Source organism: Ranitomeya variabilis, chromosome 4, assembly GCF_051348905.1.
Source record: "Ranitomeya variabilis isolate aRanVar5 chromosome 4, aRanVar5.hap1, whole genome shotgun sequence".
Classification (NCBI taxonomy): Eukaryota; Metazoa; Chordata; class Amphibia; order Anura; family Dendrobatidae; genus Ranitomeya; species Ranitomeya variabilis.
In genome coordinates this window covers 215,428,382-215,684,964 of record NC_135235.1, presented here as the reverse complement: position 1 = coordinate 215,684,964, position 256,583 = coordinate 215,428,382, and the positions used below count along the sequence as shown (strand labels likewise).

General features: G+C 44.2%; 1 protein-coding gene across 5 annotated transcripts; it reads left to right on the top strand.

Moving 5' to 3' along the window:
• Positions 1 to 141,653: 141,653 nt before the first annotated feature.
• POU2F2 (POU class 2 homeobox 2) lies at positions 141,654 to 255,251 on the top strand. Of its 5 annotated transcripts, XM_077259917.1 has the most exons (17): positions 141,654 to 142,263; positions 210,602 to 210,649; positions 231,882 to 231,941; positions 242,428 to 242,462; positions 242,565 to 242,600; positions 243,792 to 243,956; positions 245,025 to 245,219; positions 248,225 to 248,330; positions 249,125 to 249,216; positions 250,049 to 250,195; positions 251,372 to 251,513; positions 251,625 to 251,773; positions 251,927 to 252,103; positions 252,814 to 252,877; positions 253,031 to 253,193; positions 253,510 to 253,583; positions 254,134 to 255,251. In XM_077259917.1, the coding sequence occupies exons 1-17, from the start codon at positions 142,167 to 142,169 to the stop codon at positions 254,406 to 254,408; spliced, it is 2,025 nt and encodes a 674-aa protein (XP_077116032.1). In that variant the 5' UTR covers positions 141,654 to 142,166; the 3' UTR covers positions 254,409 to 255,251. The 5 variants fall into 5 exon arrangements, with proteins under 5 accessions (XP_077116032.1, XP_077116033.1, XP_077116036.1 ...); XM_077259918.1 differs by lacking the exons at positions 141,654 to 142,263; positions 210,602 to 210,649 and adding an exon at positions 225,911 to 226,023; XM_077259920.1 differs by lacking the exons at positions 141,654 to 142,263; positions 210,602 to 210,649 and adding an exon at positions 226,976 to 227,107.
• The last annotated feature ends 1,332 nt before the right edge of the window (positions 255,252 to 256,583 follow it).

Genomic DNA, 256,583 nt, shown 5'->3' with positions numbered 1-256,583 from the left:
CTGTCAGAAATCTTTTTCCCTATTTGTTTCTTATTTCTTTGGTTTTGCTGTTGCACCTCTAAATACAGCTGTTTTAATGTACAGAATCTGAGCTTGTTCCACCTCAGGGACAACTGTGCTGCTGCTAAATATACTATGCAGACTAACTAGCACTGTAGCCTTTTTTTTTATTGGAGGAACAGTGGGGGAAAAAAGTATTTAGTCAGCCACCAATTGTGCAAGTTCTCCCACTTAAAAAGATGAGAGGCCTGTAATTGACATCATAGGTAGAACACAACTATGAGAGTCAAAATGAGAAAACAAATCCAGAAAATCAGCTTGTCTGATTTGGCAAGATTTATTTTGCAAATTATGGTGGAAAATAAGTATTTGGTCACCTAAAAACATGCAAGATTTCTGGCTCTCATAGAACTTTAACTTCTTCTTTAAGAGGCACCTCTGTCCTCCACTCATTGCCTGTAGTAATGGCACCTGTTTGACCTTGTCATCAGTATAAAAGACACCTGTCCACAACGTCAGTCACACTCCAAACTCCACTATGGTGAAGACTAGTGATGAGTGAGTGTACTCATTGCTCGGGTTTTCCCGAGCACGCTAGGGTGGTCTCTTGAGTATTTATGACTGCTCGGAGATTTAGTTGTCATCCCAGCAGCTGAATGATTTACAGCCATTAGCCAGCCTAAGTACATGTGGGGGTTGCCTGGTTGCTATGCAATCCCCACATGTCATCAAGCAGGCTACTAGCTGTAAATCATTCACCTGCAGCGATGAAAACTAAATTTCCGAGCAGTCATAAATACTCGGAGACCACCCTAGCGTGCTCGGGAAAACCCGACGAATGAGTACACTCACTCATCGCTAGTGAAGACCAAAGAGCTGTCGAAGGACACCAGAAACAAAATTGTAGCCCTGCACCAGGCTGGGAAGACTGAATCTGCAATAGGCAAGCAGCTTGGTGTGATGAAATCAACTGTGGGAGCAATAATAAGGAAATAGAAGATATACAAGACCACTGATAATCTCCCTCGATCTGGGGCTCCATGCAAGATCTCACCCGTGGGGTCACAATAATGACAAGAACGGTGAGCAAAAATCCCAGAACCACACGGGGGGACCTAGTGAATGACCTGCATAGAGCTGGGACCACTGTAACAAAGGCTACCATTAGTAACACACTACGCCGCCAGAGACTCAGATCCTGCAGTGCCAGACGTGTCCCCCTGCTTAAGCCAGTATATGTCCGGGCCCGTCTGAAGTTTGCTAGAGAGCATTTGGATTATCCGGAAGAGTATTGGGAGAATGTCATATGGTCTGATGAAACCAAAGTAGAACTGTTTGGTAGAAACAAAACTCATTGTGTTTGGAGGAGACAGAATGCTGAGTTGCATCCAAAGAACACCATACCTACTGTGAAGCATGGGGGTGGCCACATCATGCTTTGGGGCTGATTCTCTGCAAAGGGACCAGGACAACTGATCCGTGTACATGAAACAATGAATGGGGCCATGTATCATGAGATTTTGTGTGCAAACCTTCCCAATTGGCCAATTCATGTGTACCTGGTAGCCACGATAAGGCATTTCTCGTATACCAGGATCTGACCATGCTTTTCCTCTATGAGAAAGTCTTCATCTGAATGGGAACCTAATGTGAGTCCTCTGGTAGACTAAAATCTCTCTCTCTCTGTGGAGGGGTAGTGGTCCTGCTGTGATTAAAAACACCTGTGGCTAAAAGGCGGAGTGCTCAGTCAGAAGGCTAATGAATAAAAATTTCAAAAAACTGACCGTCACATCCAAACATAGACTAAGTGTGAATTGGCCAATTTATGTGCTAAACTTTCTTAATTTTTCATATTTCTAGTGCAGTAATAGAATTCAATTTTCATATTTCATGTTTGCAAGTTTTGGCACTGCAGTGTGCTGCCTTATTTATTTGATTGTATATGAGTTGGTGACTCTAGGTTCAGCACCTGTTCACACTTAGTCTATGTTTGGATGTGATGGTCAGTATTTTGAAATTTGTATTCATTAGCCTTCTGACTGAGCACTCCGCCTCTTAGCCACAGGTGTTTTAAATCACAGCAAGAACACTACCCCCCCATAGAGATATAGATTTTAGTCTAACAGGATTCATGTTCCCATACAGATCAAGACTTTATTCTAAGTGAGGAAAGGAATTGCTAGGTCCTGGTATACGAGAAATGCCTTATCGTGGCTACCAGGTACACATGAATTGTCCAATTTAAGTGCTAAAGTTTCTCAATTTTTCATAATTCTAGTGCAGTAATGCAATTCAATTTTAATGTTTGCAAGTTTTGGTGCTACAGTGTGCTGCCTTATTTATTTGATTACAGAAAAAGTTTGACCTCTGTCATTGCCAACAAAGGATATATAACAAAATATACTGATTTTCCACCATAATTTGCAAAATAAATCTTGCCAAATCAGACAAGGTGATTTTCTGGATTTGTGTTCTCATTTTGACTCTCATAGTTGTGTTCTACCTATGATGTCAGTTACAGGCCTCTCTCATCTTTTTACGTGGGAGAACTTGCACAATTGGTGGCTGACTAAATACTTTTTTCCCACTGTATATTTTTAATGCTGTGACCTTGGGGTAAAGGTTTATTCACAACTTCTTTAATAGTAAAAATTGCAAAGTGTAAAAACAAGCAACTTTGCAATTCCTATTAACTTCTTCATGACTTTGGATGTATAGGTAAGTCATAGGTCATGTCTCTCCCTTTGATGCCGACTCCGGCGCTGAGCCTGCATCTTTTCTGGCACATGACAGCTGATTTGATCAGCTGACATGTGCCCCTATCAGCCGCAAATGGAATCGTGAACCACCCACAGCTGTTAACATGTTAAATGCCACTGTCAATCTGTGACAGCAATTTTTTTTTTTTTTTTTACAAATGTTTGGATTTTTTTTTCACCATTTAACCCATAACTTGCCAAATTAGCAATTTTTATTTATTTTTTTAATGACAGATTTTTAATGATTTGGGTCCTAATGAATCAGAAACATAATTTGCTAAATTTTTTCAAGTACACATTTTTCAGAAAAGGGCGTCCCAATATTCAATTAAAAATGACAATGACATGATTTCCTATTTTGTAAACATTCATTTTACAAACACAAGACAAAAAATTTGACCTATTTATAAAAATTATAAAATCTTAGTTGCTAGAAGCTAAAGATTAGGCGTCCCAAATTAAAAAGAGCCTGTATGTTTGTCATCTATGAACTCATAATGACCTGGAGAATCATAATGGCATTTAAGTTTTAGCATTTAGTGAACATGGTGAAGAAAAAAAAAAAAACTATTGCAGAATTGCGCTTTTCCTTTGAAATGTCATTGCATTTGCAATTTGTTTACCATTTTCCAGTACACTATATGGTAAAAGCAACGGTGTCTTTCAAAAGTACAACTCGTCCCGCAAAAAAAAAAAACAAGCCCTCACAGGGCCATATTGACTGAAAAATAAAAAAAAGCTATGGCTCTGGGAAGAAGAGGAGTAAAAAAAAACGAGAACGCAAAAATGGAAAATGCCAAGGCTATGAAGAGGTTAAAATGCTTTTTCTGTTCTTAATGGAGATTTTTAAAAAATGTTTTCTGCTGATCATTGATTAGTTTATAGACGGCATCGCGGTGGCTGGTCTCCCAGGTAAGCAGCTTATCACTTACAAGCTTTTTCCAATAGGCCTAGTCAACCTCAATGCCCCCTGCTCTTCTCTGCAATGGAAAGCGGTCTCTCTCCTTGCAGTATAAACACATGCACTGTTAGGCCACGTGCACACGTTGCGGAAAGGTGTGCGGATTTTTCCACACTGATTTTGGCAAATCTGCAGGAAATCCGCACTTCCTATTATGGAGCAGGTATAAACCGCTGCAGAATCCGCACAAAGAATTGACATGCTGCGGAATAAACAATGCAGCGTTTCCGCGCGTTTTTTCCCGCAGCATGTTCACTGCGGATTTTGTTTTCCATAGGTTTTTATTGTATAGAAAAACTTTGATAAATTCCTTTTTTTTTATGGAAGGGGGGGGGGGGATTTGAAATACAGCAATTCTGCAATATATATTTTTTTAAAATATTTTTGGGATTTTATTTTTACAGCATTCATGATGCGGCATAAATGACGTTACTTTGCAATTTGTGGGTCAGTACAATTTAAGGCAACACCCAAGTTTTTATATTCACCCATCGTTAAGAGTGTGAGAAAACATACAAACGTACGTTTAAGTTTTGTGTTAAAGAGTTTAGGATAATTCGATACCATTTGAGGTGGGTTTCATGAAGTCAGAATGTTCAGCGCCTAAATATTTTGTGTCCTACATGTGATGTGTATTTGGAATGTTAGAAAAAAAAGTCAGATTGTGCTTTAATCTGAAATTTGCTTACTTTTTCCTACACATTTATTGTTGGGGTTCATAAATTTGACACTCGCCCTATTGCCTCATTTTCAGGCCAAGAAATTGGCACAAATGCATCGTTACATCTGATTTTCTGTGTCGCTTACTAATACATAAATGTGTTGAAAATATTGTGCTCCCCGATTGCTTCTGTATAAATAAATGTGCAGTTAAGAGTAAACTTTCTGATCGTTTCCCCCTTCAATTTTGAGCTGTAAATCAATATGTGCAGGAAATGAAATTACAGCCAGTGTTTCCTCTCTGGATCTATAGGATGCTGTATTGCCGGCCTATCCAGGGGTTAATCTGTGTATGTCCCACATGTGTGAAGCTAGCAGGCAATCTCCGAGGGTTTAATAAGGCCGTTCTTCATTTGAGCAAGGCTGAGATGTGTCCCCGCGGGAGATTCCCGATCTTCCAGCTAGGCCGGATAACCAGGTGGCCGCTTATTGAACAGACCAGGGACCTTTCTGTGCGTTATTAATGCTTTTTAATTAATGTCTTTGGCTGAGATGTGTTTGAGTTCTCCCCTTGGTGAGGTGTAGCACATACAGTTTGTGACAGCGGAGTTTGTGATAAGCGGCCAACTAAAATACACAATGCTGCCCGACATCTAGACCGTGCTAGAGATTCAAAGGGAAGGTTCTGCCTCGAAAAAAAAAAATCTTTAAACCGTTAATCTTTATAAACATGTAGTATTTCTTACTACCGTACGGTTTTGATGTGCTTGGTTGGAATCCTTATGTTATTTACTGGGAAAGTGATGGAAGTACAAATTGAAGGCAGCAGCCATTTGCTTTTTCCAGCAGACCCCAGCGAGGTACGATTCAAGTCTCCAAATGAGTCTTGATAAGCCGCTCCATTGTGGTTGGTCCGTAGTTCCATAATCTTGATTGCGGAGAAAAGCAAAGAGTTTCATTCAGAATCCTCGATACGAAGCGCGGCGTGTCTGAGTCTGATAATGCACATTTAGGGGTAAGGCTCTACTAGCGTTATCGGCCATCGGGAAACAAAGTCGGAAGGAAGTGCAAGTTTTTTATAGGGAGATTATATCGCGAGTACACAAATTTAAGTTCTGAAATTCACATTTTTTAAAAATCAAATCTTGTCTACACATAATGTCTTCAAAATATCGGCCCTCTAGGAGCACCTGGCATAATGAAGGCCCAATCACTTTTTTTTTTTAAGCGTTTTCCCAATTCCTAGTCAATAAAATTTAATAGAAATCATGAAGATAAAAATAATGTTTTCCAGATCTGTAGTTTCTTCAGTCTTGGGGATGGTTCAGGTGATGCCAGCCAAAATGTTGCAGTGCAGTATTCAAGGGATGGCATGCATATCCATGGAAATAGAGGATAGGCTATATACAAGGCTTCATTCATATAGGTAAAGATATTTAGGGGGACGTTCCTGTAGGGTGCATATACAGTGGGGAAAATAAGTGATGATACACTGCAGAATTTGCAAGTTTTCCCACCTACAAAGAATGGAGAGGCCTCTCATTTTTATCAACTGTGAGAAACGGAATCTAAAAATAAAATCCAGAAAATCACATTGTAGGATTTTTAAATAATTGTATTGCATGAAATTAGTATTAGATTACCTACCAACCAGCAAGAATTCTGGCTCTGAAAGACTTGCTAGTTTTTCTTTAAGAAGCCTCCTACTCTGCACTTATTACCTGTATTAATTGCACCTGTTTGAACTCGCTACCTGTATAAAACACACCTGTCCACACACTCAATCACACTCAGACCTCTCCACCATGGCTAAGACCAAAGAGCGGTCTTAAGGACACCAGGGACAAAATTGTAGACCTGCACAAGGATGGGATGAGCTACAGGACAATAGGCAAGCAGCTTGGTGTAAACACAACTGTTGGCACAATTATTAGAAAACAGAAGAACCACAAGATGACAGTCTGGCTTCATGCAAGATCTCGCCTCCTGGGGTAAGGATGATTCTGAGAAATCAGAAATCAGCCCAGATCTACACGAGAGGACAAGGTCAGGTCAGCGTTCTGAAGACCAGCTGGGACCGCAGTCTCAAACATTACCATTAGGGCTCATTTCCACATGCGAGGCACACGTCCGTATCTCGCATGTGGAAACCAAGCTCTGGTGCCGGCACTTTGGAGCGGAGCTGTGCAGCTCCATGTGTTCCTATGCGGCCGCACGCTCCGCTCTGGAGTGCCGGCTCCACAGCTTGGTTTCCACATGCGAGATACGGACGTGTGCCTCGCATGTGGAAATGAGCCCTTAGTAACATACTATGCCGCCATGGATTAAATCCTGTGGGGCAGGCAAGGTCCCCCTGCTCACGCCAGCACATGTCCAGGCCCGTTTGAAGTTTGTCAGCGAGCATGTGGATGATCCAGAGGAGGCATGGGAGAAGGTCATGTGGTCAGATGATACCAAAATAGAGCTTTTGGTATCAACTCCACTCGCCGTGTTTGGAGGAAAAAGAAGGAGTACAACGCCAAGAACACCGTCCCAACCGTGAAGCATGGTGGGGGAAACATCATGTCACGGCCACTCCTTCCGCTCATTCTTACCCGCTGCGGCGCGCTCCTCCTGCAGGCGCGCGTCCTCTCCTTCATTCTTCTCCGCTTCCTGGCTCTCGTCGGGTGCACGTGCGCACCGCCCACTCCAGCACTTCCTCTTTCTGATTTACAGGTGCTCTGTATCTCCTCTCTGTGATCCTGGAGGACCGTGACCCGGAAGTCCTCCAGCACTCCATGTATATAAGGCGTTTCCTTCCTCTGCTCCTTGCCTGTCTGTCATTTGTGCTTCTGTGACTCAGGTCCACCTTTGTCTTTGTACTGCCTGTTTTGAGTCTCCACTCTGTCCAGCCAGTTCAGCTTCTCTCTGTCTCCCAGGCTTCCTTGTCTCCTCGTCCAAGTCCTCCCAGTGTCCTCTCCGTACTCTGTTAGTCTGGTGTCTCTGTCCTGTCCTGCTTCCTTTGTGTCTTCCCCTTCTCAGTGCTCCTTTGGTCTCGCCTGTACCCAGCTCTTACCTCCTGCTACCTGTCTCCGGGTTCCAGCTTCTGCGGCAATAGTCTCCCTTGGGTCTGCCCCTAATGCTCCCTGTATAGGGGGTGGTTTACCTGGTCAGCTTACCCTTGGGAGGTTCGTTGTCGTGGATCTGCGGGTCCACCCCAGGTATTCCAAAAGATCTCACAATAGGACTGCACTCGGATGACATCTGAGTGCAGTCTGATTCTCACAGTACAGACAGGCCATGGACCCGCGCTGGGACCTCAACTCCAACTCTGAAGGAGTTATTGGTCCTACAGGAAAACCAGTCCAGGATTATGTCCCTTTTGAAGTCCATGGAGTCTCGTCTCTCCGTGCTACAGGCTTCTGATCCTGGTAGTGCTTCGCAGCTGGCTACTTTTCAACAGGAGCTAGCTCAACAGCGAGATACTCAAGCCCATATTCTTAATTTTATGGCTTCAGTGGATGATCGCCTTCGTGCTTTTCAAGCTTCTGCTCCCGTTTTTCCCCTGGCTTCGGTCCCTCAGCCACCTCCTCGTCTGGCGATACCTCCTCACTATGGTGGGGATCCCAAATTGTGTAGAGGGTTTCTAAACCAATGCCAGCTCCACTTTGAGTTACTTCCCTTGCAGTATCCCACTGACCGTGCTAAAGTAGCCTTTGTAATTTCACACCTGGAGGGTGAGACTTTGGCATGGGTTAATCCTCTCTGGGAGCGGGATGATCCTCTCGTTTCTCAACTTTCCATCTTTCTTGATACTTTCCGCAAGGTATTTGACGAACCGGGTCGTTTGGCCTCTGCCACCGAGTCCTTTTTTAACCTCCATCAAGGTACGCTTTCGGTGGGTTAATACGCCATCCGGTTTCGCACTCTTTCATCTAAATTAGGATGGAATAATGAGGCTCTGGTAGGAGCTTTCTGGCGGGGGCTTTCTCCTCAGATCAAGGACGAGTTAGCGGGTCGTGATACTCCGACCTCCCTGGAGGATCTTATTTCTTTGGAGACCCGCATCGATTTACTTTTCAAGAACGTTCTCGGGAAACCGCTAGAGAGAGAAGGTCTCCTCGTCTTCTTCTGGCTATTCCTAGTTCTTCCTGTCCTTGTTCAGATTTGACTTCTGCTAGTACTGCTCCAGAACCTATGCAGGTGGATCGCCTAAAACCTGTAGACCCGCGTCGGAAGGAAAGGCTAACCCAAGGTCTTTGCTTCTATTGCGGCAGTGCATCACATCTTTTGCGTTCTTGTCCAGTCAGGCCAGGAAATGCCTCCACCTAGGGCAGGTAAGAGAGGTCTCCCTAGGTATCTCTGAACCCTCTTAACCCCTTAGGGTACCGTTACACTAAAAGACTTACCAACGATCACGACCAGCGATACGACCTGGCCGTGATCGTTGGTAAGTCGTTGTGTGGTCGCTGGGGAGCTGTCACACAGACAGCTCTCTCCAGCGACCAACGATCAGGGGAACGACTTCGGCATCGTTGAAACTGTCTTCAACGATGCCGAAGTCCCCCTGCAGCACCGGGGTAACCAGGGTAAACATCGGGTTACTAAGTGCAGGACCGCGCTTAGTAACCTGATATTTACCCTGGTTACCATTGTAAAAGTTTTAAAAAAAACACTACATACTCACCTTCTGATGTCTGTCACGTCCCCCGGCGTCCACAGGGCTACGCGCTGCTGCTCAGAGCTTCCTGCACTGAATGTATCAGCGCCGGCCATAAAGCAGAGCACAGCGGTGACGTCACCGCTGTGCTCTGCTTTATGGCTGGCGCTGACACAGTCAGTGCAGGAAGCTCTGAGCAGCAGCGCGTAACCCTGTGGACGCCGGGGGACGTGACAGACATCAGAAGGTGAGTATGTAGTGTTTTTTTTTTTTACTTTTACAATGGTAACCAGGGTAAATATCGGGTTACTAAGCGCGGCCCTGCACTTAGTAACCCGATGTTTACCCTGGTTACAAGTGAACACATCGCTGGATCGGCGTCACACATGACGATCCAGCGATGACAGCGCGTGATCTGACGACGAAAGAAAGTTTCAAACAATCTGCTACGACGTACGATTCTCAGCGGGGTCCCTGATCGCAGTAGCGTGTCAGACAAAGCGAGATCGTAAGTATATCGCTGGAACGTCACGGATCGTGCCGTCGTAGCGACCAAAGTGCCACTGTGAGATGGTACCCTTACTCTTTCTGTTCTTTTGCATTTGGGTGATAAGCATTTTTCTGATTTTTGCCTATATAGATTCTGGGGCTGCTGGGAATTTCATCCATCTCGAGGCTGTTAGGAGATTGCAGATTCCGGTCAGATCCCTGGAGACTCCTCGACAGATTGCGTCGGTCGACGGTCAACCTCTGCGGGAGTCCGTTGCCTTGGTTACCGAAGAATTGGAGCTTCAAATTGGAATTCTGCACCGGGAAAAGATCGCCTTCTATGTGCGGCCTTCCTTGTCTCATACTACTTTGCTTGGTCTTCCTTGGTTGAGGATTCATGAGCCTACTCTTGACTGGTGGTCAGGTGAAATCCTGCGTTGGGGTCTCTTCTGTCAGAAGAACTGTCTTCTTCCGGTTCAGCCAAGAAAACCTTTTCGTCTTATTTCTGAGTCCTCAAATTTACCTTCCTCGTATCAGGCTTTTTTTGATGTCTTCAATAAGAGAGAAGCAGAGACCTTGCCTCCGCATCGACCATACGACTTCCCAATTGATCTTGTACCAGGCTCTACTCCGCCTCGAGGTCGAATCTACCCGTTGTCTCCTACCGAGACACAAGCCATGTCTGAATATGTTCAGGAGAATCTAGCTAAAGGCTTTATCCGCAAATCTTCCTCTCCAGCAGGCGCAGGTTTTTTCTTCGTTAAGAAGAAGGATGGAACCCTCCGTCCTTGTATAGACTACCGTGGTCTCAACAACCTCACGATCAAGAACAAGTATCCACTTCCACTCATTCCTGAGTTGTTTGATCGTCTTAGGGGAGCACGTATTTTTATGAAACTGTATCTTCGTCGAGCCTACAACCTCGTCCGTATTCGCTCTGGTGACAAATGGAAAACCGCCTTCAACACCCGAGATGGCCACTATGAATATTTAGTCATGCCTTTCGGCCTGTGTAATGCTCCAGCGGTGTTTCAGGAGTTTGTGAATGATGTTTTCCGGGACTTACTCTACTCCAGTGTAGTGGTATATCTGGACGACATTGTTGTGTTTTCTTCGGATCTAGCTTCCCACAGAAGACACGTCCGCCAAGTTCTGTCTCGACTAAGAGAAAACCATCTTTACTCCAAACTCGAAAAGTGCGTTTTTGAACAAACTTCGCTACCGTTTCTTGGCTATGTAATTTCTGATTCTGGTTTGCGGATGAACCCGGATAAAGTGTCTGCTGTGCTTAACTGGCCGCGTCCGCAGGGAGTAAAGGCAATTAAATGCTTTCTTGGATTCGCAAATTATTATCGGCAGTTTATCCCACATTTTTCCTCTCTGGTCGCCTCAATTTCAGCCTTGACTCGTAAAGGATCTAACCTTCACGTTTGGTCTTCGGAGGCTGAAGATGCTTTTCGCTCTCTAAAACAAGCCTTTGCCTCGGCTCCTGTACTCCGTCGACCTGAGATCAATAAGCCCTTCATTTTAGAAGTAGATGCCTCTGCCATCGGCGCTGGCGCAGTACTTTCCCAGAGATGATCTTCCGGACAACTGGCTACCTGTGGTTTCTTTTCCAAGATCTTCTCCGTCTCTGAAAGAAATTACACCATTGGCGACAAGGAACTATTGGCCATCAAGTTGGCGTTGGAGGAGTGGCGGTATCTGCTAGAAGGAGCTGTTCATCCTTTCAAGATCTATACTGACCACAAGAATCTGGAGTATATCCGCTCAGCGCAAAGACTTAACCCCCGACAAGTCAGATGGTCGTTATTCTTTGCCCGCTTTGACTTTGAATTACATTTCCGTCCCGGCGACAAGAATCTCAAGGCTGATGCTTTATCCAGATCTTTTCTCGCATCCGATGCGGAAGAGGAGCCTTCACATATTGTGGATCCAAGCAAAATCATTCTTGTGGCTCCGGTTAGCATGTCTTCCTTGCCTCCTGGTAAGACCTTTGTCCAGCAGAATGAGAGGACTCAAGTTCTTCATTGGGGTCATGCCTCTAAACTGGCAGGCCATGTGGGATATAACAAGACACTTGCTCTCATTTTGCGCCACTATTGGTGGCCATCTCTTCTTTCGGATGTCCAAGGTTTTGTCGCTGCATGTCCTTCGTGTGCAAGGAACAAGGTTCCTAGATGTCTGCCCTCCGGTCTCCTGCATCCGCTTCCAGTTCCTTCGGCTCCATGGCAACATATTGCAATAGATTTCATTACCGATTTACCCCGGTCTTCTGGTCATACAGTCATATTTGTGGTCGTAGATCGATTCTCCAAGATGGCTCATTTCGTTCCTTTGCCAGGCTTACCTTCTGCTCCAGAATTGGCAAGAATCTGCATTACTCATATCTTCCGGATTCACGGTTTCCCGCTACACATTGTCTCTGATAGAGGAGTCCAGTTCATCTCTCGATTCTGGCGGGCTCTTTGCAAACTAATGAACGTTACTCTAGATTTCTCTACAGCTTACCATCCACAGACCAACGGACAAGCAGAGCGCACATACCAAATTCTAATGACTTATCTTCGTCATTTTTCCAACGGTCATCAAAATGACTGGTCTGATTTGCTTCCATGGGCCGAGTTCACATACAATAACCATATCAATGTTTCTTCTTCCAAGTCTCCCTTCTTTATCGTCTATGGGCAACATCCTGGTATTCCTCTGCCGGTACTTCCTGTCTTGGGTGTGCCGGTGGCCGATCTTCTGTCCGAGGAGTTCTCCAGGGTCTGGCGGGAGACCAAAATCGCGTTAGAACAGGCACAGGCCAGGACTAAGAGATATGCTGATAAGAGACGCCTGGATCTTCCGTTATTTCAGCCTGGTGATAAGGTGTGGTTGTCTTCCAAGCTTATTCGTCTTAAAATCCCCTCATATAAACTGGGTCCACGCTACGTAGGTCCTTTCGAAGTGTTGTCTCGTATCAATGATGTTGCCTACAAATTGAAATTGCCCACTTCACTTTGCATCCCCAACTCTTTTCATGTCTCCCTTCTAAAACCTGTTGTTTTCAATCAGTTCCATGTTTCTCCTGCTCAAACTCCTTTACCTGTCCCCGACCCAGATGTCTTTGAGGTTAAGGACATTCTTGCCATGAAAAAGTCTCGAGGTAAAACTCTCTTTTTGGTTGATTGGAAGGGTTTTGGTCTCGAGGAGAGTTATTGGGAGCCCCGTGAGAACATACAAGCTCCTCAGATTTTATCTAGGTTTCTGTCTGGTCTTAGAAAGGAGGGGAGTAAGGGGAGGGGTACTGTCATGGCCTCTCCTTCCGCTCATTCTTACCCGCTGCGGCGTGCTCCTGCAGGCGCGCGTCCTCTCCTTCATTCTTCTCTGCTCCCTGGTTCTCGTCGGGTGGGCATGCGCACTGCCCACTCCAGCACTTCCTCTTTCTGATTTACAGGTGCTCTGTATCTCCTCTCTGTGATCCTGGAAGACCGTGACCCGGAAGTCCTCCAGCACTCCATGTATATAAGGCGTTTCCTTCCTCTGCTCCTTGCCTGTCTGTCATTTGTGCTTCTGTGACTCAGGTCCACCTTTGTCTTTGTACTGCCTGTTTTGAGTCTCCACTCTGTCCAGCCAGTTCAGCTTCTCTCTGTCTCCCAGGCTTCCTTGTCTCCTCGTCCAAGTCCTCCCAGTGTCCTCTCCGTACTCTGTTAGTCTGGTGTCTCTGTCCTGTCCTGCTTCCTTTGTGTCTTCCCCTTCTCAGTGCTCCTTTGGTCTCGCCTGTACCCAGCTCTTACCTCCTGCTACCTGTCTCCGGGTTCCAGCTTCTGCGGCAATAGTCTCCCTTGGGTCTGCCCCTAACGCTCCCTGTATAGGGAGTGGTTTACCTGGTCAGCTCACCCTTGGGAGGTTCGTTGTCGTGGATCTGCGGGTCCACCCCAGGTATTCCAAAAGATCTCACAATAGGACTGCACTCGAATGACATCTGAGTGCAGTCTTATTCTCACACATCATACGCCAGACCTGAACCCAATAGAAAATCTTTGGAGGGTACTGAAAGTCAATGTTGTCCTGCGACAGCCCCCAAACCTGGAAGATCTGTATGGAGGAGTGGGCCAAAATCCCTGCTGCAGTGTGTGCAAACCTGGTCAAAAACGACAGGAAACGTCTGACCTCTAATTGTAAACAAAGGTTCTATACCAAATATTAAGTTCTGCTTCTCTATTAAATACTTATTTCATGTGATAAAATGCAAATTATGTAAAAATCATACAATGTGATTTTCTAGACTTTTTTTTAAAGATTCTGGCTCTCACAGGTGAAGTGTACCTACTATAAAAATTACAGACCTCTCCATTCTTTGTAGGTGGGAAAAGTAGCAAATCGGCAGAATATCAAATACTTATTTTCACCACTGTATGCAGCACATTTTTCAGAATATTTGTTTTCTTTTACATATTGGAGAATCTCATCCTAACATTGTGAAGAAAAAGAGAAAACGGCAGTATAAAATGACTGACTGATGATTTGCAGCATTTTTACAGTGAAAACTGTAGTAGTTTTTGCTAAGGAGAAGGCCTTTTTACCTTCTCGCTTCCCACCCTTTCTACTTCTTTAACCCCTTTCTGACCTCGGACGGGATAGTACGTCCGAGGTCAGATCCCCTGCTTTGATGTGGGCTCCGGCGGTGAGCCCGCATCAAAGCCAGGACATGTCAGCTGACGTGCGCGCAATAGTGGCGAGTGGAATCGCGATCCACCCGCCTCTATTAACTAGTTAAATGCCGCTGTCAAACGCAGACAGCGGCATTTAACTACCGCTTCTGGCCGCGCGGCCGGAAATGCGCTCATCGCCGACCCCCGTCACATGATCGGGGGTCAGCGATGCTTCTGCATTGTAACCATAGAGGTCCTTGAGACCTCTACGGTTACTGATCCCCGCTAGCTGTGAGCGCCACCCTGTGGTCGGCGCTCACAGCACACCTGCATTTCTGCTGCATAGCAGCGATCTGATGATCGCTGCTATGTAGCAGAGCCAATCCAGTTGTGCCAGCTTCTAGCCTCCCATGGAGGCTATTGAAGCATGGCAAAATATTAAAAAAAAAGTAAAAAAATGTGGAAAAAAAAAAAAAAGTTTAAAGGGACTCTGTCACCTGAATTTGGAGGGAACAATCTTCAGCCATAGGGGCGGGGTTTTCGGATGTTTGATTCACCCTTTCCTTACCCGCTGGCTGCATGCTGGCTGCAATATTGGATTGAAGTTCATTCTCTGTCCTCCATAGTACACGCCTGCGTAAGGCAAGATTGCCTTGTGCAGGCATGTACTACGGAGGACAGAGAATGAACTTCAATCCAATATTGCAGCCAGCATGCAGCCGGCGGGTAAGGAAAGGGTGAATCAAACACCCGAAAACCCCGCCCCTATGGCTGAAGATTGTTCCCTCCAAATTCAGGTGACAGAGTCCCTTTAAATCACCCCCCTTTTGCCCCATTCAAAATAAATCCATTAAAAAAAAAAAAATCAAACCTACACATATTTGGTATTGCCGCATTCAGAATCGCCCGATCTATCAATAAAAAAAAGCATTAATCTGATCGCTAAACGGCGTAGCGAGAAAAAAATTTGAAACGCCAGAATTACGTTTTTTTGGTCGCCGTGACATTGCATTAAAATGCAATAACGCGCGATCAAAAGAACATATCTGCACAAAAGTGGTATCAATAAAAACGTCAGCTTGGATCGCAAAAAATAAGCCCTCAACCAACCCCAGATCAAGAAAAATGGACACGCTACGGGTATCGGAAAATGGCGCAATTTTTCTTTTTTCTTTTTTAGCAAAGTTTGGAATTTTTTTTCACCACTTAGATAAAACGTAACCTAGTCATGTTTGGTGTCTATGAACTCGTAATGACCTGGAGAATCATAATATCAGTTTTAGCAATTAGTTAACCTAGCAAAAAAGCCAAACAAAAAACAAGTGTGGGATTGCACTTTTTTTGCAATTTCACCGCACTTGGAATTTTTTTCCCGTTTTCTAGTACACGACATGCTAAAACCAATGATGTCGTTCAAAAGTACAACTTGTTTCGCAAAAAATAAGCCCTCACATGGCCATATTGACGGAAAAATAAAAAAGTTATGGCTCTGGGAAGGAGGGGAGCGAAAAACGAACACGGAAAACGGAAAATCCCAAGGTCATGAAGGGGTTAATTGTCTACCTCTCTTAATGTAATGAGCCTTATTATTATAAATTGATATTAAGTTTATTTTGCTTGTAAAAAAAGAAACAAAAAAATTAAAGTGAGATAGGAAGAAAAACAAGCAAACTCCTTTTTGCCAAAATAGCTCCAGTCATGGCTGGGTCTAGTATTATTGTCCACCTTTATCCAAATGCATTATTGGGCAGTTTCTGAAAAAAGGCATTATTTTTCTGATCCTCTTGAAAAATCCGTGGTCAACATTGAATACACAAGTCATGCATGGGCCACTTATCCTCTATTTCTACGTGTTCTGATCCCATGTATGTTCTGAGCAGAAGAAAAGTGTAAATATCGCTCTATCAATGGCTCACTGTACACATTATATCTAGTGCAGTCTTTGCTTAAAAACACAGTTGATACCATCGGAAGAGAAGAAAGGCAGACCGGTATCCTGAAAGCAGCAGAATAATGTCTGTGGCCTATGAGGTCCTGATTGGGGATAACTTCCTTAATGCTTGAAAAGTGCACATCAAAGGCACAGCGCCTACTCCTTCCTCTCATCTCCACATCGATGCTCTGTGAAAGGTGTAGATAACTCATCGCAGAGACTTGATTGAATGCCCCTATTTCTTGTTTCTTTTACAAATTCCATATTATGCTTTCACGTAATAAAACATCTCCATGTTATACAAATGAGTTTTGATTTTTTTAAGGGGACATTTGCTCATTGGCAAAATTTTACTCATCTGAATATATATATTTGCACAGTGTTACCATCTTTTCAGCTAGCCATTAGATAGTATCAACTACTCAGGAATCTTAAATCTTAATATTTTACTCAATTGAATATAGTTTTCAATGCATTATCTTTAATGAGACATTTTTGGGCAATGAAGCAATCGCTAAACTGTCTGGGACTTGACATGACGGGTTTTCTTGTGCAAATTGTCATAAAATTGACGTTCAATTCCCGGGTTAAAACAAAAAGCAGGCAAAGCGAAGTGGCAAATTTCAGCAAGATGGAGCCAAATGGCAACTTTGATTGTGTGACGGAAGGTTGCATAGCAACATCACATCTAATGATTGTCGTTTTCTTTGCACTCTGTCAATATGGAGCTCATGGTAAGTTGCATAAGACTGTGACTTGTGACCTGAGTTTTAATTATTCTTTTACAGCCAACTTACTACCCTATAGTAGCTGCACAAGAGACAAAATTTGCCAAGTAGTCCCAGTCTTATTTTTTGGCAAGATGTAAAGTATTCTGAGCAACTCCTCCATGCTGAAGAATGTCCTGAAAGGAGGACCCCCTAATCTGTATTTTTCGATTCCACGGAAGTTGGCACTTTTATTATTGTAAATGTTTGGTACTAATGTTGTTTTTTTTCTTTTCACAGCACCTGGAGCAGCACTCTTGACCCCGGTTCTGAAGCGGTCCTTCAAACAGCCACGGACCCGTCCCAGCCATTCAGCAGCGCAGCAGCAATTGGGCCTGCAACACAGACTGGAGACCAGGAACCTGAACCATCAGGTGTTACCCTGTCCCAGTCCTCTGCCTCTTTTTTTGGGGGGGCTCTTCCCGGCGGCGGCAGAAGGCCTCGGACAGGTCACTCATGCCCGAGTTTTTGCACTTGAGCTCGATCTTTCATGATGGACTTAAGGCGATGGGAGACAGACTGGATAGTGGCTTCAACCTTATGAATACACTTATCCAGGATGTCACCCAAAGCCTTGACAAAGTGAAAGCCGACCTCCAGAGGCCAGCACATCACTTTTTTAATCAAATAGAAAAGGGCAGGTCGGAACACTTTACTTCTGATCTCCAGCTCAGTGTCATGCAGGCCTGCAATGCTGCTTACATGCAGGCTATGCAGCAGAGTCGGTATTTTCAGCAGCCAGTGGTGGCATTTCCACCTGGGCCAACACTGTCACGCTTAACCTCAATGCCAAGCTCTGCTACATACCACTGCACGGCGACCACCATTTCAAGCACTGCCGGACACCACTACAGCTCCACCACGATGCCGAGTGCTTTTGGACAGCCCACTGCAACACCATGCCAACTGCTGCTCCTGCTTGGACACCCTCTACTGCCACCAGCATGCAGCAGCAGCACCCGGACCCTGGCATGGCCTACACCACCACCACGCAGCAGCACTAGGACCCTGGCATGGCCTTCACCACCACCACCACCATCATGCAGCAGCACCAGGACCCTGGCATGGCCTTCACCACAACCACCATGCAGAAGCAGCAGCACCAGGACCCTGGCATGGGCTTCACCACCACCACCATGCAGCAGCAGCAGCACACGGACCATGACAGGTCGCCCATCATCACTGGGCCGCAAGAAATGAGCACACCGAGGCTCCCCAGACTGCAGCGCCAATCTCAAAAAGGGAAAAAGAAAAAACAGCGGACTATCGCCATCCCTCCCCCCAATGTGTCTGTGATGTCAGGTTTGTCCTGCCCTTCCAGTGTGTCTCTGCCTTCTCATGCCTCTAGTACCATCCCTGAACTCCCTGACCCCACTAGTTTATTTGCCCCTTCTCCTGCAACCCCTGCGTTATCTTCAGCCAGCCAGGCCTCACAGTTACATACCCCCCAGTTCCGTCACTCTACCCCAAGCCGACGCAGTTAATTTTTTTGTTAATTAATGTCAATGTTTTTTGCCCCCAATACTGTTTGGTTATTTGTGTATTTCGCCGCCGGCAACACACACTGTGCGCTGAATAAACACACTGTGCCATACACTTTGTTTTTGCCACCTGATAGCTCCAGGAGTTAAACAAGTCGAACACTGCAGCTTTGCTTCTTGTGTTTGGTATGGAGCTATGAGTTGTCAAAAACTAATATTACTTGTATTTTCTCCACAATCTCTTCAGTAAGCTTAATGTATGTCACGCAGACTGAAGAGACAATGGACATAATACAAAGCAGATCTATACTCAAAAGTGCATGTGGCAGAAATAGTTCATGATGCACAAAAGCCAGCATCCTTGAACTCATTTTTCTGACACCTGACCTGGTGAGTATAGAACTGCCTTGTATAACCTCCATTTTCTCTTCAGTCTACATGATCTATTTAACACAAACTGAAGAGACAATGGAGGTCATGCAAGGCATATCTATACTCACCTGGACAGTTGTAAGAAATAGTGAATTCATGAGGCTGGGTTTTGTGCATCATGAAGTCATTATTTCTGACACATGACCTGGTGAGTATAGATCTGCTTTCTATTATACCTCCACCTTCTCCTCAGTCTGCGTTCAATAGATAAAATGCAGAAGAGATTCAGGATGTAATGACGTCAACTACTATACCACTAACATCATAAGTGGTTTTTAGAGGAAAGACATAGGAGACACGGAACAGGTATCAAAACACGTTGTTTATTAACAGCAAATATTAGTAACATGTTAAACATAACTGGTACAGACCCGAACCCAACAGCACATTTTACACAATATTATCTTGCCATGCCACATGTCCGATGTCAGAAACAAAATAGGCAGCAAACTGGACCCGCATGTGGGCAACTTCAACAGTTGACCGCAGAGGGTGATGCTGGTAATCTGGCAATGGGTTTGCAACTGGTTCATCCAGTTCAATGTTGGGTTGCTCCTTAGCCATTATGTAATTGTGGAGAACCACACAGGCTTTGACAACCTCATCGACTGTCTCCATTTTTATATTAATGGCTGTCCCAAGAATGCACCATTTTGAGTCAAGAATCCCAAAGGTACACTCCACTGTTCTTCGGGCCCTGGTCAGTCTGTAGTTATAAATCCTTTTAGTTTGGTTCAAGTCCCAACTGGAATATGGCTTCAGTAGGTTTTCACACATCTGATAGGCCTCATGCCCAACCATAACAAATGGCATTGGTGGACCTTGAGTGTTGGGGAGAGGTCGTGGCAGGGGAAAATTAAAATTTTTGCCATACAAATGTTGGCCCATATCCGAGTTCTTGAAAGTCTGGAAGTCTGGGAGTCATTGCCACGGCCAAAAGCTCCAATGTCCACGGCGATAAAGCGACAGTCCGCATCTGCGATTGCCATCGGCACTATAGAAAAATATTTCTTGCAGTTAAAGTGCCCCGCTCCAGATCTGGCGGGTTTGGTAATCAGTATGTGCTTTCCATCCACTGCTCCTAAACAGTTGGGGAAATTACACACGCTCCAGAATTTGTCGGCAATTTCCATCCACATGTCCGCGGTGGGTAGGGGAATAAACTCATCCCGGAGAACATTCCACAAAGCCCGGCAGGTGTCCGCAACTATTCCAGACAAGGTGGAAATTCCAAGCCGGTACTGAAAGTGGAGCGATGATAGGATCTCTCCGGTAGCCAGGAATCTGAAAGAAAAAAAAAATTATTAACTATTCTATTTATGGTGGTGTTTAGCTAAACACATAAAGGAAAATACAAATAATACATGGCAGAACAATAATAATTATGATTAGCATTTGTTTAGAATTATTACGTACCTTAGTGTGACCAGGAGACGTTCCTCGGGTGGAATCGCTCTACGGAGCTGGGTGTCCTGTCTCCTGATGGCTCCTTGGACATGACCAAGCAAATCCTGAAAACTCTCTTGCGACATCCTTGTATATTTCGGGAATTTGTCCGGGTTGGCATTAAGCTCGCCATACAGCGTGTGATAGGCTCCACAGCTCTCCCGGAGTTCAATAATGGGGTGTTTCCAATAATGCCGAAGCCATGTTCTTCTCTGTCTTTCTCGATTTCTTTGTTGCTCCCAAGCAAACGCACACGCAAGAAACAGCTTTATACTTAAATCCAGGTTGAAATAAAAGCTTTCCATGCGAAGATCCATCATGACACAGGATACCGTACCAAACTGTGAAGATTTCAGCAGTCCAAGGGTCTATATAAAGATATCCCATAATACACGCCCACTGTAGTCCCATTGGCGGTGTCTGTTTATCTGGATTTTTCTCCTGTAAAATTTTCCACCATGCGCACGGAAAACACAAACGCATGCAAAACGCATTAAAAAGCATTTTTTTTGACCGCATGCGTTAAAAAAACGATGCGTTTGCATGCGGTTTATCGTGCGTTTCAGGTTGCGGCAAAAACGCTGCGGATTCTAACGCAAATGTGAAACTAGACTTAGCAAGAGTCATGTACTTGTCCAGCGTCTTCTTTCCCAATTGTGCCAGTATGGCCGGTACTTATCTCCTCTAATGCTGACACTGATACGCACGCCTGGGGCACTTTACTCTTCTCACGTACTCAGTCCTGTTTAGGCCCTGTTACCTTCAAGAGTTATAAACTCTGGGCCTTTCTGCTAGGCGTCCTCTCCCACTACCCGTCTTCGGTAGATCTCTCTGTCTCTTAGTCACTTCTGCTCTTGATCTTTGATATCTTCCTTTTGATCTGCTCTCATTTCAGGGACACCCCAGAATACGGCACTGCTCACATTGGACCTTAGCTCCTCTTTCTATGCACCCTAGGCCCTACTTGACTCACCAACAGGAAGTCCTCTTTGATCTTGCTACATATCCCCTCCCACTCTGGGCAAATCTCAAACATTACCTCCCGCTATCCCCACTGTCAAGCGATTCACATTATCAGCATCACTAATATCTTTAATGCACATCACAATTCACATTACCCATCTATATCATTATGCTTGTTTCTTCAAGGGGGAATGTGGACAGCATGTCCATCTCCTTACATGGCACTTACAGCACTGCGTTCTGTTTCATTAAAGCTACTATTTTTATTAGCAGGAGATTATCACCAGAGGACTAATAATCCTGCAGCATGTAGTCATCCATATTCATGAGCTTAGTATAATCCTGCCCCCCCACCACTGATTGCAGATTTCTGCCTATGCAGTGTACACAGGAAGCTTGCGATCAGTGGTGTGAGTGAGGTTATACAGAGCTCAGCCTTCAGAGAACTGGGAAATCTGCAGCAGATAAAACCAATAGATGCTACTGGGAAGGCGCCGCCGGTGACATTTTGATGGAGCCCCAAAAAAATTTTCTACAGTAAAATGGTGCCAGCGCTTGTGCAGTAGCATGTATTGGAATGCAATAGATGCTACTGCGAAGGTGTCACTACCACTATGGTAGAGAAAAAAAAAAGTCTCCATCAAAATGGCACCTGCACAGTAGCATTAATTGGCGATAGATGCTACTGCACAGGGCAGGCGCTGCTGCCATTATGATGGAACCAATTTTGTTTTCTCCTGCAAAATGGCACTAGCATCTATCGGAACGTGGAGGATACTAGTGCGCAGGCGCCGCCACCATTTTGGTGAAGTTGAATTTTTTTTTTTTGCAACCCCGCAATATTCTATGCAGTATGTAAAATAGGGGGCAGCTCACAGAAGGATCAGTGTGACTTGTCATAAGCCCATACAGATGCATATGTAAGCAGAGCACCACATAAACCCCCAACCACAGGCCGCCACGGAGCACGAGAATCTCATTAACTGAAAACTACAAATAAAGATTAAAGGGAACCTGTCAACCCCAAAATCGAAGGTGAGCTAAGCCCACCAGCATCAGGGGCGTATCTACAGCATTGTGTAATGCTGTAGATAAGCCCTCGATGTATCCTGAAAGATGAGAAGAGGTTAGATTATACTCACTCAGGGGCGGTCCCGGTACGATGGGCGCCGCAGTCCGGTCCGGGGCCTCCCATCTTCTTACGATGACGTCCTCTTCTTGTCTTCACGCTGCAGCTCCGGCGCAGGCGTACTTTACCTTCCCTGTTGAGGGCAGAGCAAAGTACTGCAGTGCGCTGGCGCCAGGAAAGATCAGAGAGGCCCAGCACCTGCACACTGCAGTACATTGCTCTGCCCTCAACAGGACAGACAAAGTACGCCTTCGCCTGCGCCGGAGCGTGAATACAAGAAGAGGACGTCATCGTAAGAAGATGGGAGGCCCCGGACCGCGACTCCCATCGTACCGGGACCGCCCCTGGGTGACTATAATCTATCCTCTTTTTCTCATCTTTCAGGGGGTGTTTGGACCTATACAGTCTTTTGAATGCACACCCCCGAGCCGTGAAGATTTTATCATGATGGAATAAAGGTTTACCTGTTTTAGAAGATCGGCGAGTGCTGCCATTCTTCTTTACCTGTGAGATATGACTTGCTTTTATTTGTGAAAAAAAAATCTGAAATTTGGAGAAAATGTTTAAAATTTTGCAATTTTTAAACGTCTTGTTACATCTTATGCCCTTAAATCAGAGTTATGTCACACAAAGCAGTTAATAAACTACATTTCCCACATGTCTACTTTGCATCAGCACAATTTTTTTAAACAATTTTTTGTTGTTAGGAAGTTAGAAGGGATGAAAGTCAACCAGCGATTTCTCATTTTTACAACAAAATTTACAAAGCCACTTTTTTTATGTGTGTTTTGTACTTTTTTTTCACTTTTTTTTTTTTACACTTCCTCACTGTGGGACATGTATAATTTTTACTTTGATCACTGGTCTCATACACTGATGTACTCATGTAGCAGTCAGCGTCACATTGACTCAGCCTGGGAGACCCAGCTTATTGCTGGATCTCACAGGCTACTGTACCCTGGGGTCTTCACATGACCTCAGGGTAACATGGTAACCACTGGGACCGGTGAATCTCATCGTGGCGGTCCGACGGTTACTAAGGGGGTCTTCTGACCCCCTTGTAACAACTTAAATACCGCTGTCACGAATGACAGCAGTATTTAAGGGGTTAATCGGCCCCGATCGGTCGAGTCCGATACTGCAGGGTGTCAGCTGTAATGTACAGCTGACACCCGCGGGTACCGTCGCCGCTCGGTGGCACTATTCCCTTATTTCTCAGTGCCGTTAAAAGCAGTGTTGAGGAATAAGTACCCTTATTGACTGCCGTCAAAAGGCGTATCGGCAGTCGTGTAGGGGTTAAATCCAATTTTTGACTGGTTAACATACAAATACGGGTAAAACTAAACTGCATACAGTCCAATTTCTGTACTCACTCTGTGTGTGGTTCTCCATTAGGTTACACTCTGTTGATCTCGCTGCTTGCCACCAGTTGTCACGGGTTCCTTCTCCGGTATCACACAATCAACAGAGCAAGAGAATAGGGAACAATTCCACGACCTTTATTTAGGCAAAGATACGAAAGGTCCATATATACGATCCACCAGACTGAGGATACAGTAGTCCAGAACACGAATGCAGTTCAGTAACAGGATAAAAGTCCAACAATCCAGCAGACAGAGGATAGCATAGTCCATATACTCCTCTTTCTCTCTGACTTGCTCTTCACATCATGGTTCCACACAGGACTGAATTCCCCCCAGCTCCTGTCCTTTCCTTATGTCCAGGAGTAGTCAGAAAGATTGGGGTGGTTTTCAGGCCTCCCACACCTGACAAAGGTGCCTGGTGGATTAAGGCACTACAGGGGGTCATTGTTTCAACAAGCTAGTTCAATATGTCATTAGCCTATTAGCAAACAGGTTTATTCACTGACCCTGTGGAGAGAAAACAGTACAGGAATGTGGGGGCTGATATCAGATGACAAATAACAGCAATTCATCAATTGGCAAATAACTCATACTACAAGAAAACACCATGATAATCAGTAAAATATAAATATACACAAAAATGATACCCACATAACATCTCACACCATCACAGACCATATGCACAAAGACATGGTCTGTATACAGCAATAAATAAAGAAAAACAAAACACAAACAAAGCAAGAAGAGTTTCCTACATCTCCCCGGGGATTGTGTGAATTTGGAGGAAATAAAGGAGGATCAGTGTGGCGATAGAACAGGTAAAATTACACCAAATGACAAAACACACTGATCCAAACCAACAGGAGGATTAAGGGATATAAAGTCAGATAGCCAGAATAAATAACAGCAGCGCGGACAGGAGGAAAGGCGATAGCACAGTGCAAGGTGCAAAATTGTCTGTGTGGAATATGTTTCTAGGATAATCAGACTCGATATAGAATAAAAAGCCCAGCTTAGCCGGCAGCCACAGACCTGTGCTATTCACATGTAAATGACTCTGTGTCAATAATACACTGGTACATAGCAATATTCTCTGTAATGGGGAGATCTGTGAAAACAGCTATTTTGGGCATCCTGGATAATTCTATAGACTAGAGCCAAAGTGCTATTTGCTGCTTTCTCTCTGGGCGGAAACATCAGTTATAATCACAATGACAATGGCAGAAGTCTCCAACAACTTGTAGACAACACTTACTACTCAGACCTCCTCCTTACTTACAGCAGGTTATAGAAAATAGAGAGTTGTGTCCATGCTTAAAGAGGTTGTCCGGGATTTTAACATTGATGTCTTATCCTTAGGATAGGTCATCGATGTCTGAATGGTTGGTGTGCTACAGCCAGCACCCTCGCCGATCAGCTGTTACCGGTGTCAGCGGTGGCGGGAACTGCTCCGCTCCGTCGACTATTGAGAGGCAGCTCCCCCCACCAATCAGACATTGATGACCTATCCAAACGACAGGCCATCAATGTAATCCCGTTACGACATGTGTGATACTGGTACGTCATATGCCGTCATGACGCCTGGCAAGCCCAGCCCTTGTCTTTCCCGGCTGATTTAATCAGCCGTCATGTACCTCCAACAGCCACGCGTGGATCGGAGCTGTCAATCCGTGACAGCGACATTTAAAACGCGCAGGCAGGGAGCACATCATTCCACGTGTCCATGGGTGCACCTGTGCTGTAGTCGTGATGCACCAATGAGTTGCTATGACAGCCGAGGGTCTGCTGGAGACACCCCCCCCCCCCCCGAGTTTGTCATGACGGTCCTCCTGTGAAAGCCAGCCAAATGATGATTTTCTCTATACATAGTAGAGCTGATGCCGTGCTATGTACATGCAGCGCCCCAGAGTCCTGGTCGTTGCAGTACTGTTGCTCCGCCGCTAAGGGGGGGCTATGGTACGTCTGATGGCACTGAAGGAGTTCATCTGACCAGGTATCACAGACACCAATACATTTCACAGTCTGGCCTCAAGGGGGAGCTAAGGGTTCTATTTATTAGGCCACTCCTCACAATCTGGTAAAACTGGGGGTTAGGCAGGAAGTTAGACAGAAAGCTGACTGGGTTGGAACCAGGCAACACCTTGTGGCAGAGGGTGTTGTAGGGGAAGATTCAGAGGGGTCCCTGACAGGGGTGGGATCCTGACAGAGGCCTAGCAACCAGAGAGAACGTTACGGGACTGCGCCTGCACGATATAGCGGCGGTACCCCAAGAAAGGACAAGAAGAGAGATTTATTGTGCTGAGTGAGAAACGAGATCAACGCAACTAGGAGAATACCAGTAGGAGTCGTGCTGTAAGATCGAGGCAACATCCTATTGAGGCGCATAACCGGTGGCCAGAACGCCGAGGAAGTATAGAGCTCCAAGCCAAACTTCAAACCTACGGCAGGACAGTCAGCACAGGCGGGCTGTCTCACACAGACCCAGGAAGACACAGGGGGGTAACAACAGGAGAGGGGTGACGATAGAGCCCAGGAAGAACCTCCAAGCCTCCCCGTCATACGGGTGCGTCCTAACCGTAAGATCAGGGGGACGTAGAAGAACATCAGAATCAAGTTGTGAGGGAACACGAGAAACAGACACAACAGTTGTGGGGTACTATCCCGTAAGCACAGCAGGGGAGGACCACAACACACAAGCGCTAGCAGGTAGGCATAGATTTCCACCTGCGAAGGGAACTCTGGAGGTGCCATCGGACCGGCCGGACTTGCGCAGCCCTGTTAACCGTATTCTGGACTGAGGACCCAGAAGCCTTCAGTAAAGAGGTAAAGAGACTGCAACCTGGTGTCCTCGTTATTTACTGCGACCGGCACTACACCGCACAATAACGTTATCATCCCATACCACCACCTTTCATTGTGCGCCCCTCTGCAGGGTCACGGACCGGGCCTAGCCACCGTGACAACCCCAGAGCAGAGACTCAGAGGCCCGGTACCGGGTACCCCTCGGCCCTGCGGCAGTGGGGGCGCTACAACTTGGCGTCACGAACAGGATCTACTTAAGCCTGAAGAATCAGGTCATGTGTGCCTTGGAACTGTGATTTATTATACTTGGACTGTGACTTATTACAAGGACTGTGTGTTGCTACTTGCCGCCAAAAGTTCCCGCCAAAACTCGCCGCCATTGCAGCATCACAGGGAGCGCAGAGGGAGAAGGAGGGCGTGCCATGGGAGGAGACTACCAGAGCGGCGCCAGAAGTAGCGACCGCCCCCTCCGACTTCTGCTGCGAGATGACGACTTGCCGAGCAGCAGAGGAGAACCACCCCCTGATTTGCAACGGCGGGAACGAGGCGAAGAAGGAGCTCAACCTTGGAGAAATGGCGGAGCCAGGTGCATGCGTTGCCGTCGAATGCCGGACAGCGATGATGAACAGCAAGTGCCCAAGCAGCGGCGAAGCGATCCCGGCTTGCCCTCACCCATCAGAAGCGGACTCGCGTCCACCGCCGGTGAAGGATCTGAACTCCCTGGAGCCGCCGACGGAGGAGCTGAGCCTACCTATCCCGACCACGGAGCCATGGAGGGCGGAACCACATCAAGAGACCACCTCGGATGAACCGCAGTCCGGGCTGCGGCCGATTCCAGCGTCCTTGTCAGCGGGACGGATCGACATCGGTGGAACCACATCAGGCGCAGGTATGGAGGACGCCCCTGCTCCCCTGACCGATCCTGCTCCCCTGACAGATCCCGCGACCGCGCCTCACCCCAACAATAACTGTTTCCTCTCGGCGGGGTTGGCGGTGCTCACCCCCGACATGATGGGGAAGCTGGTGCCCCCGCTACCGACCAAGATGGGAGAACCCGTAGACGTGGGCCCAGACGGGGTGATCCTCCGGTGGGACACCCCCTGGATCGAGCCGGATGAAGCTCGGAGGGACGGCCTCACCCTTGCTGTGCTCACTTGGGAACAATATAGACAATGCCTGATCCTACATTGGAAAAACCGAAAAGAGACTGGGCAGACTGATCCGCTAATAGTACGACGCCCAAAGCCTGCATACGGCAGGAAAGACGTGGTAAAGCGGGGTACTGTGCTGGCCTTTCACCCAAAGCGGGGCTGGGGCTCTATACAGGAACCGGGGCTACCGACTGACGTCTTCGTTACTAGTTACAACGTGAAAACTCCCTGCTGCAACAGATATGGTGACCCATTGCAAAGGGGGGGGGGATCAGGTGACCTACACCCGCCACCGGAGTGCGCAAGGATGGTGCGCTCGGAACGTCCAACGATGCGGGCCCGAGGAAGTGTCACCTGTCGCCCCGATCATGACCGATCCGGACTTGACAGATCTTGCTAATATCGCCACTGTACGCCTTGTTGCGGCTACTGAGCTTGCAGCCAGGGTTAGCCTTCGAGTCCAGACACCGGGTGATCTGACTGCACCCGAGAGACCAACCATTGACACTGACACTACATCAGTCGCAGACCAGGGGCCGACACCTGAACCATCCAGAGGTGCCCACTATCGGCTGATGTCTTGCAACTCACTATAAAGCTCCAAATGCTCTAATCTGCTGAACACTTTGCCAATGTAAATAGTTCATTGTTTTTCTCGCTGTTTGCTGCTAAAACCCGTCGAGGGTTATTCTTAAAGGGATCCCTTTGTTGACCCGGGATCCCTATTGTTTTTGTTTGTTTTCTACTTTGCACAGTTATCAAAGGACTGCCGAATCATGGACGGTGAATGATTCAAAAACTGATGTTGTAAATAGTTTGCACCTTCTTAAAGGTGCTCTCTACTGGTTTTATGACCGAAAGGACTCTTTGCGAAGACACTGGTCGCAGAACCAGCACTGGAGTCCTTGCTGCGTACGGACTTGCAGATTGAGAAGTTGCACTACCTCACAGAGACTTGGTCCCCTCTTAAAGGGGATGTTCATCAAAAGCACTTAAAGAATGATGATGTTTTGAAAGAAAGTATTGATAATGTTGACATGAGAAAGTTATATATAGCTAACTGGTTGATTGTAAGGAATGTTTAATGATGTTGATAGAAGAATGAGGACAGAGAGTGAGCCCGTACGAGGTTAGTTAGTGAGTCCTCCTAGGAGCCGCACAGAGATGGCTCAGTGATCTTGAACTGAAAGAAAAATGATATGTTCTATACCGTGTATAGTAGTGGAAAGACAGTGGGCCCAGGCAGAAAGGGGCGGTCCTGTAACAGAAAGGAGAGGCAGTAGGTCTGGAGCAGTTAGGACAGGCGGTCCTGCCGATGTAAAGAAGGAGAATGTATAAGAGTTGATTAGCCTTATAATGTGATTATAAGAAGGTCTTTAGTGGATTTAGCGAGTATGTCCTTAAAGGCAAAGTTAAATTATTGTTCACAAATTTTGCACTTAGTAGAATACCCGGTTGGGTAAGAGAAGTTATTTATAGTCTGTTATTGAAAGTATTTAACCATGTTTGTAACGTTCAAGAGTCCTCACCTCCCATAAAGGGAAGCTCTGTTAAAAAGTTTACTTGTACTTGCATTTCCAAAATTGTATGTCTTTTTGCTGACATGTATTGTTGTTTTCTTCCCAGTCCAGGAGTACTGGATTTAACCGGGGGGGGGAGTGCAGCGCCCCAGAGTCCTGGTCATTGCAGTACTGTTGCTCTGCCGCTAAGGGGGGCTATGGTACGTCTGATGGCACTGAAGGAGTTCATCTGACCAGGTATCACAGACACCAATACATTTCACAGTCTGGCCTCCAGGGGGAGCTAAGGGTTCTATTTATTAGGCCACTCCTCACAATCTGGTAAAACTGGGGGTTAGGCAGGAAGTTAGACAGAAAGCTGACTGGGTTGGAACCAGGCAACACCTTGTGGCAGAGGGTGTTGTAGGGGAAGATTCGGAGGGGTCCCTGTCAGGGGTGGGATCCTGACAGAGGCCTAGCAACCAGAGAGAACGTTACGGGACCGCGCCTGCACGATATAGCGGCGGTACCCCAAGAAAGGACAAGAAGCGAGATTTATTGTGCTGAGTGAGAAACGAGATCAACGCAACTAGGAGAATACCAGTAGGAGTCGTGCTGTAAGATCGAGGCAACATCCTATTGAGGCGCATAACCGGTGGCCAGAACGCCGAGGAAGTATAGAGCTCCAAGCCAAACTTCAAACCTACGGCAGGACAGTCAGTCACAGGCGGGCTGTCTCACACAGACCCAGGAAGACACAGGGGGGTAACAACAGGAGAGGGGTGACGATAGAGCCCAGGAAGAACCTCCAAGCCTCCCCGTCATACGGGTGCGTCCTAACCGTAAGATCAGGGGGACGTAGAAGAACATCAGAATCGAGTTGTGAGGGAACATGAGAAACAGACACAACAGTTGTGGGGTACTATCCCGTAAGCACAGCAGGGGAGGACCACAACACACAAGCGCTAGCAGGTAGGCATAGATTTCCACCTGCGAAGGGAACTCTGGAGGTGCCATCGGACCGGCCGGACTTGCGCAGCCCTGTTAACCATATTCTGGACTGAGGACCCAGAAGCCTTCAGTAAAGAGGTAAAGAGACTGCAACCTGGTGTCCTCGTTATTTACTGCGACCGGCACTACACCGCACCATAACGTTATCATCCCATACCACCACCTTTCATTGTGCGCCCCTCAGCAGGGTCACGGATCGGGCCTAGCCACCGTGACAACCCCAGAGCAGAGACTCAGAGGCCCGGTACCGGGTACCCCTCGGCCCTGCGGCAGTGGGGGCGCTACATACAGTACAAGCGAATATCAAAAAGACAATCTCAGCTTCAAGTCCCCTAAGGGGACTAGTAAACACAGTTAAAAATATTTACATAAGAATATTAAAAAAAAAAAACCCACAAAACTTCAAACTGTTTTAAAAATCAAACAACTGTAAAAATTCAAAAAAACGCATATTTGGTATCGCTGTGTATATTATATAGAGTCATTACAAACAGAGTGATCTATCTCAAGGGTTTATTTTTGTTAAAGGAAACCTGTCAACCCCAAAATCGAAGGTGAGCTAAGCCCACCAGCATCAGGGGCTTATCTACAGCATTCTGTAATGCTGTAGATAAGCCCCCGATGTATTCTGAAAGATGAGAAAAAGAGGTTAGATTATACTCACCCGGGGCGGTCCCGGTACGATGGGTGTCGTGGTCCGGTCCGGGGCCTCTCATCTTCTTACGATGATGTCCTCTTCTTGTCTTCACGCTGCGGCTCCGGCGCAGGCGTACTTTGTCTGCCCTGTTGAGGGTAGAGCAAAGTACTGCAATGTGCAGGTGCCGGGCCTCTCTGACCTTTCCCGGCGCCCAGGGCCGGTTTTAGACAATGTGGGGCCCTAGGCAAAAGTTTACAATGAGGCCCCCAATGCTCACATATTGCACCATGACTCTCAAACATTTTGGTTGTATTGACATGAGCGGAGTTCAGGCCGTTCAATGCGTGTGATCTACAATATTGAAGTCGTTTGGCTCTTGTTTCTCGGCCTCTTTACACCGGCTAATGAAGAACGATGGGGACAGAACACTAGTAGATGAATCTGTCCCCATATAGTTTCATGTTATAAGCAGGAGGGCTGGAGAGTCGGAGTCAGCGTCCATTTTGGTGTAGTTGGTATCAAATGGACAGACTCTGTCTCCTTAAATACATTATATAATACATTGGGTGCAGGATGTACTGTAATTTTTTCATAATAATGTGGGAAAGTTATGAAATGTCCTATAAATGAGCAGTTTGCTCATTTGTGGCACGATTGCCAACATGTTTATTTATATATATATATATATATATATATATATATATATCTAATATATAAAGCTGAATGTGTGTGTGTGTGTATGTATGTATGTATGTATGTATGTCCGGGATTGGCATCTGAACCGTAGCAGCTACAGCCACAAAATTTTGCACAGTCACACGTCTGGACCCCGAGAGCGTCATAGGCTATGTTGTGAGGTGAAATTTTAACCCCGCGCTTTCCAATTCACCAAACAATTTTGCCCCTATCTACATAATGGGGAAAAAGTGAAAGGAAAAGTGTTGGAGGCGTCGCAGCTACAGGCACAAAATTTTGCACAGTCACACATCTGGACCCTGAGAGCGTCAAAGCTATATTGTGAGGTGAAATTTTAACCCCGCGCTTTCCAAGTCACCAAACAATTTTGCCCCTATCTACATAATGGGGAAAAAATGAAAGGAAAAGTGTTGGAGGCAAATTAACAGCTGCCAGATGTGAACAAGGGGGACTTAAAGAATGACAGCGATGGCACCAAAGAGTATATACTGTACAGTTGCTAAGGTGGGGCCCCAACATGGGATAATCACACCACCACGGGGATATGAACACACACACAAAATGCGCCACACACTACCACGTGCTCGAACACATATACCACCCTCAGTGCACATTTCACCACACATACACCAACCTCGCCACATAAAAGTAGAAACACAAAAGTCGCCGCTCAAAACTCGCCACGCGCAAAACTCTCCACATGCAAAACTCGCCACACGTGCAAAACTCGCCACACGCAAAACTTGCACACGCAGAAAAATTGCCACACGCAGAAAAATTGCCACATGCACAAAAGTTGCAACACATGCAAAAGTTGCCTCACACAAAACTTGCACATACTCAAAAGGCACCACACATAAAACTCGCCACGCGCAAAACTCGCCATGCGCAAAACTTGCTGCACACAACTTGCTACACTAACCTGTCACATGCAACTCGACACACAAAAAGTTGCTACACGCATGTCGCCACACAAAACTCATCTCACAAAAGTCCCTACATGCATGTCGCCACACGCAACTCAACACACACAACTTGACACACGAAACTCGCCCTAAAACACACACAAGTCTGGTATCCTTCAAAAATAAAAATCTGATTAATAAGCAGACAAACTACAAGAGCAACAAATGTACCATATAGGAATCCGGCAGCTGTCAGTCACATGACCAGTCTATTATGTGTATGTGTGAGCTAATATATACTGCCAGGGGGTGGGCTTACTGTTGGCTGGGGATTTATCAGGCTGCCATTTTAGCTTACAAATACTGAGGTAAAAATACTGACCAAATAACGTGTGAACGAGGGCTAATACAGGAGGAGATGGCATACAGCTATATACTATATACAGGAGATGACACACAGGTATATACTATTTACAGGGGAGATGACACACAGGTATATACTATATACAGGAGGAGATGACACACAGATATATACTATATACAGGAGAGATGACACACAGGTATATACTATATAGAGGAGGAGATGACATACAGGTACATACTACATACAGGAGGAGATGACATACAGGTATATACTATATACAGGAGGAGATGACACACAGGTATATACTATATACAGGAGCAGATTACCTACAGGTATATAGTATATACAGGAGGAGATGACACAGGTATATGCTATGTATAGGAGGAGATGACATACAGGTATATACTATATACAGGAGATGACACACAGATATATACTATATATAGGTGAGATGACACACAGGTATATACTATATACAGGAGATTACATACAGGTATATCTAATATATAAAGCTGAATGTGTGTATGTATGTATGTGTGTATGTCCGGGATTGGCATCTGTACCGTCGCAGCTACAGCCACAAAATTTTGCACAGTCACACGTCTGGACCCCGAGAGCGTCATAGGCTATGTTGTGAGGTGAAATTTTAACCCCGCGCGTTCCAATTCACCAAACAATTTTGCTCCTATCTACATAATGGGGAAAAAGTGAAGGGAAAAGTGTTGGAGGAAAATTGACAGCTGCCAGATGTGAACAATGAGGACTTAAAGAATGAGAGCGATGGCGACAAAGAGTATATACCGTACAGTTGCTAAGGTGGGGCCCCGACATGGGATACTCACCACACACGGGGATATGAACACAAACACAAAATGCGCCACACACTACCACGTGCTTGAACACATATACCACCCTCAGCACACATTTCACCACACACACACACCAACCTCGCCACATAAAAGTCGAAACACAAAAGTCACCACTCAAAACTCGCTACATGCAAAACTCGCCATATGCAAAACTAGGCTCACGCAAAACTCGCCACACGTGCAAAACTCACCTCATGGAAAACTCACCTCATGCAAAACTTGCACACGCAGAAAAATTGCCACATGTACAAAAGTTGCACCACATGCAAAAGTTGCCTCACACAAAACTTGCACATACTCAAAATGCACCACACATAAAACTCGCCACGCGCAAAACTCGCCATGCACAAATCTTGCTGCACACAACTTGCTACACTAACCTGTCACATGCAACTCAACACACAAAATGTTGCTACACGCATGTCGCCACACAAAACTCATCTCACAAAAGTCGCTACATGCATGTCGCCACACGCAACTCAACACACACAACTTGACACATAAAACTCGCCCTAAAACACACACAAGTCTGGTATTGTCCTTCAAAAATAAAAATCTGATTAATAAGCAAACTACAAGAGCAACAAATGTACCATATAGGAAATACGGCAGCTGTCAGTCACATGACCTGTCTATTATGTGTATGTGTGAGCTAATATATACTGCCAGGGGGGAGGGCTTCCTGTTGGCTGGGGATTTATCAGGCTGCCAATAGCAACCAATCACAGCTCAGCTTCTATTTTGCTACAGTTAATTAACCTGAGCTCTGATTGGTTAATATAGGCAACAAAGACATTCTCAGTATAACAAAGCTAATATATGTTGTGAAATGCTTCTATTTGCTTAGTTTTTGCCTTTTAATAATTACATTTCTATCTATTTGTTTTGTGGTTTTTGTGTGCAGAATAAATTTTTGTTAACACATTCTATTTTGCTAACAGCAGTCATTAACCCGGGCGAAGCCGGGTAGTACAGCTAGTATATATATATATATGAACTCTCGTCTGTTCTTCAGCCAGTATTTAAAAATGTGCATGACACACAAACACACACACACCACACTCACACGCTATCACTGTGTGTCTATACCCAGCCATCTACATATACTAACATACAGTGGGGCAAAAAAGTATTTAGTCAGTCAGCAATAGCGCAAGTTCCACCACTTAAAAAGATGAGAGGCGTCTGTAATTTACATCATAGGTAGACCTCAACTATGGAAGACAAACTGAGAAAAAAAAATCCAGAAAATCACATGGTCTGTTTTTTTATCATTTTATTTGCATATTATGGTGGAAAATAAGTATTTGGTCAGAAACAAAATTTCATCTCAATACTTTGTAATATATCCTTTGTTGGCAATGACAGAGGTCAAACGTTTTCTGTAAGTCTTCACAAGGTTGCCACACACTGTTGTTGGTATGTTGGCCCATTCCTCCATGCAGATCTCCTCTAGAGCAGTGATGTTTTTGGCTTTTCGCTTGGCAACACGGACTTTCAACTCCCTCCAAAGGTTTTCTATAGGGTTGAGATCTGGAGACTGGCTAGGCCACTCCAGGACCTAGAAATGCTTCTTATGAAGCCACTCCTTCGTTGCCCTGGCGGTGTGCTTTGGATCATTGTCATGTTGAAAGACCCAGCCACGTTTCATCTTCAATGCCCTTGCTGATGGAAGGAGGTTTGCACTCAAAATCTCACGATACATGGCCCCATTCATTCTTTCATGTACCCAGATCAGTCGTCCTGGCCCCTTTGCAGAGAAACAGCCCCAAAGCATGATGTTTACACCACCATGCTTTACAGTAGGTATGGTGTTTGATGGATGCAACTCAGTATTCTTTTTCCTCCAAACACGAGAAGTTGTGTTTCTACCAAACAGTTCCAGTTTGGTTTCATCAGACCATAGGACATTCTCCCAAAACTCCTCTGGATCATCCAAATGCTCTCTAGCAAACTTCAGACGGGCCCGGACATGTACTGGCTTAAGCAGTGGGACACGTCTGGCACTGCAGGATCTGAGTCCATGGTGGCGTAGTGTGTTACTTATGGTAGGCCTTGTTACATTGGTCCCAGCTCTCTGCAGTTCATTCACTAGGTCCCCCCGCGTGGTTCTGGGATTTTTGCTCACCGTTCTTGTGCTCATTCTGACCCCACGGGGTGGGATTTTGCGTGGAGCCCCAGATCGAGGGAGATTATCAGTGGTCTTGAATGTCTTCCATTTTCTAATTATTGCTCCCACTGTTGATTTCTTCACTCCAAGCTGGTTGGCTATTGCAGATTCAGTCTTCCCAGCCTGGTGCAGGGCTACAATTTTGTTTCTGGTGTCCTTTGACAGCTCTTTGGTCTTCACCATAGTGGAGTTTGGAGTCAGACTGTTTGAGGGTGTGCACAGGTGTCTTTTTATACTGATAACAAGTTTAAACAGGTGCCATTACTACAGGTAATGAGTGGAGGAAAGAGGAGACTCTTAAAGAAGAAGTTACAGGTCTGTGAGAGCCAGAAATCTTGATTGTTTGTTTCTGACCAAATACTTATTTTCCACCATAATATGCAAATAAAATGATAAAAAAACAGACAATGTGATTTTCTGGATTTTTTTTTCTCAGTTTGTCTCCCATAGTTGAGGTCTACCTATGATGTAAATTACAGACGCCTCTCATCTTTTTAAGTGGTGGAACTTGCACTATTGCTGACTGACTAAATACTATTTTGCCCCACTGTATATTCAAGTTAGAGTAATGCAAAAAATGTATATATATATATATACACATACACATACCTACACGGCACATGCTTATACACACATACATACATGTACAAGGCACATGCTTATACACACACACGGCACGCACTTATACACACATACACATACATGGCACACTTATACGCACACGGCATTCACTTGTATACACACACACATACATGGCATGTACTTATACACAAACACGCATGGCACATACATACATGTAAATGGCACGCACTTATACACATACATGGCATGCATTTATTCACACACATACATACAAACATGGCACACATTTATACATACATACATGACATGCACGTATATACACACATGGCACGCACTTATATACATACACATGGTACGCACATATACACACACGGCACTCACTTATATACACACACACGGCACGCACTTATATACACACACATGGCACGCACTTACAGTATATACACACACGGCACACACTTATATACACACATACACACACACATACACACAGATGCGGCACAACAAATGCTCATTTGATACATGTGATTCACATAAACACACACACAGCTCACCGACAGCACACACTATACACTGCACACACCTCAGATACATGCTTTATGCTGGAGGGAATGAGATGTTCCACACTATCAGCTGCAGCCCTCCTGCTCCCAGCAGCACTGTCCCAGCAGACACCTCCCTGCCCTCTCCTCTGCTGGGACTGCCAACAAGAGCAGGAGGAGCTGACAGCAGGACAGGAGCCATTTCCACCAGGAGCAGCACACACAGTGGGACGGTGCTCTTCTACTTATCTGCCAGCTCAGGTTGGTAGCTGCCATCTCTAGCTCCCCCTCAGAGGCTCTGTGCAGGAGGAGCTGACAGAAGGACAGGAGCAGCTCACACAGTGCTGCACTGCTTAGCTCACAGCTCAGGTTGGTAGCTGCCATCTCTAGCTCCACCTCAGAGGCTCCGTGCAGGAGGGCCGGAGCACTGGCCAATGAGCGCTTCTATCACTCTGATGGGGGAGGTTCAGTGGCCGCTGCTCCTGTGCTTCATTGCACGCTCCTTTTTCACTGCAGAAACATCCAGACAGTCCCTGAGTACATGGCCTGTGGTGACATCACGGTCACATGGCAGGTCACCTGATCGTGATGTCACTACAGGTCCTTAACCAGTCTCTACATCGGAAGCTTCACTGATAATGCTATTATCAGTGAAGCGTCTGCTGTAGATGCTGGGGGCCCGCAAGGGGCTGGGGGCCCTCAAGGGAGTGGGGGCCCCAGGCAGCTGCCTAGTCTGCCTGGCCCTAACGCCGACCCTGCCGGCGCCTGCGCACTGCAGTACTTTGCTCTGCCCTCAACAGGACAAAGTACGCCTGCGCCGAAGCATAAAAACAAGAAGAGGACGTCATCGTAAGAAGATGGGAGGCCCCGGACTAGACCACGACACCCATCGGACCAGAAACGCAGCGCAGCGGGACCGCCCCTGGGTGAGTATAATCTAACCTCTTTTTCTCATCTTTCAGGATACACCAGGAGCTTATCTACAGAATTACAGAATGCTGTAGATAAGCCCCTGATGCCGGTGGGCTTAGCTCACCTTCGATTTTGGGGGTGACAGGTTCCCTTTAATGTCGATGACTATGGCTTACAGCCAATGAAAACCCAAAAGTCATTATCTCAGTAAACTATAATACTTTATAACACCAACTTGAAAAAAACTGATTTTAACATCTGAAATGTTGGCCTACTGAAATGTATGTTCAGTAATAGCACTCAATAATTGGTCGGGGCTCCTTTGGCATCAATTACTGCATCAGTGCGGCGTGACATGGAGGTGATCAGCCTGTGGCACTGCTGAGGTATTATGGAAGCCCAGGTTGCTTTGATAGCAGCCTTCAGCTCGTCTGCATTGTTGGGTCTGGTGTCTCATCTTCCTCTTGACAATATCCCACAGATTCTCTATGGGGTTAAGGTCAGGCGAGTTTGCTGCCAATCAAGCACAGTGATACTGTTGTTAGTAAACCAGGTATTGGTACTTTTGGCAGTGTGGACAGGGGCCAAGTCCTGCTGGAGAATGACATTTCCATCTCCAAAAAGCTTGTCGGCAGAGGGAAGCATGAAGTGCTCTAGAATTTCCTGGTAGACGGCTGCCCGGACTTTGGTCTTGATAAAATACAGTGGACCTACACCAGCAGATGACTTGGCTCCCGAAACCATCACTGATTGAGGAAAATTCACACTAGACCTTGGAAATCAAGGTCCCAGAGTCTGGAGGAAGAGTGGAGAGGCCACAATCCAAGCTGCTGGAGGTCTAGTGTGAGGTCTCCACAATCAGTGATGGTTTGGGGAGCCATGTCATCTGCTGGAATAGGTTCACTGTGCTTTATCAAAACCAAAGTCAGTGCAGCCGTCTACCAGGAAATTTTAGAGCCCTTCAAGCTTCCCTCTGCCAACAAGCTTTTTGGAGATGGAAATTTCATTCTCCAGCAGGACTTGGCACTTGTCCACACTGCCAAAATTGCCAATACCTGGTGTCACGCCGTAAACGGCGATAAAGGGGCAGGACGGTGTACTGGGACCCGCACCTGACCCTGCCACAATAAAGGGGCCCTGGCTTTCCCTTATCTCAGGGGTACCTATGATGGTTAGGAGGCCTGACCCGCCAGCGTATCCCTGTCTCCTGAGTTGGCCCCATCAGGGGCCCCCTCTCCCCCCAAAGGAGGTGGACTGCACCAGTGTAACTATACAACAAACAACAGGGTAAACAGACAAGGTAACTAAAAGTCTAAAACTTACCAAATGCTCACACAACCACAGAGGAAACAGAGAAGGGAAGAGAAGGAATAAACTAGAAAGGAAAACAGGTTTACATGCAACCAAAACAGCAAACACCAATCTCTGTAAATAAACCTCCAACACTACGCTCCTTCAACCTCCAAGCCAGGCAGTAGAACTGATCACTGACAATAGCTGAAGTCAGGACTGGGTCTATATAGAGGATCAGATTACAAGATCCACTTCAGCTGAGAGACCCAGCTCTCAGCAACACAGCAATAAGGTTAACTCCTGCACTGCTGGCACAAAGCAGCCAGGTCAGAATACAGGTGAAGAGCTTCTGTTCACTGTGTGTGAACGAGGCCCAGAGCGCTGCGGTTCTCTGGAACCTCTCTGTCGCGGAAGCCCCGTGACAGTACCCCCCCCCCTCTACGAGGGACCTCCGGAACCTCAGGACCAGGTTTCTCAGGATGAGCTGCATGAAATGCCTGAACCAACCTAACCGCATGGACATCGGCAGCAGGTACCCACGTCCTTTCCTCAGGACCGTACCCTCTCCAGTGTACCAGATATTGTAAGGATCGACGAACTAAACGAGAATCCATCACCCTGGAAATCTGGAACTCGAGATTTCCATCAACAAGGACCGGAGATGGAGGTGAAGGGGACTGATTGGATGGTGCCACAACCTGTTTGAGTAAAGAGCGATGAAAAACATTATGGATCTTGAATGACTGAGGCAAAGCCAACCGAAAAGCAACGGAATTCCCAACGGCCACAATCCTATAAGGGCCAATGAACCTAGGGCCCAATTTCCATGAGGGAACTCTCAGCTTAATATTTTTCGAGGACAACCAAACCCAATCACCCACACACAGGTCCGGACCTTCCACAAGTCTCCGATCAGCTGCATTCTTATACCTGGAACCCATCCTCTTCAATTTATCAAGAACCCCTTGCCATACGGACGTGATGGATGAAGAAAACCTCTCCTCTTCAGGAACACCTGAGGAATCCCTCCTATTAAATGAACTAGATTGAGGATGAAAACCATATGCCCCGAAAAACGGGGACTTACTAGTAGACTCATGAGTACGATTGTTTATAGCAAATTCTGCTAACGGTAAGTACTTAACCCAGTCCTCCTGATTCTCTGAGATGAAACACCTGAGATAAGTCTCAAGATTTTGATTTACACGTTCAGTCTGACCATTGGATTGAGGATGAAAAGCTGAAGAAAACGACAAATGAGTCCCCAGCCGGCTGCAGAAAGCCCTCCAAAACTTAGAAATAAACTGCACCCCACGGTCTGAGACAATGTCTGAAGGAATACCATGCAGTCTCACAACCTCCTTAATAAAGACCTATGCCAGAGTCTTAGCATTTGGTAATGCGGGGAGCGCAATGAAAAGAGACATCTTGCTAAATCTATCAACTACGACCAAGATAACTGTATTACCCTCCGAAACCGGTAAGTCCGTGATGAAATCTATTGACAAATGAGTCCAAGGTTTTCTGTGAATCTCCAAAGGTTGGAGAGACCCAGATGGGCGAGAACGAGAGGACTTGGAACGCGCACACACACTGCAGGCAGCGACATACTGTATTTTTGTACATCATGTCTTACCCCAGACAACCAAAAACGCCGATGAGTAGGTCCGCGGTAACCTTACTTCCAGGGTGTCCGGCCAAAACCGAGTCATGATGCTCATTTATGACCCTGAGACGGAGATTAGTAGGAACAAAAAGTTTACCTGATGGACAGGCTGCTGGGGCGTCCCCCTGTGCCTCTACCACCTCTTTCTCAAGATCAGAATTAATTGCGGCGACAACTACTCCCTTCTGTAGTATAGGTCCTGGTTCACAATTATCCCCACCCCCCGGGAAACAACGAGATAACGCATGAGCCTTGACATTCATATTACCTGGCCGGTATGTAATGTAGAAATTGAACCTGGCGAAGAACAGAGACCACCTTGCCTGCCTAGGTGTAAGACGCTTTGCAGATTCTAAATATAACAGATTCTTGTGATCTGTGATCACCATGACAGGGTGAAGTGCTCCCTCCAAAAAATGACGCCATTCCTCAGATGCCCATTTAATTGCTAACAGCTCCCTGTTACCAATGTCATAATTCTTCTCCATAGGAGATAATTTTCTCGAGAAAAATGCACACGGACGCCACTTACTCAGAGAAATCCCCTGAGACAATACAGCTCCCACCCCTACCTCAGAGGCATCCACCTCTACCACAAATGGCTGAGTAATGTTAGGCTGTATCAATATGGGTGCAGTGGAAAAATACTTTTTCAAGGTTTCAAAAGCTTTACTGGCCGCACTGGACCATGCAGAGAAATCCGTGCCTCTCTTGGTCATATCTGTCAATGGTTTGGCTATCACTGAAAAGTCTTTAATGAATTTGTGACAGAAATTTGCAAAACCCAAAAACCTCTGTAAAGCCTTAAGGTCCTCAGGACGATCCCACTCCAAGACCGCCCTGACCTTAGCCGGGTCCATACGAAAACCTGTGGAGGATAAGAAATAACCCAGAAACGGAATTTCTTTGACCGCGAACATGCATTTCTCCAGTTCGGCAAACAGTTTATTGTCCCTGAGTACCTGAAGGACCTGCCGTACATGATCCTGATGAGACTCGATGTCAGGGGAATAAATTAAGATGTCATCGAGATATACCACCACAAACCTACCTATTAAGTGACTAAATATATCATTGCAAAATGTTGAAATACGGCAGGAGCATTACTTAACCCAAAAGGCATAACCAAGTTCTCGTAATGTCCCTCTGGAGTATTAAACGCCATCTTCCATTCATCCCCCTCCTTCATCCGAATGAGATTATATGCCCCCCTGAGATCTAATTTGGAGAACCATTTAGCCCCCACAATTTGGTTAAAGAGGTCCGGAATAAGAGGAAGCGGGAAAGAATCCCGGACCGTAATCTGATTCAATTCACGGAAGTCTAAGCATGGGCGTAAACCCCCGTCTTTCTTCTTAACAAAGAAAAACCCGGCAGCAATGGGTGATGACGAGGGTCTGATATGACCCTTGGCCAGACTTTTTGTGGTATAATCTTTCATGGCCTGTCTCTCTGGGGCAGAGATGTTGTATAGCCTACTTTTAGGCAGTTTAGCACCAGGAATGAGACGTACGGCGCAATCATGACGGTGTGGAGGTAGCTCTCGACTCCCCTCCTCAGAGAATACATCCTCAAAATCTGAGATGAATTCAGGCAAAAGCTGAGAACTCAATCCGGCCAGCCGAGCACCCAGGCAATGTTCCTGACAAAACTCACTCCATTTAGTAATCTCCCGAGTCTGCCAGTCTAACATCAGGTTGTGTAATGTAAGCCATGGTAAACCGAGAACTACAGGTGATGGCAAACCCCCCAACACATAACAATCTAAAGACTCAAGAGTGTAACACCCCTATATGTAGGCTCACCCCACGGACGATCTGTGTGAAAGACCCCTGACTCAAAGGTGCAGAATCAATGGCAATTATAGGTATGGGTCTAGACAACTCTTGAGTCTTAAGCCCATGTGCCTGAACAAACCCAGCATCAATTAAATTAAACCCTGCCCCAGAATCCAGAAAGGCAGAGATATTGAACCTACTTTTACCTAGACGAATCTCGGCTGGTAGGAAAAATTGAGGTTTACCTAAGGAGGAAATTAGTACACCCGAGTTGCCAACCTCCCCACAACCCGGGCTAAATAGTTTTCCGGCGGTTGTTTTCTAGATGGACACACATTCACATAATGACCTCTTCTGCCACAAAAAAATTATGCACCCTTCTTACGCCGTACTACTGCAGCCACCTTAGAACGAGAAGCGCCACCCAACTGCATAGGTTCTCCTAGAGACTCAGATTCTGGTGAGTCCAAATCTGAATTGCCCTTGAATAGCGGCGATTCCTTAAGTCTCTGGTGCAGGCGGCGGTCCACACGGATCGCAAGAGACATAGCTGCCTCCAGTGTGGTCGGTGTCTCCTGTAGGGCGAAAGCATCTTTTACTTTATCAGATAGACCCTGATAGAATTGACTGCGGAGTGCAGGGTCATTCCACATTGTGTCAGTAGCCCATCTCCGAAATTCAGAGCAGTATTTCTCTACTGGCCGGTCTCCCTGTGTTAGATGGCGTATATTGGACTCAGCGAGGGAGACGCGGTCAGGATCATCATACACTTGACCTAAGGCTTGAAAAAACTCCTCCACAGTCCGTAACGGCAAAGCGTCAGTGGGAAGTGAAAATGTCCAGGCCTGAGGGTCACCTTGTAGGAGCGATGCAATAATTCCAACCCTCTGCTCCTCAGAACCTGAAGTGTGAGGACGCAACCTAAAATACAATTTACAGGCCTCCCTGAACGTAACAAACTTGTCACGCCCCCCAGAGAACCTCTCAGGTAATGCAATTTTAGGCTCCAGCGAAGCTTGTGGAGGTGTAGCAACCCCTGCAGTGGCCACTGGAGTGCGCTTCACAACCGCCGAGCAGAGGTCAGCCACCTCTAGGCTAAGTTGCTGCATTTGTCCAGCTAAAGCAGCAATGGGGTCCATATTGGACCAAGAACATTTTTATTGTCATTGATACTGTCACGCCGTAAACGGCGATAAAGGGGCAGGACGGCGTACTGGGACCCGCACCTGACCCTGCCACAATAAAGGGGCCCTGGCTTTCCCTTATCTCAGGGGTACCTATGATGGTTAGGAGGCCTGAGCCGCCAGCGTATCCCTGTCTCCTGAGTTGGCCCTATCAGGGGCCCCCTCTCCCCCCAAAGGAGGTGGACTGCACCAGTGTAACTATACAACAAACAACAGGGTAAACAGACAAGGTAACTAAAAGTCTCAAACTCACCAAATGCTCACACAACCACAGAGGAAACACAGAGAAGGGAAGAGAAGGAATAAACTAGAAAGGAAAACAGGTTTTACATGCAACCAAAACAGCAAACACCAATATCTGTAAATAAACCTCCAACTCCAACACTACGCTCCTTCAACCTCCAAGCCAGGCAGTAGAACTGATCACTGACAATAGCTGAAGTCAGGACTGGGTCTATATAGAGGATCAGATTACAAGATCCACTTCAGCTGAGAGACCCAGCTCTCAGCAACACAGCAATAAGGTTAACTCCTGCACTGCTGGCACAAAGCAGCCAGGTCAGAATACAGGTGAAGAGCTTCTGTTCACTGTGTGTGAACGAGGCCCAGAGCGCTGCGGTTCTCTGAAACCTCTGTCGCAGAAGCCCCGTGACACCTGGTGTACAAACAACATCACTGTGCTTGATTGGCCAGCAAACTCGCCTGACCTTAACCCCATAGAGAATCTATGGGGTATTGTCAAGAGGAAGATGAGATACACCAGACCCAACAATGCAGACGAGCTGAAGGCTGCTATCAAAGCGACCTGGGCTTCCATAACACCTCAGCAGTGACACAGGCTGATCGCCTCCATGTCACGCTGCATTGATACAGTAATTGATCCTAAAGGAGCCCCGACCAAGTATTGAGTGCATTTAATAAACAAACAATTCAGTAGGCCAACATTTCAGATTTTAAAATAATTTTTCAAGCTGGTGTTATAAAGTATTCTAATTTCCTGAGATAATGACTTTTGGGTTTTCACGGGCTGTAAGCCATAATCATCAACATTAACAGAAATAAACACTTGGAATAGATCACTTCTGTTTGTAATGACTCTATATAATACACTGCTCAAAAAAATAAAGGGAACACTTAAACAACAGAATATAACTCCAAGTAAATCGAACTTCTGTGAAATCAAAATGTCCACTTAGGAAGCAACACTGATTGACAATCAATTTCACATGTTGTTGTGCAAATTGAATAGACAACAGATGGAAATTATTTGCAAATATCAAGACACCCTCAATAAATGAGTGGTTCTGCAGGTGGGAACCACAGACCACATCTCAGTACCAATGCTTTCTGGCTGATGTTTTGGTCACTTTTGAATGTTGGTTGTGCTTTCCCACCCGTGGTAGCATGAGACGGACTCTACAACCCACACAAGTCAAGTGGCTCAGGTAGTGCAGCTCATCCAGGATGGCACATCAATGCAAGCTGTGGCAAGAAGGTTTGCAGTGTCTGTTAGCTTAGTGTCCAGAGGCACTACCAGGAGACAGACCAGTACACCAGGAGACATGGAGGGGGCCATAGGAGGGCAACAACCCAGCAGCAGGACCGCTACCTCAGCCTTTGTGCAAAGAGGAACAGGAGGAGCAGTGCCAGAGCCCTGCAAAATGACCCCAAACAGGCCACAAATGTGCATGTGTCTGCACAATCGGTTAGAAACCAACTCCATGAGGATGGTCTGAGTGCCTGACGTCCACAGACGGGGGTTGTGCTCACAGCCCAACACCACGCAGGACGCTTGGCATCTGCCACAGAACACCAGGATTGGCAAATTCACCACTGGCGCCCTGTGTTCTTCATGGATGAAAGCAGGTTCACACTGAGCACATGTGACAGACGTGACATAGTCTGGAGACGCCGTGGAGAGCGTTCTGCTGCCTGCAACATCCTTCAGCATGACCGGTTTGGCAGTGGGTCAGTAATGTTGTGGGGTTGCATTTCTTTGGATGGCCGCACAGCCCTCCATGTGCTCGCCAGAGGTAGCCTGACTGCCATTAGGTACCGAGATGAGATCCTCAGACCCCTTTTGAGACCATATGCTGGTGCGGTTGGCCCTGGGTTCCTCCTAATGCAGGACAATGCCAGACCTCATGTGGCTGGAGTGTGTCAGCAGTTCCTGCAAGATGAAAGCATTGAAGCTATGGACTGGCCCGCCTGTTCTCCAGACCTGAATGCAATTGAACACATTTGGGACATCATGTCTCGCACCATCCACCAATGTCATGTTGCACCACACAGACTGTCCACAAGTTGGCGGATGCTTTAGTCCAGGTCTGGGAGGAGATCCCTCAGAAGACCATCCGCCACTTCATCAGGAGCATGCCAGGTGTTGTAGGGAGAACATACAGGCACATGGAGGCCACACACACTACTGAGCATCATTTCCTTGTCTTGAGGCATTTCCACTGAAGTTGGATGAGCCTGTAACTTCATTTTCCACTTTAATTTTGAGCATCATTCCAACTCCAGACCTCCATGGGATATTAGTTGTGATTTACGTTGATTATTTTGAGGTTTTATTGTTCTCAACCCATTGTATTATGTAATGAATAAAGATTTACAACTGGAATATTTGATTCAGTGATATCTAGGATGTGGAATTTTAGTGTCCCCTTTATTTTTCTGAGCAGCGTGCAGTACAGACCAAAAGTTTGGACACACCTTCTCATTTAAAGATTTTTCTGTATTTTCATGACTATGAAAATTGTACATTCACACTGAAGGCATCAAAACTATGAATTAACACATGTGGAATTATATACTTAACAAAAAAGTGTGAAACAACTGAAATTATGTCTTATATTCTAGGTTCTTCAAAGTAGCCACCTTTTGCTTTGATGACTGCTTTGCACACTTTGGCATTCTCTTGATGAGCTTCAAGAGGTAGTCACCGGGTTTGGTTTTCACTTCACAGGTGTGCCCTGTCAGGTTTAATAAGTGGGATTTCTTGCCTTATAAATGGGGTTGGGACCATCAGTTGTGTTGTGCAGAAGTCTGGTGGATACACAGCTGATAGTCCTACTGACTAGACTGTTAGAATTTGTATTATGGCAAGAAAAAAAGCAGCTAAGTAAAGAAAAACGAGTGGCCATCATTACTTTAAGAAATGAAGGTCAGTCAGTCCGAAAAATTGGGAAAACTTTGAAAGTGTCCCCAAGTGCAGTGGCAAAAACCATCAAGCGCTACAAGGAAACTGGCTCACATGAGGACCGCCCCAGGAAAGGAAGACCAAGAGTCACCTCTGCTTCTGAGGATAAGTTTATCCAAGTCACCGCCCTCAGAAATCGCAGGTTAACAGCAGCTCAGATTAGAGACCAGGTCAATGCCACACAGAGTTCTAGCAGCAGACACATCTCTACAACAACTGTTAAGAGGAGACTTTCTGCAGCAGGCCTTCATGGTAAAATAGCTGCTAGGAAACCACTGCTAAGGACAGGCAACAAGCAGAAGAGACATTTGGGCTAAAGAACACAAGGAATGGATATCAGACCAGTGGAAATCTGTGCTTTGGTCTGAAGAGTCCAAGTTTGAGATCTTTGGTTCCAACCACTGTGTCTTTGTGCGACGCAGAAAAGGTGAACGGATGCACTCTACATGTCTGGTTCCCACCGTGAAGCATGGAGGAGGAGGTGTAATGGTGTGGGGGTGCTTTGCTGGTGACACTGTTGGGGATTTATTCAAAATTGAAGGCATACCGAACCAGCATGGCTACCAGAGCATCTTGCAGCGGCAAACTATTCCATCCGGTTTGCGTTTAGTTGGACCATCATTTATTTTTCAACAGGACAATGACCCCAAACACACCTCCAGGCTGTGTAGGGGCTACATGACCAAGAAGGAGAGTGATGGGGTGCTACACCAGACGACCTGGCCTCCACAGTCACCAGACCTGAACCCAATCGAGATGGTTTGGGGTGAGCTGGACCGCAGAGTGAAGGCAAAAGGGCCAACAAGTGCTAAGCATCTCTGGGAACTCCTTCAAGATTGTTGGAAGACCATTCCCGGTGACTACCTCTTGAAGCTCATCAAGAGAATGCCAAGAGTGTGCAAAGCAGTCATCAAAGCAAAAGGTGGCTACTTTGAAGAACCTAGAATATAAGACATATTTTCAGGTGTTTCACACTTTTTTGTTAAGTATGTAATTCCACATGTGTTAATTCATAGTTTTGATGCCTTCAGTGTGAATGTACAATTTTCATAGTCATGAAAATACAGAAAAATCTTTAAATGAGAAGATGTGTCCAAACTTTTGGTCTGTACTGTATATGAGTTTCACTTTTTGTATTGAAGAACTGAAATAAATTAACTTTTTGATGATGTTCTAATTTTGCAAGAAGCACCTGTAAACCCTCACCCAGCCCCATATCCTGAAAAATGAATACATTATATGTCTCAGAAAATGGCGACACAGGCAATATTTTTTTTTTTAAACAAATTTCTCAATTGTTTATTTCACTTCTTAGATAAAAAAGACAACTATACATGTATGATATCTGACATAACCAAAAGAAGAAAAGGAGCACAAGAACATCCCATAGCATAAAAAAGTATCAAATTTTGTAAAAAAATATATAAAACATAACAGAAATGTATTAGTAGACAAGTCAAAGAAAAAGTAGAATAAATGACATTTCAGGTGTAAAGCAGAGTGTCCACCTACATTAGGTGGTGGGAAGAAGCAGAAGATAGCAGCAAGAAACAAAGTGTAAGTGCTTATGGTAAGTGTCCTCCAGAGGTCAGTAAGAATTCAATATGACCCAAAAACATAAGTATGTAAAAATATACCACCTCAAGCTACCCACCAAAAAAATTATATAAAAAATACTAAATCATATAAGGTGCTGCCAAAAGAAGGGGGGAGATGGTGAAAAGGAACAAAAAGGATCACCTAAAAAATAGTAATTCAAGCGAAACACATGTGTGTACCGCTTTAAGGCTAGGTTCACATTGCGTTAGGGCAATCCGTTTAGCGCTAGCTAAATTTGTATTTGTATTTGTATTTGTAGGGGCCGCGTTTAGGGGTCGCGCTAACGTCCCCTCTCTCGCAGATCCCCGATCTGCGAGAGCGGGGAACGGACCTCGGGCGCGCCGCGGACGCTGCAAGCAGCATCCGAGGCGCGCTACAAAAGAACGGCACATCGCTAGCGCGAGCCGAAAAAGGCACGCGCTAGTGATGCGCTACAGGCAAAATTTACATTGCTGTCAATGGGTGCGCTAACGGACCCGTTGCATGGCGTTAATTGCGACATTTTCGCCGTGCAACGCTGTCCGTTAGCGATCACCCACTAACGCAATGTGAACCTAGCCTAAGGGTACGGCTCCCCGAAGAAGCCCACGCGAAACGCACTTTGGGGCTGCACACACAGTGTCCTGCAGTGGAGATCATGGGTAAGAGCAGCTGTTAGCATTTACCAGTATGCATTAGTTCCCTTTAAAGCGGTACACACGTGTTTCACTTGAATTAATTACTATTTTTTAGGTGATCCTTTTTGTTCCTTTTCACCATCTTCCCCCTTCTTTTGGCAGCATCTTATATGATTTAGTATTTTTTATATGATTTTTGGGTGGTATATTTTAACATACTTATATTTTTGGGACATATTGAATCCTTACTGACCTCTAGGGGAACAAAACACTTACCATAAGCACTTGCACTTTGTTTCTTGCTGCTATCTTCTGCTTCTTCCCACCACACTGTGTTTTACACCTGAAATGTCATTTATTCTACTTTTTCTTTGACTTGTCTACTAATACATTTCTGATATGTTTTTTTGAATAAAATGTAATACTTTTTTTATACTATGGGATGTTTTTGTGCTCCTTTTCTTCTTTTTGTTATGTCTTGTATTATGGGAGTATCCCTGGCTATTATGGCCCCCCTCACCACTTGGTATTGGGTTTGACGGTTTGTGGGAAATAATATGTTTTCTGTTGCAAAGAATTTGTTTATACATGTTTGATATCTCTATACTCGTACTGACCCGGAGAATCATATTGCCAGGTCAGTATTACCATACAGAGAACATCGTAAATACTGTAAATAAATTTAAAAAAAAAACAGTTGTGTGTCTCACATGATCGGAGGGCGCCGATGGGTTGTCATGACAGCCGGGAATCTGCAGAAGACCCCTGGGGATCTGCAGAAGACCCCCATGCCGGTCATTATGAATCTCCGAGGCCGCGTTCATTGGAGATGATTATTTCTGCAACCAACACCAGGGCTGAAGCCCTTCTATGTGTAGCACAGGCGATCAGACGATCACAGCTTCAAGTTTCCAAAGGATATTATTATATTATTATATTGAAGCAAGTAAAAAAATGTTTTCAAAATATTACATCATTTTTAAAAACCCATAAACGTTCAAATCATCCCCTTTTGCTACATTTAAAATAAAAGAATAAGGGTATGTGCACACGTTCAGGAATTTTTGCATCTTTTTTGCGATAAAAACGCAATAAAAAACGCATACATATGCATCCTATCATTTAGAATGCATTCCGCAATTTTTGTGTACACGATGCGTTTTTTCCGCGAAAAAAACGCATTGCGGTAAAAAAATGAACATGTTCATTAATTTTGCGGATTTTTCGCATTTTTCCCGCTATTCTATGCATTGGGAAAAAACGCATAAAAAACACGAAAAAAACAAGCGGATTTCTGGCAGAAATGTCCGGTTTTTGTCAGGAAATTTCTGCAAGAAATCCTGACGTGTGCACATACCCTAATACTCATATTTAAGACAAAAAGAAACAGCAAGGCCATATAGAATGGGGATCACCAGACAGCATGGATTGGTGCAATAAACACAACTTTATTACGGTGTAACACGGGACATAGACATTAAAAACATCTAAAAACAATTAGAAAACAGTGCCTACAATAAGGCATGTGCCTGTATACAGATAAAAGGGGAAATAGATGAGACATAGGTGTACAAATAATCCTCAGACTCCTATATGGACAGCATATTTAACAATATATATACCATATAAATGAACACATGGAGCCTATAAGAGTCACATATTTAGAAGACGGTGGATATTAAGGTACACAGATAAGGAGTGCATGCAATATAACAGCTTTAGATAGATCACAAAGGAGGTCTGAAATCAGGCCAAAATGTATGGCAAGCAGTAAATACACATAACTAGATAATACTCAAGTATGTAGCAGGAAAAACAATCCCAAATATTTCAATGCTCAAAGCAAGCCGATACACGCTCAAAGTCAAGTGAGCCAGCCATCTAGATGCAAAATATGCACACCCATCATATCCCCAAAGACAAAAGCAGAAAGGTGTAATAACCCAGTTTTAGTAACAGGCACAAAAAAGGAGCGAGTACCCGACGCGTGTCGCCACTACGGTGGCTTCATCATATGTCTACTTTCTAAGGTCAAGGTTGGATCCCAGTTTCTTATATATTCTGTGGTGCTCCCACATCGTATTATTTCTAATACTCATATTTGGTATCACCATGTTCAGAAACGCCTGATCTATTAACCCCTTTGTGTTTTTCCGTTTTTGCTCCCTTTCTTCCCAGAGCCATAACCTTTTTTTAATTTTTATTTTATGGCTTGTTTTTTTTGCGGGACAAGTTGTACTTTAGAATGACACCATCTGTTTTACCTTATAGTTTACTGCAAAATGGGAAAAAATAAATAAAAGTGCATTTAAATTGAAAAAAAAAAAAAGTGCAATCTCACAATTGTTTTTTTTTTTTGCCATGTTCACTAAATGCTAAAACTGACCTGCCATTATGATTCTCCAGGTCATTACGAGTTTGTAGATACCAAACATGCATAGGTTCTTTTTTATTTACATGGTGAAAAAAAAATGCAAATTTAAAAAAAAAGTTGCCATTTTCCGAGAACTGTAGTGTCTCCATTTTTCGTGATTTGGGGCTGGATGACGTTTTTATTATAGCATTTTGGGGTACATATGATCTTTTCATCACCTGTTATTGCATTGCATAATGCAATGTTGCGGCGACCAAAAAAACGCAATTCTGGCGCTTTGATTTTTTTCTCGCAACGAAGTTTTCCGATCTGCTAAAAATAATTTATACATTGATAGATCGGTGATTCTGAAAGTGGCGATACCAAATATGTGTTTGTTTTTTTTAATGGTTTTATTTCGAATGGGGCAAATGGGGGATGATTTATGGGTGTCAATGGGTGGGCTTCCAGTGCCATAACGTTAAATGCTGCTGTTGGAACTTGACAGTGGCATTTAACATGTTAACAGCCGCGGGTGGATCACGATTGCACCCGCATCTTTTAGGCTGGTTTCACATTTGCGGTTGTGTCTGCAGCGTTTGTACCACATATATCCGCATGCGTTTTGTATTCCTATATTTAACATTAGGGACACATGCGTTTTTGTGCTTTTTCGCGTTTTGCCGCGTTTGACAAAGCATGCGTCGTTTCGCCGTTTGCGGCTTGGCGCGGAAATGCAACATGTAGTAATTTTTAGAGGCGTCAATTTGCCGCCTGGAAATGCATGTGGTCGATTGCGCAAGGATTACGACAAAAAAACGCATTGCTGTCTATATGAACGCATGCGTTTACAAGCACATGCGTTTGGTTGCGTTCATGAACGCATGCGTTCCACAAGAGAAAAACATGTCTAGACACTGATAAGCCACCCCCACATACAAGGTGATAAAGGGAGGGTGTGGACAGTTGCAGGTCACTTCTCAGCAGACAGCCAAGCAAAGCAGACAGACCACAGCACCTAGGAGAAAACAAGCCTCTGAACAATGTGAGTATATCCTAGCCAATGCCTTTATTTTCTATTTTCTTTCTCTACATGTCCTAATTTCTGCCATTTCTTTCTTTCTACATGCATCAGAATGTCTTCTTCGGATTCTTCCCATGAGGAGTTTCTTCCTGGGCCGTCTGAAGTCAAGCATGTCAGTGAGGTGAGTACTTGCCTCGTCAGATTGGTAAGTATTCACTGTCACATCTACACGTGACAATTTGAATTTTTCTTTTTTTTAGAGCTCTTCTTCTACTGCGGCAGAGACAGGGCAGGAGCAGTGGAGTCAAGGTCCGGTGGAAAGACGGCAGCGTGTACGTGTAGGGGACAGGGACCTGGTGAGCTGTGCAGACGGGTGGAACCATTGTTGCCGGGAGTCGGGGTTCCGGGGGACGGATTTGAGGGGTGCATGGGAAGCCAGGCTCATGTGACAGGAGGAAGAGTGACGCAGGGAGAGGAGAGGATAAAAAGCAAAACGCGCGAAAGCAGGGGCAGAGAAGCGCGGGAAATCTCTGAGGAGAAGAAACTGCAGCGCAGTTGTTGTGAGTGTGCAGGCCGCAGTGAGACTTGCTGGAAGCAGGGGGAAAACGTGCAACAGACACTGCGGGCAACTACCAGAGCCCCCAAAAAGAGGCGCATTCGTCGTCAGCGACCCCCCAGGCAGAGGGGTAGTGCTGACCAGCTCAGGGACAGTATTACCGCGCTCCCTGAGAGCACCTTGCCAGAGAGTGCTACGGACTCGCATGGTTTCGTCTCAGCTGTGACTGATACTGATTATTCTCCTAATCCTTCTCAAAAAGACTCTTCTCTGGACTGGGAGGCTGTTACCTCGGATCAACGTCCGCCTGCAGGAGGGAACGCAGCACCGCAAAAGACATTCTGGACTCGACTCTACGCCTGGGCCCGTCGCCAGAAGACACCTCCTTCCTCCGCCATCAGGACTACGGCGTTGTCGGAGCCTCACCGTCAGGACTACATCGCTGAACCAGCACTGATAAGTGACCGTTGTTGACTTTATCTTAGTAGGGAGTCACTAGTGAGGCGCTGCCGCGTTCTACGGGTATAGTTCAGGGCGGTCATATAGTAATTAGGATTTACTGCGAGATTGTGTTCTTGTATATAAGTTCCCTGCGTGGAAAAACGTTTGTCATCTTTTTGGTTGGAAGTTAAAAAGAAAGTTAAAAACGCTATTTGCTTTCTGGCTCCTATTTGTCCCTGCATCCTTCTTTACCTGCGGTCCCTACATTTGGCGTAGTCGGCAGGATGCAGGATCCAAAGAAGGAGCCAGAAGATACGGAGGATGGGGCTGGGCCTAGAGCTTCTCTCTCATTGGGGGCCATGTTAAACAATTTGCCCAAGTTTAATGGGAGCAACATGTTGTTGTGGAGCTGGACTGAAAGGATGAGGGGGCTGTTGAGAATGCATCCTATGACCCCAGCCCTGGAAGCAGAGGTGGCCATTATGGCCTTAGACGGAGAGGCTCGGGATTCAGTGATGTTGAGACCCCCCACAGAGCGGAATACTTTTACCGGGGTGTTACATGTGTTAGAGGGGACGCACGGGGATCCCACCGACGTGGGAGAGCTGCGGGCCCGGTTGTTTGGACGGCGACAAAAAGAGGGCGAGACTGTCACTCAGTACATGAATGCTCTGCAAGAGCTAAACATTGCAATCGTGCGGAAAGATGGTATGGGGATGGGACATGTTGACGTGACCCTGCGCAACCAACTGGTGACGGGACTGCGGGATGAGTTGACCAAACAGGCTCTACGTGAACGAGTGCGGGTCGACCCGCGCCTGACTTTCTCCGACATAGGCAATGAGGCCCGCACCCGGGAGCAAGAGAGGGGGGTGACGGTCCTGACAGGAGAGGCTCGGGTTATCCAGACCGCTGCACCAGGAGGGGGTGAGCCGTCGTGGGTTCAGGAGATGCGGCAGGAGCTCAAACAAATCCGAGAGGAACTGGCCGAAGTTAAAAAAAAATGCGCGAAGCCCAAGGGAGCTACCTCGGGGGCAAGGGTCTGGGAGTCCAGCTCGTGGCGCTCGTTCAGGATATTATCCGGTCCCCGGTGCTTGCTATGGTTGCGGGGAGGCAGGACATTTCGCACGGGAGTGCCCCCGGAGAGGGAGGGCCTCGTCACGGCGGCCGTTAAACTAGAGGACTCCGAGCTAAGGGGACGACGCTCGGAGTCAGAATCCCCGCGGATGGGTGGTGAAAGTCCCGAAAATTTGGTTGCCAGCTGCCCCCTGGTTTGGGCAGAGTTTGAAGGTCGGGCTGTACGTTGTCTGGTGGACACCGGATCTCAAGTCACGACGATGCCCGAGGCCTATTTTAGAAAACACTTCCCTGTGTCAGTCAGACCCCAATGGGGCCCCGTAATCCGGTTGCAGGCCGCCAATCAGCTGCCCATCCCAGTGGAAGGGGTCACCTGGATGCAAATATCTTTATGTGGGAAAGACCTGGGCCGCCGGGGGGTTGTGTTGACGCGGGGGGATCCCAGCCCACAACATATCGTGACTTTGGGGATGAATGTATTGAAGGACTTTGGCAGTTTGCTGTTAGGGGAGACCACACAAGAGACACTCAATCAGTGGGGGACCAGTACACCTCAAGGCTCCGTGTTCAGACAGTTAGTGAGGGAAGTCCGTGTGCAAGAGACCTTTCAGGAGGGAGACATACTAGGGAAAGTAATCACCTCCCCGACAGCAGAAGTGACGTTTCCCCCAGGACAGACTGTTATATCCCTGCCCATCCGAGCTCGCATCCCTCTGGAAGGAGTGCAAGTGCAGGTTGAGCCCACCTTTACGTCCCCTTTGCCCACAGGACTGCTGGTGGCCCGATCTCTGGCTACTGTTAAAAATGGGGCCGTACCAGTGCGATGTGTGAATGTGGACGAACACGATGTCGTGCTACGGGTCCGAAGTGAGATGGCCAAAGTGTTACGACCGTTAGAAGTGATGCCTCCTCCAGATACTTTACAGTTAAAGGTGGATTCCCCTGATCCCTGGATGGTCAGTGTCCGGTCTACACAGGATCCTGAGCTGATAGCGTTCCGAAAAGGTCAAACTATTCTGGAACATATGCGAGCAGAATTACCGGGTCTGGATCCATCACAAGTCTCGCGAGTGCAGCGGCTCCTTGGACACTATGCTGAAGTGTTTGCGCAACATGAAGATGATTTTGGCTGTACCACGGCCATCGAACATGGAATTCCGACCGGAGATACAGTGCCCATCAGGGAGCGGTACAGACAGATTCCCCCGCAGATGTACCAGGAAGTAAAGACGTTGTTAGGCCAGATGCTACAAAAGGGAGTGATCCGCGAGAGTCAGAGCCCGTGGGCTGCCCCGATCGTGCTGGTGCGGAAAAAGGACGGCACGCTCCGGTTCTGTGTGGACTATCGTAAGCTAAATGCATGCACCGTCCGAGACTCTTATCCACTTCCCCGTATCGAGGAGTCTCTCTCCGTGCTGGGTCGGGCCAAATATTTTTCCACCTTAGACCTAGCCAGCGGATACTGGCAGGTCCCGATGACAGAAGCAGATCGTCCTAAGACAGCGTTCATCCTTCCCATGGGACTATTTGAGTTCAATCGAATGCCGTTTGGGCTGGCCAACGCTCCAGGCACCTTCCAACGATTAATGGAGCGGTGTCTGGGGGATTTGAACTTCGAGGCCACTCTCATTTATCTGGATGACATCATCATCTACGCCCCAACATTCGAGGAACATCTGTGCCGACTGGAACAGGTACTAGACCGGTTGCTGAAATACGGGCATAAGGTGAAGCCCCAGAAGTGTCACTTGTTCCGGGAACAGATCGAGTACCTGGGGCATGTGGTGTCCGCCGAAGGAGTCCGGCCATCGCAGGAGAAGATTGCTGCAATCCAGGAGTGGCCCACACCGGAGACCGCTAAGGATGTACGGGCGTTCTTGGGCCTCGCTGGGTACTACCGGCGCTTCGTGAAGAATTTTGCTCGCCGTTCTCACAATCTACAAGTCCTGCTGAAAGGAAGCTCCCCCAAGGAACGGGGAAAGAAGATACAATGGCAGGAGTCACAAGAAGCAGCGTTCCGGGACTTGAAGACAGCTCTCATGGAGCCGCCGGTGTTGGCTTATGCGGACTTTTCGCAACCGTTCATCCTACACACCGACGGCAGCTCTCAGGGATTGGGGGCTGTGTTGTCTCAGGTTCAGGATGGGCGGGAGAGAGTGATCGCCTATGCGAGTCGGTCTCTTCATGACTCTGAGTTGAACCCAGACAATTACAGTTCTTTCAAGGTGGAGCTGCTGGCCGTGGTGTGGGCTATGACGGAGCGGTTCGCTGAGTAACTGGCCGGTTCCGAGGTGCTGATACGCACGGATAACAACCCATTGGCACATCTGGAAAATGCAAAATTGGGTGCCCTAGAACAGCGCTGGGTAGCCCGGATGGCCAAGTACAGATACCGTATCCTTTACAAGCGAGGAGCGGAGAATGTTCATGCTGACGCATTATCTCGTCTGCGGAAGAATCCCCCAAGGACTAACCGAGATGAGGAGCTGGAGGGAGAAGAAATCCCCTACGCCATCGGGGGCGCTACTCGGACGGCTGTGAGCCGGGAACAGACCGGGAACGGAACGGCTACAGGACTGTTGGTTCAGAGTCGGGACGAATGGATACGGCTGCAACAGGAAGACCAGGAACTAGCTCCATTGCGACAGTGGATAACGAATGGTCTATTGCCCGTGAGAAGCCCTGGACAAACTCTCCCGTCAGACCTGAACCTTCTTCTGCGGCAGTGGGAGCGCCTAACTCTTCAGGACGGGCTCTTATGCCACTTAACCATGGCTCAGGCAGATTCCGAGCCGACCTGGCAGATGGTCTTACCAGGGCCCGTGGTGGCCGCAGTTGCTAAAGAAGCTCATGAGTCCGGGGCACACTTCGGAGTGAAGAGGACGTTTAAGTGGCTGCAAACTCGGTTCTATCATCCTCGGCTGCTTGCGGAAGTACAAACTGCCTGTAGACAATGTCGACAATGTGAGCTAACCAAGTCACCGGAGGAAAGGGCGCCTGTGCAGAGCATCACGACGTCTGCCCCTTTTGAAGTATTAATGATAGACTACATTACCATTGGAGCAGCGCATCAAGGCTACGAACACTGCCTCGTTATGGTAGATCATTTTTCAAAATTCGCGGTAGTCACCCCTACCCGTGATCAGACAGCTGAGTCGGCGGCGAGCGCTATCTGTAAGAACTTTATTCAAGTTTACGGCTGTCCGAGGCGAATACATTCGGATCAAGGCGCCTGTTTCTTGGGCAAAGTCATGGAAGAGCTGCATCGCCTCTACGGCATTGATAAGTCACGCACCACACCGTATCATCCCCAGGGAAATGGGGCTTGTGAGCGGTTTAACCGGACTTTGCTTCAAATGCTGCGTGCGCTAGAACAAGATCAGAAGGCCCGCTGGCCGGAGTATGTGTCGGACCTAGTGTGGGTCTACAACAATAGAGTTCATCAAGTCACAGGACGCACCCCGTATGAAGTGGTCTTTGGGCGCCCAGGAAAAGGCATGACAGATCTGGAACTGTCTTCGGAGGAAGAAGGCCCCCGAACAGGGATGGCTTCGTGGGTGCGTGATCATCGGCATCGGCTGCAGACCTTACACCGACTGGTACACACTCGAATTCGGGAAGTGGAGCATCGGAGCACCCCTACAGCAAAACCCCCAGAGTTCCGGCCAGGTGATCGAGTACTCGTTCGAGAGCAAAGACCGCAAAACAAGTTAGACCATCGTTGGGAAAAAACACCCTATCGGGTGCTTCGCCGTATAGACCCGCATGGACCTGTATATGAAGTGCAGTCTGAGGCCCTCGGAAGTACAGGCACTCGCACTCTTCATCGCAACATGCTCCGGTTGTGTCGCTCTGTTGACTCGGACACCCCGGAATCCGCAATCAGGGAAGAGCCACCTACGACTGAATCCCCCAACAACCATTGGTGAGATGAAGAAGATGATGAAGAAGAAGAACGGCGTCAAAATACTCCCCCTATCTCGACTACTACACTACCCCTGACCAGTCACTCTTCCGCTGACGACATTTCCCCAACACCCCCTACACAAGGACCCGAGCCACGACGTTCTGAACGTTCTACTGCCGGTAGACCCCCAACTCGCTACAGTCCTGACTTACACACCAGACAGACCCAAGTGTGGAACAATCCGTCAGGTGGGCGACCTGTCAGTGCGAAGGCCTCGCCCAGGGACTGGCGAGCATACAGGGTGGGGGAATGTAGGGGACAGGGACCTGGTGAGCTGTGCAGACGGGTGGAACCATTGTTGCCGGGAGTCGGGGTTCCGGGGGACGGATTTGAGGGGTGCATGGGAAGCCAGGCTCATGTGACTGGAGGAAGAGTGACGCAGGGAGAGGAGAGGATAAAAAGCAAAACGCGCGAAAGCAGGGGCAGAGAAGCGCGGGAAATCTCTGAGGAGAGGAAACTGCAGCGCAGTTGTTGTGAGTGTGCAGGCCGCAGTGAGACTTGCTGGAAGCAGGGGGAAAACGTGCAACAGACACTGCGGGCAACTACCAGAGCCCCCAAAAAGAGGCGCATTCGTCGTCAGCGACCCCCCAGGCAGAGGGGTAGTGCTGACCAGCTCAGGGACAGTATTACCGCGCTCCCTGAGAGCACCTTGCCAGAGAGTGCTACGGACTCGCATGGTTTCGTCTCAGCTGTGACTGATACTGATTATTCTCCTAATCCTTCTCAAAAAGACTCTTCTCTGGACTGGGAGGCTGTTACCTCGGATCAACGTCCGCCTGCAGGAGGGAACGCAGCACCGCAAAAGACATTCTGGACTCGACTCTACGCCTGGGCCCGTCGCCAGAAGACACCTCCTTCCTCCGCCATCAGGACTACGGCGTTGTCGGAGCCTCACCGTCAGGACTACATCGCTGAACCAGCACTGATAAGTGACCGTTGTTGACTTTATCTTAGTAGGGAGTCACTAGTGAGGCGCTGCCGCGTTCTACGGGTATAGTTCAGGGCGGTCATATAGTAATTAGGATTTACTGCGAGATTGTGTTCTTGTATATAAGTTCCCTGCGTGGAAAAACGTTTGTCATCTTTTTGGTTGGAAGTTAAAAAGAAAGTTAAAAACGCTATTTGCTTTCTGGCTCCTATTTGTCCCTGCATCCTTCTTTACCTGCGGTCCCTACATACGTATACAAGGCTGACTGTAATCTTGAAACTTCCTTTCTTTCCATTCGTATTTCTTAACTTTTTTCTTCTGGAATCCTTTTGTATGTTGACTTTCCTATTATGCCATTTCTCAGCATCTTTTTTCTTTCTTTTCCTTATGTTAATTGAGCAAACTTTAATGACTTTATTTAATTTTTAGGTTTCACAATGGGAGGATGATCTTATTGAGAATGACCTCCTCATCTCGCTGGTCCAGGAGCGAGTACCGTTGTGGGACACCCGGGATCCACTGCACTCAAACAACGTCACGATCCGGCGCTTATGGAATGAGGTGGCCAAAGAGATGTGGGATGGCTGGGACAACGCCCCGACACGGGTCCGAAATGCATTTGGTAAGTATTGCACTGCAGTGTGAAGCAGCAGAGACCTTGGCCGTGCTCACACAACTGTGTGTGATGAAAGAAACTCTCAGGAGTTCTCTTTAGTGTGACAGTTATTGTCTCTTCAGTCTGTGTCCTATGGATAAAGCAGAACAGAATCAGGATGCAATGACGTCAACAAGCTTAAATAAAGCAACATGGCTGCCATAACACTAGCAGTATGTGGCCAGTGTTTTTTATCAGTATTTGTAAGCCAAAACAAGGAGTGGAACAATTAGAAGTAAATTCTGATATTAATATAATAACTATCACCTCTGCCTCTATCACCCACTCCTGGTTTTGGATTACAAATACTGATATTAAATACAGTATACTGCTAGTTTTAGGACAGCCTTGGTTTGTAGAGGAAATACATAGGAGACACGGTCAACACAACCAAAAATAAAGTTTATTAATGAGAAATATTATTATCATTGCAGCAAATTACTGGTACAGATCGAACTACAACAGGACATTTACACAACATTGTCCTGCCATGACACACGTCCAATATCTGAATCAAAAAAGGCAGCAAATTGGTCCCGCATGTGACCAACTGCTGCAGTTGACCGCAGCGGGTGATGCTGGAAATCGGGCAGTGGGTGTGCAACTGGTTCATCCAGTTCAATGTTGGGTTGCTCCTTTGCCATTATATAATTGTGTAGAACCACACAGGCTTTGACCACCTCGTCGACTGTTTCCACTTTTAGATTTATGGCTGATGCAAGAATGCGCCATTTAGAGACCAGAATGCCAAAGGTACACTCTACTGTTCTTCGGGCCCTGGTCAGTCTGTAGTTAAAGATCCTTCTAGTGTGGTTCAAGTCCTGACTGGAATAGGGCTTCAGTAGGTTTTCACACATCTGAAAGGCCTCATCCCCAACCATAACAAATGGCATCGGTGGACCTTGAGTGTTGGGGAGAGGTTGTGGCGGTGGAAAATTGAAATTTTTGCCATACACACAGCGGCCCATATCCGACTTCTTGAAAGTCTGGGAATCGTTGCCACAGCCAAAAGCTCCAATGTCCACGGCGATGAAGCGACAGTTCGCATCGGCTATTGCCATGAGCACAACAGAAAATTTTTTTTTGTAGTTGAAATACTCCGATCCTGTTATGGCAGGTTTGATAATGCGGATGTGCTTTCTATCCACCGCTCCTAAACAGTTTGGGAAATCACACACACTCCAGAATTTTTCCGCAATTTCAAGCCACATGTCCAAGGTGGGTAGGGGTATAAACTCATCCCGGAGTACATTCCACAAAGCCCGGCAGGAGTCCGCAACTATTCCGGACAGGGTGGATATTCCAAGCCGGTATTGGAAGTGGAGGGATGATAAACTCTCTCCGGTTGCCAGAAATCTGTAAGAAAAAGAAACACAAAAAAAATTACAAACTATTCTATTTATGGTGTGGTTACGCTAAAGAAAGAAAGGAAAATACCCAAAACATACATGTCAAAAAACACAAAATTTGGACTGTCATTGTTTTAGATTTGGAACGTACCTTAATGTAACCAGCAGACGTTCCTCCGATGGAATCGCTCTACGGAGCTGGGTGTCCTGTCTCCGTATGGCTCCTTGGACACGAGCAAGCAAATCCCGGAACGAGTCTTGCAACTTCCTTGTATATTCATGGAATTTCTCCGGGTTGGCTCGGCATACAGCGTGTGATAGGCTGCACGGCTCTCACGTAGTTTGATAATGGGGTGTCTCCAAAAACGCCTACGTTGTCTCCTTCTCCATCTTTCGCGATTTCTGTTTTGCTCCCAAGCAAACGCACAGGCAAGAAACAGCTTGATGCTTAAATCCAGGTTGAAATAAAAGCTCTCCTTGCGAAGATCCATTATGACACAGCATACAGGAGCAAAATCTGAACTTTTCAGCTGTTCAAGGGTCTATATATAGAGATTCCATAATACACGCCCTCTGTAGTCCCATTGGCGGTGTCTGGTTGTCTAGACTTTTCTCTTGTGAAATTTCACATCATGCGCACCAAAAACGCAAACGCAGGAAAAAACGCATATAAACGCGTACAAACGCGGCTTTTTTTTAACCGTATGCGATACCGCATGCGTCTAAAAAACGCCGCATTTGTATGCGTTTTTTCCACCACTTGCGGATGCATTTTAAACGCTGCGGATTTAAACGCAAATGTGAAACTAGCCTTATAGGGGCACGTGACAGCTGATGAACCAGCATCATCAAAAGGAGGGAGGCAACCTTGGACGTACCTATACATCCAAGGTTGTAAAGGGGTTAAAATATAAAGTAAATTGACCCGATCGGTAAACGGCTTAATGAGAAAAAAAAATCTAATTTTTTTGGTCGCCACAACATTGCAATAAAATGCAATAATGGCGATCAAATCATTGTATTTGCACCAAAATGGTATCAATAGAAAAATCAGCTCGGTACGCAAAAAAATAAGTTTTCGCCAGACCCAAGATCATGAAAAATGGAGCCGCCACGGGTCTCGGAAAATGGCGCTTTTGGGTGTTTTTCTTACAGAGTTTAGTTTTTTTTTTCACTAAATAAATAAAACAGGACCTAGACATGTTTGGTGTCTACGAACTCGTAATGACCTGGAGAATCATAACGGCAGCTCAGTTTTACCATATAATGAATATGATATAAAAAAAAACAAAACCCACAATTGTGGAATAAGACTTTTTTTTGCAATTTCACCGCACTTTGAATTTTTTTTTCCTGTTTTCTAGTACACGACATGGTAAAACCAACGGTGACGTTCAAAAGTACAACTCGTCCCGGAAAACACAAGCCCTCACACGGCCATATTGATGGAAAAAAATAACAAAGTTATGGCTCTGGGAAGAAGGAGAGCAAAAAAGGGGTCAATAGAAAACACAGGTTAGTGGAGACACATATTAGGCATCTGTAATAACTGCCCCCAAAATAAAAAATGACAAAAATAGCTTTTTTCTTCATGTTTACTATCAACCATTACTCTGACTAAAATAGCTGATAACAACGTCTAGTGGCTGCCTCACCTGCACATCCTGCACAATAGGGAGAAGCAGAACATTGGTTTACACCTGTGACTATTCACATAAAGAAGAAAATAATAGAAATCCCATGGTCTAGTAATAGTGTGGCACCACAACTCTCAGCATGCCGTGCCCTTATGATAACAGGCGCCATCTTCCCTCCTCAGGACTCGGCTCTGTGAGGGAGGGCGGCGCACAGCGCAGTTCTACAGCTCCCCGGCAGGTGGCCTCGCTGTGCTCCCGCCTTTTTTCACCTGTTGTCATGGTGACACGTCCTCCACCTCAGGCCCCGCAGCTGCGGAGCAGTGAAGAAGCCGCCGGGGTCTGCGCTGCCTCCTCTCCCCGCCCGGTGCTACAGACTGGGCAGTGATGTCGGGGTGAGGACGCTGCTCTCTGCCCCCGCGTTGTGTGAGGTAAAGGGAAGCTCTGCTCTTATAGAAGTCCTGTATAAGGGGGTAATGAGCGCCCGGCTGTAGCACTGACCGCTGGGAGGAGGAGTACACTGTCATTATTTTCCCTAGGTCTCTTTATTTTCTCCCTCTTACTTTATACTTTCTCATTCTCTCTTTCTAGACCTTTTTGTGTTTTTCTCTCCCTCTCTATTTCTCATTTTTTTCCTTTCATTTTCCCCCTCTTATTCTCCTTTTCTCTTTCTCAGCCTATCTTTTTCTTTCTTTCTTTCTTTTTCTTCCTCTTTCATCCTCTCTTTCCTTTTTCTCTCTCCCTCTATTTGTCTCACTCTTTTTCTCTCTCCCTTCTTCTCATTCTCGGTTTGTCAGCCTGTCTTTTTCTGTCTTTTCTTTATGTCTCCCTCTTTCTCATTCTCCCTTTTTTTCTCTCCCCATTATACTTTTTCTCTTTTTACTTTATCTTTCTACCTCTCTTTTTCTTCTTTCCTTTATCTCTCATTCTTTTTGTCTTTCTTGTTCTCACTCTCTCTTCCCATTTTTTCTCTCATTTTCCTTCTCTTTCTTTTTTCTTATTTTCTTTCTCACCTCTTTTTTTTCTGTCTTTTCATTTTCTCTCATTTTTTCTTTATTCTCTTTTTTCTTTCCATTTCCCTATCTCTCCCTCATTCTTTTTTCTTTCTTTTTCTTCTCTTTTCTCATTCCCTTTTTCTATTTCTCAACCTTTCTTTTTCTGTCTTTTCAGTCACATATTCTCTCAAACTTCACTTCTTTATTTCTACTTTCCTTCTTGCTTCCTCTCTCGCTTTCTCATTCTCTTTTTTCCTTTCTCAACCTCTCTTTTTGTCCTTTTTCTTTTTTTCTCTACCTCATTTTTATTTATTTTTTTCATTTTTTCCTTTCCCTTTCCATATTTCTCTCCCTCCCTCTTTATGTTTCTTCCTCTTTCTCATTATTTTTCTTTCTCATTCTCTCTTTTTATGCTTTTTGTATTCCCCTTTTTCTCTCAATATTCCTCTTGCTCTGTTATTTTTATTTTTTTTCCCCGTTTCTTTAATGAGCTGCCCCACCAGATGCCATATTGCACAGTTATTCTCCCCATGAAGCAAAACAGCAACAAATAACAGAAAAATATAGAACCTGATGAGTGCCCCATCTGGCGATACAATGGCGCCTATGAGTCCCGAATATGCCTATGTAGGTACTATGTGATGCCATTCGGGGCTCCTACAGATATCATGGCCGTGTGGTAGAGCACTAAAGCCTTGGTCATAAAGCAGGTTGTTGGGCCAGCTCTACTGAATCTGTACTGTGTGACCCCAGCCTGAAGATTTGCCAGGTATAACTTTCTTTGTTTAAGCACCACAAAGGCAAAGTGTGAACTGGTCCTTATACTGCCCCAACACCAACTCCTAGGGTGCCACTGAATCAAACATATCATAGAACGGGTGTGAAAATTAGGGAGCTTGTCAGCTGGTAAAGAGATTCTGTACAGTTTTCTATATGTGGAGAGGCACTTTACTTGTGAGTTCTGCTCCCACTCTTATAGACCAAGCTTGTGAGTTCTGCTCCTACTCTTACAGAACAAGCTTGTGAGTCCTTCCCCCACTCTTGTAGAACAAGCTTGTGAGTCCTTCCCCCACTCTTGTAGAACAAGCTTGTGAGTCCTTCCCCCACTCTTGTAGAACAAGCTTGTGAGTCCTTCCCCCACTCTTGTAGAACAAGCTTGTGAGTCCTTCCCCCACTCTTACAGAACAAGCTTGTGAGTTCTGCTCCCATTCTTATAGAACAAGCTTGTGAGTCTTGCCTGCCCTCCAATTTTTAGAGAAATCTGCCAGGTCCTGCTTCCCCATCTACTCGTAGAGAAAGCCTTTGAGTCCTTCTCACCCTTCTGTTAGAGGAAGCCTGTGAGTCCTGCTCCTTCCACCCACTCATAGAAAAAGCTTGTGAGTCCTGCTGCACTATATACAGTACATACATATAGGAAAAAGCCTGTGAGTCCTGCTCCCACTCTTATAGAACAAGCTTGTGCGTCCTGCTTGCCCTCCAATTTTTAGAGAAAATTGGCAAGTCCCGCTTCTCCACATGCTCATAGAGAAAGCTTGTCAGTCCTGCTCCACTGTATACATACTGATTGGAAAATCCTGTGAGTTTTTCTTTTACCCCTCGCAGGCATAAAGAATGTGTGTGAGTACTGCTCTCACTCTTATAGAACAAGCTTATGAGTCATTCTTTCACTGTTAGGCCGGTTTCACACGTCAGTGTCTCCGGTACGTGTAGTATATTTGAAAAAACTGACCGTCACATCCATACATAGACTAAGTGTGAACAGGTGCTGAACCTAGAGTAACCAACTCATATATAGTCAAGTAAAAAAAGGCAGCACACTGCAGCGCTAAAACATGCAAACATGAAACATGAAAACTGAACTGCAATACTGCACTAGAAATATGAAAAATGAGAGCATGTAGCGCATAAAATGGCCAATTTTATGTGTTTTACTTGACTATATATGAGTTGGTTACTCTAGGTTCAGCACCTGTTCACACTTAGTCTATGTATGGATGTGACGGTCAGTTTTTTCAAACATATTATTTAGCCTTCTGACTGAGCACTCCGCCTCCTAGCCCAGGTGTTTTAATCGCAGCAGGTCCAGTACCCCTCCACAGAGAGAGAGAATATGAGTCTAGGAAGAGGTTTTCACAGGTACCCATTCACATGGAGACGTTTATTCTCAGCGAGGTAGGTAAGCGTAGGACCTGATATACGAGAGATGCCGTAAAGGGGCTATCAGGTACACATAAAATTGGCCATTTTTATGCGCTAAATGCTCTCATTTTTCATATTTCTAGTGCAGTATTGCAGTTCAGTTTTCATGTTTCATGTTTGCATGTTTTAGCGCTGCAGTGTGCTGCCTTTTTTTACTTGTCCGGTACGTGTAGTGACAGTTTTCTCATGAATGAATGGGTCTATGCAGATATCGTGTTTTGACAGACCATGTGTCCGTGTGAAAAACACACAGACATGTCCGTTTTTACCTGGACAAACAGGCCGCAAAACGTGCTGCACACGGAGAACAGTGTATACTGTACTACGTGTGCATGGACGGCCGCCGGTGAAGTAGCGCTACTGTAAGTGCTGTTCCCCTGCATGTGTTGCTGAAAGCAGCAGCACAAGCAGGGGAGAATGAATGAAAGAAAAACCCGACTTGGGGGTCCACCTATGTTTTTCAACCAACCCGGCAAAACTCACAGCTGGGGGCTGCTATTCTCAGGCTGGTAAAGGACTATGGATATGGCCCCCCCCCCAGCCTAAAAACAGCAGCCCGCAGCTGCCCAGAAAAGGTGCATCTAATAGATGCGCCATTTCTGGAGCTTCGCCCAGTTGTTCCCACTTGCCCTGTAGTGGTGGCAAGTCGGGTAATGAGGGGTTAATGTCACCTTCCTATTATAAGGTGACAGTAAGCCGGCTTAGTAATGGAGAGGTGTCAATAAGACACCTCTCCATTACTAATCCTATAGTTGTTAAAGGGTTAATAAAACACCACACAGTAAGAAGAAAGTCTTTTAATGAAATCATACTGTTCTCCATCTTTATAAGGCCGGCGTCACACTAGCGAGTTTTACGGACGTATGAGAGGTGCAGAAAATACGGATTGCATATGGTACAATGATTCTCTATGGCCCTGCTCCTATCTGCTTTATTTTACTGATCCGTATTATACGGTCTTGTACGGCCGTAGAAAATCGCAGCATGCTGCGTTTGTCACCGTATTGCGCAAAAAATAGTCAATGAAAGTCTATGGGGGCGAGAAAAATACAGATTACACACGGACCATGCGTGTGACTTGCGAGAAATACGCACCGGTGTTATAGAGAAAAGCTGGCAATTCAGTGCGGTGTACAGTAAAATCACACTGACAGAATAGAATAGGTAGAATAAATGTCTACACATAGAATATGTATATATATATATATATATATATATATATATATATATACATATATATATATATATACACTCACTGGCCACTTTATTAGGTACACCTGTCCAACTTCTTGTTAACACTTAATTTCTAATCAGCCAATCACATGGCGGCAACTCAGTGCATTTAGGCATGTAGACATGGTCAAGACAATCTCCTGCAGTTCAAACCAAGCATCAGTATGGGGAAGAAAGGTGATTTGAGTGCCTTTGAACGTGGCATGGTTGTTGGTGCCAGAAGGGCTGGTCTGAGTATTTCAGAAACTGCTGATCTACTGGGATTTTCACGCACAACCATCTCTAGGGTTTACAGAGAATGGTCCGAAAAAGAAAAAAAATCCAGTGAGCGGCAGTTCTGTGGGCGGAAATGCCTTGTTGATGCCAGAGGTCAGAGGAGAATGGGCAGACTGGTTCGAGCTGATAGAAAGGCAACAGTGACTCAAATCGCCACCCGTTACAACCAAGGTAGGCCTAAGAGCATCTCTGAACGCACAGTGCGTCGAACTTTGAGGCAGATGGGCTACAGCAGCAGAAGACCACACCGGGTACCACTCCTTTCAGCTAAGAACAGGAAACTGAGGCTACAATTTGTACAAGCTCATCGAAATTGGACAGTAGAAGATTGGAAAAACGTTGCTTGGTCTGATGAGTCTCGATTTCTGCTGCGACATTCGGATGGTAGGGTCAGAATTTGGCGTAAACAACATGAAAGCATGGATCCATCCTGCCTTGTATGGAGCATCTTTGGGATGTGCAGCCGACAAATCTGCGGCAACTGTGTGATGCCATCATGTCAATATGGACCAAAATCTCTGAGGAATGCTTCCAGCACCTTGTTGAATCTATGCCACGAAGAATTGAGGCAGTTCTGAAGGCAAAAGGGGTCCAACCCGTTACTAGCATGGTGTACCTAATAAAGTGGCCGGTGAGTGTATATATATATATATAATATCAGTGAGACACATATATATATATTTATATTTCATACAGCACTAGATATCATAAAAGCCGGTAATTCAATTGCCGGCTTTTGCTCTCTCCTTCCCAAACCCGACATGATATGAGACATGTTTTACATACAGTAAACCATCTCATATCCCTTTTTTTTTGCATATTCCACACTACTAATGTTAGTAGTGTGTATGTGCAAAATTTGGGCCCTCTAGCTATTAAATTAAAGGGTTAAATCGCGGAAAAAATTGGCGTGGGCTCCCGCGCAATTTTCTCCGCCAGAGTGGTAAAGCCAGTGACTGAGAGCAGATATTAATAGCCTAGGGAGGTACCAATGGTTATTGGCCCCCCTGGCTAAAAACATCTGCCCCCAGCCACCCCAGAAAAGGCACATCTGGAAGATGCGCCTATTCTGGCACTTGGCCACTCTCTTCCCACTCCCGTGTAGTGGTGGGATATGGGGTAATGAAGGGTTAATGTCACCTTGCTATTGTAAGGTGACATTAAGCCAGGTTAATAATGGAGAGGCGTCAATTATGACACCTATCCATTATTAATCCAATAGTGCGAAATGGTTAAAAAAAACACACACACATTATTACAAAGTACTTTAATGAAATAAAGATACAGGGTGTTTTAATATTTTATTAGACTCTTAATCCATCTGAAGACCCTCGTTCTGTAAAAAAGGAAAAGTAAAAAAACAACAATATCCCATACCTTCCGTCATTCTGGTCACGTCCCACGATGTAAATCCATCTGAAGGGGTTGAAGCATTTTACACCCAGGAGCTCTGCTAAAGCAGCTGTGCTCGTGGTTGTAAAAAGACGGGGAATGAATGGAGTGCAGGGGAATGTCCTGTAGTTACATCGAGTCGCGGTGATGCGCCCTCTGCTGGATGTCCTCATATGAACTCTAGCGTGGGAATTTTTCCCAGGCTCGAGTTCATATGAGGACATCCAGCAGAGGGCGCATCACCACGACTCAAGGTAACTACAGGACATTCCCCTGCTTTCCATTCATTCCCTGGGGTTTTACAGCTACGAGCACTGCATTAGCAGAGCTCCTGGGTGTAAAATGATTTAACCCCTTCAGATGGATTTACATCGTGGGACGTGACCTGAACAACGGAAGGTATGGGATATTGTTGTTTTTTTATTTTTCCTTTTTTACAGAACGAGGGTTTTCAGGTGGATTAAGAGTCTAATAATATATTAAAACACCCTGTGTCTTTATTTCATTAAAGTACTTTGTAATAATGTGTGTGTGTTTTATTAACCATTTCGTACTATTGGATTAATAATGGATAGGTGTCATGATTGACGCCTCTCCATTATTAATCTGGCTTAATGTTACCTTACAATAGCAAGGTGACATTAACCCTTCATTACCCCATATCCCACCACTACACGGGAGTGGGAAGAGAGTGGCCAAGTGCCAGAATAGGCGTATCTTCCAGATGTGCCTTTTCTGGGGTGGCTGGGGGCAGATGTTTTTAGCCAGGGGGGGTCCTATAACCATGGTCCCTCTCTAGGCTATTAATATCTGCTCTCAGTCACTGGCTTTACCACTCTGGCGGAGAAAATTGCGCGGGAGCCCACACCAATTTTTTCCGCGATTTAACCCTTTAATTTAATAGCTAGAAGGCCCAAATTTTGCACATACACACTACTAACATTAGTAGTGTGGAATATGCAAAAAAAGGGATATGAGATGGTTTACTGTATGTAAACCATGTCTCATATCATGTCGGGTTTGGGAAGGAGATAGCAAAAGCCGGCAATTGAATTACCGGCTTTTATGCTATCTAGCGCTGAAATATATATATATATATATATATATATATATATATATATATATATATATATATATATGTCTCACTGGTGTGTGTATATATGTGTATATATATATATATATATATATATATGTATATATATATATATATATATATATATATATGTGTGTCTCACTGGTATATATATATATTGTAGGGATTCCACTCACTCAGGTGCGACGGCTGACACTCAGGAGGCACGTTCCTTTAAAGTTCACAGGGTTTATTACGTTATAAACCACATGGAAAAATAACAGCAAACAAAATACCCTTAAGTTCAGGAAAAGCATAACAAAGTGTCCAGTCCACCAGGCTCAGTCCTGCAGCGTTAACACACTCAGGAGGGTTTCACCTCCACACATGTTCCCTGTGTTAAGCATTTGCCTGTCTTATATAGAGCTAACCACACCCAGTAACCCATCACATGATTAGTCATGTGGTCTGACATCACCACAGGTCCTGGAACACACATACATACATGGTTATATACAACAAAGAAATACTCCGGGCTACATTACAGCAACAAGGCACTTATGTGGCACATACCTCCCATCGACTACACACCCTTTAGCCATGCTACAATATATATATATATATATATATATATATATATATATATATATATATATACTAGCTATTGAACCCGTTCTACGCCCGGGTGGCGAGCATTTATATTGGTATATGGTCTCCATCCTGGTATGTGCTGCTCCCATCTTGCTCTCCCATCCTGTCATGTGCTGATCCATCCTGCGCCCCCATCCTGTCATGTGCTGCTCCACCGTGTCATGTGCTGCTCCATCCTGCATCCCCATCCTGTCATGTGCTGCTCCACCGTGTCATGTGCTGCTCCATCCTGCGCCCCCATCCTGTCATGTGCTGCTCCACTGTGTCATGTGCTGCTCCATCCTGCATCCCCATCCTGTCATGTGCTCCCATCCTGCGCCCCCATCCTATCACGTGCTGCTCCATCCTGCGCCCCCATCAGTGCGGGCAGCTGTGCGGAGTGCGGGCAGCTGTGCGGAGTGCGGGCGGCTGTGCGGAGTGCGGGCGGCTGTGCTGAGTCGGGGAGGCTGTGCTGAGTGCGGGCGACTGTGCTGAGTGGGGGCGGCTGTGCTGAGTGGGGGCGGCTGTGCTGAGTGCGGGCGGCTGTGCTGAGTGCGGGCGGCTGTGCGTGGCTGTGCTGGGTGCGGGCGGCTGTGGGTGGCTGTGCTGGGTGCAGCGGCTGTGCTGGGTGCGGCAGTTGTGCGTGGCTGTGGGCAGCTGTGCGTGGCTGTGGGCGGCGGCTGTGGGCGGCTGTGCTGGGTGCGGCGGCTGTGCTGGGTGCGGCAGCTGTGCGTGGCTGTGGTGGGTGCGGCGGCTGTGGGTGGCTGTGCTGGGTGCGGCGGCTGTGGACGGCTGTGCTGGGTGCGGCGGCTGTGCGTGGCTGTGGGCGGCTGTGCGTGGCTGTGCTGGGTGCGGCGGCTGTGCTGGGTGCGGTGGCTGTGCTGGGTGCGGCGGCTGTGCGTGGCTGTGGGCGGCTGTGCGTGGCTGTGGGCGGCTGTGCTGGGTGCGGCGGCTGTGCTGGGTGCGGCGGCTGTGCTGGGTGCGGCGACTGTGCGTGGCTGTGGGCGGCTGTGCGTGGCTGGGCTGGGTGCAGCGGCTGTGCTGAGTGCGGGCGGCTGTATGTGGCGCGGCTGTGCGTGGCTGTGCTGGGTGCGGGCGGCTGTGGGTGGCTGTGCTGGGTGCGGCGGCTGTGGATGGCTGTGCTGGGTGCGGTGGCTGTGCTGGGTGCGGCGGCTGTGCGTGGCTGTGGGCGGCTGTGCGTGGCTGTGGGCAGCGGCTGTGGGCGGCTGTGCTGGGTGCGGCGGCTGTGCTGGGTGCGGCGGCTGTGCGTGGCTGTGCTGGGTGCGGTGGCTGTGGTGGGTGCGGCGGCTGTGCGTGGCTGTGCTGGGTGCGGCGGCTGTGGACGGCTGTGCTGGGTGCGGTGGCTGTGCTGGTTGCAGCGGCTGTGCGTGGCTGTAGGCGGCTGTGCATGGCTGTGGGCGGCTGTGCTGGGTGCGGCGGCTGTGCTGGGTGCGGCGGCTGTGCGTGGCTGTGGGCGGCTGTGCTGGGTGCGGCGGCTGTGGACGGCTGTGCTGGGTGCGGTGGCTGTGCTGGGTGCAGCGGCTGTGCGTGGCTGTGGGCGGCTGTGCTGGGTGCGGCGGCTGCGTGGCTGTAGGCGGCTGTGGGCGGCTGTGCGTGGCTGTGCTGGGTGCGGCGGCTGTGCTGGGTGCGGCGACTGTGCGTGGCTGTAGGCGCCTGTGCGTGGCTGTGGGTGGCTGTGCGTGGCTGTGCTGGGTGCAGCGGCTGTGCGTGGCTGTGCTGGGTGCGGTGGCTGTGGTGGGTGCGGCGGCTGTGGGTGGCTGTGGGTGGCTTGCGTGGCTGTGGGCGGCTGTGGGCGGCTGTGCATGGCTGTGGGCGGCTGTGCGTGGCTGTGGGCGGCTGTGCTGGGTGCGGCGGCTGTGTGTGGCTGTGGGGGCTGTGCGTGGCTGTGCTGGGTGCGGCGGCTGTGCTGGGTGCGGCGGCTGTCCTGGGTGCGGCGGCTGTCCTGGGTGCGGCGGCTGTGCGTGGCTGTGGGCGGCTGTGCGTGGCTGTGGGCAGCTGTGCGTGGCTGTGCTGGGTGCGGCGGCTGTGCTGGGTGCGGCGGCTGTGCGTGGCTGTGCTGGGTGCGGTGGCTGTGGTGGGTGCGGCGGCTGTGGGTGGCTGTGCGTGGCTGTGCTGGGTGCGGCGGCTGTGCTGGGTGCGGCGACTGTGCGTGGCTGTAGGCGCCTGTGCGTGGCTGTGGGTGGCTGTGCATGGCTGTGCTGGGTGCAGCGGCTGTGCGTGGCTGTGCTGGGTGCGGTGGCTGTGGTGGGTGCGGCGGCTGTGGGTGGCTGTGCGTGGCTGTGCTGGGTGCGGCGGCTGTGCTGGGTGCGGCGGCTGTGCGTGGCTGTGGGCGGCTGTGCTGGGTGCGGCAGCTGTGGGCGGCTGTGCTGGGTGCGGCGGCTGTGCTGGGTGCGGTGGCTGTGGTGGGTGCGGCGGCTGTGGGCGTAAGTGGCGTAAGTAACAAATAGCTGTGGCATGAAGTGCCACAGCCTCATGGCACAGCAATTTGTTACTTGCGGTACCTTATTCATTTCCGGCGCCATTTTCTGTGTCCTCCTGGTGCCGGAATCGGCGCCTGCGCAGTCTGCGCTTTCCGGCGCCATTTTCTTGAAGACACACTGCAATGTGTCTTCAAGAAAATGGCGCCGGAAAGCGCAGACTGCGCAGGCGCCGATTCCGGGAGCAGGGGGATATTCATGGCCCGGAATGGCATCGGTGGAACGGGACAGGTAAGTATACTCACCCTCCGCCTCCTGGCTCGTCCCTGTTTCTCCGTTGGAGATCGCGGTGTGCGTTCAGCGCTTACGCATACCGCGATCTCCTGGGAGCGTCGCTCTGTGGGGTCCAGACTGCGCCGGCGCTTGCGCTTGCGCAGTCTATAGAGGCTTCGGACAGAGTGACGCTCCCAGCGTTATATTATAGATATATACACTGTATATACAGTGCCTAAAAGTAGTATTCAACCCCCTGCAGATTTAGCAGGTTTAATAAGATGCAAATAAGTTAGAGCCTTCAAACTTCAAACAAGAGCAGGATTTATTAACAGATGCATAAATCTTACAAACCAAAAAGTTTTGTTGCTCAGTTAAATTTTTATAAATTTTAAACATAAAAGTGTGGGTCAATTATTATTCAACCCCTAGGTTTAATATTTTGTGGAATAACCTTTGTTTGCAATTACAGCTAATAATCGTCTTTTATAAGACCTGATCAGGCCGGCACAGGTCTCTGGAGTTATCTTGGCCCACTCCTCCATGCAGATCTTCTCCAAGTTATCTAGGTTCTTTGGGTGTCTCATGTGGACTTTAATCTTGAGCTCCTTCCACAAGTTTTCAATTGGGTTAAGGTCAGGAGACTGACTAGGCCACTGCAACACCTTGATTTTTTGCCTCTTGAACCAGGCCTTGGTTTTCTTGGCTGTGTGCTTTGGGTCGTTGTCTTGTTGGAAGATGAAATGACGACCCATCTTAAGATCCTTGATGGAGGAGTGGAGGTTCTTGGCCAAAATCTCCAGGTAGGCCGTGCTATCCATCTTCCCATGGATGCGGACCAGATGGCCAGGCCCCTTGGCTGAGAAACAGCCCCACAGCATGATGCTGCCACCACCATGCTTGACTGTAGGGATGGTATTCTTGGGGTCGTATGCAGTGCCATCCAGTCTCCAAAAGTCACGTGTGTGGTTGGCACCAAAGATCTCGATCTTGGTCTCATCAGACCAGAGAACTGTTGTGAATTTGGATTCTGGGCTCCCCCGGTGGCTACTGGTGGAATTGAACTGGTGTTGTCATCTTCTCTGTTCACCTGTTCCCATCAAGATGTGGGAGTCGCTATATAACCTTGCTGCTCTGTTAGTTGCTTGCCGGTCAACAATGTTATCAGAAGCCTCTCTGTGCTTGTTCCTGCTCCTAGACAACTACTAGATAAGTTGGACTCTTGTCCATGTTTGTTTTTGCATTTTTGTTCCAGTTCACAGCTGAAGTTTCGTTACTGTGTCTGGAAAGCTCTTGTGAACAGGAATTGCCACTCTGGTGTTATGAGTTAATGCCAGAGTTTTAAAGTAATTTCTGGATGGTGTTTTGATAGGGTTTTCAGCTGACCATGAAAGTGTCCTTTCTGTCTTCTGCTATGTAGTAAGTGGACCTCAAATTTGCTAAACCTATTTTCATACTACGTTTGTTATTTCATCTTAATTCACCGCCAATACATGTGGGGGGCCTCTGTCTCCTTTCGGGGTATTTCTCTAGAGGTGAGCTAGGACTAATATTTTCCTCTGCTAGCATTATTTAGTCCTCCGGCTGGTGCTGGGCATCTAGAATCAACGTAGGCATGCTACCCGGCCACTGCTAGTTGTGCGTTAGGTTTAGTTCATGGTCAGCTCAGTTCCCATCTTCCAAGAGCTAGTTCCTATATATGCTGATGCTATGTTCTCTTGCCATTGAGAACATGACAGTTTGACCGGCCCACTAAAGGGTTAAAATCCTTGGCTGAGAAAGGAGAGAAATAAGTAGTCTGCTGAGAATTTTTTTTTTTTTTTCTTCTCCTTCTAATCTTTGAATGGCTCTGTGTCCACCTGTTTGTAATGGATCTTCAGAGTGTAACTGCAGGTTTGAATAAACTCGCCACGAAGGTACAAAATTTGCAAGACTTTGTTTGTCATGCACCTGTATCTGAGCCGAGAATTCCTTTGCCGGAATTTTTCTCGGGGAATAGATCTGGGTTTCAGAATTTTCGAAATAATTGCAAATTATTTTTGTCCCTGAAATTTCGCTCTGCCGGAGACCCTGCACAGCAGGTCAGGATTGTGATTTCCTTGCTCCGGGGCGACCCTCAAGACTGGGCTTTTTCATTGACACCAGGGGATCCTGCGTTGCTCAATGTGGATGCGTTTTTTCTGGCCTTGGGGTTGCTTTATGACGAACCTCATTTGGAGCTTCAGGCAGAAAAAACTTTGATGTCCTTATCTCAGGGGCAAGATGAAGCGGAAATTTACTGTCAAAGATTCCGTAAATGGTCTGTGCTTACTCAGTGGAATGAGTGCGCCCTGGCGGCGACTTTCAGAGAGGGTCTCTCTGATGCCATTAAGGATGTTATGGTGGGGTTCCCTGTGCCTGCGGGTCTGAATGAGTCCATGACAATGGCTATTCAGATCGATAGGCGTTTGCGGGAGCGCAAACCAGTGCACCATCTGGCGGTGTCCACTGAGAAGTCGCCAGAGAGTATGCAGTGTGATAGAATTCTGTCCCGAAGCGAGCGGCAGAATTTTAGACGGAAAAATGGGTTGTGTTTCTATTGTGGTGATTCTACTCATGTTATATCAGCATGCTCTAAGCGCACTAAAAAGCTTGATAAATCTGTTTCCATTTGCACCTTACCGTCTAAGTTTATTCTATCTGTGACCCTGATTTGCTCTTTGTCATCTATTACCACGGACGCCTATGTCGACTCTGGCGCCGCTTTGAGTCTTATGGATTGGTCCTTTGCCAAACGCTGTGGGTATGATTTAGAGCCTTTGGAGACTCTTATTCCTCTGAAGGGGATTGACTCCACCCCATTGGCTAATAATAAACCACAATACTGGACACAAGTAACTATGCGTATTAATCCGGATCACCAGGAGATTATTCGCTTTCTGGTGCTGTATAATCTACATGATGATTTGGTGCTAGGATTGCCTTGGCTGCAATCTCACAACCCAGTCCTCGACTGGAAAGCTATGTCTGTGTTGAGCTGGGGATGTAAGGGGGCTCATGGGGATGTACCTGTGGTTTCCATTTCATCATCTATTCCCTCTGAAATTCCTGAGTTCCTGTCTGACTATCGTGACGTCTTTGAAGAATCCAAGCTTGGTTCATTACCTCCGCACCGAGAGTGCGATTGTGCCATAGATTTAATCCCGGGTAGTAAATACCCAAAGGGTCGTTTATTTAATCTGTCTGTGCCTGAACATGCTGCTATGCGAGAATATATAAAGGAGTCCTTGGAAAAGGGACATATTCGTCCATCGTCATCTCCCTTAGGAGCCGGTTTTTTCTTTGTGTCAAAAAAAGACGGCTCTTTGAGACCATGTATCGATTATCGGCTTTTGAATAAAATCACTGTAAAATATCAATACCCATTGCCGTTGCTGACTGATTTGTTTGCTCGCATAAAGGGGGCCAAGTGGTTCTCTAAGATTGACCTTCGTGGGGCGTATAATTTGGTGCGAATCAGGCAGGGGGATGAGTGGAAAACCGCATTTAATACGCCCGAGGGCCACTTTGAGTATTTAGTGATGCCTTTTGGTCTTTCAAATGCTCCGTCAGTTTTCCAGTCCTTTATGCATGATATTTTTCGCGATTATTTGGATAAATTTATGATTGTGTATCTGGATGATATTCTGATTTTTTCGGATGACTGGGACTCTCATGTCCAGCAAGTCAGGAGGGTTTTCCAGGTTTTGCGGTCTAATTCTTTGTGTGTGAAGGGTTCTAAGTGTGTTTTTGGGGTACAGAGGATTTCCTTTTTGGGATATATTTTTTCTCCCTCTTCCATTGAAATGGATCCTGTCAAGGTTCAAGCTATTTGTGATTGGACGCAGCCCTCTTCTCTTAAGAGTCTTCAGAAATTTTTGGGCTTTGCTAACTTTTATCGTCGATTTATTGCTGGTTTTTCGGATATTGCTAAGCCATTGACCGATTTGACTAAGAAGGGTGCTGATGTTGCTGATTGGTCCCCTGACGCTGTGGAGGCCTTTCGGGAGCTAAAGCGCCGTTTTTCCTCTGCCCCTGTGTTGCGTCAGCCTGATGTTGCTCTACCTTTTCAGGTTGAGGTCGACGCTTCTGAGATCGGAGCTGGGGCAGTGTTGTCGCAGAAAAGTTCTGACTGCTCCGTGATGAGGCCTTGTGCCTTCTTTTCCCGTAAATTTTCGCCCGCTGAGCGGAATTATGATGTTGGGAATCGGGAGCTTTTGGCCATGAAGTGGGCTTTTGAGGAGTGGCGCCATTGGCTTGAGGGGGCCAGACATCAGGTGGTGGTATTGACTGACCACAAAAACTTGATTTATCTTGAGACCGCCAGGCGCCTGAATCCTAGACAGGCGCGCTGGTCATTATTTTTCTCTCGGTTTAATTTTGTGGTGTCATACCTACCGGGTTCTAAGAATGTTAAGGCGGATGCCCTTTCTAGGAGTTTTGAGCCTGACTCGCCTGGTAACTCTGAGCCCACAGGTATCCTTAAGGATGGAGTGGTATTGTCAGCCGTTTCTCCAGACCTGCGGCGGGCCTTGCAGGAGTTTCAGGCGGATAGACCGGATCGTTGCCCACCTGATAAACTGTTTGTTCCTGATGATTGGACCAGTAGAGTCATCTCTGAGGTTCATTCTTCTGCGTTGGCAGGTCATCCTGGCATTTTTGGTACCAGGGATTTGGTGGCAAGGTCCTTCTGGTGGCCTTCCCTGTCACGAGATGTGCGAGGCTTTGTGCAGTCTTGTGACGTTTGTGCTCGGGCCAAGCCTTGTTGCTCTCGGGCTAGTGGATTATTGTTGCCCTTGCCTATTCCTAAGAGGCCTTGGACGCACATCTCGATGGATTTTATTTCTGATCTGCCTGTTTCTCAGAAGATGTCTGTCATCTGGGTGGTGTGTGACCGTTTCTCTAAGATGGTCCATTTGGTTCCTCTGCCCAAGTTGCCTTCTTCTTCCGAGTTGGTTCCTCTGTTTTTTCAAAATGTTGTTCGTTTGCATGGTATTCCTGAGAATATCATTTCTGACAGAGGGACCCAATTCGTGTCTAGATTTTGGCGGGCATTCTGTGCTAGGATGGGCATAGATTTATCTTTTTCGTCCGCTTTCCATCCTCAGACGAATGGCCAGACCGAGCGGACTAATCAGACCCTGGAGACATATCTGAGGTGTTTTGTGTCTGCTGACCAGGATGATTGGGTTGCTTTTTTGCCATTGGCGGAGTTCGCTCTTAATAATCGGGCCAGCTCTGCCACTTTGGTGTCCCCGTTTTTCTGTAATTCGGGGTTTCATCCTCGATTTTCCTCTGGTCAGGTGGAAACTTCGGATTGTCCTGGAGTGGATGCTGTGGTGGAGAGATTGCATCAGATCTGGGGGCAGGTGGTGGACAATTTGAGGTTGTCCCAGGAGAAGACTCAGCTTTTTGCCAACCGCCACCGTCGTGTTGGTCCTCGGCTTTGTGTTGGGGATTTGGTGTGGTTGTCTTCTCGTTTTGTCCCTATGAGGGTCTCTTCTCCTAAGTTTAAGCCTCGGTTCATCGGCCCGTATAAGATATTGGAGATTCTTAACCCTGTTTCCTTCCGTTTGGACCTCCCTGCATCCTTTTCTATTCATAACGTTTTTCATCGGTCATTGTTGCGCAGGTATGAGGTACCGGTTGTGCCTTCCGTTGAGCCTCCTGCTCCGGTGTTGGTTGAGGGTGAGTTGGAGTACGTTGTGGAGAAAATCTTAGACTCTCGTGTTTCCAGACGGAGACTCCAGTATCTGGTCAAGTGGAAGGGATACGGCCAGGAGGATAATTCTTGGGTGAATGCATCTGATGTTCATGCCTCTGATCTGGTTCGTGCCTTTCATAGGGCCCATCCTGATCGCCCTGGTGGTTCTGGTGAGGGTTCGGTGCCCCCTCCTTGAGGGGGGGGTACTGTTGTGAATTTGGATTCTGGGCTCCCCCGGTGGCTACTGGTGGAATTGAACTGGTGTTGTCATCTTCTCTGTTCACCTGTTCCCATCAAGATGTGGGAGTCGCTATATAACCTTGCTGCTCTGTTAGTTGCTTGCCGGTCAACAATGTTATCAGAAGCCTCTCTGTGCTTGTTCCTGCTCCTAGACAACTACTAGATAAGTTGGACTCTTGTCCATGTTTGTTTTTGCATTTTTGTTCCAGTTCACAGCTGAAGTTTCGTTACTGTGTCTGGAAAGCTCTTGTGAACAGGAATTGCCACTCTGGTGTTATGAGTTAATGCCAGAGTTTTAAAGTAATTTCTGGATGGTGTTTTGATAGGGTTTTCAGCTGACCATGAAAGTGTCCTTTCTGTCTTCTGCTATGTAGTAAGTGGACCTCAAATTTGCTAAACCTATTTTCATACTACGTTTGTTATTTCATCTTAATTCACCGCCAATACATGTGGGGGGCCTCTGTCTCCTTTCGGGGTATTTCTCTAGAGGTGAGCTAGGACTAATATTTTCCTCTGCTAGCATTATTTAGTCCTCCGGCTGGTGCTGGGCATCTAGAATCAACGTAGGCATGCTACCCGGCCACTGCTAGTTGTGCGTTAGGTTTAGTTCATGGTCAGCTCAGTTCCCATCTTCCAAGAGCTAGTTCCTATATATGCTGATGCTATGTTCTCTTGCCATTGAGAACATGACAGAGAACCTTGAACCAGTCAGTCTCAGAGTCCTCCAAGTGATCATGAGCAAACTGTAGACGAGCCTTGACATGATTCTTTGAAAGTAAAAGTACCTTACGGGCTCGTCTGGAACGGAGACCATTGCGGTGGAGTACGTTACTTATTGTATTGACTGAAACCAATGTCCCCACTGTCATGAGATCTTCCCAGAGCTCCTTCCTTGTTGTCCTTGGGTTAGCCTTGACTCTTCGGACAAGCCTGGCCTCGGCACGGGAGGAAACTTTCAAAGGCTGTCCAGGCCGTGGAAGGCTAACAGTAGTTCCATAAGCCTTCCACTTCCGGATGATGCTCCCAACAGTGGAGACAGGTAGGCCCAACTCCTTGGAAAGGGTTTTGTACCCCTTGCCAGCCTTGTGACCCTCCACGATCTTCTCTCTGATGGCCTTGGAATGCTCCTTTGTCTTTCCCATGTTGACCATGTATGAGTGCTGTTCACAAGTTTGGGGAGGGTCTTAAATAGTCAGAAAAGGCTGGAAAAAGAGATAATTAATCCAAACATGTGAAGCTCATTGTTCTTTGTGCCTGAACTACTTCTTAATACTTTAGGGGAACCAAACAGAATTCTGGGGGGTTGAGGGGTTGAATAATAAATGACCCTCTGATAAAACTTTTCACAATTTAAAAAAAAAAATAAACAAAGAAATAACATTCTTTTTTGCTGCAGTGCATTTCACACTTCCAGGCTGATCTACAGTCCAAATGTCACAATGCCAAGTTAATTCCAAATGTGTAAACCTGCTAAATCTGCAGGGGGTTGAATACTACTTGTAGGCACTGTATGTTTTAACGAACATTTGAGCACATAAATCCATTAGATGTCGGTTTTGCAAGCCTGCGAGAAAAAATCGCAGTATGGATGCCATACGGATTACATACGGACGATGCCATGCGCAAAATACGCTGCCACACCCTGCCTACGGATGACATACAGATCACTATTTTGGGAACATTTCTGCGTATTACGGCCGTAAAAAACGGACCGTATTTTCATACGCTGAGTGTGACGCCGGCCTTAGTCTGCCATTCCAAGCGACGCCCTCGATCTCCTGTAAAAAAAAAAAAAAGTAAAAATAAACCAACAGTATACCCATACCTGTCTGGCGTACAGTCAGTCCCACGCCGTAATCCTTATCTGGGGGAATTTACAGTTTACAACTAGGAGTGCTGCAAATGCAACCGGTCCAGCTGTAAAATACTGGGGAATGAATGATATGCAGCGGGCGCAGGCTCAGTAACTAGCGGTGACGTCAGTGAGTCTGGGCTCACTGCCAGCATGAACTCCTGTGACCTCAGGACTGTGGGAGGATGCAAGTGATGAGGTCATGGCAGTTCAAGCTCTGTCACAGTGACCTCATCACTTGCATTCTCCCATGGTCCTGATGTCACAAGTGTTCATGCCGACGACGAGCACAGACCCAGTGACGTCAGCGCTAATTACTGAGCCTGTGCCCGCTGCTTCTCTGTTATGACCCCAATGGCAGCGGGTCTCAAAAGTACATACCAAGTCTGCAAACACAAAAAACCAGCTCATAGGGCAGTGGTAACTGGGCTGACCATATATCTAATCCTAGCACCACAAATAGCAGCAGCCGGGGAGCGTGCCTACGTTGGTTCTAGACGTCTCGCGCCAGCCTGAGAACTAACTAACCCTAGAAGGGAAAAGATAGACCTTTCTTGCCTCCAGAGAAAAGACCCCAAAAGTTGGATACAAGCCCCCAACAAATAATAATGGTGAGGTAATGAGAAAAGACAAACGTAAGAATGAACTAGATATTTAGCAAAGAGAGGCCCACTGACTAATAGCAGAATATAGTAAGATGACTTATATGGTCAGCAAAAACCCTATCAAAATTTCCACGCTGGATATTCAAGAACCCCCGAACCGTCTAACGGCCCGGGGGGAGAACACCAGCCCCCTAGAGCTTCCAGCAAAATCAGGAATCACATTTAGTACAAGCTGGACAAAAAATAAGAGCAAAGCAAAAAACCAAAAAACAAGGAAGCAGGACTTAGCTTAATTTAGCAAGATCCAAGACCAGCAGACAGGAGCAAACAGAAAGGAACTGATTACAACGATGCCAGGCACTGGACTGAGAAACCAGGAAGTTTATATAACAACACCCCTGGACTAACGACCCAGGTGGGTGCCAAACTGAGGAAAGACAATCCCAGAGTCATATCACTAGTGACCACAAGAGGGAGCCAAAAAAGTCTAATTCACAACAGTACCCCCCCTTTAAGGAGGGGTCACCGAACCCTCACCAAGACCACCAGGGCGATCAGGATGAGCAGCGTGAAAGGCACGAACTAAATCGGCCGCATGCACATCAGAGGCAACCACCCAGGAATTATCCTCCTGACCATAGCCCTTCCACTTGACCAGATACTGAAGCCTCCGCCTGGAGAGACGAGAATCCAAGATCTTCTCCACCACGTACTCCAACTCGCCCTCAACCAACACCGGAGCAGGAGGCTCAACAGAAGGAACCACAGGTACAACGTACCGCCGCAACAAAGACCTATGGAACACGTTGTGAATGGCAAACGACACCGGAAGATCCAAGCGAAAGGACACAGGATTAAGGATTTCCAATATCTTGTAAGGACTGATGAAGCGAGGCTTAAATTTAGGAGAGGAGACCTTCATAGGAACAAATCGAGAAGACAGCCATACCAAATCCCCAACACGAAGTCGGGGACCCACACCGCGGCGGCGGTTGGCAAAACGCTGAGCCTTCTCCTGTGACAACTTCAAGTTGTCCACCACATGATTCCAGATCCGCTGCAACCTATCCACCACGGAATCTACCCCAGGACAGTCAGAAGGCTCCACATGTCCCGAGGAAAAACGAGGATGGAAACCAGAGTTGCAAAAAAATGGCGAAACCAAAGTAGCGGAACTAGCCCGATTATTAAGGGCAAACTCAGCCAACGGCAAGAAGGTCACCCAATCATCCTGATCTGCAGAAACAAAACACCTCAAATAAGCCTCCAGAGTCTGATTAGTTCGCTCCGTTTGTCCATTAGTCTGAGGATGAAAGGCAGACGAAAACGACAAATCAATGCCCATCTTAGCACAAAAGGATCGCCAGAACCTGGAAACAAACTGGGATCCTCTGTCAGACACAATATTCTCAGGAATGCCGTGTAAACGAACCACATTCTGAAAGAACAAAGGAACCAGATCGGAAGAGGAAGGCAGGTTAGGCAAAGATACCAAATGGACCATCTTGGAAAAGCGATCACATACCACCCAGATGACAGACATGCCCTGAGACACCGGAAGATCTGAAATGAAATCCATGGAAATGTGTGTCCAAGGCCTCTTCGGGACAGGCAAGGGCAAGAGCAACCCGCTGGCACGAGAACAGCAAGGCTTTGCTCGAGCACAAGTCCCACAGGACTGCACAGATGACCGCACATCCCGTGACAAGGAAGGCCACCAAAAGGACCTAGCCACCAGATCTCTGGTGCCAAAAATTCCCGGATGCCCTGCCAACACCGAGGAATGAACCTCGGAAATGACTCTGCTGGTCCACTTATCAGGAACAAACAGTCTGTCAGGTGGACAAGAGTCAGGTCTACCAGCCTGAAATCTCTGCAACACATGTCGCAAATCCGGAGAAATGGCTGACAGGATAACTCCCTCTTTGAGAATACCAACTGGTTCTGCGACTCCAGGAGAGACAGGCACAAAGCTCCTTGAAAGAGCATCAGCCTTCACATTCTTTGAACCTGGTAAATACGAGACCACAAAGCCAAAACGGGAGAAAAACAATGACCAGCGGGCCTGTCTAGGATTCAGGCGTTTAGCAGACTCGAGATACATCAGATTTTTGTGATCAGTCAAGACCACCACACGATGCTTAGCACCCTCGAGCCAATGACGCCACTCCTCAAATGCCCACTTCATGGCTAACAACTCCCGATTGCCAACATCATAATTCCGCTCAGCAGGCGAAAACTTCCTAGAGAAAAAAGCACATGGTCTCATTACAGAGCAACCAGGGCCTCTCTGCGACAAAACGGCCCCTGCCCCAATCTCAGAAGCATCCACTTCAACCTGAAAGGGAAGTGAGACATCAGGCTGGCACAAAACAGGCGCCGAAGTAAACCGGCGCTTCAACTCTTGAAAGGCTTCCACGGCTGCAGGAGCCCAGTTAGCAACATCAGAACCTTTCTTGGTCATATCCGTCAAAGGTTTAACAACGCTAGAAAAATTAGCGATAAAACGACGGTAGAAGTTAGCAAAACCCAAGAACTTCTGAAGACTCTTAACTGACGTGGGTTGAGTCCAATCATGAATAGCTCGGACCTTGACTGGGTCCATCTCCACCGCAGAAGGGGAAAAAATAAAACCCAAAAAGGGAACCTTCTGTACTCCAAAGAGACACTTTGAGTCCTTAACAAACAAAGCATTCTCACGCAAAACCTGAAACACCATCCTGACCTGCTTCACATGCGAGTCCCAATCATCAGAAAAAAACAGAATATCATCCAGATAAACAATCATAAATTTATCCAGATACTTCCGGAAAATATCATGCATAAAGGACTGAAACACTGAAGGAGCATTAGAGAGCCCGAAAGGCATCACCAAGTACTCAAAATGACCTTCGGGCGTATTAAATGCAGTTTTCCATTCATCTCCTTGCTTAATGCGCACAAGGTTGTACGCACCACGAAGATCTATCTTGGTGAACCACTTGGCACCTTTAATCCGGGCAAACAAGTCCGACAACAGAGGCAAAGGATACTGAAATTTAACAGTGATTTTATTCAGAAGCCGATAGTCAATACAAGGTCTCAAAGATCCGTCCTTCTTGGCCACAAAAAAAAATCCCGCACCAAGAGGGGAAGAGGATGGACGGATATGCCCCTTCTCCAGAGATTCCTTGATATACGAACGCATTGCGGTATGCTCAGGTACAGACAGATTAAATAATCTTCCCTTAGGAAATTTACTACCTGGAATCAAATCTATAGCGCAGTCACAGTCCCTATGAGGAGGAAGAGCACTGGACCTGGACTCGCTGAATACATCCTGGTAATCAGACAAATACTCAGGAACTTCCGAAGGAGTAGAGGAAGCAATAGACACCGGCGGGGAATCACCATGAATTCCCTGACAGCCCCAACTTGACACAGACATTGCCTTCCAATCCAAGACTGGATTATGGGTCTGTAACCATGGCAGACCCAAAACGACCAAATCATGCATTTTATGCAGAACAAGAAAACGAATCACCTCCCGATGTTCAGGAGTCATGCACATGGTTACCTGTGTCCAAAACTGCGGTTTATTTTCCGCCAATGGAGTAGCATCAATACCTCTAAAGGCCCCGTCTCACATAGCGAGATCGCTAGCGAGATCGCTGCTGAGTCACAAGTTTTGTGACGCAACAGCGACCTCCATAGCGATCTCGCTATGTGTGACACGTACCAGCGATCAGGCCCCTGCTGCGAGATCGCTGGTCGTGTCGGAATGGCCTGGACCTTTTTTTGGTCGTTGAGGCCCCGCTGACATCGCTGAATCGGTGTGTGTGACACCGATCCAGCGATGTCTTCACTGGTAACCAGGGTAAACATCGGGTTACTAAGCGCAGGGCCGCGCTTAGTAACCCGATGTTTACCCTGGTTACCAGCGTAAATGTAAAAAAAAAACAAACAGTACATACTCGCCTTTCGGTGTCCAGGTCCCTTGCCGTCTGCTTCCTGCTCTCACTGACTGCCGGCCGTACAGTGAGAAGTGAGAGCACAGCAGTGACGTCACCGCTGCGCTCTGCTCTCACTGTACGGCGGCTCAGTCAGAGCAGGAAGCAGACGGCAAGGGACCTGGACACCGAAAGGCGAGTATGTACTGTTTGTTTTTTTTGGTAACCAGGGTAAACATCGGGTTACTAAGCTCGGCCCTGCGCTTAGTAACCCGATGTTTACCCTGGTTACCCGGGTGCTGCAGGGGGACTTCGGCATCGTTGAAGACAGTTTCAACGATGCCGAAGTCGTTCCCCTGATCGTTGGTCGCTGGAGAGCGGTCTGTGTGACAGCTCCCCAGCGACCACACAGCGACTTACCAACGATCACGGCCAGGTCGTATCGCTTAGTGAGACGGGGCCTTAAGAGGGATAGGGTTTACCAACGGCTCAAGAACAAAACCACAGCGCTTGGCAAACGACAGATCCATAAGACTCAGGGCAGCACCTGAATCCACAAACGCCATAACAGGGTAGGAGGACAATGAGCAAATTAAAGTCACAGACAAAATAAATTTAGGTTGCAAATTACCAATGGCGACAGGACTAACAACCCTAGTTAGGCGTTTAGAGCATGCTGATATAACATGTGTAGAATCACCACAGTAAAAACACAACCCATTCTGACGTCTATGATTTTTCCGTTCATTTCTAGTCTGAATTCTACCACATTGCATTAAATCAGGTGTTTGTTCAGACAACACCACCAGAGGATTCACGGCTTTGCGCTCCCGCAAACGCCGGTCAATTTGAATAGCCAGCGCCATGGAATCATTCAGACCTGTAGGAATGGAGAAACCCACCATCACATTCTTAATGGCTTCAGAAAGGCCATTTCTGAAATTTGCGGCCAGAGCACACTCATTCCACTGAGTAAGCACGGACCATTTCCGAAATTTTTGGCAATACACTTCAGCTTCATCCTGAACCTGAGAAATAGCCAGCAAGGCTTTTTCTGCCTGAATTTCAAGATTGGGTTCCTCGTAAAGCAATCCGAGCGCCAGAAAAAACGCATCAATATTTGCCAATGCCGGATCTCCTGGCGCTAGCGAGAAGGCCCAATCCTGAGGGTCGCCCCGTAAGAAAGAGATAACAATTTTTACTTGCTGAGCTGAGTCTCCAGATGAACGGGGTCTCAGAGATAGAAACAATTTACAATTATTCCTGAAATTCCTAAACTTAAATCGGTCTCCAGAGAACAGTTCAGGAATAGGTATTTTAGGTTCAGACATTGGACTACTGGTAACAAAATCTTGTATGCCCTGCACACGAGCAGCAAGCTGATCCACACTTGTAATCAAAGTCTGGACATTCATGTCTGCAGCAAGCACAAGCCACTCAGAGGTAAAGGGGAGGAAAAAAGAGAGGAAAGAAAAAAAAAAAAAAACTCAGACTTTCCTTTCTTGTACTCCCACTTCTGCAATGCATTAAACATTCAACCTTGGCCTGGCATACTGTTATGACCCCAATGGCAGAGGGTCTCAAAAGTACATACCAAGTCTGCAAACACAAAAAACCAGCTCATAGGGCAGTGGTAACTGGGCTGACCATATATCTAATCCTAGCACCACAAATAGCAGCAGCCGGGGAACGTGCCTACGTTGGTTCTAGACGTCTCGCGCCAGCCGGAGAACTAACTAACCCTAGAAGGGAAAAGATAGACCTTTCTTGCCTCCAGAGAAAAGACCCCAAAAGTTGGATACAAGCCCCCAACAAATAATAACGGTGAGGTAAGGAGAAAAGACAAACGTAAGAATGAACTAGATATTTAGCAAAGAGAGGCCCACTGACTAATAGCAGAATATAGTAAGATGACTTATATGGTCAGCAAAAACCCTATCAAAATTTCCACGCTGGATATTCAAGAACCCCCGAACCGTCTAACGGCCCGGGGGGAGAACACCAGCCCCCTAGAGCTTCCAGCAAAATCAGGAATCACATTTAGTACAAGCTGGACAAAAAATAAGAGCAAAGCAAAAAACCAAAAAACAAGGAAGCAGGACTTAGCTTAATTTTGCAAGATCCAAGACCAGCAGACAGGAGCAAACAGAAAGGAACTGATTACAACGATGCCAGGCACTGGACTGAGAAACCAGGAAGTTTATATAGCAACACCCCTGGACTAACGACCCAGGTGGGTGCCAAACTGAGGAAAGACAATCCCAGAGTCATATCACTAGTGACCACAAGAGGGAGCCAAAAAAGTCTAATTCACAACACTTCTCATTTCATTCATTCATTCATTCATTAATTCTCCCCTGCTCGCACTGCTCAGCGGCCGAGGGGAGAATGGATGACAGCCAGCTTCAGCACCACACACAGAGGAACAGCGCTTACTGTAGCGCTGCTTCCCCGGCAGCCGTCCGTGTGGTACTGATGCGGCACACGTGTGCCGCACCTAGTGCACAGACGGACACTGATATCTCCAGTGTCACGCTCACGGCCTGACTGGTGGGCGTGAGCTCGGGGGGTTTGTGGCCCCACTGTGCCACAAACCAGACTACCCTGGAAGGGGCGTGACTATGACAGCTGCCTGGGTTTTCACTGGAGCCTCTGATGGTGAGGTCAGGCCAGGTGCTACTCCAGGGTGGTGTCTGGCTGTGGCTGCTGATCGCACTTGGGAAACAGGAACACCAGGATTGGTGCGGGCATCAGGCAGGACTGGCAGAAGAGCACGGCTGAAACTCAGACGAGTAGGCTGGCACGGCTGAGACACAGGGCTGGCAGAGACACGGCAGAGAACACAGGGCTGGCAGAGACACGGCAGAGAACACAGGACTGGCAGGAACGGCAGGAAACACAGGACTGGCTAGGACAGCAGGAACACAGGACTGGAAGGCATTGCAGGGACGGCAGGACTGGCAGGAACACTGGATTGGAAGGCACGGCAGAGAACACAAGACTGGTTGATGTGGTTTATGAAGGAACAGGTAGGGACCTGTTCACACAAGAGGTGCAGGAAAGGAAACAAGCCAGAAGGAAAAGAGAATGAAGGAACAGGTTGGGACCTGTTCACACAGGAAGAGAACCGCAAGGCTGCGGATAGGAATGGTTGAGCAGCAAGAGAAAGTGTAGCAACTAAAGCTAAGCAGAGCAGAACCGCAAGGAATACGGAGAGGAGCTGCAGCGAGAGGTTTCTGCAGCAGAGCAGAGCGGAGCCACAAGGAATGTGGAGAGGAGCTGCTGCAAGGGATTACGGCAGCTACAGAAGCTAAGCAGAGTAGAAATGAGCAGAACCGCAGGAGTGCGGAGCAGAGGTAAAGCCACAAAGGTACTGAGCAGGCAGAGCCGCAAGAGTGCGGAGCAGAGGTAAAGCCGCAAGGGTACAGAGCAGGTAGAGCCGCAAGAGTGCAGAGTGTAAGCAGACTGAGAACACGAGGAAAGACACAGCAGGGAAAGAAGGCACAGACAAGGAGACCAAGATAACACTAAGTTCAGACAAGGAAATGGAACAAGACAAGAAACAAGGACACAGGGACCAGGATATTCTGCCTCCTGGAGGGCAGACAACAAGACCAAGGCAATAGCACAGAGAAAACCCTCCAGAGAGGGAGTAACTCAGAGCAAGGCCTGGCAAACTCAGCAGCTAAACACAAACTGAGCTAACACATTGCACAGGCCCAGACCACTGGGTGGAGCTGCACTAAATGCTGGAGGCCTCCTGGCAATTGGTCAGGAACAGATTAGACAGATGCACCTGATTCCTATAAGAACCAGAGAGTTCAGGCGCCGCCCCCCTATACACACAGCCATGAAGCATGCAGAGTGCAGAGACACAGAACATGGAGCTGGCATGAAACAGAAACCACATCATGACCTGGAGCAGTGGGTAAGGTAGTGTGAGAGATGTGAGGCCATGCCGTGATGCCAGCAGAGTTGTTACATCCGGTACTGTTTTTTCCGGTACCAGAAATATCAGGACGTGAAACCAGCCTTATATAGAAAGCTTGCGAGTCCTGCTCCCCCCTCCTTTAGAACAAGCTTGTGAAAACTGCTATCCCTTTTATAGAACAAGCTTGTGAGTCCTGCTCTCACTGTTTTATGACAAGCGTGTGAGTCCTGCTAACCCTCCTATTGAACAAGCTTATGAGTCCTGCTCCCCGTATAGAACAAGCTTGAGTCCTGCTCCTCCTCTCATAGAACAAGTTTGAAAGTCCTGATCCCCCTTTTATGGAACAAGCTTGGGAGTCCTACTTCCCCTCATAGAACAAGCTTGTGAGTCCTGGTCCTCCTATCATATGCATACTTATGGCCACATTCCAACTAGACGTGTCCAGCCTTGCATTGATTGAGGCTGCGTATGTCTAGTTGGCACGTGACTGCACTTATGCAATTCACAGACTTGTAGCCTAAGGCTGGACAATCCGTTTATAAAACAGTGGTCTAGTTGTGTATATGGAAGAGCAATTAGCTTGACTGCACATCTTGCGCTCTTACCCCATTTCTTTGCATTTTTGTCCTTTCAGAGCCACTTATGCTGTTTTTTTTACGTTACCAGATATCAAGAAAATAATACTCGTGGATTTTCATAACTCCAAAATGCCCCATTTTCTCTGCACATTATTAAGCCATTACTAATGTACCCATGCATTCAGTAGAAAGGTAAAACACACCATAGAAAGGATGAGCTATCAAGCATAGTCTTATTATTACATGTCCGGGTTCTCGACGTATCCGGAGATCTCGGCGGCAGCACAGGTGATTCAATTAGTGACTCAATCAGTGGGATTGACTTGGAACCATTCACTAATCGAATCAGTCATGTTTTAGCAGAGATCGCTTCAAACTCTGGATTTTGAACAATACAATCTGCCTTTTCCCATCTGCTAATATTCCTTTGCACATGGTACATCATAGTAATGGCATGTATCCTACGCTCCCGGACACAGCGCCGTGCATATTAGGGTTCTATCCGTGTAGTAGTGCATAACATTACACAAAGCTCAGATATCGGCGCGTATCCAGCTCTGAAATTCATTCTGTCTTCTCATACATCATCTTATTCCGCTACTGAATTCTCAAAATCCTTCCTGGCTACTTGCTCTGAAAGTCATTGGGGCAGATTTATCAATACTGTCGCTGCTATGTAGAAACTGTCACGAACCTGAGCGATGTCGGGAACGTATTCTTAAACTGTTGCACGGCTCATGATGAATGTCAAGGGCAACAGCCTTGCACTAAATTGGGCTCAATATAAAACTCTCTCTTTAGGTGTTGATAAGGATGTTGTAGTGGCACAACCAACAAGCCTTGATCGCACTCCCTTTAGTCCGACAAAACTGTGACAATGAAAAATTCCTTACAATGTGGGATGAATTCCTCAAAAGTTAGGAAGCATCATTCTCTCTGCAAGAAATTGGGAAAGAATCTCAAAACGTGTGACGGGCGAAGCCATGATAAAGTATTCACACCAAGGTACAGAGAGCATTTTCTGTTACTTTTCCTACAATAAAAAAAATAGTGGCATGTTCCATTCAACGCTGCGTATTGCAGAGCATCGGTTCTAGTGGAGAGCGTCTGTATAATACAGTGCTGTCCGTATGCAGCTCGGTGTTATAGCATGCTGAATGAATCCATAGTCCAATAATCATCCATAATATTGCACAAAAAACGGAAATACAAAATAGCTTTTAATCCTTCATGTCAAAAACTCCTGTAATCGTACGTGTTTCACGCCTCTATCAGACCATTAGTCGCTATGAATGAATAAAAAGTCTTAAAAAAAAAATGAAAAGCAATTTTTCTGGCATTTTCTCCAATAGATTCCTTATAGCCTAATTGTATACATGTAATTATCTTAACTGCAATCACTATGATTAAGGGTCCTATAGAGACCTTAAACGCATAAGATTACAGGAGTTTTTAACTTTCACTTTTTTAGGATTTTAAGATATTACTTACATTTTTTGTGATTGCTGGACTTTTTTTGCAACATTATGGCTCTGTGCCATTCCGTGCACCACATCCCAGATGTATTTACTCCACCTTCATTTATCACAGTGCAGTATCATATTCTGACACTACGGGCTGGAACGGAGAACTTTTTTTCCATTTTTTTTTTTGCTTTAAGTATTGTCGATATATCCATAATCCAGTGTAGCTTCCTCCCATAAATGTATGGTAGAAATGGGCTCTACATCCTTATTAATAATGGCATCTTGCACTGCTGTCAATGCAGAGGTGGTTGGAATTCCCATATTAATACATGGGAATTCTGACCACCGCCCTTCTTCAGGGCCCCATACTTGAGATAGATGCAGATCCCGGTATCACTAGGATATGCCATAAATATATGAGACTGAAATATCACTTTAAAGAAGACCTGTCACCGGATCAAAAGTGTTGATGTAACGCGCACTGGATATATTGTCCTGAAACTGGAGCGCCTACCAGAATTTTCCTCTTGTTAATAGGTCACAAGTGAGTCATTTTTTTCCCTTAATTTATTCCTGCTGCTCCCTTGTGTATTCCATTTTTTGTTTCTGTAAAATCCACCATATGGTTAAAGAGATATGGTTCTTTTAATTTATTTCTAGTCTTTACTAATAAGGAGTAGCTAAGTAACCGTATCCTCTGGGGCGTGTCTTTAGGCTGCTGTACATTATTACCCTATCAGCAACGCCCCTGTATAAAGACCATAAAAGCTAGCAAAGAATAAAACATAGCATATCTCTGGAACCATATGGTGGGTTTTCCAAAAAAACTGAGTACACAGGGGAGCAGCAGGAATAAAATAAGAGCGAAACCTGGTGGATTTTCCAAAAAACTGAGTACACAGGGGAGCAGCAGGAATAAAATAAGAGCGAAACCTGGTGGATTTTCCAAAAAACTGAGTACACAGGGGAGCAGCAGGAATAAAATAAGAGCGAAACCTGGTGGGTTTTCCAAAAAACTGAGTACACAGGGGAGCAGCAGGAATAAAATAAGAGCGAAACCTGGTGGATTTTCCCAAAAACTGAGTACACAGGGGAGCAGCAGGAATAAAATAAGAGCGAAACCTGGTGGGTTTTCCAAAAAACTGAGTACACAGGGGAGCAGCAGGAATAAAATAAGAGCGAAACCTGGTGGATTTTCCCAAAAACTGAGTACACAGGGGAGCAGCAGGAATAAAATAAGAGCGAAACCTGGTGGATTTTCCAAAAAACTGAGTACACAGGGGAGCAGCAGGAATAAAATAAGAGCGAAACCTGGTGGGTTTTACAAAAAATTGAGTACACAGGGGAGCAGCAGGAATAAAATAAGAGCGAAACCTGGTGGATTTTACAAAAAACTGAGTACACAGGGGAGCAGCAGGAATAAAATAAGAGCAAAACTTGGTGGATTTTACAAAAAACTGAGTACACAGGGGAGCAGCAGGAATAAAATAAGAGCAAAACTTGGTGGATTTTACAAACAACTGAGTACACAGGGGAGCAGCAGGAATAAAATAAGAGCGAAACCTGGCCACTTTTGACCTGGTGACAGGTTTTTAAGCAGTCATAGAATTTGTAATGGCGGAATTTATGTTAATGAGCATGAGTGATACAACTATACGTATGTGTTCTTTATCTTCTAGGTCTTCCATCGCATTACATGGTCTTCATGTTCACATTTATCCATAAAAGCCAGCAGTGTATTGGTAGGTGATTTTCCTTTAGGCCTCTTTCACACTTCAGTCTTTTGGCTTCAGTCTGAAACCGCCATTTTCCTCAAATAGCGGATCCGCCATTTTTTTTGGGTGGATCCGCTATTTTTCCATAGACATACATTAGCGACGGATTGTGGCGGATGGTCGTCCGTTCCATCCGCCATGTGACGGATCCGTCGAGATTTGACGGACGTCATCTAGACATAGACGTACATTATAACGTTTTTTGTCTGCGCCAAAATGGCGGTTCGCGACGGATCCGTCGCATCCGCCATTCCATAGAATGGGCGCCTATGGGCGACGGATCCGTCGCGACCGTCATTTCGGCGGATCCGTCGCCCCAATCCGCTTTTTCAATTGCTTTTCCCAGACAACTCCCAAGTAACGGATCCGTCAAAAAAACGGATCCCTTAGAACCGTTTTCTCAACAATTGTGATGGATCCGTCGATCCGTCACTATGTCGGAGCAGACTGACGCCAAACAACTGAAGTGTGAAAGAAGCCTAAGATCTATAGTGTGGTTTATGGAGCTCAACTGAAGAAATGAATCCTGAAGGAGATGACCTCCATTTATGCAGAAAATGTGCTCATTTGCTTTAAGTTATATTGTACATTTGTTGGTATTTCTGCACACAGATAAATCATGTTTTGCATTTACGGTAACTCGTTAGAATTAAGCCATAGCGAAGTGATTGGCTCCAGAGTCACTTCCAAATTGAGAAGGTTTTCTTCTAATCCTTTTGGGCTACACACTTTTTCTACAGACCAACACAGGTGACTAAAGAACAGCAGATCCCGAAGAATGCTTTCGATGAACAGGTGAAAGAATAAAAGTGTGCAAATATGCTATCGGTCAATGAGGATCCTATCTCCAGTGATCTCAGGCATTACTGGGTCACTTCTGTACCTTCAACTTCCAAACTACTCACCGGTGAGGCCACAGCTATGCACTGAACAATTGTGACTTACCATAGTTTGCAAATCCATTGTGATAACTGATGAGAACAGATACTACACTTGATCTTAGCCACAATAACATCCGACCCCTCGCCCCTAGAGTATAACCTCCGCCCCTAGAGTATAACCTCCGCCCCTAGAGTATAACCTCCCCCCCACCGCTATGCCATCTACCTTTACTAACGTGACAGAATGGCTGGTCGTAAAGCGCTCACTGATACCACCGCGGTCCTGTAATAGGAGCCACCGGGGTAACAAGTCCGTTCATGACGTTTCTTCCCTTGAAAATTTGAAACCAATCACCTGTGAGTGATATCATTTAGAAACGTAAGGAACCGCAGCAATTCAGCCACAAAGTGGAGACCCCCGTAATGTTAAAGAGCGGGGTGCAGAGGGCAGAAAAATGACCACCACTTTGCTGACTCCATAACTGCAAAGTCCAGACCTCCTCTAGTATTAACATCAGCAAAAACTGCCCCCCCTGCTGGAAGCTTCATGGCTGAGCAGACGTACATCACCAAGCACAATGCTGAGCGTCAGATGGAGTGGTGTAAAGCCGCCACCACTGGACTTTGGAGGAAACATGATTTGTGCAGTGACGGATCGCACTTCTCTATCTGGTATCTGATGGACGAATCTGGGTTTGGTGAAATCCAGGAGAACGTTACCCCCCTGACTGCATCGTGTACAGTTTTGGTGAACGAGTCATAAAAGTAAGTAAAAGTGTTAAACTGTAGAACTGACTAACGACTCCTGGTAAATGGACAGACTGCAGGTGTACGTACAGCTCCTCTGCATGCAGACATTTGGCGTCCGTGTTCAGTTTTTACATTATTTTTGGGACTATGATTCACAAAATAGCTAGAAACAGTGCCACTTATGTCCTTAGGTTGAGTCAGGTATTGCAGCTCCCCCAATACACACAAGTGAGGTTGAGGAGATCTATTACCAGACACAGCTCATGGGTGCAAGTGGCGTTGTGTATGGAAATAAAGTATAGCCTGTATTTTAACCTTATCTCGCTGTAAAGATGCCTATGCCTGCCGATGTGTGGTATTGTGACTCCTAGCTATTTTATGCATATATGTAGGCATAGCACAATACTTAGCCTCCTGGTGCCAATATATGAATTTTCTATATTTTAGATTTGCCTTCCTCCGTGTATTTCCCGTGTCTTTTCAGAATCATTCTGTAAATTATTTGCTCCGTTACCGTTTTCTTATATTTCTCTTTCTCTCCCCCATCTCTCGTAATGATATGAGAGGGGTGGGCTGGGTCATAAGCCCTTTGGCCCTCGGGACTATAGGGGGAAGGGGAGATAGAGGACAAAGGCCATGGCGCTACTACTGTCCCTTTGTCTACGGAAAAAAAAAAGTAATCGAAATAGTTCTTCTGATTGCCTGCAGATGGCACCAGACTGATAACCAGAGAGCGGGAACTGCTACAGTGGCAGCACAGGGAGGTAAGGCCGCCTGTCTAAGGTGTCCAGACCTTTTAGCCTAAAGATTGATAAGAGGCGGTCATTCTAATTTCTACCAAACAATAAAATACTTGTTGAGAATTCATAATTTTTTTTATGCTATTGCAGTTATAGTTTATGAGAAAAATGGTCATTTTGTATAGATGTATGAGAATGCATTGTTCTGCGTAGTTGCATTCCTGATACATGATTTTCATGGGCAGCCATATACTAACACTATATATATATCTAGCATAGATAAGTCACCCACATGATATATGGCCCCTAATCATTGGAATGTACCCCCTCTCAGGTCAGTCTATACGAATAGTAATGCATTGGTAAAATAAAAAAAATAAAAATATATATATAAGGTTCCACAACCATTACTTTGTAATAATGACTACAAAGAAAGGTACTAGATAGAATTTATTAGGATTAGGTTATGTTCACATTAGGCATTTTTTCAGCCTTTTTTTTTTAATCCAAATTTTTGAGCTGCTTTTCACAGTACCAGCAAAGTCTATGAGATTTCACAAATCTCATGCACACACCTTGGTTTTTTTCGTCATTAGTATTTTGTGCTTTGCCTGTTTGTTTTTTTTGCACAATAGAACATGTCAATTCTTTCAGGGTTTTTTCAACATTTTTCACCCATTGAAAGTAATGGGTAGTGAAAAACAAATCTCCAAAAAACCCTGGTATCAGGTTTTGCTGCTTTTTTTTGTGCCAAAACCTAACTTCATAGAATGAGATTTTTTTTTTTGCACTAAACTTTATCAGCAAGCACAAGAGACAAATATAGCATGACAAAAACGCACACAAAAAAAAGAGCAAAAAATGCAAGAAAAAAAAAACAAGCAAAACCTGCTTTTTTGCCTGCAGCTTCTTTCCTACCAAGAGAGCAGGTTTTGCTGCAGAAAAAAAACGCCTAGTGTGAACATAGCCTTAAAGTTAAAGGGGTTGTCTGGCACTTTAACAGTGATGGCATATCCTTAGGTCATTGATACCAGATCAATGGGGAAGCGACGCCCGAGACCCCGCCGATCAGCTGTTCCCAGTGGCGGCAGGTTGGAGTAGAGACTATGCAGTTGATGGAGCTGTGCTGTTCTGCAACTGATCACATCCAGCCAGTATCCGGAATATCTGGTCGTCTGTGGCGCCGGGTGTCACAGCACGACCCATCTGATATTGATGACCTTTTCTATAGGATAGGTCATCAATATAAAAGTACTGGAAAACCCCTTTAAATAGCAAACACATGGCACCATATCCATGAATTTTAAAGTCACCTCTTTCTGCAAAATATAGTATATTTTGTATATTATATATATATTTTTTATCAGTTTATACCCTTATTCTCCAGTTTAGCACATAATCATGCATCACGCTTTCACTCCTACATTTGTAGCAGTTTTCAAGAGAACAAACAAAAAAACGCTTGCATGCCAAGGCTTTTACTTCTATAATGTGACTAGAGAATGCAGAGGACATGTAATTAAAAGCATAGGCCAAGGGCTGATGTCCACCACTGGCAATATTTGTCCTTTTGTGAGGAGAGAAATGCCCTGAAGCCACCGCTATACACACGCGTGCACTCGCACACGACACAAGGGTCGCCCCCTCCCAACAAGTCTGCTTTCTGTGCTCCTTCGGGTCATTTAAATTATCTCATTTTTACATGTGGGTTTATGTTCTTAGTGAAAGCATCGTCTAGATCTCATAACTTTTGCACACTCTGCAGTGTGGTGGTAGAAATGCACGGATCCTTCTACTTTTGCTAAACCATTTGCAAAAAATGCGATGTTCGAAAATCACATATATGCATGGCGGGGGTGTACAGCCTTATTGCATATCATCAATATTAATGTAAAGCATACACTCAGGAGTGAGGATTCAGCAGTCTGGGCCTTCACAGAATCCCAGTTTACTCACTGATAAAAGCAATGCTTTGGGCACACAACGTTTTTTAGTCTCCCGCCTAGATCCCAGAACTTTTGCACACTCTGCAGTGTGGTGGTAGAAATGCATGGATCCTTCTACTTTTGGTAAACCATTTGCACAAAATGCGATGTTAGAAAATCACATATATGCATGGCGGGGGTGTACAGCCTTATTGCATATCATCAATATTAATGTAAAGCGTACACTCAGGAGTGAGGAATCAGCAGTCTGGGCCTTCACAGAATCGCAGTTTACTCACTGATAAAAGCAATGCTTTGGGCAAATGACGTTTTTTAGTCTCAGGTGAACCTGCTGAGTTTTTTTAAGCGGAAGCCACTTCAGTAAACTCCAAAATTTTTTGGCACATTTTTATAGCGCTGCAATTGATGCCAAGAAACTGCCATATGTCTTTATTTAGCTTGCGGCATCATCCATGCGGAAGGCGCTTGAAGGATAGTCGGGTCACTTTGTATCTTTCAAAACTTGAAGACAATCAAAAGAATCAACATTTGCACATATGTATCACTTATGTTCATTTTTTGGAGCGTTTAGTTAGCGCTTTTTCAGGCAGTTTATGGAGCGGAACCACCTGAAAATGATGTCGTTTCCCAAGCGTCTACAAGCAACCAGTCAGGGACAAAGGGACAGCAGCAGATCCTGACCAAAACAAGGATCATATAAAAACATATGAATAACTCCATGAAATATAACATTTAAATCGGAATAAGCCCTCTCAATAAAGACGTAAAAGATGGGACAGCTGTTGTGAATTTGCTTTTTGCTCCCTCTAGTGGTTACTAGTTTTTTGACTCTGGTTTTTCTGTCTTTCCTTTTATCCGCACCTGGGTCGTTAGTTAGGGGTGTTGCTATATAAGCTCTCTGGACCTTCAGTTCTATGCCTGGCAACGTAGTTATCAGAGCTAGTCTGCTGTGCTCTTGTCTACTGATCCTGGTTCCAGTTATACCAGCTAAGTCTACCTTTTGCTTTTTGCTATTTGTTTTGGTTTTGTATTTTTGTCCAGCTTGTTTCAAATATATATCCTGACCTTTGCTGGAAGCTCTAGGGGGCTGGTGTTCTTCCCCCGGACCGTTAGACGGTTCGGGGGTTCTTGAATTTCCAGTGTGGATTTTGATAGGGTTTTTGTTGACCATATAAGTTACCTTTCTTTATTCTGCTATCAGTAAGCGGGCCTCTCTGTGCTAAACCTGGTTCATTTCTGTGTTTGTCATTTCCTCTTACCTCACCGTTATTATTTGTGGGGGGCTTCTATCCAGCTTTGGGGTCCCCTTCTCTGGAGGCAAGAAAGGTCTTTGTTTTCCTCTACTAGGGGTAGCTAGATTCTCCGGCTGGCGCGTGTCATCTAGAATCAACGTAGGAATGATCCCCGGCTACTTCTAGTGTTGGCGTTAGGAGTAGATATATGGTCAACCCAGTTACCACTGCCCTATGAGCTGGATTTTTGTATTCTGCAGACTTCCACGTTCCTCTGAGACCCTCGCCATTGGGGTCATAACAGTTTGCCAGGCCAGTATTAAATGTTTAATGCATTGCAGAAGAGGGATTATAAGAAAGAAGATTCTGAGTTTTTTTTTTTTTTCTTCTTCCCCTTTACCTCAGAGTGGCTATGCTTGCTGCAGACATGAATGTCCAGACCTTGATTACAAGTGTAGACCAGCTGGCTACTCGTGTGCAGGGCCTACAAGACTATGTTATCAGAAATCCTAGGTCAGAACCTAAAATACCGATTCCTGAACTGTTTTCCGGAGACAGGTTTAAGTTTAGGAATTTCATGAATAATTGTAAATTGTTTTTGTCCCTGAGACCCTGTTCATCTGGAGACTCTGCTCAGCAAGTAAAAATTATTATTTCGTTCTTACGGGGCGACCCTCAGGATTGGGCTTTTTCGCTGGCGCCAGGAGATCCGGCATTGGCTGATATTGATGCGTTTTTTCTGGCGCTCGGTTTACTTTATGAGGAACCCAATCTTGAGATTCAGGCAGAAAAGGCCTTGCTGGCTATGTCTCAGGGGCAGGACGAGGCTGAAGTGTATTGCCAAAAATTTCGGAAATGGTCCGTGCTGACACATTGGAACGAGTGTGCACTGGCCGCTAATTTTAGAAATGGCCTTTCTGAAGCCATTAAGAATGTTATGGTGGGTTTTCCCATTCCCACAGGTCTGAATGATACTATGGCACTGGCTATTCAAATTGACCGGCGGTTGCGGGAGCGCAAAACCGCAAATTCCCTCATGGTGTTGTCTGAACAGACACCTAATTCGGTGCAATGTGATAGAAAAACCGCAAATTCCCTCATGGTGTTGTCTGAACAGACACCTGATTTAATGCAATGTGATAGAATCCTGACTAGAAATGAGCGGAAAATTCATAGACGCCGGAATGGCTTGTGCTACTACTGTGGTGATTCTACACATGTTATCTCAGCATGCTCTAAACGTATAGCTAAGGTTGTTAGTCCTGTCACCGTTGGTAATTTGCAACCTAAATTTATTCTGTCTGTAACTTTGATTTGCTCACTGTCATCTTATCCTGTCATGGCGTTTGTAGATTCAGGTGCTGCCCTGAGTCTTATGGATCTGTCATTTGCTAAGCGCTGTGGTTTTACTCTTGAACCATTAGTAAATCCTATTCCTCTTAGGGGTATTGATGCTACGCCATTGGCAGCAAATAAACCGCAGTATTGGACACAGGTTACCATGTGCATGACTCCTGAACACCGCGAGGTGATACGTTTCCTGGTTTTACATAAAATGCATGATTTGGTGGTTTTAGGGCTGCCATGGTTACAGACCCATAATCCAGTCCTGGACTGGAAGGCTATGTCAGTCTCAAGTTGGGGCTGTCGTGGTATTCATGGGGATTCCCTGCCTGTGTCTATTGCTTCTTCTACGCCTTCGGAAGTTCCTGAGTATTTGTCTGATTATCAGGATGTCTTCAGTGAGTCTGAGTCCAGTGCACTGCCTCCTCATAGGGACTGTGACTGTGCTATAGATTTGATCCCAGGCAGTAAATTTCCTAAGGGAAGACTGTTTAATCTGTCGGTACCTGAACATACCGCTATGCGTTCATATATCAAGGAGTCTCTGGAGAAAGGACATATTCGTCCGTCTTCTTCCCCTCTTGGTGCGGGATTCTTTTTTGTGGCAAAAAAGGACGGATCTTTGAGGCCTTGTATTGATTATCGGCTTTTAAATAAGATCACTGTCAAATTTCAGTATCCTTTACCGCTGTTGTCTGACTTGTTTGCCCGGATTAAAGGTGCCAAGTGGTTCACCAAGATAGACCTTCGTGGTGCGTACAACCTTGTGCGCATTAAGCAAGGTGATGAATGGAAAACCGCATTCAATACGCCTGAGGGTCATTTTGAGTACTTGGTGATGCCTTTTGGGCTCTCCAATGCGCCTTCAGTTTTTCAGTCCTTTATGCATGACATTTTCCGGAAGTATCTGGATAAATTTTTGATTGTTTATCTGGATGATATTTTGGTTTTTTCTGAGAATTGGGATTCGCATGTGGAGCAGGTCAGGTTGGTCTTTAAAATTTTGCGTGAAAATTCTTTGTTTGTCAAGGGCTCAAAATGTCTCTTTGGTGTACAGAAGGTTCCCTTTTTGGGGTTCATTTTTTCCCCTTCTGCTGTGGAGATGGACCCAGTCAAGGTCCGAGCTATTCTTGATTGGACTCAGCCCTCGTCAGTTAAGAGTCTTCAGAAGTTCTTGGGTTTCGCTAACTTCTACCGTCGTTTTATCGCTAATTTTTCTAGCATTGTGAAACCTTTGACGGATATGACCAAGAAGGGCTCCGATGTAGCTAACTGGGCTCCTGCTGCCGTGGAGGCTTTCCAGGAGTTGAAACGCCGGTTTACTTCGGCGCCTGTTTTGTGCCAGCCCGATGTCTCACTTCCCTTTCAGGTTGAGGTGGATGCTTCAGAGATTGGAGCAGGGGCCGTTTTGTCGCAGAGAGGTCCTGGTTGCTCTGTTATGAAACCTTGTGCCTTTTTCTCTAGGAAGTTTTCGCCTGCCGAGCGAAATTATGATGTGGGCAATCGGGAGTTGTTGGCCATGAAATGGGCATTTGAGGAGTGGCGTCATTGGCTCGAGGGTGCTAAGCATCGTGTGGTGGTCTTGACTGATCACAAAAATCTGATGTATCTCGAGTCTGCTAAACGCCTTAATCCGAGACAGGCCCGCTGGTCATTGTTTTTCTCCCGCTTTGATTTTGTTGTCTCGTATTTACCAGGTTCAAAGAATGTGAAGGCCGATGCTCTTTCTAGGAGCTTTGTGCCTGATGCTCCTGAAGTCGCTGATCCTGTTGGTATTCTTAAAGATGGAGTTATCTTGTCAGCTATTTCTCCGGATCTGCGACGTGTGTTGCAGAGATTTCAGGCTGATAGGCCTGAGTCTTGTCCACCTGACAGACTGTTTGTCCCGGATAAGTGGACCAGCAGAGTCATTTCTGAGGTTCATTCCTCGGTGTTGGCAGGTCACCCGGGAATTTTTGGCACCAGAGATCTGGTGGCCAGGTCCTTTTGGTGGCCTTCCTTGTCAAGGGATGTGCGGTCATTTGTGCAGTCCTGTGGGACTTGTGCTCGAGCTAAGCCTTGCTGTTCTCGTGCCAGCGGTTTGCTCTTGCCCTTGCCTGTCCCGAAGAGACCTTGGACACATATCTCCATGGATTTCATTTCTGATCTTCCGCTGTCTCAGGGCATGTCCGTTATCTGGGTGATATGTGATCGCTTCTCCAAGATGGTCCATTTGGTTCCTTTGCCTAAGCTGCCTTCCTCTTCCGATCTGGTTCCTGTGTTTTTCCAGAACGTGGTTCGTTTGCACGGCATCCCTGAGAATATTGTGTCAGACAGAGGATCCCAGTTCGTTTCCAGGTTCTGGCGATCCTTTTGTAGTAGGATGGGCATTGATTTGTCGTTTTCGTCTGCTTTCCATCCTCAGACTAATGGACAGACGGAGCGAACCAATCAGACTTTGGAGGCTTATTTGAGGTGTTTTGTCTCTGCTGATCAGGACGATTGGGTGACATTCTTGCCGTTGGCTGAGTTTGCCCTTAATAATCGGGCTAGTTCCGCCACCTTGGTTTCGCCTTTTTTCTGCAACTCTGGTTTCCATCCTCGCTTTTCTTCGGGTCATGTGGAACCTTCTGACTGTCCTGGGGTGGATTCTGTGGTGGATAGGTTGCAGCGGATCTGGAATCATGTGGTGGACAACTTGAAGTTGTCACAGGAGAGGGCTCAGCGCTTTGCCAACCGCCGCCGCGGTGTGGGTCCCCGACTACGCGTTGGGGATTTGGTATGGCTTTCTTCCCGCTTTGTTCCTATGAAGGTCTCCTCTCCCAAATTTAAACCTCGTTTTATTGGGCCTTACAAGATATTGGAAATCCTTAATCCTGTATCTTTTCGTCTGGATCTTCCTGTGTCGTTTGCTATTCACAATGTATTTCATAGGTCCTTGTTGCGGCGGTACATTGTGCCTGTAGTTCCTTCTGCTGAGCCTCCTGCTCCGGTGTTGGTTGAGGGCGAGTTGGAGTACGTGGTGGAGAAGATCTTGGATTCTCGCCTCTCCAGGCGGAGGCTTCAGTACCTGGTTAAGTGGAAGGGCTATGGTCAGGAGGATAATTCCTGGGTGGTCGCCTCTGATGTTCATGCGGCCGATTTAGTTCGTGCCTTTCATGCCGCTCATCCTGATCGCCCTGGTGGTCGTGGTGAGGGTTCGGTGACCCCTCACTAAGGGGGGGGTACTGTTGTGAATTTGCTTTTTGCTCCCTCTAGTGGTTACTAGTTTTTTGACTCTGGTTTTTCTGTCTTTCCTTTTATCCGCACCTGGGTCGTTAGTTAGGGGTGTTGCTATATAAGCTCTCTGGACCTTCAGTTCTATGCCTGGCAACGTAGTTATCAGAGCTAGTCTGCTGTGCTCTTGTCTACTGATCCTGGTTCCAGTTATACCAGCTAAGTCTACCTTTTGCTTTTTGCTATTTGTTTTGGTTTTGTATTTTTGTCCAGCTTGTTCCAAATATATATCCTGACCTTTGCTGGAAGCTCTAGGGGGCTGGTGTTCTTCCCCCGGACCGTTAGACGGTTCGGGGGTTCTTGAATTTCCAGTGTGGATTTTGATAGGGTTTTTGTTGACCATATAAGTTACCTTTCTTTATTCTGCTATCAGTAAGCGGGCCTCTCTGTGCTAAACCTGGTTCATTTCTGTGTTTGTCATTTCCTCTTACCTCACCGTTATTATTTGTGGGGGGCTTCTATCCAGCTTTGGGGTCCCCTTCTCTGGAGGCAAGAAAGGTCTTTGTTTTCCTCTACTAGGGGTAGCTAGATTCTCCGGCTGGCGCGTGTCATCTAGAATCAACGTAGGAATGATCCCCGGCTACTTCTAGTGTTGGCGTTAGGAGTAGATATATGGTCAACCCAGTTACCACTGCCCTATGAGCTGGATTTTTGTATTCTGCAGACTTCCACGTTCCTCTGAGACCCTCGCCATTGGGGTCATAACAGACAGCACATGGATAACGTGCATGAGCTTCACGTACTAGTTCCTAGAGGATATTTAGGAAATTTGCATTATTTTTAATTTTTTTTTGCATATGAGAAAAACATGCACTCGTACTGTTTTTTTTTTTTTGCAGTTGCAAAAATGTACATGTGTGCATAGAAAAATATTTAGAATTGAGAGTCCTCAGTGGTTGATACCTTTTAATGGCTAACTGAAAAGATGGTAACAAATGCATGAATATGCTCTAACATCTGCATGTTTACGACGTGCGCAGAAATTATCTAAGACCATATGAATGAAAAGTATACCTTGAGTAAAAGTCATCATTCTAGCTGAGTACCTGCAGAAACTGGTCAAGGGCCTAGGAACAGAAGAAGAAGCGTGTGACTATGGGATGGGTCATCCCGTGGCCTGTTGGTTTTCAGTCCAGTACACCATTACTGGTCTGGATTTTTTTCCATCTGCGGATGATCAGATGTTTATAAAACTTTCCTAGTAGGTGACTATACATAAAATGATGGAAGGTGCAGAAAGTGTCCTACATGTTAATGTAGCACGTCTGATGCTTTGTAATTAAGGAATAGTGTACACAGGCAACGCTAAACTTTCCTTAGCCCCAGAAAGGTACTCACTATCGGCACAAGTCATGTCCAAGTTCATCTCATTCTCCCTCTTCACCAGCCCAGACAGCAGCCTATCAATAGGTTAATCCTAAGGTCGGCAGGTCAGGATTATTGAGAAAGTGATTAGGTCCCCGTCAGATCAATTCCTCCTTAGCTGCCCCTCCCTGGACACATAAACACCATTGATTTTGTGTGTGTTTAACATGTCTGTGGAAGGACATTGATCTACCTTCCCGGAGAGAGACGGGAGGGGCGACTGCTTTCTCTGGCACCCTTGCCGGCTCCGAGCCAATAACTTAATGTAACGTCTCAATGTTACGGCCATTTTGCCTATTCACACCGATTTTTCTGACTCGATGTGAAATATTGGCAAAAAAAAAAAAAAATTTAAGAATTTTTACTAGGATTATGAACTTTAAAAGTCTCTGCTTCCTTTCCCTGACATTTTTTTACCTGCTATGTACATGAAAATAGTCAGCATTTTTTCGAGGGGTCATTTATCACAAGGGTTTTCTTCCACCAGAAAGTCTTACAATTTAATTGTTTTACTCTTTAATTTTTTTTTATATATATATGAATAAGGGGTCACGCGAACATGGCTGGATCAATTATATTCATACCAAAGTCTTAAATATTAAGAGGAAACTAACAGCACAACCAACATGTAAGGTTCCTCTGTTGCAAGCAGCAGAACGGTCACGAGATTCACTCCATCTCTCCCCATATCCCTGACATGGCTGACACCACACAGCAGCGTCATCAAATGCGTTTCTTTCCATAGGGAACAGTAGGATATTTATCAGAATTTGCTGGCCTGTGCATATTTCTCCTAATTATTTGCCTACTTAGGAACTGTTGGGTAAGTGGTGTTATCCCCTCCGGTGCGCGGCAGTTCACTTAAAAAATAAAATAAAATTGTATAGCGAGAGGTGAGAGAATATGATGCATTGGGTTTATTTTCGGCTCATCATAACAGTTCAGTATGGGACTGGGATTCCTTGTTCCCTCTAGAACAACCAAATGTTTCCCAGACACTACCTACACACACACACATATATATATGTATATACACTCACCGGCCACTTTATTAGGTACACCTGTCCAACTTCTTGTTAACACTTAATTTCTAATCAGCCAATCACATGGCGGCAACTCAGTGCATTTAGGCATGTAGACATGGTCAAGACAATCTCCTGCAGTTCAAACCGAGCATCAGTATGGGGAAGAAAGGTGATTTGAGTGCCTTTGAACGTGGCATGGTTGTTGGTGCCAGAAGGGCTGGTCTGAGTATTTCAGAAACTGCTGATCTACTGGGATTTTCACGCACAACCATCTCTAGGGTTTACAGAGAATGGTCCGAAAAAGAAAAAAAATCCAGTGAGCGGCAGTTCTGTGGGCGGAAATGCCTTGTTGATGCCAGAGGTCAGAGGAGAATGGGCAGACTGGTTCGAGCTGATAGAAAGGCAACAGTGACTCAAATCGCCACCCGTTACAACCAAGGTAGGCCTAAGAGCATCTCTGAACGCACAGTGCGTCGAACTTTGAGGCAGATGGGCTACAGCAGCAGAAGACCACACCGGGTACCACTCCTTTCAGCTAAGAACAGGAAACTGAGGCTACAATTTGTACAAGCTCATCGAAATTGGACAGTAGAAGATTGGAAAAACGTTGCTTGGTCTGATGAGTCTCGATTTCTGCTGCGACATTCCGATGGTAGGGTCAGAATTTGGCGTAAACAACATGAAAGCATGGATCCATCCTGCCTTGTATGGAGCATCTTTGGGATGTGCAGCCGACAAATCTGCGGCAACTGTGTGATGCCATCATGTCAATATGGACCAAAATCTCTGAGGAATGCTTCCAGCACCTTGTTGAATCTATGCCACGAAGAATTGAGGCAGTTCTGAAGGCAAAAGGGGGTCCAACCCGTTACTAGCATGGTGTACCTAATAAAGTGGCCGGTGAGTGTATATATATATAGACTACCAGGGTATAAGCAATCAACCTATAAACATGGCTAGAGGCTGCACACAGACTTTATTTTTGTAGTATTACTGTTCACTATCGATTATTATTTATTTAATAAGTTCAATCAGGGCAGACAATGCAGTGGTGCAGGGGCCCAAGAGGTAAGGGGCCCAATGTCCACTGTCAAATTGTGCATTATATTGAGCTATTGGCTCATATACTGTATTGTTCTTAAACAGGCGCTCTCTTCTGTCTGTGTCTCAGTCTATACAATTGCATGTTAACTGCATATGCCATTTAATAGTTATAGGGACCGGTCAGTTGATTAATGGTGCCCTAACCATGAGCACTATGAATCAGAGCCTGTCTGCACAATTGGGAAAAAATTTTCACTGAAATGCTCAGAGTATATATTTAAAAGATCCAACCTTGGACCATAGGAATAGATGAGACTATCCCAGCAAGGAACCATAGGAATAGATGAGACTATCCCAGCAAGGAACCCTAGGAATAGATGAGACTATCCCAGCAAGGAGCCATAGGAATAGATGAGACTATCCCATCAAGGAACCATAGGAATAGAAGAGAATAGTCCAGCAAGGGGCCATAGGAATAAACGAGACAAGTCCAGCAGGGGACAATAAGAATAGATGAAACTAGGCTAGCTGAGGACCATAAGAATAGACTAGAACTAGTTCAGCAAGGGACCGTAGGTATAGACGAGACTAGTCCAGCAAGAGACCATAGGAATAGACTAGGCTAGTCCAGTAAGGGACCATAGGAAAATATGAGACTAGTCCATCAAGGGACCATAGGCATAGACAAGACTAGTTCAGCAAAGGACCATAGGTATAGACGAGACTAGTCCAGCAAGAGACCGTAGGAATAGACCAGACTAGTCCAGCAAGGGACCATAGGAAAAGATGAGACTAGTTCAGCAAGGGACCGTAGGTGTAGACAAGATTAGTCCAGCAAGAGACCGTAGGAATAGACAAGACTAGTCCAGTAAGGGACCATAGGATAAGATGAGACTAGTCCAGCAAGGGACCATAGGCATAGACAAGACTAGTTCAGCAAGGACCGTAGGTATAGACGAGTCTAGTCCAGCAAGGGACCGTAGGAATAGATGAGACTAGTCCAACAAGGAACCGTAGGAATAGCTGAGATTAGTCTGGCATCCCCCCTCTCCTGCTTCTCCTTGCACTGCTCTAGTTGATTGACAAGTCTCTTTCAAGTGTGTACATCAGGAGAAACATGTCGATCTAGCAGAGGACCATAAGAATAGATGAGACTAGTCCAGCCTGGGACCATAAGATTAGAAGAGACTAGTCCAGCAAGGGACCATAAAAATAGACAAGACTAGCCCAGCTGGGGACCGTAGGACTAGAAGAGACTAGTCCAGCTGGGGACCATAAGAATAGGCGAGACTAGTCCAGCCAGGGACCATAGGAATACTTCAGACTAGCCCAGCTGGGGACCATAGAAATAGAAGAGACTAGTCCAGCAAGGAACCAAAGGAATAAACAAGACTAGTCCAGCAGGGAACCATAAGAATAGGCAACACTAGTTCAGCCAGAGACCATAGGAATAGACAAGACTAGCCCAGCCAGGGACAATAGAAATAGAAGAGACTAGTCCAGCAGGGGACCATAAGAATAGGCTAGACTAGTCCAGCCAGGGACCATAGGAATAGACAGGACTAGCCCAGTCGGGAACCATAGGAATAGATGAGACTAGTCAAGCAAGGAAACAAAGGAATAAATGAGCCTAGTCCAGCAGGTAACAATAAGAATAGGCAACACTAGTTAAGCTGGGGACCATAGGAATAGAAAAGACTAGTCCAGCAGGAAACATTACGAATAGGCAAGACTAGTCCAACCGGGGACCATAAGAATGGGCAAGACTAGTCCAGCCATGGACCATAGGAATAGAAGAGGCTAGTCCAGCAAGGAACCAAAGGAATAAATGAGACTAGTCCAACAGGAGACCATAAGAATAGGTGAAACAAGTCCAGCCGGGGACCATATGAATAGACAACACTAGTCCAGCAGGGGACCATAAGAATAGATGAGACTAGTCCAGCAAGGGTCCATAACAATAAACACTAGTCCAGCAGGGGGCAATAAGAATAGATGAGACTAGTCCTGCAAGGGACCATGGGCATAGACAAGACTAGTTCAGCAAGGGACCGTAGGTATAGATGAGACTAGTCCAGCAAGAGACCGTAGGAATAGTCGAGACTTGTCCAGCAAGGGCCCATAGGAAAAGATGAGACTAGTCCAGCGAGGGACCATAGGCATAGACAACACTAGTTCAGCAAAGGACCATAGGTATAGACGAGACTAGTCCAGCAAGAGACCGTAGGAATAGATGAGACTAGTCCAGCAAGGGGCCATAGGAAAAGATGAGACTAGTTCAGCAAGGGACCGTAGGTGTTGACAAGATTAGTCCAGCAAGAGACCGTAGGAATAGACAAGACTAGTCCAGTAAGGGACCATAGGATAAGATGAGACTCGTCCAGCAAGGGACCATAGGCATAGACAAGACTAGTTCAGCAAGGACCGTAGGTATAGACGAGTCTAGTCCAGCAAGGGACCGTAGGAATAGACGAGACTAGTCCAACAAGGAACCGTAGGAATAGCTGAGATTAGTCTGGCATCCCCCCTCTCCTGCTTCTCCTTGCACTGCTCTAGTTGATTGACAGGTCTCTTTCAAGTGTGTACATCAGGAGAAACATGTCGATCTAGCAGAGGACCATAAGAATAGATGAGACTAGTCCAGCCTGGGACCATAAGATTAGAAGAGACTAGTCCAGCAAGGGACCATAAAAATAGACAAGACTAGCCCAGCTGGGGACCGTAGGACTAGAAGAGACTAGTCCAGCTGGGGACCATAAGAATAGGCGAGACTAGTCCAGCCAGGGACCATAGGAATTCTTGAGACTAGCCCAGCCGGGGACCATAGAAATAGAAGAGACTAGTCCAGCAAGGAACCAAAGGAATAAACAAGACTAGTCCAGCAGGGAACCATAAGAATAGGCAACACTAGTTCAGCCAGAGATCATAGGAATAAACAAGACTAGCCCAGCCAGGGACAATAGAAATAGAAGAGACTAGTCCAGCAGGGGACCATAAGAATAGGCTAGAATAGTCCAGCCAGGGACCATAGGAATAGACAAGACTAGCCCAATCGGGAATCATAGGAATAGATGAGACTAGTCAAGCAAGGAAACAAAGGAATAAATGAGCCAAGTCCAGCAGGTAACAATAAGAATAGGCAACACTAGTTAAGCTGGGGACCATAGGAATAGAAAAGACTAGTCCAGCAGGAAACATTACGAATAGGCAAGACTAGTCCAACCGGGGACCATAAGAATGGGCAAGACTAGTCCAGCCATGGACCATTGTTGTGGATTCTGTTTGTGGGCTCCCTCTGGTGGTTACTGCTGGTACTGGGTGACTTTGGTGGGTTGCGGCCTTTGGTTTCCACCTGTCCATCAGAGGCTGGGTGTTTCCTATTTTACCTGGCCTTTCTGTCATTCCCTTGCCGGCTATCAATGTATTCAGATGTGCTCTGTTTGGTTCCTGCCTACCTGCTCCCAGATCTTTCAGGATAAGCTAAGTGCTGATTTTCAGTTGTTGGTTTTTTTGTCCAGCTTGCTTATTATGTCTCTATGCTAGCTGGTAGCTCCAGTGGACTGAGGTTCTCCCCATGTGCCATGAGTTGGCACATGGGTTCTTGTAATCTCAGGATGGTTTTTTGATTAGGGTTTTTTGCTGACCGCTCAGACCCCTTTTGTATCGTTCTGCTTTCTAGTTTACAGCGGGCCTCAATTTGCTGAACCTATATATATCATCTCTATGTGTGTGCCTTCCTCTCATTTCACCGTCAATACATGTGGGGGGCAACTATACCTTTTGGGGTTCATTCCTCTGGAGGCAAGTGAGGTCTTTATTTTCTCTGCAGTATTAGTTAGCTCTTAGGCTGGTGCGTGGCGTCTAGAACCAACGTAGGCACGCTCCCTGGCTATCTCTAGTTGCGTTTGTCAGGCGTAGGGCAGCGGTCAGCCCAGGTTCCATCACCCTAGAGCTCGTCCGATATTTTGTATTACTTTGCTTGTCCCTTGCGATCCCTAGCCATTGGGATTGATGACAGTATAGCCGGCCCACAAAGTGTAAATTATTTGGGCTGAAGCAGGAGAAAAAGAAGTGTTTAAGGGAATTTTTTTTTTTTTTTTTTCCTTCAGAGTTTTGCTGCCTAGCCCTTAATTGCTGTCTAGCTGCTTCTTACCTCCTCTTAACCCTTGAATGGCTCTGATATTAGCTGTTTAACATGGATGTCCAGAGTTTGGCTTCCAGCCTGAGTAATCTCGCGGCAAAAGTTCAAAACATACAGGATTTTGTTGTTCACACTCCCATGTCGGAACCTAGAATTCCTATTCCAGAGTTCTTTTCTGGAGATAGATCTACCTTCCTGAATTTCAGGAACAATTGTAAATTGTTTCTTTCTTTAAAATCTCGCTCCTCTGGAGACCCTGCTCAACAGGTCAAGATTGTAATATCTTTCCTGCGAGGCGACCCTCAGAATTGGGCATTTGCATTGGCACCAGGGGATCCTGCATTGCTCAATGTGGATGCGTTTTTTCTGGCATTGGGATTGCTCTATGAGGAACCCAACCTGGAGATTCAGGCTGAAAAGGCTTTATTAGCCCTCTCTCAGGGGTATGATGAAGCGGAAATATATTGTCAAAAATTTCGGAAATGGTCGGTGCTTACTCAGTGGAATGAGTGCGCCCTGGCTGCAAACTTCAGAAATGGTCTTTCCGAGGCCATTAAGGATATTATGGTGGGGTTCCCTACGCCTACAGGTCTGAATGAGTCGATGGCTATGGCCATTCAGATTGATCGGCGTTTACGGGAGCGCAAACCCGTGCACCAGTTGGCGGTGTCTTTTGAACAGGCACCTGAGACTATGCAATGTGATAGAATTCAGTCCAGAAGTGAACGGCAAAATTATAGGCGGAAAAATGGATTGTGTTTTTATTGTGGTGATTCAGCTCATGTTATATCAGCATGCTCTAAACGCACAAAAAGGGTTGATAAATCTTTTGCCATTGGTACTCTGCAGCCTAAGTTCATTTTGTCTGTGACTCTGATTTTTTCACTGTCTTCCATTTCCGTCGATGCCTATGTGGATTCGGGCGCTGCCCTGAGTCTTATGGATTGGTCATTTGCTAAACGCTGCGGTTTTAGTCTGGAACCTCTGGAAGTTCCTATTCCTCTGAAGGGAATTAACTCTACACCATTGGCTATGAATAAACCGCAGTATTGGACACAAGTGACCATGCGCATGACTCCCGTTCATCAGGAGGTGATTCGCTTCCTTGTACTGTATAATTTACATGATGTACTAGTGCTTGGTCTGCCATGGTTACAAACTCATAATCCTGTCCTGGACTGGAAAACAATGTCTGTGTTAAGCTGGGGATGTCAGGGGGTTCATGATTATGCACCTCCGATTTCAATCGCTTCATCTACTCCTTCTGAGATCCCTGCGTTTTTGTCTGACTATAGGGATGTTTTTGAGGAGCCTAAGCTCAATTCGCTCCCTCCGCATAGAGATTGTGACTGTGCTATAGAATTGATTCCTGGCAGTAAGTTCCCTAAGGGTCGTTTATTTAATCTGTCACTGCCAGAGCATACTGCTATGCGGAATTATATTAAGGAGTCCTTGGAAAAGGGACATATTCGTCCATCTTCGTCCCCTCTGGGAGCAGGTTTTTTTTTCGTGGCAAAAAAAGATGGTTCCCTGAGGCCTTGTATAGATTATCGCCTTCTGAATAAGATTACAGTCAAGTATCAGTATCCATTGCCATTATTGACTGATTTGTTTGCTCGCATTAAGGGGGCTAGGTGGTTCACTAAGATAGATCTTCGCGGTGCGTATAATCTGGTGCGGATAAAACAGGGTGATGAGTGGAAAACCGCATTTAATACGCCTGAGGGCCATTTTGAGTATTTGGTAATGCCTTTTGGACTCTCCAATGCTCCGTCAGTCTTTCAGTCCTTTATGCACAATATTTTCTGTGAATATCTGGATAAGTTTATGATTGTGTATTTGGATGATATTTTGGTGTTTTCTGATGACTGGGAGTCTCATGTTCTACAGGTCAGGAAGGTGTTTCAGGTTCTGCGGGCCAATTCTCTGTTTGTGAAGGGCTCAAAGTGTCTCTTCGGAGTCCAGAAGATTTCTTTTTTGGGGTACATTTTTTCTCCTTCTACTATTGAGATGGATCCCGTCAAGGTTCAGGCGATTTGTGACTGGACACAACCTACATCTGTTAAGAGCCTTCAGAAGTTCTTGGGGTTTGCTAATTTTTATCGTCGGTTCATTGCTAATTTTTCCAGTATTGTTAAACCTTTGACTGATTTGACTAAAAAGGGTGCTGATGTTGCTGATTGGTCTCCTGCGGCCGTGGAGGCCTTTCAGGAACTTAAGCGCCGGTTTTCTTCTGCTCCTGTGTTGTGTCAACCAGATGTTTCACTTCCTTTTCAGGTTGAGGTTGATGCTTCCGAGATTGGAGCGGGGGCGGTTTTGTCACAGAGAAGTTCTAATGGCTCGGTGATGAAGCCATGTGCATTCTTCTCTAGAAAATTCTCGCCCGCCGAGCGCAATTATGATGTGGGTAATCGGGAGCTTTTGGCCATGAAGTGGGCATTTGAGGAGTGGCGTCATTGGCTTGAGGGTGCTAAACATCGTGTGGTGGTCTTGACGGATCACAAGAATCTCATTTACCTTGAGTCTGCCAGGCGTTTGAATCCTAGACAGGCTCGTTGGTCGTTGTTTTTTTCTCGTTTCAATTTCGTGGTTTCATACCTGCCAGGTTCAAAGAATGTGAAGGCAGATGCTCTTTCCAGGAGTTTTGTGCCTGACTCTCCTGGAGACTCTGGGCCTACTGGTATCCTTAGGGATGGGGTAATATTGTCCGCCGTATCCCCAGACTTGCGACGTGCGTTGCAGGAGTTTCAGGTGGATAAACCGGATCGTTGTCCACCAGAAAGACTGTTTGTTCCGGATGATTGGACCAGTAGAGTCATCTCCGAGGTCCATTCTTCTGTGTTGGCTGGTCATCCTGGAATATTTGGTACTAGAGACTTGGTGGCCAGGTCTTTTTGGTGGCCTTCCTTGTCTAGGGATGTGCGTACCTTTGTGCAGTCTTGTGAAGTGTGTGCTCGAGCTAAGCCTTGCTGTTCTCGGGCCAGTGGGTTGTTGTTATCCTTGCCCATCCCGAAGAGGCCTTGGACGCACATTTCCATGGATTTTATTTCTGATCTCCCGGTTTCACAGAAAATGTCCGTTATCTGGGTTGTGTGTGACTGCTTTTCTAAGATGGTTCATTTGGTGCCCTTGCCTAAGTTGCCTTCCTCCTCTGAGTTGGTCCCTTTATTTTTTCAGAACGTGGTTCGTTTGCATGGGATTCCGGAGAATATCGTTTCTGACAGGGGATCCCAGTTTGTGTCTAGATTTTGGCGGACGTTTTGTGCCAAGATGGGCATTGATTTGTCTTTCTCGTCTGCATTCCATCCTCAGACGAATGGCCAGACGGAGCGAACTAATCAGACCTTGGAAACTTATTTGAGGTGTTTTGTTTCTGCTGATCAAGATGACTGGGTTGCTTTTTTGCCACTGGCCGAATTTGCTCTTAATAATCGGGCTAGTTCTGCCACGTTGGTCTCTCCTTTTTTTTGTAATTCGGGGTTTCATCCTCGTTTTTCCTCTGGTCAGGTGGAGTCTTCGGATTGTCCTGGAGTGGACGTGGTGGTGGACAGGCTGCATCAGATTTGGAACCAGGTGGTGGACAATTTGAAGTTATCTCAGGAGAAGACTCAGCAGTTTGCTAATCGCCGTCGCCGCGTGGGTCCCCGACTTCTTGTTGGGGATTTGGTGTGGTTGTCTTCTCGTTTTGTCCCTATGAAGGTCTCTTCTCCTAAGTTCAAGCCTTGGTTCATCGGTCCTTATAGGATCTCGGAGATTCTTAACCCTGTATCTTTTCGTTTGGATCTCCCAGCATCGTTTGCTATTCATAATGTGTTCCATCGGTCGTTGTTGCGGAGGTATGAGGTGCCCGTTGTTCCTTCGGTTGAGCCTCCTGCTCCGGTGCTGGTGGAGGGAGAATTGGAGTATGTTGTTGAGAAGATCTTGGATTCTCGTGTTTCCAGACGCAAACTCCAGTATTTGGTTAAGTGGAAGGGTTATGGTCAGGAGGATAATTCCTGGGTGGTCGCCTCCGATGTTCATGCGACTGATTTGGTCCGCGGCTTCCATAGAGCTCACCCTGAACGCCCTGGGGGTTCTCGTGAGGGTTCGGTGACCCCTCCTCAAGGGGGGGGTACTGTTGTGGATTCTGTTTGTGGGCTCCCTCTGGTGGTTACTGCTGGTACTGGGTGACTTTGGTGGGTTGCGGCCTTTGGTTTCCACCTGTCCATCAGAGGCTGGGTGTTTCCTATTTTACCTGGCCTTTCTGTCATTCCCTTGCCGGCTATCAATGTATTCAGATGTGCTCTGTTTGGTTCCTGCCTACCTGCTCCCAGATCTTTCAGGATAAGCTAAGTGCTGATTTTCAGTTGTTGGTTTTTTTGTCCAGCTTGCTTATTATGTCTCTATGCTAGCTGGTAGCTCTAGTGGACTGAGGTTCTCCCCATGTGCCATGAGTTGGCACATGGGTTCTTGTAATCTCAGGATTGTTTTTTGATTAGGGTTTTTTGCTGACCGCTCAGACCCCTTTTGTATCGTTCTGCTTTCTAGTTTACAGCGGGCCTCAATTTGCTGAACCTATATATATCATCTCTATGTGTGTGCCTTCCTCTCATTTCACCGTCAATACATGTGGGGGGCAACTATACCTTTTGGGGTTCATTCCTCTGGAGGCAAGTGAGGTCTTTATTTTCTCTGCAGTACTAGTTAGCTCTTAGGCTGGTGCGTGGCGTCTAGAACCAACGTAGGCACGCTCCCTGGCTATCTCTAGTTGCGTTTGTCAGGCGTAGGGCAGCGGTCAGCCCAGGTTCCATCACCCTAGAGCTCGTCCGATATTTTGTATTACTTTGCTTGTCCCTTGCGATCCCTAGCCATTGGGATTCATGACAGACCATAGAAATAGAAGAGGCTAGTCCAGCAAGGAACCAAAGGAATAAATGAGACTAGTCCAACAGGAGACCATAAGAATAGGTGAAACAAGTCCAGCCGGGTACTGTTATGATCCTAGTGGCAAGGATTGCAAGTAAGACTAGCTAAGTAACAAAACCGACGACCAGCTCTGGGGAAGTGGTATCTGGATTGACCGCAACCTGATCCTATCCGCAAACAACTATAGGCAGCCGTGGAACGTTACCTGAAAATCCTAGACGTCTCTTCACGGCCTGAGAAACTACCTATTCCTAGAGGGAAAGTAAAGTCCTTACTTGCCTCAGAGAAATGACCCCAAAGATATAGAAAAGCCCCCCACAAATATTAACGGTGAGTTAAGGGGAAAGCACAAACGCAGAGATGAAATAGATTTAGCAAATGAGGCCTGCTAACACTAGATAGCAGAAAATAGGAAGGGAGCTGTGCGGTCAATAGAAAACCCTAAGCAAAATATCCACGCAGAGATTGCTCGAGCCCCCGCACCAACTAACGGTGCGGGGGAAGCAACTCCGTACCCCAGAGCTTACCAGCAGAAAGAACTCACATATTAGCAAGCTGGACTAAGCTCATCATACACTGAAATCATATTGCAGACTGATGAGCAAAAAATAACCAAACAGAAACTTAGCTTCTCCAGAAGAGACTGAAAACGAAGATAATCGGGGGAGATCAGAATAGCACTGAATACATCGACAGCCGGCAACAAGTGGAGGTGAAGCAGAGCTAAATAGGAAACTCCCTAGTGCATAACGAGGCAGCTGATTCAGCCACAGATCCGCAGGATAACAAACAAAGCCACCAGGGGGAGCCCAAAAACAAAACTCACACAATACCACCTGTGACCACAAGAGGGAGCCCGAAAACAGAGTTCACAACAGTACCCCCCCCTTGAGGAGGGGTCACCGAACCCTCATCAAAAAACCCCAGGGCGATCAGGGTGAGCCACATGGAAAGCACGAACCAAATCAGCCGCATGAACATCAGAGGCGACAACCCAGGAATTATCCTCCTGACCATAGCCCTTCCACTTAACCAAATACTGAAGCCTCCGTCTAGAAATACGAGAATCCAAGATCTTCTCCACCACGTATTCCAATTCTCCCTCAACCAGCACAGGGGCAGGAGGCTCAACCGAAGGAACCACAGGCACCACATACCTCCGCAACAACGACCGATGGAACACATTATGAATAGCAAACGATGCTGGGAGGTCCAAACGAAATGACACAGGGTTAAGGACTTCCAAAATCTTATAAGGACCGATAAACCGAGGCTTGAACTTGGGAGAGGAGACCTTCATAGGAACAAAGCGAGAAGACAACCACACCAAGTCCCCAACGCGAAGTCGGGGACCCACACAGCGACGGCGGTTGGCAAAGCGCTGAGCCTTCTCTTGTGACAGCTTCAAATTGTCTACCACATGATCCCAAATCTGATGCAACCTATCCACCACAAGATCCACTCCAGGACAGTCAGAAGGCTCCACCTGACCCGAGGAAAAACGAGGATGAAACCCCGAATTACAAAAAAAAAGGCGAAACCAAAGTAGCAGAACTAGCCCGATTATTAAGGGCAAATTCGGCCAATGGCAAAAAAGCCACCCAGTCGTCCTGATCAGCAGAAACAAAACATCTTAAATAGGTTTCCAAGGTCTGATTAGTTCGCTCGGTCTGGCCATTCGTCTGAGGATGGAAGGCCGACGAAAAAGACAAATCAATGTCCATCTTAGCACAAAAGGTCCGCCAAAATCTAGACACAAACTGGGATCCTCTGTCGGAAACAATATTCTCAGGGATCCCGTGCAAACGAACCACATTTTGAAAAAACAGCGGAACCAACTCGGAGGAGGAAGGCAACCTAGGCGAGGGCACCAAATGGACCATCTTAGAAAAACGATCACACACCACCCAGATGACAGACATTCTCTGAGACACAGGGAGATCTGAAATAAAATCCATGGAAATGTGCGTCCAAGGTGTCTTCGGGACAGGCAAAGGCAACAGCAAACCACTGGCACGAGAACAGCAAGGCTTAGCCCGAGCACAAATTCCACAAGACTGCACAAAGGAACGCACATCCCGCGACAAGGAAGGCCACCAAAAGGACCTGGCCACCAAATCTCTGGTACCAAATATTCCAGGATGGCCTGCCAACACCGAAGAATGAACCTCGGAAATAACTCTGTTGGTCCATCTATCTGGGACAAACAGTCTCTCCGGTGGACAACGGTCAGGTCTATCCGCCTGAAACTCCTGCAGCACTCGTCGCAAATCTGGGGAGATGGCAGACAAAATCACCCCTTCTCTGAGGATACCAGCCGGCTCAGAATCTCCAGGAGAGTCAGGCACAAAACTCCTAGAAAGAGCATCAGCCTTCACATTCTTCGAACCAGGCAGGTACGAGACCACGAAATCAAAACGAGAGAAAAACAACGACCAACGAGCCTGTCTAGGATTCAGCCGCTTGGCTGACTCGAGATAAATCAGATTTTTGTGATCAGTCAAGACCACCACACGATGCTTAGCTCCCTCGAGCCAATGTCGCCACTCCTCAAATGCCCACTTCATAGCCAACAACTCCCGATTACCGGCATCATAATTCCGCTCGGCAGGCGAAAACTTTCTTGAAAAGAAAGCACATGGCTTCATCACAGAGCCATCAGAGCTTCTCTGCGACAAAACAGCCCCCGCTCCAATCTCAGAAGCATCAACCTCGACCTGGAAAGGAAGAGAGACATCTGGCTGACATAAGACTGGAGCCGAGGAAAACTGGCGCTTCAGCTCCCGAAAGGCCTCCACAGCCGCAGGAGTCCAATTAGTAACATCAGAACCCTTCTTGGTCAAATCCGTCAAAGGCTTAACAACACCAGAAAAATTAGCGATGAAGCGACGGTAAAAATTAGCAAAACCCAAGAACTTCTGAAGACTCTTAACAGATGTAGGCTGAGTCCAGTCATGAATAGCCTGAACCTTGACTGGGTCCATCTCAATAGTAGAAGGGGAAAAAATGAAACCCAAAAAAGAAACCTTCTGGACTCCAAAAAGACATTTTGAGCCCTTCACAAATAAAGCATTGGCACGCAGGACCTGAAACACCATCCTGACCTGCTTAACATAGGACTCCCAATCATCCGAAAAAAACAGAATATCATCCAGATACACAATCATAAATTTATCCAGATACTCGCGGAAGATGTCGTGCATGAAGGACTGAAAGACAGAAGGAGCGTTAGAAAGTCCAAAAGGCATCACCAAGTACTCGAAATGGCCTTCGGGCGTATTAAATGCAGTTTTCCATTCATCACCCTGCTTAATACGCACAAGGTTATACGCACCACGAAGATCTATCTTGGTGAACCAACTAGACCCCCTAATGCGAGCAAACAGATCAGATAACAATGGCAAAGGATACTGAAATTTGACCGTGATTTTATTTAGAAGGCGATAATCAATACAAGGTCTCAGGGAACCATCCTTTTTAGCCACAAAAAAGAATCCCGCACCCAGAGGGGAGGAGGAGGGGCGAATAAGTCCTTTCTCCAAAGACTCCTTTATATAACTCCGCATAGCAGCATGCTCCGGCACTGACAAATTGAAAAGTCGTCCCTTAGGAAACTTACTACCAGGAATCAAATTTATAGCACAATCACAATCCCTATGAGGAGGTAGAGAACTGAGTTTGGGATCATCAAATACATCCTGGTAGTCCGACAAAAACGCAGGGACTTCAGAAGGAGTGGATGAAGCAATTGACACCACAGGAGCGTCACCATGAATTCCCTGGCAACCCCAACTTGACACAGACATTGCTTTCCAATCCAGGACTGGATTATGAGTCTGCAACCATGGCAGACCCAACACGACAACATCATGCAAATTCTGCAGAACAAGAAAGCGAATCACCTCCTGATGAACAGGAGTCATGCACATGGTCACTTGCGTCCAGTACTGAGGTTTATTCATAGCCAATGGTGTAGCATCAATACCCCTTAGTGGAATAGGGAATTTTAAAGGCTCCAAAACAAAACCACAGCGCCGGGCAAATGACAAATCCATCAGGCTCAGGGCAGCACCTGAATCTACAAAAGCCATAACCGGGTAAGATGACAGGGAACAAATCAGGGTAACAGACAAAATGAACTTAGACTGTAAAGTACCGATGGTGACAGATTTATCAATCTTTTTTGTGCGCTTAGAGCATGCTGAGATAACATGAGCTGAGTCACCACAATAAAAGCACAACCCATTTTGCCGTCTATAATTTTGCCGTTCACTTCTGGTCAGAATTCTATCACATTGCATAGACTCAAGTGTCTGTTCAGAAGACACCGCCAAATGGTGCGCAGGTTTGCGCTCCCGCAAACGCCGATCAATCTGAATGGCCAGAGTCATTGACTCATTCAGACCTGCAGGCGTAGGGAACCCCACCATGACATTCTTAATGGCTTCAGAAAGACCCTTTCTGAAATTTGCAGCCAGGGCACACTCATTCCATTGAGTAAGCACCGACCATTTCTGAAATTTCTGGCAATACACCTCTGCTTCATCTTGCCCCTGAGAGAGGGCCAACAAAGCTTTTTCAGCCTGGTTCTCAAGATTAGGTTCCTCATAGAGCAATCCAAGGGCCAGAAAAAACGCATCCACACTGAGCAATGCAGGATCCCCTGGCGCCAATGCGAAGGCCCAATCTTGAGGGTCGCCGCGCAAGAAAGAAATAATAATCTTAACTTGCTGAACGGAATCACCAGAGGAACGAGGTTTCAAAGAAAGAAACAATTTACAATTGTTCTTAAAATTCAGGAACCTAGATCTATCTCCAGAAAACAACTCCGGAATAGGTATTCTAGGCTCTGACATAGGACTGTGAACAACAAAATCCTGAATACTTTGTACCCTTGCAGCAAGATGATCTACACTGGAGGCCAAACTCTGGATATCCATGTCAGCAGCTGAACTCAGAGCCACACCAAGATTAAGAGGAGGAGAGAAGCTAGACACACAGCAGCTAGACACACGGCAGCAAAAAAAAATAAAAAATCCTCAAGGCTTCTCTTCTCCTGCTTCTGCCATGCAATTAACACTTTATGGTCCGGCTGTACTGTTATGATCCTAGTGGCAAGGATCGCAAGTAAGACTAGCTAAGTAACTAAACCGACGACCAGCTCTGGGGAAGTGGTATCTGGAATGACCGCAACCTGATCCTATCCGCAAACAACTATAGGCAGCCGTGGAACGTTACCTGAAAATCCTAGACGTCTCTTCACGGCCTGAGAAACTACCTATTCCTAGAGGGAAAGTAAAGTCCTTACTTGCCTCAGAGAAATGACCCCAAAGATATAGAAAAGCTCCCCACAAATATTAACGGTGAGTTAAGGGGAAAGCACAAACGCAGAGATGAAATAGATTTAGCAAATGAGGCCCGCTAACACTAGATAGCAGAAAATAGGAAGGGAGCTGTGCGGTCAATAGAAAACCCTAAGCAAAATATCCACGCAGAGATTGCTCGAGCCCCTGCACCAACTAACGTTGCGGGGGAAGCAACTCCGCACCCCAGAGCTTACCAGCAGAAAGAACTCACATATTAGCAAGCTGGACTAAACTCATCATACACTGAAATCATATTGCAGACTGATGAGCAAAAAATAATCAAACAGAAACTTAGCTTCTCCAGAAGAGACTGAAAACGAAGATAATCAGGGGAGATCAGAATAGCACTGAATACATCGACAGCCGGCAACAAGTGGAGGTGAAGCAGAGCTAAATAGGAAACTCCCTAGTCCATAACGAGGCAGCTGATTCAGCCACAGATCCGCAGGATAACAAACAAAGCCACCAGGGGGAGCCCAAAAACAAAACTCACACAATACCACCTGTGACCACAAGAGGGAGCCCGAAAACAGAGTTCACAACAGGGGACCATATGAATAGACAACACTAGTCCAGCAGGGGACCATAAGAATAGATGAGACTAGTCCAGCAAGGGTCCATAACAATAAACACTAGTCCAGCAGGGGACAATAAGAATAGATGAGACTAGTCCTGCAAGGGACCATGGGCATAGACAAGACTAGTTCAGCAAGGGACCGTAGGTATAGACGAGACTAGTCCAGCAAGAGACCATAGGAATAGACGAGACTAGTCCAGCAAGGGCCCATAGGAAAAGATGAGACTAGTCCAGCAAGGGACCATAGGCATAGACAACACTAGTTCAGCAAAGGACCATAGGTATAGGCGAGACTAGTCCAGCAAGAGACCGTAGGAATAGATGAGACTAGTCCAGCAAGGGACCATAGGAAAAGATGAGACTAGTTCAGCAAGGGACCGTAGGTGTAGACAAGATTAGTCCAACAAGAGACCGTAGGAATAGACAAGACTAGTCCAGTAAGGGACCATAGGAAAAGATGAGACTAGTCCAGCAAGGGACCAAAGGCATAGACAAGACTAGTTCAGCAAGGACCGTAGGTATAGACGAGTCTATTCCAGCAAGGGACCGTAGGAATAGCCGAGATTAGTCCCCCCTCTCCGGCTTCTCCTTGCACTGCTCTAATTGATTGACAGGTCTCTTTCAAGTGTGTACATCAGGAGAAACATGTCGATCTAGCAGAGGACCATAAGAATAGATGAGACTAGTCCAGCCTGGGACCATATGATTAGAAGAGACTAGTCCAGCAAGGGACCATAAAAATAGACAAGACTAGCCCAGCTGGGGACCATAGGACTAGAAGAGACTAGTCCAGCCGCGGGGACCATAAGAATAGGCGAGACTAGTCCAGCCAGGGACCATAGGAATACATGAGACCAGCCCAGCCGGGGACCATAGAAATAGAAGAGACTAGCCCAGCCGGGTACCATAGAAATAGAAGAGACTAGCCCAGCCGGGGACCATAGAAATAGAAGAGACTAGACCAGCAAGGAACCAAAGGAATAAACAAGACTAGTCCAGCAGGGAACCATAAGAATAGGCAACACTAGTTCAACTGGGGACCGTAAGAATAGGCGAGACTAGTCCGGCCAGGGACCATCGGAATAGACAACACTAGCTCAGCCGGGGACCATAGAAATAGAAGAGGCTAGTCCAGCAAGGAACCAAAGGAATAAACGAGACTAGTCCAGCAAGGGACCGTAAGAATAGAAGAGACTAATCCAGCAGGGGACCACAAAAATAGATGACACTAGTCCAGCAGGGGACCACAAGAATAGATGACACTAGTCCAGCAGGGGACAATAAGAAAAGATGAGACTGGTCTAGCTGGGGACCATAAGAATAGAAGAGACCAGTTCAGTAAGGGACCATAAGAATAGAAGAGACCAGTTCAGTAAGGGACCATAAGAATAGAAGAGACCAGTTCAGTAAGGGACCATAAGAATAGAAGAGACCAGTTCAGTAAGGCTACTTTCACATTAGCGTCGTGCACTGCACGTCGCAATGCGTCGTTGCAGCGCACCGACGCATACTGTGCAAGCGCCGCACAACGGGGGCAGCGGATGCTGTTTTTCAACGCATCTGCTGCCCCATTGTCAGGTGCGGGGAGGCGGGGGCGGAGTTCCGGCTACGCATGCGCGGTCGGAAAGACGGGAACGATGCACCAAAAAACGTTACAAGCAACGTTTTTTGGTGGCGACGGTCCGACGCAACACGACGCAACCGTCGCACGACGGTTGCAACGTGTGGCAATGCGTCGCACTGCGTCGCTAATGTAAGTCAATGGAGGAAAAAACGCATCCTGCAAGTGCAGCGCCCCAGAGTCCTGGTCGTTGCAGTACTGTTGCTCCGCCACTAAGGGGAGTGATGGTATGTCCGATGGCACTTAAGGAGTTCACCTGAACAGGTATCACAGACACCAATACACTTCACAGTCTGGCCTCCAGGGGGAGCAAAGGGTACTATGTATTAGGCCACTCCTCACAATCTGGTAAAACTGGGGGTTGGATAGGAAGTTAGTCAGAAGCTGACTGGGTTGGAACCCGGCAACATCCTGTGGGAGAGGGTGTTGCGGGGAAAGATTCAGGGGGGTCTCTGTCAGGGGTGGGATCCTGACAGAGGCCTAGCGAACAAGATAGAGCGTTAAGGAACCGCGCCTGCACTACATTGCGGCGGTATCTCAAGAAAGGACAAGAAGCGAGGTTTATTGTGGAGAAGTGAGAAACGAGATCACAGCAAAAAGGAGATAATACCAGTAGGAGTCGTGCTGTAAGAAGAGGCAACATCCTACTGAGGCGCGTAGCGGTGGCCGGAACCCCGAGGAAGTATTAGGCTCCAAGCATTACTTCAAACCAACGGCAGGACAGTTAATTATAGGTTGGCTGTCTCACCTAAATCACCTAAGCAGACATAGGAGGCAATTGTGGGAGAGGGGCGACACTAGGGTCCCGGAAGAACTCCAGGCCTACCCGTCATACGGGTGCGTCCTAGCCATATCATCTGGGGGACGGAGAAGAACATCAGAATAGATACGAGTTGTGAGAAAGAAGAACATCAGAAACAGACACAACAGTTGTGAGGACTATCCCGTGGTGCTCAGCAGGGAGGTACTACAACACACAGGCGCTAGAAGGTAGGCACTGATTTCCACCTGCAAAGGGAACTCTGGATGTGCCATCGGACCGGCCAGTCTCAGCCAGCCCTGTTAGCAGTGCTCTGGATTGAGGATCCTGAAGCCATCAGTAAAGAGGTAAAGAGACTGCAACCCTGTGTCCTCGTTATTCATCGCGACCTACACCACGCACCATCATCTCAGCTTTCATTGGACGCCCCTTAGCAGGGTCACGGACCGGGACTAGCCACCGTGACAACCCCAAGACCGAGACAGAGAGGCCCGGTACCGAGTACCCCGCGGCCCTGCGTCTGGGGGCGCTCCACAAGCACTTTTGCAGGATGCGTTTTTTCTCCAAAACGACGCATAGCGACGTGCAGTGCACGACGCTAATGTGAAAGTAGCCTAAGGGACCATAAGAATAGAAGAGACCAGTTCAGTAAGGGACCATAAGAATTGATGAGACTAGTCCAATATGATGACAAGCAAAACATTTTTTTTTCCATTTAAAACTATACTAGTGTGTTATTTCTGTCATCATGCTGTTGGCTCATTTTTACTGTACAAAGAATACATTAAAACAAAAAAAAAGTTGAATTTTTTATTTTCTTTTTTCAAAATTTCACCACACTTGGATTTTTTTCCCCCCATTTTCCAGCACATTGAATATTAAAATGAACTCTTATATGTGTGTGTGGACAAAAAGAAAAAAGTTATGGCTCGAGGAACACCTGAAAGTGCAAAAAGAAATACATAAAATCGTCATGCTGGAAATGTGTAAAAACGTGTAAAAAAAAAAAAAAAAAAAAAAAAGATTCAGGATTTCATCCAGAAAAGTGGAACAACTTTTTTCTCACTTGTCAACTGTGTGCCGTCCGCATGCAAAGTTATTTTACAGCAGCAACTATTAATCATTTACAGGTCCCTGTGTTGCAGAATTGCAATGTATCCGTAAAAATTTGATTTTTTTGCGCACCCATAGACTTAATGCATGCTTCCATTTTTCTCACGCGCAGTGAAAAAAATCCCTCCTCTGTACTGCCGCATTGAATAACATTGGTCCGAGTGTTGTCCGTTTTTTTCACTAACAACTCTTGGATCAAAAATACGGTAGTGTGAAGAAGGCCTACTGGAGAGCAAGTGACCTGCAGTGAATGTACGGTGATTCAGATAGGACTACTTGCCTGCTGTTGGATCTCATCTAGGCCCAATTAGAAGATCTTCTAAATCTCTGGAGGGGCAGTGGGTACATTTGCTTAATACCCAAATCATAGATAACGCCAATACTTTGTGGCTTTTTTATCGCTTTCCTCATTATTACGATTAGGGACAAAATGTGACCAAGTTGTTGCCGAGGATCCATCTGCTGAGTTTATCTAGACCTAGATCATTTCTCACTGTCAGGAAAGTTTAACGTAACTCTGAATACCGCAGTTTTGTGGTGGAATATCTGATGACGGAAAACAGAGGTTGTCATATTCCCCATTACAAGATAATAGAGTTTCTTCGATTCCTTGTACATTGTCATATGGGTCTGACCTGGGGGTCAAGGATAAGTTGTGTTCAACACACGCAGGTCTGGTTTTGGGAACGTTCGTGACTTATTGAATCTAATGGAAAGTTATTTTAAAGCATCTGAATAACTTAAAAATTATTTTCGTAGCTTCTGTGGAAGAATATGGAGCCATTAGAACTTCATGTTCGGTCCTGTGAGCCCTATATACACTGACCAGGCCCCATGTCCATGCTTATTCCTTGTATAACATGATAGGAAGCATATTAAAATGTTAAAATGTATTGCAAAAATATACCATAACATTTGGGGAAGGTTCATTTTCCAGGAACCAAATACCCCTAGAACAGTGTTCCCCAACTCCGGTCCTCAAGAGCCACCAACGGGTCATGTTTTCAGGATTTCCATAGTATTGCCCAGGTGAGAATTCCATCATCTAGATAGGCAATAATTCCATCACCTGGGCCATACTAAGGAAATCCTGAAAACATGACCCGTTGGTGGCTCTTGAGGACCGAACTTGGGGAACCCTATACCCCTAGAGGAAGGGTGCTGTGCTCGAAACCGTAGAAAGCTCCAGGAGGCCAGGAGCAGCATCTGACAACAAGAGGTAGGAATAATCTATGGGGGCAAAAATCTAATACCCACTGGATAAGAAAAATATAGGAAGGACCTGTAAGACTTTTTTTTTATAAATAATATTTCTTGTGCCCATAATAAAAGCTATCTTAGGCTATGTTTACACTCTGTGGGTTTTTTTTCCGCAGAAAAAAACCTGCTCTCTTGGCAGAAAAGAAGCTGCTTAGAAAAAGCAGATTTTGCTGCGTATTTGCTGCGTTTTGTGCATGCTGATAAAGTGTACTGCCCCCCCCCCCAAAAAAAAAATCATGATATACCTTCCTTAAATTTTTTTCACCAACAAACGCAGCAAAACCTGATTCTTGCATTTTTTGCGGTCTTTTTGCACTTATTGCTATGTATGGGTGAACAGTATCTGAAAGAAGTAAAGTGCTGCAGTTTGCAAAAACACAGCAGTTTTACGATTCAGTCAGGAAAAAAAAATGTGTGTGCATGAGATTTCTGAAGTCTCATAGCTTTTGCTGGTACTGTAAAAAGCAAGATAAAATTTGCATAAAAAAACGCAACGTGTGAACATAGCCTTAGTGTATGCAGATGTAGTAGAAAAGAGCAGAGGAATTCTATGGATTGTTAGGGGAATGGTATCAGGTCGTAGCGAGAGCGATAAAGAAAGTTGCGTACTGGAATGGGAGATATAATGCACTCTGCTATGTGATAGGAAGATTTATATCAAGAGGTTTTATGGTGCAAAAAGGAGGAGTTATACATGTTGGTATGTTTTGCTGTTGTTCAGCCACCAAAAATATAAAGAAATGTTGTGTTTCTAACAATCGGGGCACCGTCATCAGGATTTGTAAGGTTTATTATTTTGTTGGAAATGATACACAGGGAGTCATCAAGGCTACATCTGTCGAGAACAACAGTCCAAAAACCAGTCTGCACCTCACAAGAATCCTCATCTCCTTTCTTATACACCTTCGTCTTTGTGAACGGCAACATTTCACGTGAAGATTGTCTCACACACATACTGACATAATTAAAAACACGATGTATACACACGTGCGTGTGTGTATATATATACATATATATATGTGTGTAGGTTTATGTGTGTTTATACAATGAAGGAAATAAGTATTTGATCCCGTGCTGATTTTGTAAGTTTGCCCACTGACAAAGACATGAACAGTCTATAGTTTTAAGAGTAGGTTAATTTTAACATTGAGAGATAGAATATCAAAAATAAAATCCAGAAAATCACATTGTATAAATTATATAAATTTATTTGCATTTTTCAGTGCGAAATACGTATTTGATCCCCTACCAACCATTTAGGGTATGTGCACACGTTCAGGATTTCTTGCAGAAATTTCCTGAAGAAAACCGGAAATTTTCTGCAAGAAATCCGCATTTTTTTTTTGCGTTTTTTTTCCGTTTTTTTTGCGTTTTTTTAACATTCTGCAAGCGTAATTAGCTTGCAGAATGCTAAAGTTTTCCAAGCGATCTGTAGCATCGCTTGGAAAACTGACTGACAAGTTGGTCACACTTGTCAAACATAGCGTTTGACAAGTGTGACCAACTTGTTACTATAGATGCTGCTTTTGCAGCATCTATAGTAAAAGATAGAACGTTTAAAAATAATAAAAAAAATAAAAAAAATGCTTATACTCACCCGCAGACATCAGATCTCCTCACCGGCGTCCATTCCTATAGCTGATGTGTGCGCGCAGGGCCTTCCATGACGTCACGGTCACGTGAGCGGTCTCGACCAATCACAGGACAGTGACGTCATTCGGCAAGGTCCTTCTCCGCACACCAGCTACAGGAACCAGCCAGCGTGCAGCACAGAGGCGGGAACACTGCGCTGGACATCGAGGGTGAGTATAGGACTGTTTTTTATTTTATTTCTTATTTTTTGACCACTTATATGGTGCCCAGTGCGTGGAGGAGAGTTTCCTCTCCTCCACCCTGGGTACCAACCGCACATAATCTGCTTACTTCCCGCATGGTGGGCACAGCCCCGTGCGGGAAGTAAGCAGATCAATGGACCCCTAGGTGTGCGGAATCCCCGCAATTCCGCATTTTTAATGAACATGTTGCTTTTTTTTCCGCTATGCGATTTTTTCGCGGAAAAAATCGCAACATTTGCACAAAAAATGCGGAATACCCTGTAAATAATAGGAGGCATATGTTAGGGTTTTTTTCGCGTTTTTATCACGTTTTTATAGCGAAAAAACGCGAAAAAAACGCTAGAAATCCTGAACGTGTGCACATGGCCTAAGAGTTCTGGCTCCTACAGACCAGTTAGACGCTCCTAATCAACTTGTTACCTGCATTAAAGACAGCTGTCTTACATAGTCACCTTTATAAAAGACTCCTTTCCACAGACTCAATTAATCAGTCAGACTCTGACCTCTACAACATGGGCAAGGCCAAAGAGCTTTATAAGGATGTCAGGGGCAAGATCATAGACCTGCACAATGCTGGAATGGGCTACAAAACCATAAGTAAGACGCTGGGTGAGAAGGAGATAACTGTTGGTGCAATAGTAAGAAAATGGAAGAAATACAAAATGGCTGTCAATCGACTGCGATTTGGGGCACCATGCAAAATCTCACCTCGTGAGGTATCCTTGATCATGAGGAAGGTGAGAGATCAGCTAAAAACTACACGGGGGAACTTGTTAATGATCTCAAGGCAGCTGGGACCACAGTCACCAAGAAAACCAGTGGTAACACATTGCGTCGTAAAGGTTTAAAATCCTGCAGTGCCCGCAAGGTCCCCTGCTCAAGAAGGCACATGTGCAGGCCATCTGAAGTTTGCCAATGAACACCTGGATGATTCTGTGAGTGATTGGGAGAAGGTGCTGTGGTCAGATGAGACAAAAATTGAGGTCTTTGGCATTAAATCAACTTGCCATGTTTGGAGGAAGAGAAATGCTGCCTATGACCCAAAGAACACCGTCCCCACTGTCAAGCATGGAGGTGTTTCAAGAAACGACAGGAAGAAAGTGCAAATAGGGTCTTATCCAACAGATTTGATAAAATAATCTCCAAGAAAACTGCTCACCTGATGATCTGAGACATACGCTCAAAATGTCGGCTGCTGCAGATCCACGGGACGGTTACCGGCCATATGATACAACGTACATGAGGTGTGTGGATATCTTCTGCGCTGCCGCAACAATACAATTTCCAAGCTTGATGAGGTAGTAATGGTGGTTTATAAAACGCGTTTCAGGGTCTTAGTGACCCTTTCTTCAGGAAATGCCACACAGAGCATAGAGAACACACAAATGTAAGTGTACTGTTTTTCATGTACATTGAAGCATAAAGGTGGAAGCATTATGTTTTGGGGGTGTTTCTCTGCTAAGGGCACAGAACTACTTCACCGCATCAATGGGAGAATGGATGGAGCCATGTACAGTAAAATCCTGAGTGACAACCTCCTTCCCTCCACCAGGACATTAAAAATGGGTCATGGCTGGGTCTTCCATCAAGACAATGATCCAAAACATGCAGCCAAGGCAACAAAGGAGCGGCTCAAAAAGAAGCACACTAAGGTCATGGAGTGGCCTAGGCCGTCTCCAGACCATAATCCCATAGAAAACTTATGGAGGGAGATGAAGCACCGAGTCCTCCTGACATGTGTGCAAATCTCATCATCAACTACGAGAAACGTCTGACTGCTGTGCTTGCCAACAAGGGTTTTACCACCAAGTATTAAGTCTTGTTTGCCAGAGGGATCAAATACTTATTTCTCACTGCAAAATGCAAATAAAGTTATATAATTTATACAATGTGATTTTCTGGATTTTATTTTTGATATTCTGAGTCTCAATGTTAAAATTAACCTACCCTTAAAATTATAGACTGTCCATGTCTTTGTCAGTAGGCAAACTTACACAATCAGTGAGGGATCAAATACTTACTTTCCCCACTGCGTTTATATATATATATAATATACACACACACTATATAGATATTGTATAGACACATGCTTACACACATGCATGTATACTAAATATATGCACATATGTATACACATATATACACACACATAATGTACACATGCATACACAAATACATATATATGTACACGTTGTATATACATGCACACATTTTATATACACACATAGGTGTATATATATACAGATCTTTTATATACATACGTACACAGTGTATGTATATATATACTGTATATATATATATATATATACACACACACAAACACTATATATAGATAAATATACAAATACATATTGTATGTGTATGTATAAACGCACAAATTTTGTATACACACAAATGTAATGAACAAAGACGCATATGCACTGTATAGATATATACATATATATTCACACACATAGTACATGAATGCACACACAACTATCTACATACACACACATAAAATAAATGTACATAAGGATTCACACGAATATGCTCATGCAAACAACGTACATGCATAACATACATGTAAAGACGTGCAGACATATACATGCACACAGCTCTATACCCACTTGCATGTTTCGTGAACGTTCACATAGTTTATACATGCACATATAAATGCATTTATGTATATATATATATATATAAATATATATATATATAATATACACAAATTAATGCACACATATGTCCATATAGAGACATATATGCACCTCACAGTACAGTGCTACATTACCGCATTGTAGTTTCTTCACATGGTATTGTACAGAGCTATGATCTAGAGCAGCTGCGAGAAATAAAAAATAGGAATCATATGGCGTCAACTGAGTGTTAATGACTGTCCGTAGTGAGTAATGGTGGCTTTCTGTATCGGTCATGGTCACACCATTAGGAAAGAAGGATTATTGGTGGAGAGCATCAGAGAAGAGTCCTAGGTTAGTGCACTACATATGGACATTCACATTTCTTGCCCCCTTCATCACTATATTGTCACCAACCCCCATGTACACAAATGAATGGTGATTTTTAGCGTTTCGACTTTCCACCTCTCGTCCACCAAGGTTTGATGCACGGTGATGCTTCTCGATCCAACTAGACATTCACATTAATAAATCTCTGTACTGCGCCTCGCTCCATTCTGTTTCTTTCCTGTTTCTTCTAGTCTCCCTCCTGCTCTCATATCAGCAGTGCCCCCCCACCCCAGATTAACTAAGGTTAACCCCCCCTCTGAATTCTTGTTTTGGGGATCGCAGCATGGAGGCTGCCGGCCCCAGGAACACGTGGAGCACTTCCTCGCTTCTAATTGTTTTGACTTGGAATCGGCAAGGCGATTAAAGAGCATTGATTTTCTCATACTTACCACATTGATTTTTAAATTTCCTATTGATTCCCGCTCTAAATCTCTGTTTAAACAAGTCCTCACTCGGGAGATGACAAGATCTGATTAGCCCAAGAGCCCACAGAGCCCACAGCCCTTAACCCTTTCCTTGCCACTGAATGGAGCAGAGCTGCATTGGGCCGCGGTGTTGCCCACGATGTCTAGAAAACGGGCTGGTGCTGTTCCTCAGCCACATAGGAGCACACAGGCAGGGAGGAGGATATGGCTTCTCCTGCCTCTGTAAAATCAACTTTCTATAGCTTGAGGTCTTGTACGTAGGTGTAGCATACATTCCCTTTGTAGATCTTTTGATAGGTCCAAAGAGTTTTTATTGCCTTCATCTGTAAAAACTGAGCTCGACTTTTGGATTAATTACCAAATTTGCCTTCTATATCTTAAGAATCCGAGAAAAAAGGAATCCTGGTGGAAAACCAAACATATATTTTATGCATGGTATAAATTACAGGGACTACTCCTTTCCATTACGTTCTTTTGCGGTGGGAAATAGTTGCAAAATAGTAAAGACACTTTCATTAGGAACTGTATGCTCCATATCTGGTCAAGTCTAGGTCTAGTCGGCTAACCCCGTGGTTATTGGCAGGGTCTTCAGTTTGCCATGACTCCACTGTCTCTGGTGTCTTAATCCTCTTCCATATTTATATTTTGCTACTGTGTCCTACCTGCGGGCAGCACTTGCGTAGATTGATCTCCTGGCAGTCTTTAGGAAATTGGCAATGGTGCCGGCACGGCACTAAATAATATCTCAGCTTGTCATTGAGCCGAGATCTCAATCTTCACATGCGTCGCAAACCGGTGCCATTTTACTGAAGTCCGGCGGAGGTCAATCTGCGCATGCGTCACCACTCGCACCATTTTGCTGAAGTCCACTATGAGATTAAGCTGCAGAAGTGCCAACCATGGCTAGGATGGCGCAGGCGCGATATTTAAGTAATGAAAAGAATAAAGAAACCAGAGACAAAGGAGGAACCATGGGAAAACCGAAGAGCCTACCCACAGTCTTGCCCCAATCCATTGAGACTAAAACTTCTAATGATGATTTTAAAACAACCAGGCTGCAAATTTCTTCACTGAATCTATGTATTAAATCAGTATAACATCACCATTATGGGTATACCTTTAGTTTAATATGCATAACCCTGATGACCGATTCTCTTTAATTGTCACTATCTACAGCAAGCCGATGCATGGGCAGACACTTCATTGGTGTAACCTGTGCAGCTAGACGGGGGCCAAAAGGTAAGGGGCCAATATCACCTCCAAAGCAAGTAGAATTGTGCATTAGGATGAGCTATTGGACTGCAAAGGGCCCGAATACTGTTCTGGTACAGTGACCCTCTTCTGTCTGTGTCTGCTACTGAGTCAATCGGTTTAAGAAATGTATTAATGTAAAATGCCTTTAAGTGATTATGAACCTTTTTGAGACGGTGAACACATCGTCCATATGACATTTGGCATTTTTATCTGAATCACCATTGGCCCCCAAACCCAGTGGGCCATGGCATGTGCCCAGGTTCGCATGATGCTGGCATAGACTTTGTATCTTCGTGTTCCCCCCTACACCTACATATAACCTAGTCTGGACACATGATGGAACCAGTCTAGAATGGAAGGTATCAATGATGAAACTGGTAATATAGATGGCCTATGGTTTGGTTAGGCCATCTGTCTTTGGGTCCCATACTCGAATCAGTATAATGAAGTGACCCCTTTATTGTTTACAGTTACATCACATCCTTATGGGTGGCTGTGTCGAGTACTACCCTCTTTTACTTATCAAACATTGATGGTCATTCCGAAAAACAATTGCAACAGTTAATCCCTTTTAGATATTTTATAATTTGCTTAAATAGGACAAAAGTTTATTTTAGTGAATGTTATATTACGCTGAGTAGCAAAATTGGGTCCCCAAGATGCCAGCTGCAATCTCTCATTGGGTTTGCTCCTTTTCAAAGCAGGGCTGTGGAGTCGGAGTCATGGAGTCGGAGCCCATTTTTGTGGAGTCGGTGTCATGGAAATTGAGGAATCGGAGTCGGAGGTTTGGAATCGGAGCCCATTTTGGTGGAGTCTGAGTCGGACTCAGTGTCATGAAAATTGAGGAGTCGGAGTCGGAGGTTTGACTTACCGACTCCACATCCCTGTTTCAAAGAGTGAGAAGTGTGACGGTGGCTTGGTGGTTCCCAATGTTCTTTTTCCGAGATGGGTCCTGGATCTTAATCCCAAAGAGGACAACATCTTCAAGTAGTTTGTATGTTCTCCCCGTGTTTGCTTGGGTTTCCTCCGGGTTCTCCGTTTTTCTTTTTCATACTCCAAAGACATATTGATAAGGAATATAGATTGTGAGCCTCAATGGAGACTATATATATAATATATACAGCATGAGCTAAGCATAATAGATAAATATCTACATGTTCTCCTCCGGTCTCTATATTTTAGTTCTCCATTATAAAATAGAATTGTAAATTATATTTGTGACCCAAAACATTCATGTGTCCATTACCAACATCTATACTACTATGTAGAGAAGATACACCTAGAGGCATACATGTCTTATAGTCCTTATTCCGGAATTTATGATATGCACCTACTGGTTCCCCCCCGATGATCCTCCATCTGTACTTCCCTATCTTTGGCCGGCAAATGACCGCTGCAGCCAGTCAGTGACCACAGCGATCACATCACTTGGAGCCCTTATGATAGTAATGTGGGGCCATGACCCTTGCAGCCTGTTGATAAGATTATAGTATTGATAGTATAGAATTGATTATTAACCAGGAACATGATCTGTGTTAATAATCAACACATTTTGGATATTTCTTTGCAGTTTAGTGTTTGCAGCTTCCTGATGAAAATCAAACTTTCTAAATAATGGAGTCTGTCCCTTTTTTTTATTTTTTATAGAGAAGTGGCAGGTCAATCTTTGATGGCCATCGAGCCTTTGAAATGTCATTATTCAGAGTAAAGTGTACACTTAATATACCAAGTGCAAAGCTGAAGACTTGCTGCAGTGTAGACGACACACACACATCGTATGCCGGAGTCCTCAGCTACATCCACAACAACAATATGGTTATTTTTTTCCCGTTTTTCCATTTTACAGTTTGACTCATTTGGCCCGAAAGGTTTGGAGTCTCTAAAGTCTCAATGTAGAATGATGTTTCCAACCCAAACCACCCTCATTAGTGCAAGCATCAAACTATCCATTCATCCTATGTAGAGTGCATATCATTTACATGGAGGATCCTCCAACCCTCACCGACCTCCTTTATATTTTTTTTACTTCTGGGCCGTGGACCCTTGTAATCAACGTGCCTAATAAAACCTATGGGGTTGCTGTCCCTCGGCCTCTTCTTGCACAGATCTCGTAACCTTTGCAGTCTCTACTTAATCTAATTCTCTGTTTTAATGACGTGTAGACTTTGCTTTGTGCAATGAGAACCGACCATAGAAAAATCCTTTTTTCTAATATTACTTTTTCTATTTAAGCAGGTCGCCATGTTCTCCTCCCTTTCCTTTTTAACCCTTCTCAGACCAAGTGATTTTTTTTTTGTATGCTCACAACCGAGCCCAATATTCAGTTGCACCATTTTCACCTGATATCGCAGGTATATTTCTGTCTAGTCTTTCGTGACCTCATTTTATTTTTTATTTTTTTTAATATCCCATTTATTTCTGAGGTTGAAGACAAATCTTTGATCTTTGTTACTTTTGTGTTTTTCATTCAGGTTATCTCCCAGTAAAGTGATATAAATGTTCCCTCTTATCAGAAGATTTTGCTGCTACAAGCATATCGAGCGATATCGGGCTCGTAGTAATGACACGAATCTTACCCAGGTTCCCTAGAAAATAAAAAGCCTTAAATAAAACACTGATATGTTCCTTAAGTTGTCATTTTATTGTTAGAGACAATGTAAAATTAAGCACAAATATTTGTAGCACTATAGACTTCCGGCAAAGTACTTTGATGCGATATGTCACGGGCAACTTTCGCAAAAAGTTCATAAACGTGTACGGATGTATAGTTTGTCACTGCGGCATCGACACCTGACAAAGCTGTGAATTTCGGCAAATTTGGCTTTTGCCAGCCATTTTGCAGATATCAAACTGTGGTTTTGCCCAATGCCCCGACAGATATTGACGACAATGTACATGATTAGTCAAATAGCACGCCTGGTTATAACAGCCGATCCAAACAATGAAGTTTCAGGTTACAACAGCTGAAAATACCCAATACAGCCAATCAAGTTTTCTACAGATTATCGGTCACCGGTGGGCCAGCTTCTGCGCAATCAGAAATGACCGATGGATACAGAATGAAGAATTATCTAGTCTCTGCGTCCAGTTTCAGTATGAGAGTAGGAACCTAGAACTGGATCGGGTTATATTGATATGTGAAGTGATAAAGACCCTAAGGGGTTTGGTAAAATGTAAGTATGGCATAGTCTTCATCTTGTGGACTGCTGACCGACGATTAGTCTCTTACTACTTGTAGGGGTGATATGGCCTGCAGGCTAGCACTTGGTTTTGCACAGGGTTCATCCCCTGTCGCCCTTGCAAGGGTCATGTTTAATAATTAGTAATTATGCTATTAAAATAATGGTTTCTCTATTTACTACACATACTCTTGGGCCAGACGTACAACATAATGGTTTCTATGAATCGTATATTAATACAGTTTTAATACTTGTGTTTTATAGGGGCGACGACTGTGTGAACGGATGGATGGGCGCATATCTGCCCGATTCCAAATGCGATCTGTAACTGATAATGATCTATCCTTCTGTTGCGCCATAAGTATCTGTGTCTATCTTGCCGGTTTAATGCTTTGTGTTGCACTTAATCGGTGGCTGTCATATACTCGGGATGGCAGCTACGCTGGCAGGAATTCATATAATGATATTTACAGGATTTCTGAGTGTTATGTGCGTGGTTATAATGTTCCTAATATATGGGCGGTGGTGTACTTGGTAATACTCATGTTATCTATATATATGTGTGTGTTTTATTCCATGCAGTATAATTCAGAGGTTGCGCCAAGCTCAGTGGTTACCCCTCAATTAACCTTTTCTCTGTTGGGGGGGACTAGCCCCTCCGGCAGGGAAGGGGTTAACCCGCTGAGCGCTGGCCATCCCCTGCCGGGCATTAAGGCTGTGTGTGCAGGCTGCTCTAGGTTTCTGTCCTTTGTGTGTGTACACGGTCCGGGGTGATGGGATAAGAAAAGAATTAGACCCCACACAATGGGATGCATCCCGAAAAAGCCCCTCGCAGAGTGTGCGCCTGTGTGTTAATGATTACTGCTCACCCTCATTGTGTCTGCAGGGACTGCACGCAGCGACTTGTGAAAATTAGTGTTAGGTCATTGTGTGTACACGCACCCACCACGCGCACAGACCCCCTCTGTGGGTTCCTATACACATCCCCTGTCTTAGGGTGAAAAGCACTTCTATTTTCTTTTTTTTGTTCTTTTTTTTTATTATCCCTATTTTCTACAAAAAAAAAGAAAAAGGGGGGGTATGTGAATAGACTGGGCAGTTGCAGTGGTGATAGATGAGATGGCTTCAGTCACCTCTGCGTCCACCTCCCCTCCCTTATCTATGCCTCTATATACATTCAACATTCAGGCTTTTTTTTTTACTTTTTTGCCGTGCATAAATTAATCCGGCGATGTATTTGCGGCATGTCTATCAAGTGTACGCACTTGGGACCCAGCTTCTTTTAGGACTTTTTCAATTAGATATTATATACAATTTTTTAACAATAGATAATAGATACTCTCTTCCCAAATAAATGTCCGGATGCTAAAAGTGCACAAACTACAATAGGAAATATATATCTCCTCACATGTAAAGCGCCATGGAATAAATGGCGCTATAATAATAATAAATAATAATAATAATAATAATAATAATTGTGTATGTGAAATGAAAAACATTTAACAGATCCATAAACGGGCAGAAAATATATATTGCATGGTGCATCCCAAAACAATATGCAACCAGGCACAAATCTGGATGTGCTACTATTAGTAAATAAGTAGCCTTTAACTTGTTTTTCTGTATTCTGTATCCTTTATCCTATTTTATTTTTTTAGGTATCACTAAAATCTGCATAAGGAAAATGCATATATATATGTATATATATATATATATATATATATATATATATATATATATATATATGTGTGTGTGCTGCTAAATACTCTCTTTAAGCCTTCACTTATTGTGCTGTACCATTTCACGGCTCGGTTGGAAAGGGAGACTAGATAGAAGTGTCCATGTTATTAAAATCTTTTGACACTGAGGTCATCCCCCTCCCCCACTCCTGCTGTCCCTGATGCTTTATATATATCGTTAAAAAAAACCTTATATTTGTGGTCGGACACGAAGGTAGAAACAAATCTATATTTTTGTCTTTCTTTTTTCTTCTCCTACCAGCGCATTTTATGTATTTGTGTTTGTCAAAAGTCCATTCTTCCCATTATCGCAAATGCTTTTTTTTCTTTTAAGGTCAAGTATTTTAGCTTTAAATTCATGTCTCCTCTTGTTTTATTTCTTTTACCTTTCTTTTTTTTTTTTTTGTTTTAACATCTTTTCCTTCTCCATATTTTATTCTGGGCTTTGCATAACTTTGCATATGTCACTTCTTTCCAATTTTTAGCCTTTTTTAGCTACAGGGATCCTGATTGTTCAAGAATTAAAACAAGCTTCTATGTTTTATGTTTTTTTTTAAGAATTTCATTTAGTTTCATATTGAAAATTTGCATAGATTTCAATTTTTGCTTCCAAATCTTTAACTTTATTGACAAGTTCTGCAATATTTGGTGGAGATTGTAATTTTACTTTTTGTAGAAGATTTATTTTTGTACATTTGATCTTAAGATTTTCTTTATTATTATACAAGGGGAAAAAATGCATTCTGATTAGTAAGTCATAATGAATTTTGGTATTAATTGTGAGCGATTGTATTAGATGTAGTATAACAGATAACGCCGCGTTGTTGGGTTTTTTTTTTACTTCCTTTATTATTAATCCCATTTTCTGTAATGCCATGTCTTTTCTTTGTGTTACACTTGGAATGGAAGACTTGTACTTTTTATAGAAGGACTATTAGTCCTTGGCTTCGTATTCCGTGTTTAGGCTTTTTTTAATTTTAGTTAAAATAAAAATCTCATTATAGGGTTTTGTTTTTTTATAGAATGAATATTAGATTTTAGGATTCAGTTGCGGCGTTTTAGACTTTTTCTGGAAAATAAGAAATGGATCATATTACTGGGTTGTATTAATGCAGGAATGACTGTCAAAGGCAAAAAGTAAACAGAAAATTGGGGAAAAATAGTAAAGAAAAGCATAGGAAAAAAACAGAAAAAATAGGGGTAAAGGAAGAGGTGAAATATTATAGATGAATGCGGTACTGATGATAGAGGTGAACGGTGCCTGGAATTTAGACAGGGCCAGGTAATGTACAAGGAGGGGAACGAAGACAGGTAGCCAGGTAGAGCCGAGGTGTAGGAAGGTAGCCAAAATAAAAGGAGGAAGGAGAAGTCTTCTAGGACAGAGGGTAAAGTGGAAATGGCAAGAGATGGAGATGTAAGACAGAGAGCCACAGGCTAACACTTATCTTTTACGGGTGTATGTTGGAGTTAAGAAGCAACAGATATAAAGAGTATTTGTGATTAAGCAAGAAAGACAGATCTAGAGAAAGAAAGAGGTATAACAGCAGACAGGTAAACTAAAAAGGAGCGAAAGAGGGATGGAGAGAGAGACAGAGGGTAAGAGAGAGGCAGAGAGCCGTGTCTGGGGGGAGGGGATGCAGTATCGATCCATGCGGCTTCCATCATTTTGTGACACAGAATGTCAGATGTGCTGAGGTCCCTTTAACTCCTTCCCTTCCAGTCCCCCCCGCCCGCGCCCCCTCAATCACTCCGTACCAGCCGCTCGATGAAAGAATTGATTTTCTTTTTAGCAACTCAAATGTACTTTGTAATGAATTAACTCCCGTCCCTGCACGCTGAGGAGCGGAGCAAGGGAACGAGGCAGCCAAGAGAGGAAAGCAAGGAAGAGCTAATGAGAGGGACGCAATGGGAAGATATTGGGAAGCAGGTGATGGCTAAAATAAGGGAAACCCTAAATCAGTGATTAGAATTAGGAAAAATACTCCTTTTAGTAAAATGAGAGGGAAGGAAGGGATTCGCAAATCCAAGTAACAAAGGTGTCGGGATATGAAAGTCCTGGAATATTCCAGGTGTATTCATATGGATCGTATAGGCAGAAAGGGTCGGGAAGCAGAATTCTGGCTGTACAGCCGCAGGAAAGGTGTGAAACGGTCGTTTAGAAAGGAACCGGTGAGAACGGCTTGCCTTCAAAAGTTCAAGAGAAAAACAGGTGGAAAGAGAGATAAAAATGACAAAAGAAGATGACAAGAGAGGAAAAGAAGGGCGAGGAGGATGACATATCCTCAGAAGATTACAGGAAAGTCCTGGTTAGCTAGAGGAAGCTCATAAAATGGAAGAAGAAGGAGACAGGTGTCGAGAGGCCATATCAGGCGCTTAATATAAAATGTCTGATACTTTTATCCCAAGTGCACCGATCATAGACGATGGGTCCCTCTATCAGTACAGTCTCCGAAAGTGAATCTTAATGGAGGAAGAGAGGAATGTTAGAGTTGGGGAAGATTTTTTTGGGCTCAGTGGACTTAATGGAAGCAAGAAGTATAGATATTAGAGTAAGAGGGGGGAAAAAAAAGATGGGAGGGAGTAAGATAAGGATGAGAGTTAGCATGGGACAATACGTCTGAGAGTGCGTGCCGGCGAGAGACGACACGGGACAATACGTATCAGCGTGACACAGTACGTAACCGTGTGAGACAGCAGGGCCCAGTATGAAACATTGCCAGATAGCAAGACGTTGCGAGACCCCCATGAGTGTCACCTGTCACCTTACAACATGTTCTGTATGTAGGTGGGAGGGGTTACATTAACCCCTTCAGCGAGGGGTGTGTGGTTCGATCCATTAAACCCTTCGGCATTGAATGGGTGTCCAGCGGCTGAGGGAGGAGCCCCTCCATTTAGCCTGTGCTCTGTCCCTGCTCTCTCTTGGAAATCTCCATTATTCCAAGGGAAATAATTCCTTTTGTGTGCATGGAATGGACCTCGGGAAGGAGGAGGGTGGGGGGGCGAACAGTGGACAGAGTGGAGGGGGATAAAGGGGGGAGCGAGAGGTGGCCAGAAGGGGAGGGGGGAACCTGGGCATCAGGGGGGAGGTCTGTGAGGGACGAAGGGGTCGCTTATACAGCTGTCATCAGACAAGGAAGAGGGGAGGGAGAGATGGGGAGAGAGAGAGGAGGAGATATTGTGAAGTGTAAGATGGAATAGCCGGGACTCGCAGGCAGTGTGTGCTGCTGTGCAGGGGGGGCCTTGGATGCGTGGGGGCCATATTGTAAAATTAACCGGCTCCAGAGAGCGAGGAGGCGAGCCAAAGAGAAAATACCAACAAAAAAGACTTTAGCCGGTGAATTGCATATCCGAGAGGTGGAGAAGACATCGGTACCCAGCAGAGCATCCTTCCCCGGACTGATGCTCTGCCTGTAATCCTGACCCCTGCACACTCCGCTCAAACACTACTCCCATCAGCCACACTCCGTGGCGGTGCACCGGGCGACACACGCACACCCTCACTTCTCCCCCGCACTACACACGCCGCCGACAGGTTTTTTTTTTCTTCCTCTCCATCATTTCTCCCCTCCTCACTCAAACACACACACATACACACACCCTCCCTCACTCTGGCATCGGCACCGCGCACCCTGGCCTAATTCATCGGGTTATGAAAGCTGCCCGCACGCTGCTATGTTTGTTCCGCTCTCCGTCCCCTTTCTGTTTCAGCGAGCCGGCTCTGAACACACATGGCCCTTTAAGTCGCCTCTGTCCCTGGCAGGTGCTGACGGTAAGCTACATCGGCGGCGTGGTCCGCAGCTAGCGAGCAGGAGAGGCAGGCAGAGTGTGCCTCGCTGCCAAACCCCGCTGCTGCCTTTTATTCATGTTTGTATTGATCTCTGGCTGTCAGAGGCAGCGGATTCAGCTCTTCTGGTCGATAGACAGGGAAAAAAAAAGAGAGAGGGAGAGGGAGAGAGGAGAGCTCGATTTAGAGACACTGGGATGTTTAGAAATTAGAGGGAAGAATTTTTAGAGGGGTATCCCCCCCCAAAAAAAGGAACCCCACACTTACCTGCTCAATTGGTTTCCTTTTAATAGACACCCCCCCCCCACTTCCCCACTTCCAAAGAAAGATTGGGCAATTGGAGTTGTCTTCAAGGTGTCTCCCCCTCTCCTGATGTGGGAGTTCCAACCTTTTTAGAATAATTAAGGCTTATTAGTTTAATTGGGAGAGGCATGGGTGGGAGGACAGGAGGGGCACATTCAGGAGAGCAATAGGCTGGAGACGAGCAATGGGTAAAATAATCTCACGTTAAATGACTAAAAAACAATATCGGATACATTATCACCTTGTTATTGGCTTTTATACTGGAAACACTTTTGCACCCTCAAACTTTACTTATTCATTCCTATGTACCCCAACGTGTGTGACCGATTCTGTACTAGGGGGTAGCACTACTTGCACCTGATTTAATGTTTTGCATTATGATTTTCCTTCCTTTATATGCATGGTATTACTCTAGTCTATGCGGGATGAAATATATATTTTTAATTGCCTAATTTTAGTATAAATAAGGAATAGTAGATCAGGACCAATTTTAATATTTTCCCCCCTCATGTGTTTGCCACAGGTAATTGTGAATCCTTGTGTGTGTCTGTTCAGTGCAGTGTCTGGGGACGTCTTATTGTCCTATTATAATATGTATTAATGGTGAGAGGTCCTAGATTAATGCTTCTAAACTTTATGCACATGAATACATTTGGCAGGGGGTGGGTGGTGTAGGGGGAGGAGGGACGGTGGGCTCGGCACCACAAAGTTCATTATTATTGCTGTAAAGTTCTACATCGTTCCCCAAATAATTTGTTACCAAAATGTATCAAGATCATTTACTCGTTAGAGTGCTCTAATCGGAAATACCACATCAGCTGTGCGCTGGCTCCATGGGTGTCTGATCTAGAGGGATATATACAACGTAAATTCTGTAGAAATGTTTATTGTGGTAATAGTATTCATCTCCACATTAGGCCTCTATTATCTGTAGTAAGTCTATATCACATATCTGTCGGTCTCATATTTATCGCTTATTAGCTATTTTCTTTCATTCTTTTTTTTCTTCCTTTCACTTTAATCTCTATTTATTTTATATTTATCATATCTATCTATTATCTATCTATTATGTATACATTATCTTTCTATTATCTATTATCTCTCTATTATCTATCGATTATCTATCTATTATCCATTGATTATCTATCTATTATCTATCTTATATCTATTGATTATCTATCTCTTATCTACTATTATCTATTGATTATCTATCTATCTATCTATCTATCTATCTATTATCTATCTTATATCTATTGATTATCTATTATCTATCTTCTATTATCTATTGATTATCTATCTATTATCTACTATTATCTATTGATTATCTATCTATCTATTATCTATCTTCTATTATCTATCATCTATTGATTATCTATCTATTATCTATCTCCTACCTTCCACCATCAGAATATACACATTGTACTAGTAATATCTATTTTCGGCGAGCTGTGATGAAGGCTGAGTGATTTGGGAAGGTGGATTTGGCCCTATGCAGTAGGCTGCCTATCTACACACGAGCATCCAGAAATGGCTTTTTAATAGACTAATTACATTTGGTTTTGCAGTGCTTGCTGGATCCGGCCTCCCTATGTAAAGGTTTTTTTTTTTCGTGAAAAGGCTTGTATAACCCCCCATTTTATGACCAGATAAAATGTTGGTTCCTGTCCAAGACTGGGTGGAATAAAATATGGGAAGACACAGACTTTGATTAGAGATCAAAGTTTTTGTATTTCATTTTTTTATTCCCCCTGTGACGAGCATAAAGGTCCAGAGTAATATGGTGGCACATGTCCACTGTACGACGATGTCAGGTCTCTGGCAGAAACATATAGTAAAGCTAAAAGAGGAACATAATGGCAATGGCTTTAGATACCGCGCAGAGAAACGGCAAATTAACTAATTAGATAGTAAGCTCCGAGGCATCGTACGCATGTGATAGAATGTGCGTCCATACCAAAGCCATGTCACTTTTTCTGAATATGTTCTTATTGAGGAGGGGAAGGATTGCAGGTTGTGGCCGAAATGTATATGGCTAAGAAAACATTTGTGGAAGTCGTTTGTATCGCTGCACAAACATACTGCGAAGGTTCTTCTTTTTTTTTCCATAAGGTCGAAAACTGCCAGCGACGAGACGACCATTTAATAACAATGGGAATTTTTAGTTGACGCCGCCATTTCTGCAACCCGTCCCCATACAATAGAGTAACCCACCAAATTGAAAGTTTGTGAATATTTTGTATATATTAGCCTACTTCATGATGTCTTAGGTATCCATGGTTTCTTTTTCAATTTTACAAATGTATATATATATATATATATATATATATATATATATATATATATATATAAAATATATCATTTTGATAGGTGTATTACATTGAATGGGGACAACGTTCCCAACCTCAATTTTACAAATGTGTATATACATATATATATATGTATATAAAATATATAATTTTGATAGGTGTGTTACATTGAATGGGGACAACGCTCTCAACCCCAATTTTACAAATGTATATATATATATATATATATATATATATATATATATATATATATAATTTTGATAGGTGTGTTACAATGAATGAGGACAATGTTCCCAACCCCAATTTTACAAATGTGTGTGTATATATATATATATATATATATATATATATATATAAAATATATAATTTTGATAGGTGTATTACATTGAATGGGGACAACTTTCCCAACCCCAATACATAATGGGCAGGATCGGAAAATAAAAGCCAGACTAAAATGGCGTCATTCTTTAAACATTATATGAACAGGTTGATGGCAAATCAAGAACCGTAGCTTAGTATAAAGAGTGAACGCCGAGACCCTACTGTCTGAAAATGGCTTAATGGCATACGAAAATGGTACCAGAGATCCAACCTCTTCATGTAGTGGGCATATCAGGCGTAACGCCCTTCGCCCTTGGGTTTTGTAATTTTTTTTTCTTTTTTGGTCCATTAATGGCCAGATCTTCACTTTCTTTTTTGACCGTGATCTCATCAATAATACAATCATTTTTTTTAACATGGAGTCTATGGTGGAATTTAAGGGTTTGCCCTGTAATTCCGCTCAGGCGATGACGATTGAGTCATTACTTATATTAATTTGGTAGCTAACCGATGAGGCTGTTCTTTAGTCTAAAAATTAGTAAGTCCATTCCATCAGTGCAAATGCTGCAATTTGTAGCCAGTGAGATCCATATGGTAAGAGCAATCCCAAAAATAATATTTTATATGCATTTTTGCATACATTATATTATATAATTAAATATATTCTCTGGCCATTAATTTAGAATTCCAATGCATCACTGAACATAAAGACCTGCATATGTGTTGGACATTTATTAATATTTTTATTATTTTAATATTATTTAATATTTTAGTACTGGAAGAGATTACTGGTCATTTTGTTTGTTTGTTTTTGCTAAGTAGATGAATAATGATTGAATTTTTTGCAGTTTCTTTAGCTTTTACTACGTCACAGGTCTGTGGTTGCATTACCTGGGAGATAGTGACATCCGAATCTCCCCCCATTTGCAGCATTTGGTTTGTAAGTGTCTAAAAGAAAAAAAAAATCATCCAACAGGGAATACTGCAGCCAACATCACATAACCCCCATCTCTATAGGCTTAAAATGATGACGTGCATTTTTTTTCCCCTCTTAAATCAGTCATTTACTTAAGAATCCTGTGCTGTTTGTACTGGATTACTTTTTACCATAGTGCTGTGTGCAATAGATTATTATATAATTGCACATTAGTTATAAGCAGCGAATCTTAATTTTATATATTAGCATATTTATTGATCACTCACTTATACTTATATGCATATATATTTATATATAAAAGCATATATAGATTTATATTGTATAGATATATATAAAATTGATACTGCCGCACGTTTGTTGCAGTCGGGCTCAGCGGCATCGCGAAGGAGGATGATATTGATTTTTTCTTTAGATGTAAACTCATATTGCGTTTTTTCCTGAATTATTGTAAAAAAAAATATTATAGCTCTGTATATTCTACAAAAAAAAACAACAACAACATTTTGAAGAGATAAATAAAACAGAATATTATATCAGGCTTCTTCTCCCATATATAATATATGACCCATCGCTACTGTACAGTTAAAAACACAGAATAAAGTTTTACCTATTTTGAATTATATTAAAATACGATTGAATCTGTTAATTTTTAGCAGAACTTTAATATGTTTTTGTTATAAAAAACACAATCTGAGCATCACATAACGTTCTTTAAAATTGAAGCCGTGGTTAACGTTGAGGCACCAAGACCAGTTTGGCGCTCCGTCATTCATACTCTACAGGTGAAACCAGTGACCTCCCTGTCCACTGGTACAAAGCATCAGGACGGGATTCCCGATCCTAATGGACTATGAATTTGGGGTTCCAAAAGAGAAAAAGTTATAAAAAGTAAAAATGGAGTTCCCCTTTAAACATGACACAAGTTATCGTAATGGCGGTGGTGGATTAGCTGTGCTTATATTTTTTTTAGAAATTTTAATAGAGTAAAAACTATTACATTTTCGTACATACATACATGGGGTAGACCCAACTATGACGTCTTTTGTAATATTATAATATCCTGATCAGAAGAATACAAGGGCCCGGGCACCACTACCGTACCAAAAAACTACTTTCAGTCTATGGCGGAGCTAAGAGAAAAAAACATAACTTCTCTAGTTAGACGTACGTGTGTGTGTGTGTGTGTGTGTATATATATATATATATATATATATATATATATATATATATATATATATATATATATATATATATATATATATATATATATATATATATATATATATATACACACACATTAATATTACCATCAGAAAACAAGGGCTAGGGCACCGCTACCATACCCAATACCATATATATATGGCCAGTATAATATTTCATATTACCCATATATATTTAAAACATGTATTTAGTATATTATACATAGTATGAAGATGCACCTTACTATGTTGTCCATTATGTTGCTTAATGTTAACTTATATGAAATTATTAAATATATGATTAACACAGCTTATATAACATGATTAATATGACAATTTGAATGTTTTCATTTAAATCTTCACAATATATATAAAATATATATGTGTGTATACATGTATGTGTGTTTGTGCGTGTATATATATATATATATATACAGTATAATGTATATGTGGGCATATATAATGTAAATACGTGTGTGTGTGTGTGTATATATATATATATAAAAAATGTATATGTGTGTGTTGTGTGTGTATATATAATGTAAATACATGTGTGTGTGTATATATATATATACTGTATATATATATATATAAAAAATGTATATGTGTGTGTATATATAATGTAAATACACGTGTGAGTGAATATATATATATATATATATATATATATATATATATATATATATATTATTGTGTATATATATGTATGTATATATACACTCACCGGCCACTTTATTAGGTACACCATGCTAGTAATGGGTTGGACCCCATTTTGCCTTCAGAACTGCCTCAATTCTTCGTGGCATAGATTCAACAAGGTGCTGGAAGCATTCCTCAGAGATTTTGGTCCATATTGACATGATGGCATCACACAGTTGCCGCAGATTTGTCGGCTGCACATCCCAAAGATGCTCCATACAAGGCAGGATGGATCCATGCTTTCATGTTGTTTACGCCAAATTCTGACCCTACCATCCGAATGTCGCAGCAGAAATCGAGACTCATCAGACCAAGCAACGTTTTTCCAATCTTCTACTGTCCAATTTCGATGAGCTTGTACAAATTGTAGCCTCAGTTTCCTGTTCTTAGCTGAAAGGAGTGGTACCCGGTGTGGTCTTCTGCTGCTGTAGCCCATCTGCCTCAAAGTTCGACGCACTGTGCGTTCAGAGATGCTCTTAGGCCTACCTTGGTTGTAACGGGTGGCGATTTGAGTCACTGTTGCCTTTCTATCAGCTCGAACCAGTCTGCCCATTCTCCTCTGACCTCTGGCATCAACAAGGCATTTCCGCCCACAGAACTGCCGCTCACTGGATTTTTTTTCTTTTTCGGACCATTCTCTGTAAACCCTAGAGATGGTTGTGCGTGAAAATCCCAGTAGATCAGCAGTTTCTGAAATACTCAGACCAGCCCTTCTGGCACCAACAACCATGCCACGTTCAAAGGCACTCAAATCACCTTTCTTCCCCATACTGATGCTCGGTTTGAACTGCAGGAGATTGTCTTGACCATGTCTACATGCCTAAATGCACTGAGTTGCCGCCATGTGATTGGCTGATTAGAAATTAAGTGTTAACAAGAAGTTGGACAGGTGTACCTAATAAAGTGGCCGGTGAGTGTGTATATATATATATATATATATATATATATATATATATATATAAAATATATGTATTTGATCTAAATATGAATGTGTCAGGCAATGTGTTGTTTCACAGTAGCATGAATATGCATTTTTGCAAGATAAGAAACCAAAATTATTTTCACACCAAATACAAGTGTATACTACAGAATCTACACAATCATGGCCAAAGAAAAGTGAAAACCCTAGATCCAAGGCAGAGATGTGCTTAGACTGGTTGTCGGTCCACTTCCTTCCACCACATTTTACAGCTCTCACCAATACAAATTTTGAGGGGTAACTTAGAGGCGTAACCTAATCCTGTTGACCCCAATGCTAACTGCAGTTGGCATAGATTTACTGGATGAAAAATGTTCCTTATTTTTGTATATTGCTATTTTTAATCCTGAAACATAAAAATGAATTGGCCAATTCAGTTAGCTAAGAAGACATTGTGTTAGAGCAATAGTATGCAGAAACGAGCAGGATTGTCCCAGTAAGGTAGGAGCTGAAGATAAAGTAGGGCAGGTGTAAAGATAAGACCGAATCTTTCATTCCTCTCCTCTCTTACAAATTCTCGCTATAATGGGTAAAAACTTGTTGAAATAGGTGTTCATGTGAAGAAGGCGTATTTTGTGTATCGGTGGTTACACGCTTGGCAGACTTGGACCTACTAATAATATGTAATTTTTTTTATTTCTTTCTGTGATTCGAGCGTCAAAGCTGCTATAAAGTCCTAAGTCAAGAGAATAGTCAGCAGTTATAAAAATGAACCCGTATAATCGATGTGCGAGCGTGATGAATGTCCTATACAGGGTGGAATTTCGTATGGAGTTGAATCATTTGTTGCATTTCCCCCACTCCATCTTTATTGATTTTACAAGTGATTTCAACCTGGTTGCTTTTGTATTTTACCACTTATGTCATGGGACTGAATAAATGTATATTACCAGTTCAGTACAACTTTGATACACTACACACTAGGTTGGTGGAGCCACTTATCTAACTACATCCATACACCTGTTGGTCTGAATGGCAACCAGTTTTTCCCCATGCATACGGTATGTATGCTCGATTTGGCCAAGCATGCATGTGCATATGTTTTGCATAGGATTTGGGGAGCATGCCGCCACCAGACACCTCTGGGGCGGATATCTCTCAGGAGTTGTTGAAAGTCAAGGTGCCTAATCCTTATCCTCAAGTCCATCCAAAATTGGCGGATTTGGACTACTTTTCTCCAGTGTGTGGAGCCTCCCTCCACACTAGTATCATGGTTTCCATTATCAAATGGATGCCAACATTTTCACTTTTCTCGCTGTAATAATGACCAGGAGGCCTATAATGCAAGTATGAACCAAGACTTAGAGAACTGAGAACATATATTTGGTTTGGTGATGGGCAATGTCTCGTTGACTGGTTGGTAGGGATGTGGGTAAGATCCAGTTCTAGATTGGGAGCTCATGTCTGTATTCAGGCCTTATACCAATGTATTCTCTGCAAGTTCTGCTATGTCCCATCATCTGCCAATACAGACTAGAGGTCTTTAGAGGATGATGGATTCCAACAGATAGATTTGTTTGGTGAATGGACACCAAGATGTGAAGGAATCAAGGAAATGTTTATATAGGAATTTGCTGCTACAACGAGATTTTCCCATGGAATAAAAAATGTTTAAGGTTCAGAATGCTCACACGATGTTGATATATTTGGCTCCGGCTTTCTGAAATCATGGTAAAAATGCTGTTAAATCGCACTGCGGTCGCAGCATGTGAACATGACTCTCAGACTGCATAAAAAACTAAAACAAAAGAAGAAATAACTATCCTTACCTGACACATGCATCTCTCATTCTGAAGCTCCAGTGCAGTGCCTTATGGTTTTTACCATTTGGCTTAGTCTCAACACATTGGAAATTACAGGAAGTGCCAATTACAGTCTGAGCCCTTCCAAAATCGTTTTTTTTCAACTCAAAATGCCCCATATATGTATGCAAATTGCCTCTTCACAGAGGAAGAGGATTTGAACTCTAGTACCACCCTTTGGACGTAGCAATCCTAAAAGTCAATATCGGCCCTTTAACGAGCCTTGCCACATGACGTAGGAAAAGTCAAACCAGACTCTCAATTTGCAGACGTGTGATTCAGGATATTGCCCCTCCTTAGTGCAAATCACGACTTAGGAAAAAGTCAAACCAGAATCTCAATTTGCAGACGTGTGTTTCGGGATGTTGCCCTTCATTGGTGCAAAACACGACTTAGGAAAAAGTCAAACCAGACTCTCAATTTGCAGACGTGTGTTTCAAGATGTTGCCCCTCCTCAGTGCAAATCACGACTTAGGAAAAAGTCAAACCAAAATCTCAATTTGCAGACATGTATTTCGGGATGTTGCCCCTCATCAGTGCAAAAGATGACTTAGGAAAAAGTCAAACCAGAATCTCAATTTGCAGACGTGTTTCGAGATGTTGCCCCTCATCAGTGCAAAACACGACTTAAGAAAAAGTCAAACCAGAATCTCAATTTGCAGACGTGATTCGGGATGTTGCCCCTCATCAGTGCAAAACACGTCTTAAGAAAAAGTCAAACCAGAATCTCAATTTGCAGACGTGTGTTTCCGGATGTTGCCCCTCATCAGTGCAAAACACGACTTAGGAAAAAGTCAAACCAGAATCTCAATTTGCAGACATGTATTTCGGGATGTTGCCTCTCCTCAGTGCAAATCACGACTTAGCAAAAAGTCAAGCCAGAATCTCAATTTGAAGATATGTGTTTCGGGATGTTGCCCCTCATCAGTGCAAAACATGACTTAGGAAAAAGTCAAACCAGAATCTCAATTTGCAGATGTGTTTCGGGATGTTGCCCCTCATCAGTGCAAAACATGACTTGGGAAAAAGTCAAACCAGAATCTCAATTTGCAGACGTGTTTCCGGATGTTGCCCCTCATCAGTGCAAAGCAAGAGGTTTGATTTGGTGAAAGGTATTAACCATATCATACCGGGCTGAAGATTTCCCTTGGATATAATGTAGATCTGCCAACAGACTCCAAGACTGAATGGACTCCAGGTCACAGATAGAGGGATCTGGTGAAAACCATGGGGAGACGTTTCATCCAAAATACTAAGAGTATTAAGAAATTATTTGCAGATATTAGTGAATACATTTGGAGAACTCTGGTCCGGCGGACACATTAGTATTCTCTGAGCCACCAACTACCTGTAGGCATCCCCAGGTTGACGTGACACACACACCGTCATGCAGGGAGGTGATGGCTTACGTTTTGCAGTCACTGAATTTTGACCTGGCCTCTGGAGCACGGTCCTCCGAATCAATTTGCTCATCTCTTTTCTTTGACATTCTCTTTATTTATGGATCTGGGCTGTATACATATTCAGATTATATACATAAATTAGGCTTGTGCTGAAAACCTTTTGTAAAAAAAAGTTGAAGTTGCTTTATTTAGCCAAATATATTTGCAAAATCGCTGTCACTAAATTCTGCCCAGATTTGCAGTCTGGAAGCTTTAATACATTATGGACACATTACCCCGCACTTCCTAATCTTCTATCTGGCTGTATCCAATTATATTATACAAGCAATTAGTTATCTGTGCGACTTATTTCGTATCATCCTGCTACCCCCGGTTGTAAAACATAACTATAGTGTTATGTCCTATTTCATGTATAAGTTATTCGGCCGTTTCGCTCCGGTTAATCTTCTTCTCGCTTCCCGTTTGGGTCCCACAAATCTCCGCCATCAGCCCTCTGCTCTTCTTTCAAAATCACCTTCCCTTTCTGTAAACTAATAAACCTCTTTAATATAGCTTCTAAAGCCTTCTTCTGCACCACGATAAAATAGACCCGGGAACAAAATCATGTGTAAATGTATTGAACTCCTGACAAAATACATCACATTTTTCAAACGGTGCGAGTGGGGGAGGCCTTTATCACGTCCTTTAATCATGTCCCAAACGTTTAATCATTATGGAAATCGGTCAATATGTTAATAAAAGGCTTGACGGGCGCAGTGGTTGCACGTGGACCAGAAATCTCTCTTACCAGGTAGCTACAGACGTCTGATTATTTATGGCCCCTTTTGAGTATAATAGCGTATTCTTTGGCATTCTGTCAGCCATCGGTTATATCTGATAAGCTCACAATCGTGCATAAATAGGTCAGTTTTTATTATTATATACGACTTACATGGGTAGAAGCAAATTAAGCTTATTGAATTTCAATTGACCGCTTCGTACTGAACTCTGAATATTTATCCTAATAAGTAACAACAGATTTGTCATTCGCTATGATTACATGTTATATGGCATTTATAAACATTTTAAAAGAACCATATTATTTGAGTAATAGATGTTTGCAGTAATGCTCTGGTTGAGGGAGGACAGAGCCTTGAGATTTGATTTTTTATGTTGCAATCATATAGATCTGATGCCGCCAGGATATATGCCCAATATGACAATAATAACTTTGCACATAACTTTGTATAACCCCCCACACAAAAAAGGGACACCGTATCAAATTGCTGTCTCCATTCTAGAGATATTGAAGTTTAATCAAACGTGCTAATTTGGGGTGTTTGGTGCACTCTGTGTGTGGCCAAGAAGCCCAGTGGCCCTATACACCTACTAGTTTTGCGTTTCCCGCCTCTCACCGGTGACTGACAGTGCCGGATTTCCTGGGCTTTCAGTACAGACAGTGCTCAGTCCAGGCAAGTCAGTGCTGTCAGTTACCAGTGAGGGAGGCTGGAATATGCAAAAGCGGTGACAGAACGGTGCTCTGAGCTTTTTGGCCATGACTAGTGTGCACTGTGCCTCTTAGCCATGACAGGTGTACGTGAGCCTTTCATCCATAACTAGTATGCACTGAGCCTCTTAGCCATGACTAGTGTGCACTGAGCCTCTTAGCCATGACTAGTGTGCTCTGAGCCTTTCATCCATAACTAGTGTGCACTGAACCTCTTAACCATGACTAGTGTGCACTGAGCCTCTTAGCCATCACTAGTGTGCACTGAGCCTCTTAGCCATGACTAGTGTGCACTGAGCCTCTTAGCCATGACTAGTGAGCACTGAGGCTCTTAGCCATGACTAGTGTGCACTGAGGCTCTTAGCCATGACTAGTGTGCACTGAGCCTCTTAGCCATGACTAGTGAGCACTGAGGCTCTTAGCCATGACTAGTGTGCACTAAGCCTCTTAGCCATGACTAGTGTGTGCTGAGGCTCTTAGCCATGACTAGTGTGCACTGAGCCTCTTAGCCATGACTAGTGTGCACTGAGCCTCTTAGCCATGACTAGTGTGCACTGAGCCTCTTAGCCATGACTAGTGAGCACTGAGGCTCTTAGCCATGACTAGTGAGCACTGAGGCTCTAAGCCATGACAAGTGTGCACTGAGCCTCTTAGCCATGTCTAGTGTGCACTGAGCCTCTTAGCCGTGACTAGTGAGCACTAAGGCTCTTAGCCGTGACTAGTGTGCACTGAGCCTCTTAGCCATGACTAGTGAGCACTCAGGCTCTTAGCCATGACTAGTGTGCACTGTGCCTCTTAGCCATGAGTAGTGTGCACTGAGCCTCTTAGCCGTAACTAGTGAGCACTGAGCCTCTTAGCCATCACTAGTGTGCACTGAGCCTCTTAGCCATGACTAGTGAGCACTGAGGCTCTTAGCCATGACTAGTGTGCACTGAGCCTCTTAGCCATGACTAGTGAGCACTGAGGCTCTTAGCCATGACTAGTGTGCACTGAGCCTCTTAGCCATGACTAGTGTGCACTGAGCCTCTTAGCCATGACTAGTGTGCACTGAGCCTCTTAGCCATGACTAGTGAGCACTGAGGCTCTTAGCCATGACTAGTGTGCACTGAGCCTCTTAGCCATGACTAGTGTGCACTGAGCTTCTTAGCCATGAGTAGTGTGCACTGAGCCTCTTAGCCGTGACTAGTGAGCACTGAGCCTCTTAGCCATCACTAGTCAGCACTGAGCCTCTTAGCCGTGACTAGTGAGCACTGAGGCTCTTAGCCATGACTAGTGTGCACTGAGCCTCTTAGCCATGACTAGTGTGCACTGAGCCTCTTAGCCATGACTAGTGTGCACTGAACCTCTTAGCCATGACTAGTGTGCACTGAGCCTCTTAGCCATGACTAGTGTGTACTGAGCCTCTTAGCCATGACTAGTGTGCACTGAGCCTCTTAGCCATGACTAGTGTGCACTGAGCCTCTTAGCCATGACTACTGTGTACTGAGCCTCTTAGCCATGACTAGTGTGCACTGAACCTCTTAGCCATGACTAGTGTGCGCTGAGCCTCTTAGCCATTACTAGTGAGCACTGAGGCTCTTAGCCATGACTAGTGTGTACTGAGGCTCTTAGCCATGACTAGTGTGCACTGAACCTCTTAGCCATGACTAGTGTGCACTGAGCCTCTTAGCCATGACTCTTGTGCACTGAGCCTCTTAGCCATGACTAGTGAGCACTGAGGCTCTTAGCCATGACTAGTGTGTACTGATCCTCTTAGCCATGACTAGTGTGCACTGAGCCTCTTAGCCATGACTAGTGTGCACTGAGCCTCTTAGCCATGACTAGTGTGCACTGAGCCTCTTAGCCATGACTAGTGTGTACTGAGCCTCTTAGCCATGACTAGTGTGCGCTGAGCCTCTTAGCCATGACTAGTGTGCACTGAGCCTTTTAGCCATGACTAGTGTGCACTGAGCCTCTTAGCCATGACTAGTGTGCACTGAGCCTCTTAGCCATGACTAGTGTGCGCTGAGCCTCTTAGCCATGACTAGTGTGCGCTGAGCCTCTTAGCCATAACTAGTGTGTACTGAGCCTCTTAGCCATGACTAGTGTGCACTGAGCCTCTTAGCCATGACTAATGTGCACTGAGCCTCTTAGCCATGACTAGTGTGCACTGAGCCTCTTAGCCATGACTAGTGTGCACTGAGCCTCTTAGCCATGACTAGTGTGCACTGAGGCTCTTAGCCATGACTAGTGTGCACTGAGCCTCTTAGCCATGACTAGTGTGCACTGAGCCTCTTAGCCATGACTCTTGTGCACTGAGCCTCTTAGCCATGACTAGTGAGCACTGAGGCTCTTAGCCATGACTAGTGTGCACTGATCCTCTTAGCCATGACTAGTGTGCACTGAGCCTCTTAGCCATGACTAGTGTGCACTGAGCCTCTTAGCCATGACTAGTGTGCACTGAGCCTCTTAGCCATGACTAGTGTGCACTGAGCCTCTTAGCCATGACTAGCGTGCGCTGAGCCTCTTAGCCATGACTAGTGTGTACTGAGCCTCTTAGCCATGACTAGTGTGCGCTGAGCCTCTTAGCCATGACTAGTGTGCACTGAGCCTCTTAGCCATGACTAGTGTGCACTGAGCCTCTTAGCCATGACTAGTGTGCACTGAGCCTCTTAGCCATGACTAGTGTGCGCTGAGCCTCTTAGCCATGACTAGTGTGCGCTGAGCCTCTTAGCCATAACTAGTGTGTACTGAGCCTCTTAGCCATGACTAGTGTGCACTGAGCCTCTTAGCCATGACTAGTGTGCACTGAGCCTCTTAGCCATGACTAGTGTGCACTGAGGCTCTTAGCCATGACTAGTGTGCACTGAGCCTCTTAGCCATGACTAGTGTGCACTGAGCCTCTTAGCCATGACTAGTGTGCGCTGAGCCTCTTAGCCATAACTAGTGTGTACTGAGCCTCTTAGCCATGACTAGTGTGCACTGAGCCTCTTAGCCATGACTAGTGTGCACTGAGCCTCTTAGCCATGACTTGTGTGCACTGAGGCTCTTAGCCATGACTAGTGTGCACTGAGCCTCTTAGCCATGACTAGTGTGCACTGAGGCTCTTAGCCATGACTAGTGTGCACTGAGCCTCTTAGCCATGACTAGTGTGCACTGAGCCTCTTAGCCATGACTCTTGTGCACTGAGCCTCTTAGCCATGACTAGTGTGCGCTGAGCCTCTTAGCCATAACTAGTGTGTACTGAGCCTCTTAGCCATGACTAGTGTGCACTGAGCCTCTTAGCCATGACTAGTGTGCACTGAGCCTCTTAGCCATGACTAGTGTGCACTGAGGCTCTTAGCCATGACTAGTGTGCACTGAGCCTCTTAGCCATGACTAGTGTGCACTGAGCCTCTTAGCCATGACTAGTGTGCGCTGAGCCTCTTAGCCATAACTAGTGTGTACTGAGCCTCTTAGCCATGACTAGTGTGCACTGAGCCTCTTAGCCATGACTAGTGTGCACTGAGCCTCTTAGCCATGACTTGTGTGCACTGAGGCTCTTAGCCATGACTAGTGTGCACTGAGCCTCTTAGCCATGACTAGTGTGCACTGAGGCTCTTAGCCATGACTAGTGTGCACTGAGCCTCTTAGCCATGACTAGTGTGCACTGAGCCTCTTAGCCATGACTCTTGTGCACTGAGCCTCTTAGCCATGACTAGTGAGCACTGAGGCTCTTAGCCATGACTAGTGTGTACTGATCCTCTTAGCCATGACTAGTGTGCACTGAGCCTCTTAGCCATGACTAGTGTGCACTGATCCTCTTAGCCATGACTAGTGTGCACTGAGCCTCTTAGCCATGACTAGTGTGCGCTGAGCCTCTTAGCCATGACTAGTGTGCGCTGAGCCTCTTAGCCATAACTAGTGTGTACTGAGCCTCTTAGCCATGACTAGTGTGCACTGAGCCTCTTAGCCATGACTAGTGTGCACTGAGCCTCTTAGCCATGACTAGTGTGCACTGAGCCTCTTAGCCATGACTAGTGTGCACTGAGCCTCTTAGCCATGACTAGTGTGCACTGAGCCTCTTAGCCATGACTAGTGTGCACTGAGCCTCTTAGCCATGACTAGTGTGCGCTACGTTTGAGCTGACAAATCTCTTTAAGAACATTTTAAGGACTGTAACGTGACAACCCCTTTAACCACCACTACAATGAAAGTTTATAGAAAAGTCTGATGGCCTTTGTGCGTCCGCTGTGTTATTCAGTAATATCAGAGGCTGCATTCGTACTAGACCCAAGGTCCCAATCCACTGTGGTAACAATTGTAAGAAAACTTGTGGGTCTTACTGGTTATTAGATTTTACGTGAATAATTATCCTTAATGCACGGTTTTTGGCATTGTCTAAATTTAGACACTTAAATGACCCATGAATTATCAATTACCGTACATGCATGCCAATAATAACGTGCTGTAGGTGTAAAGTAAAACTAATACAACCCCAAAGTAACTGTAGTGTCTTTTTTTATTTTTGTGGAATTAGTAGATATATGTAACCCTTTTCAGTAGCTATCTGACTGTTTTATCATCTGCTCATGTTTCCTCGTTCATTTAGAGAGATTGTTGCCAGTGTTTCTTCATTCATTGTCTGTGCTGTATCATATGTTTTTCATTAACATTTCTCTAACTCTACCTTTTAAGCCCCGCTCTACCCAAGAGCCCTGCACCCAGATTTGTCACTTTAACCCCTTCACCCCCAAGGGTGGTTTGCACGTTAATGACCGGGCCAATTTTTACAATTCTGACCACTGTCCCTTTATGAGGCTATAACTCTGGAACGCTTTGACGGATCTTGGCGATTCTGACATTGTTTTCTCGTGACATATTGTACTTCATGTTAGTGGTAAAATTTATTCGATATAACTTGCATTTATTTGTGAAAAAAACGAATATTTGGCGAAAATTTTGAAAATTTCGCAATTTTCCAACTTTGAATTTTTATGCCCTTAAATCACAGACATATGTCACGCAAAATACTTAATAAGTAACATTTCCCACATGTCTACTTTACATCAGTACAATTTTGGAACCAAAATTTTTTTTTGTGACGGAGTTATAAGGGTTAAAAGTTGACCAGCAATTTCTCATTTTTACAACACCATTTTTTTTTAGGGACCACATCTCATTTGAAGTCATTTTGAGGGGTCTATATGATAGAAAATACTCAAGTGTGACACCATTCTAAAAACTGCACCCCTCAAGGTGCTCAAAACCACATTCAAGAAGTTTATTAACCCTTCAGGTGTTTCACAGGAATTTTTTGAATGTTTAAATAAAAATGAGCATTTAACTTTTTTTCACACACAATTTATTTCAGCTCCAATTTGTTTTATTTTACCAAGGGTAACAGGAGAAAATGGACCCCCAAAGTTGTTGTACAATTTGTCCTGAGTACGCTGATACCCCATATGTGAGGGTAAACCACTGTTTGGGCGTATGGCAGAGCTCGGAAGGAAAGGAGCGCCATTTGACTTTTCAATGCAAAATTGACTGGAATTGAGATGGGACGCCATGTTGCGTTTGGAGAGCCCCTGATGTGCCTAAACACTGAAACCCCCTACAAGTGACACCATTTTGGAAAGTAGACCCCCTAAGGAACTTATCTTGATGTGTGGTGAGCACTTTGACCCACCAAGTGCTTCACAGAAGTTTATAATGCAGAGCCGTAAAAATAAAAAATCATATTTTTTCACAAAAATGATCTTTTTGCCCCCAATTTTTTATTTTCCCAAGGGTAAGAGAAGAAATTGGACCCCAAAAAATGTTGTGCAATTTGTCCTGAGTACGATGATACCCCATATGTGGGTGTAAACCATTGTTTGGGCGCATGGCAGAGCTTGGAAGGGAAGGAGCGCCATTTGACTTTTCAATGCAAAATTGACTGGAATTGAGATGGGACGCCATGTTGCGTTTGGAGAGCCCCTGATGTGCCTAAACATTGAAACTCCCTACAAGTGACACCATTTTGGAAAGTAGACCCCCTAAGGAACTTATCTAGATGTGTGGTGAGCACTTTGACCCACCAAGTGCTTCACAGAAGTTTATAATGCAGAGCCGTAAAAATAAAAAATCATATTTTTTCACAAAAATGATCTTTTCGCCCCCAATTTTTTATTTTCCCAAGGGTAAGAGAAGAAATTGGACCCCAAAAAATGTTGTGCAATTTGTCCTGAGTACGCTGATACCCCATATGTGGGTGTAAACCATTGTTTGGGCGCATGGCAGAGCTTGGAAGGGAAGGAGCGCCATTTGACTTTTCAATGCAAAATTGACTGGAATTGAGATGGGACGCCATGTTGCGTTTGGAGAGCCCCTGATGTGCCTAAACACTGAAACCCCCTACAAGTGACACCATTTTGGAAAGTAGACCCCCTAAGGAACTTATCTTGATGTGTGGTGAGCACTTTGACCCACCAAGTGCTTCACAGAAGTTTATAATGCAGAGCCGTAAAAATAAAAAATCATATTTTTTCACAAAAATGATCTTTTCGCCCCCAATTTTTTATTTTCCCAAGGGTAAGAGAAGAAATTGGACCCCAAAAAATGTTGTGCAATTTGTCCTGAGTACGCTGATACCCCATATGTGGGTGTAAACCATTGTTTGGGCGCATGGCAGAGCTTGGAAGGGAAGGAGCGCCATTTGACTTTTCAATGCAAAATTGACTGGAATTGAGATGGGACGCCATGTTGCGTTTGGAGAGCCCCTGATGTGCCTAAACATTGAAACTCCCTACAAGTGACACCATTTTGGAAAGTAGACCCCCTAAGGAACTTATCTAGATGTGTGGTGAGCACTTTGACCCACCAAGTGCTTCACAGAAGTTTATAATGCAGAGCCGTAAAAATAAAAAATCATATTTTTTCACAAAAATGATCTTTTTGCCCCCAATTTTTTATTTTCCCAAGGGTAAGAGAAGAAATTGGACCCCAAAAAATGTTGTGCAATTTGTCCTGAGTACGCTGATACCCCATATGTGGGTGTAAACCATTGTTTGGGCGCATGGCAGAGCTTGGAAGGGAAGGAGCGCCATTTGACTTTTCAATGCAAAATTGACTGGAATTGAGATGGGACGCCATGTTGCGTTTGGAGAGCCCCTGATGTGCCTAAACACTGAAACCCCCTACAAGTGACACCATTTTGGAAAGTAGACCCCCTAAGGAACTTATCTTGATGTGTGGTGAGCACTTTGACCCACCAAGTGCTTCACAGAAGTTTATAATGCAGAGCCGTAAAAATAAAAAATCATATTTTTTCACAAAAATGATCTTTTCGCCCCCAATTTTTTATTTTCCCAAGGGTAAGAGAAGAAATTGGACCCCAAAAAATGTTGTGCAATTTGTCCTGAGTACGCTGATACCCCATATGTGGGTGTAAACCATTGTTTGGGCGCATGGCAGAGCTTGGAAGGGAAGGAGCGCCATTTGACTTTTCAATGCAAAATTGACTGGAATTGAGATGGGACGCCATGTTGCGTTTGGAGAGCCCCTGATGTGCCTAAACATTGAAACTCCCTACAAGTGACACCATTTTGGAAAGTAGACCCCCTAAGGAACTTATCTAGATGTGTTTTGAGAGCTTTGAACCCCCAAGTGTTTCACTACAGATTATAACGCAGAGCCGTGAAAATAATTTTTATTTTTTTTCTCAAAAATGATTTTTTAGCACCCAGCTTTGTATTTTTACAAGGGTAACAGAATAAATTGGACCCCAAAATTTGTTTTCCAATTTGTCCTGAGTACGCTGATACCCCATATGTGGGGGGGAACCACTGTTTGGGCGCATGACAGAGCTCGGAAGGGAAGGAGCGCCATTTGGAATGCAGACTTAAATGGATTGGTCAGCAGCCGTCACGTTGCATTTGCAGAGCCCCTGATGTACCCAAACAGTACAAACCCCCCACAAGTGACCCCATATTGGAAACTAGACCTCCCAAAGAACTTATCTAGATGTGTTTTGAGAACTTTGAACCCCCAAGTGTTTCACTAAAGTTTATAGCGCAAAGCCGTGAAAATAAAAATTCTTTTTTTTTTTCACAAAAATGATTTTTTAGCCCCCAGTTTTGTATTTTCACAAGGGTAACAGGATAAATTAGACCCCAAAAGTTGTTGTCCAATTTGTCCTGAGTACGCTGATACCCCATATGTGGGGGGGAACCACTGTTTGGGTGCATGACAGAGCTCGGAAGGGAAGGAGCGCCATTTGGAATGCAGCCTTAAATGGATTGGTCTGCAGGCGTCACGTTGCATTTGCAGAGCCCCTGATGTACCCAAACAGTACAAACCCCCCACAAGTGACCCCATATTGGAAACTAGACCTCCCAAGGAACTTATCTAGATGTGTTGTGAGAACTTTGAACCCCCAAGTGTTTCACTACAGTTTATAACGCAGAGCCGTGAAAATAAAACATCTTTTTTTTCCCACAAAAATGATTTTTAGCCCCCCAAATTTTTATTTTCCTAAGGATAACAAGAGAACTTGGACCCCAGAAGTTGTTGTTCAATTTGTCCCGAGTACGCTGATAACACATATGTTGGGGTAAACCCCTTTTTGGGCGCACGGGAGAGCTCGGAAGGGAAGGAGCACTGTTTTACTTTTTCAACACAGAATTGGCTGGAATTGAGATTGGACGCCATGTCGCGCTTGTAGAGCCCCTGATGTGCCTGGACAGTGGAAACTCCCCAATTCTACCTGAAACCCTAACCCAAACACACCCCTAACCCTAATCCCAACGGTAACCCTAACCACACCCCTAGCCCTGACACACCCATAATTCTAATCCCAACCCTAATCCAAACGTAAATGTAATCCAAACTCTAACCCTAACTTTAGCCCCAACCCTAACTTTAGCCCCAACCCTAACTTTACCTCCAACCCTAGCCCTAACCCTAACCCTAACCCTACCCCTAACCCTAACCCTAAACGTGACTGAAATACGTGGCACTGAAATACGTGGCACTGAAATACGTGGCACTGAAATACGTGGCACTGAAATACGTGGCACTGAAATACGTGATACGTGGCACTTAAATACGTGGCACTGAAACACGTGGCACTGAAATACGTGATACGTGGCACTGAAATACGTGGCACTGAAATACGTGGCACTGAAATACGTGGCACTGAAATACGTGGCACTGAAATACGTGGCACTGAAATACGTGGCACTGAAATACGTGGCACTGAAATACGTGGCACTGAAATATGTGATACGTGGCACTGATACGTGGCACTGAAATACGTGGCACTGAAATACGTGGCACTGAAATACGTGGCACTGAAATACGTGGCACTGAAATACGTGGCACGTGGCACTGAAATACGTGGCACTGAAATACGTGGCACTGAAATACGTGATACGTGGCACTTAAATACGTGGCACTGAAACACGTGGCACTGAAATACGTGATACGTGGCACTGAAATACGTGGCACTGAAATACGTGATACGTGGCACTGAAATACGTGGCACTGAAATACGTGGCACTGAAATACGTGGCACTGAAATACGTGGCACTGAAATACGTGGCACTGAAATACGTGGCACTGAAATACGTGGCACTGAAATACGTGGCACTGAAATACGTGGCACTGAAATACGTGGTACTAAAATATGTGGCACTGAAATACGTGATACGTGGCACTGAAATACGTGATACGTGGCACTGAAATATGTGATACGTGGCACTGAAATACGTGGCACTGAAACACGTGGCACTGAAATACGTGGCACTGAAATACGTGGCACTGAAATACGTGGCACTATGACTGTCAGAAAATGTTCATTAAACGGTTAGGGGTGAGGTTAGGGGTAGAGTTAGGGTTAGGGTTTGGATCCCTTTATCACCTTGATGGTGGTGGGTGGCTTTTCAGTGTGTTTAAATGCATGCGTTTTTAACGCAAACAAACGCATGTGCTTAAAAACGCAAGAAAATACTGCAGGTTGTATTTCTGAAAATGAACGCATGCAGAAAAAAAACGCATGCGTTTGAAAACGCGACCAAACGCGTACAAAAAAACCGCATGCGTTTTCAATGTTAAATATAGGGAAAAAATGCATGCGTTTTTTGTGCAAAAAACGCTGCAGACAAAAACGCAAGTGTGAAACCAGCGACGCTTTTTATAGCAAAAAAGTTTTTGCGTCTCCACATTTTGAGACCTATAATTTTTCCACATTTTGCTCCACAGAGTCATGTGAGGTCTTGTTTTTTGCGGGACGAGTTGACGTTTTTATTGGTAACATTTTCGGACACGTGACCGTTTTTGATCGCTTTTTATTCCGATTTTTGTGAGGCAGAATGACCAAAAACCAGCTATTCATGAATTTCTTTTGGGGGAGGCGTTTATACCGTTCCGCGTTTGGTAAAATTGATAAAGCAGTTTTATTCGTCGGGTCAGTACGATTACAGCGATATCTCATTTATATCATTTTTTTATGTTTTGGCGCTTTTATACGATAAAAACTAAAATATAGAAAAAATAATTATTTTCGTATCGCTTTATTCTCAGGACTATAACTTTTTTATTTTTTTGCTGATAATGTTGTATGGCGGCTTGTTTTTTGCGGGACAAGATGACGTTTTCAGCGGTACCATGGTTATTTATATCAGTCTTTTTGATCGCGTGTTATTCCACTTTTTGTTCGGCGGTATGGTAATAAAGCGTTGTTTTTTGCCTCGTTTTTTTTTTTTTTTTCTTACGGTGTTTACTGAAGGGGTTAACTAGTGGGGCAGTTTTATAGGTTGGGTCGTTACGGACGCGGCGATACTAAATATGTGTACTTTTATTGTTTTGTTTTTTTTATTTAGATAAAGAAATGTATTTATGGGAATAATATATATTTTTTTATTATTATTTATTTAGGATTTTTTTTTTTTTTTTTTTTACACATGTGGAAAAATTTTTTTTTAACTTTTTTACTTTGTCCCAGGGGGGGACATCACAGATCATTGATCTGGCAGTGTGCATAGCACTCTGCCAGATCGACGATCTGCTGTGCAGGGCTGCAGGCTTACCAAGTGTCTGCTCTGAGCAGACACTCGGTAAGCCACCTCCTTCCCTGCAGGACCCGGATGCCGCGGCCATCTTGGATCCGGGACCTGCAGCCAGGAAGGAGGTAGGAGACCCTGGCAGCAACGCGATCACATCGCGTTGCTCCGGGGGTCTCAGGGAAGCCCGCAGGGAGCCCCCTCCCTGCGCGATGCTTCCCTATACCGCCGGTACACTGCGATCATGTTTGATCGCGGTGTGCCGGGGGTTAATGTGCCGGGGGCGGTCCGTGACCGCTCCTGGCACATAGTGCCGGATGTCAGCTGCGATATGCAGCTGACACCCGGCCGCGATCGGCCGCGCTCCCCCCGTGAGCGCCGCTGATCGGTGATGACGTACTATCCCGTCGGCGGTCATACGGGCCCACCCCACCTCGACGGGATAGTACGTCAAATGTCGGGAAGGGGTTAAAGGGATGGATATTTATCACATCTCCAAGGTAGTTAGTGTAAGGCCTTACCAGTCGCTAGAATGGGGGTCCAATGGCAAAATGGTCTACACTACCTCTTGAAGCTCATCAAGAGAATACCAAGAGTGTGCAAAGCAGTCATCAAAGCAAAAGGTGGCTACTTTGAAGAACGTAGAATATCAGACATAATTTCAGTTGTTTCACACTTTTTTGTTAAGTATATAATTCCACATGTGTAAATTCATAGTTTTGATGCCTTCAGTGTGAATGTACAATTTTCATAGTCATGAAAATACAGAAAAATCTTTAAATGAGAAGGTGTGTCCAAACTTTTGGTCTGTACTGTACATCTAGGACGGTTATCAGCTTTATGGCCATTTCGGGCATGCTGTCAGTAATAGTCCAGATTACTGAGCACATACAACGTTCCTGCTTTCTTTTACCAGTAAACAGCATGGAACTGGTAAAGTGTTATCATCTCTAGCCAGGACGAGGAGCTGTGTTAAACGCCGCTCTCATCATTGGAGAATCGCGACCAATTGATGCCCAGTGATTTTAATGGGAACCCTGGTGCGGCCGCTGGGAAAATTAGTATCTGTGTTGTAATGTCTCGTTGATCGTAAAAGGTTTAAGCAGCCAGGTGACCTCAATCAACCTCAATCAACCGGTCCCTGGGTCCCCCCAAATTAGAATAGAGGTTCTCCAAACCTGCCTATGTACTGGTAAAGTTGCCTTTGCTATCTAAAATCACTTCGCTTGTTGAAAACCTTGGCATGTGCGCGATTAGATTAAAGCTGATACGTACGCTGTGCTTTATTATTGTACCACATTGACTAATTAGTATACTCATGTCTGATGGGTAGAGGCATGATGGATGTGGGAAATGGCACTGTACTGCCAAGGTATACAATGAAAAGGCTGATGGAACCTCCGTCATTTTTTTTTTATATCTGTCACTTTTGTTGAGCCGAAATGATAAAACCTAACATGCGCAGGTTCCCAAAAATGTAATGATACCTATTGTATCAAACCTCAGTAGGGTATTACATGTAAAATGAATGGGCTTGTCTGGTTTAGAGAACTTTTTTTTTTATTAATACTATAATTTTTTATTATATAATTAGATGCTGGAGTCTTCCGTACAGTATCCTCATTTATTAGCCATCACCCGCAGAGACAGACATGCTGCGCGTCTTTCCAGACTGCAGCACATGTATTTCTCTTGCGGAGATGCATCGATTAGATCATCATTATAGGATTGGTGGATGTCCAAAACCCAACACCCCCCACCAGTCAGGTTTTAAGAGGTCCACATGTAAACAGTTGACACTACTGCGCCAGCACGCTGTTTAATTGGCTGCTGCTTAATTCTATAGGATATGTAATGCTTAATTTTTCCTTGTGGTGGCGCTGTAGAGCGTTAAACATTTTCTAACAGGTACTTCCACAAATTACAACAAACGGCTTTATTATTAACGGAGTTGATCTAAGATCGCCGGGACTTGTCAAGAATGTTTGAGCATGGGCATTGTTCTCCGGTTCAACCTCTATGGCTAAATGTAGCCGAGAGCTTGAAAATAGGGACGGTGCCAATACTCAACCATGACTCCATTAAAACAGAGGTCTCAGGACCCTCATTCTTTGGTAAGGGTTCAAATAGTCAGATCCCTACTGATCAGACACCATGCATAGGAGGGGATGGTGACAAATTTTGATTTGAGACCCTTTAAGTAATTTATAGAGTAAATATCATTTTTATTTCATAAGTCAATAGTGCACATGAAAATAAACCACCTTGAAATTTACCTTATCAGAAAAATCTGCTTTTTTTCTCATCACTGAAATTTTAGTCTAATTTTATGAGCTAGAGGCCGACATAGATGTACTGAAACAACAGTTGCTGTTCTCCATAGAACTTTATGAGCACCAACTGTCATCTCCTATCTCAATAACGGGAAAGTCTGTCTTTACTGAAGACACATTCCGCTTCATGTAGAGACACTTTCTGATCATTCTAGGAGGAGAACGGAGCGGATTTCTATAATAAAATATAATTACAAATCTCTTTTTTTAATAATAAACTGACGGCTACTCTTTAAAAAATTTTCACTATCCACTTTTTTTTTGCATATTACTTCTTTTTGTAGGCACAAATTACAGTACGAATGTCAAAATGCATAAATTACCTTCATAAAAATCTTTTTTTTTTTTTCCTCCGGTCTACAAACACCTGGTTCTTAACAGGGACAGAACTGAAGGCAACGCAGTGGTTTTATTTATTAATTTATTTTTTTAGTAAAGGTAATAATGTTACAATTGTTCGAGAGCAACAAAAGATGACATTGATCTGTGCAGAAAATATTTTCTTTATGTCGTACGAAGAACTTAGTTGAGACCAAATGGAAGTGACTTGAGTGTTGAGGCTGCATTAGATCCTCGCGAAGGTGACGGGAAGGAGCCTCGACAAGACGGCTATGCTCTCACTTATGTTTATAGCACAATACTACAAGAAAGGTAACATTGTGGCAACTTTAAATGGAAGTTCTTGCTTATTCTACTTAGTGTACTTGTGTATTGTTTTCTTCGTGCAGACCGATGTCTTGTTCTTTTTCCGGTTTGCACATAGAACTTGAGTCGGTGTGACTTATAACTAAGATCAAATCTGTACGACTTGAACATTTTCTTATGTTCAACAATCTACTTTTTTGCCTTCCTCTGGATCAACATGTTAGGCTATGGGTTGAAGTCTTCCATCATCCTTAAATACTATGTTACTCGCATATTCGTAAAGAGCCAAAAAACTTTTTAAAGTTATATTTGGACCACCATGAAAATGGAAAGGCTTGTCCTATAATTATTGTATCAGTTATTTACAGGATACATTATAAAGGTATAAACCCTGGGGGGCTTGTTTGCTGACGCTGTCACCAATCATCCTGAGAATGGGGGGTTCCATAGTCCATTGCGTGAACACCTACGACCACCATTCCTATGGAAAGAGAATGCAGCAATGGCCGCACATGCTTACTATTATTCACATAGAGGACTTTTGGACTTAGATATCAGTAGATGGACACCAACCATGATATATTTACCATCAAATGTTGTTTAGAATGGGATTTCCCGGATGATAATGCAGATTATCTGTACTTAGAATAGGCCTTCAGCTTTTTCAGTTTTTGCACCCCCACCTAAAGTAGAGGCAATGCTCTAGGAAATCTTTTTAAACTTTTAATCTTGAGGAACACACCAGGTAAAATGGATACTGTGTAGGATATCATGACTCCAAGACCGCTAAAGATGGAAGTCATGTACCATCCCTATACATAATACTATGTATCAGTATTTACTTTAAGGGCTTATTCACATGTCAGTATTTTGCATCAGTTTCTGTGCCAAAACCAGGAGCGGAACTTACAGAGAAAAACTATACTTGAAAGATTGACACCTGTTATTGAGACTTTCCTGGTATTGGCATAGAAATACTGATCGGGAAATACTGACATGTGAATAAACCCTTAGTTATATTTCTGACAACATATTTATTATTTCAGGTGACATCATTTTACAAGTTGTAAAACTGCTGGATTTCGGGATATAACTAAGACTATGCATACATTTTTTTGGAGTGGACCTTTACATTGACTTCAATGGGCACTATGCATTGCTTGGTTTTTCCTGCAGTAACGCTGCAGGGAAATTGTACATTTGCTGATAAATTTCCAAGATTATTCTGGTTGCTTTGTGACCATCTTATTTCAGGTGGCCCGTCAAAGTAGACAACTATTTAGCGTTAATATTACGACTTATGTTTCAACATCAAAGGGATTTTTTGGGGGGACCTTTTAAAAATTGTTGAATGCGCTAATGTGGACTAAAGAACCCCCCCCCGGGGATGAAAGTCAACCGCAGCTGTTTATGTCGATGTGACCGGCTGACCAGGTGATGTAGGAGCTCCTGATACTCCCTTGACTGATGATTTTGGAGGAGCGAAAGATTGGGCAGTTCGAAATTTCTACTCCTGAATCTTTTTTTTGAGGGTAGAAAATCTGCTTCAATATGCGCTATCTTGTCTCATCTCATTGTAAAGATTCTATGCTGAGCCGTGCGCTCATGTGTATGAGGCCGACTGCTGAAGTAACGTTTCGCCAGCTTCAGCTTAGGCAGGTATCCCGAGAAGATAGCTTATCTCTATAATTAGGGCCATCTGCAGAGTAGTAGTGCCCCTTTTTTTACTGCAAATTTTTCTCTACCGGCACCAAATGGATCAAGAATGTGTTTACGAATGTGACGTTCGTTAGGATAACTTGTAATTTTAGAATTCAATTATGTTTTGGAAATAGTGAGCACCGTTAGGTGTATTACTGTGACTACCAGACAGCAGAACACTCTGACTGTCTGCAGTCAACTAAACGTCAATGTAAGTGAGTCAAAAGCCTTCAGTCTATTACAATAATAAAAATAAATACAAATAATGTGTGCTATTTAAGATTTTGTTTTATTAGGTTGAAATATGGTGCTCTGATATATTAGAAATGTCTCTCAGGAAAAGGTGACCCTGTTCCCCTTAGCAAATTTTGAGATCTGAAAAAAAAAACCCTAAAAATAATGGTTGCTGTGAGCAACACGGACACGTTTTCTCTTTTAGTAGTTTTGATGCACGGGTTCAAGGTTTGCACATTATTTGTTAGATCAGATGTTTACATAGGTTGATGAAAGTGACTTTTTTTTTGCTGGTAATGTCTAGCAAAACAGCTGCACCAAGGTGTTCTTATGATTTGTGTACACTGCATTATCATCTGTTCATTAACACGATTTCACTCTGCAGAAAGTGTGCCCATACTTTGTTATGTATATCTCTATATATGTTCCTCCATATTTTAGTGCACTCTCTAATGCAGGTTTTGGAAGGCTTTCATTATTTTCTCATTGTTTTTTCACTAACAAGAGCAATAGCGTAACTAGAGTCCGATGGGATCCAGTGCAAAATTTGGACTTGGGCCCCCAGCTGCATGTTAATCAGATTCATGGGCTCTTGTAGCATTCTGGATCCCGTAAAGACATGTGTTTGCCCCCTCACCCCCATGTAATAATGTTCCCCTTCCTGTAATAATGTCCCCGATCCTGGCCTCTTGTTGCAACAATGTGCCCTCTCATAGGACCCTTCCTGGTAAAATGTCCCCATCCTGAGCCCCTTCCTGATATAATGTCTGCCATCCTGGCCCATTCCTGTGACAATGTACCCCCTCATAGGATCCTTCCTGGTAAAATGTCCCCATCCTGATCCCCTTCCTGGTATAATGTCTGCCATCCTGGCCCATTCCTGTGACAATGTACCCCCTGATAGGACCCTTCCTGGTAAAATGTCCCCATCCTGATCCCCTTCCTGGTATAATGTTTGCCATCCTGGCCCATTCCTGAGACAATGTGCCTCCTTATAGGACCCTTCCTGGTATAATGGCCCCATCCTGGGCCCCCTTCCTGGTATAACATCTGCCATTCTGGCCCATTCCTGTAACAGTGTGCTCCCTCATGGGCCACTCCCTGGTATAATGTCCCCCATCCTGGGCTCCTTTCTACTGTAATGTCTCCAGAGGATCCTGGGCTTCTTTCTAGTATAATGTCTCCCATCCTGGGCCCCTTATTGGTATATTGTCCCCCATCCTAGTATAATGTCCCTTATCCTGGGCCCCTTTGAGTAATAATGTCCCTCTTTTGGGCCCCTTCCTGGTATATTGTCCCCCATCCTGGTATAATGTACTTTTATCCTGGCCCCTTTCAGTAATAATGTCCCTCTTTATGGGTCCCTTGCTAGTATAATATCCCTCATCTGGGCCCCTTCCTGGTTAATTGTCCCCATTCTGGGAGCCTTCTAGTAATATCCCCCATCCTTAGCCTTTTCATTTTATAATTTTCCCCGTTCTGCTGCTCTAAAAAAAAAAAATAGATTTTTCTAACCTCCCTCCAGTCCTATCACATGCGGCGCCCTCTTTCACAGCCGGCAGCTGACTTTAACGTGCCGGCACAACGTCAGCTGTTGGCCTCTGATTGGCCGGTTGCTTGTAATTCAGTGCAGGGAGCCAGCAGGTCTCTGTGCACAATACATTTCAGCTGAATGTGTGTCCTCGGATGCACATCCAGTTGAAATTGGTGCCGGTGTCAGCGGGTGTGACCGCGATCGTTATGCCTCTAAACAAGAGGTATAATGATGCCATTGCTTTACCAGTCACTTTTATTATCCTATTTATTATTACAAGTCTGGAAAAATAAAAAAAAAAGATGATTAGAGTAAATTGTGCCAGATTTATTAAAAGGTGCAGATATCTTAATAAATTTGGCATTTTTAGTTTGTCCAAAAGTCAGAAAGTGAAATCTACTCCTGCTAAAGTTTCTGCCATTTTCGTTGGCACTCAAATACATAGTCAAATGGTATTTATTAGTTGGCAACCCAAAAGAAATATTATTACAACGTTTTGGCCATGAACCTTCTTCAGATACACTGATTGCACAACACAGCGAAATACTTCCGGGACATAATACGCGGGCGCATGCCTGCAATTGGGCAAAGCATACTGCGCATGCGCGCCCGAAGATTGCATTGCGCACGCGCCAACTATGGCGCACACGTACTCTAATTCACTAACATATTGCGGACAACAGGGACGGACGGGGTGGAGAAATGAAGACGAAACGCCGCCTGTCGGACCGGTAAAAACTCATTTAAGAATCCTGCCAATTAGAGGTGACAGGTTCCCTTTAAAGTGGTTTTCCATATAAAGAATAAATATCCTCTAAAAATTCTAACTTTTCAGATAAGCATTAAAAACATCTAAGAAAAAAAAACCAAGACATAGAAAACTCCGACTATGGAGGGCACATTTGATACCAGGCAACACCAAGGGGGCACTAAACCAATACTCTACAATTGTGTCCTGTGTTCTGATACTTCCCCCGCTCAACGATGGCTGACCCTAAACTGCCCTAGATGACCCTATGATAGAAAAGACCCATAAGATTAGCAGCCTATAGAAAATAGCCAAAGGTAATAATAATAACAACGCACATGATCACTATACGAACAGATAATGGACCAACAAATGACATTTTTTTCCGTCAAACAGAAAGGGTGCAAAGTTATGTAGGCAATAAATTCCTCATAAGAAAGTACGAAAAAGAAGCCCGATACTCATCCATCTATGCGGTTCATCAGGTAAAAGAAACAACTAGTCACAAGCCCAGCTAGATTTTCTTTCTTGAGGCTTAAAGGGGTTTTCCACTTTAAAAAAAAAAGTGGTCCCAAAATGAATGGAAGCTTGTAAAAACAAACAAACACAGATAGTAGCGGCTTTGCTCATCTAGATGTGGAAGTGATTGTATGCAGCGGTGATGTGCACTGTAGGACCAATCGTTTGGGGGGGGGAATAAAACTCCTATCATGCCCAGAAAGTTGTGATTATCAACTGGCACATCATTGAGTAACTTATTATCCTCAAAAAAGATGATCAGAATCGTGACTTTCTCAGCGAATGATCACATTATTCCAATGATACCTTCCTTCCAAAGTCCTACATTGTTGCAGCATATTCGTTCTATGTAACTTCCCCGCACCAATTGCAATTATCAGGTAGAAAACTACAATTGTGTGATTTGGAAGCCCTACTTTAACTCAGTAATGGTGTCTTTTCCTGTCCCAAAATTACTTATTCTGGTCTGTGTAAGTAAAAGATCCAATTTGCACAGATTGCAGACCAAATAATTATTTGGAAAACTACAGAAAATATGTCCGCACATGACAAACACAGCTCTAGTATGCCGTTATAGGGATTTCTTTGGGTACATTATTAAAGAAATAAAATATGCTCCCACCCAACTGATCCTCCATATTAGTGTACAGAACAGCACTCATTTAGCCAAAGCAATCTACCCACAAAAAGGAAATAAATGAGTGCAAAATATTCCAAAAATACATCTCTTTAATTAAACAATATTTAGTTTACAAAAATCCAAATAAAGTATAAAATGTAAGACTAGTCAACCAAATAAAGGTCACAGCGACCCCCGAATATTATTTACTTAAAAATATACAAATACTTATCAATTATATGAGGACTAGCAAATAGCAGCAAAGTTGTAAAATGCTTTCCCAAGGGAGCAGCAAGTATATATCAATCACTGAATTTCAGTAAATCGTCTAATGTACGCCTGTATTAATACTAATAAAGTCAAAGTAATCAATAACAGTAAACAATAATTGTTAGGATTGAGGCTTTGTGTAAAATGTACTGTAGCAGGTAGCAAAGAAAAAATAGCATATGTAGCTAGAGTCTATACATTGGAAATTATATCAAAATGCCACTTAGTCACTGGATGCCCAATTGCACCAAACGTACAATTAAAAAAAAAATCTATATTAAATATAGTGTATACTTACATAGAAAAAAATCTAAGTGGTTGCATATCCATGCGCTCAAACCCACGTTTCGCTCTGCTTTATCAGGGGTGTGATCTAGACCCATAATCTATGTGCACCAAATAAAATTATCAACTAGAAAACTACTCTTGTGGTTGGGATTTGGAAGCACTATTTGCTATCAGTAATGGTATTTTTTTTTGCAATCTCTAAATTACATATTGTGGTCTGTGTAGGTAAAAGTTCTAACCTGTAGGGCTTCCAGACCAAATGATTATTTGTAAAGCAACAGAGAATATATGTATACATGGCGAGCATGTATTGCTAAAACATCTAAACGCTAGGAACTTAGTGCTGTTACAGAGGCATGTAAAGGTTTGGGCACCCCTGGTCAAAATTACTGTTATTGTGAACAGTTAACAGATTTCCTTTGTATTTTAGGCAAAATATAAATTATATATATATATATATATATATATATATATATATATATATATATATATATACTATATGGTGGCCCAATTCTAACTAACGCATCGGGTATTCTAGAATATGTATGTAGTTTATTTATGAAGATTTAAGAATAATGCAATGAATACACAGGATTTTCTGGGTAAAGTATATATATTATCAGTGAAGCGGTGTTTAAATACCGCGCCAATATCACTGATTGGTCGACCAATCAGCGCACTGTCCTCCATGTTATTCTCTCCCTCACAGACTGTCCTCCATGTTATTCTCTCCCTCACACACTGTCCTCCATGTTATTCTCTCCCTCACAGACTGTCCCCCATGTTATTCTCTCCCTCGCAGACTGTCCTCAATGTTATTCTCTCCCTCACACACTGTCCTCCATGTTATTCTCTCCCTCACAGACTGTCCCCCATGTTATTCTCTCCCTCGCAGACTGTCCTCAATGTTATTCTCTCCCTCACACACTGTCCTCCATGTTATTCTCTCCCTGACAGACTGTCATCCATGTTACTCTCTCCCTCACAGACTGTTCTCCATGTTATTCTCTCCCTCACAGACTGTCCTCCATGTTATTCTCTCCCTCATAGACTGTCCTCCAAGTTATTTTCTCCCTCGCAGACTGTCCTCCATGTTATTCTCTCTCTCACACTGTCCTCCATGTTATTCTCTCCCTCACAGACTGTCCTCAATGTTATTCTCTCCCTGACAGACTGTCCTCCATGTTATTCTCTCCCTCACAGACTGTTCTCCATGTTATTCTCTCCCTCACAGACTGTCCTCCATGTTATTCTCTCCCTCATAGACTGTCCTCCATGTTATTCTCTCCCTCACAGACTGTCCTCCATGTTATTCTCTCCCTCATAGACTGTCCTCCATGTTATTCTCTCCCTTACACACTGTCCTCCATGTTATTCTCTTCCTCAGACTGTCCTTCATGTTATTCTCTCCCTTACAGACTGTCCTCCATGGTATTCTCTCCCTCTCAGACTGTCCTTCATGTTATTCTCGCCCTCATAGACTGTTCTCCATGTTATTCTCTTATTCTCTCCCTCACAGACTGTCCTCCATGTTATTCTCTCCCTCACAGACTGTCCTCCATGTTATTCTCTCCCTCACAGACTATCCTCCATGTTATTCTCTCCCTCACAGACTGTCCTCCATGTTATTCTCTCCCTCACAGACTGTCCTCTGTGTTATTCTCTCCCTCACACACTGTTCTTCATGTTATTCTCTCCCTCACAGACTGTCCTCTGTGTTATTCTCTCCCTCACACACTGTTCTCCATGTTATTCTCTCCCTCACAGACTGTCCTCCGTGTTATTCTCTCCCTCACAGACTGTCCTTTCTGTTATTCTCTCCCTCACACACTGTCCTCCATGTTATTCTCTCCCTCACAGACTGTCCTCCATGTTATTCTCTCCCTCACAGACTGTCCTCCATGTTATTCTCTCCCTCACAGACTGTCCTCCATATTATTGTCTCCCTCACAGACTGTCCTTCATGTTATTCTCTCCCTCACAGACTGTCCTCCATGTTATTCTCGTTCTAGTATATGTATGTAGTTTATTTATAAACGCAGATTGGTCGAGGCCGGCCAGGCACGACCAATCAGCGACGCGGGATTTCGGTTACATACAAACAGACCCTTAGACAATTTTATATATAGCTTCATCTTTTACATTTTAAAAATTACAAAAAGGAAAATGGACCTATGCAAAGGTTTGAGCACCCTTGGAAGTTTGTGTGCTCAGATAACTTTGACCAAGGTTTCAGACCTTAATTAGCCTGTTAGGCTTATAGCTTGTTCACTATCATCGTTAGTAAACAAAAAACTGGTAAATTTCCCAGCTTTGTAAAAACCCAGTCTCTTCTAATCTTTTGCCAAAAAAACAGCAGCTATGGGTTCTTCTAAGCAGTTGCCTAGCACTCTGAAAATGAAAATAGTGGATGCCCACAAAGCAGTAGAAAGCTACAAGAAGATAGCAAAGCGTTTTCAAGTTGCCCTTTCCTCAGTTCGAATTGTAATTAAGAAATGGCAGTTAACGCGAACAGTGGAGGTCAAGATAAGGTCTGGAAGACCAAGCAAAATTTCAGTGAGAGCTGCTCATAGGATTGCTAGAGAATCAAATCAGAAGCCCCGCTTGACTGCAAAAGACCTTCAGAAAGATTTAGCAGACTCTGGAGTTGTGGAACATTGTTCTACTGTTCAGAGACACCTTCACCAATATGGCTTCACGGAAGGGTCATCAGAAGAAAACCTCTCCTGAATCCTCACCATAAAATTCAGCAATAGAAGTATGCAAGAGAACATCTAAACAAGCCTGATGCATTTTGGAAACATGTACTGTGGACCAATGATGATAAAATAGAACTCTTTGGCCACAATGATCAAAAGTACATGTGGTGAATAAAGGGCACAGAATTTCAGGAAAAGAACATATCACAAACCATTAAACATGTGGATGGATCAATCATGCTTTGGGGTTGTGTTGTAGCCAATGGCACTGGGAACATTTCACGAGTACAGGGATGAATAGATTCAATGAAATTTTAGCAAATTCTTTATGCAAACATAACACCATCTGTAAAAAAAGCTGAAAGTGAAAAGAGGAAGAGAATGGCTTCTACAAATGGATAATGATCATAAACCCACGTCAAAGCTGAAGGTTTTACAATGGCCCTCACAGTCCCCTGATCTGAACATCATTGAAAATCTGTGACTAGACCTCAAAATAGCAGAGGATGCAAGACGGCCCAGGAATCTCACAGAACTGAAGGAATTCTCCAAGGAAGAATGGATGAAAATCCCTCGGACAAGAATTGAAAGACTCTTGGCTGGGTCCAAAAAGTTTTACATCTGCCTGTTTTCCTTTTTGTAAATATTAAAATGTAAAATATGAAAAAAATAAATAAAAATATATAATATTTTTTTGCCTAAAATGCAAATAAAATGTGTCATCTTCAACTTTAGGCCTTTTAGAGATAATGTCCTCTACAACATGCTTAACTGTTTACAATAACAGTAATTTTGACCAGGGGTGCAGAAACTTTTACATGCCACTGTATATCTGTTGATCTACAACCTCTGGCTGACCTCTTAGATGGGCAGTATAGCCAAGGGATGTCCATGCAGCCACCTGCATCTTTTGCGTTAAATGTGTCCCTAGATCCTTATTCAACTGATGCTTTTTTGGCATCTGATTACACTGTATCCTTTTGGGTGAATTCACACTGTGCAGATTTTCTGTGCCCAGATTTTAGTAAAGAAAAATTCACAATGTGTTACGGGACCAGCCAAGTAATTGAGATTCTGAAAATCTCACCTACACGTGGAATTTGTATTGTGTAAATGGAGCTGCAGTTCAGATTTGGAAAACCGCACCTGTGCGATGCATAGGGTGAAATCTGCATCAAAATTCACATTTTACTCAGTGTTTAGTGCTGATTTGTAGTTGAAAATCCTGTATAAATCTTTGTTTGCCCATAATATAGAATCTTTTTTGCTGGATAGAAAGATGTAGTTGACTTTTCTATTATATTTAGAGGCACATTGTAACCCAATCTCCCTCTTCAATCCCTCATCCTACCCCAATGAACGGTGTCATATACCATTTTGTTTTATTTAAAGGGCATCTGTCAGCAGGTTTTTGCTATTTAATCAGAGAGCGGAATAATGTAAGGGCAGAGACCCTGATTCCATTCATGTGGCTCTTGTTCAGTTTTAATACAACCAGTGTTTTATTAGCAAGAAATGATCACTGCCCGACTAGGTCTCGCATGCTAGCCAGTTCAGCAACTGGCTAGCACATGAGACCTAGTTAGGCAGTGATCTAATCTGTGTAACCACACCCCCACCATTGATTGGCAGTTTGCCGACACTGTAGATAGGAAGTTGCCAATCAGGGGTGTGGGCGTGGTTTTACAGAGCTCAGCAGTCATCTACAGGAGAGAAAACAGAGATTCAAGACTGTACCAAGCAGCCCTTTAAGTGACACATTGCTGGAATTGGGTTGTCTTCCCCTACATCATTCTGCTCTCAGATTCCATAGCAAAAACCTGCTGACTTATTAATTTGAACATGAAAGCTTATGGGTAATGCTTCTCACTGTGTGCCTACACTTTGGCATCCATCCGAGGTATACTTAGGGGAAACCTCCAGAACGATACCTTGTGACATACCCTGCTAATTACATCGTCAACTCGTTTTACAAACTTTATCACAATGCAAAAAAAAGAGAATCTCGTGGTGTGAATGCACAAACTCCATCAACGATCTACGAGAAAAGTTGTGTTAAATGAATATATTGAAATAATTGTTATAGTAAATTGTATCATAAAATGCAGCTGACATGCAGCAGTTTGATAATGTGAATGCCAATTATAAGCTTAGAGTCTGGAATCATTAATTTGGGGTTTATTTTCTATAGACAGGTAGTGGTGGAGTCCTGGATGAATGTGTGTAAGACTTGGGCATATTTTAGGTTATGAGATTAATTTTGATGAACATATTTACGACTAAACATACTTATATGGTGCTGGTGATGGGAGTCCTTTCTTTTCGACAAACGTTAATTCTTTTAGTTTGTCAATCTATGATTTAATTCACACCTAGCCCCTCTGTTTCCTATTCTCTTTTGCCCACGCAGCTTATCCCACTATATATGTTTTGTGCTCGAGAACAGTTCTGTATCTGTTGACATCTTTCCTCCTCCTCCATGTTCCCTCCTTTGTTACCCAGGGAGGGGGTTCCTTTGACCTGTGACCCCTCCTGAGCTCTCCATGCTGTAAATGACACGTTGTGTCCCAGACTCGCAGCTTGTGTCCCTCTGCCAGACGCCGAGTGACGGACAGCTTCGCCCATCGCTCAAATTGCACAGGAGCGGTAAAGGGGGAAGAGAGCGTGCGGAGCCCCAGGGGGGAGAGTGAGGCAAAGGTTCAGGAGGAGAGGTCCCCGAGGAGGTGACTGGGACAGTAGGTCCGGCATCCTCTTGAGAAGTCGCCGGGTCCTCTTGAGATTACTGTAAATTAGTTTAGATTTTGAATGGAATTGCAGATTAAAAGTTAGGTGTCGAATATCGCGGGAAGAGGGACGCTGAGATAGAGGGACATCTAGAGGTAACGTCAGGCAGTTATAGGAACAAAGGCATAGCTAAGCACCTGCACCTCCAATCTGTATGGTCGGCGATACCAGAATAATAGGACAATGCTTATTCCAGCGGTCACATTGCAGACAGAACTCTTATCATATACTAGACTCCAAACCAGGAATTAGCAATACAAATGGCTTAACTGATCCGCAGCCCTCAAAGCAAAACAGATGCAACCCCGACCAGCATGTGGGTATAACGGAAACGCAGCCTATTACACTCCTCCTAAGAAGAGCCCTGAGCTAGGGGGTTGGGATGCAAGGCTTTTCCATGCCAAATTAGGTTATTTTTTATATTTATTCAGCTGGTGGCGCAAGTAAATGGATGGGATAATAGATGGGTGGAATGGACTAAAACAAAGACTATTACTCTGTTCCGGTCGTAGCTCCTGGTACTATTATTATTACTTGGCCATATTGTGTCATAAAGAACTTTAAATTATGTCACCGTATCAAAACCTAATAATATCCTGTAATAAATTAATCAGGTATTCCAGGTCTGGTGGTGGATATCTGACTGATTAACATCACGGTCTCTGTGTATCCCTGTAAATATTGATGGAGGCGATTCCAATAATCCAAGCAAATCCTATATGGCAACAATGGGAAAAAAGAAAAAGATAACCCCGATCACCTTGGAGAACAAATATAATTTGGTTACGGAATATACCGTCCCTTGTCTAAGGAAAAAAAGCATTAAATGATATTATATGAGCCTTTTTTTCTTCTTTTCAAGATTTTTTCTAAAGTTGTTATATATTAATACACAGTGCAACTAATTGTGTTTTTAATTATAAGTTTCATTAGTCATTGTGAAGTCACAGTGGCCGTCTTTTCATTACTTGAGGCCTACATACATGTTTTCATTGTGGCAGGTGGTCATGTCACAGATGAAAAACATGTATTATATGCTTCTACTAATAATTAGCTAGAGTAACGTGAGAGCCTTAACATTTCGGACAATTATTACAATAGGTGTTAATGTAATTCCATTAGTCATTAGTTTAAATATGAGGGAGTCATTGAGATGAAACCGAGATGCCACTGCTAATTGTGACCATTAATTGAGACTTGCTTTGACGTAACCCGGTCTTATTATTAACGCTAGTTTATTAGAAGCTTTCCCTAACTATGTAATCGGCATCGAATCCAGCCGATCTTATTAAAAAGCCGTCTAAAAGCTTGGATGTCAGTTCCCCTGTTGGGGGACATCTCTCTTCAATATCAATAGGAAGGGGGGGTAATAGATCTCATTGGAAAGGGGGTCCCGCTGATTGAGGACCAGGGTCTCATCGGAAGCGGAGTCTTTAGGATGCCTTCCTCACTAATTACACTGAAGCTCTCTGGAAGTCGCAGTCATCCATTGAGGCCGTCTCATTGTTTGAAAAGTAATCTTCATTATTGGAAGTAATTGAATGGATCCAAGGGATCTGACCCCCCCTGATACGCTTACACTACGACTCCCAAGATGACAGGTTGTAGAGGTTTATTAAAGAGAAATATTTGAAATTGATATTATTAACGTAGAGACTATTTCATGGTCTTCGAGGACAATTATTTAATGGTAGCTCCAGTAAATAACAATTAGAATGAATAGTAATAAAGCAGGTATCTTTTTTTTTAAGGAGGCAAACAATGCTTTAACCATCATTGGAAGGAAGCTTCAGAATTTGTAGCTTTCCCCCCCCCCCCCTCAATATAGACCAATTTGTTGGGAGAAGGGTCTGGTCTTAGCAAAGGTCACAGTCTTCGAGGGCATTCGATGGACTCTGCCTGCTATTTCTTTGCACAGTATTTTTCATACGTGAGCCGCGGCTCTCGGCGTATCTCTCCTTGGAAGTAGTACCTTTTAAAGAGCATCCTTTCGCCTTAAATGTAGTCTCGTTCTCATTTGTAAGCAGTTTCTCGCCTTGAAAAGCAGCTTCATGCAGTGATTTAAAAGTGTCCATCATCCTTCAAAGTGCAGAACGTGGCTGGGGCTCGCGTGTGCGTGTAACATGTTTGTATGTTACATGGTTACGACACAGCAGGAGAGTGTGATCTTTTTAGGGTTGTGGCTTCTTTTGTGTCTTTTTCTGTCATGATGTCTTGGGTATTGTCTATGTTTTAGCTGCGAGTACTGTGCCAATCTCTCGGTAACCTGTTTCATCTACACCTCATATTCCTCCTCGCTTGCTCCGGCACACTTGCTGTACTTGGCTTGACTTCTCATGAATCTTCTTCCCAGGGTTCGTCATTGTCATCTTAACGTAACAGCCTGAAACATATGGATTAGATGCCCTCGGTCAACTCTTACCCGCTGGCGACTGCAACCCGTCTTCTGGTCAAGCCTCTACCCCTCTGTGGTATCGATGTCCGACTGCTCTTTTGTTGGAAATTATGAAACAATGCAAGTTGAATTGAGAATTTTTACACTAAAGGGCGGACAACCTGTGGGCTACCGGCAGTTCTTAAATGACCCATTCCGATATGCCCTGATTGCTAAATGCAGCTTGAGACTTGTAGTCTTGTCTGTCTACTGGTAGCCTCGTCTGTCTGCTGGTAGCCTCGTCTGTCTGATGGTAGCCTCATCTGTCTGCTGGTAGCCTCGTCTGTCTGATGGTAGCCTCGTCTTATAGGAGCCTTGTCTGTCTGATGGTAGCCTCTCTGTCTGATGGTAGCCTTGTCTGTCTGATGGTGGGCTAGTCTGTCTGATGGTAGCCTCGTCTGTCTGATGGTAGCCTCGTCTGTCTGATCGTAGCCTCGTCTGATGGTAGCCTCATCTGTCTGATGGTGGCCTCATCTGTCTGCTGGTAGCCACGTCTGTCTGATGGTAGCCTCGTCTGTCTGATGGTAGCCTCGTCTGTCTGATGGTAGCCTACCGTTTGCCTGATGTCATATTTTGCAGCATATGTAGATTTGGTGACTAGGCTGGTTGCATAAGACCACCCAGTAATGCTTGTGATTGGTACCAGGCTTTGTTTTAGAGAGACCGGTAATCGGTAAACTTGGTGAATGAGAGTCAGAAAAAGAAGTAGAGCTCAGAAAGCAAGAGGGTTAAACAGGATTAGAGAGTGAGAAATTGGATCAGAGCATTAAAGTAAGGCAGAACCATACAGGTAGAGAGGAGAGGTAATAAGTGATGGGCGGGGGGAGACGAGGGGTATGGCCTTTGTATCAATGAACCTTGATTAGAAAGTGGATTCTGATGAAGGCTAGACCAAGAGCTAATGATTGAGACTCACCCTACGGAAGAGACAACCACAGAGGTTCAGCAAGGTATTAGCGATACATTGCAAAACACGAGATAAAATAGGTGAAGACAAGTCTCTAGGACGAGGGAGGGAGAAAGGACTGAAATACATTTCCTTTAATAGTGTGATAAAAGGGATGAGGAGAGAGCGAAGAGATGGAGGAAGTGGAAAAGAAAAAGTCTGGAAGAGAAAAAAAAATGACAGGAGGAGAGAGAATAAGACTGAGAGAGACTCAGTGAGTTGGAGTGTGATTAGAGAGGGAAGAGTGTGAATAAAAGAAGAGAGAGCGGATGGAAGGCAGGAGCGGCGGCGGGGGCTGCAAGGAGGAGAGAGCCGCAGAGGTGTGGGGGGAGAGGAGGAGGCTCGGGGAAGCAGTAGTGGATTGTGCAGTGCAGTAGAGAACCCCCCCTCGAGCCCCCTCGTCACCGATCGATACAAGACTAAGCAATAAAGCATTTTCATTGTCAGATGCCCTGCATATAGTGACTGGTGTGAGAGCGGCTGCACTCCCCCTTCCACCTAATCTGAGCAGGAGAGCTCTGCAGATTCAACACCCCCCTCAAGGCCTAGCTCACCCCCCCAGAATTGTACCCCTCCATCCCCCACCCTCAGAGCCTCCACCTTCCGACTCTTCAATAATTCAGAGCTAGCACCTTTTTATTACTCTATGGAAATCTTTCTTCCGCCTCCCCCCCATTTTTTTTTTATAGCTTCCCCGCCACCTTATCTCCTATTTTTATTTACCCCACTTGCTTTCATCCTCCAGAGCCCATTTGCCTAAGCGTGTCTTTCCAGTGGTACCATTTCTTGCCTATTTTCCTAATATCTCTTTGGCATTATTTGATTGAGCCCCCTCCAGTACCCCCTTTGGCATTATGTGATTGACCCCACACCACCCCCCTCCTCGATTAACTATGTTCTTCTGAACTCCCATCTTTCGCCAACCATGCCATGATGTGCAATCTCTTGTCAATAAACCGTCATATACAAGAAGGTGAGGTTTTCATTTTGTAGGACCCTCTACATACAGAGATAGTATAGTGGAATTATGACCGCCTATATTGCATAGAAAAGATGAAAAATACCGCTATATGGGCAAATGAGGAAAGTGACGAAAGGCAATAAAACTGGGTGAATATAGGAGCCGGCCATAGAAATGTATTGGGGGTTTTATAGAGAGACTTCTGTAAAACAATAGAACATGACGGAAGAGGCATCCGGGACAGTGGGACGTAAGGGAGCGTTAGAGAATTATATAGGGTCATATCAGCTATATATATAACCATAGGAGGAGCTGTAAAAAGCAGGACGTGGTGCCATAATGTGTGTTGTATACATGGGGTGGATGGAGCAGTGCTTGTTTTATTAGGAATAGTTATATAGAGCAATAAGATAGTGACCAGATGGAAGGAATGGACGATTTTTATAAGAATGATTTTATATCGGAATTTATACAAAAGGCCTGGAGGTGTCTGTGGTGGAGTCGGCGGTTTCAGCAATACAAGGATGTACTCCTTTATCCGAGTGACGCCACGACATAGGACCAGCCATAGAGCGGAGCTCACAGAGATCACTTACGATTTCAGGGACACTGCTGGGTCCAGAGGAAGGTTAATTACGCTAATTCTACATATGGATGCCGGGCTGGCGTATGGGCGCGCTCATAATTAATTATATTACATTTTATGTGGTTTTGGTTGAGCTGTAAATGACCTGTGTCAGATGGAACGTACCTGATGAATTATCTAATTAATGGTCGGATTAATCATCTTAATGAGCATCTTATATGGTGCAGCCGGGAAATTTATCTATCTGGATTCGTGTGAGCGTCGGCCTTTCCTATAACAGGTTGTCCAAATACCGCCCCCAATCTCTTGTACCCCAGGAACCAGCACACATACCCAACCATTAGCGCTCCCTGCCTCAGCCTCCATTCTCATGCATATTTAGGAAGAGCCCATCCTCATTTTATGATCATAGATAAAACTATGCCGACATATAGATTTGCATAGTATGAATGTAGCTTCGTTTTAGGATAGGGACATATTGGAGTAGTGACCATTGGAGGATTCTGCGGGTTCACACAGTTCACACAGTGCAGTTTTGAGGCAGTTATGCATGTGTTTCCAATAGGGTATTTCTCATTTTGCCCACCTTTTTAGAATAAAGCAAGCATAACCATAAGTATATCGGCACTGAAAATTACCAACCATGTAATACATGAACAACCCGGTCTGCCAGAGCAATAGAGTGTGACCCCATTATATGACCATCATATACCCTAAGAGGCAGAAGTGATGTAGAGGTTTGGGCACATCATGTACAGAGGCCCCGGAGCTTCAGTCTACAGAACTCCGCACATTAGTGACACCGGGAGCCGCTCACATCCGGTATTCAGCTCCCTCTCCTATCACAGTCACACTGCAATGTAATTATAAATGCAAAGCGAGCTAATCACAGGAGGAATATTCTGTGTCAGCTCCTCTAAGATAAGGAGTGAAGCCGGCGGGGGTCTTCTTACATTATTTAATAAATAGCATCTATCTATTATCTATCTATCATCTATCTATCGTCTATCATCTATCTATCTATCTATCTATCTATCTATCTATCTATCGTCTATCATCTATCTACAGTATTTTCTATCTATCTATTATCTATCTATTATCTATTATCTATCTATTATCTATCATCTCTATATCATTTATCTATTATCTATCTATTATCTATCTATCTATCTATCTATCTATCTATCTATTATCTATCTCTATTATCTATCTATCAATTATCTAGCTATCTACATTATAATCTATCTCTATTATCTCTCTATTATCTATCTATTATCCATCTATTATTTATCTATTATCTATATATCTATTATCTATCCCTTTATCTATATATTATCTATCTATTATATATTTTATATATATATATATATATATATATATATATATATACATCATCTATCTACCATATATATCTATCTTTGTATATCTATGTAGATCTATGTATATCTATCTATAATCTATATTGTCTAACTATCTAATATCTATCTCATCTATCTAATATTATCTATAAATCTATCTAATTATCTAATATCTATCTAGAGATAAAATATAATAAAAGCAGCACTGTTCCGTGCACCGATGGGTGCCCAGCTTCCAGGTTTATCACCAACACCTCTTGCATACAAAAACTCCCCAAAAAATGGAAGCAGCACTACAAAGTAACATGATGAAAAGATCGGATATTAATCAGCCCATGCGATGTTTCGGCTCAAAATGGCAGAGCCTTTCTCAAGCATCTAATTCATATCTACATTATATCCGTCTACTTCTCCAGCTGTCCTTTTACAGATCTATATAAAGATCATCCCGATGACACCTTCCTGTATGTTCATGGAAAGGTGCGGACGGCCATTTTCTGGCTGGTGCCCTTGTATGCAGTGTGGGCCGGCATCATGTGTAGTGCGACATCTTCTACTGTATCCTCGTCACTTAATCTTTTTGTGTCTTTCTCTTGATTTGATCTGCACTTTTATGTATCTTTATAGTTAGCCCTACTCTCATAATAATCCATTTGAAGCCCTAAGTGGCATTGCAAAGCTTCGGGGGCAGCCTGCCACATAGCGTCTGATACAATTTTCATATATGTATGCAAATAACATGGAAAAAAATTGACTTTGTGTGAAAACTGTCAATAGATTTTAGTCAGTAGAGTCAAAGATGTCCAAAAAAATATCTGTAGAACAATCCCCAGACATCTCCCACCGGGTATCACAGGGATTCTACAGACTTAATTTTTTTTTGTTGTCTTTGTTACTATCCCCCTGAGATAAGCGGTGCCAGAGGCATCTGGCAGCCGCTGCCAGCAGGTCTTCAGCTGAAAGCTAACTTCATATTAGTGACTAAGGTGCAACTTAGAGATTAGATCTCAATGGTAGATGCAAAGATTACCTCACCAGGACAGTGATAATTATGTAGGATGATATTGGTCTGTAAAGTGTAGCAGCTAAATCAAGTTACAGATTGCAAGAGCTTGAAACTCACAAATGTTGGCCTTCATGGTGGAAACCCCGTAACACAATAAAATAAACTGCGACACACTCCAAAATATTCACTACTCATTTATATAAAAATAAAAGGTTGTCTATCTAAATCTTACTACACGGCAGATAACCCAACCACCAGCATGACCACCATTGTGAAATTACGTCCAATGGTGACTTTCTTTGGCTTCTATTCCAAGGGCCCCGGCTTGGAATAGGAACCAGGAAACCTCGACTTTAGACTGAATGGGGCTGTGTTATGATAAACACGTTACCACTTATCCACAGGATAGGTTATAAGTAGAGATGAGCAAACGTGTTCGGATAAGGAGTTATTAGAGAATTAATGGATTGGCACTTGGGCATCTGACTTGCTGCTCCATCTTGTAATGGGGATAAAAGTGTCCCATTGTGGACAAAAAAAATAGATGGGTGGACTACAACACCAAGGCAGATTATCAAACTTGGGGTTATTCAGTTTGTAAAAACTAAGGCATAGGTTCTAATTACAATGTACTAATATAAGAGGGGACAGGACAGAGATCTCTGTAATGATCTTTTCAGACCTAGGCCTGGGACAAGGGGACATCCTCTACATCTAAAAGATAAAAGGTCTAATCATAATTACAGACCACGATTTCTTACTCCAGACGCAGTGAATCTATGGATTCTTTACTGTAAAGGCAGCGAGCCTATAGATTTTGTACTGTAAGAGCAATGAGATTATGGAACTCTCGTCCACAACATGTTTCTGATTCTGGTTTTATCACAGATATTATTTTTGGTTTTTATGTTCCTATAGGTCACACATAACCAAAAATATTAGCACTGGCGTCCTTACCCCAACATTCTCCGAGACAAGTAGTGGGAGTAAGAGGGGGGCCCATGGGTGTGGAGCCGTCTTACAGGGTTAAAAAGTAGAGGCGCTGTAGAAGATATTTGTGCACCACTTTGATAGCTGAAGAAGGACATAATTGTGCTTGTATTGACAATGGTGTAAGGTGGGTCTCCAGGTTTACAAAACTTGTGAAATCTGAAGTTTTGGTGTGTGATAATGCCTGTGATGAGAACACCACCAATTGTTAAAATAAAGGGTCAGGAGCGCTCATTTGAGCACTTGGCCCATTGGGCTGTGTTTGCCCCTGGGGGCCCGGCTAGCAGTATATGGGCTCGTAGGAAGTACTTGGGTTTGTTCGTCCCCATACAATATCATGTTCTCGGCAGCACATCACCTATTTGCACTGAGCGATGTGCTGCCTATAATGATGATTTTTATACTGATTAATTACAATGGGAGTGCCCTATATTGAACTCATAAGTATTATGGGATAAGTGTACCATTGGATAAACAACAAATCACTGTATTGGTAACCATAATTCAATAATGATCCCAAACATTTTTTGGTACTAAAATAAATCATTTTAATAATATAATAATTAAAAAAATATTAAAACATTACAATGAAAATAGTAGAAAAGGTGCTGAATTCAATTGTAAATAGGGATCATTCTGCCGTGGAATGAACACCAAACAGCGGCCAAAACATGAATAGTTAATTTTCAGAACATGGTAAGGTGATGCACTATATACAAATTAATGAAATTCAATCGACATAAAGGCTTCAAACAAGTGTCCGCCTATAATAAGAATGACCACTTCACAATAAGTTATTGTATAGTCACCTATATGTTGAAAGTGAGATATTCGTAATGGGATAATGATGTGCACAATGCTAAATAAGCGACGACCAACATAGGCTAGTGAATGCTATCTATTCCCATGACTAAATATCAGTTAAATAAAGCTGTAATGTATATTACCTATATAGCCACGTGTTAATCTCCTGGCGTCCCTTTCCCCGACGCGCGTTTCGCTGTGCTTCTTTGGGAGGCATTTGGTGTTCATTCCATGGCAGAATGATCCCTATTTACAATTGAATTCAGCACCTTTTCTACTATTTTCATTGTAATGTTTTAATATTTTTTAATCACTATATTATTAAAATTATTTATTTTAGTACCAAAAACGTTTGGGATCATTACTGAATTATGGTTACTAATACAGTGATTTATTGATTTTTATACTGGCAGAATAGATCCAGTCACCAGACTAATGAGCCTTGTGCTTGTTCATAGTGTAATCACCGGCATGTTGACACGGGCTTTAGTCATGAAAACTTGTTTGCTGATTATCGGACCGAACACTTTAGAAAACCCTAAAGAACAGCTCATAGATGTGGTGAAGATCTAAACATTTTTATTGCGTCATCTCCAATATACATTGAGGAAGGGTTCGCTAACGAGGCTTCTGATGGTTGTGTAGGTAAAGTAAGAATGCAAGGGTACAATTATAAATAAGGGAAAATAATGAAGGAGTGCGGTTTTGTTTAAAGAATGTACGAGAAAAATCAGCCACTGATTCTTGATATGGTAGAAAATGAAATAATGTCTTAAAATCGGTTACCAAATGAAGGGGAGAAGACACTGCCACCAGATATATAATGGTCACCAGCTAGCACAAGATATGGACAATTAATAGACCAAAACACGTCTCTGATCAATGCGGAAAAGTTAAGAAGAGTTGCATAGTACTGAAATAAAGATGCCCGCTTTCTTCCACAAATGACCGCCCTTCTGTGCGCCGGCTGTTTGTGATATTGCAGATCAGCTGCCGTCCGGGGGAATATTACAAGACCAGACAGAACTATGGGCAAGAGCGGACAAAATTTCATCCAGCCACTTTTTAGTAATGAAGTTGAACACAATATTCAGTTATTATTAAGAGAAATCCAAACAAGGTTAATGGCTTTAATGTTGACTTTTTAAAAGAGCAGTCCAGTGATTTTTTTTTATTTCCCCATGTGCTACATTAGGTATCATGTATATGAGTGTAATTAGTGTAGTAACATACTCACTGATGGACGTCTTGTCCCAGTATCTGCTTGGTTCCGGTTCGCTCCGGCATTGCATGACTACCTCTGTGACGGTGTAAAGCGGCGGTGACAATCTCAATGTAAGGACGCATTCGTACAAATCGGTCCAAGATCCCACTGCAATGCATGGAGTTACTGCAGGTCTCCCAATCCAAGAAATCTATGAAGCTGTCATATTTCGGTCAGGAGACACGTGGCTAGTCCGTTAAATTGCAGTCTGATCTCAGACCAATTTGTACAGATGTCTGATTGTGCCCTCAGTCTGTGGGACTCAGGACAAGGCTACAGAGCTTTATGAATTCCCATAGACTTACATTGAGAACATTCAAATAATGACCTCTGCTCCGGACTGCAACCACCGCGTGATTCGACAGGTCGTAGTGACATTGTGCCAGAGCTCATAGTGGGAGAAGATGGCGGTGAATATGTTACTACACAAATTGCTCACACATACATGATAGTGAACGCATGGGGAAATAAAAGCAGGGCTGTGGAGTCAGTAAGCCAAACCTCCGACGCCTCAATTTCCCTGACTCCGACTCCATGACTCCAACTCCACAGCACTGCCTCACAACTGAGCTGTACATAAAGTGCAGCACAGATTTATCTCAACTAAAAGCCCAGATCCTTGGATCAGGAACAGAAAGGACATTTATAGGACATTTCATAACGTTCCCAAATTTTTATGAAAACATTTATAGCACATTCTACATTGTTCTACTGTACCCAATTATAGAGTCGGAGTCCTCCCATTTTATACCAACTCTAACTCCGGCTCTACCTCCACTAAAATGAACACCGACTCCAACTTCACCAAAATGGACAAGGACTCTGACTCTACCTCCACCAAAATGAACACTGACTCAACCAAATTGGACACCCACTCCAACTCCACCAAAATGGACAAGGACTCCGACTCCAACTCCGACTCAACCAAATTGGACACCCACTCCAACTCCACCAAAATGGACAAGGACTCTGACTCTACCTCCACCAAAATGAACACCGACTCCCACTCCACCAAAATGGACAAGGACTCCGACTCTACCTCCACCAAAATGGACACCGACTCCAACTCCACCAAAATGGACAAGGACTCCGACTCTACCTCCACTAAAATAGACACCAACTCCAACTCCACCAAAATTGGCAAGGACTCCGACTCCGATTCCACAGCCCTGAATAAAGGAATTCACTGGATAGCTCCTACAACTGCGGATCACGTAGTCATTTAATAGCCTGTTTAGACTGTCAGTGTTCTCAGCAGCACATCCTTTTTACACAGTACAATGCGCTGCCGAGAATGATGACTTTTAAACTTGATTAAAAACTATTTCACCTAATGGGTGAGCATTTTGCTCAGTTGTTGGGTGACTGGCAGCTTGTTTACCCAATTCTATTCTATGGAAACAAGCGTTCCTAGGGACGCTCGCTCCCAGCAATCAGCCAGTGTAAATCCAGCTTTAGAGACCTCACATCAGATGCGTTTCCATTGTCTTCGGTGGAAGTCTAATAAAAAGAAAGGGACCACATCAACATCAACCATGCAAAGCTTTGAATGGCCATACCCACCTTTGCAATTCAATGTCTTATATTGTCCAAAAATGATAATTGACGCTTGTTTGCATTATGTGTTAGTTAAAAATTCTCTATATTGTTTCCGCAGCAACTATGTGTCTTCATGGTAGCAGACAGCCAACAAACTGTGTACAGTGTGTTCTTGCCACCGTACTTTTGCCCATCTGTTCCCTAATTTATGCTATCATATATTCTTTGGGCTACAAGTGAAATACAACACTGATTGCAGGGAGAATCACCGAGGGACCAGACTTAGTAGAGACTATTTGTTGTCGGACACATGGAGGCACATAGGTTTTGTAAAGGGTCCTTGGAAACAAAACTATGGAAATTTGTAATTAAGAACTTTGGCAAAGATGCATTGGAATAATTAGACACAAATGGTGTATATGGCCTTCAGTTATTAAACTATACTACAAAACTGCAGGATCTGTGTAGATGTCATCCAAAGCCCCCTTAGACATTGGACTAATGTTGATATTGGCGGGATCGGCTGACACTTTACTGTGTATGAGGGCTCCAGATAATTTATTGTTCGGGTAAATACCTTTCGGGCATATCTGATTTTGGACTGCCATGATATTGTCTCCGCTACTGGACATTTCTCTCTGATAGAGAACACAGGAGCGCTTGGCCGAACTAGCACCCCTACGTTTGGGAGATCTGGCCAAGATGGCTGTCAGCCCAATGATTGGCTGGTTCCTTATGTAGCAGAGTTCCCTTATGTAGCAGATTTCCCTTATGTAGCAGAGTTCCCTTATGTAGCAGAGTACCCTTATGTAGCAGAGAACCCTTATGTAGCAGAGAACCCTTATGTAGCAGAGTACCCTTATGTAGCAGAGTACCCTTATGTAGCTGAGGTTCCTTATGTAGCAGAGACCCCTTATGTAGCAGAGTCCCCTTATGTAGCAGAGACCCCTTATGTAACAGAGTACCCTTATTAGCAGAGGTCCCTTATGTAGCAGACGTCCCTTATGTAGCAGAGGTCCCTTATGTAGTAGAGTTCCCTTATGTAGCAGAGGTCCCTTTTGTAGCAGAGTCCCTTATGTAGCAGAGTACTATTATGTAGCAGAGGTCTCTTATTTAGCAGAAGTCCCTTATGTAGCAGAGTATCCTTATGTAGCAGAGGTCCCTTATGTAGCAGAGGTCTCTTATGTAGCAGAGGTCCCTTATGTAGCAGAGTTCCCTTTAGTAGCAGTGGTCCCTTTAGTAGCAGTGCTACCTTATGTAGCAGAGTATCTTATATAGCAGAGTTCCCTTATGTAGCAGAGTATTTTTATGTAGCAGAGTATCCTTATGTAGCAGAGTATCCTTATGTAGCAGAGTACCCTTATGTAGCAGAGGTCCCTTATGTAGCAGAGGTCCCTTATGTAGCAGAGTTCCCTGATGTAGCAGAGTTCCCTTATGTAGCAGAGAACTCTTATGTAGCAGAGTATTTTTATGTAGCAAAGTACCCTTTAGGTAGCAGAGTACCCTTATGTAGCAGAGTACCGTTTAGGTAGCAGAGTACCCTTATATAGCAGAGTACCCTTATATAGCAGAGTATCCTTATGTAGCAGAGGTCCCTTATGTAGCAGAGGTCTTTTATGTAGCAGAGTCCCCTTATGTAGCAGAGGTCCCATATGTAGCAGAGTTCCCTTATGTAGCAGAGGTCCCTTATGTAGCAGAGGTCTCTTATGTAGCAGAGGTCCCTAATGTAGCAGAGTTCCCTTATGTAGCATAGGTCCCTTATGTAGCAGAGGTCCTTTATGTAACAGAGTACCCTTATGTAGCAGAGGTCCCTTATATAGCAGAGTATCCTTATGTAGCAGAGGTCCCTTATGTAGCAGAGGTCCTTTATGTAGCAGAGTCCCCTTATGTAGCAGAGGTCCCTTATAAAGCATAGGTCCCTTATGTAGCAGAGTACCCTTATATAGCCTCCCTTATGTAGCAGAGCACCCTTATGTAGCAGAGGTCTCTTATTTAGCAGGGGTCTCTTATGTAGCAGAGTACCCTTATGTAGCATAGGTCCCTTATGCAGCAGAGTTCCCTTATGTAGCAGAGGTCCCTTATATAGCAGAGTTCCCTTATGTAGCAGAGTACCCTTATGTAGCAGAGTATTTTTATGTAGCAGAGATCCCTTATGTAGCAGAGTATTTTATGTAGCAGTGTACTCTTATGTAGCAGAGGTCCCTTATGTAGCAGAGGTCCCTTTAGTAGCAGTGGTCCCTTTAGTAGCAGTGGTACCTTATGTAGCAGAGTATCTTATATAGCAGAGTTCCCTTATGTAGCAGAGTATTTTTATGTAGCAAAGTATCCTTATGTAGCAGAGTATCCTTATGTAGCAGAGTACCCCTATGTAGCAGAGGTCCCTTATGTAGCAGAAGTCCCTTATGTAGCAGAGTTCCCTGATGTAGCAGAGTTCCCTTATGTAGCAGAGAACTCTTATGTAGCAGAGTATTTTTATGTAGCAAAGTACCCTTTAGGTAGCAGAGTACCCTTATGTAGCAGAGTACCGTTTAGGTAGCAGAGTACCCTTATATAGCAGAGTATCCTTATGTAGCAGAGGTCCCTTATGTAGCAGAGGTCCTTTATGTAGCAGATTCCCTTTATGTAGCAGAGGACTCTTATGTAGCAGAGGTCCCTTATGTAGCAGAGGTCCCTTATGTAGCAGAGTTCCCTTATGTAGCAGAGGTCCCTTATGTAGCAGAGGTCTCTTATGTAGCAGAGGTCCCTTATGTAGCAGAGTTCCCTTATGTAGCATAGGTCCCTTATGTAGCAGAGTTCCCTTATGTAGCAGAGGTCCCTTATGTAGCAGAGTACCCTTATGTAGCAGAGGTCCCTTATGTAGCAGAGGTCCCTTATGTAGCAGAGTTCCCTTATGTAGCAGAAGTCCCTTATGTACCATAGGTCCCTTATGTAGCAGAGTTCCCTTATGTAGCAGAGTATTTTTATGTAGCAGAGTATCCTTATGTAGCAGAGTATCCTTATGTAGCAGAGTACCCTTATGTAGCAGAGGTCCCTCATGTAGCAGAGTTCCCTAATGTAGCAGAGTTCCCTTATGTAGCAGAGAACTCTTATGTAGCAGAGTATTTTTATGTAGCAAAGTACCCTTTAGGTAGCAGAGTACCCTTATGTAGCAGAGTACCGTTTAGGTAGCAGAGTACCCTTATATAGCAGAGTACACTTATATAGCAGAGTATCCTTATGTAGCAGAGGTCCCTTATGTAGCAGAGGTCCTTTATGCAGCAGAGTCCCCTTATGTAGCAGAGGTCCCTTATATAGCATAGGTCCCTTATGTAGCAGAGTACCCTTATATAGCATAGGTCCCTTATGTAGCAGAGTACCCTTATGTAGCAGAGGTCTCTTATTTAGCAGGGGTCTCTTATGTAGCAGAGTACCCTTATGTAGCATAGGTCCCTTATGCAGCAGAGTTCCCTTATGTAGCACAGGTCCCTTATATAGCAGAGTTCCCTTAGGTAGCAGAGTACCCTTATATAGCAGAGTACCCTTATATAGCAGAGTATCCTTATGTAGCAGAGATCCCTTATGTAGCAGAGGTCCTTTATGCAGCAGAGTCCCCTTATGTAGCAGAGGTCCCTTATATAGCATAGGTCCTTTATGTAGCAGAGTACCCTTATATAGCATAAGTCCTTATGTAGCAGAGTACCCTTATGTAGCAGAGGTCTCTTATTTAGCAGGGGTCTCTTATGTAGCAGGGTAACCTTATGTAGCATAGGTCCCTTATGCAGCAGAGTTCCCTTATGTAGCACAGGTCCCTTATATAGCAGCGTTCCCTTATGTAGCAGAGTACCCTTATGTAGCAGAGTATTTTTATGTAGAAGAGACCCCTTATGTAGCAGAGTATTTTATGTAGCAGTGTACTCTTATGTAGCAGAGGTCCTTTATGTAGCAGAGGTCCCTTATGTAGCAGAGTATTTTATATAGCAGAGTATTTTATGTAGCAGAGTACCCTGATGTAGCAGAGTCCCCTTATATAGCAGAGTACTCTTATGTAGCAGAGGTCCCTTATGTAGCAGAGTATTTTTATGTAGCAGAGTACCCTTTAGGTAGCAGAGTACCCTTATGTAGCAGAGTTCCCTTATGTAGCAGAGTTCCCTTATGTAGCAGAGTCCCCTTATGTAGCAGAGTTCCCTTATGTAGCAGAGTACCCTTATGTAGCAGTGGTCCCTTATGTAGCAGAGTACCCTTATGTAGCAGTGGTCCCTTATGTAGCAGAGGTCCCATATGTAGCAGAGTTCCCCCATGTAGAAGAATATCTTATATTGCAGAGTTCTCTTATGTAGCAGAGTATTTTTATGCAGCAGAGTATCCTTATGTAGCAGAGTACCCTTATGTAGCAGATGTCCCTTATGTAGCAGAGGTCCCTTATGTAGCAGTGGTCCCTTATGCAGCAGAGTTCCCTTATGTATCAGAGTACTCTTATGTAGCAGAGTATTTTTATGTAGCAAAGTACCCTTTAGGTAGCAGAGTACCCTTATGTAGCAGAGTACCCTTTAGGTAGCAGAGTACCCTTATATAGCAGAGTACCCTTATATAGCAGAGTATCCTTATGCAGCAGAGGTCCCTTATGTAGCAGAGGTCCCTTATGTAGCAGAGTCCCCTTATGTAGCAGAGGTCCCTTATACAGCATAGGTCCCTTATGTTGCAGAGTACCCTTATGTAGCAGAGGTCTCTTATTTAGCAGGGGTCTCTTATGTAGCAGAGTACCCTTATGTAGCAGAGTACCCTTATGTAGCAGAGTTCCCTTATGTAGCAGAGGTCCCTTATATAGCAGAGTTCCCTCATGTAGCATAGGTTCCTTATGTAGCAGAGTATCCTTAAGTAGCAGAGGTCCCTTATGTAGCAGAGGTCCCTTATGTAGCAGAGTACCCTTATGTAGCAGAGTTCCCTTATGTAGCAGAGGTCCCTTATATAGCAGAGTTCCCTTATGTAGCAGAGGTTCCTTATGTAGCAGAGTATCCTTAAGTAGCAGAGTTCCCTTATGTAGCAGAGTACCCTTATGTAGCAGAGTATTTTATGTAGCAGAGTATTTTATGTAGCCGAGTTCTCTTATATAGCAGAGGTCCCTTATGTAGCAGAGGTCCCTTATGTAGCAGAGTCCCCTTATGCAGCAGAGTACCCTTATGTAGCAGAGGTCCCTTATGTAGCAGAGGTCCCTAATGTAGCAGAGGTCCCTTATCTAGCAAAGTCCCCTTATGTAGCAGAGGCCCCTTATGTAGCAGAGGTCCCTTATGTAGTAGAGTTCCCTTATGTAGCAGAGGTCCCTTATGTAGCAGAGTCCCTTATGTAGCAGAGTACTCTTATGTAGCAGAGGTCTCTTATTTAGCAGAAGTCTCTTATGTAGCAGAGGTGCCTTACGTAGCAGAGGTCCCTTATGTAGCAGAGGTCCCTTATGTAGCAGAGTTCCCTTATATAGCATAGGTCCCTTATGTAGCAGAGTTCCCTTATGTAGCAGAGGTCCCTTATGTAGCAGAGGTATCTTATGTGGCAGAGTTCCCTTATGTAGCAGAGTTCCCTTATGTAGCATAGGTCCCTTATGTAGCAGAGTTCCCTTATGTAGCAGATGTCCCTTATGTAGCAGAGGTCCCTTATGTAGCAGAGGTCCCTTATGTAGCAGAGTCCCCTTATGTAGCAGAGTCCCCTTATGTAGCAGAGGTCCCTTATGTAGCAGAGTCCCCTTATGTAGCAGAGGTCTCTTATGTAGCAGAGTTCCCTTATGTAGCAGAGTCCCCTTATGTAGCAGAGTCCCCTTATGTAGCAGAGTTCCCTTATGTAGCAGTGGTCCCTTATGTAGCAGAGGTCCCACATGTAGCAGAGTTCCCTTATGTAGCAGAGTATCTTATATAACAGAGTTCCCTTATGTAGCAGAGTATTTTTATGTAGCAGAGTATCCTTATGTAGCAGATTACCCTTATGTAGCAGAGATCCCTTTTGTAGCAGAGTTCCCTTATGTAGCAGAGTTCCCTTATGTAGCAGAGTTTCCTTATGTAGCAGATTTCCCTTATGTAGCTGATGTCCCTTATGTAGCAGAGGTCCCTTATGTAGCAGAGAACTCTTATGTAGCAGAGTATTTCTATGTAGCAAAGTACCCTTTAGGTAGCAGAGTACCCTTATGTAGCAGAGTACCCTTTAGGTAGCAGAGTACCCTTATATAGCAGAGTACCCTTATGTAGCAGAGTACCCTTATGTAGCAGAGGTCCCTTATGTAGCATAGGTCCCTTATGTAGCAGAGTATTTTTATGTAGCAGAGTATTTTTATGTAGCAAAGTACCCTTTAGGTAGCAGAGTACCCTTATGTAGCAGAGTACCCTTTAGGTAGCAGAGTACCCTTATGTAGCAGAGTTCCCTTATGTAGCAGAGGTCCCTTATGTAGCAGAGTTCCCTTATGTAGCAGAGTACCCTTATGTAGCAGTGGTCCCTTATGTAGCAGAGGTCCCTTATGTAGCAGTTTCTTATATAGCAGAGTCCCCTTATGTAGCAAAGTCCCCTTATGTAGCAGAGGTTCCTTATGTAGCAGAGTCCCCTTATGTAGCAGAGTACCCTTATGTAGCAGTGGTCCCCATATGTAGCAGAGTTCCCTTATGTAGCAGAGTATCTTATATAGCAGAGTTCTCTTATGTAGCAGAGTATTTTTATGTAGCAGAGTATCCTTATGTAGCAGAGTACCCTTATGTAGCAGAGGTCCCTTATGTAGCAGAGGTCCCTTATGTAGCAGAGTTCCCTTATGTAGCAGAGTTCCCTTATGTAGCAGAGTACTCTTATGTAGCAGAGTATTTTTATGTAGCAAAGTACCCTTTAGGTAGCAGAGTACCCTTATGTAGCAGAGAACCCTTTAGGTAGCAGAGTACCCTTATATAGCACAGTATCCTTATGTAGGAGAGGTCCCATATGTAGCAGAGGTCCCTTATGTAGCAGAGTCCCCTTATCTAGCAGAGGTCCCTTATATAGCATAGGTCCCTTATGTAGCAGAGTACCCTTATGTAGCAGAGGTCCCTTATGTAGCATAGGTCCCTTATGTAGCAGAGGTCCCTTATGTAGCAGAGTATTTTTATGTAGCAGAGTACCCTTTAGGTAGCAGAGTCCCCTTGTGTAGCAGAGTTCCCTTATGTAGCAGAGGTCCGTTATGTAGCAGAGTTCCCTTATGTAGCAGAGGTCCCTTATGTAGCAGAGGTCCCTTATGTAGCAGTTTCTTACATAGCAGAGTCCCCTTATGTAGCAAAGTCCCCTTATGTAGCAGAGGTTCCTTATGTAGCAGAGTCCCCTTATGTAGCAGAGTACCCTTATGTAGCAGTGGTCCCTTATGTAGCATAGGTCCCATATGTAGCAGAGTTCCCTTATGTAGCAGAGTATCTTATAGAGCAGAGTTCCCTTATGTAGCAGAGTATTTTTATGTAGCAGAGTATCCTTATGTAGCAGAGTACCCTTATGTAGCAGAGGTCCCTTATGTAGCAGTTTCTTACATAGCAAAGTCCCCTTATGTAGCAGAGGTTCCTTATGTAGCAGAGTCCCCTTATGTAGCAGAGTACCCTTATGTAGCAGTGGTCCCTTATGTAGCATAGGTCCCATATGTAGCAGAGTTCCCTTATGTAGCAGAGTATCTTATATAGCAGAGTTCCCTTATGTAGTAGAGTATTTTTATGTAGCAGAGTATCCTTATGTAGCAGAGTACCCTTATGTAGCAGAGGTCCCTTATGTAGCAGAGTTCCCTTATGTAGCAGAGTACTCTTATGTAGCAGAGTATTTTTATGTAGCAAAGTACCCTTTAGGTAGGAGAGTACCCTTATGTAGCAGAGTACCCGTTAGGTAGCAGAGTACCCTTATATAGCAGAGTACCCTTATATAGCACAGTATCCTTATGTAGCAGAGGTCCCTTATGTAGCAGAGTCCCCTTATGTAGCAGAGGTCCCTTATATAGCATAGGTCCCTTATGTAGCAGAGTACCCTTATATAGCATAGGTCCCTTATGTAGCAGAGTACCCTTATGTAGCAGAGGTCTCTTATTTAGCAGGGGTCTTTTATGTAGCAGAGTACCCTTATGTAGCAGAGTTCCCTTATGTAGCAGAGGTCTCTTATATAGCAGAGTTCCCTTATGTAGCTGAGTACCCTTATGTAGCAGAGTATTTTTATGTAGCAGAGTTCCCTTATGTAGCAGAGTATTGTTATGTAGCAGAGTACCCTTATGTAGCAGAGTATTTTATATAGCAGAGTAGTTTATGTAGCAGAGTACCCTTATGTAGCAGAGTCCCCTTATATAGCAGAGTTCCCTTATGTAGCGTAGTATTTTTATGTAGCAGAGGTCCCTTATGTAGCAGAGTACTTTATGTAGCCGAGTTCTCTTATGTAGCCGAGTTCTCTTATGTAGCAGAGGTCCCTTATGTAGCAGAGTTCCCTTATGTAGCAGAGTTCCCTTATGTAGCAGAGTATTTTATGTAGCAGAGTTCTCTTATGTAGCCGAGTTCTCTTATGTAGCAGAGGTCCCTTATGTAGCAGAGTATTTTATGTAGCACAGTTCTTTTATGTAGCAGAGTATTTTATGTAGCAGAGTATTTTATGTAGCAGAGTTCTCTTATGTAGCCGAGTTCTCTTATGTAGCAGAGGTCCCTTATGTAGCAGAGTATTTTATGTAGCACAGTTCTTTTATGTAGCAGAGTATTTTATGTAGCCGAGTTCTCTTATGTAGCAGAGTATTTTATGTAGCCGAGTTCTCTTATGTAGCAGAGTATTTTATGTAGCAGAGTATTTTATGTAGCAGAGTATTTTATGTCGGAGAGTATTTTATGTAGCAGAGTATTTTATGTAGCCGAGTTCTCTTATGTAGCCGAGTTCCCTTATGTAGCAGAGTTCCCTTATGTAGCAGAGTATTTTATGTAGCAGAGTATTTTATGTAGGAGAGTATTTTATGTAGCAGAGTATTTTATGTAGCCGAGTTCTCTTATGTAGCCGAGTTCTCTTATGTAGCAGAGGTCCCTTATGTAGCAGAATATTTTATGTAGCAGAGTACTCTTATGTAGCCGAGTTCTCTTATGTAGCAGAGGTCCCTTATGAGGCAGCGTATTTTATGTAGCAGAGTATTTTAGGCAGCAGAGTATTTTATGTAGCCGAGTTCTCTTATGTAGCAGAGTATTTTATGTAGCAGAGGTCCGTTATGAGGCAGAGTATTTTATGTAGCAGAGTATTTTAGGTAGCAGAGTATTTCATGTAGGAGAGTATTTTATGTAGCAGAGTATTTTATGTAGCCGAGTTTTCTTATGTAGCAGAGTTCCCTTATGTAGCAGAGTTCCCTTATGTAGCAGAGTATTTTATGTAGCAGAGTATTTTATGTAGGAGAGTATTTTATGTAGCAGAGTATTTTATGTAGCCGAGTTCTCTTATGTAGCCGAGTTCTCTTATGTAGCAGAGGTCCCTTATGTAGCAGAATATTTTATGTAGCAGAGTACTCTTATGTAGCCGAGTTCTCTTATGTAGCAGAGGTCCCTTATGAGGCAGAGTATTTTATGTAGCAGAGTATTTTAGGCAGCAGAGTATTTTATGTAGCCGAGTTCTCTTATGTAGCAGAGTATTTTATGTAGCAGAGGTCCCTTATGAGGCAGAGTATTTTATGTAGCAGAGTATTTTAGGTAGCAGAGTATTTTATGTAGGAGAGTATTTTATGTAGCAGAGTATTTTATGTAGCCAAGTTTTCTTATGTAGCAGAGTTCCCTTATGTAGCAGAGTATTTTATGTAGCAGAGTTCTCTTCTGTAGCACAGTCCCTTAGGACTCCTTTGGCACAAGGTCCCTGATGCTTCGGCTCCTCCTGCCCCCCATGTAGCTTTCCTCCTCCTTTGTAGAGTTGTATCCTGGTATGAGGCCTGCAATGACTGGGCTCAGGGGCTCTCTCCATGTTTTGTATAAATTGCTAAATATTTGCAGATAGAACGCGTATTACAGTAATGATTACCAGAAATAAACAGATCACAGATAATAATCGACTCAACCCATAGGCATCATTGCTGCTGTGCTCACAGAAAAGCCATTCGTGATGTATTAGTGATACATAAGCTGGCTATATATTAGTAGGTCAGTGTTACGTGCCCCCTGCTGTGCATGATGCTATACTGTCCGTCTAATAGATGTACTGGAGTGGTAATGGTTAGTACCCAGCGCGGGTGGATGTGTGACAGCGCGGTGAACGGGGCAGAGTGTCATAGTGTGCATGTGTCACAGAGTAGAAATGTGGGGGCAGCGATTGGCATCATGGGGGCATCTTGGAGCTCCTATCCCCCTCTCTATTCTCAGTTCCCCCCTTGTGCCTCTCTCCCTCGGGACATAGCTCTAATAATGTGTTTGATCGACTGGCGGGCGGCGAGCGCACGATTATTGTCTTGTAGGGAGTCAAAAGTATTGATCTTACGAGAAATATGAGTGTGTGAAATGGAGTCAGTGTGTCAGTTACAATCAGCACAGACCCGAGGGAGAGAGCGAGAGAAGGAGAGAAGAGCAAAACGGAGAGAGAGTCAGATACTGAAAGTGCGAGAGGACAAGGAAAGGAGAGTGCTGGAGCAAACAATGCAATCCCGGCACTGCAAATAGACGGTGGCTGTCTCTTACATGTTGTCCGCACGTCACCTCCTGTCGTGCTTTCTCTCCCAGTACACAGGTGAAGTCTCTCTCATTAGCAGCGTCTGACACATTCTCTTTTATAGCTGAATTCTACAATAACGTTTTAAATTCATTTTGGTTTTATGTTACATTATACCTGTCACTTGAAAACTTTTTTTTCCGCTCCGTCCGACTTCCTCCTCTTCATCCCACCTCCTCTTCGTACCGCTTTGCGTCCGACCTCCTCTTCTTCGTCCCGCTTTGCGTCCGACCTCCTCCTCTTCGTACCGCTTTGTGTCCCACCTCCTCCTCTTCGCACCGCTTTGCATCCAACCTCCTCCTCTTCATCCCGCTTTGCGTCCGACCTCCTCCTCTTCTTTTGGCTTTGCATCCGACCTCCTCTTCTTCGTCCGGCTTTGCATCTGACCTCCTCCTCTTCATCCCACCTCCTTCTCTTCGTACCGCTTTGCATCCCACCTCCGCCTCTTCGTCCCACTTTGCGTCCGACCTCCTCCTCTTCGTCCGTCTTTGCGTCGAATCTCCTCCTCTTCGTCCCACCTCCTCCTTTCTCCCGCTTTGCGTCCGACCTCCTCCTCTTTTCTACACATTCCTTTTTGCTTCTTTTCTGTTTTATTGTACTGAAACAGCTCTTTATTGAATAAGGATTTATATTTTAACCCCCTGCGGTGTTCCCCAAAGAAAAGAAAGAAACCAAAATCGAAAACTTCCACCGCTGTCCCTGCCCGCGCTCATACTGAGATGGACAATTGGCAGCGCTATAAAATCCCCATTGTCGTCCACATGATGATGCACATTACCTACCACATACACCTCTCCAGAAACATGAAAAAGTACATTTCATGAGATATATACAGTACTTCACACACATTTTAGGCAGGTGCAAAAAATGCTGCAATATAAGAAGCTTTCAATAAAGAAAAGTGATAGTGGATTTTTATCCATTAACAAAATGCAAAGTTAATGAATAATTATCTAAATCTCATCAATATTCCGTGTGACGGCCTTCAAAGCACCATCAATTTTTCTAGGTACACTTGTGCAAAGTCAGGGATTTAGTAATAACCAGTGATAATGAAAATAATTTTTATAAATAGGTTGAAACATGGTTATTAACTGAAACCGAAACAGCTGTGTGGGAGGCTTAAACATGGGTTAGGAACAATCATACTCTGCTACAAAGGTGAGGTTATGGAAGACGGTGTCTTGTCACAGGTTATGCCCTATGACAAGACTGAGCACAGCAGCACGACATTAATATTGCATTGACTGAGGTTTCAAGATGTGCTGTTCAAGATCTTTTGAAGATGTTCCAAGAAATGGGCAACGCTGAGGAACGCAGACGCAGTGGTTGGCCAAGGAAACTTGGTGCAGCAGATGATAGACGTCATGCTTGAAATTGGAAGATGTCCAGCAGTGCCATCAGTTCTGTACTGGTAGCAACCAGTGTGACACGGCTACATTCCTCTATTTTTCAGAGGGTCTGGGCAGAAGTGGTCTTCATGGAAGAATAGTGGCCAAAAACCAATCCAAAGATGACATAGGATCTGGGGCGCAGAAATATGGCAGCAGGTGCTCAGGACTGATGAGTCAAAATGTGGAATATTTGGCAGTAACAAAAGGCTCCAGATGGGCTGCAGAGTGGCACGATAATGAGGGTCTGCAGGAACAGTGAAGCATGGTGGAGGATCCTGCATTTCACCAAATGGAGTTGGTGATTTGGTCAGGATTAATGGTGTCCCCAATGCAGAGAAATTCAGGCAAACACTTATCTATCATGTGATACCATTAGGGAGGCGTCTGATTGGCTCCAAATTTATTCTGCTGGAGAATAACGACCCCAATCATAAAACCAATGTCATGAAGAAGAACATGGAGTCCTGAAAGTGATGGTCCGGCCCCCGCAGAGCCCAGATCTCACATCATCCAGTCTGTCTGGGATCACATGAAGCCTCATACACAGAAGATCTGGGGTCAGTTCTCCAAGATGTTTGGAACAAGCTCCCTGCTGAGTTCCTTCAATAAGTATCAGCATGTGACCTGGAAGGAGTGATGAAGGCAAAGTAAATATTGATTTAGGTTTCTCTTTTGTTCAATCAATCACTTTGCGTTTGATAAAAATAAACTATTAAAACTTCTATTTTTGAAAGTAGATAGATAGATAGATAGATAGATAGATAGACAAACAGATATATATGCCCTGGACGCTGGATAATCGATGCAACACTTATCATTAATGAACCAAATGCTGCCGGCAATCATTAAAAATAATCACTATGTCTATGGCGCTATAATGACATTTCATTGATTGGGACTATTATCGGTCTTGCTTAAAAAACGTCTCTCAGCCATTAGTGATTAAAGGAAGGATCGTCGTGTGCCATCAGCCGTCCACCACGATAATACGAACGCAGCAATGGAGCAGAATGATATTTGCTAGCGTGGGAAAAAAAAAAAAAATCATGCCACTCATTTGAGATGTGTGTCTCACTAGGTCGCTTTTACTGAAGAACATCCCAATAATCAGAATAATCCTTCGACGATTCTACAATCTGTGTCAGGTTTTCGGTTCATACAGTCCCTGAGTCTTAATCCTCGTTATGCTCATTTCGATCAATGTCTAAAATAAACCTTTAAAAAGGTTCAAAAAAATTGTAGCAGAAAATATCATAAAAAAAATCATTACCCACCTGATAAACTCAAAAATGGTAGGATTCTGTGCTTTCAGCCCATTAATCCATACCATTGTTTGTGACTTGCCCTGCAGCGATCATACATGTGCATGTGACCACTGCAGCCAATCACTGACATTAAGATGTGATGATGCTTGTACGTGCGCCACGAAACTACGATCATTGATCGTAAAAGTGCGTGTATGGTGCCAGGGTGTCAGTAGTCAATAATCATTATTTTTTTTGGATATCATATTTGTTGCAAATTTTTTTTTATCCCTTTAAACCTTCCCATGTCATAATGCAGAATCCATGATTATCATCATAGAAACGAGAACAAAATGTTTTTACTAAATCTAATAACAGAGAAGTAGCTGGCGATTATGTATTCTGCATTTCATGTTTTTTTTAAATTATTATTGTCTCATAGTTTTAACTCTTTTTCTTGATACGTGGAGAAACCCGAGACTGCCGAACAGCTGTAGATTGAATCCAGTCATAATTATTCCGTTCCTGTTTGCCCTAGTTCTTTTTACCTTTTTTCACAGACAGATTACCAGCAATGCATTGCAAAATAGTGTATATGTCGAAACTCGGAGCGCTATCTGGCAACACGCAGAGAGGTATAATAGCATGCGGCGCAGTATAATAACAGCGGCGGTGATGCAGCACAATACAGGGTAACGTAGGAACATGCATAGTGATGTGACAATATGTAGAAGCGCTGAATGCCTCGAATGATACAGTAATAAGATGAGTGATCCAATGACATCGGAGCGAAGATAGTCGAAACACAAGAGCGGATCTGATTCCAGGGAGAATAATACGTTCTTTCATATGCGGAACACAGCCAAATACTGAAAAGTAACATCCAAGAAGCTGGCGGCTTTTACACATCATGGGCACTAAGTGTATTCCTATAGCGAATGTCAGACTGAGGTAGCGTGGGCCCACCAGTGACATCGACCCTGGAAGTAAATATTACATTACTACCTTCATTCACACATTTACTTTAGATTCCATTTAATAATAAACTGGGTAGAATGTTAAATGACAGATGAGGTGGCGTAAACGTCTGTTCATAGAGAATCAAGTGTACTGTGCCAACTACTTTTTACATAAGTGGGCCCACCGGGGTTTCTCCTGTTCTCCGATGGGCCAGTCCGAGCCTGCTTACGGTGAACTTCCATAGTTTGTTAAATGAATGATGAGGTGGTGTAATTGTCCGTTCATAGAGAATCAAGTGTACTATGCCAACTACTGTTTACATAAGTGGGCCCACCAGGGGTTTCTCCAGTTCTCCGATAGGCCAGTCCCAGCCTGCTTATGGTGAACTTCCATAGTTTGTTAAATGACAGATGAGGTGGCGTAATTGTCCGTTCATAGAGAATCAAGTGTACTGTGCCAACTACTGTTTACATAAGTGGGCCCACCCGGGGTTTCTCCTGTTCTCCGATGGGCCAGTCCCAGCCTGCTTATGGTGAACTTCCATAGTTTGTTAAATGAATGATGAGGTGGTGTAATTGTCAACTCATAGGGAATCAAGTGTACTGTGCCAACTATTGTTTGCATAAGTGGGCCCACCCGGGGTTTCATTAGTTCTCCGATGGGCCAGTCCCAGCCTGCTTATGGTGAACTTCCATAGTTTGTTAAATGACAGATGAGGTGGTATAATTGTCCGTTCATAGAGAATCAAGTGTACTGTGCCAACTACTGTTTACATAAGTGGGCCCACCCGGGGTTTCTCCTGTTCTCCGATGGGCCAGTCCCAGCCTGCTTACTGTGAACTTCTATAGTTTGTTAAATGACAGATGAGGTGGCGTAATTGTCTGTTCATAGAGAATGAAGTGTACTGTGCCAACTACTGTTTACATAAGTGGGCCCACCCGGGGTTTCTCCTGTTCCCTGATGGGCCAGTCCCAGCCTGCTTACAGTGAACTTCCATAGTTTGTTAAATGACAGATGAGGTGGTGTAATTGTCCGTTCATAGAGAATCAAGTGTACTGTGCCAACTACTGTTTACATAAGTGGGCCCACCCGGGGTTTCTCCTGTTCTCCGATGGGCCAGTCCCAGCCTGCTTACTGTGAACTTCTATAGTTTGTTAAATGACAGATGAGGTGGCGTAATTGTCCGTTCATAGAGAATCAAGTGTACTGTGCCAACTACTGTTTACATAAGTGGGCCCACCCGGGGTTTCTCCTGTTCTCCGATGGGCCAGTCCCAGCCTGCTTATGGTAAGCTTCCATAGTTTGTTAAATGAATGATGAGGTGGTGTAATTGTCAATTCATAGGGAATCAAGTGTACTGTGCCAACTATTGTTTGCATAAGTGGGCCCACCCGGGGTTTCTCCTGTTCTCCGATGGGCCAGTCCCAGCCTGCTTACGGTGAACTTCCATAGTTTGTTAAATGAATGATGAGGTGGCGTAATTGTCCGTTCATAGAGAATCAAGTGTACTGTGCCAACTACTGTTTACATAAGTGGGCCCACCCCGGGTTTCTCCTGTTCTCCGATGGGCCAGTCCAAGCCTGCTTACGATGAACTTCCAGTCTCGGAGCAGAATAATATTAACACCATTGCTACTATTAGATCACACTGACAATAATGCTCAGCTGCAGGAGATTTCCTGATCGCATACTGCAGGTTATAGTACGTGATGGGCTCTAGACTACAGCCTGCCGTCTGCTAAAAGGAAATCGGGAAGAACTTGAAACTCCATTTATAGTGTTATTAGGAAGTCGGGACTGTGTTGCATGTAAATGTGGCCAATACACAAGACAATATAGGCGATTTCAACCACAACATGATGTTCGTCAATCAACTTCTATGAACAATGATTTGCTGTCATTATCTGAAATAAGGGCAGCCATGAATTAATTCTTTTGTCCCAGCCCATGTTTCCATGTGGCGTAAATATTGCTTTTTATTTAGGCAGAAAATCTGGAAAAAAAAACAAAAAAAACATGCAATTCCATGAAAACTCTTTCCCACCTTGTAATAGCAACAAACGTAGAAAAAAGTGGGCACTCACCATCTGCTAATGTTCAGTCTTTATTGTGCCACATGTCAATTGCAGGAATAGCAGGGAGAGACGTGATATAAAAAGACGACGGCCGTTTCGCGCTGCCGCGCTTCCATGGGTCTTCATCAAGACATGTGGCACAATAAAGACTGAACATTAGCAGATGGTGAGTGCCCACTTTTTTCTACGTTTGTTGCTATTTCATGGACTATTTTCCTGTGGCAGCACCCGAGTTCTGCAATTGGCATACACGCTGGATATCTGACACATATATGCATAGGTGTTTTCACCAGTGGTTGGTGCGGCAATCTGTTTTTCTTTTCCCTTTGATCTTTCCCACCTTGTGTTTAACCCCTTTACAAACTTGGACTAATAGGTACGTCATAGGTCGTCTTCTTCCCTTTGGTGATTTGATCAGCTGATATGTGCCCCTAACAGCCGCAGGTGGAATCGCGATCCACCCGTGGCTGTTAACATGTTAAATGCCGCTCTCAATCTCCGACAGCGGAATTTAACTCACGCAAACTGGATGCGCATCACAAGGCCTGCCCATCGGCACCCCTTTCATGTGATTTTGGGGCGCCAATGGTTTGTCATGACAGCCAGGGTCTGCAGAAACCCCCTTGCCTATCATTGTAAATCAGCACTGAAGACGTTGGTTTCTGCTACATATAGCAGGGCTGAAGCCCTGCTATGTGTAACATGGACGATCGGAGCTTCAAGTCTCCTAAGAGACTATTAAAGCCAGTAAAAAGTAGAGAATTTTTTTTATAACAAAGATATATAAAAATTAAAAAAAAAAAAATATAAGTTCTGAGAACCCCCCTTTTTTCCCCATTTAAAATAAATTAAAAAAACCAAACACATATTTGGTATTGCCGCGTTCAGAAATGTCCGATCTATCAAAATATAAGTAAATTAAACTGATCAGTGAACAGTGTAATAAGAAAAAAATCAAAACCCCAGAATTAGTTTTTTTCGTCACCGCAACTTTGCGATAACAGGAGATAAAAACATATCTACATCAAAGTGGTATCAAATACATCAGCTCGGCGTGCAAAAAATAAGCTCTCACCTAGCTCCAGATCTCGAAAAATGGAGACACTATGGGTCTTGGAAAATAGCACCATTTTTTTTTATTACAAACTTTAGAATTTTTTTTACCCCTTAAATAAAAAAGAATATATAGATGTTCGGTACCTTCAAACTCGTAATGACCTGGAGAATCATAATGGCAGGTCAGATTTAGCATTTACCGAACATAGTAGAAAAAACAATTGTGAAATTGCACTTTTTTGCAATTTCACCACACACAAATGGTGTCATTCAAAAGTACAACTCATCCCGTAAAAATCAAGCTCTCACACGGCCGTATTGACTGAAAATTAAAAAGAAGGTTATTGCTTTGGGAATAAGAGGAGCAAAAAACAAAAATGCAAAACTGGAAAATTGCAAGGGGTTAAAGTCATTGTTGCACATTTGTTTTTCTTTATTGGTTTCTACGGTGAATCAATGAAAAAAAAATACATGTAAATTAATGCAATTGCATTTTTAAGTCAAGAGTTAAAGTTTAAAAAAAATGCAGTTTAAAAATCTGCACCTAAAACTATATATATATATATATATATATATATATATATATATATATATATATATATAAAGCTGAGTGTATGTATGTGTGTGTGTGTGTGTGTGTGTGTGTGTGTGTGTGTGTATCAAGCCACGCCCACTCCACATAGCTAACAGGAAGTTGCTGTGCACGTGTGAGGGGAAGAGAAGAGTGAGGGGAAAAGGAGAGGAGTGAGGGGGAAAATGACAGGAGTGAGGGGAAATTGAGAGGAGTGAGGGGAAATTGAGAGGAGTGAGGGGAAATTGAGAGGAGTGAGGGGAAAATGAGAGGAGTGAGGGAAATTGAGAGGAGTGAGGGGAAATTGAGAGGAGTGAGGGGAAATTGAGAGGAGTGAGGGGAAAATGAGAGGAGTGAGGGAAATTGAGAGGAGTGAGGGGAAATTGAGAGGAGTGAGGGGAAATTGAGAGGAGTGAGGGGAAAATGGGAGGAGTGAGGGGAAATTGAGAGGAGTGAGGGGAAATTGAGAGGAGTGAGGGAAATTGAGAGGAGTGAGGGAAATTGAGAGGAGTAAGGGGAAAATGAGGAGTGAGGGGAAATTGAGAGGAGTGAGGGGAAAAATGGGAGGAGTGAGGGGAAAATGAGAGGAGTGAGGGGAAAATGAGAGGAGTGAGTGGAAATTGAGAGGAGTAAGGGGAAAATGAGAGGTGTAAGTGGAAAATAGTGGAGTGATCGGAAAATGACAGGTGTGAGGGGGGAAATGAAGAGGTCTGAGTGGAAAAGAGGAGTGAGGGGAAAATAGTGGAGTGAGAGGAAAATTACGAGGTGTGAGGTGTTAGTGGAGAGATGTGAGGGGGAAAATGAAAATCTGTAGTGTTGAATATGATGTGATGTGAAATGTTTTTATGTGCAATATAATCATTATAATTTGTTATAACTAAGCACAGTAAGTTGCTATGCCTGGGCAATGCCAGACTCTTCAGCTAGTGTTAAATAAAGGGGAAAACACATAAAAGAGGTGCGAAAACACAATCATCAGAGAAGATTGTTATTTCATATGTTGGTGCTGAAGTTTCCATAAAACCTGTAGATAAAAAGCAGCAGAGAAAAGGCAACATTTGTACAAAGTGTGAACATGGCCCTATTTTCTGGCTTTAAGACATGGCAAAATCTGCAAAATGTATTGCGGGGCATGTCTCTTTTCATGCAGTTGGTGAATTTACTCTAGTTGAAGAGTTGCATATGAAATGTCATTCTTAAGGGGCTGTTCACTCCTTAAATGCTAAATTGCTGCAAATAAAATAAGAAAAACTCAACTCCCCGCCCGACACCATCTCAGAACTGTTATGTCTAATAGAAGTGTGAAGGCTGCAGCCCATCAGCGGCCATTGATGGGCTGCAGCAGTCACGTGACCACCAAGAGACAGATCACCATCACTGGATGGGCACTGGCCTCATAGGAAAGCATGTTTATTTTATCTGGGGCATTTTAGCATTCAAGAAATGAATGTCCAGTAATGGGAAACTCCTTTAAAACTAGAGATGAGCGAATATACATGGGCAAAAAAAACCTATTTGCTAGATTTGCATAAATGAGTTCTCAAAGATTGTATCAATTAGTTGTAAAACTAATGGCAAACTTTTTTATTCCATTACGTTGATAAACTGTAAACATCATTTCTTCCCATCTGGTAATTGTGCAATGCTGATAGTTTGACCCTTGTTTCTACACAGAACTGCAAGTTTATCTGGAATACCAAAGGAGGGTCTCTACCCTTAGTGGTAAGTTCTATCTACTTTACTATCACCAGTTTATAAAACGATCCCGATCACGAAATCGGGTCCTGACAATGATGCACTAAAGAGGGTTTACTCTACATAGTTTGTCACTGCGCATAATGTATAAATAAATAATAATAATAATAATGTGCAGGTGTGCCATAATAAAGTGTATCAGTAAAGAGAGGGGCAGGGATACATAGCACCCTGCACACAACAAGCGCTGCATTAAAATAATGATACAATAGATAAAACCCGAGGTCAGTCCTGATGAAGAGCTCCTGCGTGACCTCGAAACGTGTTCACCTGTTTACATAAATGCTTTAACTTCACCGATGTTTTGATATCAGCAGCGCATGAGTGATTCTCCATCTCCTCTCAATAGATAAGACCCAGCAGCTATATAGAGCATTAATTATAAGTGGTGCATACTGGGATACCAACAAATGGCCTGCAGTAGGAATACACTGCGTAATAAGGGATCTACTCACCGGGCGCCAGCGCACATCTTGTGCACTTAGCGTTCGGCAAAATAGGGCTATAATATATATATATATATACACCATAGCTGTAATTCCATGTAGTCATTATGTGAGATGCTGGGTGCACTGTAAATATGAAATGTATGTAATTTGTGCAATATATATATATATATATATATATATATATATATATATATATATATATATATATATATATATCTACAGTGATGTGGGATTCTGGGTGCAGTACATATACCAGTGGCTTCATGTTACTGCATTACTGCTCTGTGACCACTTCACTATATGTTACAGTTATACTCTGATGTGTTACATGGATGTCATCATTCCAGCATTACATTCATATTTATGTTCTTTTAGGTTATTTTTACATTTATATTATTGTGTTACATTTCTCGTATTTATTCCTGCATGTTACAGTTATGTTTATATTCCTGTGTGCTTTATCTTTTTTATATTCTTATAGGCTACATTTATATTGTCGTGTCTTATGTTGTGTGTTCTCGTGTGTTACATTTGTGTGTGTTCTCGTGTGTTACATTTGTGTGTGTCCTCGTGTGTTACATTTGTGTGTGTTCTCGTGTGTTACATTTGTGTCTGTTCTCGTGTGTTACATTTGTGTCTGTTCTCGTGTGTTACATTTGTGTCTGTTCTCGTGTGTTACATTTGTGTCTGTTCTCGTGTGTTACATTTGTGTCTGTTCTCGTGTGTTACATTTGTGTATGTCCTCGTGTGTTACATTTGTGTCTGTTCTCGTGTGTTACATTTGTGTGTGTTCTCGTGTGTTACATTTGTGTGTGTTCTCGTGTGTTACATTTGTGTGTGTTCTCGTGTGTTACATTTGTGTCTGTTCTCGTGTGTTACATTTGTGTCTGTTCTCGTGTGTTACATTTGTGTATGTCCTCGTGTGTTACATTTGTGTCTGTTCTCGTGTGTTACATTTGTGTATGTCCTCGTGTGTTACATTTGTGTGTTCTCGTGTGTTACATTTGTGTGTGTTCTCGTGTGTTACACAAATGTAACACACGAGAACACACACAAATGTAACACACGAGAACACACACAAATGTAACACACGAGAACACACACAAATGTAACACACGAGAACACACACAAATGTAACACACGAGAACACACAAATGTAACACACGAGGACATACACAAATGTAACACACGAGAACAGACACAAATGTAACACACGAGGACATACACAAATGTAACACACGAGAACACACACAAATGTAACACACGAGAACACACACAAATGTATGTCCTCGTGTGTTACATTTGTGTCTGTTCTCGTGTGTTACATTTGTGTGTTCTCGTGTGTTACATTTGTGTCTGTTCTCGTGTGTTACATTTGTGTGTGTTCTCGTGTGTTACATTTGTGTCTGTTCTCGTGTGTTACATTTGTGTGTGTTCTCGTGTGTTACATTTGTGTGTGTTCTCGTGTGTTACATTTGTGTGTGTTCTTGTGTGTTACATTTGTGTGTGTTCTCGTGTTACATTTGTGTGTGTTCTCGTGTGTTACATTTGTGTATGTTCTCGTGTGTTACATTTGTGTCTGTTCTCGTGTGTTACATTTGTGTGTGTTCTCGTGTGTTACATTTGTGTGTGTTCTCGTGTGTTACATTTGTGTGTGTTCTCGTGTTACATTTGTGTGTGTTACATTTGTGTCTGTTCTCGTGTGTTACATTTGTGTGTGTTCTCGTGTGTTACATTTGTGTGTGTTCTCGTGTGTTACATTTGTGTGTGTTCTCGTGTGTTACATTTGTGTGTGTTCTCGTGTGTTACATTTGTGTGTTCCCGTGCGTTACATTTGTGTATGCTCCCGTGCGTTACATTTGTGTATGTTCTCGTGTGTTACATTTGTGTCTGTTCTCGTGTGTTACATTTGTGTCTGTTCTCGTGTGTTACATTTGTGTATGTCCTCGTGTGTTACATTTGTGTATGTCCTCGTGTGTTACATTTGTGTATGCTCCCGTGTGTTACATCGTGTGTTACATTTGTATCTGTTCTCGTGTGTTACATTTGTGTCTGTTCTCGTGTGTTACATTTGTGTGTGTTCTCGTGTGTTACATTTGTGTCTGTTCTCGTGTGTTACATTTGTCTGTTCTCGTGTTACATTTGTGTCTGTTCTCGTGTGTTACATTTGTGTATGTCCTCGTGTTACATTTGTGTCTGTTCTCGTGTGTTACATTTGTGTGTGTTCTCGTGTGTTACATTTGTGTGTGTTCTCGTGTGTTACATTTGTGTGTGTTCTCGTGTGTTACATTTGTGTGTGTTCTCGTGTGTTACATTTGTGTGTGTTCTCGTGTTACATTTGTGTGTGTTACATTTGTGTCTGTTCTCGTGTGTTACATTTGTGTGTGTTCTCGTGTTACATTTGTGTGTGTTCTCGTGTGTTACATTTGTGTGTGTTCTCGTGTGTTACATTTGTGTGTTCCCGTGCGTTACATTTGTGTATGCTCCCGTGCGTTACATTGGTGTGTGTTCCCGTGTGTTACATTTGTGTATATTCTCGTGTGTTACATTTGTGTGTGTTCTCGTGTGTTACATTTGTGTGTGTTCTCGTGTGTTACATTTGTGTCTGTTCTCGTGTGTTACATTTGTGTGTGTTCTCGTGTGTTACATTTGTGTGTGTTCTCGTGTTACATTTGTGTGTGTTACATTTGTGTCTGTTCTCGTGTGTTACATTTGTGTGTGTTCTCGTGTTACATTTGTGTGTGTTCTCGTGTGTTACATTTGTGTGTGTTCTCGTGTGTTACATTTGTGTGTTCCCGTGCGTTACATTTGTGTATGCTCCCGTGCGTTACATTTGTGTGTGTTCCCGTGTGTTACATTTGTGTATATTCTCGTGTGTTACATTTGTGTGTGTTCTCGTGTGTTACATTTGTGTGTGTTCTCGTGTGTTACATTTGTGTGTTCTCATGTGTTACATTTGTGTGTGTTCTCGTGTGTTACATTTGTGTGTGTTCTCGTGTGTTACATTTGTGTCTGTTCTCGTGTGTTACATTTGTGTCTGTTCTCGTGTGTTACATTTGTGTATGTCCTCGTGTGTTACATTTGTGTCTGTTTTCGTGTGTTACATTTGTGTATGTCCTCGTGTGTTACATTTGTGTGTTCTCGTGTGTTACATTTGTGTGTGTTCTCGTGTGTTACATTTGTGTGTGTTCTCGTGTGTTACATTTGTGTGTGTTCTCGTGTGTTACATTTGTGTATGTCCTCGTGTGTTACATTTGTGTCTTTTCTCGTGTGTTACATTTGTGTGTGTTCTCGTGTGTTACATTTGTGTGTTCTCATGTGTTACATTTGTGTATGTCCTCGTGTGTTACATTTGTGTCTGTTCTCGTGAGTTACATTTGTGTGTGTTCTCGTGTTACATTTGTGTATGTTCTCGTGTGTTACATTTGTGTGTGTTCTCGTGTGTTACATTTGTGTGTGTTCTCGTGTGTTACATTTGTGTGTGTTCTCGTGTTACATTTGTGTCTGTTCTCGTGTGTTACATTTGTGTGTTCTCGTGTTACATTTGTGTATGTTCTCGTGTGTTACATTTGTGTGTTCTCGTGTGTTACATTTGTGTCTGTTCTCGTGTGTTACATTTGTGTGTGTTCTCGTGTGTTACATTTGTGTCTGTTCTCGTGTGTTACATTTGTGTGTGTTCTCGTGTGTTACATTTGTGTGTTCTCGTGTTACATTTGTGTATGTTCTCGTGTGTTACATTTGTGTGTTCTCGTGTGTTACATTTGTGTCTGTTCTCGTGTGTTACATTTGTGTCTGTTCTCGTGTGTTACATTTGTGTCTGTTCTCGTGTGTTACATTTGTGTCTGTTCTCGTGTGTTACATTTGTGTATGTCCTCGTGTGTTACATTTGTGTCTGTTCTCGTGTGTTACATTTGTGTGTGTTCTCGTGTGTTACATTTGTGTGTGTTCTCGTGTGTTACATTTGTGTGTGTTCTCGTGTGTTACATTTGTGTCTGTTCTCGTGTGTTACATTTGTGTCTGTTCTCGTGTGTTACATTTGTGTATGTCCTCGTGTGTTACATTTGTGTCTGTTCTCGTGTGTTACATTTGTGTATGTCCTCGTGTGTTACATTTGTGTGTTCTCGTGTGTTACATTTGTGTGTGTTCTCGTGTGTTACACAAATGTAACACACGAGAACACACACAAATGTAACACACGAGAACACACACAAATGTAACACACGAGAACACACACAAATGTAACACACGAGAACACACAAATGTAACACACGAGGACATACACAAATGTAACACACGAGAACAGACACAAATGTAACACACGAGGACATACACAAATGTAACACACGAGAACACACACAAATGTAACACACGAGAACACACACAAATGTATGTCCTCGTGTGTTACATTTGTGTCTGTTCTCGTGTGTTACATTTGTGTGTTCTCGTGTGTTACATTTGTGTCTGTTCTCGTGTGTTACATTTGTGTGTGTTCTCGTGTGTTACATTTGTGTCTGTTCTCGTGTGTTACATTTGTGTGTGTTCTCGTGTGTTACATTTGTGTGTGTTCTCGTGTGTTACATTTGTGTGTGTTCTTGTGTGTTACATTTGTGTGTGTTCTCGTGTTACATTTGTGTGTGTTCTCGTGTGTTACATTTGTGTATGTTCTCGTGTGTTACATTTGTGTCTGTTCTCGTGTGTTACATTTGTGTGTGTTCTCGTGTGTTACATTTGTGTGTGTTCTCGTGTTACATTTGTGTGTGTTACATTTGTGTCTGTTCTCGTGTGTTACATTTGTGTGTGTTCTCGTGTGTTACATTTGTGTGTGTTCTCGTGTGTTACATTTGTGTGTGTTCTCGTGTGTTACATTTGTGTGTGTTCTCGTGTGTTACATTTGTGTGTTCCCGTGCGTTACATTTGTGTGTTTTCTTGTGTGTTACATTTGTGTATGTTCTCGTGTGTTATATTTGTGTCTGTTCTCGTGTGTTACATTTGTGTGTTCTCGTGTGTTACATTTGTGTGTGTTCTCGTGTGTTACATTTGTGTCTGTTCTCGTGTGTTACATTTGTGTATGTCCTCGTGTGTTACATTTGTGTGTGTTCTCGTGTGTTACATTTGTGTCTGTTCTCGTGTGTTACATTTGTCTGTTCTCGTGTTACATTTGTGTCTGTTCTCGTGTGTTAAATTTGTGTATGTCCTCGTGTTACATTTGTGTCTGTTCTCGTGTGTTACATTTGTGTGTGTTCTCGTGTGTTACATTTGTGTGTGTTCTCGTGTGTTACATTTGTGTGTGTTCTCGTGTGTTACATTTGTGTGTGTTCTCGTGTGTTACATTTGTGTGTGTTCTCGTGTTACATTTGTGTGTGTTACATTTGTGTCTGTTCTCGTGTGTTACATTTGTGTGTGTTCTCGTGTGTTACATTTGTGTCTGTTCTCGTGTGTTACATTTGTGTCTGTTCTCGTGTGTTACATTTGTGTGTGTTCTCGTGTGTTACATTTGTGTGTGTTCTCGTGTTACATTTGTGTGTGTTACATTTGTGTCTGTTCTCGTGTGTTACATTTGTGTGTGTTCTCGTGTTACATTTGTGTGTGTTCTCGTGTGTTACATTTGTGTGTGTTCTCGTGTGTTACATTTGTGTGTTCCCGTGCGTTACATTTGTGTATGCTCCCGTGCGTTACATTTGTGTGTGTTCCCGTGTGTTACATTTGTGTATATTCTCGTGTGTTACATTTGTGTGTGTTCTCGTGTGTTACATTTGTGTGTGTTCTCGTGTGTTACATTTGTGTGTTCTCATGTGTTACATTTGTGTGTGTTCTCGTGTGTTACATTTGTGTGTGTTCTCGTGTGTTACATTTGTGTCTGTTCTCGTGTGTTACATTTGTGTCTGTTCTCGTGTGTTACATTTGTGTATGTCCTCGTGTGTTACATTTGTGTCTGTTCTCGTGTGTTACATTTGTGTCTGTTCTCGTGTGTTACATTTGTGTATGTCCTCGTGTGTTACATTTGTGTGTTCTCGTGTGTTACATTTGTGTGTGTTCTCGTGTGTTACATTTGTGTGTGTTCTCGTGTGTTACATTTGTGTGTGTTCTCGTGTGTTACATTTGTGTATGTCCTCGTGTGTTACATTTGTGTCTTTTCTCGTGTGTTACATTTGTGTGTGTTCTCGTGAGTTACATTTGTGTGTGTTCTCGTGTTACATTTGTGTATGTTCTCGTGTGTTACATTTGTGTGTGTTCTCGTGTGTTACATTTGTGTGTGTTCTCGTGTGTTACATTTGTGTGTGTTCTCGTGTTACATTTGTGTCTGTTCTCGTGTGTTACATTTGTGTGTTCTCGTGTTACATTTGTGTATGTTCTCGTGTGTTACATTTGTGTGTTCTCGTGTGTTACATTTGTGTCTGTTCTCGTGTGTTACATTTGTGTGTGTTCTCGTGTGTTACATTTGTGTCTGTTCTCGTGTGTTACATTTGTGTGTGTTCTCGTGTGTTACATTTGTGTGTGTTCTTGTGTGTTACATTTGTGTGTGTTCTCGTGTTACATTTGTGTGTGTTCTCGTGTGTTACATTTGTGTATGTTCTCGTGTGTTACATTTGTGTCTGTTCTCGTGTGTTACATTTGTGTGTGTTCTCGTGTGTTACATTTGTGTGTGTTCTCGTGTGTTACATTTGTGTGTGTTCTCGTGTTACATTTGTGTGTGTTACATTTGTGTCTGTTCTCGTGTGTTACATTTGTGTGTGTTCTCGTGTGTTACATTTGTGTGTGTTCTCGTGTGTTACATTTGTGTGTGTTCTCGTGTGTTACATTTGTGTGTGTTCTCGTGTGTTACATTTGTGTGTTCCCGTGCGTTACATTTGTGTGTTTTCTTGTGTGTTACATTTGTGTATGTTCTCGTGTGTTACATTTGTGTCTGTTCTCGTGTGTTACATTTGTGTGTTCTCGTGTGTTACATTTGTGTGTGTTCTCGTGTGTTACATTTGTGTCTGTTCTCGTGTGTTACATTTGTGTATGTCCTCGTGTGTTACATTTGTGTCTGTTCTCGTGTGTTACATTTGTGTATGTCCTCGTGTGTTACATTTGTGTGTTCTCGTGTGTTACATTTGTGTGTGTTCTCGTGTGTTACATTTGTGTGTGTTCTCGTGTGTTACATTTGTGTGTGTTCTCGTGTGTTACATTTGTGTCTGTTCTCGTGTGTTACATTTGTGTATGTCCTCGTGTGTTACATTTGTGTCTTTTCTCGTGTGTTACATTTGTGTGTGTTCTCGTGTGTTACATTTGTGTATGTTCTCGTGTGTTACATTTGTGTATGTTCTCGTGTGTTACATTTGTGTGTTCATGTGTTACATTTGTGTATGTCCTCGTGTGTTACATTTGTGTCTGTTCTCGTGAGTTACATTTGTGTGTGTTCTCGTGTGTTACATTTGTGTGTGTTCTCGTGTGTTATATTTGTGTGTGTTCTCGTGTTACATTTGTGTCTGTTCTCGTGTGTTACATTTGTGTATGTTCTCGTGTGTTACATTTGTGTGTTCATGTGTTACATTTGTGTATGTCCTCGTGTGTTACATTTGTGTCTGTTCTCGTGTGTTACATTTGTGTGTGTTCTCGTGTGTTACATTTGTGTATGTTCTCGTGTGTTACATTTGTGTATGTTCTCGTGTGTTACATTTGTGTGTTCATGTGTTACATTTGTGTATGTCCTCGTGTGTTACATTTGTGTATGTTCTCGTGTGTTACATTTGTGTGTGTTCTCGTGTGTTACATTTGTGTGTGTTCTCGTGTGTTACATTTGTGTGTGTTCTCGTGTTACATTTGTGTCTGTTCTCGTGTGTTACATTTGTGTGTTCTCGTGTTACATTTGTGTATGTTCTCGTGTGTTACATTTGTGTGTTCTCGTGTGTTACATTTGTGTCTGTTCTCGTGTGTTACATTTGTGTGTGTTCTCGTGTGTTACATTTGTGTCTGTTCTCGTGTGTTACATTTGTGTGTGTTCTCGTGTGTTACATTTGTGTGTGTTCTCGTGTGTTACATTTGTGTGTTACATTTGTGTGTGTTCTCGTGTTACATTTGTGTGTGTTACATTTGTGTCTGTTCTCGTGTGTTACATTTGTGTGTGTTCTCGTGTGTTACATTTGTGTGTGTTCTCGTGTGTTACATTTGTGTGTGTTCTCGTGTTACATTTGTGTGTGTTCTCGTGTGTTACATTTGTGTGTGTTCTCGTGTGTTACATTTGTGTGTGTTCTCGTGTGTTACATTTGTGTGTGTTCTCGTGTGTTACATTTGTGTGTTCCCGTGCGTTACATTTGTGTATGCTCCCGTGCGTTACATTTGTGTATGTTCTCGTGTGTTACATTTGTGTCTGTTCTCGTGTGTTACATTTGTGTCTGTTCTCGTGTGTTACATTTGTGTATGTCCTCGTGTGTTACATTTGTGTATGTCCTCGTGTGTTACATTTGTGTATGCTCCCGTGTGTTACATTTGTGTCTGTTCTCGTGTGTTACATTTGTGTCTGTTCCCGTGTGTTACATTTGTGTGTGTTCTCGTGTGTTACATTTGTGTCTGTTCTCGTGTGTTACATTTGTCTGTTCTCGTGTTACATTTGTGTCTGTTCTCGTGTGTTACATTTGTGTATGTCCTCGTGTGTTACATTTGTGTCTGTTCTCGTGTGTTACATTTGTGTGTGTTCTCGTGTGTTACATTTGTGTGTGTTCTCGTGTGTTACATTTGTGTGTGTTCTCGTGTGTTACATTTGTGTGTGTTCTCGTGTTACATTTGTGTGTGTTACATTTGTGTCTGTTCTCGTGTGTTACATTTGTGTGTGTTCTCGTGTGTTACATTTGTGTCTGTTCTCGTGTGTTACATTTGTGTCTGTTCTCGTGTGTTACATTTGTGTGTGTTCTCGTGTGTTACATTTGTGTGTGTTCTCGTGTTACATTTGTGTGTGTTACATTTGTGTATGCTCCCGTGCGTTACATTTGTGTGTGTTCCCGTGTGTTACATTTGTGTGTGTTCTCGTGTGTTACATTTGTGTGTGTTCTCGTGTGTTACATTTGTGTATGTTCCTTTGCTGTATTTCGTTGATGGCTTATGTGGTGACGTCACATTTCTGCTATTGTCCCTATAGATTTTATGTCCATGTTGTTACCTTTCTCTTCATGTGTTACCTGTACGTTACATCTCTATTCTTTCTCCTGATTTAATACGTTATTATTCCGGCGTGTTCCATTCTTCGTTATGGCCATGGATCGTGTGCCCCATTGTGTTTGTCGCGTACGTGCACGCTTGTGTCGCCTTCATACACAGGATATAGATTCCTTAGATTCTCTCAGGTTCTGGGGTTACTAATCTGTCTCTATATGAGCGTTGTCTGATGCATCTTTCTATGCGCCAGCTCCTTGGATACTCTTTATTACACTATGTCTTCGCTTGCTGTTGCTGGGCCTGTAAGCCCACTCTTATTACATTGTGTCTGACCGCCTGCATGATAGGAGCCGCTCTGTGACCTGCTTCTTATATTATACCTTACATTCAAAGAAGGAAAAGTGAATAGAAGCAGGTCCAGCAGCTGAAAAAAAGAAAAAAAAAATAGAATAATGGAGGGAGGAGAACACAGAGACAAACACTGCAGAAAGCAGAGTGAAGGTGGATGGTGGCTCAGCCAGCAATACCTAGGCTTACACTGCCCTCCGGTGGCCAATGGGGGTATTGCACTGACATGATGCTCACAAATATTAAATTAGTTTAACTTTGTTTTTAGTGTCTATTATTGTATAGAGATAAAAGTTTACTTTATACACACACACATATTATATATATATATATATATATATATATATATATATATATATATATATATATATATATATATACACACACTGTATACAGAAGGCCATGTCACGGGATATGTGTCAGTGCACATTATATACGTATCGGCTGCATCCTTCTTATTCATATGTGAATAAATATAATACATTGTATCTCTGTATTTGTTACTGTTGCCCAGGAAGGCTGTTTTATGATTGGTTCAGGAGTGTAACCATGGTAACCACCAGGATGTAGTCATAGGGATACATGTAACGTCTTCAGCAAAATTGGGACCGGACACATCAGGGAGTCAGCGATGAAAATGCCCCAATGACCAAATCTGGCATTTTCATGCTTGATGTCTTTATAACCGGTACTTTACTAATCAAAGTCCATTTGTAAATTTGTCATATATAGGTCCAAATTTATTATTGCATTTGTGCGTATTTTTTTTTTTTACTACTTTTCTGCGCTTTTCGCCCGTTTTTTTTCTTTTAATTTGTAATTTTTAAAGGTTTTTTTTAGCTTTTTTATGTTCATCACTAAATTCATCATTTGCGACGTTTCAGAAAAGACTTTTCAGTAGCGCATCCGCCTCCCGGAGTTATTTTATGTACGCCGGTTATTTTCACACAATTTTTGTACCTTTTTGTTCTTAAAGAAACGCTTTAAAAAAAAAAGGTTACAGACAAAAATAAATAAATAAAGACCCTTTTTGTGCGCAAAATTCACGAGTGCCGTTTAGAAAAATAGGGCAAAAAAACAGCAGCAAAGACAAAAAAAGAAAAAAAGTGATTAAAAAGAAAGAATTCAATTGATGATCGCTTTTTTAATTTATTTTTTAATCAGAGCACAATTCGACGACATGAATGCTTTATTTCAAGAGATAGCGCCACCCCTGACCACGGGTTGTTCATGGTATTGCAGTTCACCTCCATTGACTTCGAAGAGGCCGAGCTGCAATGCCATGCACTACCATGGTCCAGGGGTGGCGCGGTTTATGAAATAAAGTTGCCAGTTTTTTCTACCTTTTAATAGCCGTCTCTCTCAGCTCTTCCATACATATGCATGCTTAGCTCTGCTGATCATGCATGCTTTTTTTCAGTGGGGAGAGAGGAGTAATCTGTTCTACCAGTTTTTTGGTCTCTTGGGGGAAACTAAAGGATTGGGCGGTTATCAGATATATCTCTGGGATTTTGCGTTGACGTGGAAAAAAAAATGTACGTGTATACTACCCCATAATTAAACTGAGTACACCCCGACACTGCAGATTTGCATTAGATGCTGGATGACGGAGTGAACAGAGTGATCGGACTGGCCGATAGGAGAACAGGACAATCCTCCGGTGGGCCCCCATCAAGAAGTGATGATGCGCAGTTCTATTACACTTGATAATTTGCTAAAAAAAGTATATTTCCATCATTAAACAAATTACATAGAAGCAAAAGTAAGATTTGTGTTCCAGGATCAGGATATTTTTGCACGGGACAATCAATGTCACCGGTGGGCCTTTTCCAACCCAGTCCGATACCGACTGATCGAGGCAGCGGCTCCAGCCACTCGTGTCTGTGGTTTGTGGCTTGGATAGTGCTGTATGTGATAGAACAGCTGCGGTGAAGATCGGCCCTGGGTGCCCAAGCAGAAATAACACCCCATGATGAGGACGAGGGTTTACTCTGCGCAAGACCCCGATATAGAGCCACGGCTCACTGGAATTTGGGCTCATACTCATCTGCGTGTAATAACACGGACGAGTGCAATCCGATAATAAAATCAGACTGCTCTCTGGCTAATGTTATTGAATGAGTCCCTGCCTTTTTTTTTTTTTTGAGAAAAAAACAAACATTGCAGCGTATGGCCGAGTATATCCGACGAGACTCGCCAATGTAAATCAATGGGTGTGAGAAGAAAATAAATAAATAAATATCGTACAGCACAAGGACTAGGCAAGAGCTGTCCAATTTTTCCACACCCATGTCTTAGAAAACCCGACATTTCATCAGCCACGTACAGAAAATTCCTAGCGTGAACTGTCAGAATAGAATAGATATATAAAATAGATAAAATTGAGATATATAATTAGTGCAGTGTGTGTGTAGTTTACTGAACATGTATTTCGCCAATAAAAAAATGGCGAGGGTTCCCCTCTTTCTTTTTTTACCAGCTGAGGGAAAACAGAAAGCCGGGGGCTGGTGTTATTCTGGGAAGGGGCCAGTATCCAAGGATCTTCCCAGCTTACTTATAAGGCTATGTGCACACTTTGCGGATTCCACTGTGGATTTTTCCGCAGCGGAATTCCAAAATCCGCAGTGAAAACCCGTCGCGGTTTTTACTGCGGATTTATTGCGGTTTTTACTGCGGATTCTTATGCGGTTTTTCATCTGCATTTTCCTATTGGAGCAGGTGAAAATCCACAGAAAAGAAGTGACATGCTGCGGAATGTAATCCGCAGCGTTTCCGCGCGGCTTTTTCCGCAGCATGTGCACAGCGTTTTTTGTTTCTCATAGGTTTACATTGTACTGTAAACTCAGGGGAAACTGATGCGGATCCGCAGCAAAATCCGCAAAGTGTGCACATAGCCTAAAAGCTCACAGCTGTCTACGTAGCATTTACTGGTTATTAAAATGGGGGGACCCCCCAAAAAAATGATGCAGGGTCCCCCCTAATTTTAATAACCAGATAGTAGCGAGCTGATATTAATGGGCTGGGTAGAAGCCATGGATATTGTCCCCCTCCCAGACTAATAGCATCAGCCCTCAGCTTAGCCTCGGCTTTTTCCCACTTGATCTAGTGCATTGGCAAGTGTGCTAATGGTTTTGGGTTTGGGGTCAGCTGTTTTATGTCCGCTTACATCAAGCCCACGGTTTAGTAATTGAGAGGCGTCTATAAGACACCCCATAAGTAAAAAATAACAACACACACACAGAAAAAAATGCCTTTATTTGAATAAAACACTCCCCGACCCTCTTTTACCCATTTATTATGATCCAAATAAAAAAGCAAGGTAATCCTCACCTGTCCGCAGAGTATCCATGAAGATGATGTCCCACAACGATCCCCAGCTCTACTACATCCAGATGGTTGTGCACGAGCATGCGTCCGCTCACCACGCCCAACGGGAAAGTAGCGTGAGGACACGCACGCAGCGACGAGCCGGGTCGTCAGTAAGGTGACCGTAGGTCATCGCCGGTCGCGACGTCAACGCTCGCGGCAGGAGAACATTGGATCCACAACTTGCTCTTAACATGTTCAGGCTTTTCAGCTCTTTGACACTTTTCAAAGACACAAAAAAGTTAGAAGAAGCGACATGTCCGTTCTTTCCTGAGGCTACATTCTGTACAATAGAAATCAGTGGGGAGGCAAAAAAAAAATATGTTTTATTCAGCGCTTAATTAATTTGTAAGAAAAAAAAAAAAAAAAACACCCCAAATACTCTGGAAACGTATTAAAAAAAAAAAAAACACAAAAAAATTGACAAAGCACTTCAGGAACGACCCGAAAATGCTAACAAAAATAAATGCCAGAGATGAGGAGCAAAAAACAGACAATTTGCTCCACCGCACCTGGAAAATTAAGTTTGGCTGTCGTCCCCAGGGATAAGGGATTTGATTTTTGCCCTTGGTCCGATACCCATTTTACCCGGCCCATATCATCAGTACTTCTCTGTATATGGTACGTGTAGTTCGCCACAGTCAGATGCAGGTGCTGTCTCTACCGTCATGTCACCCCCTGCTGGGAGGAACCTGCTCCAATCACCCTGTTATTGCAGGATGTGGTTTAAGGGACTGTCCCACGCTCCAACGAGCACACCGACACCGCGCGCCGCCGTACAGTCACACCGCGTAACGCCCCAACTGAAGGCAGCACTAAAAAAGAAAAATTATATATATGAATGAGATAGAGAGAGAGAGAGATTATAAACCTCATCAATGCAACATTTCACTGCAGATATCACTTTTTTTTTTTTTTTTTTTTTCAATCATGGTAAATGCACCCCCCCCCCCCAAAAAAAATCTGCATCTAAAACACAGAAGATTTGTAAAAAAAACCAACAACTTTATAACCTGCGGTGACGTAAGTACAGTAAATGACAGTACGCAATATCGTGGACATTTCTGTATGTATGAAGGATAAATGGACAGGATTCTGGTTAATCCATTAGTTGATCAATCATAAAAATTACAATACAGCGGGCGCCATCAATTATGCAACAGGTCTATTAGCGAACACGTCGGTACCGGGCTCTAGGCGAATGCACGGGCAGCAAATAATGATGGCGTAGACCCCGAACTTGTTATATAAAGTGTGAAAACGACAAAACGAGGAAATCAGACGTGTTGTAATGAATGGGCTCAGAACATAAGATCTTCCCTCCGAGAAGCGATCTGCAGCAGACCCTCCACCCCCATAATAATAGACGCTCCAAGGGTGGGCACACCGGCTGCAATATATACCCAGCGCAACCCTACAAATCTTCATCCAATGCCCCTACATGCAAATTTGGAAATTGCACCATGCCAAATCAATGGGGGGGGAAAAAGTTGAAACGTTCTCTCCAGTCTATAGTTTCAAAAGTGAAAAAAAAAAAGCAGGTCTGGTTGTGTTCTAAAAGTGACCGATTTATAAATATTAAAACTCGAAAAGAGTGTAAATTTTTGCTGCAAATCTGCACCCGCTCACATCAAGTATCAATTGCATTGTCTAAGTTTCGGGCAGGCAAAAACTTCTGGTGTGAACGTCGCCTTACCGAGCATTTCTCTATTCCTGCTCCAATAAGTCTGCGAGCCATGCCTAGCATTTCCAAGCTTTCTAGTTCTCCAGCTGTTGTAAAACTACAGGTCCCAGCCTGACCTGACAGTGTGCAGCTTTCCTAGGCTTCTGGGACTTGTAGTTTCACAATAGCTGGGAGCAATGAGAATTGCTTGAAGCCTGGCCACTCATTGGTTAATGCAACGAGCGTGGCAGAATTGGGGTTAACAGCGAGTGTGGGAGGGTTAGTTCCTTCATGCTGTCTGCTTCATCACTTTCTGACATCTCCTGTGATCTCCGCTCTGCTTCCACTCCTCATCATGGTGATCTCTAATCATTGGGCAACAGGTGAGAGGTCAATGGGGGCACAGGTGAGAGGAGGGCTGGAGAGGTCAGTGGGGGGCACAGGTGAGAGGAGGGCCGGAGAGGTCAGTGGGGGGCATAGGTGAGAGGAGGGCTGGAGAGGTCAGTGGGGGGCACAGGTGAGAGGAGGGCCGGAGAGGTCAGTGGGGGGCACAGGTGAGAGGAGGGCCGGAGAGGTCAGTGGGGGGCACAGGTGAGAGGAGGGCTGGAGAGGTCAGTGTGGGGCATAGGTGAGAGGAGGGCTGGAGAGGTCAGTGGGGGGCACAGGTGAGAGGAGGGCTGGAGAGGGCTGGAGAGGTCAGTGTGGGGCACAGGTGAGAGGAGGGCTGGAGAGGTCAGTGTGGGGCATAGGTGAGAGGAGGGCTGGAGAGGTCAGTGGGGGGCACAGGTGAGAGGAGGGCTGGAGAGGTCAGTGGGGAGCATAGGTGAGAGGAGGGCTGGAGAGGTCAGTGTGGGGCATAGGTGAGAGGAGGGCTGGAGAGGTCAGTGGGGGGCACAGGTGAGAGGAGGGCTGGAGAGGTCAGTGGGGGGCACAGGTGAGAGGAGGGCCGGAGAGGTCAGTGGGGGGCACAGGTGAGAGGAGGGCCGGAGAGGTCAGTGGGGGGCACAGGTGAGAGGAGGGCTGGAGAGGTCAGTGTGGGGCATAGGTGAGAGGAGGGCTGGAGAGGTCAGTGGGGGGCACAGGTGAGAGGAGGGCCGGAGAGGTCAGTGGGGGGCACAGGTGAGAGGAGGGCTGGAGAGGTCAGTGTGGGGCATAGGTGAGAGGAGGGCTGGAGAGGTCAGTGTGGGGCATAGGTGAGAGGAGGGCTGGAGAGGTCAGTGGGGGGCATAGGTGAGAGGAGGGCTGGAGAGGTCAGTGGGGGGGGGCACAGGTGCCTTGGACTCGGAGGTCATTGGGGATGCAGGGAATGAAAGTGCATCATGTATTGCTTAGGTGACTTGTAGAACTAGTGGTCCCAGCAGGCATCAGTGGCTGTGGCAGAAGTTGATGGATGCCAGGGCGCTTCATATAATGTTTTGCTAATCATCAATTTTAAAGTAACCTAGTGAGAGTGCTGCAATGAGTGTGGTATGCCAATATACGATGGGTATTATTATTATTTACTTATATAGCACCATTAATTCCATTGTGCTGTACACTGTATGACAATATATGGTGGGCGTGACACTATACTGTGGGTATGTTACTATGTGGTGGGTGTGACACTATACGGTGGGTATGACACTATACGGTGGGTATGTTACTATACGGTTGGTGTGGCACTATATGGTGGGTGTGACACTGTACGGTGGGTGTGACACTATACTGTGGGTATGACACTATGCGATGGGTGTGACACTACAGTCATGGCCAAAAGTTTTGAGAATGACACCAAAATTATATTTTCACATGATCTGCTGCCCTCTGGTTTTTATTAGTGTTTGTCTGATGTTTATATTACATACAGAAATATAATTGCAATCATATTATGAGTACCAATAGGTTATATTGACAGTTAGAATGAGTTAATGCAGCAAGTCAATATTTGCAGTGTTGACCCTTCTTCTTCAAGACCTCTGCAATTCTCCCTGGCATGCTCTCAATCAACTTCTGGACCAAATCCTGACTGATAGCAGTCCATTCTTGCATAATCAATGCTTGCATTTTGCCAGAATTTGTTGTTTTTTGTTTGTCCACCCGTCTCTTGATGATTGACCACAAGTTCTCAATGGGATTAAGATCTGGGGAGTTTCCAGGCCATGGACCCAAAATCTCTATGTTTTGTTCCATGAGCCATTTAGTTATCACCTTTGCTTTATGGCAAGGTGCTCCATCATGCTGGAAAAGGCATTGTTGGGCGCCAAACTGCTCTTGGACGGTTGGGAGAAGTTGCTCTTGGAGGACATTCTGGTACCATTCTTTATTCATGGCTGTGTTTTTAGGCAAGACTGTGAGTGAGCCGATTCCCTTGGCTGAGAAGCAACCCCACATGAATGGTTTCAGGATGCTTTACAGTTGGCATGAGACAAGACTGGTGGTAGCGCTCACCTCTTCTTCTCCGAATAAGCTGTTTTCCAGATGTCCCAAACAATCGAAAAGGGGATTCATCAGAGAAAATGACTTTGAACCAAGTCCTCAGCAGTCCACTCCCTGTACCTTTTGCAGAATATCAGTCGGTCCCTGATGTTTTTTCTGGAGAGAAGTGGCTTCTTTGCTGCCCTCCTTGAAACCAGGCCTTGCTCAAAGTGTCTCCGCCTCACAGTGCGTGCAGAAGCACTCACACCAGCCTGCTGCCATTCCTGAGCAAGCTCGGCACTGCTGGTAGTCCGATCCCGCAGCTGAAACAGTTTTAAGATACGGTTCTGGCGCTTGCTGGTCTTTCTTGGGCGCCCTGGAGCCTTTTTGACAACAGTGGAAGCTCTCTCCTTGAAGTTCTTGATGATGCGATAGATTGTTGACTGAGGTGCAATCTTTGTAGCTGCGATACTCTTCCCTGTTAGGCCATTTTTGTGCAGTGCAATGATGGCTGCACGTGTTTCTTTAGAGATAACCATGGTTAACTGAAGAGAAACAATGATACCAAGCACCAGCCTCCTTTTAGTGTCCAGTGATGTCATTCTTACTTAATCATGACTGATTGATCGCCAGCCCTGTCCTCATCAACACCCACACCTGTGTTAATGGATCAATCACTAAAACGATGTTAGCTGCTCCTTTTAAGGCAGGACTGCAATGATGTTGAAATGTGTTTTGGGGGTTAAAGTTCATTTTCTGGGCAAATATTGACTTTGCAAGTACAGTAATTGCTGTTAAGCTGATCACTCTGACATTCAGGAGTATATGCAAATTGCCATTAGAAAAAATGAAGCAGTAGACTTTGGAAAAATTTATATTTGTCTCATTCCCAAAATTTTTTGTATATGACTGTATACGGTGGGTGTGACACTATACGGTGGGTGTGACACTATACGGTGGGTTTTGCAAGTGGAAGAAATCATAAGTGCATGTCGCTCCTTTCAAAGCATAAGGCTATGTGCACACGTTGCGGATTTTGCTGCAGATCCGCAGCAGTTTTCCATGCGTTTACAGTACCATGTAAACCTATGGAGAACAAAATCCGCAGTGCACATTCTGCGGAAAAAAATGCACGGAAACCATTGTATGTCGGCCATATTTTCACATCTGTATCAGGTGTGTAAGTCCCAGCCCAGCGAGGGGTCTTGTGAACTAACATCACATATGCACCCAATAAAGCTATTAGTTTGGGATCACGAGTCCTGCGATCAGCTGTAGTGCAGGAAACACCGCTGTGCAGGCACATGAGTTACCGCTATATAGTACTGCATTGTGTTTCCCTTAATTGGCGGAGGCACTGGTAATTGGCAAATCTCGGTTCACTATGTCACAAGAACATAAAGGATTGAAATGGAAAAAAATGTATTTCCATGAGATACAATTTGATGCAGAAATGTAGCAGTGTCCATCTGTTTGTATTAGTGTGCTCAGATCAGTACATCGGAAATCAACAAATGAGTTAAAAAAATACTGTGAAAGTGATGCAGACTGATACATTTACAGGATGATGACATTGTATCCTCAGTCTAGACAGATGCGGAAAAAAGGACATGGACCCCACACCGTGCGAAATGTCAAGTTTACTGTTGGTTGCTTTAAGGACATGTTCACACCAAAACAGAACCATATGTGAACACAGCGTAAACCTTGCTGTACCTGGGATGATCCGTTTTGAATATTTTTTTTGCGCTGATCTTTAGAGACTTTTCATAACACTTACACGAGAGACGAGCAAAAGGATGATGTAGATAGAAACTTGACCTGAAAATATATTGGGATATGTTTTTGTGATGACCTTCAAAGACCAACTGCAAACAGCGAGTCATTTAGATTACTACATTACTGCTCCCGAGTTACATCCTGTAGTATACACCAGAGCTGCACTCACTATTCTGCTGGTGCAGTCACTGTGTACATACAGTACATTACTGATCCTGAGTTACATCCTGTATTATACCCCAGAGCTGCACTCACTATTCTGCTGGTGCAGTCACTGTGTACATACATTACATTACTGATCCTGAGTTACATCCTGTATTATACCCCAGAGCTGCACTCACTATACTGCTGGTGCAGTCACTGTGTACATACATTACATTACTGATCCTGAGTTACATCCTGTATTATATTCCAGAGCTGCACTCACTATTCTGCAGGTGCAGTCACTGTGTACATACATTACATTACTGATCCTGAGTTCCATCCTGCATTGTACTCCAGAGCTGCACTCACTATTCTGCTGGTGCAGTCGCTGTGTACATACATTACATTACTGATCCTGAGTTACCTCCTGTATTATACCCCAGAGCTGCTCTCACTATTCTGCTGGTGCAGTCGCTGTGTACATACATCACATTACTGATCCTGAGTTACCTCCTGTATTATACCCCAGAGCTGCACTCACTATTCTGCTGGTGCAGTCGCTGTGTACATACATTACATTACTGATCCTGAGTTACATCCTGTATTATATCCCAGAGCTGCACTCACTATTCTGCTGGTGCAGTCACTGTGTACATACATTACATTACTGATCCTGAGTTACATCCTGTATTATACTCCAGAGCTGCACTCACTATTCTGCCTGATAGGTCTGGATCATGATTTCATACATATAGATTTACCTAGATTGGTCATTAGTCCCTGCTCTATATCTGCACTATTGTCAGACCTGAAATGTTAGGTCAATGGGTCAGATTTACAAGTATTGAATAGTGTTACAATTCTGGGTACACGGAGATGTCTATGTGCACGCTGCATGGGACGCTGTGGTATTTCTTAAGTACCGTGTGTATTTTTAGTTTATTTTTCGGTAAATCGACTTATAGCAGGGAAACCAGAAGCAGAAGTGAGAGTTTCCCCATCAGCCTCCTTGAGAAAATCAGTAAGCCCCACAACTTCTTGAACACAGAGGGGCTATAAAGAAAATATGTAATGCTTATTATGTCACTAGTGCACAGATTAGTCGTGCTTGTTCTTTGCAGCATTCACATGAGCGCTGCTGCTTATCACTTCCTTCCTTTAGCGATCATGTGACTGTTGCAGCCAATCACTGCTTCAGCAGTCATATGCTATCAACACAGTGGCCGGCGATTGGCTCCAGTGGTCATATCTGCAGGATGTAAGCAGACACCGTTGGGGGCCACCAGAGTGTTGCAGCAGGGCATTGAAGAGGTGAGTATAGTTCATTTTATTATTATTTTTAGCCCATTCACTTTTTTCACAAATTCTGGAAAACCCCTTTAAACTAGAAAAGTCACACGTGTTTCCAGCTTTAGGATGGAGAATATCAATTCACAATTTCTAGTGTGTGGACAAAATGGATCTACAGTCATGGCTGAAAGTGTTGGCACCCTTGAAATTGTTCTAGAAATTGAAGTATGATGCTTGTTCAAACTCACCTGTGGCAAGTAACAGCTGTGGTCAGTATGAATGTCACACCTGAAACCAGCTAAAAAGGGGAGAAGTTGACTCAATCTTTGGGTTATGTGTGTGCCACACTAACCATGGAGACCAGTAAGAGGAGAAGAGAACTGTCTGAGGACGTGAGAACCAAAATTGTTGAACAATGTCAACAATCTCATCTGGAATGTTGCACCACTCTTCGTTGTAAAATACTCCAGGTCGCTCATATTTGAAGGCGCAATCATTTTCAGGGAGAAATACTTCATTTAGTGGAAGAATTGCAAGGGGGCCAACACTTTTGGCCATAACTGTATATAAGCACTACCTATAAATATATCTGTACACTTGAGTTTTGATCAACCGTCTCACTTTCTGTCTACAGAAATAAGAATGTCGAAACCGGGACACCTCGGCAAATTGCACGCAGAAGGGGGTGTAGCAGGTAATAGCCTTTCTTCTGTCTGTTTGTGACACTGAAGGATAGTGATTTTCACCCCACCCCCACTCCTAAAGTAGGCGTCGTTGGCAGAATATAAAGAGGTGATTTCCTACATTTGAGACCGCCAGTCCATGAAGGTTTATACTGCCCACCAGGACTGTGGAGTCAGTAAGCCAAACCTCTGATTCCTCAATTTCCATGACTCTGACTCAACCAAAATGGTTTCCGACTCCATGACTCCAACTCCACAGCCCTACCAGGGCTGAGTCAGTAAGCCAAACCTCCAACTCCTTGATTTCCATGGCTCTGACTCCATGACTCCGACTCCACAGCCCTGCCAGGGCTGAGTCGGTAAGCCAAACCTCCGACTTCTCAATTTCCATGACTCCATCTCCACCAAAATGGGCTCCAACTCCATGACTCCAACTCCACGGCCCTGCCAGGGCTGAGTCGGTAAGCCAAACCTCCGACTCCTCAATATCCATGGCTCTGACTCCATGACTCCGACTCCACAGCCCTGCCAGGGCTGAGTCAGTAAGCCAAACCTCCGACTCCTCAATTTCCATGACACCGACTCTGACTCCACCAAAATGGTCTCCGACTCCACAGCCCTGCTGCCCAAGATTATACTGACTGTAGAATTCACAAGTAGTTCCATTAGTAAAGGGAAATTTATATTCAGGGGTGGAATGAGGGGCTGGAAAACCAAAATGATGTAAAGCGAAGCTGCAACTTATCCCATTACCAGATCATGTGCGGTCGCCTGCAAGCAACATCATGATTTTTTTAATCAATTTTTGATTGTTAATTTACAGGGAACACAATCTTTCCTTGCCATTGTTATTGCAAATCAAGTTATCCCACGAAGCGCTGCCGGTCTCCTTAAGAAAAGCCAGCCCCCTAGTAATGATATAGCACACTATACCATGCTGTATGATGCCACCATATGGCTACAACTCTTTTTCTGTGTTATTTCCAAAATTAAAGTTAGGGAAGTCCAGTTTTGATTTTTTTTTTAGACTGTGGGAATCTCTACCCATTGAGGAAGTCCTTTCCTGTATATTATAGTAGTCGACTAGAAGAACCGTACTTTTTACGTGAACAGTTCCCACCGTACTGAGTAGGGTTCACATATATGGTGGGAACCACCTCCTGTATCACACACGGTGTAATTAAGAAGTTTATCTTCTGTTTTTATATTTTTTTTACTGTTGTCACAATTGCTGACTGGCCATATTTTATACACCATTATTGTAATGCAGCCACACGGAGGTGCGGGGGATTAATAAGCTAAATTGGGGTAAAAAATAGCAAAACTGGGAAAATTAAAAAAAAAAAAAAAATCAGATCCCTCAGAATTTTATCTGTTTGCTCTCATAAGAGCATAGGGTTGAGCGACTTTCATTTTTTTAAGATCGAGTCGGGTTTTGCGAAACCCGACTTTGTCCAAAGTCGAGTCGAGTGAAGTCGGCCGATTATCGCGAAAAGTCGGGGATCGACCGAAACATGAAACCCAATGCAAATCAATGGGGAAGCATAGTCGGCAGTGAGTGGAGGCCAGGAAAACACCTACAGTGCCCATTTTAATGCCAAAAACATCCATTCTTGTTTCTGAAGCTTGTCAATCTTAATTAACTTTATAATAATAGTTGGGCATTGGAAATTGGGGGTCATTTGGCAAAAGTTGTGGGGGGTAGGGCTGCTTCAAGGTTTTAGTGGGCCCAGGAAACGTGGACTACGTCACGGCGGTGGAGCAGTGAGAGGTATTTCAACTTTGCAAGTGCTGTGATCCTGAGCAAGCAGGGAGGCCCACTCGTTCGCATTGGCACTGGCACAGGGCCCCTCAAAGTACGGTGGTGTGTTTTGCACGGAGGGGGTGCCTCCCACCGGCAGCGACACTTTTGCGTACTCTGAGGGGCCCTGTGCCTGTGACGTCGCCAACGAGTATGCCCCCCTACCTGTTGAAGAAACCTGCAATTTCATCTGCACCTTCCTCTTTGTCCCTGTGTAAGGTGGTATAGTATGCGGGAAGGGGAACCTGATTTCAGCAGGGTCAGATTGTGGCTGTGTAGCGTGCAAGGGGAATGTAGTGGTCTGGGTCAAAGTACCACAAGACTCATCTAGCACCGGCTGGGCAATGGGCAGGATGAGGCGGAAACACTGATATAGGCCCAAATAATAAAGTGGGTAAAATGCAGGTCAAAATTGGTAACAGGACTAACCAGGTGGCATTGCTTAGTTCAGTGGAGTAGAAAACCCAGGAGCGGCAGACAGACACCATTAGTAGGGCCGAACCACACTAGTAGGCCCTATGCAGTTTAATATTACAAATGAAGGCCTGAAGATTAAAGGTCAGGAAAATAACACAGGACAACACCAAGGTGCGGCACACACCGTTACTAGGCCCAACCAAAGTAGTAGGCCAACTGCAGTTTAATTATTTAAAATGTAAGCCGAAAGCCTGAACATTGAAGGTTGGGACAACAAAACAGGAGAAAACCCAGTAGCGTCAGACACCGTTTTAAGGGCCCAACCACACATTTTAAAAACAACTACTTAACGAGAGCTTTAAGATTGAAGCTCAGCTTTATACAGTGGAGGACAACACCATGGAGCGGCAGACACCGTTAGTAGGCACCAACCACCAATTTTTACCAACAGATACTTAATGAGAGCCAGAAGGTTGAAGCTCAGACAAGGAAACCTGGAGGAGAACACCAAGGAGGAGGAGAACACCAAGGAGGAGGAGAACACCGTTACTAAGCCCCAACCCAAGTAGTATGGCAACTGTAGTGTTAAATTTAAAAATACTTAATGAGAGCCAGAAGGTTGAAGCTCAGATTTATACAGTGGAGGACAACACCAGGGAGCGGCAGACACCGTTAGTAGGCCCCAACCACCAATTTTTACCAACAGATACTTAATGAGAGCCAGAAGGTTGAAGCTCAGATTTATACAGTGGAGGACAACACCAGGGAGCGGCAGACACCGTTAGTAGGCCCCAACCACCAATTTTTACCAACAGATACTTAATGAGAGCCAGAAGGTTGAAGCTCAGATTTATACAGTGGAGGACAACACCAGGGAGCGGCAGACACCGTTAGTAGGCCCCAACCACCAATTTTTACCAACAAATACTTAATGAGAGCCAGAAGGTTGAAGCTCAGATTTAGACAGTGGAGGACAACACCAGGGAGCGGCAGACACCGTTAGTAGGCCCCAACCACCAATTTTTACCAACAAATACTTAATGAGAGCCAGAAGGTTGAAGCTCAGATTTAGACAGTGGAGGACAACACCAGGGAGCGGCAGACACCGTTAGTAGGCCCCAACCACCAATTTTTACCAACAGATACTTAATGAGAGCCAGAAGGTTGAAGCTCAGATTTATACAGTGGAGGACAACACCAGGGAGCGGCAGACACCGTTAGTAGGCCCCAACCACCAATTTTTACCAACAAATACTTAATGAGAGCCAGAAGGTTGAAGCTCAGATTTAGACAGTGGAGGACAACACCAGGGAGCCGCAGACACCGTTAGTAGGCCCCAACCACCAATTTTTACCAACAGATACTTAATGAGAGCCAGAAGGTTGAAGCTCAGATTTATACAGTGGACGACAACACCAGGGAGCGGCAGACACCGTTAGTAGGCCCCAACCACCAATTTTTACCAACAAATACTTAATGAGAGCCAGAAGGTTGAAGCTCAGATTTAGACAGTGGAGGACAACACCAGGAAGCGGCAGACACCGTTAGTAGGCCCCAACCACCAATTTTTACCAACAAATACTTAATGAGAGCCAGAAGGTTGAAGCTCAGATTTAGACAGTGGAGGACAACACCAGGGAGCGGCAGACACCGTTAGTAGGCCCCAACCACCAATTTTAACCAACAAATACTTAATGAGAGCCAGAAGGTTGAAGCTCAGACAAGGAAACCTGGAGGAGAACACCAAGGAGGAGGAGAACACCAAGGAGGAGGAGAACACCCAGGAGCGGCAGACATCACTAGTAGGCCCCAACCAAACTAGTAGCCCAAATGCAGTTTCCTATTTTTTAAAAAAGCCCGAAAACCTGAATTGAGGACAATTTGAATTAGGGACTGCAGACAGAGTTAGTAGGCTGTCCCCTGTGGACCATGCATCCACCACATTAACCCATTGCGCCGTAATGGACACGTAACCTTCCGTGGCCATGCCTACAGGTCCATGCGTCTGTTGTCAGGTGCACCTTTGTACTCACAGATTGCCAGAGTGCATGGACAATGCGGTCTTTTACATGCTGGTGGAGGGTTGGGATGGCTTTTCTCGCAAAAGAAGTGTCAACTGGGTAGCTCATAGCGTGGTACAGCGTAGTCCATCATGGCTTTATTAATATTAAATAAAATTAAAAAATAGGCTCTATGCATTTTAAAATAGGTTCCAGGGGTACACGGGCAGCATTGGTGTGGTCAGCGGAGGACGATTGCAAGGAGGGACCGCAGACAGGCTTACTGGGCCTAAAATAAATAAAAATAGGCTCTATGCAGTTTTAAATAGGTTACATGGGTACACAGGCAGCATTGGTGTGGTCAGCGGAGGACGATTGCAAGGAGGGACCGCAGACAGGCTTACTGGGCCTAAAATAAATAAAAATAGGCTCTATGCAGTTTTAAATAGGTTACATGGGTACACAGGCAGCATTGGTGTGGTCAGCAGAGGACGATTGCAAGGAGTGTCTGACACAGTTAGTACTCCCAAAAAATAAATATATGTTAATGTCTCACAAAACAACTAAACAAAAAAACTAAAGTGTGGCATACTTAGGTACAGGGGTGGGCTCATCTGCTGAGTTTCTGACATAGTAATTTGGCAGTAAGTATTTACTGGTGTCAATATAGGACACTGACCCAGACTATTTTAACTAGCATCATAGATGTCAACAAATTGGTATTGTCAGTGCCAGGCATTGAAGGATGTCAGCGCATAGACTAAACATTGGTGGAGCTGTGAGAGATAATTTTGCACGTGGTAGAGCACAGTTTGAGCGCCACCACCGCCAGAGACACTTTATTGTACTATGAGGGACCCAGTGGCAGTGCCGTCGACCAAAAGCGGGCACACCCACCTCTTCAGACAAACGGCACTCTAACGGGTGCTTGCGCCAAGTGGCGAGACCACGGCCCCGTGGGGGGAGTTTTCCCATTGAGGGAGGTGTAAACATGTCGTATGCTGGACAAACAGCTGCTGCAAATTAAGAGATTAGAACACTCAGTAAGACCAGTCCACAAGCAAGACCTTTTTATAGGAAAGCTAGGTGTCAGCCGGTAAAGGTGGGGCAAAATAATTTGAAATCCAGGAGTGGTTCATTTTAATGAAGGTTAGATCATCCACATTTTGGGTAGCCAGACGAGTCCTTTTTTCGGTTAATATTGAACCAGCAGCACTGAATACTCTTTCTGATAGCACACTAGCTGCTGGGCAAGCAAGCTCCTGCAATGCATATTCTGCCAATTCAGGCCAGGTGTCTAATTTGGATGCCCAGTAATCAAATGGGAATGACGGTTGAGGGAGAACATCGATAAGGGATGAAAAATAGTTAGTAACCATACTGGACAAATGTTGTCTCCTGTCACTTTGAATAGATGCTGCAGTACCTGTCCTGTCTGCGGTCATTGCGAAATCACTCCACAACCTGGTCAGAAAACCCCTCTGTCCAATGCCACTTCTGATCTGTGCACCTCTAACACCTCTGCCCTGTAGCCCCCTGCAGCTCGTGTGAGAACCATCACCGGTGCTGTGTGCTGGGAATGCCTGAATCAAACGGTCTACAAGAGTTGCTTGTTTGGTTTCTAATATTTGTTCGAGGTTCTTATGTGGCATAATATTTTGCAATTTGCCTTTATAGCGAGGGTCAAGGATGCAGGCCAACCAGTAATCGTCATCGGTCATCATTTTAATAATGCGTGGGTCCCTTTTGAGGATACATAGGGCATAATCCGCCATGTGGGCCAAAGTTCCAGTTGTCAAATTTGCGGTTGTGCTGGTTTGAGGGGCAGTTACAGGCAAATCTACGTCACTTGTCTCCCTTAAAAAACCAGAACCCGGCCTTGCAACGCCACTAATTTCTGTTGGCCCAGGAGAAGCTTCCTCATTAAAAAAGTACTCATCCCCATCATCCTCCTCGTCCTCTTCGTCCTCTTCGCCCGCTACCGCGTCCTCTACACGGCCCTGACCAGTCAATGGCTGACTGTCATCAAGGCTTTCCTCTTCCTCGGCTGCAGACGCCTGCTCCTTTATGTGCGTCAAACTTTGCATCAGCAGACGCATTAGGGGGATGCTCATGCTTATTATGGCGTTGTCTGCACTAACCAGCCGTGTGCATTCCTCAAAACACTGAAGGACTTGACACAGGTCTTGTAGCTTCGACCACTGCACACCTGACAACTCCATGTCTGCCATCCAACTGCCTGCCCGTGTATCCTCCCACAAATACATAACAGCACGCCTCTGTTCGCACAGTCTCTGAAGCATGTGCAGTGTGGAGTTCCACCTTGTTGCAACGTCGATGATTAGGCGATGCTGGGAAGGTTCAAAGACCGCTGATAGTTCTGCATACGGCTGGAGTGTACGGGCGAACGGCGGATATGCGAGCAAAGTCTGCGCACTTTGAGGAGCACGTCGGGTAACCCCGGATAACTTTTCAGGAAGCACTGCACCACCAGGTTTAAGGTGTGAGCCAGGCAAGGAATGTGTTTCAGTTGGGAAAGGGCTATGGCAGCCATGAAATTCCTTCCGTTATCACTCACTACCTTGCCTGCCTCAAGATGTACAGTGCCCAGCCATGACTGAGTTTCTTTCTGCAAGAACTCGGACAGAACTTCCGCGGGGTGTCTGTTGTCGCCCAAACACTTCATTGCCAATACAGCCTGCTGACGCTTGCCACTAGCTGTCCCATAATGGCACACCTGGTGTGCAACAGTGGCAGCTGCGGATGGAGTGGATGTGCGACTGCGGTCTGTGGACGAGCTCTCGCTTCTGCAGGAGGACGAGGAAGAGGAGTAGGGGGGGCGAACGCCTACAGCCAACTGTTTCCTTGACCGTGGGCTAGGTAGAACTGTCCCGATATTGCTGTCCCCTGTGGACCCTGCATCCACCACATTGACCCAGTGTGCCGTGATGGACACGTAACGTCCCTGGCCATGCCTACTGGTCCATGCATCTGTTGTCAGGTGCACCTTTGTAGTCACAGACTGCCTGAGTGCATGGACGATGCGGTCTTTAACATGCTGTTGGAGGGCTGGGATGGCTTTTCTAGAAAAGAAGTGTCGACTGGGTAGCTCGTAGCGTGGTACAGCGTAGTCCATTAGCGCTTTGAAAGCTTCGCTTTTAACTAACCGGTATGGCATCATCTCTAATGAGATTAGTCTAGCAATGTGGGCGTTCAAACCCTGTGTACGCGGATGCGAGGATGAGTACTTCCTTTTCCTAACAAGAGTCTCATGTAGGGTGAGCTGGACTGGAGAGCTGGAGATCATGGAACTAGCGGTGGTGCCGGTGGACATGGCAGACTGAGAGAGGGTTGGAGATGGTATTCTTGCCGGTGCCCTACATGCAGTGTTTCCTACTACGAACCTGGTGATTCCCTGACTGCTTTGGCCTGGAGACAAAAGCTGCACAGATACTGCAGGTGTTGCGGGAAATGGTGGGCTTACAGTGAGGGAAGGGATGTAGCGTTGCTGACTAGCTTCATTGGCCGAGGGTGCTGCAACCTTTAGGCACGTTTGGTAGTTAGTCCAGGCTTGCAAATGCATGGTGGTTAAATGTCTATGCATGCAACTTGTATTTAGACTTTTAAGATTCTGACCTCTGCTTAAGGTAGTTGAATATTTTTGACAGATGACTTTGCGCTGATCATTTGGATGTTGTTTAAAAAAATGCCAGACTGCACTCTTTCTACTATCGGATACCTTTTCAGGCATTGCAGACTGAGCTTCTTTAACCAGATGGCCACGCTGTCCTCCAACTGGTTTTGGTTTTGCCACGCGTTTTTGGCCAGATACGGGCCCGGCAGATGGTACCTGTTGTGATGTTGATGCCTGCTGCGGCTCCTCCTCCTCCTCCACTTCAGAACTACTGCCGCCTGCACCCTGTTCCCCCAATGGCTGCCAATCGGGGTCAACAACTGGGTCATCTATGACCTCCTCTTCTATCTCGTGTGCAACTTCGTCTGTGTCACCGTGTAAGCCGGTGGTATAGCGTTCGTGACGGGGCACCATAGTCTCAGCTGGGTTTGATTCTGGCTCAGTACACTGCGAGGGCAATGTTCTGGTCTGAGTCAAAGGAACAGCATAGTAATCTGGCTGTGGCTGTGCATCAGTGCACTCCATGTCCGATTCAACTTCTAATGGGCATGGCCTGTTAACTGTTTCACTGTCTAACCCAGGAACGGTATGTGTAAAGAGCTCCATGGAGTAACCCGTTGTGTCTCCTGACGCATCCTTCTCTCTTGTTCTGGGTGAAAAAGACAAGGAAGCGACTTGTCCCTGACCGTGAACATCCACTAACGACGCGCTGCTTTTACATTTAGCACTTTCAGAAGAGGAGGCAAAAGAGCTAGAGGCTGAGTCAGCAAGGAAAGCCAAAACTTGTTCTTGCTGCTCCGGCTTTAAAAGCGGTTTTCCTACTCCCAGAAAAGGGAGCGTTCGAGGCCTTGTGTAGCCAGACGACGAACCTGGCTCAACAACTCGAGACTTAGGTGCTGTACTGCTTTTACCACGACCACCTGATGCTCCACCACCACTACCATCATTACCAGCTGACAATGACCGCCCACAGCCACGACCTCTTCCACCAGACTTCCTCATTGTTTGCAAAACGTAACCAAAGTAACGGTATTTGTTACTGTAAAACAACTTATAAGGTGAACTCTAACTTCTGTAGGATTTATATACACCTTTATAGGTGGCTGACACTGAAAGGAAAACCAGGCCCAATGTTACACACTAGGTTTTCTGTGCCCCAATAATTTGAGACAGATGGCACACACAGGACCGGCACTCAAGCAGAAATGCCAATCTTAATCTTCCACTATTTTTTTTTTTTTCAGGGAGAATTTAAAAAAAAAATAAAAAAAAAATGGCCCAGTATTACACACTAGGTTTTCTGTGGCACACAATGAGAGACAGATGCCACACACAGCACTGGCACAGAGGCAGACTTGCCAATCTTTATCTCCCACTATTTATTTATTTTTTTCAGGGAGAATAAAAAAAAAAAAAAAAGGCCCAGTATTACACACTAGGTTTTCTGTGGCACACAATAAGAGACAGATGCCACACACAGCACTGGCACAGAGGCAGACTTGCCAATCTTTATCTCCCTGCAGTAATCTCAGAAAAGTATGGCAGGCAGCTATAAAAAGGACAGCTGCACACAAAAGTGTGGACAAACAAACAAGATAGCTGTGCAGAAAGGAAAGAACAACAGGATTTGTGCTTTGAAAAAAGCAGTTGGTTTGCACAGCGGCGTACACACACAGCAACGCAGCTATCAGGGAGCCTTCTAGGGCAGCCCAATGAGCTACAGCGCTGAGGAAAAAAAATGTAGCTTCCACTGTCCCTGAAAACAAAAGGTGGTGTTGGACAGTGGAAATCGCTACAGCACAAGCGGTTTGGGGGTGAATGTACCCTGCCTAACACTATCCCTGCTTCTGACGAAGCGGCAGCAACCTCTCCCTACGCTCAGATCAGCAGCAGTAAGATGGCGGTCGGCGGGAACGCCCCTTTATAGCCCCTGTGACTCCGCAGAAAGCAAGCCAATCACTGCAATGCCCTTCTCTAATATGGTGGGGACTGAGATCTATGTCATCACGCTGCCCACACTCTGCGTCCACCTTCATTGGCTGAGAAATGGCGCTTTTAGCGTCATTGAAACGCGACTTTGGCGCGAAAGTCGCGTACCGCATGGCCGACCCCACACAGGGATCGGGTCGGGTTTCATGAGACGCCGACTTTGCCAAAAGTCGGCGACTTATGAAAATGACCGATCCGTTTCGCTCAACCCTACTTATGAGACAACTGTTGTGGCAGAAAAAAGATGCTGAGTAATTTGCAACCATATGCTCTTCTGTCGCCACTTTCCAAAAGTTTAGCGAGAGGGGAAGACGCTCTGCAGCTTGGATATCTTTTATATTTTATCCCTGAATTTGGCGTAAATTATGGTTCCCGCTACATGGGTGCAGTAGTTTGAATTCTGGCCAATTTGCACTTTTCCTCACCACTTTTCAGAGGTGCCTGGAGGGGCAATGGCATCTCACAGCCTAAAAGATTCATGCCACATATTGGCGTAAATAATGGCGCACATATACGCCAGCACATAACCAGGCACAGATTTCGTATTTTGATTCATCAAATGTATTAAGAGACGTGGGCATCCTGTGGCGAAAACAATACATCACCCGTCCTCACGTGCTCTTTGTGATTAATCTGTATACTTTTTGTTTTCACAGACAGTGAAAGGAACGGTGCAGACTCTTTACATGAGGTACGGGGTCGTTTTCATTTTCACCACGGTTACAAGTCTCGGTTATGATTTCATTGTTGAAATCTGTGTGTGATATTAATCTTTTTTTTTTTTCATTTTTAGCAAAACAAGGGATCTCCCTTCTCAATGTCTCCAAAGGTATGTAGGAGGATCCTTAAACTTCCAATACACTTTGAGTAGCTCTACACCAACAAATTTCACCCTTCATACTCATGTTGATTTTTTTTGTCGATATGGTTGAGTATGTTAAAAGCCAACATGCCCAATCCTTTGGGATGTCCACCCATATACACAGGTCGCCCACACAACTTAGATATTTGTTGGCTAAATGTCGACTGTTCTTCTTGACTGGACCGAAAGCACGTGTCTTTAAGGCTGCCGTCACACTAGCAGTATTTGGTCAGTATTTTACATCAGTATTTCTCAGCCAAAACCAGGAGTGGGTGATAAATGCAGAAGTGGTGACGTCTTTCTATTATACTTTTCCTCTATTTGTTCCACTCCTGGTTTTGGCTTACAAATACTGATGTAAAATACTGACCAAATACTGCTAGTGTGACAGCAGCCTAATGGGGAGAGGGAAACTAGCCTCGGCAAGATACCTCGGGCTTATTTCTCATGGGAACCAAGCTCGAAATCCATCATGACCAATCGAGGAACGTAGAGAATTAGCGGTGTCCCATGGGCGCTGCCAAGAACTTCAAGACAATCAGATTAGTATCATCTTTCATTCCTCTGGAGAGTTAGGATGCCACCATACTCAAGATGGTTGGCTCATTTTGCCAAGATCATCAGGAACAACCAACTGTATATGGGCATTTTTAAGGTCTGGTGTAGATAAGTGTAAGATCCCACAGTAATCTATAGATTACCCGGTAGCACATTTCTGCACATCCTAGTTTCCCAATCATTGGAGAAGTAGCACAGGTTGGAAACCATTGTTTATAGATGTATATATGAGAGGCGAGATCACGAATACACGGCACAGTCTTTGAAGCCTGTTCGTGTGATCATCTGTGCATCAAGAACATATTAGGGGAAGCCCCGGCCCTGTCACAGCCTTGCACCCGTTTCCTGCGTTCTCTTCTTTATTTTTCTTTTAACTTCCCCATGGCCCCCTGCTACTTTATTTCCTTACATACCAGAGCTCTTGTCTGTTTTTTATCGTTTAGTTCCCTAGCCCCATTATAAAGTGCTGACTCTGGATGGATTTACAGGAGAAGTCTTATCAAACCATACAACCAGAGATGCAGCCTGCAATGTTACTTCCGAAAAAAAAAAGTGTTCTAGAAGTTTATTTTTAAACCGAAAACTTTTTTTCTCATGCAGATTACAGATGAAGAATGTGGGGAGAGATCCCCATCCCTTCCCGGCACTCCGGTCCCCCCAATGCCTTCTGCTCCTCCAACCCCACAGGCTCCCTCCGCCCCTCAGCAACCACCTACCTCCCTCCCCCAAACGCAACTCCTCCTTGCTGGCAGCCAGCTTGCTGGGGTAAGTGCCAGCTGTATGCTCATGTTAATGTGTTGGCATTGTGCTCACCCTGCACTTCTTTTGGGCTTAAAGGGGTATTCCAGAATTTACTGAAATTTGTCTGACAGTAGGCAATGCTTAATAAAGCCATAACTCGCCTTTCAAAGTCTGCACCATTCCAATGCTGCTCCTTTGGTCCTGCCGCTGTACATCATTCATGTTACTGCTGTAGCCAATCATAGGCCTTATTGGTCACCTGCAAGTGATTGGCTGCTGAGGTTTCGTAAATGATGTGAGGACCAAAAGGGGCCGGAATGTTCGTTGTATTTGAAATTTGAATTCAAATATTTAATTGGTTCAACAGACAAATGTCTCCATGGTAACAGACAACAAACAAAACTTTTGTAGTCAGACCCTGCAGTGGTGCTCTCCTCCTCCTGTCCCCTACCGTATGATTAGCCTAAAATTGGGAACTAGTGGAAGAGAATATGCCTGCAGAATCCGGCTACACAGGGATTGCTGCTTGCCTTTTTTTTCTTTTTCTATGGAGACACACAGATCTGTGGAAAGGAAAACCATAGGATTTTTTTTTAATTAAGACTCTTTGTTTTATTCTTCATTTTTAAAAAATATATAGAGTTCACTATGTTCTGTCCGATCACGGCTGTTAAAGCCTTTACCTTGTGTTTGCTGGCTTGTCTTGCTCTGTTGGATCCAGATGTTTGTGATCTCTTCTTCACCGACTTTTCTAAACCGCCAAGAGACTGATCAGCAGTAAAATATTTACACACCTTGGTGAATCACCGGTGGGGTAAATGAGCTGTGCATTGACCTGGTTTCTCTAATGTTTCTGCCTGTGTCAGTATTTATGGTGTCAGATACGACTGCATGTTTTATAGAAAAGCATTTGCAGCTTTGCATCGTTCTGATTCGCTTTTCTCACTGCATTGTCTTTTTCTCTTTCTACAATGTCTCCTGGGGACCTCTGTTTTTGCTCTTCTTCTGTACCTCTAACCCCTTTCTTTGATCCCTTCTGGTTCCTCTTTTTGCTTTTTTTTACCCCCATGCTTTTATTTATCCTGCCTGCAGCTAACTGCACTCCTCCCTGCACAGCAGCAGTTGCTTCTCCAGCAAGCTCAGCTTCTAGCAGCCGCTGTACAGCAATCCAACGCCGCTGCTGCTGCCAGCGCCTCCCAGTCAGGGTCCGACAGCCAGTCTACCCCCAACAGCCAACAACAACCCCCCCAACTTGCTTTGTCCCAGCCTATCCACCTCACTGCACAGGTGAGCAAGGCGTGTGCCCGGGATCACTGTGACTAATTGGGAATGAGGAATTTGAACTTTCTTTTATCGTAAAGCTACATGTTATACAAACGCTCAGGTTTTCATTGAGGAATTTATCTAAAATTGGTTGACATTGTTGCAAGTTTACACTGTGCCATATCTACAGTGCCATACAAACAGAAGTGATATGTCTGCTCACTGTGAACACCTCCAGAGGCCAAAAAAGGGGTTAATTGGTGGCACTAGGAAAAGAAGGGGTAAGGGAAAATAAGGCTATGTTCATCACATCTAAATGTTCTGTTTGTTTAACAGTCTACCAAAATGATGAAAACTAAAACATAGCCCATTGTACCCCATTACAAGTCCATTCTGCACTAGTGGTATCCATTGTGCAGTGCTTCCTGCAGAACGCTATGGGTTCAGTTATAAACCAAAACCCCAATGGTGTTGTGAGCAGAAAATTTTTAAGAGCAACAGTACTTCTTTTTTTAGGAGCAACAGTACTTCTTTTTTTAAGAGCAACAGTACGGTACTTCTTTTTTAAGAGCAACGCTATTATTTTAGGAGCAACAGTACTTCTTTTTTAGGAGCCACAGTACTTCTTTTTTTAAGAGCAACAGTACGGTACTTCTTTTTTAAGAGCAACTCTACTATTTTAGGAGCAACAATACTTCTTTTTTAAGAGCAACACTATTATTTTAGGAGCAACAGTACTTCTTTTTTAAGAGCAACGCTATTATTTTTGGAGCAACAGTACTTCTTTTTTAAGAGCAACGCTATTATTTTAGGAGCAACAGTACTTCTTTTTTAAGAGCAACGCTACTATTTTAGGAGCAACAGTGCTTCTTTTTTAGGAGCAACAGTACTTCTTTTTTAAGAGCAACGCTATTATTTTAGGAGCAACAGTACTTCTTTTTTAGGAGCAACAGTACTTCTTTTTTAAGAGCAACGCTATTATTTTAGGAGCAACAGTACTTCTTTTTTAGGAGCAACAGTACTTCTTTTTTAGGAGCAACATTACTTCTATGCTAGGAGCAACAGTACTTCTTTTTTAGGAGCAACACTGCTTTTTTTTGGATAATTGATATAGTTTCTAAGTATCCCTTCCCAAGCTTACTCTTTTCAGTTGTCTTTTATTATTATGAAGGTGTTACCATTTTTTATTTTTTTTGATAACTTTTTGGCAAAAAATAAACCTACAACAAACAGGATGGTGAGTCGTCATGCCTGTCCTGTCGCATCCTGTAGCCATAGCCTTGAATTGTTCTTCAACATAACGTAAAAGTGAGATAATGTCTGTTTTCTTGTCCTGTTAAAAAAAAACAAAAAAACTGGATCCCGATGGTCACTTACTTGTGAAATGCAGGCAAACGGGATCTATAAAGCCTGACAGACACAATGTGAACCTATGCATCCTGTACTGGGTCAAGAGGAATGCAGAACGTGATATGAACAAGTCTTAAGTACCCAATTCATTATTTTATTTATTTATTTATTTATTTTAAGTCCCTTTTAATTTTTTTAATTTGTGTTATTCCTTGACGTTTTGAGCATTTGCAGCAGATTTTTCTGCACCAAAAACCAAAGTATTGGCAAGAAAAAACAGTGTAAAAGGCGTGCTTTTTAAAATGTGCTTTTTATTTGCGTTTTTTTCCCCATTTATTTGAATGGGTGAAAAACGTTGAATAAATGCTAAAGGAATTGACGTTCTTTGAGGGTTCAAATCCTCAGGGGAAAAAAAATAAGCAGCGTGTACATGAGATTTCAGGCTTCTTATTCACTTTACCGATACTGTAAAGTGCAGCCTTTTTTTTTTTTTTTTTAGCCAACCATAATTCTGACGCCATTCATTTTTACCATACAATGTATCTGAAAAAAAAATGAAATAAATTCCTAGTAGGATGAAATGGTAAAAAAAATAATAAAAACATTTTTTTTTAGTTTTTTTTTTTTTTTTTTTTTTTTTTTTAGAGGGGGTGTTGTTTATAACATGTGCATTGTGCGGTAAAAATGACATGGCAGCATTATTTTTCCAGTCAGTCCAATACCAATTATTATTTTTTTTTTTTTCATTTATTTTCTACTATTACATCATTTTTAGTGGTTAAAAAAAATTCAGAATTGATTTTTCTGTCCTTGTACCTAAATCGGCGCTCATTTTTGTTGCGTTGCAAGCTGTTGTTTTTATAAATATCATTTTGGGGTACAGACTTTTTTTTTTTTTTTTTTTTAAACAATTTTTTTGGGAAGAGCTACAGTCTAAAAAAAAAAAAAAAAGAAAACAGCAAGTCTGGCGTTTTTGTTTTGAGTTAATTAATTTTATATTTTCATAGATTGGACATTCGCGAGCCTGGTGTTTCCAAATGTGTTTCTCTTTTTTTTAATTTGCGTGATTTACAGTTCTATATTGTTTCTTTTTTTTTTTCTTTTTTTTTAGATCATTTTTGGAAACCTTTTTTTTTTTTTTTTTTTACTATTTTTGAATTTTGACTTTATTTTTTCTTCATCTTTTTAGGTTATTGAACCTGCATTTGATCGCTTGCACTATTACAATACTGCATTATATAGTAAAATTACTGATCTCTGGACTTCATAGGGGTAGCAAGATAGAGGTGACGGTGCCTTTAGTAGGATCCCCGTTACTATATCGATTGTGTCAATAGGCGCCGGAAATTATTGCGCCAAACGAAACCGGCCATTTAAATACTGCTGTCAGAGGTGACCGCTGCATTTAAATAGTTAAACAGCTAGTTTGAGCCCGATTTATACACCTGATGAACATGTGCATCAAACATAAACCTGGCAAAAAAAAAAGTGTTTTGGTTCTCTGCAGCACCCCCACAGGGGAAATGAAGCATTGCACAGTTTCTGTACATAGTCTGGTATTATCCAATTAGGGCTGACCGGGCCAGAATGTGTAAGGATACACCCAATTAACAAGATGAATGGTGTCAATTTATAAGCTGCTAATTACTGTATTTTACTAAATTCTGTCAATTACATAGGATATCCAGCAACTGCTGCAACTCCAGCAACTGGTTCTTGTTCCTGGCCATCCTCTCCAGTCCCCCACACAGTTCCTGTTGCCCCAAGCGGGGCAAGGCCAACAAGGTGAGTCATATTTGATCCTGATCAGTTTTTTAAAGCAGTGCTTACAAGATCAGTAGAAAAGAGTTTGTAAGCACTGCTCTGAGTTCTAGCAGCAGTGGTCGGTCTCCAAGGCAGCCAGCTGTAAACAGAAGAAAAGTGTTAATATCTCAATTACAGATGAAAATTTCAATAAACAGTCAGTTGAAAAAAATGCTTATATTTACAATACCCAGCTATAAAGATGGGAATTAAAGAAGTTGCAGCCCGGACTTCCTGTTCATGTTCGATTTGTCCAAAGGCGAAGACCGTGACCCCAGCGCTGATTGGGCGCCGGCGTCATGTATCACAACAGCCGCTCGGGGAGCCCCGAGGAGAGCGAACGCCAACACCGTAGGAACGGTTTCCTATCAGCCAAAATTAACCGGTGACAGGAGGGATAGATATTTTGGAAAACTTCAGCTTTGTATAGGGAGTCTTATGTCGTAGCCATTCCATCCCTGGTTTCAGCCACTTTTCTTTCATTCTTGTGCTGATGGATGGAGCAGCTGGCATCCTACAACTATATTAGTATGTTATAGAACTTGCTCTTTAATGCTGATTTGGCAATTTACTAATTGCCAAAGTTGGCACTGACTAGAAGATATGCAATAATATTATTGATATGGATGTCCTATTGTAACCAGGACCCCGAAGCTCCTATGATGGAGTTGTGAGTGACTGGTCAATTCCATTACTAGATCTTGTGTATCTTACCATCATCCAGTGCTAGTTTGCTGTGGATTTCATAGACTTGTTGCTTTCTTCCTCTGCTTCAGGCCTCCTTTCTGCACCAAATCTCTTCCAGCTACCTCAACAAAGCCAGGGGAATCTCATTCCGGGTCAGCCAAGGCCTGGCCTTCCCACTCAGGTGAGTGTAATCTGTTCTAATCACTTCCGGTAGGTCCAAACAGTCCATCCATGTATCAATCCACCTATCCATCCATGTATCGCTCCACCCATGTATCGTTCCAACCATCCATCGTTCCACCCGTCCATCCAGCCATCCTTTGTTCCACCCGTCCTGCCAACCATCCATCATTCCACCCGTCCATCCAACCATCCATCGTTCCACCCGTCTATCCAGCCATCCGTCGTTCCATCCATCGTTCCACCAGTCGATCCAGCCATCCATCGTTCCACCCGTCCATCCAACCATCCATTGTTCCAGCCATCCCTGATTCCACCCATCCATCGTTCCAGCCGTCCCTGATTCCACCCGTCCATTCATCGTTCCACCCGTCCATCCAGCCATCCATCGTTCCATCCGTCCATCCAGCCATCCGTCATTCCACCCATCCATCCACCCATCCATCGTTCCATCCATCGTTCCACCAGTCCATCCAGCCATCCGTCGTTCCACCAGTCTATCCAGCCATCCGTCATTCTACCCATCCATCCAGCCATCTGTCATTCCATCCAGCCATCCATCGTTCCACCCGTCCATCCATCGTTCCAGCCATCCCTGATTCCACCCATCCATCCACCAGGCCGTCGTCCACCGGCCCATCCAGTCATCCATCATTCCACCAGTCCATCCAGCCATCCATGGTTCCACCTGTCCATCCAGCGTTCATGGTTCCACCCGTCCATCCATCAGTTCATCGTACTAATCTGTGGGACTGTGTGGGCCCCTTATTAACCCGATGGGGTAATATTAAGGAACCAAGACAAAATATCCAACCATGTTGTTCTCTTTCAAGGCTGTGTCCCGTCCAGGACCCCAGGATCCACCAATATTGTCACATACAGAACCAGCATCTCATCCTGAGGAACCCAGTGACTTGGAGGAGTTAGAACAATTTGCCAGAACCTTCAAACAGCGCAGGATTAAACTAGGATTCACTCAGGTAAGAAAAGACTTTTCATCACTGTGTTCGGAGAGTATTATATGATCTCATGTGGTTGCTGTACATTCACACCATATCGGCACCACATGCTGAAGCCGTAGGTCAACTCCAGAGAGCGAGGCAAGTCAGGATTGCCCTATTCTCTTCAAATATGAGGATTTCCCATATTACAAGTTATTGAGGAATTGGCCCAAGAGCCATTGAAAGAATAACTGGGTCCACCTGCCTCAGGCCAAAGACAGATTGTAGTAGCATAGAGAGGGGGGTGATTTTTTTTTTTTTATTATATGAGACCCATTTCCTTTCTGTATGTATGCCTAAGATGTGGAGGGGTATTAATTCATGGAATATGGGAAATGTGAAGGTGATGTCACAGCTCACCTCCTCCTCCTGTACAATGACTGATGACACCTCTATATACATTAGATAACACAGGATCCACCATTCACAATAGCTGATATCACAGCTCACCTCCTCCTCCTGTACAATGACTGATAACACATCTATATACAGTAGATAACACAGGATCCTCCATTCACAATAGCTGATGTCACATCTCACCACCTCCTCCTGTACGATGACTGATAGCACCTCTATATACAGTGGATAACACAGGATCTTCCATTCACAATAGCTGATGTCACAGCTCACCACCTCCTCCTGTACAATGACTGATAGCACCTCTATATACAGTAGATAACACAGGATCCTCCATTCACAATAGGTGATGTCACAGCTCACCTCCTCCTCCTGTACAATGACTGATAACACCTCTATATACAGTAGATAACACAGGATCCAGCATTCACAATAGGTGATGTCACAGCTCACCTCCTCCTCCTGTACAATGACTGATAACACCTCTATATACAGTAGATAACACAGGATCCACCATTCACAATAGGTGATATCACAGCTCACCTCCTCCTCCTGTACAATGACTGATAACCCCTCTATGTACAGTAGATAACATAGGATCCACCATTCACAATAGGTGATGTCACAGCTCACCTCCTCCTGTGTGTCCTGTACTTTAGTGATCGACTCTACACATGGATCATATGCAGTAGTATATGCCGAATGTGACGACAGTAGTGTCCTGTACCACTGATCTAGGGGGTAATAAGGCTAATAAGTTACTTCATTGTTTATAGCGGCTTTTATGTTATTTTATAGGGGGATGTTGGCCTGGCTATGGGAAAGCTGTACGGCAATGACTTCTCCCAGACAACCATCTCCCGATTTGAGGCACTTAATCTGAGTTTCAAGAACATGTGCAAGCTGAAACCATTGCTCCAGAAGTGGCTAAGTGATGCAGGTAAGGCGGATGAATGCCTCGTACAAGGAGCAGGTTGCAGTTCACGTTAATCGCCCCTTTATCATTTCACTACAGTTTTTTCAATAACGTTTTTTTGTTTCCTGTGGCCAGAAACCATGTCCGTAGACAGCACCCTGCCGAGTCCCAACCCCTTAAGCAATCCTGGGGGAGGCTATGAAGGACTTCCAGGCCGTAGACGCAAGAAACGCACCAGCATCGAGACCAATGTGCGCTACGCGCTGGAGAAAAGCTTTATTGCGGTGAGATACGGTTTAGGCTTTGGTGTGTCGGGTTTTGTCCTAATTAGTCCTGCAAAGTCGAGTCCATGGGTTCATAGTTGGGTCAGTACTAGGATATTAGTAATTTGCTTTTCAGTCTATTATCGTTCATCTGTTCATTACTGTGTTGTACAGAACCAGAAACCTACCTCTGAGGAGATCCTTATCATTGCTGAGCAGCTGAACATGGAGAAGGAAGTGATCCGCGTCTGGTTCTGTAACCGCCGGCAGAAGGAAAAACGCATCAATCCCTGTAGCAGTATGCCACTCATTCCCAGCCAGAGCAAGGGACAACTCTATGGGACCCACTTGGTAAAAAAGTCCTTGGATCTACCTCCCTAAATCCCACACTACAAAAGGGAGCTGTGTAGGGCATGCACGGGCACACTGACAGTGTAGGCTATGTGCGGGCACACTTGCAGTGTAGGGCATGCGCGGGCACGTTCGCAGTGTAGGGCATGCGCGGGCACACTCGCAGTGTAGGGCATGCGCGCAGTATAGGGCATACGCGGGCACAATCGCCGTGTAGGGCACGCTTGCAGTATAGGGCATACGCGGGCACACTCGCAGTATAGGGCATGCGCGGGCACACTCGCCGTGTAGGGCATGCTTGCAGTATAGGGCATACGCGGGCACACTCGCCGTGTAGGGCATGCGCGGGCACGCTATCAGTGTAGGGCACACTTGCAGTGTAGGGCATACGTGGGCACACACATTATGGAGCACGTGCAGGTTTTTTTCACTCTTTTGTACATGAGAATGAGAAGAATCTGTAACAGATATTTAGCTGCTGGAAAATTTCAGTGCAGAAATATTTCCTAATACGTATAAAAAAAAATAATCCACATACATCCGGGCTATAATCAACTGCAAATCCGCACAGAAACTAAACTTTGCAGAGTTCCCTTGTTGGGTGTTTTGGGCTGTGCACTACCTTGGTTATCCCTCCTGTCTCCATCCCCTGGTTTTCCTCCTCCGCCCTGCACTTTCTCATTCTTCCTCCTTTCCTTGGTCTGCTCCAGGTGTCTCCCCCGGTGTCTGCCCCCACGCTCACTTCCCAGGCTTCCAGTAATCTCAGCACAACAGGTAAACGGACACCCCCTTATCTTCTCACTGAGCGCCGTGTCTTATTTGCACCCCTGTAATATATCTGACCTACTGACGCTCACAACCCTCCGCTCCAGAATATGAAACTTGCTGATTTCATGTTATCACCTTTTATTGTTTTTCTATATTTAGTGACTACCTTACCTTCTGCACTGGGATCGCTTGTACATCCTCGACCACCCTCCAACACAGCACCCCCATCTGCAACACCCCCTCCAAGCAACAGCACAAGTGCGAGTCCCCAGAGCAGCACCCATTCTGGGCTCAGCCTGACCGGACTTAGCCCCAGTGCAGGGTAAGTACTCAAATAACGAAAATTAGGGCTTTTTTTTTTTACAATACAAGCATCTGTTCTGTATATGGTTTCTGTATAAGATGCACGTTCATATTTTCTCCGAGACTGAACCAGACGCTCTTAGCTGATTGCACCACATCTGAAAAGGCAGAAATTGGAGAAACAGAGCAGTGACAATATAGGAAGAATCCAAGAGATCAAGGAAAGCCAAAACTAGGAGTATATAGATTATATACTGTGGATGCCATCAGCTCAGTGCTATACGATGAATTGGAGAAATGTCTTTCCCATCTTATCCATGTTCTTGGTCTTACAGGGGCACAGTGCTTGGGGTCAGCCCGGGGTTGAACTCAGCCCTCATGGCTGGAAACCCGCTAGCCACCATACAAGGTTTGTAGGACAGGAGAAGTCACACGGACTCCCTCGTGACTGTCCATAGCATGCGTCATCACATTAACATTCGTAGTGATTGGCCGTGAAGTTTCTTCCATGACATTTCATATAAAAAAATCGGTGGGGGGGTCTTGCATAAAAACGCAAATGGCAGTTTCTTCTATTTTTATGTAAGATCTGGAAAAGCTGTCATTTCTCATAATGAATCCCATATTCCTCAGCACGGCCGCTGAACGGCACTTACCGGTATAAATTATAATTTGTAGAAGTAACCAAAAAGCTTCTTGAGATGCCATCATTGACCAGAAACTCGCGTTAGTTACTAAAGACGCTTTGCTGAGTATTATCGGAGACATTTATTAAGACCCCCTGGAGGATTTACAATCGCTGCTCCTGATTTTAATTTTTTTGTTTTCACAATAGCGAGAGTCCAAAAAGGACGCATGAGTGACATTATTTCTGTTTTATTCTGCGTGTTTCATCTATTTTATCTCATGAAGTTAATTGCATGACTTCTTTTTTCTTTTCTGTTTTTTTTGTCTCCTAGCTCTGACCAGTGGTGGCTCTCTGCCGCTCTCCGGTCTTGATGCCAGCGGTAACTTCATCCTTGCCAGCGGTTCCAGCGCTCCCAGTCTGATGAGCTCCTCGCTCTTCCTGAACCCTGGAGGTCTCCCTCTTCTCGGCTCCGGCCTGGGACGCATCGCATCTGCTGGCGGTACCCCCAGTCTCTCCCCAGCCTCCAGCACTTCATCTGGCGAGGCTGCGATTCCCAACCTACAGCACAGCCCCGGAGGCTCCCAGCACAGCGGGGAGAGCGATTGAAAGAGAAGAAACCCATCTCTCTCTTCTCCCCCTCCTTCAACCTCCACCAGCACCCAAAGCTGAGCCTCCATATGTAAATGGAGGCTCCTGGATACTTCAGGGGGGCAGAGGTGTGACTACTTTTTCAGATGGTGTTGCCTCTTTTCCCCCTCAAAGCCCCCCCACCGAAGTGAAGAAGTGAAATGCGTTGAGGGGGGGGGGTGAAACAAAAAATGGAACCAAAACGAAGAACCAAAAATCCTAAACCAAATAAGAACCAAAAAAAAATAAAAATCCAAACCTCGGAAATACTTCAGAGAAACCAAAAATATGCTGCACCCTACTTGGGGTGTACAGAGCTCCCCCAACCATAGACTGAACCCCACCCCCACTGCTCCCTCTTGTTAGTCCTGTTGAGCTAGGTGCCATTTTTTTTAGTTACTGATATGTATGAGGTGAATTCAGGTTGGGGGTGGGGGCAGGGAGACCCTCCAAGTTCCTTCCTCCTGTTACTTTACGTTCTCTTGTTGCAGAGAATGAATGTCCACAGATTTTTTTTTTAGGAGGAAGGGGAGGAGGCTGCAGCGGGAGCGAGTCCGCTCATGGGGTGGGGTGCATGGGTGAAATAACGCCCATCGCTTCCCCCTCTCCTACACCAAATACCAAAATAACAGCTTTATCCAAAGCCTAACATATCTCTAGAACCTCAGAGTAACTCTGTGTATATGTGTGACGTCCATATTAAAAAAACCCACACAGATTTATTTATTAGTTCTTTTTTTTTCTTTTTTACTTTTTTTTTTTTTTTTTTTTACGCTCCCCATTATTTATTTAGAAAATGCTGAATTATTTCCCATCCTACACAAAAAAAAAAAAAAACCTTTTCGTAATTCTGTTAACGGAAAACTCGCTCTAGAGTTTCCCGTTCCATCTCTAGATGTGGTTAGAAAACTTCTTTCTTATTTTTGCAGAGCGGGCGGAAAAACATTCAAAAAGTTTTCCCCTTTCCCCGGATGTTTTTTTTTTCTTTTTATAAAAATAAATTGGTAATTTTCTTCTTTTTTTTTTTCTCGCTTACGTACTAAATATTTATATATTTTAACCCCACGTTGATGCACAATAGCTTTTAAACTTTTCTTGACTTTTAATTCCTATTTATTTATTTATAATGCAGCCGAGCTTTATTTTTTTTTTTTTGCCTTTTTGTTTTTGTTTAATTTCATGGGATATATTTCCAGGATCATATGTTTCCGTGGATGGACAAAAAAAAAACCAAGCAAACCAAAAAATGAAACCAAAACAAACACAAAGAAGAAACCAAAAAAAAACAAACAAAAACTTATTCTTTGCTAACGCTGTGCCAAAGTACAGACTCTGAGTGTTGGCAGAGTGAAGATATATACCAAGAAATAGAGTTACCAAAAATCTCATGTTCCCCCTCCTTCTGAGCCCTTCCATCCCATGGACAAAGGTACAAGAGTCACAAAGGGTGAGGGCTGCAGGGGTGCGTCTTTCTCTGTCTTATATACCTCATCTGAAGAAGCCGATATTATTTTAAGAAAAAAAAAAAAGAAAAAAAAAAGAAACTCAAGGAGGGAATGTTATCGAAAAACCAAAAAAAAGACTAAAATTTCCGGTGAGGTGCAAGGAGCTAAAGACTGTCCCTCCTGCATCTCCCCGTTCCAAAAGCTTTAACGGCCTCTTTGAAAAACTTCTCATTTTATTTATTTTTTTTTCCATTTTATTTGTGGGTTTTACAAAAAAAAAAATATTTTTTTTTTCTCTGTGCCAAAGTATTAAGAAAAAAAAAAAAAAAGTTATAAACTTTTAAAAACTTCAGAGAAAGCGCCATGGAGATGAGGGGGAACAAATCGTATACCAAAAAAAAATTCCACATCGGGTGGAGGACAAAACTGAAACAATGAATGAAAGAAAGAAAAACAAACAAGACCAAAAAAAAAAAACGATAAACACACTCTTCTTTTTTTCATTTTTATTTCCTTAATTTTTTTTTTCTACTTTTTATTTTTTTATTTTAGCTGTTGTTCTTTTATGGAAATGTGAACTTTGAACTTTCTTAAAAGGGACATGGGCCTCATTATAGCTTTAGCTTTAGATGTGATGGAAAAAAAAATAAAAAAACAAAAAAACATAATCAGGGGTTAAAGAAAGCTGATACTGTGAAAAAAAAAAAAA

Bases quoted from the DNA above. Each gene is read 5' to 3' on its own strand.
- POU2F2 (XM_077259917.1), top strand. From the start codon at position 142,167: ATGTTTGTTCCGCTCTCCGTCCCCTTTCTGTTTCAGCGAGCCGGCTCT. The intron at 245,220-248,224 runs GTGAGCAAGGCG...TCAATTACATAG, and splicing joins CTATCCACCTCACTGCACAG to GATATCCAGCAACTGCTGCA. The intron at 248,331-249,124 runs GTGAGTCATATT...CCTCTGCTTCAG, and splicing joins AGCGGGGCAAGGCCAACAAG to GCCTCCTTTCTGCACCAAAT.